The sequence below is a fragment of the Aythya marila genome (assembly GCF_965140915.1).
Source record: "Aythya marila genome assembly, chromosome: 4".
Taxonomy (NCBI): Eukaryota; Metazoa; Chordata; class Aves; order Anseriformes; family Anatidae; genus Aythya; species Aythya marila.
The window spans coordinates 33,368,135-33,656,492 of NC_139045.1; the positions used below are offsets into that span (position 1 = coordinate 33,368,135).

Genomic DNA, 288,358 nt, shown 5'->3' on the forward strand with positions numbered 1-288,358 from the left:
CATGCCACCTCGCCACAGCAGGCAGGCCCACCAGCCACAGCCCCCTCACCTTCCAGCAGCTCGTCCAGGCTGGTGAGCTTCTTGCTGCCGTCGATGGTGTAGATGGTGCGGACACCCTGGGGCAGGTTGACGTTGTCCGACAGGGAGCGGGTGAGCTCGGCCAGGAGGGCGTCGAAGGAGCGGAAGCGGTCGGGGGAGATGGCGTAGACCAAGCCCTTGAAGTACTTGTCCCCATTGCGGTAGAAGCGGGCTTTGCGGGCTTTCTTCTCCGAGCTCAGCGCCTGCAGGGTGCGTGTCCGGTAGAGGCTGCAGTGGGCGCTGTGCGCCGGGCTGGGGATCAGCCCGTTACCCCGCGGCCCCCCGCCCGAGCCCGAGCCCGTGCCCGAGCCCGAGCCGCCGCGGCGGGGCCCGGCGCGCTGCTGCCTCTTGTCCCGCTCGTCGAAGTGCTCCAGCTCGATGCTGCGGCTGCTCGCCATCGGGCTGCCGAGCCCCGCCGGGCCCCGCGCTCGCAAGGGCTCCGGCCGCCTAATTCAGCATCCCCCGCCGGCAGGGCTGCGGCCACCTGCCCCGCAGTCGCTGGCTCCGCCGCTCGCCGCCGCCGCTCCCCTGGCACACAAAAGCATCCCTCACGCCTCGGCTCGGCGCCTCCCGGCGAACGGCGGCGGCGGCGGTGGGGAGGGAGGGAGCGAGCGCACGGCGGGGGGCGGGCGGCTCGGGGGAGCCCCGCGGCCGCGCCTCCGCGCCGTGCCCATACAATGCGGAGGATGCCGGGCGCGCTGCTCCCCGCCTCGCTCAGCCCCTTCCCTACCGGGGAGAACCGGGCCGCTCCCGGCCCCGCCACCGGCCGCCAGACAGCGCGGGGAGCGCCCGGGTCCTCCCCGGGCAAGGGCGCTGCTCGCTCCCGCCGCGCACCGAGAGCAGCCGCCGGCCGCGGCCCCGGCGGGAGGAGCGAGCGGCGGCCCCGCTGCTGGCGGCCGCCGGGCCCTAGCGCCGGGCTGCCCCCGAGCGGGGCGAGGGTGATGAAGCCGGTCGGTCACCTTACTGGGTCACTAGGCTGAGGCTGCAGGCTGCTGTCTTTTCTATGCGGGCCTCCCGCAGTGTGTGAGCTCCGCAGAGCTCCGCATCCCTGTGGGTTTTAGTAATAGGGCTAGAAGGGGTGGCCTCGGTTGAACCAGGTTGGCAATGAGGAGACATCTCTTCTCAGAAAGAGCAGTCAGGCACTGGGACGGGTTGCCCAGGGAGGTGGTGGAGTCGCCGTCCCTGGGGCTGTTCAAGGAGAAGTTGGACCTGGCGCTTAGGGACATGGTTTAGTGGGTGACATTGGTGGTAGGGGGATGGTTGGACCAGGTGATCTTGGAGGGCTTTTCCAACCCTAATGATTCTGTGATGCTCTTCTTTTGATTGTGGATACCACCATGGCCTCCATTTACCTACCCGCCAGGTTTCCTGCTCTCTTAGAGGAACCAAATCAGCAGTAGCCCAGTGATAACCTCCTCAAAGGTAACCTCCTAAAATGGCTTTAGTTCAGTTTCCCCACATGGCTTTTAAATATTCCCTATGTTGCTCAAGTCAAATTTACTGTAGGTAGAAATGGCCTACAGATGCATCGAAATGGATGCAGGTTCAACTTTTATAAATAATTTCATTTAATTTTCAACTAACGCTCAACATATTTTCTTGTCTTGACATAATGTCAAAAACAAAAGGTGCTTACAACTACGTACAAGTTTTCACTTTTTTTTTCAGGTCTTTCTCTTTCTTTGAGAAATTGCAGTTTTGGTACCTCATTACAGGTGGTCCTAAAGTCTGCTCTTTTGTCCAGGTCCCATAAAAACCTTTGTACATTCTTTATACTACTAACTCAGTGTCAAAAGGAGGTACTCAGTTTGATTCTTTGTGTTGCAAGTGTAGGTTCGGCATGTGGAGCTTTTCTATACAAAAAAATAAATTGGGAACTGAAAGACATACAGGAGAGGTTTATGAAAGTCCTTTTCACACTTAGGACAGAACTTTGTTCAGTAGAGAGAGACGTTCTACAAAGCTTAGATGTGGTTTTGTGTCTGTGAGTAGTGGAAAAGACAAAAGATTTGCTTACCTGTTTGGTTTTGTTTTAGTAGTTTTGGAAAATAACTTGCCATACTTCCTATGGATATATTATTTTTCACTTCTCATATTTTGAAGTATCACTAACTTAAAGCACTATCTCACCATTATTGCTGGAATTATTACAGAGTGGATTGAATATCTAGCTACAATATTCCTAGACAATACAAGGAAAATGTCAGCAAATCTCACTTTTTCTTGAAGTATCAACTTCTGTGATGCCTGGAAAGTTCCACAAGCAAAGGGAATTGATGAACCGCAGATCTAGATTATCCCCTTGTGGTAGAATCAACAGAAGGAACTGAAGTAGTTTTGTTACAGATAGGGCTCAGACTACTGAAAGCAGAAATACAGACCATGCCTAGAAACTACAAGAGTCAGTGAAAACTTCCTAGACTGCTTCTGATGTGTGGTTTGTAGTTCTGTTTTCAGGCAAAGTTAGAAAGTTTAAACTCATCTGACTAACTGCTCCAAAGTGGATTGGTGTCAGCTGTGAGGCTGCATTATTCTAAATACCATTTAATGGTACCACATTTCATGGGTGTGTTTCACCATTGTGGTTGCAGAACAAGTCAAATTAATCATTTTAAGCCTCAACTAAATATTATTTAGACAAACTTTTTTTTTCTTTTCTTTCTTTTTTTTTTTTTTTCTTCTCAGTTTGCCCTAAGGCAGGCCACAAGAGCTCAGGGACATTTAACCTGCCCCCTCACACACCTTCTGTCTCTTACCAGCTGTTAACTATTGCCCACGCCAATCTCCTACCAGCTGTTAACTATTGCCTACTATCTGTGGTGTAGTGCTCAACAGGGTGTAGAGGATTCATGCAGGCTAACATGTAAAACATACATGTGAATTAATGTATTAACTGTGGCAGTGACTGAATTTAGGTTAGGGAGTTCAGTGTCAGGACAAACAATTTATTGGTTTTGGGCTGCTTTGCTGGGTGGTCATTTGCAGGACGTGCTCTGACTTCTGCATTCTGGAGATGGGATGAGGGGAGTTTTATTTCTATAGTAAAGTAAAACTAAAAGGGAATTCTTATACATTTAACCAGGGAATTTCCCTCTTCAAAGGGAGTCCTCACTACAGACTGTTTTATAACATCTGTACAACCACAGCATTTTATAGAGCATATAAACAAGAAATTAACTTCTGGCCTCTAAAACTCAACTACTGTGTTAAAAGGCTATTTATGGCTATTGCATGTATAACGGAGAGCTGCATGTGTAACTGTTGAAGAAATGCCTGGTGACACCTGAAACATGTTTCTACAACTTGTCTTCTTCCTTTTCGGTTCTCTGCAGATATTGTTTGTATTTTTAATAAGCTCTCTAATATCTGTGTGGGATTGGTGCTTCTATTCATAAATGTGCCTTTTCTTTGCCACCTCATTTCCCTTAAAGAGCTGTCTGTAGTCTAACAGATGTTTTGAAAGAATTTCAGAGGTGAGAGTCAAAACTCTAAAACAACTCAATTTGCTGCTTAGTTACATTTGCTTTTATGCATGGGAAAAACAGTATGCACAATGCAGTCCTATATGGAATTGAGCTATGCAATCCCATTGTCTTCTTCCCACTTGATCTACACAAATACGGTTCACAAAATAGCAGTTCACTTACAAGCATGCAAAGTTACAAGTATAATTTTACTTTGGTTATGAACTGAGATCTCCTGACAACATAATGAGTTAGTTTATCATTCATTTTTGGGATATTCTCATTCTCAGAATAAATATACATTTCCCATTTGAAAACAAAAGAGTGTCCAGTTTTAATGTCCACCTAATTAATCAATTCTCCTTTCTGTTTTGCTTTTTTTTTCCCCCCCCATATGCATAGAGATATGCATAATCAGTTCATGGTTTAAATCTCTCCCTGCATCTTATCTGTTTTGTAACAAGTAACCCCCCTAAAAAAAAATGCTAAAAGAAAGTCAAAAAGACTTTGCCATCAGACACAATGTCTTTTCTTCTTCTGTTACCTAAACTCATTAGTTTCCTGATTGGAATCGGTAGAATTCAAGTTATGTAGCACATTTAACTGCTGAGTTATCAAAATCGAGTTCAGAATTGTAGTGAACCATGTATAAGCATGTTAGAAGAACATTTATGTATCTGGGCTTTGCATTCAGCTTACTGTATTCACCTTGAAAATGATAATACATCATATTGCTAAAGAAGAAAAAAATTGTGTAAGCTTGGCATCTGTTAGCTCAAGACTCAAATGTTCCTTGAATAATTCAATAAAAAAATGTTTATCTGTAGCACCAACAATGTCAAATTTGAGTATTTAAACAACAAAATTGTTACTTGTAATCATTTATTTTCAACTAAGAATGTCAAAATGCCTTTAAAATATTCATTCAGTAAAGCCTCGCAGCATCCCTGTGAGATGTTATGCCCTACTTCATAGACCCATAATATGGGAAAGCAACAGTTTAAGGAACTTGCCTAAGTAACAGAAAAGTCAGACTGGAACCAACAACCTTCTCTTCAACTCCATTCTTTTAAGCTCAACAGTGTCTCTATGAATCCCATGTAGAATACAGTATTGCTTTTAAAATGGCAGATGCAAATGTAAGCAACTGTACAGAAACAAAGCATAAAAAGAAGTAGAGCAGCACAGATAGATAGGAAAAGATACTTTAGCTTGAATCAGTAATAATTCCCATATGCTGCATGCTTGCTTGTGTCAATGCTTGTTGATTAGTGGGAATGTCAGTCTGAGGCTCATTAAATATTGAATTATCTTAATACATCTCAATGTATCATATTTAGAGAAACGTTCAAATCCAGTATCAGTAATACTTATCTGTATTCAAAAGACCTCAGAACTGTTCATGTTTCAACAGATTACACACAAATACCATACAGGGCTTCAGCTACGTGTTAAAGAACTTGTACACTGGCCAAAGGATTCCCTTGCCCTTAAATATATCTTGAATAACATTATTTCTGAACATCTATGTAACAGTCCTGAAAGTAGTAAAAACCATATGAATAAAAACTTTATAAAACTGATCTTGAACTCAAAACACAGAAATGTAGAGATGGAAAGATGTTCATGGTATGCTCTATTTCAATTTTCTGTACCCAGGAAGACTCAACTGCACTGAAACCATTCCCAGAAAACATTTGCACGTCCCGCTTTTAAAGACACTTCATATGTGAGATTTCTTATCAACCAGTAATGTGCTCAAAGGAATGATTTTCTTAATATTCAGTTATTTTCTCTTTCAGATTAGTGTTTTCCTATGGAACTTCTCTAGCACTTAGCTTTTATTCAGCAGAATCACTTTTGTCCCATTTTGCTGTCTTTCATAGGGGAATGGATAAGAGGAGAAGGATGCCACTTCCATCCAGAGCAGTATGAATGAAGTTGTAAAATTCTCAAAAGAAGTAAATACTTCATGTAGACCTAGTCTTTGTAATATCATGAACATCATGGAAAATAAAAGTTACCCTCCCGATAGACTCCTACTGAAGCCACCTGGGATCTGAATCTTTTTGCGGTCCAGTAAAAATCAGTTCCTAGTTGTTGTTGCTTAGTGCCATGAGGTTCTGATCCTCACCCATTCAAATTTGAACTGATTAAATAAATTTTGTATGTGTTTATGATATGCACAAATGCCTAATTCCCAGAACCTTTCCTGGCAGATTATACGAAGATCTTCAGGTTCCTTTTCCTGTCAAATCCTCCAGATGTGATTCAGCATTGCCTTGAAAAGGAAAGTTTCCAAATAAAAACATACAGAATGTGCAGCTGAAAGCTTAAAAAGGAAGAGGCATTAGAAGAACTGTAAATCATACTTCTTCATTAGTGAATCTGCATTGCAAGACATTTGTTAATTTTTCTTTTTTCTTTTTTTTTTTTTTTTCTTGCCAACTGTTTAAGACAGCTACATTAATTAATATCAGTCATTTAGGCTTTGCATATGACAAGCCAAGGTTAATCAGAGGAACCCCAACTATCTAATACCACTGCAGCTAGACAAAAATAAAAATAAATTAGTATTCTTATTGAAGAGTAGAGCATTAGTCTGTTATCAGATTATATATCTGAGAATACAAATAGAAATACAAAAATAGACATTGTAATGCAGTTACCAATTTAACAATTCAGCTTATATAATTCAAAAAATATTAAGACATTTTGAATATTGGAGTTAACAAGACTGCTTGGTATGTTTTATAGGAATTAAATACGTTATATATTCTAAGATTGGGATCTCAGCATAATTTATCTCCAAAAAACAACAAGAGAAAAAAAAAAAGGCATGATTTGCAGACAAAGAAATGCCTTGTATTTTTTTTCCTCTAGGAAGAAGTCATTGGGGCTTTTAAAACATATCTAATACTGTCTTCCTGTTAACATTATCATCATTTTTTATATTATCCTTGATAATTTTAATTCCATCTGTTGCTGTTTAATATAAGACATCAAAATTCTGTATCTTTAGTCAAAATGACAGTCTGGCTAGTTGCTGTATGTCTAATTGAGCAATCCATGATCCATGACTGAATGGATTGTTTCATCAGTTCTCTTACTTTAAAGTTTGATTAGCCACACAGTCTTAAAAATAGGGGAAATGTAAGATCTTGCAAACAAAACTGAAGATGTATGTTATTTCAAAGTAAATTAATAACAAGAAGATTCAAGTAAGTTTTTTGAAGACTGATGCTAATGTTTGTTTGGTATAGTGAATTACCACTACACTTTAAATGAAAAATTGTGCTTTCTGACACAGCTACTTCAGCAAAGAGAACTGAAGTTCACTGATGACCAAAACCTGACAATATACTGACAAAACTAGAGATGGAAACAACAATATAGAACAATACATATTTTGCAACAAATGAACTGCTAAAGGAATTTTTGGAAACTGTAGTTTTATAATATGGTGGTTACTGAAATGAAGCCAACTACAAAAAATTCTCATGTATTCAGCCTTATGCCTAGATGTTTCTTCCCACCAGCTGGGGTTGCTGCCTTTGTTTTTTCAGATACAACCAACAGTGAAGTTATGATGTAAATTGGATGCGTGAAATGACCTCCAAAAATGAGAAAGGGCAGGAAGCTAGGATAGCATATTCTTCAGCTAACTTTGAAAACAAAGCTGTTGTGCAATGCAGCTCTATGCCATTAACTAACTTTTTAGGTCTGTCAAGAAGCAAGCAATAAAATGACTAGAGAAAGAAAATAAGTAATCATTTTTTCTAGTTGCTTTCTCCCAGTCTCACAAATGATTTCACTGGCTTCAGGGGTATTGTCATCCCTTACTGTTAGGATAAAAATATTCCAGAGGAATAAGGAGAGTGTACAAATTATATCTTTTGATAACTCTATCAAATTCCAAGAAAAGGAGACACAATGATGCCTTGTGTCAAAACAAACAAACAAACAAACAACCCTCTAAGTTTAAGTTAATTAAGGTAATCAAATTTAAGATCAGAGTAGCTTATTGACAAGGAAAAAGGCAATAAGCTTACTAGTCTCGTGGTACAAAGTGTAAAAATAGGTGATTTTTGCTTGTGGGAGACAGAGGCGTAATGAGAAACTGACTTCAAGAAAAACATATGAAAAAAAAACCTTAATTGAATATGTGAGTTTTAATATCTAGTTGAACTATAAATTTTACTTTCCAGGTTTACTTTTTGGATGAATTTTTTTAACTCTTGAATCAAAAATGCCTCTTTAAGAGGCACAATTAATGTAGCAGAGAATGATGACGTTTTACAGAAATACCTTGAAGACTGCAGAAACAGTGGAATAAAACATAGAAGTAAAGGTGTAAAGTCATACATTTAGGGATTAATTTATACATCAAGGTGTGGGTGCACCTCTTGGAAATAACAGAAAGGAAGAAAGAGCAGAATGAACTATTGATTAGAGTTTTCTTTGAGCTGCTAACATGATACAGATGTGAGAAAGGCAAATGTAATCAGGAATATCAAGTGAAATACTTAATTTGAAAAAAAATAATGTTGGGGGAGCCTCTTTCTGATCATGCAATGATTGATTGCAACTGAAATTCTGATGAAGGAGATTTAAGCTGTAATTCTTTGCAGAGAGGAAGCAAACTACTGTGGATGGTATTTGTTGCTATGGCTAAAGTGAGCAGTGGTGTATGTGCATGCATCTCTCTCTTGGGAAGCCTCATGCCTTGCCATTGTTACTTGGTTGTGGAAGTCTTAGGTAACCGTGCTATAGCTGGTACGAGACTGCAAAGTGCGTGAGACTTTTCTTGTTTTGTACCCTACTAATACGCTGATGGACATAACTGAGAAGGGTCTGGAAATCACTGATGATAACTTCATAGCATTTTTTAAAGGCCTATTACCCAGCTAGGTATGGAGGGGTACTGTGAGTTGTATCCCCTTAGGATAGTGATTTCAACCTTTTTTTGTTAATATATGCTACACACACGTTACTGGTTTCAGCTTAGAGCTCTGATAACTTCTGTTAGAGAGTTGCATCTAAAGAGAAGCATTATTTTGGAGCTGAGAGGCCAAACCTAACCCTGCCCTTCTTGGTTTGTGCGACTGCTTTAGTAATTACAGCGTGGATGTTTTAATGTATGATGTCAGATTTTCTAGAGAATGGCATGCTGCTCTTTAGTTCTTAAGTAGAGGCAAAGGTTTCAGTTGAACTTAGTGAAATTATTTCTGTTCAGTGGCACGCTACAAAACGAAGTTCAATTAATGGTGTCAGTTCCTGTACAGAAAAGAGCTAGCAATCATTTGGCTTTCATTTTGTAAGAATATCGCCTTAATTTTTAAAAGGAGATCAGATACCATTCAGTGACTATTCCTTTAATCTTCATGTACTCTTTCTGTAACAGTGATACTCTAGCTTGTACATTTCAGTATTCTTTGTATCTTTGACAACAAATCCATACATTTGACTATTTTCTGCCAGCACAACCATTTATATTAGAGGAGAATTGTGTCTCTCAGCTGCTACAGCCAGCATGGTCAAAGCTTAGTCTGGAAGTCTGCCAAATTGCACTTTTGGCCTTAATAAAATAATAAACTGTTGCTTTGGGGCTTAATTGTTGGCATTAGCATTGTTGTGAATATCACCTTTATTCTCTACAGATGACTTAGACTGAGAATATTGTTACATCATGACTTCTCGATTTACCATTTCCTTTAGGATCACTCATCCTGACAGATCTGAGGAGAGGAAAAGAATTTGTTTTATCAATAAAGAAGACACAAGAGGTAAGGAGGTAAGTGAGGGAAATTTGGTGAGTTTCTCAGGTTCTGGTAGTGTGAATGGGCTAGAAAGTGACAGCTGTAAAGCTAGTCATGTCTCTTCCAGAAATGGTAGGGGTCTGTTCTGCTTTGCGAAAAATAGGAAATAATATGGAATTCAAGTATTTTACATAGATTGTCAACTGCAGCCAGCTATTATTCTTGAGAAGCCAAAGCCTTAAACTAAATAATTTTAAGGTCAACCATGAATCAGTCAGGAATAACTCTTGGTCATACATCCAGCTGAAGGGCACGTGAAGCTAGCTGCTGACAAAAGAGCAAGTATGACTATAGGCATCAAGTAACCTTGAGCTGTTCCAGAATCCAGAAAAGTATTTGCTGAGGTCTGAATTTGGAAAGAAAGTAATAATTCTGACTTTTTTTTCCCTGCTGAAGTAGAAAGGTCAGACGCTAGGGTTTAGTTCCAAATCAAGCCTAGAGAAATTTTAGGAAATATGCTAGCTCTTACAGGTTTAAAACAAAACAACAACAACAAAAAGATTTTCAGCATGTGTGCTACTTTATAGAACAGAAAACTGTAACACTTGGAAACTAGTAGTTAGCCAGAGCAGATGACAGGGAATTAGGCTATTAATCTGCTTAACAAGGACATATGCCAAAGTAGTTTAAATTGTGCTGGTTTGTAATTCTGCTCTTATATAAGAGGAATTCAAATTTAGCAAGACATACAGGGGTGAAAAAGAGTATGAGCATACAAGTTCATTCCAAGTCCAAACACAGTAACTGCCCTATTTCAGTGTTTTAGCCATTAATATACAGGCTTATGGTCCCATGTGAGCTGGGTTTACACCAGCTGGTATATACTGTATATTTGATTGGTGTGCAAACCTACATATGTCAAAAGTTACTCCATCTGTTTTTCTTTTCTATTGTCTGATCTTTTACTGGCACGATAATCATGAGTCTGCTGTTACCATATTATAAAAGTACTTGTAGTCTGAATTTATTTTATATTTTTTTAATAAATTGAACATTTTTGCAGCACACTGACTTTCATTTCGAATAGCAGGAAAACAATTGTGCTGTGGACATGCTAGAACTCATGCCCCTCTGATGCTCTTTTACTGTAGAACAGGGTATTCTCAGAGGATTAGTAACGTTTGAAACTGCAGGTTGATGTTATTTGGCCTTGGAACATCTATTAAAGAATATAAGAATAAACTGTGGGTGAAACCAGTAGAGGGAGTTAATATTTCACAGAATGATTTTTATTTTTAATTAGAGTAGAAAATGGTAGTACCAATGTTTCACTAGATTTTATTTTCTGTAATTTACCTACATGTCTTCAGAGTGGTAATAGTTTTGCAGTAGCAGAAATGTTCATGTTTTGCTTCTTTGTCTACAGTAATGATAGTTCCTTGCTTTTCAGGTAAAACATGATTTAATCTGGACAGTGAATGTCTGTGCAGCTAAATGCAGATGTGACTGTATGCAATGCAGGTGTTCTGTGTATGTTTAATATTGTTAGCGTGAATGACAGCAGCAAGCTGAATGAAAACTAAGGGTATATGTGAAGTTCAGTTGAGTTGACAGCATATGTTATTTTGTATTCAATACTATTATTCCCTGTAATAGCTATATTAAACTAATACATGCGTTGCAACACCTGCACAATCATGCTTTTATTTTGCTGCATAGGCATATACAGAATGATAAATGATTATTACAATTCATCACCAGTTTGGATTAAGCTGTTGAGTGAGTACTGGATAGCTAGCCAGCTGTCTGGAGGAGATAAACCAACAAATTTAGCTGCCCTTGTATTACTTTGCACCAGAGATGAAGCCTGCAATTTTTTTATATGTTTCTGAGGCTAGCATGTTTACAGGAGTCAACCCCAAGACATTTTCTCCAAATTTGCTGTCAATTGACTGTTAGTCTGTAAAATGTAATATTACAGCATGATAAATAATGCTGAGCCAGCTGCTGAATGGTGAGGGTCTTGTCTGGATATGAAGAAAATACCATCTTCTGACAGCCGTATGCATAATTGCAGAGGGGGAAAAAGGTTGTACTGAAAATCGGTTAGGTCAGATTGTTCTGTATGATGCAAGCACTGCCATCTCGTGGGTAATTCGAGGATGTCAAGAATTCTAGGTTATTTATTTATTTAAGAAATATATGTTTTATATTTATTAATATTTACAAGAAGAAAATGTTAGTGTTGTTATAGGCAAGAAAAAAATGTGAAAATAACACAATTTCCAAGGATAGGGCATGAAACACAAGGTTCTGTAGCTAATCATGTATTTGTATGATGTTATGTAGCTTAGTTGCTTCTTCCTCTTGTTATCGTTTGTAGGCAGGGGAAGATGTTTGCTACCTATGACATTTAACAGTAACAAAAAGGAATCTTAATCTCTCATTTCCTGGAGTACAATTATTTGTCTGTCAACACAAAAAATAAGGGGGTGGAGGGGAGGAGAAAACCCTTGGTGTCTTAAAGAATCCTTCTAGAATAGATTGCTTGACTATTATATCATTACATTTCCATCACTGAGAAGTAGTTTGTGAGCTATTGCTGCCACACTTAATATCAGTCCTGTTGTGGACTAGGCTGGTTCAAAACACGTTGTTGGATATTCCCTGAGATCTAGGAAGAGTTATGAGATGTGATCATGCACAGTCATAGGAATCTCTAGCTCACAAATTTCTGTTAAGCAGCTGTGCAGCTCTAGATAGCCATATCTATGTGCTTTTCTGTACTAAAAATAAAAGCAGTGTTTCATTTTGTGCAAGTCTCTGACATTCTCCATGCCAAAAAGAGTCAGGGGAAAGGAAATTTAGATACGTAGACATCAGCATAGCCTGCTAAAACTCATTAATCTAGACTTATTTTTCTGAGTTGCACAAAAAATAACACTTGGAAGATGTCAGGTGACTCCTTGTTGCTTTTATTATTGTTTGGGCAAATATGCTGGCCCTAGCTGAGAGTAACGAGCTGTAATAGGTGGTCTCCACATACATGGTGGGTCATACCCAGAGTTTACATTTAGAACAGGCTAGACAGAAAAAGGAAGGTGAAAAGGACAATTTTCTTCCCTTTAGAGAAGGGAATAAGTACCACACAGTACTTGATAAGATTCTTAGAGTTAGGAATTGTACCTCCTTTTTCCTATTCTGCATTCATCTTCCTGATTTTACATATTGCAAGCCATTTACAAAGGCAGCAAACAAATAAAAACCTGTGATTTATTCCTTATATAGATCTCGTATCTCCTACAGTAAGCTAAGTGAACAACTGTGTGGAAATAGTAGTTAAGCATTGTTATGGGAAAGAAAAAGAAATGTTACTGATTTATACTGTTGTGGAAGGGGATGTGTGCCAAGGTGAAGCTCTTCATGAGAGAACTGAGAAGTGGCTTGTAGTCATTAGATTAGAGCTATTTTGCAGGTTCAAATCAAGACAAGTGTGTTGGCTTGCAATATTTTGTTAATAATGTATGCCTAAATATAATAATGAATATGAATGTGAAGAACGGGGACCATGAACATTCAGACATCTTAAGTACTAATACTTTACTGCAGGTGTCAAGTACTTCAGTGCATTTCTGTTGAATGTGTCAGAATGTTTAGTTAGAACCCAGGCAGGGAAAAAACAAAAAGCTTGGGGTGAACTAAAGGATAATCCTGAAGAATAAGGTAGAACTGGGGGCAGAATACATCTTAACCCCCCAAATTTGAACAATAACTATCTGGGAAGAAATAAGCCTGGAATTAAAAAAAAAAAAAAAAAAAAAAAAAGTGTAAATATTTCATTGAACTAAAAAGTTTGGTCTTGCTTTTGTTTTGTTCCTGCTCTTTCTCATGAAACGTGTCTTTTGTTTTTTTTTTTTGGGAAAAAAAAAAATAGGATGGATACCTGTATTCACTTTTGGTCACAGTGCATGAGGGGAAAACATGTAGTCCAGTCAAGTCAGCTCTGTACTGATCACCTGTTGTTGATATTCTGGGTATGTCCTATATCTGGTCCCTATGTCCAGACTTTACAAAGCAACCAGTGAAGGGAGAGGCACCCTTGTTTGGCTGAGTATCCACAGAGAGAGATTTCGTAACAGCTACTACATACATGCTATGTACTTGCATCCACAGTACTTTTTTCCTGTTAATTTCTTTGTGTGGGTTATCTCTGAGAATGAAAGAATTGAAAGCTACTCCCTGGAAGGATAGAAATGCAGCTCTGAAGTCCATCTTGAAAGGGAGAAGGGGAAAAAAAAAAAAAAAAAAGACAGCTGAAGCTAGCAAGCATGGGGGTTTACCCTTGCAGGCTGTTTGCTCCTTGATAACTTTTCTCTGATGGAAAGCGAAGGGTGGGTAGGTATTACAAAAAAAAAAAAAAAAAAAAAAAAAAAGCATAAAGTGCAACAGTTCCTTTTGAATGAGGTGTAAAGGCAGTGGGTTAATATAAATATAAAAGGCAGTGGCTTCTGCAACAAAGCTAGAGGTATGTTGCCTGAGAAAGATCTCTGTGCCTTCTTTCTGTTCTCAAAGGAAACATCGACTGCATGTGCTTTTTAAAAACATACAAAGGCTCTGACAGACATGTTCTGTTAGTTTTACCTCTGGTGCTTTAAGCTGCTACCTCCCCATCTATGTGTCTGCAGAAGGTTACCTCTCCTGACAGCTCTTCAGCTCCCTCTGTTCCCTGCTGAAGGTACTAGCTGTGGTATTGTCTTTGCTGGTGAGCTAATCAACTGCAGCAGGCTCTGAATTGCAACACTTAAGTAGTTTCACAGATTTGCTCCTCTTGATTGTTACAGGGGAATATCTTATAGACAGGAAGATGGTAGGTGATGGTAACTGTTTAATCGAGTGCACTCCAGTTCAAAAGATCATAAACTAAAAGGCATGATGACTTGCAATTGATTTTCATCTGTAAATAGGGAAGTACTCCATAAATCCCAGACTCTTTCCAGCTCATCAGAAGTGGGCTTTGTGGTTTAGTTTTGTGGTTAAGTAGTTCTTTGAACCTCTAAGAGTAAATACTTTCAGTTGTGTTTGTTTCTTCCAGATGTAAAAAAAAAAAAAAAAAAAAAAAAAAAAAGACCTAAATGTATTAAATAAACAGCCATCTAGTTCCTAGGCAATGTATTGTGGTTAGCAGCCAGAAATGGTAATTTACATTAAAGTTTTGAAAGTGCCCTTGGATGAATGTGGAATGACTGAAATAATAAAATTAGAAAAGCTGCAGTTGCAAGGATTTAAGAATCTCTTGCAAATATTGCAGAGAAAGCAGCAATAAAACAAAAACGTTGATGCTAGAGCATGATCAGCACAAGCCCTGACATTTGACAAATCATAAGATGTGTTGTCCTTGCTAAAAGGCAAATGAGATAATTATGAAGACACGGGTACATCAACAAAAATCAGAGGATTTGCAAGGTAACTCTCTGGGGTTGCCTTTAAAAAAAAAAAAAAAAGTCCTAATTTTAGAACTGGAGTAAAAACCACTTACTTGTGACAATGTGATATCAGCCATTGTGTGTACTGATGTGCAAAGAGTTAGTTGAAATAAAAGTAATTCTTTTTTTTTTTTTGAATTTTTATAACCCTGTTGGTTGCCTAAGAAGCTATTCAGATCTTTTAGTCAAGGAAGCTAATACGAGGTTATCTCTTTGCTTTAAAATAAATCTATTCCATCCTGCTTCTCAGTTGATATTTTCTATGCTTTCAAGTTGTTTTCCCAGAGGAAAGAGAACAAACCACTTTGACTGGATACTGACTGACATCTAAACAAAACTGCAGCACTGGAGAAATCTCCCATGTTTGGTACTAGCAGCAAAGTTCAGAATTCTATGAAGTTTATTTTTTAAAACTAGATGTGTGATCTTTATTGTTAAACAGCTCCAGTTGTTTACAAATACGATTTACTTATTTACATGTAGTGAAGTCAATTGGAAGAAAGCACCCATTGAGAACAGCTGGGTGTTCTGTGCTGTGGAGGAAGGCTGTTTGCCAAGGCTTACTTTAAAAATTGTAATGATACCCAGTTGTCACTCCATGTATTATGATGCTTAAATGCTAAGGACCAGATTTTGCTGTTTAAAATTCAGTGTCTTACTAGGTTCTGCTTAGCTGCTGACTTTGGAAAGAGCCTAGCAATGCGTTGTATCAGGGGCTTGAAATCTGTACAATTCATATGTCCAGGCTGGGAAGCAGAGAGAGATGAAGCAAATTAGACTCGTGGAATAACATTAGATTGAAAGAGTCGTCTGGAGGTCATTTGGTCCCACCTTCCACTCAGTGCAAGGCCTGCTTTGGAGCTAGACCAGGCTTGGTCATGATCACGTAGCAGAGAATTACACGGCCATAATTAGAGTCCTGACATTCCTTTGATGTAAAGCTGCTAAACAAGTCACCAGAGTCTGTTTCACGTACTCCATCCGTGAGGCAGAGAGAATTTTTGTGTAAATAGCTGCAAAGTATTTTGATCTCTGAGTAAAATCAAAGCACTGGGCAGGAGTGATTTACTTTAGTACTAGGGTAAAACGATTTCTTTTCTTCTGTTATTGAAGATGTGGAGGAAAAAAAAACACAACTGTTACATTTCCTGTCAGTATCAGGGAGGATTACAGGAATTGCTAATATACTTTTCCTGGAGTAAATAGGTCAAATTTGCATTTTCTAGATTCTTGCTATTTAGAGGTTGAATTGCACTTTTTTGTTGTTTTGCCGCTTAGGGGAGATGCTGTGTTTGCGACTGCAAAACTTCTGAAAGCTTCTATTTCTGTTCACTTATGAAACTACTCACATCACGGAGAGTGCAAATACGATCTCATGACATTATTTATATGAACTGAAACAAAAAGGTCATATTCTAACCATGCTGATTTCAGTCTTCTCCCTGAACAGTGATGAATAAATAAGGAGACTTGAATAGTGCATGTTAGTAACAGTGGTTGAACAGGCAGCTAAATCCAAACAATCCCCATGCAGAAAGCAGAGTTGTACATACAGAGTGGGCAAATTGTTTCAGGTTTATAGGTTTATATAGCACTGCTAAGACAATGTTTAAGTTTTCTACACGTATTAATTAATTCTCCAAAATGCTATCTGAAAATTCTTGTATTACTAGCCCTTGGTCCTATTGCAAATGTGAGGAAATCCACAGAAAGTAATTTGACTAAGAATATAATGTACGTATCAGTCAGCGACAAGATGTTGTTATACCCTCTGCCTCATTCTTACCTGCATTTCGCTCTTTCTAGAGGAGATCGGCAGAACCTTGGGCAGGCACTTCAACTGACCTATATCATGGTTAGGACTGAAACAGCTAGAACAGATGTGAAGGATTTTGAATAGCAAAGTCAGGGCAAAGGATACTAGAAGGAATGATGGGACCACCTTTAAAATCTTCTTTCTTTCCCTTGTCTGGACTTTTGTTTTATAGCAACTTCTCACAATACTGTTATGCAGAAGTAAACTGAAATCCCTATATATTCCATGAAATAATTTTCAAAAGTTCTATTTCCTATTTCTCCATTTTTATTTTTATTTTTTTTAATGCATGTGTAAGGTGTTTATAAGCTGTACCCAATCATCCATATCCATGATGTTTCTGGATAACAGCTCACTTTACCTCCTACACAGTAAATGGTTTAATTCCATTATTTAGCCAGTAACTGGAGCTGGGTTTACTGATAACAATCACAAGGATTTTATTTGTATTTATTAAGGTGGTATCATATTTGCTTTCCACTTTCCCACCCTCTCCTGTAGTTTAGGTCTTAGGTATGTATGGTCCCATTTTCAAGTCCTCTCTTACCTACAATGCATTACATGTCTATACTACTTGATGACTTGCCAGTTCTCTTCTCAACTTGCCTCACAGAAGACATTTTTGTAAAGCAGTGCAGTATCTCAACCATTAGATGTGCCTCATTAATTTCAGCAGCCCTTTCATTTATTAAAAGTCCTTCGTTGTCTTCAGTTTTATTCTTTTCATGATTTGTTATAACCCATCCAATTTTCTCTAACTGATTTGACTGCACTAATTCATTTTGTGTTTTGGCTGCCCTTCTCTTTGCTGCAGTCACACACTCTGGATATTTGTGTTCTGTTGCTTCCATTACCCCATTTTCTTTTAGTCTTCGATGCACAATTAGTCCCTGATTGCTTCTGATTCCTTGTATTCTTTCCAGAAATGTATCTATACAGCTGATAATACCCTTGCTTGCAAAGGAATATTCACAAAACATTCCATTTCATCATTTGTGTAACTTAAATGAGAAGTTATAGAAATGATAGTTTTTTGACAAGTCAATGAGAGTCGATAATTCAAGTGGTTAGCTCTCAATAGAGGTTACTCTAGTCAGACTGAGTAGAGGTTACTAATATCAGTGGTCTGTATTTAAAACTCAGATGAAGTAAGGATTCTTGTACTTGACTAGACACGTCATAAATAATCTGTTAACCATGGATCTGTGTTTTTTTTTTTTTCCTTGATGTGCATCCCAGTATACTTGCCTTTTTAAATAATAATTTGCTGCATTTTGTGCCAGGTGTTAAATTAGGTAAACTTTACATTTTGATACCGAACAGCTGTTTTTTATCACTGTATGCTATTGAGATGTAGATGGTATTAACAGAGCAGATGGACAGCTACTCTGCAGTAAGTGCTCATCTCAGTAAAGGACAAAAGGTCAAGAATCTGCCATGTTCCTTTTGTGTGTTTTATTATTTCAGAGAGCAGTTTACACTCCACCTGGGGTTTAACAGGAGACCAAGACTCCCTGTCTATGGAGAGAATTCGTTTTTCATTCAGGTGAACTATTTATGCTGTGATAACTACTGGAGCTGGGAACAGTTAGTTGCCAGCTGATCCTAAAACCTGACAGGAGTTTGCAGGTTGACTTCCACAAATTGTCAGAGCAACTGCTTATCATCAGATGCTTATTGCCAAGCCTCTATCAGCTGAATCCTAGTGAATCTCTCTGGTATTCTATTTTTTCCCATAGTTTCCTTCCTTCTTCCTTCATCCCATTTCTCTGCTTCATCTTCTCCTTCATTTCTCTTATCTGTTCACTATAAGTAGTGTGCTGTGACCAGGCAAGCAGGGTGTAACGTTTCTCTAGCCACAGAAGTGTAGTGACTGGCTGGAAGATCTCAGTTTATTCTTGCAGTTAGTGAATTTCCAAACCAAGCAGATCATTGCTATTCCACAGGCACACTCCCTCTCCGGACCACTCTAAGTGCTATATCTGTCAGTGCCAAGGTGTAAGTCAGGCCTGTGTGATGATAGGAGAGATGTGATTGTTTTTTACATGGTAAAATTCAAAATTTGTCATATCTGTTCTGTGGGCAGGGTCATGTAAGACATGGTGACGAGGGCCTAAACCACTGCAAAACTGAAAGGTGAGGGACTGTCCCAGGCATGCTAGTCAACGTCAACTTAGGCAAACCTATCTTGGAAAGCTGGTAAGCTTGAGGGAGTTGGTAATGTGAGGAACACCATCAATAGAGCAGTTTATTGCAACACAGAAAATAGCAAGATCCTCATAGTCTACTATGTAGCACTGATGTTCACTCAGGTTAGACACTTGGAATACATTTGAACTGCTCTACTAGATTTGTTTTAACATCTCTGTGCCTTTTTGCTTTCCAAGAGGATTGTGCTCAATGGATAAGGCCTTGGATTTAGTTTAGGAAACTCCATGATGACAAATAGCAACTTGAAAGGGTTGACATTACTTTTCTTTCCCCTCCTCAAAGTTCAAATTGTTTGCATGTTTGAAGAGTGAAATAAGTTGCATATAAATTAGCAGAACTGATGAAAAAGTGAGCCCCCTCATGATCTAGCTAAATATTTAAGCCTAGGCTTCTTTTTGCTTCATTTCTCAAAACTTCCAATTAAATGGGACACAGTCAGCACTAATTTACTGTTTTAATGGAAGACGTTTTTAAGCATTCCTTCCCTGCAAAGTCAGTTTATTTTATTTCTTTGTCTGGCAATTCACAGGCCAGAGGTAGTTATAAGCAGATATCCCAGAATAGGGGATTTAATTACATGTTGAATACCTGCTGGAGAGCCACAGGTCTCCCCTGTGCATCATTCAGCTGTTATCAGAAGATAAAGGAACGTAAGAGATGGGACTGTGAGAGACTTTATCACAGGGGGTCCTTCTAAATAGGTTTAATTTATGTTCCTAGTATTTTTACAGGAAAGAACACAAGGTCTCAGATACTACTGAATTCAGTAAAGGCTTGTGTTACTGTCTCCTTACACCACTGTCTATTAATGAGTGGGAGGCTGGGAAGAGATGGATGGAGTATAGAGCAGATTGGGATCATCTAACTGTGGTTATTCAAGAAGAGGGAAGTATCTTTCAGATCCTACACTTCTCAGCTATGCAACAAATATGATACCAAAAAAATATGATTGCTTTGTGGATTCCCCTGTGATGACTTATCTTCATTCTCACCCATGAGTCATAAAATATTATTGAATATTGAATAGTTGCCTTTAAGAAAAGACCAAGAGACTTGAAAAAAGGTGAAAGAAATGTTGTTCTACAACTATTTCTGCTTATAAGAACAGAATTTATATTATTATTCCTTAAAACTAAGATGCAATTTTATATTATACTTAATACATTTAAAAAATATTTTTTTTAAGTTAAAATACCTAGTAAATTTAATTAACTAATGATCAATCCTGTAGGGATTAAAATCCCTACAGGAAATTTATTTATAGTACAAGGTTATATAAATAGCCTGGGTTAGTAAAACTGTTCTTTGATTTTGTGTGAAATATTTTATTATTTAAGTGTGCTTGTGCAGTTGTTATACTCAAACTATTTTAAATTATTCCAGTTACTGACTGATATCTTTTATAAGAAGGGAACAGCTTTCTTACATCTATGGAAGGTAAGCTTTTATATTTTTCCTGATGTAGTGCAATTCTCTTTTCCTTTCTGCAGAACACTTAAATTTTGATCTCTGTTACTGGTCTTGTGTTGATATCATCACTTATACCTTGGACAGCTAGACTCTCAGAAGGAAGGCCAGGGAGAGGGAAGCTGGAAACTCTTCAGTGGCAAGCTGTGCAGGTCAGACTGTTGAAAGAAGTGATACTAGAGGTGGTAAACTGGATTAGTTGGCAAAGATTACAAAAGAGGGTAAAATGTATAAAAATTCAATTAACTACATGGATATCATTTGTGTGTGTTCATATCAAATGTGGATCACAACCATTTGCTGTGGAGCAGGCAATGATCAGTCTGCTCCAATATGTGTCTTAAGAAGAAGCTCTTGCTGGAACTGCGCTGGGATATTAATTCTTATTATAGCAAAAAATAGTTATTTGACTTACCATTTGGCAAAGGTATGCAACAGGTTATATATCTACATTCTCTTCAACTGCTACACTGTCTTTAAGAACACTGGAGAACAGATTCACTTCTGGTACATTTTCATTGGACTGGATCCTAAGTCCGCCATAAAGTAATGTCAACAGTGGAGCTTCAATAGGAAGCTCCTCTTGTTGTACTAGTTTTTGTGGAGTTTCCCTAGAGAAACAATGAAGTTGGGTTTAAATAGAGCATGAACTAATAAACAAATGATACTTTCATATTTAAAAGTCAACCTTTATTTTAAACCTGTTTCAAATAATGCTATCCTACAGAAGAATCTAGAAGATGGTTATGACTTTAAATTATCTAGTATCAATAAGGTTTTGAAAATTCATTTTTCTCAATTATTCACTATTCATGGCATTCACAAAGTTGATTTGCTCAGTGGCAATTATTCAGTGATACCACAAAAGAGCTAAATCATTCAACCTGGAGTAGTAGTGTGATCTTCTAATTGCTACCTCTGTTCTATAAATGTAAATCCTTTGCTTATGTTCACCGACTGTATATTGTAAGAAGCGTATGCTTACATATAACTTTTTTCCTTTTGTTTATATTTTATGTAAAACTGAAGATTACTGAAAGGAGAGGGGCTTTCAAGTGCACAAAATCAAAGTTTGATGCCTAAGCATCACTAAAAGTATAGTACAGAAAACTTTCCTTTTTCCTCCCTTAAATTTCCTTAACAAAACCTAAATAACAGTTAAAATCAGGAGAGACCTGCACTTTATAGCTGATCAGACCTGTAGTTCCAAATCACATTTTTATTGTTGCCAAGTTATTTGTATCCAAATTTGTATCCACGTTCCTGAGCAGATGGACATTGACCACTCTTTATGTGATGTTTATCACTCCAAATACTGTTGTTATGGTGTTCTCCACTATCCTTTAGTTGAGGTCAGGATTTGAATGAATGTCAAAAAGGTTGCTGTTTTTGTTTGTAATCCACCTACTTTGTAAAAGATAAAAACTTTGGTCATCAGGCCCCCTTCATATAGGAGAAGGCCTTCTTCAAAAACAACAAAAATCAAGCAAACAACCCAAACACACTAGAAGCTTTTAATAAGGAATTGTTGCTAATAGAGTTTCCGTGCTTTCCTTAGAGAATGGATGGGAAAGGTTACTGTGGCATTCTGAAAAAGGTGGCGTAAATGTAAAATAGAGAGGAGTGAGTGAATGGTTGAAGATTTATTTAGATAATGGTGAGCCTTGCTTGTGTTATACAAGCTATCACTTAAAAATGCCTTGGTACCATGGAAGGTGGAAAATGTGTCACCATTTTTTAAAAGGACTTTGGATTGCGAATATTCCTGACTGGTAAGTCTAATGTCTCCGTGGTGTAGTAAAGACATAGATAATTATAATACGTTCAGGAAGAGCCAGTGCAACTTCTGCAGGGGGGTCATGTCTCACAATTCAGTTGTAGTTCCCTGAAGGAATCACTGTTGTGTGCTTGACAAGGGTGATGTAATTCATGTTGACTTTAAAAGGCCTTCAGAAATACACCTCTGTCCCCCAGCCCTGATACTTAAAGGAAATCAAAACACCACAGGATAAAAGGAAAGGCCTTCATATAAATTTGTAACAGTTGAAAAGACAGAAGGCAGCAGATAGGAACAAATGCGTGGTTTTCCCAGTGTAGGATTTTCACCAGGCAAATTCCATTGAGATCTGCATTGAGGCCCGTGTTATTCAATGTCAGCAATCTAGGGAAGAGTAAAGAGGAAGGTGGCAATGTTTGCTGATGACATTAAGCTGTGCAGAGCCGTAAAAACTAAAGCTTATTGCAAAGAGCTGAAGAAGGGTGTTGTCAAATTGGTTGCATAAGAAATAATGAAGTTCACTGCAGTGAAAGGTAAAACAACACAGATGAAGAAAATGATTCTTAACTTCCTATATATGTGATGAAGACTTCTGAATTAGCTATTGCCAATCAGGAAAGAGAGACTGTAGCTATGGGTAGTTCTACGAAAATGTCAGCTCAGTGCTCTGTGGTGTTTACAAAAATAGGTGTTAGGAAGCATTAACATGGAACATGAACAAAACAAGTACCATAACTTCTCTGATACAAAAAATCAAGAGCAAAAACAATAGCAAGGAAGATCAAAGTTGTGGAATGACTTCCACACATGAGAAGTGACTGCAAACCTGATTCTCCAGTCTGTGAAAGAGTTGTCTGGGGGGATACAATAGGATCTATAAAGTGTTGATTGCACCCTATCTGTAGTTTAAACATCAATTGGTCATTGTCTTTTCCAGTTTGTGAAAGAAGGGCATCCAAAGAAACTACAAGGAGTTTCAAAACAAAACGAAAAAAATTGTCTCATAGCGTACCCTGGAACTGTGGAGTTCACTGTTAAAGAACATTGTAGATGCCAAAAGGCTTGCACAGGTTCGGAGTCATGGAAGAGAAGCTCATTAAACACAACTATAACACTTACATATAAAGGAGTTAATTCTCCAAATCACGGGCTGCTGGAAGCTGGAGTACAAGGAATATATAACTGCATGCTTGTGCTGTTAACACTCTTCTGTAAGCATCTACTATTATACTGTTACTGGAGACAATAAACTGTCTGTTTCTATGATCTCAGATACTGAAGCTTGTAGAATAATTTTTTGTAAGCTGCTAATTTGTGTTTGTACAGTATATAACTAGATAGAACCTAAGCAAGCCCTTCTGTGTAAACTAGCATTTGGTGACATTAAGCTAGAGAAACACACAGATGCTGTATTGCGGGACATGGACAAACAAGAACATGACACAGTACGATTCAGAAGATGTGTCAGAATGGTTAGACTGTAACTTAAGGTCAAATTCCTGCAGTCTCTGAGGTCTAATTCTCAGTTAAAGTATTTTACTGGTATCGACAGGGACTTGCTTGAGCTAAAATTAAGCTCAGAGGTGATAAAGCAGAAAAGGAAGGAAAAGGAAGATTTGTCTTCTAGCCTGGTAAGCCTATATAATTCTTTTGTCAGTGCAGTTTTCTATTTCAAGTGACAGAATCTTTAAGCATTATGGTTGCTGAATGGTACAAATGTGGGGATCTGCTCTCAGAGACATGGAGCAGAAAATTATTGTGAGAAGCATGTTCCTGAGGCGGTATAGGCTGTAGAATAGCAGAACAGGAAAACAAACCTACTGCCTACTACCATCAAGACTATCTAGAGGATGTGCAATCTTTGTTGATTCTGTGCCTTATGAAGCTACCAACATGTTGTTCCAGAGTTGAAAATGTTCTCTTCCACAGAGAATGAATCTGACCATTTTTGGAGGAATTCATTGTTCCGTGGAATTGATCTGGTATCAACCATAATGTTGATGTTATTATATTGTTCTACTTGTGAAAAGTTTCTTGGATACCAGATGTTTTGTGAGTTCTACATAGAGGACAAAGGCAGATTAAGTTTCCCTAGATGATACTTTTAATTACTGATTTTTTTTTTTGTTGTCTTACTGTTCTGGCCAGGTAGTGGTAGATAACTTGTCAGTTTACAACTGTTTTTTTCCTGGGAATCTCAAAGGTAATTTTGACATGACTTGGATAGCTGTGTTGCTTTTTTTTTTTTTCCCCCACCTGGGAGTGCTCCATTTCTTCCCTTAGGTGTCACTATTTATCGCTGCTAGACTTCCACAGGCTCCAAATTTGGCTGAATGGCACAGTTTTCCTCTATACTTCAGGCTTCTTGGCAAGTGTAGTGTGTATAGCCTGCTCTGCCAGTCTGTGCTGCCTCACATACTCGTCTCCCTCCTACATCAGAGAATAGCAGTGACAGCCTGTGTAAGGCTGTTACCAGAGATCTATATTAGTGCAATGTTATAAAAGATACCTTGCCAGTAATTTCTCAGGAAGGATTATGTCTTAAAATGGGGCTGAAAGTTGTATATACTTATTTTCTTAAAAAAGTGATATTGCTAGTAAGCATGAAATTCCTCAGAAATCTAATCTGAGTGCCTTTTGAGGGTTTTTTAAATACTTTTTTCTTTAGTTTTACTTCAGAAACATTTAGATTCTGGCTTCCCCCCCCCCCCCCCCCCCTTTCATATCAGCATTTCTTGAGGGAAAAGGAGGAGATAGAAGGCTTATGGCTATTAGTGATGGTCAAAATATTGTTGCTTGTACCTGCTGTTTCCCTAAGAATCCATTCATCTTTACACGTTGATGTGATGGCTTGGATCATAGTACTGACTTCTAAACAAGCCCCTGATTTTTCCTTTTTTATGCAACTACTGTATACTCTCATGCAACCTCAGAACTTGTGAAATTGCAAAAAGGGAGATATTTTTCCTGCTACTATCCATATATTCCTACAATGAATATCTAAACCTGTCACATGGGAACATTTGGTTATTTGCAGTTACATTCACAGGACCTCACTCACTGTGATAAAAGTTGGACTCCTGTGCAAAATCCTTGCTCTGTGTGCTACAAAGGCAGCAAGCAGTATCTGCTGCCATGTCCACAGGAGGGTGCTTTCTTGGTAGAGGGGAGTTTTAAATATTTCCTGGGACCTTGCCAGGAGATGTGGTCCCTGCAAGGTGTTGCACATGCTTCCTGTGACACAGCCCCTTCAGCCAGCATTACCCTTTTTTGTGGCTGGCACTACCTCTCTGCAGTTCACAAAGGCATGGGGAGGTTTCATCTAGTTTCTTGCAGTTCCAGTACCAGACTTTTTCCCAGTAAGTTTATGCTTGCAGAAACCTTCATTGTTCTGACATGAAGCACAAAAATCTTACAGTGCTACTGCAAAAGCTGAACTACCACATAAAACAAACCTACAATATTAAAAATATTGTAAAAATAAACCTAAAATAAAAATAATAAAGTAAACCTACAATATTAAATATTTACAGATTTAAAAATAAAACTGCAAAAATGGTGATGAAAGACAAGAAGTAAATGAGTTGTAGTAGTCTAGGTGATTGTTTTGGTTGTTTATTTGTCTGATGTGAAGGCATTAAAGAGAATTTCAGTCAGGGTGAAATCTTTTGTTTTTAATCCAAGAATGACCTAGAGCTGTGGCAGAACGAGGTAAACCAGACTGGCTAGCGGATTACCCAGGGAAAACTCTGGTATTTTTAACCATGCAAATAGCTAGTCATCTGTTTTGAAATAAAGAGGATTACTTTTGCTTGATAGCTCTGTGTTGTGTTTTTGCTGTGCCCGGAGTATGAACTCTGCAGTTACCAAAGATAGAAAAAAAAAAATGGCTGTAGATCTCGTCATGCTGTAGCCCTAGGAAGAAAATGCAATGGTCATTTACAGTGTCTAATCTCGGTTTTGACAGTTGTGTGCATGCTAGGTCATTGGTGACTGTATAAGCAAGAAATGCAGCAAGGAGATGTGCATTTCTTATATGGGAACTTTTATCTTCAGCAAATGGAAAATAACAAAATCCATTTTGCTTTGCACAGGCAGAGTTTTTATTTATTTCACCAATAACTAAATCAAAGAGCCATCTGCATCTCCTGTGGGGTTCAATTCTCTCAGCTAGTTTCTCCAGGAGCTGGCAAGAATATACATGTACAAGAAGTAGTACAGAAGCAGAATGATGAGCACTATTTCTTTTAAATGACAAAAGGATTTTTTTTTTCCTCTCGTTGCTAAGCTATGTTTCTTGTTATAACTACCCTAACAATGCTGTTTTAGAAGACTTGTTGATTTGGCAAATTAATATTTCTAACAGTTATATATGGCAAAGAGCAAATTCTGCTCCTACTTGAGCAAGCTGAAAGGCCTGCAAATACATGCAGAGAACTATCTGCAAGCAGGGTGGCCCTCCTTCTGCATTTGCAAAGTACTGGCCAGCCTCCTCTTGGTATCAATAAAACTTACAATGCTATTGTATGAGGAGGTACTCAGCTTAGTGGGGGTATTGGGAAGAAATTTTGTAATTTCAACTGAAAGGAAAATAAAGTTCTGTTACAGTATGCATATCATAAAGTTCAGGAACATGAGAGTTATCATGTGGAATTCAGGTTTTTATTTTATACTTAAGTTCTCTTTCTGATACTTTTCAAGAGGGATCCTAATAATATAGTGTTGTTTTTGCAGAGCAGAGGATACTGAATAAAACCTTTCTAATTGCAAACAGCAAAGCTAGGTCTATTGCAAGCAGTGCAAGTCATCTTTATGGAATGTAAGAGTAATTTTTTGTGTGTGTGTTTTAATAGTCATTGGCCACAGATTCTTTTACAACTTTTTCTCTTCTTTCTGCTTTAGTGATTAATTTTATCTGCCATCTGAATACACACATCTTCATATCTTGAATCTTGTGCATATGTCTTTGGTGTTTCACTGGAAGTATGTGTTTTCCAAGTAAATGTTACAAAGCAGCATAGGTGGAAAACTTAATTTGAAACTGTTTCTAACTATTTTGTTGAATGCATTTAATTAGAAAAGATGTCTGGCCAATTTTTCTCTTCCGTGTTTGGCTCCTGTTAAATCTTGAATTATAAGGTGTTCTGAGAAGGGCATGAAGCAGGAGAATGTTTACTTGTTGGCTGTGGATGTAAGATCTTATAACGAAGCAGTGTGAAGATAACTAATGTCGCTTATAAAATATCTCCAGGAATTAACTAATTATAGATAGTATCATCTGCCATTAATTTTCAAGTATGTAGAAAAATAATGGTTTCTTAAGAGAATTTGGAACAATGCACTGTAAAAGCTGAATAACAAGAAAATCCCCGCCCTGTCTGCTTCTGCAGCATGTTGGTTTTTTCAGTCCTGCTTCCATGAAGTCATTTTCTCTACTGTAGAGAGACTTGGTTTACGATTATTTTTGAAAGCCTGAGATTCACATTACTGCAGTGACAGGAGGGGAAGGGAATTAGTATGTGTGGAACAGCAGGTATGTCCCCACTCTTCCTTACCTATTTGGAAACTTCTTTTTCAATGAACCTGGCAGACCCTTGAATGTTTGTGTGGTAGAAGATCAAGGACTAAGAGCAGACTGGTCAGCATGAGCAAGACTGCTTTCTGCTATGTGATACGCATAGCAAACGAGAATCTAGTCTTGTGATAATGAGCTTGTGATAAGGAATTTGACCCAAGGATCTGCTTTTAGTATCTTAAGAAACTGCTTTGTTTCAAGAGCAAAGTCTGCGTCTTCCTATTGAGAATAATCCAATGATGAGTCTTTGACATAAGCACACTTTTCTCTTGTCTGTAAGTTCAATTTCATATAGTTTAGTGTCAATATTTGTAGGTTGAACTGTGTTTATATTCATTTTATGAATATAATTGTTCACTATTGCTCTCCTGCTTTAATTAAAATAAGATTGTAAGCTGTCTCCCTCAGCAACTTTACCAAAAAAAAAAAAAAAAGGTAGAATTATTCAGGGACTTTATTTTCTTTAAAATAAAATCTCACCTTTACTCCAATGTACCAATCATATCTATTGTCCTTAACTCAGGGACTGCTCAGTCCCATATAGCTCTGTATCTGCTCCTTGGAGCCAGCTAAATTGTGTTTCCCTGCAGCTGTTAATGTAGCTTTAATGTTTAATGTTTAAAGTTAATGTTTAGGCAGCTTCTGTTGGCTGGCTAGACAGCATGGTGAGAGGAGAAGGTGGATGGAGTACTGTTGCATCAACAGAAGTGGGCAACTTGCCTCAGGAATCAGGTTGCTGTGAAGATAGCAGTGGCAACAGAAGCCCAGGCTATACTATGAGCTCAGCAAAGAGGGGTTGTAGACCAGTATGGTATGGCTACTAAGCAGGAGATGATGAAATAATTAGAGAGAAACCAAGAGGAGATTGAGGAGTGATTCTTGTGAGGGGACTAGGCTTTGAATAGCTCATTCAGTGGCAGATCTACAAATGAGACTGTCCTGCAATGTACTTGGCTGAATGGGAGGGGTGAGAGCAGGTTGTCAGTCCAGCTTTTGACATCTATCATCTTAGGATACCTACTGAATAGTGTCAGGTGAATCCAGCTGCCCAAGTATGTTTGAAATTTTGCACAACGAAAGCAGAATTCCTCTCTAAAAGGCTTCTAACATCTAATGACTACCACAACTCTGTGAAATGAGAAGTTTGGCACAATCCTAAATAAGTCTCAGCAATACTAGATCTCTGCATTACACTAACTTTTGTCAGTTCCTGCTACTTGAGCACAGGCAGAAAGAACAAGACAAGGCTCAGAGCCTGGACTAAGACCTAGCAAGCACACTGCCCGGATGCGATGCAAGCCCATGGCAGCATGGCAAGCATTCACGTAGCATCAGATCTGCTTTTTTTAAATTTTTTTTTAATTTATTATCTTATTTTTTTATCCCTTTAGCAAAAAAGGAGTCATCTATCCTATCTAAAGTGTGATTGCTGTTAAAAAGTTTAATAAGAAGTCTAATACGGTGAAGCGCCTGAATCTTGTAATAGCAACTCACAAAATTGCCTGGGATGAAGGTACTGTTTAATCTGCTTGAGCATTCTTGCCTCTACTGCCAAATACAGAGCTGACATGCAACTAATCTGCAGATTTATCTTAGGTATTTGCATCATCTTAGAATTCTAGATAAACTAGATAAAACAATAAAGTCAATATCTCATTTTAAGTGCCTCCCCCTCCATTCAGGTTCTGACTGGGTTTATGAAGCAGCCCCAGAATATCTCTTTAACAATTTCCAGCTAAACATGAGAACAGTCATGCCAGCTAAGCTTTCCTTCCTATGGTTGCTACATGTAGGTCAGCCTTCAGCAGGCGAGGGAGGTCATCTCTGACAAAAGACTCACTGGAGGTCTTGTCTCTGCTCCAGCCTCCCATATGCAGCAGCGGGACCAGCTCTGCCACAGTTTTGTCCAGCTGAGTCTTGAAATCTCACCAAGGACAGAGGTTTTACAGCCTCCGTGGGTAACCTGTTCCACTGCTGCAGGCACAAATCTCACACACCCGGCAAAAATCTTCACAAACTCTATACTGAAGTCACAAGACTGATGTGTTTTGATAACATCAAACCTACCTTCTCATCAGCTGCCAGACTAAGGCTAGTGTCAATGTTGGGTTTCCGTCATTCAGATCCTGTCCTCCAGTGTCAACCAGGGAGAATTTGGCTGGATGCCTTCCCAGGTGTACAGCAAAGTTACAGTTTTCTAGCTACACTGGAAAAGAGTTCAAAGAAAAATCACTCACAAATATTCTTGATTGAAAGCCTCAAATGGGAATTTCTAGATAGTGTACATTTACTTCTGCTCCTAGTGTCCATGGCTTCTTTCGAAGTATTTTAAAATGCTCACCTTTTTCATATTTGCTCCCAGCTTAGGGTATGGAAGCTTGTTAACCTTTTTCCAGTCAACAGGAACTTTGATCTTTTCATATAATTGTAGTATTACCACTGCATCTTGGAGATCACTAAAATGGAAAACATTGACCAAGCCTGACATTTCCCAATTTAAGTGATTTTGTAACATCATGAATAATTACTACTCTTTACAGGTTGTTGTAATTTTAACAACCCTAAAATGAAAAAAAATTCAAAACCTTTTGTAATTTTCAGTGCAGAAGAAATGCTCCATGCTTAACACCAGCTAGTTGCTAAGCTAACAAAGGTTTTAGCATGGTAATCAGCAACAGATCCAGAAAATAATTTTGCTACATAAAATCCAGAAGTAGCCACCTTTCTCCACTGGCTACAGGGGTCCAGAATATCTTGCCTCCTTAACTAGGATGCCTTAGTCAAGCCCTAAAATTAGGTGACAGGGAATCTATATCCAGTTGCTGTAATGCAGTTTGTTCAAGCTCTAACTGGGATCTGAGTGTACCAATTTGCAAGGGGGAGGAAAAATAAACATATCACCTTCTGCCCTTAAAACCAGAGCTGGCCCAGAAATCCCAAGCTAAGAGCTGCAGGGAGGATGCAGTGAGCATCAGTCATTCCCCAACACCCTTTCTTATACTCTTTCCTCATGACTGCGGGCAACAGAACACTGGTGTAGGCACATCTCCACTTTAATCTATGTTGCTTGGGTCTCTCCCAAGAATCTAATGCTTACCCATAGAGGTGATTTATGTGGGGGTTCACGCCAAGGGAGATCATCCAGTTACGGAAAGTCCATTCCTCACGGGTCTCTCCTAAAAGAGAGTTCAATAAGACTTTCTGCAAGCTCAGAGCTGTATGGTTTCCCACCTTGTAAGACAGTAAGTTCTGAACAGCATAGCTCAACATTTTTCAGTGGAAAGAGATTTTTTCTGCCATAACTTTTTCAAACAAAGAAGATTGCCCTGACCTCATGTTTTGGATGTCAGATTGATTCCACCAGACCTCAGAAGAACATGATTTTTGGAGGCCTTTTCAAAACTTAATGATTCTATGATTTTTGCACTTTCTTGCAGAAAGTGCAGCAAGAATGTCTTTCACATGGGAGTTAGCCAACTCAGTCTCTAATCCCAGTTGTGCCAAGAATTAGTGCTGCTACAAACATATCACTGCTTTACCAAGGTGCTCTTGCTTGCGTCAGGAAATTGCAAAGCTCAGAAGAGCTGAACAGGCCCTCGGGTACCCTCCTCATCTGCCCCAAATAAGTAAACCACCGTTTCAGCACTTAAACCTCAAATCATAGGTGTTCAACAAAAATGCCTCCACTGGGCATAGTCTCTTGTGGTCTAAGCGTTTACTTGAGATATTTTTCTCCTACTAATTTTGTGACTGATATCATCACATTCTAGTAGAGTCCAGTCAATGTCCTAGGTTTCAGGCTTGGCAAGTGCTGGGTACTTGTTGAACAGGTTTGCAACAAAGGCTAGATTCAGTTTGGGATTGCCACTGACCACATCAGCCGGCGTGACAAACTGCTGGCACCCAAGCCAGTCTGCCTGCTGAAGCATGTACATGTACTCTGCTCTTCACAAGTCGTCCTTCTCCTGCCTGAGACGCGGTGGAGAAGGTCTGTCAGGAAAGAGATCAAGCTACAAAGCAGATGGAAGCTCCTGACTGCTACCTGGAGCAATGTCACAACTCCACTTGCCTTCACTGGGCATCGGCTGCTAATCAAATGAAGGGACAAAGCATCCACACTAGTCCCTGCTGCTGTTGATACACTTGTCCAGGTTTGTCTCTACTTTTCCTAGCACGATCCTTTCCAATTTTGCATGCTTTGCAAGTGTTATGCTTTTTGAACTTGATGGTTCAAAATTAGAATACAGCATGCTCCCAAATGCAGCAAAAATCCAAAATATTTCTCAATCATACATGTTAATCGGGAGGTAGTGACCAGGCCTCACATAAAACCAACAAATCACAACAATAGTATCAGCTCTACTCTGGTTGAAACCCCTTTAGCAAGAAGGAAGAGTTTTAGGTTGGATGTTAGGAAGAATTTCTTTACTGAGAGGGGTGTGAGGCATTGGAATGGGCTGCCCAGGGAAGTGGTGGAGTCACCATCCCTGGAGGTCTTTAAAAGACGTTTAGATGTTGAACTTAGCGATACGGTTTAGTGGAGGACTTGTTGGCAATTTGGCATTGGCAATTTGCTTCAGAGGGGCAATGCTTTAGCTAGGAGGTGCAGATCACTTCGCAGCTTAGCAAACTTTCCTCTACCGCCCCCACACAGCTGACACGCAGCTGACCTGCGGCTACTAACTCGCTTTGCCCTGCAATTCTGCAGACCAAGGTAACGAAAAGCAGCCACCTGTGCGTGCCCCTTTTTGGTGTGGGGCTGCTGCTTCACGGCTCGTCACTTCTGGGGGGACACAGGGGTGTGTGGGGGGGCTCCGCGCCCCCCGTGCACCGCCTGACGGGGACGCGGCTTCCCGCGCCGCGCGCGAGCCCGTTGGCGGGCCGCTGACTGAAAGCCCTGCCCGCGCGCCAGTCAGCCGCAGGGGCTGAGGTGCGCTCCGTAGGGTTTCATAACAAACCTTAAAAAGTCGCCCGTGTGAGGAGCTAGGGGCCAGTACAGAAGGCACAAGTTAATTAGGGACCTTGGACAGTTATTTTAGAGAACAGCGTAGCATGTCGGGATAAGTTTTTTAAAATAAAAGTGGAGATAATTGAGGCGGGGGGGGGAGGAGGGGGATCGGACCTGAGGTAACTTGGGACAAAATGAACATTTTTCAGGGAAAATCAGAGGTACTAGGTAGGGGCAGCACGTGCATTTTAGAGGGAAAACCGAAGAAAAATTAGAGTCAACATAGGTGACGTTTTGGGAGGGAAAAGCTGAGGTGATTTAGAGGGTATAGAATAAGCAGTCTGAGTAATTTAGTGGGCAAAAAATGGGCATTGCTTCCAAAGAAAAAGCTAAATTAGTAAATTAGAGGGTCAAAGATGACACTTTTGAGGGAAAACTGAGGTAATTTGTGGGGAAAAACAAACAAACAAAAAACAAAACAAACAAAACATTTTTTTAGGGAAAAGCTGAAGTAAGTTAGAAGGATGAAAGGTGGCTTTATTTATTTATTTGTTTATTTTAAGGGAAATCTGAAGAAGCTTGGGCAAAAATGAGCGTTTTTTGTAGGGAAAAGCTAATGTAAATTAGAAGGGAAAATGGTGGCAGTTTTTGAAGGGAAATCTCAGATAACTGTAGCAAGAATCAGGTTTTGTTTTGTTTTCCCCCAGGGAAAAGCAGAGCCAAGTTAGAAGGGTCAAAAGTAGCATTCCTTGAGGAAAATTTTGAGGTAATATGTGGACAAAGATCAGCTTTTTTGTGGGGAAAAGCTAAGGTAAATTAGAAGGGTCAAAGGTAGCATTTGTTTTTGAAGGGAAATCTCAGGAAACAGGCAAAAATCAGCTTTTTTCTGTGGAAAAGCTAAGGTAAATTAAAGGGTCAAAGGTGGAATTTTCTGAGGAGAATTTTGAGGTAAACTGTGGACAAATATGAGCGTTTTCTCACTGAAAAGCTGAGGTAAGTGAGTGACTAGGGTCAAAGGTGTCTTTTTTTTTTTTTTTCTTTTGGGAAATCTCAGGGGCAAAGCTTGGGCAAAAAATCAGCTTTTTTTTTTTTTTTTTTTTTTTTTTTTTTTTTTTCCCTCCTAGGAAAAGCTGAAGTAAGCTAGATAGCTAGATGGGAGAATGCTGGATTTTTTTTGAGGAAATTTTTGAGGTAATTTGTGGACGAAATTCAGCTTTTTTTTTTTTTTTTTTTTTTTTTTTTTTTCTGGGGAAAAAATGAAGTAAGTTAGAAGGGTCCAAGGTGGAATTTTTTGATGGAAATGTTGAGGTAATTTGTGGACAAAAATCCTCTTTTTTCCAGGGAAAAGCTGAAGTAAGTTAGAAGGGTCCAAGGTAGATTTTTCTGAGGAAAATGTAGAGGTAATTTGTGAGCAAATATCCTTTTTTTTTTTTTTTTTTCCTCTCCTTAGGAAAAAGCTGAAGCATGTTAAAAGCGTCAAAGGCCAAATGTTTTGAGGAAAATGTTGAGGTGTGGCAAAAATTAGCGTTTTTTCACTGAAAAGCTGAAGTGAGTGGGTGACTGGGGTCAAAGGTGGCTTTTTTTTTTTTTTCTTTTTTTCTTTTTCCTGGGAAAAGATGAAATAAGTTAGAAGGGAGAAAGCTGGATTTTTTTGAGGAAGTTTTTGAGGTAATTTGTGGACAAAAATCAGATTTATTTATTTTTTTTTTTTAAGAGAAAAGCTGAAGTAAATTGAAGGGCCAAAGGTGGAATTTTTTTTTTTGAGGAAATTTTTAAGGTAATTTATGGGCAAAAATGAGCATATTTGTAGGGAATAGCTGAGGTAAATTAGAATGGTCAATAGTGGAATTCTTTTGAAAGGAAATGTTGAGGTAATTTCTGGGCAAAAATCAGCTTTCCCCCCCCCCCCGGAAATAGCTGAAGTAAATTGAAGGGTCACAGGTAGGATGTTTTGAGGAAAATGCTGTATGCAAAAATAAGCACTTTTATCAGTGAACAGCTGAAGTAAGTGAGAAGGGTCAAAGGTGGCTGTTTTTTTGTTTTGTTTTCTTTTATGAGAGAAATGTCAGGGCAAAAAATCAGCTTTTTCTCATGGGAAAAACTGAAGTAAGTTAGAAGTGTGAAATCTGTAAATCTGTGTTTTTTTTTTTTGTTTTTTTTTTTTTTTAAGGAAAATTTTTAGGTAATATGTGGACAAAAATCAGCTTTTTTTCTTAAGTTAGAAGAGTCAAAGGTGGATTTTTTTTTTGAGGAAATTTTTGAGGAAATTTGTGAGCAAAAATGGGCTATTTTGTAGGAAAAAGGTGGAGTAAATTAGAGAGTCAAAGCTGGATTATTTATTTATTTATTTATTAAATTAAAAATGAGGTAACTTTGTGAGCAAAAATGAGCGTTTTTCCAGAGAAAAGGTTAAGCAGGTAACAAGGCTCAAACAGAATATTCGGAGAAAAAATTTCAAATAATTTGTGGGCAAAAAAAAAAAAATTTATAGGGAAAAGCTAAGGTAAATGCCACTATTCCTTCTAATTTATTTTGAAGGGAAATCTCATGTAACTAAGTAAATATGAGCATTTTCTTTTAGGGAAAGCTAAGATAAATTAGAAGGGATTGGATGGAAACTTTTGAAGGAAAATCTCAGGTAATAAGGGCAAAAATGAGCATTGCTTCTTTAGGGAAAATCTGACGAAATTAGAAGTATCTAATGTAGCGTTTTTGAGAGGTGAGGTAAACTAGGAGGCAAAAAAAATATTTTTATTTTTATTTTTTTAATGAAGATGAGGTAGTGGAAAAAAAAGGAGAATAAAATGATAGAAAAAACCTCAGGTAACGTGGAGGGAAAAAAAAGCATACTGTGACAGGAAATTCGAACAAAAACATGGATATTACATTATTTACATTATAATGCAACATTATGTTACATTACTATATAACTGTTTTCCCTCTAATTTATGGGGGGAAAGACACAACAAAGAAAAAGAAGTATTTATGTAACAAGTAAAAAACTAAAGTGAACAAGAAGGAGTAAAAGGGTAAAATAAACAGAAAATGAGAAGTAACAGGTAGAGTTTGCCTATGGGGACAGAGAGAGGAGTTAGTGCTTTGCTGGTCTAAGTGTCTTGTGCTTCCTTTGCAGCAGCAGCTGGTGGGGAAGAAAGAAGAGGGAGGCATTGTGTGGAACCGCACTGCAAGGCAAGAGTGATGAAGGCGAGGAGCAAAGAGAAAGGCACTCTGGGCAAAGGGCCGTCCCGGTCGTCAGGTCTGCGGACACGTAAGAAGAGCATGGCCGGCACCTTTGGTGTCCCGGCCGGCTTTGCACTGGGCAACCTCCCTGTAAGCAGGGTTCAGGTCTTTTGCTTTAGTCGGCCTTTTGCCACGCTGCTTCTTTGGCTGCCTCGTGGAAGAGGTGAGGAAGAGGCTTCATGTACAACTGCAAAGAGTAAGTGTTGACAAATTGGTTGTCTGAAATGGAAATATTTTTCAGTCATTTGTATTTAGTGCAATATGGAAAAATGAAGTAGACTGAATAAAGCCAATATTGGAATTTGTTTTTGAAAGCCTTTAAAGTACTGTCAAAACAGTTTTCAATTTTACAGTTTTCGATTGGGAATCTTTGACCCATAATGATCATCTCTCATCAATGCAAACATCTCTTTCCCCTCTGCAAAAAAAAGTACTCAGAAGAACGGTTTAGACAGTAATTACCAACTTTGCAGCTGTAGCATCACATTATATAGACTCATAACCATCTTCTACTTTAAAATCTGCATGGTGAATCAACACTACTGTCCTGTTTTTTTTCTATGTTTCTTACACCCACAGCTGTATTCCTTAATACCAAAAATATGATTAGACGAGAGCTTGTGATGTCACTGTCATGTCTGTGTCCACTTCAGTATTGTGGTCGTCGTGCTGTGTAAGTGAAGGGTTTACAGCTGCAGTCGGGGGGTATTGTTCTATTGGTGTGAAGATGTGATGCTCAGAGGCAATGGCATTTCAGTGTGGTGTTTCCTATTGGGTAGTAGGGGAAGGTAAAACTAGTGTGGCTACTATATGGTGTGAATGTTGGTGTTCTCCAGCATTCCTTTCTAAATTTTGTGGTAGTAAATGTTGCTGCATTGTTATCATTGTGGTTTGATAGAAGTTGTCTGCTGACAGTGCAGAAGCGTAGCAGTGATGTATTTCATCTTCAGTTGGAACTGCAGGCAAGTCAACGCAAGCATAAGTGGACATAGTGAGCTCAGGTTAGTGAAGGTGGGCTAAAGCCCCACAGGGAAGCAGTGGTGGTGGTGGTGCAAAGCACTGGTGTCTTGCTGAAAATGCACAAAAATGCACTTTTTGTCAATAGAAAGCTCTTGCAGAGTGCAGAGGAAGTCCAGCCTTTGCTGTTACCGCAGCAACAGCCAATGGACAAACTGGGGCTGCACAATGAAACAACATCTTTTATCTGCTTCTGCGTCAGATTCATGCTAAATTTGTGCCAAGTGTTAAATGGTCACTGTCCCTACCAAATTAAAAAAAAAAAAAAAAAATTAAACACAAAAACCATGTTTACTAACTGGTCATAAGAGGAGGTAATAGGAGGTGTGACAGACATACTGCATCTGTCCCTGACTTTAGAGGAATTTTACGTTTTTTCAACAAGAAGCAAAGGTTTACTTTTCTCTTACCTCTCATTAGCTTGGTAAAAGAGGACATTTTGACAACAGCAACCTCACATGAGCACAGTAAGTCCGAATTTTGTTATTACTGCAGTACCAGTGAATGGACAAACCAGGGCTGCACAACAAAACAACACATGCTGCATCTTCTTGCTTATCAGATTTGTGATTAGAATCATGCCAAGTACTAAATGGTCGATGCATTTTTGATTTACCTTTTGTTTGCAATGTTTCTGCTTCAGTTCAGGGGTTTCAGTACAATCCTCACTTTCCTCAGCTTCAAGCACTTTGGGAAGTTGAAGGAAAAGCTCCCATTTGCTTCTTGCTGTTGCATTCCTTTCTTCAATCTCTCTGCACTTCTGATTTGTGTCAGCTGCCGCTATCACACCCTCCCTCCTCCACTGACCTGGGCTCTCTGGTCATGATCCTGAATGGGTACAACCTTTTCTCCTACTTTTCCTAGTGTTTGCCCTAATGGGGCTTTTCCCCTACACCTTTGGGCATTATCGTCAGCCACACAGTAAGTCACAAGTGCGAGAGTAATGTTTTAGAGAAGCTATCATAAAGGTAACCCCTCACAAAAACACTGCCAATTAAAAATCACTCACAACTAACAAAGAAAAAAAAACAAACACAAAACCACCCTCCTCCTCACCCCCTCAAGTACACCCTAGTCCCTAGCTCTAGGGATCTTAGAGACCAATGGGACCTGATGCAAAATACAAAAATCAACCAAAGCACTGCTAAAAGTAACTGACAACAGGCTACCATGCTGGGACAGTGTAAATAAGGAGAGAACCCTGGATTTAAATGTCTTTTTTTTTTTAATTATTTTTTATTTTTTTATTTCAACGAATGCTTTTACACCATATTACATCATTTTGAATAGCTCAGAATAGCAACATGATCTCAAAATCTAGCAAACAGCTTGCCAAAGCAAGATGATATTATTTCCTATGGATACAGAATCTTCCTTCTTTGGTGACAACACTTCATTTTTTCTGTAAAAATAATTATATTCCAGTGCATTTGCTGTTCAGTTTATTGAACCCTGCTGTTCATAACATTTGCCTCTTCCCTGCAGAAAACCTCCCCACAATGTAGTATGGTTTTATATCCAGCAACATTTTAAGTAAAATAGTTATATTTTTCATGCAGATTTTTGTAGAAATTACTTTCTAGGTACACACAACTGAACCAAGATGCATACAAAAATGCATTCACTTCCATTCTCAGGTGCAACTGTGCTATCAGCAACATGGTATCATGTTACTGTGTGCAGTCCAAGGATGGTGGTATTCTCATATACAGTCTAACTTAATACAAACAACCCCCCCCCCCCTTTTTTTTTTTTTAAAGCAGCAAGAGAAAAAACTGCTATGTTTTATTTGTAAAGTAATCAGAATAGTTAGATGTATAAAAAGAAGCACCATGCACAGAGAATACCAGAAGATCCATCTTCCAGAACATGTTTCTCATTTAGCCTTGCGAGCTGGTCTGTAGGTCCCAACTTGTACGGTAGCTTTGTTTGCAAAGTTAAGGAAGTGGTCAAACCCAGAATGCACTTGGACCAAATGACAGCAATTAAGCTGGATTGTAGAAAGAAATAAGATCCATTCCCATTACAACTCATACTGACTACCTCAGAGCCCTTGGGGGTGGGGTAGGGTGGGGACAACACCAAGCATCAGAGAAATAATGTGTTGAAAACAGCTCCAGAGCAGCGTTCAGGGTGCTGGTCTGTTATGAATGCATTTCTGTGAGCTCTTGATAAGTCAAACTTTCATTTAGGAAAAGAGCACATCTGTTGGTTAAAACTCCTCTTCCTGAGAATTTTGGTATGAGTTTGTCTTGCAAAGCAAAACAACATCCTTTGAACTTGGCTAAGTGTTCCCTGTGGTACTTTTAGCCCTTGCACACTGCCCTGCCAGAGAACTGTTGGAATGTTTTTGTGTTATTTTAGTCCTTCTTCTTTCATCCCACATACATACAACTGGAAATTAGAATACAAGTCCAATGTGGCTAATATAGAAATTAGCAATGAGGAATAATGTCCTCAGGACTGGTGGAAGTCCTGGTGACATTAATTATTTTGCTTACAATCCATCTTTCTAAGATTCTGTTTTTCAGAGCTCTTGGAGAATGAAATTCCTATACCTTGGGTCTGTTCCTCATCAAAGGAATGATCTTGGCTCTGATCACTTCCAGCACCTTTTCCTTTCATGCTAGGGATAGTGACTGTACTATTCTAAACACAGAATGAATGACTGTCAAAGCACTGGGATACACCCAGAGATCTAATTGTCCTAGTTGAAAACTTGGCAAGAGCATACTGCAGCCCTCTTCAGCCCTTTATGTCTGGTTTTCTTCCCATGGGAAGCAAGGTGTGTGGAAAAGCGTAGAAGGAGCCAGGAACATTTGTGAAAACCTGTCTTGAAATGGGGTCAGGATGCAGACAGAGCCTGCAGCTAGACCAATGGGCTGGGAAGGGCTTCCAGACTCTTCAGTTTAGATATAGGAAATGTTGTATGTAAGAAAATACGAACTTAATGCTAGAAGCATGTACAAGGAATGTGACAATTGGGAGTCTTTTTTAACAGAGGCAAAAGCTTATGGAATTTTATCAGAAATAGGAGAAGTAAGTCACTGTTTCAGTTTGTCCATGGCTCACCATTTAAAGTTATCTCAGTAATTTGAGATTGTTTAACATAGAACTCATGGGTTACTTTCCAAGGTCCTCTCACTTAGCACAGGGATTTAGTAATGGATTGCTTGTGGAAATCAGGATTTGATGGAAAATGGAAGGGTGACTTAACTAGATATTCTGATAAGCTTTGCTTCTTAAGAAATCATAGCATTAGCGGGATACATTTCCAAGTCAGTCAACGAGACAACTTCCATATAGTCATTGGGATGCCAGATAATTCACATTAGTATACTTGTTTTTTTCCAAATCTAGGTCATATCAATCACGGAGCAGCATGAAATTTTTTGTTAATCACATGTATCCTATTTCAGCCTCTCTTCCGCCATGCTAACAATAAGGGAAAGGAAGAGCAGGTCTGTGGCTAAGGGCTGTTAGATACATTAAACTTTTCTCTAGTAACCAGGTGCAGAATTCAGACGCAAAGCTACCATGATTCCAGAGCTTTGCTTCCAAAATCTGTTCGGTGCGAAATTCTGTCCCAGCAAGAGTGTTTCACTCTCTTGTAGGCCTGTCTGACTTTTCAGTAGGAATAATCAGACCTTTCAAAATAAATTACAGCATTTGGAAGCTATAAAGAATCGGCTTCTGCCCTTCTGCCTCGTTTCTCCCCCCCTTTTTGTTTCATGCTGTTCTTCTCGTTGATGCCTGACCAGAGTCAATTCCCGAATGTCTCATGTTTATTCACTAGGCTGCTGACGATAATCACAATGAAATCTCAGTAGCTTTCAGCTAGGGAAGTGTTATTTTTTCTGAAGGCATTTCTATTCCAAGTTACTGCATATGATATCTTAGGCCGTGATCTTATGAACATTATACTCGATGCCAGGAGGAGTCAGGCTGGTGAAGTCAAGCACGTACATAAATGCTGGCAGGATTTGTTCTTTCCTAAGCATAACACTGTAATAATTTAACAAAGTATGTCACACATGTAATGAGTGTTTATCAGGCCCACACAGAACAGCTGTTGGTATGTTAGAACTGTAATACATAAAAAATATCTGTGCCAAAATGTGTTTAAGCATGGCTGCATATGGCAGGTGAAGGTTTTTGGAAGCATCCAACATGCATTGTCTTGCAAAGTAAGCTAGAATACACTGCTGGCGTGCTCATGTGTGATTAAAGTTTGGGGATTTCAGGACTGCATCTTGCCCCAGTTGCAAAAATAAAAATTAGTCCAGGTTCATTACAGTAAAGTGAGCTCCTGTCTGCCACCTTGTGTAACAATATCTAAAATACAAAATCGGATATTTAGAGGAAAACCGGTAACAATGGTTGTCTGCTTTTAGAAATAAGTGCTGTACTTTAGTATCACTGAGGGGTGGATTCCCTAGGAAAAACACTCAACATTAGGAAACGTAGGGAGAAGGGCATGCATACACACTGTGAATCCATAATGATTAGGAAAATCAAATTAAGATATTCCTGCATAGTGAAGCAATAAACGAAACACAGGTAACCTACCATGCTAACAGATCAGTCCAGATCCTGGGTGAGAGGAACTAGAAGTCTGTTTTTGCTTCCAAAAGGGATAAGGACATCCTATCTCTTTTCTCTAAATCATTGGTAACCTTAATTTCTTGTTCTCACAGTGGTGTGAATTTACCTCTGTCTGGGATATTACACTTAAACCTGTGGTGCATAGGTTTAAAGTGATTTTTCCTTGTTTTGTTCTAGGCTCTAATTTGTAAAACTTGTGAATTCTAACTGCGCAGTGCCACAGTGAGCTTCTGCTAATCTGCTCTTTATATCTTGCTTCCAAAGTAGTCTAGATGGTATCATCTGAGATCTTTTTTTCTTGTCCCCAAGATACATTTCCTGCTTCTATTGTTGTAGATTGAATGGACTCTGCACCTCTCTGTATAGCTGCTTTCCCAGCTATTGGTCCTTAGAGCTACCACCAGCTTTAAACGAGCTCAACATCCAGGCAGAGATGTGAGATGCTGGATGTCCTTGGCTCACACTGAAATCAGAAAAGGAGAAGGACTCTGAGGCCCAAGTCTCTGAAGGCTATTTAGTTCTCCAGACTTAAGCTTCTGATCCCCCGTAGATTTCAATGATGAATTAGCCATCTAATTCTGAGTCATTCAGACAACTTCAGCTGATATTACTTGCTTAAGTAATCTAGCAAAGGCTGTGGGACTGCATGACTAAATAAGGTGAAGTCTGTGGCTGTATACTGGTAATACTCAAACAAAGAAGCAAGTTGTCTACTTAGCTAAACTACCTTTGTTCAATATCTAAAACCCTTACCAATGCTTAAAAAGGCAATTAAATGAACGTAAAATCAAAACCAAGATACGCTAATCTAAAATTAGAAAACTAATTAGAGCTGTATTTCCTGGTTCCGAAGGGGAAAAATTTGCCACCAGATTGAGAGAACCATGAAAACTTTCTCAATTAATAAATTATTCCAAGATAATCTTGAAAACTAGTGTACTTAAAATTTATCTTTAAAGATTTGTTTCTTTATAATGGTGATATTAAAGTAGGCTTTTCTTAAAAAAGCCTACTTTAAAAAAGCAACTTATTAAAGTTGTCTTTTCTTATGTAATATTGTTATACATGTACATGTATGTAGTGGCATGTACAAGAAAATCTTCAGGGTGAGTTTTCTGTGACACTCCAACTTTAAACGTTTAACTCCCTGAAGTTACACATCTACTCCAACCTCCTCATCTAGATTGCCTCATTAGTCAATAGAGAGAAATAAACAACTCCAAAATGTGTTTTTTGCCCTCCTATAAAAGATGGAACGAGTCGCAATTTGCAAGTTCTCTTCCTTCTGTTGTCTGTGGAGGGGAGTCTGGTCAGCCTGGCTGTTAGCTCTGGCACATGACTTTTCAGCAACTGATGTTTGAAAGCAGAAAAATTGCTCTTTTCTATAACACTGAAACCGTTTTTCTATAACATTGTCACTGTTTTTCCCCAAACAAAGAATTCATACTGTAACATTGAAACCTAGAGTTTTTAAAATGCTAAGAAATCTCCACCATCCCGACAACACAAGACTTTGGAAATATCTAAAGTGATGTGGGAGTAGGTTAAAATCAAAGACTTGAAGATAAATGTGTCTGTCCCCCAAATGTAAAAGCTACAATTCCTGCCTGTATCCATAATCCTTGGTGTAAGTTCTGAAAAATGCAAGAAGATAAAGTAGGAAAAAGTATTTCATTTATGTAGAAATGCTAGAATGGCTAAAAGATGAACAGAACCTTGTAAAATCAACCCCCTTAACACCAACCAACTTAATGAGCATTATCTCTGAACTGATCTATTCATTACTGCTGATCGAAATCTTGTACTTGCAGTATGTATACTGCCAGACATTCTACACCCCCAGAGTCGCCCTGTGCTATCATCCTACACTGAAAGTTTACACTTCCTCAGTCTGCTCTAGTTTATATCAAATGTAGATTATTAAGTTATACACAGGGGAACAGGTGGGTGGAGCAGCTGGCATGAGAAGTGAGCAGCCTGACAACAGAAAAAAATCAGGGTAGATTGCAGCACAAATTTTTTTCCTAGGAAATTGCAAATTTTACAATCTGTTCATGAGAACTGATGATACAGCTCATGTGCCAGGTAACAAGTCTAGGAGACTCTAGACTTCACTGGAAGCAGACTATTCAAGACCTTCAAAGATCTTGTTAGTTTTGGCTTCAGTCTATTACGTTATATCATGCAATCCTACTCATTCTGGAAAGCAATTCTTTATGAATTTCATAAGGAGATTGAAAAGGTCACAGTAGTTTTTCAGTCTTAATTAACTGACTGAATGATTTACTGTATTTCTCATTACAGATTAAGTTTTAAGGATGTCTCTGAACTCTTGAATTGTGTAGGATTTCAGGGGGAGGTTGTCTTTGTTTCCATTCACTGACATGACAACATCAGTTTGTGCTGGTTCTCATGTACCAGGTAAAGCAAGCTAATCAAGTGGATAAAACTCATCTGTTTTAGGTGCAGCGTGGAGGGTGACCTAGTAGAATGAAACATTCCTGATCCAGAAACATTGAACGTTTAGACTAGCATGAGCAGGCATAGCCAAGGAGAATGTAGTGACAGTCAGGACAATCTGATAAGGCCAAAGTGGCAAAACTTCTACAGTAAGGAAGTTAGTAGATGACTGGAGGAAGCGGGTGAGATGATCAGAGCTGGAAAGAAAGATAAACCACCAGGTTATTATCAAATATCATGGCAGTTTAGGCTGTCTCATGTATCAGTTACTAGGGAACCCAGACCAAAGCAGCCTCTTGGTTAGGCCGCTGTCTTAGGAGACAGCAGAGCAAGGTCTTACCTCTGTGAGCTCTCTGTTCGTCTCTCCCATTTTAACTTGAGAAACTTTCTCATGAAAATTTCATTAAAGCACATACATTTCTGTGCAAAGTTGCAGTTCTGACAAATCAGCATTTTTCAATGAAAAGCGTTTAATCAAGACATTTCCAGCCAAGTCTAATTATAGCATCCTCTTTAAACAGGGTTTCAGACAGCACTTCAAAAAGAAACACAATGAAGCATCCATTATTGCTAAGTTTTTCATATTACTCAAATTACAAGAAACAATTACGTATGTCGTAAATGATATCTTGATAAGCGTTTGACATGCCACTGAATAACATTTGGTGGTGCGAGTTTCTACCATGTCTCCTTTAAATTCAAACTTCCTTCTAGTTCATATCTGAATTACAGTTGAACAGAAGCCAAAGTTCGTTCAGCATAAATTCAATTAAGAAATGTAAACATTTGGAGCCCTTCTTTAGAGGAGGAAAGAGTGAAGAAAAAAAAAAAAAAGAAGAAAAAAAGTTGTATGTGGGAAAGATGCGTGGGGACCACAAGGAGAGAGGTATTTTTCTCTGGAGGAAAGAATCAGTAGTAACTTTTGACATGGACACAGTGACTTGTTACTGGAGGCAGCAGGTTTCTTGCTTATGACAGAAGACAGCCAGCTGTGTATTAGAGAAAAGTAATTCAAGTGTTTGTACAGTCACAGGGAACAGTATGCTGTTAATGGCAGGAGAGCATGCTTAGCTTTTGGAATTTTTTTTGGCTGTTGTGAAACATGTAGTGAACACTGGTTTCAAACAAAAATGTTTTTGTTGTTGACATGCTGCTTCTCACAGGCTTTTGTAGAAGAACTTGCAAACTCCTGCTATAATCTGAGAGCCCACAGTAAATTTTACAGGAGCAAAGGTAAAGAGAAAAACAACAATGATAATGGAGAATAAAGCCAAAAAAGGGCTTAGTAGAAAGTAGAAAGGGCTTAGTAGAATGTAGAAAGTATGGATCTACACATTTTAAGGTACACTTTAATCTGGTAGCGTGGAGATAGTGTAGTGGTCCTAAACCTGCACTGGCAAAAACTGGATAGTACATGCAAAGGCCAACACATTTCTGACTCACTGTCTAGAGTCTGGTAAAGCAAATGACAGCTGGTGGTGTTCTTAATATCAGCTTCAGATCCAAGGAAACCAGCTGAAGCATGTAGCTCAGAAAATTCATTACCCATTTTAAAAGTTTGAAGGGGATGTGAAGAAAGTTCAAGAAGGACGTTGGCTACTGAACACTTAGCTCTTTCACAAGCTTTGGGAGTTGTAGTCTTATATAATAGTGCATGCTGGGAATATTTACAGCTTAAAGGTCTTTTGAAAGCTTGGCTTATACAAGGTGTGGATTCCAAGCAAACAGACAAAAGTCTCTAACTGAGATAGACAAAGCAAAAATAAAACAACAAACAAAACCCAAAACCAACTCCAATACCAATAGGTGCTTTGCTTGAATGCTTGAAATATATATATCTGCCTTTTTTTTGTTTTAGTTAAATATATTGATTGAAAAGAATGAGAAGCTTCTGCAAATGCCATCAAGAGATAATGACAAACTATGGGGTTCCAACATTCTGGTTAGGGATGGACATTGATTTGGGGTATACAATGGCAAAATGAATCTGTAGTGCAGCACTTCTCTGCCCACACTTGAAAGAGGAGGCTTATTCCAATGTGGTCTGGGAATAGGCTTTTTATTTTATTTTTTTTTTTTTTTTTAATTATGTTGTCAGTGTTGCTAGGATTAGACAGTATTTAGAAAGCATGGCCTGGGGCCTCTGAGAAGTCTCAGCATCTGTACTTGGGTGACCAGCTGGAAGATAATTGCAGGCTCAAAAAGGTGGTGTTGGGATGGTCACAATTATGAGGTCATTTTGGGCTGTAGGAAAGCTTTCTGTGCTGGAACTGGCCAGTAGGCAGCATTTTACAGCATATTCATTCATAAACCAATTTTGGTTTTTAGATAATTCCTGGGCAGCTACTCAGAAGAGCAAGATTGATATTATCACTCAAATGTCAGATGGATTTAGAAGATATCAATATATTGTAGTTATCTGTTTTGTGGCATCAGTGCTGTGTTAACAAGAAGTGTGTTTTATCTGCTTTTAAATGTAACTTAACCAGAAAAAAAAAAATAATCTGAATCTAGATATGTGTTCTTTAGCACATGCCTAACCTCAGTGGAATTGTACAGAAACAGCTGAACCAAATCTGTTTGATAGCTCAGAGGTTTATTCTTAGCTTTTGAAAGGGTGGGGCTGGTTCATCTCTGAGGAATTTATTGTAGAGTTACTCTCATGGATCCAGAAGCAAACTGGCTTCTCACTGCTATACTGTCCCTCTCCTATATAGTGTTTTGATAGTAGACCTAGCCCTTCATAATTCCTTGCATGTGGGTATCAATTATTACTGAGGCAGACTCCATGAGGATTTGAGCTTGTTTGGGACTTTATTTTGGGATTACATGGAGAGCAGACATTTTTCAGAGAAACAGGATGATCTTTATAAACAAGGCAGCTTTTGTTAGTTTATTGGAACACAGCGTTTCAAGGTCCTTAAGTCAGAATGGAAAAGCAAAGCTCATATGCACGTCCATATTGACAGCATGATATTTCCACACCATTAACAGCTCTTCAGAGCTCCTTAACACCACACAATGTTCATTTTCTACGTGCTGACTATGTCAGTAAGAATTCAACCCTTCAGTGCCACCCTCCAGTGAAAACATACTTACCTTCTTTGACGGTGTAAATAGGGCTTCATTTTCAAGAAGAGTCTGCTTCTCAGAAGAAACCTGTCCGTGAACCTGAGCATGTGCTGCTGATCTCTTTCCCTGGTACTCTGCTTAAATGCAGTATGAATACATGCCTGAATCTTCCCTGAATTATGGCCCTTGCTGTTATTGGCAAGAATAGCAGTTCTATTATTTTAGTATTTTTTTTCTTTCTTGTGCTTGCTTTGATCTTCCAGATCGTGCTCTGCTGTATCTTCCAGAAGGTTGTCTTCATTTATAATTAACTGACCAAGCATTGTCAAAGCATAGTTGTATCCTCTCTGCTTTGCAGATGGGAAACTCAAACATCAGCAGAAGAGAATTGTCAATGGTGACAAAAAAGTCTTTGGTCACCTACAGAAATAGAAATCAGTCTTATATCTAGCCTGACATTATTAGGTGCTAAAAGGAAATGAGAATGAGTTTGTCTATTTTGTGTCCTCGGATGAGACAGGAGCCTTCTTGCTCTTTAACTTTATTTTCAGAATATGTGACTGTCCTTGATGATTAAAGCCCACACTTGAAGATTGATGTCATCTTTGGTCTTTTTTTGGCCACGATAATATGGCTGAATTTACTACCCTGTGCATCTTTTAGATATATATTTTGCTTTTTTAGGTTTTCAGTGTTGGAAACAGACATAGTATGGATGAAAATTGGCAGAAAAACATGAAAAGCTTCAGGATTTTGAGTCAGGTGGCAGAACATTCGGGAAGCTTCTGGCACACTACAGATGGTTGATATAAACTGTTGTGGCAGAGCGGCTCTGCCAGGAACCCCATGGAGTTTTTCTAAAGTAAACTTTTAAAAATACACAGAATATTAAAGCAGGAAAAAAATAATATCATTTGAAAACACAGTTAATATGTTACTGTGCTGTTGTGCAGTTCCATATAGCTTCCTCAATTCCTTTCCCAATTCCACCCTCTATGAGCTTCATACGCTTTTTTCAAACGAGTCATGTAGCTGGTCGGGGGGATATAACAGACTACGTCAAGAGCTGAACCGAACAGCAAATTTGTAGATACTTTCATATTTACAAACGAACTATGAATACTATTAAAGAGAAAAAGCATAGTTTTACATATGCCAGATTAGAGGCTTTTGAAGTGCACTTAATAGATATATATTTTTTAATATTTATGTAAAATCTGTGTAAAACTTAATATGTTCGTATATAAGAATATACACACAAATATTATGTAAGATAAGTTCTATCATATTAAATAACTAAAGTAAGTGTATTATGATATATAAAGTAAGTGTATTATGATATATAGTGTCAAACTCTTGGCAGAAGGATTGAGAATAAGAGAAGACCCATTTGTCTAATACAAACACTCCAGCATATATTATTTCCTCCTTTTTTATTTTAACAAAGGTTTTTAGAGTTTTGTTTTGTTTTGTTTTAACAAAGGAAAAAAATGTTCTTAAGAGGAAAACAACCTTCAACTGAAAAATTTCTAGGTACACAGACCAAATTAGATTAATAGAGTTTGGGAATTTGATTAAAAAAAAAAAAAAAAAAAACTTTAAAAAATATTGCTCTATTTCTGCGTTTCTTGGAATTGTGATCAATGGTGCTTGGCAAATCTTAGCTGACAACTGATATTTCGAGAGGAAACCTGTATCCATAAAAATTGTGTTATATCCTTGATCGTTTTTTACTTCCCTTAATAGCTTAAGAAATTAGCATTTAGAGATGTCAGTCAAAACACATATATTTTTAAAAAAGTGATAAAGGCATCCCAAGCTGTGATTTATCTCTTCATGTTTCCTTTGTACATGTCGTGGTTTAACCCGACCGGCAGCTAAACACCACGCAGCCGTTCGCTCACCCTCCCCCCTCCCTCTCTGGGACGGGGGAGAGAAATGGAAAGTGAAGCCCGTGAGTTGAGATAAAGACAGTTTAATAAGACAGGAAAAAAAAATAACAAAAATAATAATAACAATAATAATAATGATGATACAATGGTGATAATACGAAAGTAATAATAGTATGTACAAACAAGTGATGCACAATGCAATTGCTCACCACCCGCTGACCGATACCCAGCCTAACCCCGAGCAGTCCGGCCCCCTCCCCCCGGCTAGCCACCCCTATATATTGTTTAGCATGACGTCAGATGGTATGGAATACCCCTTTGGCTAGTTTGGGTCACCTGTCCTGGGTCTGTCCCCTCCCAGCTCTTACTGCACCCCCCAGCCTGCCCGTTGGCAGGACAGAGCAAAGGCTGAGATGTCCTTGGCTTAGTATAAGCACTGCTCTGCAACAATTAAAGCATCGGGGTGTTATCAGCACTCTTCTCATTCTAAGCCAAAACACAGCATTCCACCAGCTACTAGGAAGAAAATTAATTCTGTGCTAACTGAAACCAGGACAGTACACTACTGAAAAAAAAAGTAAATAATGTTTAGGCAGTTTAGATAGTGGCTAAAGCTTTCCATCTCCAAATATTTCTTTATATCCATTTCCAAATAATTTAGTTGTCAAAATAAGAGATTCACCTTTTGTACTAGTAAGACAATCCTCTAAAATGAAACAACATCCTCTCAAGTTCAAAACATTACATATAATCTGTATTTTTCTACAGCATTTTGATGTGAAGTTTTCCTCAAGATTTCATTAAACTAGGTCATAAAGGAGGGCAAACCGAGGTTATCTGGCCTAATTTGATTGTCTCTAAAAGCAATACATCTGTTGAATTTTCAATGAGTTTTTTTGCCCTCTGCACCTCGGCCTTTCAATCTTGTGAAAGAAGTAGTTGTTCTGTCTTTAAGGCCAAGTCACAGGGAAGTCAGAAGAAAAATTCCATGTGCTTGAGGCTGGGCTTCTTGGGTCAGAGTATATGGATCTGTATTGGGAATTAATTTATAAGTTCAGTAGAATAGTTTTTGAGATTAGACTATATCATACCTAGGGATACCTGTTTTTTTTTTTGTTTTTTTTTTCCCCCCTTTTCTTGAAAAGAAGTCTAAGTCAGACAGCACGACGTATTATTCTTCTAAGAATGGACACAAAACGTGGAAGATCTCATAAATGCATTACTGACGTAACACGAGGAGTTAAGGTAAAACTTGACTGATTACTAATTACATACAAGTAGCAGCAGTCGCATGCCTTTTCCATGGGTATGAGTGCTATGTCATGCATATTTGATTATCTTCTAGAATGGACCTGAGTAGGAAAAAACATACACTATAATAGATACAGTAACCTATTCTCATTGTAAAATTAGGTCTAATCATCCTATGAATTACTATAATGTGCCATTTGTGGTGAATCTATCTGTGAAGCCATATTCTTATGCTTCAGCTTTAAGACTGTTAGACTTGTATGTTATTTTTGTTGTTGTACCTTTCCACTACCACAGCAACAATTTTGCTATTCTCAGCTCATAGTAATTGTGAGAAAATCAAATTCCATCTTTTTTTGCAGAATGAAATCTGAATAAAACTTCACTTGTTAAACATCACTTTTTTCCACTCCAGGGCTGGTTGAGCAAACTGGGGTCTGGTGGTGGTGTACAAAGTAAACAAACTGTCCAGCTAGTGAGAAATACACATGGTCACTCAGTGTCAAAGCTAATTATATTGACTCCAGTTTTGCAGTATTAAACATTTATACACCTTGCAGGGGCAAATAGAGGATTGCTCATTTCACTTGATTTATTCTGCATGTAGAACTTGAACAGCAACTATATTTTAAAAATACAACCCTTGAATTTACTAGCCATAACTAGCCAAGAGCACTGATCTTTTCAGTTTTCATAGGTTAAAACTGTTACCATTTTGTAGTAGGGAGCCTGAATGGATTTTCATAACAATATGCATATTAAAAAAAATCATTATATCATTTACTCATGCAGTGGTGTAACACTGTTAAGATCAGGTCTCTCAAAAGGAAATGTGAAAAATCTCAACACAGAATGAGTAGAGTAAGTAGAATAAAATTAGTAGCTTTTGCTTACCCTGCAAGAAATACCTCTATTATTTTCTTTTTATCTTTTTGGAATGTAATAAGTTAATTTAGCAATTAGGCAGATTTTCTATGGTGAAACCAATATGTCACTTACAGAAACTACTCTTCACTTTCACTCAAGCCATGAATGTTTCTGAAAGCTCATTTGTGGCCCCATGCTACATAGTTATAGGGCTCATCAGGAAATCTAGTTAAGTTTCAATTTCAATAGTGTTTAGGAATACATCAAAGTAAGAGTTTTATTGTTACAAAAATTGGCAAAATGTAGTGTCTGCATCTTTCCCCACAGTCTTCCTTTCCCCTTCTTTTGTCTGCTTGCTTTTCTATGGCTTGTTGTTATTGAATAATGATAGTTTAGTTTCCACTGCAAAAACTTGAGGGGAGATCTAAGACCTTTCTATTTGCTATGAATTCTTTAATCAAGATGACATGTTACTGCTCCAGGCCAATCCTGTTGGCCTGGAGCAGTGATTTTGGCTGTTGTGTGCTCCTCAGGACACCTGATGCTGTAAACATTACTTTGCTTCTTCATGGGCAATTTTTTCAGTGACTTTCCTGTGCCTTGTTACTCCTATGAGATGCTCTTAGATTTTTCACAAGCATTTACGCTATTTGCAGTACCAGGAAGCAAGACTAAATTCTCTTCCTCATCTCTTTAGAAATGTACCACTGAATTCAGTGAGAGCTCTGAAAACAGGATCTGTCTCTAACACCTTGACAGAGCAAGAATTTCAGATGCGACCTGTAAAACTCAGGGAGGCCTCCAGTCTCCCTGCTTCACAGGCAAGTGAAAATCAGGATGTTTCCACTCACCTATATTTTGCTGACTCTGTTTTGTACCTATCCTCTCTACCAGTGGCAAAAATGGAAAATCAAGACTTAACAACCACTTATTTCATGGCCACTTCAGCAGGCCCATCAGAATTCTGCAGCTGCTCTCCATTCAGGGCTCATCAAACACCTCTCCCTTCACAGTTTCTCAAACGCCTCCACCTCAGCATTTCAAGTAACTCAAGCTGCTTCCTTTCTTGCTTGCTCTCCTGCTTGTGTGCCAAAAACAGAAAGCCTTTATTAAGGGCTTCCCCGTCAATCATCCTGAAGGCCTCTTTGGAGGTCTGATTAGTATTTGCAGCCTATGTTCAGAAACAGGCTAAATCTATCTGGTACAATTTATACAAAGAGGGTATGAGGGAAGGGAACAATTTAACCAAAGGGTGAAGTCTTGTTTCTGTGCTGCAAGATATGTTATCATCTCTGTGAGCAGTGAGATATTTTCAGACTTTAAAGAGTTTTGCATGCAGGAATTTAAGATATGCTATGTCATTTGGGATTGTTAAGGCTTGCCTTTACAGCAGTACCTGAGAAGTGGGGTAAATTAGCCTGTACTGGAACTTGAGGCTGCTCTGTTGGAACTGCTGCTGTGGCATTGGTAATTTGCAGTGGACTTAGACGTGCCTACAGCCTGTACAATTGTATCAGTGCAGATATTCCCTTCATCCTTCTAAGCCCATACAGACTGGATAAAGCAATTTAGAGGAAAGAAAATGTCTTCTGTGATGTGACATGTGCTCTGGATCCCACACCTTATGATTTCACAAAAATATTAAAAATTGAATTCTGTTAATTCAGAAGAATGGAGAATGGTGAATGCTGAATAAGCCTTTCAGAGGCAGAGCTGGAGGCTTGAGAGATGGACAAGGCATGGGGAGAAAAGCTACCCTGCACTACCTGTCTGGGTAGGCTGCAGCTTGGCCAGCCTTACCTGCTAGACTTCATCCAACCAGAAGTGAATGACAATGCACCTGGCTAACAAACCAAACAACAAAAAGCAAGAGGAATAAATGACTTATTTGTGATGCTGAAGGTGATCAGCTTGCATGCTGAAGGGTGAGATTTTATTTGGGTATACTTCTTTATTCAGACAATCCTGGTTAACCCAATAACCTTACTAAAACTACACTTACTTGAGTGCCTTATCTAACCTGTTGTGCTGTAAACTTTGCTTAGAAATCAGGCTGCAGAAAGTTGATAGTTCCTGATTTAATTATAAAGCAACTATTGGAGCAAAGTACACAGACCTAAGGCTGCCTGCCAGCTCCAGGTGCTGCTGAGCAACCTCTGCAGAGCCAGAGTGGTGGTGGCCATGGAACTGCTCCTCCTCACAGCCATGCTCAGCAGAAGCTGGCTGCTGTCAGGTAATGGGGACTGTTGCTTCTCCTTTCTCCAGAGGTTTCGCAAGCAGCTGAAGCAAACGATTTGGGGAGCAGCATAACGTTTAAACAGAACAAATAGTTGAAGAAAGAAGAGTGAGATGAGAGATTGTTACTTGGATACAGCAAGAGCCAACACAACAGAAGGAAGGGTTGGGAGGAGGGGCAAAGGAGAAACAACAGGAGGCATTTAAGGGCTGGAAGGATCTGTGTTTTCAGTGCTTGTGCACCTAGTGGCAAGGCAGTTCTATTACATTTACTGATCCAGAAACACTTTCAGTACATTATTTATACAACTCTTTTATTCTTCCCCTTCCAGTCAGTTCCTCTTTCTTGGGCTTTCATGTTTATCTTCTATCATATCTTTTTTTTTTGTTTGTTTGTTTTTTACTCTGTATTTGTTTCTTCTGTTATATTTTATACAAAGTGAGGGCACTACTATTTTCAAGAAACAGTAATTCCTTTGTGGCAACAGGAGCACTTGATACACCTGGTTGCTACTGCTGATTTCACCTGTCTGGTGCCTTGCTACAGGGGTTGTTACTTCGTCTGCACACCTGGAAGATTTTTTGTCATAATCACAAAGGCTGCAGACACTGATAGCAATGTTCCCTCATGAGCAAAAGAAGCCTTCACAGGACCATTCTTGATCAGAATACACAGGGAAAAAAAAAAAAAAAAAAGCATTTTGCAGGCTGATTTCTGTAGAAGTGCTGGGTTTAGTTCCATTTCAGAGATGGAGGGAAATGCTGTTGGACTGCTCAGCTCAAATTTTCCCTGTTTTTCCTTGCCATCCATGTGGCAGATTTATGTAGCTAAATTATTCCAGGGAGTCAGGCCACAGAAACAATTGATCATATGAATGAATATAAAGTGAACAAGCTAATTTGTGATGACTTTACCATGTATAGTTCAGATAACTACAGTAGTTCACAGGGATATGAGTTACCCTAGAGCAGATGTCATGTTCTCAATGTATACTGTGGTTGCTAGTGGTACCTATATTGTATAGGTTGAAATTACATAGCATATTGTTTACTGTTGTTATATTTCTATTTTCACTTGCATGTGCAGACTTATCTTTCAGCTCAGCAATAGGTTGTGCAACTTCCTTTTTGGTTTCATACAGAATTTCTAATGGAAATCTCCCAAAACATATCCCTAGAAGGAAATGCATCCTAAGGACTTATGCACGAATGCATTTGCCATTACAGTAGGTTTTGCAGGGTAACTTCTTGGTGCTGGTTTGTTACTGCTTTGCAGCAATGAGCAGTTATGCAGACAAGATACCTTAGTAAGTTTCTTTTCTGTGAGATGCTACATACCAACATGAAGGAGGGCTCTCAATCTGCACTCAGGATTTGACATCACCGTTGCACTGATACAATATGATTTTTTTCAGTCCTTGTTTTTTGACTCTAAAACCTCTAATTTTTTTGTCTGTTTTTGCTCCTTGTCATCCCTGTTTATGTATAAAGTTTCCTCCCTTGCAATTTTTCCTGACTTCCACATCATTTTTTCCATGTATAAAATCCTGGTTCTGCACAATCCTTTTTCTCGTATATATGAGTAGGTGTGAAAAGATAAATCAAATCTGTAAGGCTTGGAAAACCCAAAGCCCTTTTCTATGGCAGCAATATTTAGGTTCACTGCCTAACTGTCAGATTTATTCCGCCATCTCCTAAAGTTATTTCAGTCAACTATAATTCTTAGAAAGATCTTTTGGAAATTATTATCTTTTTCGTGAAGCAAAAGAAATGTGAAGTGCTCCAAAAATATTTTTATAGGACACAGTATAATTAATGTGTATTTTAAATACCATTAAAGAAGCAAAGACATGTTTTTTCCTATGGATTTGTATAACCTTATGTAGTATTGGAGCTCATTTCTTTTACTGTGTTGCTGTTACTTTTTAGCTATATTTATACTTGGCAATTAAAAGTATATATATCCTCAAAGAATAATGCAAGCGAAACTGTCAAAAATACTAGCATAATATTTTAAAAATTTTCTGTTAAGGAAAATAAAGGAGAACTTGTTCTCAAGAATGAGAATCGCTACTCCTGGCTTTCCTTTGTTTGACATATTTTAGACCTAATTCAGTAGTCATTGACATCTGTGGATCAGGCTTTTTATATGTCATGGCATTCATTGAACATACTGTACATGTCTCTCTTTTTTTAAACTACTTGTCATACTACTGGCCCCATAAGATGATACGTTTGCTTCTCTTCTTTGGGTCTAGAACTATTTTTCTGTAACTGTTACTGAAGTGACAGAATACCTTTACTTGGGAGCATTCCAGCTAACTTCTCTGAATGTATTTAAAGGGAAAGGCTATATTCAAGAACAGAATCTGCCATTTGTAAAAAGTTTTAAAATGGGTGGAATAATGAATTTGGGCAGTAATTTAAGTTCCCAGTGTGAGATTATGCTGTTGGCTGTTATGCAGATAGTTCAAAACAAAACAAAGCAAACAAACAAAAACACCTGCTGTGGAAATGTCTTTTTAAATTGGGTGTTACTCCTAATTTCTAAAAGGATTATTATTAATCTTGAAAATATGTTACGTTATAAACATTTTTTATTGGTTGACTCTGCACCTTCATTCTCCAGCACAAAAATTTTGGTTGTACAGCAAATACAGGTTTGCGCTTAGACTGTATCTTAAAATGACCTGAAAATCTATAGATATTTTATTTTTCATTTCTCAAGATGATGAGCCAGCTGGCACAATTGATAGGACACTCATGTTGAGTTGTGGCTCTTCCAGAAGGTTTCCTGTAAAACTGATCAGTGAGTATTGAGCTGTACTCAACTAAGATGATTTCTGTGTCACAAACCATTTTCAGGATATGGTATTTAAAACTTATTTGGTATTTTCAACTTGCTAAACTTTGAGATTCTTTTTTTTTTTTTTTTTTTTTTTTTTTAATGACATAAAACCTAGCAGTTTTGGCTCTAAATATTCAGCTGTAAGAGCAACATCTTTTCCCAGAGATCTTGTAAGGTGCTTAAAAGCCAATGGAGTGCACTATTCTTTGTATTGTTAAAATAATTCATCAGAGTAGCAGATGTTCAACAAGTTACAAGCTGTCATGTCCTGGTGTATTATAGCTGCATGTGCAAGCCTAAAGAAGTGGACTGTTTTATACTTCTTAGTCCCTTGTGAACACATTCTCAACAATAAAATGAAACAAAATTGAAAGAACTAAACTAAAAGGAATGGACAAAGTCTTATCACATATCTAGAGCATGGTGATTGTAAAAAAAAATGAATAATCCTGTGTGCACAAGAACTTTCTTACTGTGATATAAAGAGCAGTCAGAAATGTATAAATAACCATAATCCAACAAGGGCTTGATTCTGACTAGAATGTTTTGGATGTGTTTGTGTTGTCAGATGGATGCAGTTAGCTCTCCTCCCAAGGTAGTACAGGGCTGAGGTGACTTCAGGTGCAGTACAGCACCATGTACAGCGTGGGTATGGAAAGTAGTACAACAGTGTTACTGCAGAACTGTGCCCAAGATAGTAAGTCCTTCCTTTCAGCAGTCCTTCCTTGAGTGCCATCAGGCAGAGCTGTGCTGCTTCTAGATTTGCAGATGGCACATAAAAGCCTTCTTTACGTTGCACTGTCACATGTCATAGATGTGTTAGCTTGGCTACTGCTAATTTGGGCACCTTAGTCCAAAATATAGGTACGAGAGCTAATCCCAGGACTGCCTAGATTTCCATCGATGCAGTCTGTGTCACACTTGCTTCTGGCAGTGCCTTGGAATTTTAAATCCTGACAAATCTGGGCATTTTGTTACTTGAATCTCACCACCACTAAAGTGGAAGATCCTCAGCCTCTTCCACTCAGAGGCCAACGCTCAGTGATGCCACGCTCAACACAAGTAGGCACATGGGCACCCTGGGTACTGTTGGTTTAGCGATTGGGCTGCTTGTCTGGGGTATGAGAGACTGCAGTTAAAATATCTGTCTGATCTGGAGGCAGATCGGAGCATTAAATATTCATTAGGCCCCTGAGTGAAAAAGGGAGAGAAAATGACTGATTCTATTTCAGTAGACAAGCACTGGGGCACTTAACTGTGATATAGGAAAGTTATGGTCAGGTTCGTATTCCACTGGAAGAATTTAGGGTAAGATCAGATTGCACTTTCTATGATTTGTTTGTCTGTTCTCTCTCTGCTAAGTGTGAAATTTGTGCCTGTATTACATGTCCATGTCCTGTTCTTGCAGGTGTCTGTGGGAGTCTGCATTAGATACTGTGACAGACCACTGCCTATAGAGTCTGTTGTCATGCTTTTAATATCCATCAAAAAATCTATTTTCTCTTTATTTTTAATCAAATACTGCACCCAAACATTGTGCATATTACCACCCAAACATTGCACTGGGTTATGTCCAGCAGGTTAAAAGCTCTGTTAAATGATGGATCTCTGAAGATCTCTTAGATTCTTTTTACTTTCTTTTTTTTTTTTTTTTTTTTTTCATCTCCAGACTGAGGTCAACGCCTGTGATATTAAATGAAGTGAGTTTTGTTGAAAATCTTTAAGGATATGAGAGCATATTAAATTGGCATCTTTCCTAGTGAGGGGAATTCAGTTCAAGGTTGTAGTTCAGTAGTTAATATCCTTCAAGGGAATAACTCTGTCTATATGTACCATCGCCTCTCCCTAGATAGCCTTAACCTTGGCAGACAGAACAGATAAACAGCTGACCAACCTGAAAAGGCTCAACAGTACTTCAGACAAAACCAGGAATTTGGACTGGGGAACTATCTTATACCACGGAAACTGTAAATGGAGCCTAAAATGCACCAAGCCAAGGACTTTCCACAGTAAATGTTGTAGGAGAGAGCGCAAAAAAGGTGTTGTTTCCAGTACCTTCCAAAAATTCTCAGCTGTGGCAGGGATACGTGAACATGGGCAGTTTACAACCAGACTGATATACATGTAGCAGTTCTTGCACCTTTCCCGTTTGGTCTCAGAAATATTAGCAGTGGTACAATGGTAGGTACTTGTCCTGCAAATCCTCGCTTCTGTGTATGCACAAAAATCCCCCTGGAGCAGCGGAGCGGGGGGACAGGCGTGAGGCCTTGGTGAGCCTGAAGGCCACGAGCACTGGAGTTAGGAAGCTGTCCACATCGCTGTAAGGTGGGAACTGGTAAAACCGCTGACTGCCAGAAGGTGGCAGCATTGACGAGGAAAACGAACACAAAACACGAATTAAGGTAAATATTGATGCACATACTGGCTTGAGCTTTTTTTTTTTTTTTTTTTTTTTTTTTTTTTTTTTTTTTTTTTCTTTGAATAAAAGCATTATGGTACGAAGTTAATGGCAGTACAATAATTGAATGCAAAGCAAATGTTATTTCGGCTTTTTCTTTCTTGATGAGCTAGCCAGAGTTTAATGTTGCAGTATTGTGAAATGAGGCAGGATTTTCAGGGGTTGGCCACTTAAACACTGCACACTCCTAATATTTGCACGGAGTTCAGAGTTCATTCCTAGTGAATACAGTTACTAAAATCATGTTTGCGGTAAACAGACCCCCTTCTTTTGGATTAAACTTAACTTCTCACGAACAGAGGCTATGGTGAGACCTGCTGGTCCAACAGCAGGCTTAATCACATGTGATTTTGTTCACATCATTGGCTCTTAGATTCACTGTAGCCTGCTTGCACCGTAGGTAGAAAGCTTTTGTATTTGCCACTACTGGATTGTGATTTGTTTGGTGTTATTGATGCCTGACTTTTCAATAGTAAATGTTGAAAGCCTTGAGATTTGTGCAGAAATGGTAGAAGTGACCCCCAGCAGACTTGTTCTGTAGTTCATCCTAAACCTATTCAATGTAGATTTGCATGTGAACAATGTGCAAGTAAACAGAGCTTGCACTCTTCTACTAGGGGGAATATGGTATTTATCTAATTCTCACTGCAGCATCTTGGAACAACAAAGCATTTACTTTTATGACTGAGGTAGATGGTTTTTGAATGTAGCCTTCAGGGCATATGTACATGGAGCATAAATTTCTCTTAAAGAAAGAAACATTAATTTTGCTTTTATTGTTCTGAAAGACACTTCCTAATTGGGAGCCAGCTGTAACAGGCAGTGCATTCACTTCCAAAATTTGCAAACAGGTAACACAAACACTTTACCATTGCATTACTCCTTTCAAACTCTTCACTCAGTGACCTGAAAATATGTGGGTTCAAAAGACTGTTTGGGTTAATGAAATAAGGCTTTTGGATCAAATAAATAAATAAACTAGTGTTTATATATTTATGGCATTTTACAAGAAACACATATAGAAATCAACCATCCTGGTTGTAATGTTACCCCCAGTTTGCAGAGTGAACTATATGTTTGAGTGCAGCATACCCCCTCCATCTGCAAAGCACCAAAATAGTTGGCCAGCTCACCAACACAGCCTAGTGGTATCTGCCCTGTGTTCTTCTGGGCTGCACGTTTTTTATGCTAGCAGAAGATGTTAAAAAAACATGTTTGTTTGCCCATAAGCAATGCCTCTCTACCCTTATATACAATAAATATATGGTATGGAGGAAGTTCCTTACTTCCTCATTGCATCATCCCTCTATTTCCATGGTTCAAGCCTTGCATTTTGTGGTGCAACATTTTACAAAGGTTCATTGAAGAGTAGTGTCTCTGCAAAATTCACCATGTTGTGGAATACCAGGACTTGTCACTTGGAAAAAAGAAACTGAAGAGGTTAAATTCAAGACATGACTAAGTGAATGCATACAGCTATTTAATATGTTCAATTATGTTTTTGATTTGTTCACTTTATATGCTGTTCTTAGTTGGTATAGAAATGTACAGGACTGTCTTCTCTACCTTTCTCATTGTTGTAACTTCAGTAAAATGGCTCTCACACCTGAGGCTAGCAGTCACATCTCTTCTGTTCATGTCAATGCTTCTCTTATTTTATTTATTAATTTTGCTTTTTCTCTTTCTTGTCAGAAGCAAATAAGCTATTTTCCTCTCTTTTCACCTTTGGCCTGTTTTTAGTTCTTACTCCGTGGGGTTTCAGTCTTGGTTATCACTGGCTACATTCTTTGCCAGTTTCATTCTTGCAACATTGCAGGTTCACAACAGTATAATTAAAAGGAATTAGATTTTTTCTGTGTGACAGCTAGTTGTTTAGCTTCTTACCTGATTTCTGATAGCTTTATTTTGACTTTTTGTATTGGTTGGAGAATTCATGGAAATTTCCTATTGCTAGGATCTCATTAAAATATTTCATCTTTATTTTACATATCCAATTGGGTGATAATAAGTGATAATAGTGTGGTAAGCAAGAGCTGTAGAAGAATGTAAGACAGGGGCTCCAATGTTTTTGATAAACCCTAACTGCTCAGTTAAAAAAAAAAAAATCAAAAAATATTTTCTTTATTCTTTTCTCTCTTTGCACATCTTCAGATTACAATAACAGGAAGGCAATCAGATTTTGTTCTCACTCATACCTTGTTGATTTCTTGTTCCTGTCTTGGTAATTCCTGTCTTTCATAGCCTTCTTAAAAATTGTTCTTACAACTTAAGGATACTATGGCAGGATTTTGGACATATTATCTATCAGTTTCACTGAATCTTTTACCCTTTCTGCAACTACATTCAGCATTGCATGCTGAGCTATCGGCATTTGGAGAGAACGTATTTAACCTTATCTGTTTCTCAATATCTTTATTTTTTTTTTCTTGCCATTTTGTGCTCAGATTTTGGCATTCTCACTTGATACTTCTAAGCCTTTGCATTTTTTCTTATCATCAGGATATACACACACGCGTTTGTATGTCTATCAGAGGTCTTGATGTCTACTCTAGAGAACAAAGAATTGGATTTCTCCTGCTTGTGTCGTGTTGAGATTTTAGTACATCTTGTCAATGAAAATCTTGTCACTAACTTAATAGGTTTACTCCATAGCATCTACACTGAAAAACTTAACAAACTTGCCCCTTGGCAACAGGAATATTTGTTTGCTTTCTTATATGCTTTCCTATTCCTAATTACTGATGAGAAGGGTGAGAATATCCAACTAAATTTCTTATATCATCCCTATCCTACCCTAGATTATGATGCTGTTTTCTTTTTGCCAGTTTAGTTCTTTTGAACAGATAGGGCTGTTGGAAAGTGCCTTTAACAATCTGTGTGCTGTATTGCACATCATAGCTTGTCATCTAGGCTTTTTATCATTGCTGATGTGAGGTCGTGGTCATGATCAAGCAGTAAAATTCCATTATCATGGTACTGGCAGTTAGAAAAATTTATGCTTCAGGTCCTTTATGTTAATATGGAGCAAGTAGGGGACTGTGGCAATCTGGAAAGAGCACCATAGTTTTATGGTTACGTCAGCATGCCTGACAAGTTTGGTTTTGTATTCATTTTTACAATAAATTTACAGGTTTGGATTTTGCACTGCTCTTTGTACTTCTTGAATTACAATCTTTGCAAAGTTGGGAACAAAAGCCTTTTGCAGACTGAGTATAGTAGTTCCTTGCACGTAACTTTAAATCACTGAGCTCTTAAGCATCTGATTTGCCTGTGTATTAATTTAAAAGCAATACTAGAAGCCTGTTGGCCTTGCAGCTCCATTCTAATCAGCACGTAGTAGTAAAGTTTAAAATCAAATTCCTGAAGAAATTAAGTCTACCAGGAGTGTTACATACTTAAAATTAATTATAATTTCAAACCTTCTGTCCAAGTGCCTCAGATAGCTTTTCATGCTCTAACTTTTGTGTGTGCATAATTAGATTTTTATGGATTTCCTTCTGATATTGTGTTTATAATCTTATCAGGGCAATATATTGTGTCATTGTAAGTACTTATTATGTACTGCAAGTCATGAACAAGGCTTCTTTGTAACAGGTTACTTGTCTGGTAGTCAATGTATATTGAATCGTATGCTGTACACAGTGAAAGGGTTCAGTTTTTAGGTTACAAAATTAGCATTTATGAAAGATGGATTACAGAATATGAAGAACTTTTTGAAGATTCCTGGAACATCAAATTATTTTTGAATGAACATTTCATAGTAGATTAAACTACTCACAATCTCTGTCATTTTGAAAATAAATTACTATGGTAGACAAATGGGTGCTTCATAGTGAGTCTTACACTTTTCAGATTATCAGTGTATGTTCACCAGTGGAAGCTTCAGTAAAGACAAGGCACAAGATTGCTGTTGGGAGGGTCAAGTGTTGAGATGCTAAATATGCCCATCTCCAGATTGTACTAGCAGTACAATGCATGCTGCAAAAGTGTTAGAATAACAGTGATAATAACAGTGATAATACCTCTTATAAAGTAGGTGTAGTTGCTTAAGTTGCTTAAGTATAATAAATTTTGGTTATGCTATGGTGTAGAAATTAAGTTTTTTTTTTTTTTTTTTTTTTTTTTTAATGTGGGTAAAGTTTTGTAGAAGTTGCCTGTGATCACATTTCATGTGAAAATTGTTTTTGTGACTACTTAGGTTACATGTCAGTATTAACTGAACTACTCTGATTTTAGATCTTTCTCTGAGATAAAGGGTAAAGAGGAAAGCATGTTTGTGGCTTTTTTTTTTTCTTTTTTTTTTTTTTTCTGGTCAAATCATGGGTACAATATTTTGTTTTTAAGTTATGGCATCCTTATTTCTTGCCCCATATATTTACCTTGGAACAGTAAATCATAGTTCTCTTCATGTTGGTTTAGCAACAACTCCCCTATTTTCTTTGCTCAATTCAACATGATAAATGGAATTCTTGTTCTCTTGTGAAATTTTTGTATCCCACTGTTGCATGGTAGCTGTCCCTTTTAAAGATCAATGGCTTCATTTTCTCTGGCAGTTGTCCCCCATACTATTCTGTGGAGGGAGGGTTCAAATCAATCTGCAGAGTGCTAGAGTCTCAGTCTAGAAATGGCTTAGGTCTTGGGGTGTTCAAGGAATTGCTCAACCTCTTGTGAAAGTATAAAAACTGTTATAAAGTATTGTTATATGCTTATAAGTGAGTTTGTTTCTTTCATTCTTCCTGTGCATTGACTTTCTCAGAAGCAATCTTGTATTCATGTACCTATTTCTACTTGCCAGGTTGACAAGTTCTCTCCACGTGTTTTTCTGCTCCAAATGTTGATTGGCGTTCCCTTTCTGTAGTGCTACCTCTCTACTTCCCCATCACTTTAACTAATATTATTTTGTTAGACTTAATCATGCAGAAATGAAACTATCAGGATGTTATCATATTAAGTTGTTGGGAGAATGGCTACAGATGAAAGTTTCAACAGGCACCATCTCTCAGTTCATTGCTGGATAGATTGACTATACATTTACTTGATGTTGATGGCTTTGCATCCAGGTGTCAGAGTCTGCGCATTGCCTGTTTTCCCATTCCAGTTTCCTTTTTTTTTTTTTTTTTTTTTTTTTTTTTTTTTTTTTTTTCCCCCCAAATCAGAGTTCTGCCAACTAAAATTTTCGAGTTGAATGGATGAAATGTTTGGATAAGAGTACAATAAGCAAACATGCAGGGATATGTCACTGAAATTAATATTATGATTCATTTTGCTGAGCAGCTGATGATAGCTGTGGGTAGGAGGCTCTGCAGCAGCATGTTTGTCCAGTTAGGGTAGCTCTGGTTGGCAGTAAAGTAACTCTGAGTGCACTTTCTTCTTGACCCATGTGAGTTCTGATCTATATGCCAGCTGGAGCAAAAATGACACTGCACAATTTAAAATAGCCACCAATTTCCTCTACAAACTGATGTCAGAAATGGCAATAAGTGTTTTGTTACCAAACTGGATGGTGAGCTTTTCCTAACACTGTTTGTTAATGCTGGGGAGCTGGGTAGCACTCAGTTAATATCCTGGACTATTAGGCCTCACAAAATTATTATACAGTTACTCTGTCAGACTTTGCCATATCCAGTTATAAATGTTGTTGGGAACAAATACTGGAGCCGTGTTTTCTGATTGGTTTGGGGGCTTTTGCAGCTTTGCATTTCCTTTCTTCCATTCCTTTCTCTGTCCCACACTGGCCATCTTAGCTGTTCCTTACTGTTAGCTGCCAGCTGCTTTTGTTTGAAGAAACAAAACATCTGCTTTTTGTTTGCTTTTTTGAAGAAATAGTTATTTCTTCACTGTCTCACAAAGAAGTGGGAAGGATGTGATTGCCCAGACTGCTATATTTCTTCCTCTTTTAAAATGGGCTCTGACTGACGTTGAACAGGTTAGCAGAATCTTGATATTTTATGAGCCTTCAGATGTTTTGTGTTTTTGTTAAAGTAGAGTGACAATCTAAGACTTCTGGTTGGTTGGTTGGTTGATTTGTTTATTTTCTGAAAGCTATGTTTCAAGCTTTTCTGGTTCTGCAGAAAATACTGAAGTTGCAAAGACCCAAAGGCAAGTAAGAGGATCCCCCTGATTGTTCTCTAAAGCTCAGGACAATATCTCATGACTTTCAGTTCTTGAGATAGACAAATGTGGTACGTTCAATCTTGCTTCTCAGCTGTTAGCTGCTATGCAGTAGATGGGACAAGCTAGAGAGCTCAGTGGCAGGAGTCACTAAGCCTTTCCTAGTAGCGGAAGGTCTGCAGACAGCGAACAGCAAACCCAAAAAGAGTAGTGGAAGACCAAGTGATACAGTCAAGTTTGCAAGGGAAATGCATAACATACCAATACCTTGCCAAACTGTATTGCTGTGGCCATAAACTGAAGTGATTTCTAGTAAATGCACTTCTTGTTCACGTCTGATTTTCCCCCTTTCTGTCTTCAATTTCTGCTCAGAAAGTACTTTGCTTTTTCTTAAGACGCTTTGCAGTAGTACATCCAGAGCACAATTGGTATTTCCCCTTTTGCTTAAATAAAAGAAAGCTTTTGTTTGGCATAGAAATGGCAAAATAAATGAGAAAACAGTATTGTAAAGCTTCTCATTGAATTTCATGCTACAGCATTGCATCTCCAAAGTGTTTTGTTTTGGTTTTTTTTTAGACAAAACAAAAAGAAAATTGAAGGTGAAACTTGTATACAGATTTTAGCTGTCTTGCTTGTGGGTGTCATTTTTGTGGATTCAGATCATGCTAGCAGAAAGGGTGGCACGTTTTTTGGTATCTGAGCATTGAAAGAAACCAGAATAGTGGAATCAAAACTGGAATCAAGGACCTAAATATGCAAACTAGCCTGCTAAAAACTAATGTATGAATTCTTGGCTAGACATTTAACTGTGAAGTCTAAAACTTTGTTGTGCATAGCTGATTGGTTTTAGACAAATGTGTCCAGAATTGTGTTGTGTGGGTTTTTTGTTTCTTCTAACCAGTTTTAACTCCTACTAAGGCAGGCTCTTTGCAAGGGTACTTAAAGGTTACTCACCTTTTAAATATATAAAGGCAAAAGCTTATATTTATGTAACTGCAAACCTGAATTTGAGAACTGTTAACAACTGCTCTAGAAAGCAATAATTGAGGTTGCTTGTATCTGTATATATGTACGAGCACTAAGCAAATTATTTTGGAATGGGAAGTGAAAAGTAGTTTACTGGAAACTGGGAGTATTATTATTCTGTTCTTCCTTAACCTTGCTTTAGTCATGTCAATTGCTGAGTATATAATTGATGAAATAGTTCATTTCTTCATATCAGTAATAATAAAAACCTTAAATTTGATGCACTTTGGTTTTCATCATTTTAGTTGAATGGCTGAGACAACCCCCTGTGTTTTACTGCACCCTTTTGGTAATACTGTTGTTGTGGTAATAAGAGGCAAATTGTTACCACTGCATGGGTGCGACTGAATTTCCAGAATGTAAGATCCATGAAGATACAACAGATTCTGTCTTACAGAGAGGGATGTCATCTTCCTTAGTAACTTGTTTTATATGGGTGCTCTATACAAGCCTTTGAGAGTCATTTTAGATTATGAACATAATATTCTTTATTATGTCTTACTATTATCATGCATTATTTACTATGTGTTAGCTAGTATTTATATATTTATTAATCTACTTTTGCCCAGACTATTTGATTTAATCTAACCCACTTTGGTTAATATCAATGGGATACAGAGATGGTGGTATTTCCATAGAACTGGTTAAAGCATAAAGAAAACGAAAGCTCATATACCTTTTTTACTTTGGTGTAATTCAAAGGAAGCACAGGCTGTGAAAAAAGATGCCTGTAATCTATCAGAGGCATACTACTCAGAGACTGTACAGAATCTGCTTGCTATACATTTTGGGTCATAAACATTACCAGATATAAAAAATTATGGCAAATATGACAAATTTAACAGCTACCATGTCTTTCTTCCTCCCCCTGAAATATCTCTCTAAGCAAGTTATAAAGAAGTTACTTAATACTCCTGTTTATGTCAGAACTCTGCATAGGTTCCTGCTAAGATTATTTCATGAGAAATATTTTTGTAAAGTACTTTAAATTTGCCTTGGTTATATATCACTTCTTTTGATCAAGGAGCACCTTCTGTACAAGCTGATATATGCAAACCTTTCTCATTGCAGAGGAAAAAAATTGTTGATGTCCTTTAGATAATTTGTTGCTTCACAGAGTTTTCACTGAGCATCCCTGTCATTCTATCTTGTGCATCCCTCTCTGCAGCAATCTCAATAGCTCTGTTTTGCCTTTAAAGAAAAGAAAAAAAACACAACAGTATATGCTTCATGGAAAGCTGGATGCAGCATTGAATATGGAAGGATGGAAAAATTAAAACCATTAGAGTACTGGTAAGAAGATTAGAGAGAAGATAAATTAGTGGTTTTTTTTTGTTTGTTTGTTTGTTTTTCTTTTCCCAGTGAGACTGGGGAAAAGCCTGTGAAACCAGGGGGGATGAGAAAATTCATACCAAATATCATTAGTTTTTTAAGGAAAAAAAGGCTTAATATCTTTAAAACAATATTAACAAACATATATATATACGCACACACACATACACAAAAGCAATGAGAGTAGAGAAGACGAAGGACAGGAGATGTGAAAATTTGAATATCTAAAATAATTCATTTGGTTGCATGTTTTTTAAAATTTGGAAAACATGAAAGTGTTATTCACAGACTGGGAGGGAAAACAGATTCCCCAGTTTGAAGACTTTGGCTTGCTGTGCCTCACAGATTAGCAGAGGGTAAGTAAAAAGCATTTGACAAAAGGTCAGAGAGTCTAATAAATCTTTTTCCAGGACAATTTGATGAGGGCAAAAAGTCAGTCACTCTGTCACTGTTTCACCAAGAACTTTGCTAAAACCTTTCCAATAGCCAGTTCATTCCTTCCCCATACCAGTAGAACCTGTTTTCATGCATCATTGTCCTAAAAATAGAAACATCATCAGGTTTTTTGTTTGTTTGTTTGTTTGTTTTTGAGATACTTTGAGCTAGAATATAATATTGTACCCACAGCTAGGAAGACTCCCTGTAGCATCTTGAGAATCAAGAGAGAAATATTAACTTAAAAAGTGATACACTGGTAAGTTATTGAAATGTCTTTGTATTTTGTATTTGTCATTTATGTCTCTGTCCCTGTCATGGAAGCTGCTGTTGAAATCTTTCAACATCAACACTCTGCCATTTAAAACTTACCCTGCCAGCATGCCATCTGTTTTGATCAGGGAACCACTTTCTACGTGAGCTGACTCCTACACACATTGCACTTTGCAATAGAAAAATGCATTTGCTGAAAAGTTTAAAAAATAAAATAAAAATCTAACCCCCACTTGAAAAAGCAAGGCTCCTTGACTCAATTTAAAAAAATTAAAAAATCTTAAAATTAAATAAGTACACTTTCTTCCCTCTCTCTCATTGTTTTTGATTTCTAGACAGTGGAAAAATCATAATAAAGTGAGTCAAGCTCTCTCAGTAATTGCATTTTGTACCCCTGAAGCTAGTTGCACGTGTTGATATATTTACAGACAGGGCAGAGATACTGGTCTGTGAGTTTCTTTCAATAGAAAGTTAACTTTGCAGGTTAAAAGAAGTGTTTTATTCAGTTCATGGCTTCTTCAAGGTGCAATTCGCAATGCTTTTCTAAATAAGTGAAAGTGATTGTAATCAATGTCATTTACTAATGGGTTATGTGATATTTTAAATAGCAGATGCCATTACTGTAGGTACATCTGGATGATATACTGGTGCTGATACTTAACCCCATTCTCCCTTGATAGGCTTGTCTGTTAACAGTATATCACATTTTACTGCCTTTCACAGTCTAAACAGAGCTCTGCTTTGTGGGTGGCGGGAGACGAAAGGGAGATGAGAAGTAGATCCATGTTCTACACTGAGGTAACATATTAACAATCCCATAGCTGGCTTTCTTGCCTTATACCCACAATTTCTAAGCCCTAACCCATGGATCCTGTCCCTAAAGTGGTGTGGTAGGTCATATTGATTACTTGATGGTTTTTCTTTTGGTTCACTTTGTGGCACTTAATGCAGATTTTGGGAGAAGTTCTATGTCAAAGTTCCTTGCTACAAGTATCTCTTGGCAATAAAGGGTCATGGGACAGCAAGTAAGCACTGAGCAACCACAATAAATGGTGATGGCAGTGGTAACTGCTGCTTTGTGGTGTGGAATGCCTGACTGCTAGCCTCTGCATGTGTTTTAAGCTGATTTACTGAGAAGGAGAACAATCACCAGGGGATAAAGTATTTGTGAAAACAATAGAGTCCTTTATTTAACCATAATAGGCTGTAAAGAACATGTAAAGGAACTGAGTTATTCTCTTACCCTTCTTTGCACCTCACATTGGAAACAAAGTAAGGACCTGCAGAAATATCAGATTCAGTTCCTTGTCTTTTCTGGAACTGCATCATGTAATCCCTTCCATAAAGTTATCAAATTCCATCTAGTAACTGCTTAGGTTCCTTATCAAGAGCTATGCTCTTCTAATGGCAAGAAACTTGTTTCTAGTTTTGAGCCTGATTTTTTTCATGGCTAGTTTATAACCAACTATTCTTGTGCTAACACTGTCATCTAGCTTAGGTGGTGTCTATAATTTACCCCCGTAACATAGTAATAGAGAACATATCTACATCATTTAGTGAAATGATGGGATATAAATAAAACCTAATTGTTTTGGTCTCCCCTCATTGAAGTTACTACTGGCAAGGTGTTTTTTCCTTTACAAGCTGAGCTTGTAAACAAGTAAAAGAAATTCAGCTTTGGTTGTTTCAGAGCAACATGGAACGTTGTGAGGCCACCAGGTCAGTCCTCCGGCCACGCTTCACCAAAAAGAAAGAAACACAACAAAAGATGCAGTGCCCCCCTTCTCCCATTCCACAAATTTCCCCTAGGTAGTTTCATAGAGTACTACCCTGAACTTTTATTTTTGTGTGTGTGTAGTTTATCTTAATAGTGCACTAAAATCCCCAATAGTGCTGATGAGGTAGATGAAATTCTCTATCCACAGAAATGTAAATGCTTTCTAGATAGCCACTGAAGAGTGGCTCAATGTTAGGAAAATGGTGAGACAAGCTGTTAGTGAATTATTGTCAAGGTCAGAGAATGCACATTTGTTTTTTTTTTCTGGTAGTTGTATCATTATCAGGCTCTTATGATATATCCACTTGTACTGAAAATGTAGCTAACTTACCTTGGTGAATTTGATTTATTAACATTGCAACTGACAAGGTTGCCCATTTGTTAGTGCTTATTTTATATTTGAATAGCTTTTAGCACATAAATTTGAGGAATTGCTTGAAGGCTTTAGCTGTTCCATATTTCATGGAGAAAGCTAGACCAGAAGAGTGGTACTGTTGATATTTCTATTTTGATACTGTCCACTTTTTATAAATTAATATTATGCCTGTACACATACTTAGGAATACCTCATGACCAGAATTTATTGCAAACAGTAAAACTTAAATGTGAAAGCTTATTAGCTTTATCCTGAACGAACTCTAAGTGGCATAACCTTGCAATACAGTTTATTTTATCTTCAGAGCATATCATACAGGTCTTAAAAAAAGCACAACATTGAATTCAAAAGAAATAAACTAATTGCATGAGTTATTCATATTAAACTTAAGTAAAAGAATGAATAGAGAAAGAATATATGAGTAAGTATATAGTGCAGGAAGGAAGAAACTCTCAAATGGGGCCAGAAATAAAACCTTTAAGTTTCTTATTGACTTCACTGGTGTTACATCAGGCAGAGGAACACGGCTTAATTACAGCCAATATTAGCTCATTTTCTTCCCAGAAGGATGTACTTTTAAGTAAACACAATTGTATAAACAGCCAAATAAAGAAAAAGCAGAACTAATTACTTGCCCCTAACATCTTGTAACATCTTGCAAAGTTTCTTTAACACGTCTGTTCTTTTGGGTCTCCTTCCTTCCCGTGAGGAAGAATTGCTTCATTTAACTCACTTTATTCCACTGTATTGCTGTGGGCCATCACCCACATACCTCTAATTTCAGGATCTCAGCTTGTCCTGATTTTCTAGGGATTATGGGGGAGGCCATTCAGAAGCACAACCCACATAAACTCTGTGATGGGAAGAAGGGATAGATTTCTTTAGGGTCCTATGTCATCATGTTGACACTCAGGACTTCTCAACATCCAGGCTGTCTTGTCAATCAGTTCTTCTACGGTGACTGGGTTTCTAGTAATAGTGGAGAATGCAGACAGGAACAGTCCTCTTCAGTCTTCCTCTTTAATGAATATGTCTTTCCTAACAGAAAGCGAAGGTTGTATTTTAGTGACAACAACAGCAGTGACACTGACAATCACAATGCTAAGCATGATTGTCCAGCCATGCAATGACTTGGCTTCAATCAGGATAGGGATCATCTGGTTGAAACTAATCATGGAAAATCTGAGTTGATGTTGTTCAGCTAGCCCAAGAATTTGCCAGTTTATAACATCATTTACTACTGATGTCATTTTTCCTCAGATTATTAACACCACCATTGATATTATCTGGATTGCTCATTACTTCCAGCAACTCCGTAATTGGTAAAATGACTTTTTGGGGAGGAAGCTATCAGAAGGCTTCATTTTTTATTTTTATTTTTTTGTAGTATGACCCAGGCAGATGCTATCCACACACTTCATTGTGAACATCCATGTTTCTACTGTAGAAATCAAATGACATGTATACCATCCTAAACAGATTTGAATGTGAAAACTTAGTGGTTTTTGTTTGTTTGTTTGTTTTTCTCTGAAGAATAAAATCTAAAAAGAGAATTTAATCTCATTGCTCTTGTAATCTGATGGGTCGAATTCGGAAGTTGGGTTTCATACTTACAGGCCTCTGTTATATTAACATATAGTAACTGGGAAGTTGCCTTTCTGAGTGAGTTTCACCTCATATGAGAACTATACATGTATTCCAGTGGGACAATAAGATAGCCAACGTCAGCAGAGAAGCTTATGTATGTAGGAGGAAATGCCCAAAAATTCAGAAGGAAAAGCAGAGGTTTGCTGGTGAAGTGCTGGCCATCACACAAACAGGTTTGCCCCTGTGTTTCTTGCTGGGAATAGAACAACATGAAAAAATGTTCTGTTCCTGAGCCCATTAATAGTGCTTCTACTGGTGACTGTTGAATTGGTCTATATACAGAGCTTAGTTCAAATTTACATAAAGTTGTTTTAATTACAAAATATCCACTGTGTAATTAGCACCACTTAATACATAATGTGTTCAATACATTTTATATGTAATTGAAATTCTGTGGAATTAAACTGTAATAATATAAATATTCCAGGATGAAAAGTAGGTTAAGATAACCAAATTTCATGGTTTAAACATTGAGATAAATATTCCTTAGTGTATTAAAATATTGTATTTTAGACTGTTAATCTTTTCATTGAATAATAAATATGAGCTTCCCTTTTATGTAATTAATGCAACCCATATTATTCAGTAGAGAAATGAAACATTGAATCATACATAGAAAGTAGCTCTGAGTATTTCATTACCAAACTTAATTTAGTCATTTCCACAGACTTATGGAAAATGTTATTCACCTCTTGGGGAAAACTTTTGGCAGTGAAATGTAGTTTTGCTTGGCATATATTTTGAATTGCTTGAATCTCTGGTTAGTTAGTCCCTTCTGGGGGAGGCTATTGTACTCAGACTGGTTCAGAACAGTAGTTTGTTATTAACAGTATTTTGTATCTTCAAAGCCATGCTTCTAATATTAAATAAGTCATTCTTAATATAATTTCAGAAATAGTGGTTGAGAGATTAACCTGCATTTTCTAATATTTTAGTTGTCACTTGGTCATAAAATCTTCACGGTAACATCATTGCGTGGAATCTATATGCAAGACTATCAATTTCCACAGCATGTTAGGACACTATGAGTTTTATTTCTCAGGCCACTGATAAGTTTATATGTAATTGTTACTGTGGAGTAGAATAAGGACAACATTTGAAGTATGGTTATGCACTGAACACTCAGTGAAGCTTTTAAAATGATACCTGACATCCAGTTGCATAGCTATATGTAGACACTGATTGATTTTTATTCATTTTTTTTACAACGAATATCTGTTAAAGTCAGAAATAGAGGAAAACAAACATTACTTCCCTTTCATGTAGCTGAGAAAAACTATTACAAAGATAATTCAGTTATACTTTACTGGGTCTGATTTGGCTTTTATATTGGAATTAACTGGATGTTGTTCTTTTCACTAAAATATTTCTGTTTATTAATACTAAGGGAAACCTATATCTGGCATCCTTAGGCAATATGGAAAACTATGGGCTTTGATTTATTACTACAGAATATACTCATCAAAGTAATATAGAGCTACACTGCAGTTTTAGATGGTCCAGGCTGGCTTCTGCTGGCAGCATAACTGCAATGATGGAATTCTGTGTGGACTACAAAAATGTGCTCAGGGAGACTGGTGAATACTTTAGATGGTAGCCTTTTCTGAGCTTTGGTCTGTTACTGCTACCAGTAGAATCATAGAACCACAGAATGGTTTGGGTTGGAAGGGACCTTAAAGACCATCCAGCTCCAATCTCCCTGCCACAGGCAGGGACACCTTCCACCAGACTAGGTTGCTCAAAGCCCCACCCAGCCTGGCCTTGAATACTTCCAGGGATGGGGCATCCACAGCTTCTCTGGGCAACCTGTACCAGTGCCTCACCACCCTTTTAAAGAATTTCTTTGTAATATCTCATCTAAATCTAACCTCTTTTAGTTTAAAGCCATTACTCCTTGTTCTGTCACCACATTCCCTGACAAAATGTCCCTCCCCAGCTTTCCCGTAGGTCATCCTTTAGGCACTGGAAGGCCATTATAAGGTCTTCCTGAAGCAGTCTCTTCTCCAGGTTGAACAACCCTAACTCTCTCATCCCGTCTTCATAGGAGAAATTCTCAGGGTGGTTTATGTAACGTTGGTTCAGATGCATCTGCGTTGCAGTAGTTGTGCTTAGTGTACAAGTATTCCAAGGGAACCTGATGTGTATGCTCTCCAGAGAAAAGATTTTACAAGATCAGGCCCTAATTATTTTATAACTGTGCAAGGATTTAATCATAAGACCTTAATGACTGGCCTCATATAAAACACTTTAGGGATGTTGACTTACATAAAAAGCTGTTGTTGAATTATTTTCTTTCCCAGCAGTCTGAGGACTTTCTATTTCTTTCTCTCTGAGGAACCTGTGGTGCCTAGCAAACAGAGGAATGAGCCATGTAATTAAGAGATTCTGGGTGCAGGTTCTCTGATTATCCATACAGCTGCTCGACTGGTAGGCACAGGGCACCCAGTTTTCAAGGCATATGTTCTACTTCTCGTCTTAACTGATCTTAAACATTCCATGTTCTTTGATATACAGTAAAGAGAGTTGAAAATGTCCTTTAGAGTCAGTTGCTTCCGAACTTGGGGAAGAGACGGCAGGAAATCCTAAGAAAATTTTGGTCAAGGTCACCAGTCAAAGACAATTGGTATCAGATCTCAATAAATCTGCATGCAAGGCACAGAGAATCTTCTTTTGTACAGGTGTCATCAGAAATAAGAGATCTGAATGCTGCTTTTTTAAAATATGTCCTGTACTTGGGTAAGTATTGCCTCTTCATATCTCAAGAGTGCATTGAGAGTACCGGAGCTAGAATGAAAACAATACAAACGAAATGTCATAAACCACTGCAGAATATTATCAGTGTGGGTGAAGGATAGCTTATGAGACATCATAAATACTTTGCTTAGACCTTACTGTTTTGAGGTTAAATTCCAACTTGAAATGCAAAACAGGTGAAAATATCTGATCTTGATAATCTGAGATCTTTGTAAGTAGCTGTTCAAGATGAGATGATGAAAAGTAAAATGGTATTGGTACAGTTCCTAGTACTGTAGTCTTGATGTCTATAAAGATATGCAATTGTGACAGCTACATTTCATTATAAGAAACAACTTCTAGCTTTCTTTAAGCTGGTCAAAATTCAGAATTTCTGTTCTGACCTTATATCCCAAATCAAAATAAGAAACTGAAGTGCGTGATAAAAAAGATTCCCAAAACTTTCATTTAGGGAATACTGAAAAGATTTTCTAGAAACATTTTGTTTCAATAAGAAACAAAACTCTTCAAGGCATATTTATAGTACAGATACATTTCGATAAAACATTTTGAATTCATTTAATAATCATGTTCAATAAAATCTGAAAAAGCAATAAACAAAAAACAAATCTGAATAAAAGTAGATAGATTTTTTTTTTTTTTTTTTTAAGTTGGGCAGGTTGTAAAATCCTATGCTTATAAAAACTATAAAGTTGTATTTCTGGGGAAGAGATAAGTGACAACTACTTCTCCAGGTGGAAACCTTCTTTTGGGCATTTGAAGTCCTTGTGTTTGCCATTTTAAGTATCTTAGCTGGCTGTGGGCTGTACATCCTGCTGCTTCTCTTCAGCTCTATGTAAGCAATACTTGAGATACAAGTTGACAAATGAAAGATGAAGGTAAAATTCTGTGCTCTCTAGTAGAGAAATGCACATATATATATATATATATATATATATATATATATATATATATATAAGATTGAATCCATGTGCTTAAGCTCTTTGAAATTACATCAATATAATTAAATTTTGAAGTAGTGACTAGTGTTAGTGAATAATATTGATACACTCTAGAAAATGTATTTCAAGCATTACGCTGTTTTTGCTACCATAAGAAACAAAACAAAACCAACTATCAAAGAAAACAAATATCCTGTATTGAACAGCAATAAAATCATTAGCCATCACAATAATTCCTAAAATTACAACACCATTCGGTTTTAGATTGTGAACTTTATCAGTCCTTGATATGAATGTTTATATAGATGTTTAGATAAACTATTTTTTAAAATTTGTATATGAAATGAGTCTTTCCTCTTAGTTCTTGTTCCTGTCTGAAGTCCAACCCTTTTTTTTCCCCAAAAGAGCTTTTGTAATGCTGACCTTAACAGAACACCCTTGACAAGTAAAAGACTGATAACTCTTATTTATTAGGAATGATCATAACTACTAAAAAGAGGTCTTTCATACACCCAGGAGCCATCTTCATCTCAGTCCATAGAGTAGCATCATTGTTTTCAAGCACTGAACACAGGTTCTGAATCAAAACTCAAAAGTTGATGTTGCATATGTGATATACAAATTTAGCAGCTTAGGTATCTTTGCATCTTTTCCATGTTTAGTATAGAATGTCCTTTGGATGCCTTTCAGCTATGTGTTCTTTACCTACTAACTGCCTAACTTGGCAGCCTGAGCCATCCTCAGAAGCTTTGCAAATAAGACAGTAATTATTCACTTTGGTTTGTATGATGTTGAAAATGTAAACCATATTGTTGCAGAGCTTGCTGAAATTAGCATAGATTGCAGGATCAGCTTTTCATCCATGCTTCAGGTAGAGGGCAATCAGTGAGACAAGATCTTTTTTTTTTTTTTTTTTTTTTTTTTTTTTTTTTTTTTTTTCTGGAAACATGGAAAAGAAATCAGACAGACTTGACCCTGTTACTTTCAATGCATTTTGTTCTCAGACTGATGAACATAACTGATAGAGTATTTCTAGCTCTTACAAAAACACATAAAAAACCTCTACCCCCCCCACCAAAGATGACAAGGACAACAATCAGTATAAACAAGCTCTTGAAGTAGGATCCTGAACATTCTGCTTGTTAGAGTTGAGGTCTTCTGCCACAGGTAATAAAAATCTCAAGCTTGTACTCCTGACATAGTTGCAGTCAGTCTATAAAATGACTTTAAACAGACCTAGATTGGCACCCCAAAAGGAAGACAAATAAGAGATTTAATGTAAGTTTTAATCTACAAGGAGCTGATTCTCTTCGTTCCCTTTCTCTTTCTTTGTGTTTCATACTCATCCGTGAAATGGTTTGGCTGAAATGGACTTCTTATGGTTTAAGAGAAATAGTGGTTTTATTCTTTATATAAAATTACAAATTTTAAGACTTAAGAGAAACCTTTAAACAAACCTGTTACAGAACATCAAGTTACGGAAATTTCCCCACTTACTTTTTGTCCTACAAGAAGGACATCGAGGTGCTTGAGCGGGTGCAGAAAAGGGCGACGAAGCTGGTGAGGGGCCTGGAGAACAAGTCCTACGAGGAGCGGCTGAGGGAGCTGGGCTTGTTCAGCCTGGAGAAGAGGAGGCTCAGGGGCGACCTTATCGCTCTTTTTAGGTACCTCAAGGGAGGCTGTAGCGAGGTGGGGGTTGGCCTGTTCTCCCACGTGCCTGGTGACAGGACGAGGGGGAATGGGTTTAAGTTGAGCCAGGGGAGTTTTAGGCTAGATGTTAGGAAGAACTTCTTCCCTGAAAGGGTTGTGAGGCATTGGAACAGGCTGCCCAGGGAAGTGGTGGAGTCACCATCCTTGGAAGCCTTCAAAAGACGTTTAGATGTAGAGCTTAGGGATATGGTTTAGTGGAGGGCTGTTAGCGTTAGGTTGGAGGTTGGACTCGATGACCTTGAGGTCTCTTCCAACCTAGAAATTCTGTGATCTGTGATTTTTGTAAGTCATCAAAATGTGGCCTTCTTTTCAGCTATCAGTCTTTCCTTCTTTTTTTTTTTTTTTTTCTCTCTCTCTCTTTTTTTTTTTTTTTTTTTACATGCTTTTTTTCCTTTCCTGTTGCGGGGAGAAACTAGTGATATTCAACTCTATTTCTCAGATGCCACTTTACTTGTTTACTAAAGAAGTAAAAACTGCTTCCTCAAGCACAACAGGAAGGAAAGAAATAGCAGTTTATTTTCTAGTTCATTCTGGAATCCAAATAGTACACACTTTCTGATAGTCACAGGGCAAGTATTCCTCTTGCTGTTCCCCTAGCTTTTCTGGCTGTTTGTTTTGGCTGCTTCTATTCACATATCTATATATATTCATCAAATAATAACCAGGTCTCTGTTATCAGTCCCCAGTCTTCCTCAACTTTTAGTCTAACTAATGGGCAGATTTGTGTGAATGCTGTGTGTTAGGAGGAAAGTCTTACAGCTCTGGTTATTATTAAGCTTTTAAAAAGAGCTTAACTGCATTTGAAATGTACTCTAGAAAAAGGATGTTATTGTGCTACAAAGCTTCAATGAGAGTTCACCCAACCCCCTTTTTAGCAATTGCTTCTAAAAAGGCATCTTTTCTTTATTCAAGGGATAAAATGAGGAGGAATCCCCATTTTATATATCAGGAAAATAATGATTAACCTGATAAGTGATTGACTAATTAATCATTTGAGTAAACTCATTGTTATACAGAAACTATGCCTTATTTTTTCTTCTGTATCTCATGTGAAAAAGCCCATAAAGTGAGCTGTGATGTGAAATCTGTGCTTGTGCCAACATCAGTGTCTTATCAGGAGACTCATCTCTTTAGAAGAGGAATGGATTCTTGTTCCTGGCATCAGAACATGCCAAAAAAAAAAGCTATGTAAACTGGATTTTTCTTAATGCCAAACCATTTCTTTTCTGTGAGATCAAAACTTGGGACATGAGAGTATAGAAGGAAGATTGCAGATAGGAAATGCCTAGGCTTTCAGAAATGTTTACTTTAGAGTAAATAAGCTTGGGATTTAAGGAGCCAGCAAGATGAAGTGGCCACTGTATTTGAAATCTGCTCTTTAAGTTTAATTTTGGTTTCTTAACAAATTATCTTTTGAATTCTAGTTTCCCATGTTTTGGCTTAGTTTAGAGACAGATCTCTCTGTGTATGTGTCTGTGTGGGGGTGTATGTATATGTGTATGTACATGTCTGTATGTGTATATTTAAGACTTGAAAAATGCAAAGCCTGGATCCAAAAACCATTCATGTTAATATCTTTTGGCTTTATATCCATCATTATCTGGAATGTGAATAAATCTCTTTTACTTCACTGGGTCCAAAGCATGTGTTTAAAGTCAAGCATGTGCTTAAGTGTTTTCCTGAATAATGATGCTTTCCTGAATGAGAATTTAAAGTGAATGCACTCCAGTAAACATCTTTTTTCCATATAATTGTTTTGTGTCTCACCAAAGACTGAGCTTCTGTTAATATATTTGTCTTTCTAGTGGATATAGGAAGAAACATTTGATCACAAAGGTTGAACTCCCATTTTAAGTGCCTAATTTCCTTGTAGTTACAGCATGCTATGTTCCTCTTGGAGCAAAATGCTATTTCAGGGCTGCAGTAAGATCAGAGGAAAAGAGAAATATTCTTTAAAATTAACTTGCATCTCATCATTGGTCTATAAATTTACTAACGTCCATGAATATTAGAGATTTGGTTCAGAGGCACCATTGTCTACTTTCAGTTATTTTGTGGAGAAACCTCATTCATTTGTCACCTGTGCAGCCATTTATAAAATGTTAAAGCTAATATGTAGCAAACTCAGCAAAAGAGTGTAGTTTAATGTAGTTTTTAAAGGTAATATATTTGTACCTTATTACTAGTTGGATAAATGGCTCTTTAGGATTAATTTATTGTTTGTCTGCAATTGCAGTGGCTGACATTTTTTAAAATGAAGGACAATATTTGTACTGTAAAAAATGAGATGTTTTCAGCAGCCAGTTTTAACCTGCTAATATTTTTGTGGTTGTGATCTAAAAAAACTGGCCACATATTGACTCCTTGTTATGGTAATGCAATTTGTAACATTAAGAACATAAATAAAAAATCTAGTATCAGTTATCAGGATTCAGAAGGTATATAGAGAGGAATAGAGATTTTTTTCCCCCCTAGGAATCTCTCTGTAATCATTTTTTTTATGCATAACATAATTGCTTGTTATTTTTTATTGCAAATATTTATTTTCCAGAAAACACATTTGTGATTGTAAATAGTTTGTGCTAGTGAAATTGTTACCCTCATTTAAAGAATAAAAAAGGAAAAGGGGAAAAAAAGGAAAAAGAAAAGTCTTCGAGTCCATTATCTTATTTCTCATTCAATATCCTAGTGTACCCTGTAAGAAATTCAGATATTTTAAGACCTACAATGAAATGCTAACATTGTGGTCTTGAAAACTGACACACAGATTGGAGCCAGACTGCAGAAAAAAATACTAGTCCAGTGAATCTCAGTTTGTGTTTCAGTAAAGAATTCTAGTTCACACCTCATTTAGAAAATAAACAACTGAAGTGATTGTGTTCTAGATCTATACATTAAATGGAGGCTTCGGATTTCAGGTTGTCTTGATTTGTCCGTGTTTTATTTCTGTATTTATCTTGTTAGTTTTCAGTATGATCTGTATGTATTCTAATTCCCTCCTACACAAACACTTCCTGGAATGGTGATGGAGTGTTTTGATGCAAAGCTGTCTCAGTTGCCTTAGTGGTACCTGAATCTCAGAATAGCGGAAAGGTGGGATATTCTGAAAGATACAAATGCCTTTTCAGGAGTTGAAACAGTGGTGATGCTCCTTTTAAGAGTGTCTGATTCCTCTCAAATTCAGTTCAAAAGCCTGATTAAAATTTTAAGCAAAATGAGAACCTCCCTAATGCTTTCATTTTTACACTTTCTTTTAGATTTGGCATTTCCCCTATTTGCCCAATAGCTGGCATTTTAACGTGTATGCGTGCTCAAGTGTTTTCAAATCTGATTAATGCACAGAGTGTAAAATGTAACTCCTGAACCTTTCAGCAATTGCAGCACAGTTACTTATGGCATGAGAAGAATAGAAAAAGAAGATATATTTGAGGAGCTACTATAGTATTTTCGATGTCTTTGTAGAGCATCTGTAATAATCCTCTCTGAAACTTTTGGTACTGCAACATTTTATTTAAATTTTAAGGAACTTAAAATAGAACACTGCTGATCACTTTGTCCAGTGGACCACCAAACTAGCTGAATAGCTTCCTCCCTGTCTTGACAAAAGCTTGAGGTTGTTTTCAGCTGTTAACTATTTTCTCTGCTAGGAAAATTGAATTATGTGTAACTGCTTGCACAAATAAAAGGCTTTTACGCCAGGGTAGTGGATCTGATCAGACTGTCTTTAAGGTAGGTGGAGTAGATAGGCTTCTTCAGAAAGCAATTGGAAGAATTAATCTCCTTGTGGAGGAGCCTACATCTCCTCATTTACTAGAGAGGACACCTAGGAGATTTGCCTCCTTAGGCGAACCTTAGCTGTTTGGAACCCTGGGCAAAAATGACAAACAGCTGCATGATGGATTGCATTTTTGCCATGATATGCAAGGCTTTGGCAGCCATTAATTCCATTACTACTTTTGCTGATTATTTTCCACTGCAATTGCTTGTTGCTGTTTTCTATTTATATTCTGCTCATTTCACTGGTGCACAAGGTTATACCCAGAACATTCAGCATCTCTGCAAGTGCATTTTTGCAGAGGTATTAGGGATAGCATTTGATGTTAATCAGAAATGTGCAGATAGAGTTTGTTCTGGAGCCTCAGAGTCAGAGAAATATTTCGGTTTAGTTCTATGTATTTTGGGTCAGGCTCACGGTTCTGAAACTTCACTCTGAAAAATACTGGTTGTATATTTCATTGTCTGTGAGCATAAAAACTTTAGGCAATTCAGAGTTTTAAAAATAGGCCATGGTGTTACAATATATATGAAATGTATGAACTCTAATTTTTTATAGTTGTTTGCTATTATATGAATGTAATTTATTGTGCCTGCAGCAACCCGAGGACATGCTGGAAAATGAGATGATTCATTTCAAGTGTTTTATCCTAGTGAGCAAAATTTTAATCAGTCAGTTTTCTAATCCCAGCTCTGTTATTGGCACACTCTGTAAACTTGGCAAGGTCACAGAAGGACTCCATTGTAGACACAGTGTTGCATCTCAGCTAAATCATTGCTGCATATGTTTTAATTTATCTGCATTATAGAATTTTTAAACAGAACTGTAGAAAGGTGCTCTGAGTTATGCTAAAGGTAATCTGGTAACAAATTTTGATAAACGTGAGATTCCTCTTGAGCTATGGTTTCTATTTCCTATGTTTTGTTTGTTTGTTTGTTTGTTTGTTTTACTTCACCTTAAAACAAAACTCTCTAATCTAGTATTAAAGACATGAAACAACAACAACAATCACACTGACTACTGTTGTTTTGTCATTTTTACAGGTTTGTCACTACATTGTTCATTGAGCATTGTGAATTGTTCCATCCAGTGAACAGGAACTCTGTGATCCATTTCCTGTACATCAAAGCATCCTTTTTGCTTTTATCAAGAAGATGCTACCTTTGAGGATGTGAATGGTAATTCAGGAATATATTATAGTCCAATATCCAAAAATAGCTGAGTATGTCAAACGAATAGTGATGATATTGTAGAAGATTTTCTAATTGACTTAATTATAATGAGAATGGATATTTCAAAAAATTCTGCCCCCAGTGTGAACAATGTCTTAATTTTAAAAGGGATAAAGAAGTCCAAATGCCATTGACAGTTGATGGAACTAGAGTCCAAAAGACACAGCTGACTGCTGAAAATGTGACATAGATGTCTAAGGTATGTTATTATTTATTTATTTATTTTTTTCACCCACAGATAAATGTGAGAAACACAAGGTTTTCAGGATGATGGACTGACACAATCCAACAGTATATAGAGAGTATGATCATGGAACATGTTCCATGCTGCTTTTTTGACATACGGGTTCAATTTGTTTTCAAGGCAAATCTGGATTTTCCTTCAGCTGTCAGAAAGCAGAAATAATTTCAGATCAAGCACTGCATTAAAAACAAAACAACCCCCCAAACAACAAAACAATCTCAAGTGGTGGATAATAGAAAATTAAAGAAGAAGAGAGAAGGAGCCAAAAAAAATATAAAAAAAGGTGTATAAAATGAAAGTTATTTTACAAAGACACAGAAAAGTTTAGTGGAACATTAATTTAGGAAAATATGAAAGCATGTGTTTGAAGAATTTGAGTGACAAACCCCAAGTAAATTACTTCTAAGTAGGGAGGGAAAGAAGGATGTACATATATTTTAATATATATGTATGTATTATGACCACACGCCCCCCCATAAAAGCTTAAAAGAGTTGAAAAAAGAAAAGACTGGAATCATACATCTTGCAGGCCTTTCCAAAGAAGTCTTTAACAACTCAATTCAAATGATTGCTAAACAAGTTGACACATCTTCAGCTTTGAATATTATCTCATGACACATTGCTTTTCTATTCTGTAATTTTCAAAAATGTTATATACCACTGCTCTTAAACTCCTAATTTGCTTTTTGTACTGCATCACACATGCTGCCGTTGTGGTTTGTTGTATGCAGTTTATCAACCTTCCTTTCAAACAATGTGGCAAACTCAGATTTCTGAGTGTCCCATGCCAGCAGTACCACTTTACTTCTGTAGAAATGATGGGACCTGGCAAGTAGGCAAGAACCATTAAGAAAACTGTGGAATATATCACAATTAAGATGCCAGCAATAAGATGCCCCAATCATATGAATGTGTGTTCAAACAGTAATTTTTGAAAGACAGATACTAATGGCTAACAGGAATTATGTCGGCCGTAGTGGTCCCGTTTTCTTGTTTTGCTATTGTGGTACGCCCCATTTAGAGATTATCATCTTGCTATTATTTTCTGAGATAGTTTGACCTTGATACAAAGAGAGTAATTTCAAAGTAACTACCTTTTATGAGACATATTAGATTCTTAAATCCTGTGCTGGACTTTACCAGCTGCAAAACGAAGAAAAATCTCTTGGGTCATCTCAACCACAAAAAGTGCCCAGAGACTGGGAAAACTAATGAGAATCCAGCAGCTTGGGAATGAATGTTTTCTAATAGAAATTACTTCATTTTAAGAGATAACACAGAAGTTGTGAAAAAATGAGAAAGATAAATTCAAAAATGCATGGGAACCACAAATTCATACAACATATTGGCAGTTGGATGGAATAACTGTCCCTAGCTCTTATCTTTCAGTGTCCTTTCATGCTGTTCCTGGTGCTTTAGTTTGGAGAAAATTAAATACCAGATTTTCGAGATGTTGAAACTATTGAGCCAGTTCTTTTTCTGCCTTATCACCTATTTATAACACTATAATCTGTAGGAGAGTCTGCTTACAAATTTTAGTAGCAGAAATCTTTCCACAGACATATAAAAGACCACAGAGCAAAAGATTAAATCAGCTTAGTATAGCAAGACTCTAACACATCCTTGTAGGTAAGCAAATGAACATTCCCCTGGCTTTTAATGCAGACAGTAAACAAAGTTGATTCCAGTAAATATACCAGCCATTTCTTTCAATTTTGGGTATCTAAAGATGTACTCTAGTGTTCCTTGACAGAGGCTGTCTGAGAAGCTGAGCATAAAATGAACCTGTTGCAGAAAAATGCCCCTTTGTACACCTGACCTGCTACTTTTTCCAACTTTACTCATGTCTAACAAAATTACAGTGACTGGTTTTTAATTGTCTTTGCTAGCAGAACTGAAGCCAATACTCCAGTTTCCACCTAAGCATGGTAGAGCCTTAGTGTTATCTCTGGTGACCTGTTTGAGGCTGTGGTGGCATGCCAATATTTTCTTTGTAGCAGCTCCAGACCTGGCTATCCTTACCTGCCTGGGCTTTCTGCGGCATAAGGGATTTGTTCTGCCCCATGCTGAGTAGCTTGTCTAGCTCTACTGCAGCACCTTCCCAGCTTGTACCTTTCCCAAGTGTGCTAAAACTTTGCTGACTTTAGTCTCCCATTTGCTAAAGTTTCCTGCTGGACTAGGCTATGTGTCTCCTCGGTGGTCTGCTTACTTGTGTTCCTGAGTGTTTATTTTTTAAACTATTTTTTCTTTCTTACCACCATGAGCATTCTTCCCAGCAGCCCTAGGGGAGAACCCTTCCTAGATGTGGCTGCAGGTGGCCTGAGCTTGGCCATGGGATAAGGTTGGGCAGCCCTCAGTTGTGCTTATGCTCTTCAGGGATGGGACATCATTGAGGATGGTTTCCTCAATGAGTTAAAACACTCCCTGCAGGCACAGGAAGCCTTGTGGGACTGCATTGGAAGACTCTGAGGGAGTCAAGGGAGCCAGACTTGATGTGGTCTAGTCTGTCTTCCAAGTAGGGCTGAAATTAGGCGGGCCCAGCTACTTCACTCAATTTCTTCTGGCAAGTGAAGCTGATTGTGCCAATGTCAGCTGTGCAGAAGATGGGTAGATGAAGACATAACCCTATTTCTGACTTTGCATTCATGGCAGTAAAGGTGCACTATGCTATTTTGTATAAGGGAAGCTCTGTGTAGAGAGAACATAAATATGCTGAGTGATTCTTCCATTTTTAAATACTTATTTCTAGGCTTGTGAAAACTGTAAGGAAAACTTATTATTCCTAATTATGTACAGGGTACTGGAAATGCAGGAAGTTAACAAAAGAAGGAAGAGAGGCAGTCCTTTTTAGAGACTTCAGACTTGTGATGAAATTGGTGAGTATGTGACTACCAAGTGGGATTATTCTTTGTCAAAGCGTTCAGCAGTGCAAGCAATGATCCCATGTGCAGCACAGGAGGGTTAACTGGCTGACTTCAGTATACAGCTGTACATTATGCCCCCCCGCTCCCTTTTTTCAGCAAGGAAATTAGGTCCCTGTGGAAAAAATAGGCCCTATCTCAAGTTCAGAAACTTATTTTCCTGAAGGGCAAGAGTAGAAGAGTTAACTTCCAGGCTTTTCGTTATTACATTTTATGGACCAGACCTACCTCAGCCTTAAGAGACATGATCCCGAATACAGGGAAAATAGATTGTTAGGAGTATTATCCAAATAAATATCTTTAAATATTTCTTTTTAATGGCTAAAATAAACTACTAGAAATCATAGAATCATGGAGTGGTTTGATTTGGAAGGGACTTTAAAGATCATCTAATTCCAACCCTCCTGCCATGGGCAGGGATACCTCCCACTAGATGAGGCTGCTCAGAGCCCCATCCAGCCTGGCATTGAACACTTCCAGGGATCCACAGCTTCTCTGGGCAACCTATTCCAGTGCCTCGCCACCCTCTGAGTGAATAATTTCTTCCTTAAATATAATACATGGCGATATTTTACTGGTTTTAACTATGCTGCTATCATTTCAACTGTAAACATCTATTTGCATGTGCTCTTAATTCAAAATGTCAAATAAATAAATAGTGGTTGTGTAAATTGGAATGAATTCACAGACTGTTTATTCTGGCAGATAATTCAGGTAATATTTTAATCCTCACAGAGGTGGAAAAGGAGGGGTAGAAAGGAAACGAATATTCCAGTGTTGTCACAAATTTGAGTGGATTTAAAAAATATATATATATATATCTGGGTGGGATTCTGTTGAGAAGCAAGGAGCATGAAGCATGTCATGTGAGCTTGACCAAGCTTCAGATCCTTTACCGGTTACAGTTCTGCAGCTAGTCATGACCCATTATTTAATTGGACTTTTAACATTTTCTCAGTATTGATCTTGCATTTGTCTTGTTCATGTTAATCTCATGGATATTTCCCTTGCTCTTCTGAGATCATGATGGTATTTGATCCATATCCTATTTGTAACCTCATTTTGCATTTTCAAAAATCTGAAATCTGCTTTGCTGCTGTGGTCTGGCAGAGATCTATTGGTCATTAGTTAATAACTTAAGGACATGTCTTCTCAGGTCTCTCCTGGAACAAATAGAGTGGAATTGTGAGGAGTGTTTTTACATAGGCTGTTTTAGGTTGGAATTTCATTTAAGAGTTTTTGTAGTATTTTTAGTAATACTCATTACCTTGTTAAACACTGTGTCTAAATATTATTAACAGAGATGGAAATCAAAAATGTATGTGTAAGGTTATATTACCTTATCTCATTCTTATTTCTTTTAACTGAATATACCTATTTTTCTCAGCCTTTCACCAAGGGCTTTTCTCAAAATACTTAGTCTTTTTTTTCTTTTTCTTTTTCATTTTTTTTTTTTCATTTTTTCCCCTGCCTGTTAAATGTGAAGTCCCAAACACATGCTTAAATCTGATTATAGCAGAATATCTGCACTTCTTTGGAAGCCGTAATGAACACCCCCACAAAACAACAGCATACAGTATCTTGTTCTGTGGATGCGCACACAGGTAGCTCTTTTCTAGCCTATTTTTACCTGTGTCTTCTGCCTTTCTGCAAAATCCCTGCAATTTTGAAGAATTCTTCAGAACTTGATATATTAAGTTCTGGCAACTGAAAAGAATCACTGTTCCATTTTAATAAATACTGTATTGTCATGCATTTGCTATCTGATTTATCCAGTGATTCATCAGTTTAGCTTTCAATATACATAATACTGATATGATTTAGTAGATCATATATTTGATTCAAAAGATGTATTAGATTTGGTAGGTCCTGACTTCAATTCAGCATAGGATGACTTCATCTGTCTTATGAGGATATATGTGATTTCCAAAAGGAATGTATATTTTTGAAAAATCCTTCACTGAAAAGGGAAAAAAATAATTTATTGCAAGGGATAAAACATTCATTTCAGGAATCTGAATATAGAAATTACCCGCATTTATATTAGAATTTCATAGCAAAGCAATATATTGTGCGTGTCTTCACATTTCATCTACTGAAAGTATTATTTTGATCATGATCACTGTACGTACTGTTGAGTTCTGAACTGAAAAGCACTTTACTCTGTAGAATAGGAAAATCAATTTAGCATAAGGTGATCTCATTAAATTCTATTTATCCAAGATTACAACAATTTAGAAGAAGATTGAGAGTGAAAGTAATTGTTCTTTTATTAATCTGAGTAGCTTGTTAGAAGAAAAGTACTGATTAGAAAGCTGTGACTGCTTGACTTCTAGCTCAAATCTTCCAGCACTTATACCAGAAGGTTCTAATTTCAGTGATGTGTTCTGATGATGTCATAAGAAACTGCAGCCATGCCTCACTGCAGTCACAGCAACAAGATGGAGTGACAGGTTAACGTGATCTCTTAGTATATTTCAGAATTAATTTCTATGGAAATGTTAATATTTTTAAATGTTATGCATTTGGGCTCTCTTTGTCAACTAGTGATTTAAAATCTGAAGCTTAAACATTCAGTGGCATCTGACAATTTTTGTCTCCACTCTGGTGAATCAAACAATATATCTACTGAAGTGAGGTTATTCATTAAACGTATTGATCTGGTAAAAACTAAAACCTACTAGTAGACTCACATAAAATTCAGCTGCTTGTTTGTGTGTGTGCATGCTTGTGTGTCTTTATGCATTAATTAACCAAATATTTTCTTATATTGAGGGGGAAAATGATGGACAGAGGGGTCAAGAATAACAGGAAGCTGCTGGTTTGTGTGAGCCAAAATATACAAGGATCTTTGCAACTGAGCAACCCCATGATTTTTGTGTCCCAGATCCCATACCACCTGGGATTGCAGTCAGTCCCTGGTACAGACCAGTAAGACTGGTAAAATGGAATATTAGTTTAGAGGTATCTTTCTTTTTTTTTTTTTTGAGATCTCAGTATAAAAACTGTACTGCTGTCTTGCAGATAGATTTATAATTTTGTATGTAAGAAGCCATTACTAGAAAAGTTCCTTTTTGCTATATAATATGATGTCAGTTTTATGAGGCTGTATGAAAGATAACTGACTGTCAGATGTACTATCTATTGTGCTTTTTAAAGTTTTTGCTGCCAGATAGTACTTTAGTGTAGATCAAGGATGAGATTCCAGTGTTGATAGTCCATTGGACAGTGGGTCCAGTCCTCAGATGTAGCATAAAACCTGCAAAGAGGCTCCAAGAAAAGAAATCTTGATATATTTTAACTAGTTTTTAGTTTTTCAAACTTGTGACATTTGGCTTTGAGAGGTCGAGTGAAAACATTTTATTAAGTGAAATTGTTTCTGTATAAATCTAAATGAAAAGTTTTCAATAGTTAAAACCTGACTAGATGAGCAGGAAAAAAAAATATTTCTAATTCCTTCTCTCCTTTCTAGAATTAGACTGAGTTTTTTGTGCTGCATCAGTTTTACTTTCACAGAAACGGTCTTGAAAGAGGTAGTCTTTCTGATTTCTTAAGCATCTTTTATTGTAGTTACTGTTTTTATTTTATTTTATTTTTTGATACAAGGTGTGAAAGAAGTGAAGAGTTGAGCTGAACTTGCAGAAAAGAGATTTATGGCCTTAGTTGGGTACTTGAGTGTAGTTGACATCAGAACAATGATGTCTTTAAATGGTGTAGGACTAAAGGAAGAGCTAAGCAAGCAATGTATGTTGCTTCAGAATGAGTCAATATCTATTGTGACTTCATAGAGACATCTAGAGACATCTTGATTTCCAGAAAATTGGTCCTAAAAGGAAATGTGATGCTTCACTTTGCATGGTAGGACAGATTCTGTAGTGCCTGGTAGAATGGTTACTGAAGGCACCCTAGTGAGCAAAAAGAGCGAGACTGGCAGAGTATCCTTAACACATTGTTTGGCAACCAGATTAGAAGTTATCCAAATGTCCCTGGCTGTGAAGAGCAAGCAGTTTATAGTTAATAATTCCTATCTCCTTTAACAAAATGCTTAGCAGGATCCCCTGCCTGGAAGTTTAAAGTAGCTAGCTGACTGTCATTCTGAGGAATTTCTCTACCATTAAGATACTCTATACTAACTTCTGACACAGTCCACACAGTGGTGAAAGTAGTATGTCTTTTACATCTTTTAAATATTTGTTAGCAAGATCTGTAAATCTAAAGCTCATACTTCCTGAAAGTTTCATTTGTTGAAGTATTTAGATAAACAGAGAGATTCACTTAAAAAAAAAAAAAAAAAAAAAAGAGCAAAACTGCAGTATCTCAATACTGGGGCTCTGGAGGGAAGATTATTCTGCATCTTTGAGTATTGAAACGCCCAGTGTTGCAAGGTTCTGAGGTTCTGATGGGGCACGTTGCTTCTGAAAAACTAAAATTTAGGTCTTTTTTGTCATGTTTTGAATTTAGCGTTTCTTTATGAAGGACTACTCTGTATATCCTTATGATGTGGATATAAACCTTGTGTGCATTGTTGAAGAGAAACTGTGCCCATCTTTGGATATTAATGATTTTCATTACCACAGTCCAACCTTAAGAAAGCTTCAGAAGTTTTGTTTTGAAAAGTGAAACTGCAGGTGCTCAGAGCTTTTACTAAAATCTCCCATGGCTTTATTTTTTGCTTCAAAGTACCTTTGTTTTGCCTCTTTTCGCTGTTCTTAGACATATCTCTACTAATTTGTTATTGTATTATTCCCATGCTGGACTTTCCCTGGTTATATGCCCTGTTGCTAACACCTTTCTACTATGGATCTACCTTTCTATTATGGACCTGTCTGTGGTGGGATACCTGTTCATTTGTGATGCTTTGCTGTGGTACTGCTTGTTATCTTATATTTTCCTTTCAATAGGTTTATGTATCTTCAGATTTACCAAAAAGCACTCGACCACAAAACAGAGACAAAACAAATCAAATCAAATCAAAACAAAACAAAACAAAAAACAAACAAACAAAACAACAACAACAAAAAACCAGTGCTTCATGTTTACCTCCTGGTACTTGTTTTGAACAGTTTTTTATGCTATGGTGACTTAGGGACTGATGATTGTAGATAACTGTGCTGCAGCACTTGGAAATTAACAGAAAAGTAAAGTAGATTCATTCAATTGTGGAAATAACAGGAGGAACACAGAGGTTCCTAAATCTCCAGGCATAGGTAAGGAAAAGGTGACAGATTTTAAAGGAAGGGAGCTAGCCTAAAAGTAAATCATTAGAGAGCAGAAAAAGGATAGCATCCTCAGGAATGTTCCTCCTACTGACAATTCAGCACTTAACTCTGTTTTACTAGCTATGTTATCAATTCTATCCACAGAAGGAGAAAGTATTAGTTATTCCTTTGGAAGTTTTAGCTCTCTTTCTAGACGTCAATGTATTTCTTTGCTCATTGCTAGTCATATCCCATAAATGACGACAAGCTTTTGGCAATGAAAGAGAAACGTACCTTACCTCTTAATTTTTATTTTTGGAAAGAAGCCACTTGATCTAGCTGACCTGCACAGTATTTAATGTTCACCAGCATTTTTTTTTTGACATGCAGTATTTTTGTGCTGCTTTTCTCTCTCCAGCAAGGCCCAGAGATTTGGAGCTGACCCTATAGTTTCCTATTTTTTTCTTAGCCTTTAATATTTGCAGTTATGAGTCAACCTGATACTTTTATTTATTTATTTTTTTTTTCCAAGTGACTGCTTGCTAGAGCTAATACCATTTTGGGATTGATTTGCAGCTTTGCAGAGTATAGCATTACAATGACGTCATTGTATTTTTCTGCAATGACCAGTTTTCTCCTCTGCTGCACCTTGTATAAAACAAACAAACAAACAAAAAAATAAGCACAAATGTCTTGGAAGAACAGCTAAGATAAACTTTATTTAAAAGCATTATGTTCTTAAATGCTAGATCAACAAAGTTTTTAATAAAATAAACTGTAGGAAGTTGATTTTATATAAACAAAACTCTTGGGGGGAAAAAAGTTTTCTCACAAAGAATTTTTCTCACAAAGACTCCTGTCACATTTAGGTCTATTTCTTTGCATTGTTGCATTTTCTGTACTACTAAATAAAATTAAGACTGGGATCTGTTTCTGGTTCTTGATGTTATAAATGGCTAAGTCCCAAAATAGGATTATAATCAAAGTTTACAATTTATTAAAGGAATAGAGGTAAGCAAACAGCGCTGGGTGTGCCGAGAGTCTGCTCCACCACAAGGCACACCAGTTACACCAAGTAGCTGATTTTTATGCTTCTAGGCTATATTCATTACTACTTCTAGAAAAAACAGGGTTATTATAATTAGTTCCCAGAATCCAAACCCTCCTACTGGAGCATGCGTATCAGTCTCTCTGGGGGTCTTTGGGGTCTCTCGTGGTGAAGGCTCATAGTCTTCCTCACAGGCTTTTTTTCTTGTCCTTCTCCTTTGTCCATCTTGGCTGTATGTCAGAGACTTGTGCGGTGTCCCCTCCAAGCTTTGTCTTTCAGTCGTCCTTCAGCTTTCCCCTTCTCCTTAATCTCTTGGCCAGATATCAGAGACTTGCATAGTGTCCCATGCAATAGTCATAATAGTTAGCAGTTATTCTGAAATCCCCCAGATATCAGAGACTTCAAGGAAAAGCCTACAAATATATTTCCCTTCAAGCTCTCTATTGACAAGAATTGTTAAAACATTTCTCACATTGAGGTCAAACAGCACAAACTTGCCACATCCATTTTTCTGAGCACTTGGCTCTAGTTTACTCTGAGCCCATGTTTATGCTGTCAAAGAAAAGAGAGACAGTCCAGCTCAAGTACTGGCCTCCTGCTGTCTGTGGTTTGTACCAGCAGCTTTCTCCAGGAGAAATCAGCATCTCTTGGCCTCAAAGCTGGATCTTGGTCCTGGACCACCACTTATTTATACGTAAGCACAGAGGCTTTTACAGATGTTCCCCTGACTCCAAAATGAGTGTTAAGCATTCACCTAGAAGAAATGCCAAGTCTGGAAAAGGAATTCCAGAAAGTCCATCCTGTAGTCCTCTGTTGAGAGCTACCTTACTAGCAGTCCTGTGTTAAGAAAAACTTTTCAGTCTCATCTGTCTGTAACACAATCTTAACAACGAGTGGTAATTAGTAATTGAATTGTTTGCCTCCCAAGTGTTTCAGGTCATATAGTTTCTGAGCAGCCTTTAATTTTTATTTTCTATTTCCTTTTTTTTTTTTTTTTTTAATAAACCCATAAGAAAAACACAGCTGAGAAAGACCCGTGGGAGGTTTTCTGAAGCAGTGTTATTCAACCTCCAATCAGCTGATCTGTGGTAGTCCATAAAGCTTCTTAAAGTAATCCAGAGAGTGACTTCCAAATCCGAAAACCCTTGCACATATGAGCCAGTGAAATACAAACACCTTTATTGGAAAACAAAACAAAACATCATAATGTTCCATTAGAGAGCACGTTAGGAAGCAATTACATTTATTTACCTAAATACCTTTTCTTATAATAATTTTTCCACCCAAAGACAGGATCAACTGTAGCTCCACTGTCCTGTACGTGCTTGCCAAACATCCATCAATGGTGCTCAGCAGGTTCCTGTAACAATCTATTCCAGTTCTTTCTATCGATAACATTGCTTTTCCTCATAATTAACATATATCTGTACTGGTATATTTTTTATACTATGTAACTATGTATAAAAGCTTTTTGATTTTCCCATTCAATTGTTATAATAATTGTCCCTGTGATGCTCTGGTATCTTTGTTTGTGTGTACAAAAAAGCTATTTTCCATAAACAGAAGTAGAGGGAGAAAGGTGAATTACACGACAGTGTCCCTGAAAGTCTGCTTTTGCTTTCATCCTAGATGTTGTGTACCTTCCCACCAGCTAACTTCCAAACATATTGTGAGAAGCAACATCTTTAATGACAGCACTCCAAGGTTATTCCTTGCTGTTTAATAACCAGTAGGGAGCACAGTTAGAGTGAGTTTAATCTGGGTTAGAAATAACAGTTTGGAGGTAAAAAGTGTGTGGTGAATTTATAAGCAATTGCAGATACATTTTTCAGAGGCATCCTAGAAAAATAATGCCCTGCTTACTGCATCTGCTCATACTAAAATTCTCCCTTGACTGAGTGCAGCTACTTCAACATTGTCATTTTCAAGAATCAGATCTGGAATTCCAGGGTCATTTTGATGGAGAATTATTTTCAACTATTAGAATTAAGAGATTTCTCACTGAGTCTCCTGCTGCTCAACTAGTCATTGTTTCAAAAACAAGAAGTTATCCTGCAGTGATGGTATCAAACTTTTTGCTTCCTACGGTGCATTCAAAGGTCAGCTGCATGGAGAATACAGAAGTCTGTCTGACAGAATACAAAGAAAACTGCAACCTTATAAATCACCACAAAAGAGTTATCTCTGATGTCTTAAGAAAATGGGATTACTTTTTTGCTCAGATATGAGGATAAGGGAACAGATTATATTTCTGGACATCTTTGAGAAAAGAGAGTAAAGGTGCTGCAGAATTTACAGTCACATAAAGTAGTGTTGGTTTTGGCTGGAACTGCCAAGTGTGACAGGTTGAACTTTTTCTGCATGCCCCTTCATATTTAGAAAAATTATTTTCACCTGTGCTGTAATTCTAAGATTATTTTTGAGAAAAAGAACCCATAAAGCTTCACATTCTGGAATAAGAATGTTAACGACAGCGTATTTTCAAATACAGTAGTTCATATTTAGGAGGAAAATGCTTCTGTCATACAACTAAATATCCTATCATTTTCCCTCTGATCCTTTGCCTCTCTCCACTTCTTACAATTTATCTATCATGGAATCTACTGTCAAGAAGATATTATTATTTTTTACTTAATTGCATATCTTCATATATTTTTCCCAGCATAAATTATTAACCACATTACTATTTTTTGCAATAAGCAAAAATGTATTTTACAAAATAAAATCAGCATTATCTCAAATATGTTCCTGCAACTTAGCATTTCATATTGCTCACTGTTACAGAGAATCTTTTAAAAACATCACATGGAATACTTCAGACTTTATTATAAACAATATTTAAACCTTTAAAAATGAGGATGTTGAAAGCCTAAGAAATTAAAAGTATTTCTAGGTGATTAAACAGTGTGTACAGAAAATTAAATGCTTTGTCCTTTATTATGAGTGTCCTTGGAATTGCTAGATGCAGTTTGAAGAAGTATGAACACATACATATGAATATTCATTTTAATTTCTGATGCCCTCTTAGCCTTTTGAATCTTCCTTCTGCATGGTCACCCTATAAAATGCATTTTCAAAGAAGCCAGGAAATGATGGATCGTCTGCCCCTCAGTAGCAGATGAGGATTCATTTAGGATTTATACCTGTCTAGATGTTCTACCATTCCTCTCTGATGCATCTTACTTTTTCTGTTGCAGTGGGATTCAGGAATGCCTGAATTCTTAGCTTCAGAGAATTCAAAGCTGGAAGGAACGGTTAAAATACTCTAGACTGCCTTCCTTCATAACATGGCTGAGGAATTCTTGTATTTCATTTTTATTCTACTTGTTGGGTTTTGCCACACCTCTCTGTGTCTAATTAAAAAGACAGTATTTGATATCATCTTAAAATGTAGTCATATGCAAACTGTGATTTGTTGCACAAAACTTATTCAGTTATTGCAGACAATTTTATTCCCCACAGTAAATAGGGAAATGAAAAGTTGATAGTGGAAACACAAAGTTTACTATTTGAACCTTTGTTTATTGGGAGCAACACAGTAAGTGCTCTTGGTTTACAAGCAAGTAATTCAATTTTTAATGATTTCTTTAGAGATATTGTCTGTATTTGCTGAGAAGGTTCTTAAAGAATTCTCCTTTCAACTTTTCTTGGATTTTCCTTTATTTCTAATGGTGTGGTAGTTTTAAACAGACAACCCAACAAGCAAAAACACAAACACCCCAAAACAAAATAAATAAACTACCAAAAACCACAACAACACCCCAAAGCCTTCCCTCTAAACCTCATTCGATATCTTTATACACTGTTTCATACTCTTTTCAAATCTGAATTTATCTTACTCCTTATTTGACTGGCTAATCCAGATTCCTTTGTCCCTCATTTTTGACAGACTGGTGAAAGAAAATACATTCTTCACAGTGTTTTCAGCTGGTGACTAACATATTTTTTCATACCTAGTCTGAACATGAGTGGTGATTGGTGATAAGGCAATAACTTTGTTAAGTCTGTTATTTGTTTCCCCAGTTTCTTTGGAATTAATGTCACCAATCCCTTTCAACCGAGAGAAATGATACCTTTTATAGAGAATATTGTGTATGTAACATCTATGTATATGACCTCTGTATATGTAGCATGTACGTACTTCTCTAAGCAGCTGAGATTTTCTCACGTTTTAAGGCTTTCAGCTGGTTTACTCCAGCTTCTCTCAATATGAAAAAATCACTTTCTAGTGTTCTGTTGGTTAAACTAAAAATATTGACCTTCTCTGGCCTTAAGGTAGATTTTTCAAGTGTCTAATGATCCTTTAATTCACTTCTGAATCCTTTTAGTTTTTTTGCTATGTTTTTAAAAATGGAAATGTCAGGCTGAAAAGAGTGATCTAGAATTGGTGGCATCAGTATGAATATGGAAATAATGCAAGGCAGCTACTTCTTTCTAATATTCCTTTAATTTTTAGAGGATCAATTCAGTTCATTTATCATCAGCTTTGTACTGGAAGTTGACAGTTTCTTACCCACCTGAAGTTTTAGAATCACTTTTCTCATTTGACATCCTATAAATGTGACCTGCATTCCCTGTTCCTAGATTTATGACTTTGCATTTGTTTTTATTAAAATTTATCTTGTTCAAATGAAGCCACCTAACCAATTGAATCAGATCATTCTATAGAACATTTGCCTTATTACTTGCCAGTCCACCAGTTTTTGCGTGCTCTGCAAGTTTTGCTGGCAATCACTTTGTATTTTTTTCCAGATCATTGAAATTTGATCTGAGGATTGGTACTGGGGACTTAAGACATAGATACTGGCTAACCCATATTATAAATGCTGTAATTAGATAGACATTTCTCATTTATAGCAGAAGACAAGTGTATAATATATTTACAACATTTATAACTAATTATTTTTTTAAAGAAACTTTAATAATCTGTATATGATTTAAGTTATTGTATTTAAACTATCCACCCCTCACCCCAAGAATGTGACAGATATGTGGAAAAAAGCCAAGCGCCTTAAAGTCATGTAAGTCTATCAACCAATTTCTTTCTTCCATGAAAAACTCTAAAGTTTGCAGCAATAGTGCTCAAGGTACAATCCTCCATTTCCATAAAATCAATTAAACTTTTGGGGAAGATAAGAAAGCCACATTTCACAATCCTTTTTTTCTTAAATGAAGGATACAAGCTCCGAAAAGTTATTTATATTTTAAAATAGCAATTCGTTCTAAGCTTGCAGGAGATCACTGCATTTCGATGTCCTCCTGGATCATGAAGAATGAAATCTGAAGCTAGAAAATGTTGTCAGTGTTTTGGTTATGACACCGGTGGCACTTCTCTCCTTGATCTGTTCCTATTGAAGGAGCTCCAAAACAGAGAAAGCTGATTTAAATCAGAGCTGCTATAGTCCTTTTTCCCTCCCATTGCAGAGCTGCTATCAATATCAATGTTGATCTGCATATTTAATAAGCATACTTGTGGACTTAAACTGGCTCAAAACTATGAGGATGGTGATGTAGGATACGTGTCCAGCTCAGCTGTGCAGGAGTGTGAGAACATGGGCTGAATTGAGGTCAGCATCAGAATAAACTGGGTTTAGAAGCCTGCATAAATTTTCTTAGGTCTCTGTTTTGTAAATTCTGAAGTAATGTGATTTTCCAGTTCTTACATTAGACCCTGGTTAATCTCAAAAACAGATGGAGAAGACCTAGTTTTGTTTTGCACTTGCAACTTTTTCTTTCAAGCAACTTTTGCTTTCAGTAATCTTTGGTGGCTAATACAATGACTGGTTCCTGTTCTTTAGACTCAGAAAATACAGGAAGTTACATTCCCTGAACCATTTAATATCTACTGATTTAAAGTCTTGTTAGTTTGCTGGCTGCACTGATTCTTCTTTGTAAACAGAAGTTTGTAAATCAGCCAGACCTGGGAAAAAAGAATTTTGCAGTTAATTAGAAAAGTAATGTTTCATAAAGCTCCTCAACTGTTTACCTAGAAGGAGGTTTACCCTTGCCTACTTATTTTTTTTTTTTCCTTCTCCTTAAAGCCTGCCAGTTAACTGAAGTAACATTCATATAGTAAACTTATTGACCAGGTTACATATAATATTACAAAATTATAGGGGAGCATCTTGTTTGTATGTACAAAATTGTTTCTTTCTAATTGTTTGCCTTTTATTACCTGAAAAACTGCTGAAGGGCTTCCGCAATATATAGGGATAATTACACTTTCTTGTTAGAACTAGTGATTGGGATATTCATCACTCATCTGACGTTTTCTGAATATAAATGGCTAGTGCTCACAAAATAGTTCAAATGTATAAGCAGCTGGAAGGAGAATAGATAAGTCATTCTGTATCACACTGCACATTAATATGGAGGAGCTGTTTTGATAATTCATTTTTTATTTGTAATTAACAAAGCTATGCTACTTGAATAAACATAAAACAAATTATTACGCAGAGAGGTGTGATATATCACTTGGCCATTTACAATATGAAATGATGTGCATTCACAGAGAATTCTTTCTGCAGGGAAATGATTTGAAATTAAGTATACAACATGGTTTTCCATAGGTATATATACACTATAAGAAGTGTTTCAATTTGATTAAGCAGTTTATAGATGCTGTGGGCCCAAAATTGTATGTCTGTACACAATACTTCAAGCTGTAACACATAGGCAAATGTCCCATCAGTAATTTCCAGTGCTCCATCTCTTTAGAAATCTATATTCATTGGCACTGCAAACAAAGGCATTTACTTCATTTCTGTTCTTGCAGCTGCACCACGAGTCACCTCTAGTCAGCTTCCTATCTCAATACTTTCCTGAAATTTCTTTCAGCTAGCCAAATCTTGGAGTTGCTCGCAATGTCTTCCACTTTTTTCTCCTTTATTTTCTTTATGCCCTTCACACTGCTAATGCAGTCTTCTCTTTGAAAATAATATCTTTTGTAGTGTTTGGTGAAACTTTCTTGCAATTTTCTGTGCACTTCTTTACTTAATTCCACAACTCTTTCAGCACATTGTCTTTTTGTACTGCAAGATTGCTGGGGACTTTGTCAATCCCTGAAGAGCTTTTCCTCTGCACTGCATTCTCTGCCATTTCTATATTGTTGACTTATTTTTGACCCATCCCCTGCAACAACTGATGCTGTTTTTCATCACCTGAATGCATCTCCCTCCAGAACATCTCTATTGCCCGTCATACTCTTTCAATCCTTTTACTGTCTCTCTGACTAAATTACATTGTTTCCATTCATTATCTTTTCTGTGTGCTATATTTGAGTTTCTTCCACAGCTTTACTTTTGTTGTATATACTTTTACCTCTATTTACCTCATCAATACTCTCTAAGCCTCTAATAAAAACAGATTTGACAAGCACTATTTTTTGTGCCTCTCCAATGGCTGACAAGATCATATCCTTGTTGAGTCAAACTATTCAGGAAACTGCTGCTTTTTGCATCAAAATCTGGTATAAAATTATTTTTTTCATGAAAATAATTAATTCAAAATGTTTAGGGAAGAGGCAGTTGAAGATAGCTGCGCTTTCTTCCTTTTCCCTCATTTAATGTTGCTTGTCTTTGATTGTAAGTGCTTTGAATTTGGGATTGCATCTGTACACAAGTTTGGAAAGTGACTAGCCCAGGATGCAGATAATTTTTAGAATGGATTCTTTTGAGTTATGAAGAACAAAACCCGTCATCATTGCACAATATTTAAAATATTACTTCTTACTGTGTTTGGTACATACAGCCAAATAATTGCTAGCTGTCTTCTCCAAACAGTTCATTGTGATGGTGATTTTTATTAAATACTTGAAAACTCATGTGATTTCTCCAATTTAGAATCCAAATAGGCATCATTAAGCCAACAAGCTCTGAAAGTGTAAATATCACCCAGCACCTCTAACTTAATAAGCAGAAGACAATTCAGATTTTGAACATTGATAGTTTTCTCATCTGGGAACTGGAGAAAGGAAAGGATGTGGCCCCCAGAAGATTTCAAAATCTTGAAGTCAACAGATGAATGAAAAGTCTCCCTTATAGCATCTTGAGTGAAGTGTTGGTGGGGGAAGAAGCCACAAGCTTTGAAAAACCTACCAAAAAAACAGATTAAGGATAAACGTCTTGGGGAAGGTTTTGGATGATACAAATTATGGTAGAACAGATGAAAATTTACCACTTTTCCATCACCTTTGACTATTAAGTAAGTATTAACTTATATTCACATGGAAAGGGGCAGCCCAGGTATATCTTGAACATATCAATCTACTTTATTTATGCAGTGAAAAGATGTGTTAAACTTTCTTGTAGTAGCTTGGAGAAGCATGCACCACCATACAGAGCAATACAAACATGGCTTTTGTTGGGTGCAATGAGGGCTAGCAGCTCCCAAAGAAAGGGAGCTGGGGGCTTGCTCTGGGCCCACCAGCTAGTCTCATCCCTTCACCACTGCACCCTTCACCACAGTCCCCAGGGGCAGTCAGGGCCAGCCTGGGATGGCAGGACCATGTGTATGGGGTACACCCGAAGATGCTCCAGAAAGCCCACCTGTGTGTTGGTGTCGGGTCTGGATCTGTGGGTCTGTAGTGGGCCACATGCCTGAGAGGGAGTCTTCCCCCAGGGCTGGGCCTCAGGCTTATAAGGTACTATGGCAGTGGCAGAAGCACATGTATCATCTGCTGAGTGCCCAGGAGGAAAGGGAGAATTTTGGTGTCATTCATTTCAAATCTAGAAATTCTGGGACACTGACTGCATTGATACATTTCTTTTTGAAGAAAATAAATGTGTTCTCTGTTCTACAAAACCTCTCTCCGTTATTTTTTTTCCTGCTCATATACTGCCATTCTTCGGTCTGGTCCTGTGCTGTCTGTGCCAAAGGAACAGTCCTTTGCAGCCCTTTTGTACTGTTCCAATAGGAACTGGCTTGGTTGCAGAAGACCTTTAGGATGTTTTCACCTAGTGCTAGAGTAGTTCAGGCAAGGTGAATGTACCCCTTCTTTGTTAGGGTGGTGTTATAGTCTGTGGCAAAATGAGGCTCAGAATTTAGATGGAAGAGGAACTTTCCAAAATATTGTAATTGCTACTGACATTCACCTTTGCTGTAATTCACCTATGAATGTGTGTTTAAAATGAAAGTCTATTAAGCTTTTCTTCATTAATTTTACCTACATGAGCATTACAAAATGCACTAATATAGTGATCCTTGTTAGAACAGAGACCTGAACTGTGTTCTCTAGATAAGACAGGGATTGCTTTACTTCATATCTGTAAGCTACCAACCGTGTTGTGGATGGGGTAGAATACTAAATAGCAGTAACTTGTTAAAAATATAATTACAAGTATTTGACTACATTCATCCATGGCATAATGGGGCAGCCGTATTATTAGGCTGTCCTTAGGAAATTGAATTACTCTGATGATAATAAATGGAAATGACTGTTATTTAAATGGAAGACTATTTGTATAAAATAGGCCAATGGTAAGTGACCAGCTGTTAAGTAGGTGTGAAATCTAACCTCATAGTTCTGGGTCAAGGATGGATGGGTTCTTGCCAAAGATTTTCATATTACAGCGCTTAACCTGTATATAAGGATTCTAAAGTCAGAAGAGGTTTGAAGATCTGAAAACTGCAGCTCAACTTATAATTTTCCTCTTTCATATTTTTTATTTAAGAACAAATTAATGATTTTTATTGAACAAAATTAAAAATTTCTCTTAAATGGAATTAAAACATAAGAAGTTAGTTCATATAGCTTCACTTCTGAAGGGAAATATTGTCAACTTGTGGCATTCCAGAGATAAATTTTCATAATTTTATATCAGAGGCTTAGAGATGATTTAGTGTGAAATAAATAATTTAAAATTATCAGCGTCTTAATAATATATATTTACTTCATCAACAGAAATGCAATGGGTCCATGTCTTCCCAGAAACTTTCCGTGCCTTATTGCAGCTGGGGCTCAACTCAGACTCCTGTGAGTGCTTCTTGTATTTTGGAAAATGCCAACCCGTGACAATGAAGTGTTTGGAATTGAAAGACCAAAAAGAAATTTTCAGCAAGATTCTTGGCTAGAAGAAAAGTTCTACAAGGCACTTGAAACACCACTTACTGTAATGTACAACCGTGCATTTCCTGACAAAGCTGTCAAACGTTATAAGGCTTATATCTACCTGTCTCCACAGTACACTGTAGAGCAAGAAGGTGAGAAGTCTTTCCTTTCACATGTAATTTTTAAAACAGGAGGAAATTCAGCACTTCACTGTTTGCCCACTGTTGCTTCTTTTGGCATGATTCCACATTTTTATGAGATTTAACATAGGTATTTTTCTATGTTAGTTAAGAGATGTATGCAGATGGTGAGCTTCTTTATAATCTTCTCAAAGTGTGAGCATAGTATAAACTGGTTTATAAGTAATATACATTAGAAAAAGTGCATAGTGGAAAAAATCTTGAGAAGACCTCAATTGTGAAGAGGATTTTTTTGTTTCTCACCAAAACAAAGAAAAACCAAAACTTTCTGCAGAAAGCAGGTGATTTAGAGATAAAATATTATAACAGCCAGTTTCTGTCCAAATAGTATATTTTCAGCCAATATTTTTATATGCATTTTCTCATATTTTTATATATATTTCTGTTGAATATGACGATATAGAATATGAATATTCTATTGAAGAAGAAAACCCCTATAATAAAGGGAATGTGTAGAAATATTTCCAGCATTTTCAGATCTAGCCAGCTGATAAGTTTAAAAAGTGCCACTGGTTCTACTTGAGCTAAAACAAAACTCATATAGGGCTATAAAGGGCTGTTCTGAAGGAGAGTATCTGTACATCTGATTTTTCCTTTTACGTAGAGCAAATGTTCAAGCTATTCACCATTGAGGAAACTGTTTGCTTTTTGGCAAAAATGCCTTCAAGTTTTACTCCTTTGGTCTTGACAAGTATTCATTTAGAGATAAAAGAGATGAAACCACTAAATACTGCAAGATATAAACCAAATCCAGCTTCCTGTCATCTGTAACCTTTAGACTTTTATCTGTGTTCTGTACAGGTGGCCTAAGTTCCACAATACAATGCAATCTGGCAAGTTCTCAGGGAAAAACAAAATCTCCTTTGCATCTTGATAAAAATGTTGAGAAAGTCTACCTGGCAGTGCTGAAGCCCTAAAGACTGTTTTTACATTCAGATTTGTTATTTACTGCTTTTTTTTTGTTTTTTCTTCTTTTTTTTTTTTTTTCTTTTTCTTCTTTTTTTTTGTTTGTTTGTATGTTTCTGTCAAGGTAGAATGTATCTACCTTTGGCAGATTACACTTCGAGTGCTCTGAATCAAACAGTTTCTCCATAAATATCTGTCTAGATATTTAGATAGATAACTGAAACTAAATTTATTTACTTAAATTTGGATATTTAAACATTTTAGAGTCAAACCACAACTAATAAGGAAAAGTGGAAGAGACTGCTATATGTAGGTGAATATGTCAGTGAATGCTTTGTAAAAAGGTGACATGGTGGCATGTACTGACTCATTTCATTGGCTTAAGTGGAAGTCCAGCAAAGAGATTTTGGTGAATACCTGCTATTGTATTGAATTGTACGTGGTTAACTAGTTCTCTTGAGGCATGAGAGGAAATAAGAGTGTTTCTGCAGAGAGAAAAGGTGGTCTAGGGCAGAGTTGTTTCTAAAAGAAGAATCTCTGAACAACAAAGAAAGGGAAGAAAGTCGTCTGAAATTTCTATGTTCATGAACACATACTTCCAGTTTTGATACCCTGTTCCTTGACTTAGTAACACAAACATAGCTTAAATTATCTCCTTTACTGTGTGTCTTTTTGTATTGGTAGAACTGCAGAATGGACAGTATCAGCTCTTCTCTGCCTCAGTTAGAATTCTGTTTCTCTAGTAGATAAGGGGCCAGCCAGCTGAGAGGTTTCAGTCTCACCCCTGAAGAGTGCCTTATGAAACCATGAATTGCCAAAGTGAGAAGAGTTATTGGATTGCATCTCTTTCAATATTTTGTTAATTTGGGAGCCTTTTTTTTCTGGAATACAAGGACAGGATAGAAACAAACAGGATAGCGTGACCATAACTGTATTAGCACACTGTGGTAACCTTTCATGTGCAGCATGAAAACCCTGTTTACACATGTAGGGATAGTCTTGAACTGCTACTGAAGTGAACTCACTAAAGGTTCAGGGACTTCTAGTATAAGACATCCTGAGTGTATTTGCTCGCCTAAGTGACTATTTCAGAAGTTTTGGTGCACTTATTTATCAGAAAAGGGATGGCACAGGATGTGTGAGTAGTCCCATTTTCTTTGCTCTGTTTATAAAACTGCCCAAATTCCATTAAATGAACTTTTCCCTTAAATAACCGGTCTCATAACTTACAGTAACCTTCAGTACTCACCTTTTTTATATACTTGTGAAATTGGATCTGCTGAGCCTTCCATGATATAATCAGAAATATATAATGCATTAGCATTGTACTTGTTTAACTGCATAAGTACAGGCAAGCAGAATTATTCATTTCAAATCTTGGTATCTGCAGTCTTTCAGAGTACTCTCCTCCCCATTAAGTATTTCTAAAGACACTGTTGTTTTTTCCTAAATGTAAGTGGCAGAGAAAACTGTCCCAGGCATGTAATTTCAGTAGTATCTTCTTCCCTTATGACTCATAACTGCTGAAATCAACACAACTTGGGATCTGCTCAGGAACTTCAGTACCTCTTTAATGTTTTCAAATAGTAACATCTGTGCATGTTTATGACTTCATGCTTTGCCTTAGAGTTAGTCTTAGCCAATGTTTCTGGCTGTTAAATGGTCGTACTTTTCGAAAGTAAGGTCCCTGTGCATTGTAAGTAAGAGAGTTATCATTATTGAATATTTCTTTGAGCAGAACAGCAGAAATGCTGCAAAATCAGGCCAACTTTTGTCAAAACCTTGCAGATTTGTTTAGAACTTGCACCATGTATTCTGAGGTAACTTTTTTTTTCTTTTTTTTTTTTTTTTTTTCTTCCCCCCTTTCTTCCTTCATTTAGAGACGTTAATGACTCTGGTTTTGAACACCTCTGGGTCTTGCAGACCCACCTATTTCAGCCTGCCATCCACCAGAGTGGCTGGCTGAGGGTAGAAGAGAGAGGTGAAGAAAAGGGTTGGCTTGAAATTAGGTAATGAGAAAGAGATAGCGGATTCAGTGAATGATAGTGACCTAAAATACTCCTCGTTTAGGAGGTGGCTGGGAGGGAATCTCTGCCAGAGGAAGCCTGCAACCATTCTTGCTTGTTTTTATACAACTGTATATTAGTACAGAGGCAATATAAAATAAATATATTAAAAGACAATTACACATAGTCTTGATGGAACTTTTGTCATCGCCTGCCACTGTATCCTGTGCATTAGTATCAGCATGGTTGATCTTTCAACAAACAATACAATGAAGAAGTTTTCAGACAGGAAAACTGCAGACATGAATCTGCAGTCTGGCAGGACTGCTGTTTTTGGTATTCTAGACAAAGGGCAATTATACTGCATCGGTTTCTGGAATCCTATCAAGGTAATTATCTGTGTCTGACTGTACTCCATCACTATCTTGCTCTAAATCTTTATATAGTGTATTCAAAGTTTTGTGGCATCTAGGTATAGCAAATAAATGAGCTATCTTTCAAAGCTCAAAGTGCTAATAAAACTGTGAAGTATGAAATGAAAGTGCCAAAACGTGAGAAAGATGTTGCAAACTTGCATGCAAAGAGGAAAGACTATATCAGCTGGAAAGGCCATTAGATTAACACTAATATTAAGTCTTATAAAAGATGTGTACCTGGCATTCAGAACAGTAGCATTGCATGCTAGGCAAGTTGAAAGATGTGCTGTAAACCTTTTCTGTGTACTTGATGATACATAAAGAAATCTTGAAAGCTTTATGCCAAAGAGAGAATTTTTCTGCTTGGTTTCTACATTTGAAATTCATATTTTCCATGGAAAATTCTCTGTTGATTGAGGAGCTAATGATATGTTAATAATCAGAAGATCAAAGAGACGGAACGCTGTACAACTCAGAAAAGGTGGGGTTTAGGGTCATTCCAAGACAAACACTACAGTGTTTGTAAAAATGCATAAACTTATTGAACACAAAACTAGGGAAATACAGAGAACTCCAGAAATATGGAGCCAACCTAAGTCCCCCTGTGGATTATGTGAATTTACTTACAGCATTGAAAGTGAAAAATATGTTATACCTGTCTGAAATCAATGTATACACATTGTAAATGCAAAAAAATGATCTATGAAATCAAAATGATATATTAAGAAGTACAAAATATCAGGGGGAACTTATAATTCTAACTAGGTACACATCAAGATACCAGCACTGTTCCTGGGGGTTTGGCACTCCACCTACTGGAGATTCATCATTTGGTGGTAATTTTTTTCTGTCTGATACTTCAGCGTGGGAAGACTGCATGGGCATGTTGCCGGGCTAACAGGAGCGAGCTGTTACTGGGTGGAAATTGCATGTGCTGCATTGCATCTGCTGCAATGAATTGAGAGGAGCTCACAGGATCTGTTGGAGTTGACTGATTTCTGGACTAGTCTGATTTTTTCTGCCTATATTTTCTATTTTCAAATTACAGCTCATGCTTGTCGTATTCCAATTTGCTTTTCTGGAATTAAGGGACCTAATTTGTTTCTTTCACACTTTTGTATCTCTCTGAAAAGTATGGATGTTTGCAAGAGAGAGACTTAAATAATGATCAGTTTGCCAGTGTGTTGAACCGGTCTGGTGGGGCTTGGAAGAATGAACATTCTCAGTTCTACTTTGCCCGTAATGCACTGTGTTGTGATTACATGGGTACTAAAAGGAACAGTTTCCAAATTCCTCTGCTTTTAAGAGAACAGAGTACAAAATGGAAAGCAGCACACACACACACACACACACACACAAATAATTAAAAAAGAAACAGAGTATGTTAATTTGGGGAAGTAAATACTGAGGGAACAATTTTACTTTTTTAAGGAAAACTTGTGGAGGGAGAGGACACATGAGGGAAAAAGAAACGGTACTTATATAGAGTATGTATTTGAAGTCTATTGAAAGCTATTGCTATCTTTGGCTCTTCTAAAACAATTGCTCTATGTGTACATTTCTAAAAAGATCTTTTTTAAAGCAATTTTTGTGCTTAAAAATGTTTTAGTTTTCACCGTGGTTGTGAATATAAAACAGAGATGTGTGGAGTGTGTGGTCCACTTGCATAATTGTTTGGAGTCCAAAATTAATTGCAGAGCGACATTGGAGAGAACGTCTGTTTGCAGTATGTGCATATGTTTGTAGTTTCCCTGAGAAACTTCTCATACTCTTCTTTACTGAAAATAAAAACAAAAACAATAACAAAAACGTAATGACTTGGTGTCTCTCTTGGGTTTCTTGGGCTAGCTGTGCTTATACATATACAAATTAATATATTCTAACTCTTTTTTAATATTACTTCCCTTTTTCATAGAGAGAATAAGTATAACTGAGTTGTTGTCTGGGATTGACACAGTGAGTAGAGCTTTGAAGAATGAGAAAAAGGAGAAATTTTCATCTCTCAGGTAAGATATGAGAGAGGTAAACTATTACTTGTTTTCCCTCTCAAAGGCAAATAAAGAAGTTCACGTTCTCTTTTTACAGACTATATATTATACTTGCTGTAAATTTCATACTGCAAATTCTTTGAGAAATTACAGAAATTTGTTTTCTGAAGGTTCCAGGAAAAATGTTCTGTAGTTCTGTTTGATTTCTTGTTTATTTTTATGGAGTTCTGTAATGCCTCTTGAATAGATAGATTAGTCCCAAGATCTGACTGAAAAATGCAGGAGAAGCTATTTTTCTGATGATATACTTGAAAGGGTTGTGCAGCATTGGAATAAGCTGCCCTGAGATGTGGTTAGGTCACCATCCCTGGAGGTCTTAAAAAAATGTGTAGATGTAGAACTTAGTAGCATGGTTTAGTGGTAGTCTTGTTAGTGCTGGACTAGTTAATCTTAGAGGTCTTTTCCAACCTGAATGATTCTGGCCCAGTTCATGAGTGGTGACCTTGGACAGAATGGTGATCTTCTTTACCACAGGCCCAGTTCTGCTCCTCAGAGTGAACTTTTCTCTTCATTCTGTTCTGATCAGTATGGCCTAATCATTCCATGGCACATTTCTCCCTTATGGCAGTATCACCTCTTGTGAACAGACACAGACCTGGGCTGTGCAGCTCCTAACTGAATAAGCGTTTACTCGTGGCTGCAGCCCATGTGTGTGAACACATGCCCACCCGGTAACATGAGTAATGAAGCCCACTATGGATATTTATTTGCCTTCTTGGAAGACACTTTGCAAGTTAAATCTTACCAAAAGTTGCTTTATGCTTTTGGTAATTTTGAAGATTCCTCAAACATCCTTATTATCATTTTAAACACCTTTCTAATAATAATACCTCAAAACTGTTGACAATACCTTCCTTTTATCATCTGAATCCTAGCACTTTAAGGAACACTCCTGGTGGAAGATTTTCAATTTCAATTTGAGATTGAAATATTGGTAGGAGAATATAGAGATCTAACTGTGTAGTCTTACAGACTTGTTTTATCTATTTCACAGGGTAATTATATTTGCCTTGGAATGAGCACAATGAATATGGCTGCTCACAGGAAACGTTTCAGCTCTATCAGTGAGCTTTGGCTGCTTGTTTCCACATATCCTCAAAGGGAGACAAAATTGCAGTTTGTGAAACACTTTTCATTTGCTCCTGCTTCCCAAAAGAACAAACCTTAACATAATTACTAAATTTTTTATGTGATGATTTTGCAGGGTTCCCACTATTTAGTATCCCCTTTGCTCCTCCCACTTCTTGTGTGCATTTAGATAGAAAGTAGAAGTGGAATCATAAAACTTAAAAATATCACTAAAAGGCCACTAAGCAGAAAAAGCAGGGGGAGGATGGTCATGAGCAAATGGATGTTGTATTGAGGTCTCTAATCCTGAATATTTTTGACTACTTTGAGTTTACTGGCATCTTTGTGACAACAGATTGCAGACAACCCTGCTTTATTTGAAATTTTTCTGTATGCCTGTTACATTCTCCTATTCTTGTGGTTGTATTTGCACCTTCTAATGTGTTTTCTAAGTGAAATAGTAACATTACCTGGCTACTTGAAGGGCACACATTACAATTGTATATATTTATTTAAGTGTAGAGACCTGGCTGGAAATAAAACTGGTACTGTCCCACCTTAATAAGTAGTGCATGAACATGAACCCTTAACTAAAAATTGATGGAAAAACCTGTTTGGAATTTCTCTTTTGCCTTCTCTTACATAAGGCTCTTATGATTCTTCAGAATAGCAGGAAAGCTCATTTAGTCTTCCAAAGTCCTTGTGAATTTATTTATGGTTCCAGTGGTGGTACTCCCAAGAAAATTAAATTATAGCTGTACTTCTGATTTCATCTTATATTACTTTCAGTGTAATCTCTTTTCAGCCTAAGTATCTCAAGTAACCACCTTTTCCTTCATATTTAAAATTCAGAAACAATTTAAGATCAGCTTGCTGATCACTCCTGGAGTGTATTATAAAGGAACATGAAGGTTTTAAAACTAAGGTGTATAATCTGGATTTTATTTTTGGAAAGTGTAATGTAGCTCAGTGATAAAGCAGAATTAGGTGCTATGCTTCCAAATGATAACAGTTTCCTTGGTGGCTGTTACAAGATATTGGGATAAGCAAAAGGCTAAGGATAAAAACCTTTAACACTGATGAAGTCTTATAAACCTCAAGAAGTAGCTTTCTATACATATTGGATCCTGTATCTTGATATTATGAACACAAATTTGGCTATTAAATAAATAAAAAGAAAAATACAATTTTGTATGATAGCATACCTAAATACCAAACTCAATTACATACATTGTATGTTGTGATAGTGATTTTCTTTCTATGAGTTTCCTATTCATCTTTCACAAATACCTGGATTCCTGGTTGCACAGCAGGTCTGGAAAAAACATGCTCAAGTTTTAAAAGCACTTGGTGTTGCTATCATCTGTGGCAGTTCCTGATAGGCTCATTTGCAAACCAGAGCTGAAAATGAGATGTGTTTATCCCATGGAGGCTCTTGTGGCTGTTTGTAATTTCAGAACAGTTCTAGAAACCGGCCATGGAAACAAACTTGCTTCCCAGTGTGAGCAAGTTTTCAGTGCCCAGCATTATGCAAAACTAACTATAGTTAAGCAGCTAGGTTAAAACATTTTAGAGAAACACATTTATGTTAACATATTTATATATTTAATGAAGCCCATAAGCACAATCTCCCTGACTAAATATACATGTAATTCAGCAAACAAGTGAACACTGAGTAGTTTTCAGTAACTGATTTTTCTAGTGGAATATACTTTTTTATTTCTGAAATTATTCAGTGTGACAGCTACATACAACATTGTTTTAATGGTAAGATAAACAAAACATCTGGAACTGCTGGAATTATTCTGCAGAGCAGCCTGTGAACAGATGAGCAGACAGATTGGCATTACTATGAAGAGGCAGAGGCCAGAGGAGCCTGCTCCCAACCATTCAAAAGAGAAGGAAGCTTCACAGAAGTCACTCCTGTCTCACTGATGCCTGTTAAAGTAACATCTACAGTATATCTGTAGGCAATGCTGCTTGCCCAGACTTTACCAATACAGATAAATTTGTGTTTTACAGTTCTACTATAGAAAATATTTGTTTACTTTCATTCTTTGACTTTCATAGTCACAATACCATGTGACAGCTAATTGCAATCACAATGACAGAAGTCAGTCTGTGAAGAACTAGAATGAAGCTATCTATTTATTTTCTATTATTACAAGGTAGTTTTTAGATTATAATGACTTTTAAGTACATCTTAAAAGGACAGCTATTTTGGAAATTAAACACTCCTCAATTAGCAGGTTCCCAACCCAAAAGCTACTGTTTATTCGAATGGTTCACTTAGACTTTCAAGTGTTTTAAAACATATTTCAAAGTGATATTTTACACAATATGAAGGTTTAGTTTGCAATGTGATCTTCTAGAAATAGAGACAAGATTGTTATTTTATTTTTTTTTAAAGCAGATCCTTGGATTCACCCAGTGCTTCTCCTAGACCATGCGATATTCCTGGGTTTCAGATCACACACAAAGGTAAAGAGGTGTAAATCCCATTGTGGTGCAGAGAGTAGATAATCTATGTATATTAGGAGTATTAGGAAAAAAAAATTACCTTTTAGGTCGGTTGTTTTCTTTGTTTTTGAGAGAGGTATTTTCAAAGAACAATCCTCATAATTATTTTTTTTCTAACATTCTGCAAAACTTGAAAATGTTTAGAATGATGCTAGACCAATTTAGATTTTTTTTTTTTTTGTAACTTTCAGATTTTATTTGTAAATCCAAGTATCTCAGGGACAATACTCTGTATTTATCTCCTAACCCTTTCCCAGTGAACAGGGTTTACTAGTTTACGTGAAACCTTTGTGCTCTAGCCTTCAAAGCCAAAGTGAAAGGTGTCTTACTGTGTTTTGCTGTGTGCCATTACACATATTTCTTTGTACACATGACCATGTACTAAGAACTTGTATGACTGACTGTACTGCTATGAAGTCCCATTCTTGAGCAATTCTGGCATGCATGAACTCTCTTCCAAACCTCACTTGGATACTCAGATATCTTATCACTGTCAATCCGAACAGTCAAATGGCCTGGCCACAGTCAGTTCCCCAGGGACATAGATACTGGCCTGAAATCTTGACTGATGTTGTGCTGGGTCTATCTGTGATGGAGTTAACTCTCCCTGCAGCAGCCCACACAGTGCTGTGCTCTGCACTCGTAGATGTTTTTTCCAGTGTATTGCATGTGGCACTAGTGGGGCTCTGTGATCCTGAAGCCTAACGTGCTTCTGTCTGCTTCAGCCTTGGTTCTTGATCTTGACTTTTGGATCTTTGTCCTTCTATCCTACCCTCTGTCCCAGCTGTTTCCTGCTGCCAAACAGCCTGCCTAATAATACTGCGGCAGCCTTCTTTGTTTTGATCCATCCCACTTTGCAGGATGGATCTTCTGACCCTCATCTGGGCCTTGCCTTTGCCACTGACTGCTTGAATCCTGACTTCTGCTTCTATTAGCTTATCACTAGCCTGAGCTGCTGTAGTAGAAGGGCCAGCTGAAAGACTGAACTATTCCTCCATGCAAACTCACTAAAAATAATGTGATGGCAAGAGATTTACAGTTAAAGTTTCTGGTGCAAAATTGGAGACATAATACTTTTGAGACCTAAAGAACTTAATCAGTTTCAAAGGGCACTGAGAATCAGGTAAAAAGATTTGACTTGTGAAAATAAGACGCTCATTTGACCTGAATTTTCCTTGATAAACAGAAACAATAACAAAAATAAGTTTGCCATAAATGCCTCTTAGGGCTTTCACAGACTTAACTGGGCTCTGAATCATATTAGTCACCAAACATTTTCTTAATCTACTGCACTTAAAAGTCCCCAGGCAGTCTGTTGCTAGCAGCAAAATGATCTGTCTGCTCTGATCTTCCCCTTTTCTCTACACTCTAGAGACTTAGTACAAGGAAATGCAAGGCTATGATAAAAACAATGGATTCTGAAACAATCAGGTATTGAGAATGAGTTAATATCCATGCCTTCTGTTTAGGGCTTTTACACATTTCAACATCTAAATTTTCATGCAAGCAGACAAAAAAGAGATGATTTAAGGTACTATCAATAGGATACTGCTGTCTCAATGAACCTGAATGTTAATAGTATATCCACAATGTGTTTACCGATATTGTTAAAAATGGCAAAGAAAGGCTCTGAAAAGCTTTACCTGTTTGCTCTTTAGGATTAAATTGCAGTATGGCCACTTGCCTTAAACTCACTCAGCAGCAACCTATGGACTCAGCAGTCCACTTCCCCGGGTCAGATTGGGCAGAGAGTAGGTCTCAATTATGGTTTGTGTTTTGCTCCTCCCTCTATTACAAGGAAGAAGCAATCTGTAACTGTCCATTCCGCACAGGATTACTTTTCCATCCTAGCTGGCCCAGATCTGCTGGTCAGCAAGACTGGATATCCTGCTCCAACCATTCCTGCTGTGCACATCTACTCTCTGATGAAGAATAGAAACCTTTGTGGTATCAGCGAGAGAGATGAAACGCTATTCAGTGGAACATAAGAATGTGAGACAATCTTGCAAAAAAAATTCTGACTGTGCTTTTGAAAGGACATAGTTGTTTTTACTTTCAGATGTTGTCATATTTGGTTCTTTGAACTGATATATGTGAGCAAGCCCTAGATGTGTGCAAAATCATTGATTTCGCTATGCGAATGCTTGCAGATTAGATTGCAGTGCAGGGGTCATGAATGAAAAGAGAGAGAAACATAATCTAACAGCATATTTTAAAACAAAATAGTGTATTATTTTATTGGTATTATTTTTACATTTATTCTCTTGGTAGTGAAAGTTGAGGGTGAGCATCAGATCAGCTATGTGATTAAGTTTGTTACACATCTTTATAAGACAGCCCCATAATTATACCCTTGCAATATCTGCCAAAATGGTGATTTCTAATAATACATATTTTAAATCTATTTAATGTTTTCTAATATTTTTATTGCATACATTTGTAAAAATATTCCTCTTTGGTTTTGTTTACTAAAAGAATACAAACTGCAAGTTAACACCCTTCTTGAGCTAAAAGTGCTTCTTAGTTTTAGTGGATTTTGTCATGAAAAACTAGGAACTGACAAATAGTGATGGAAATGGCTAGGAATATAAAATATATAGATATATATTTTCTAATAATTTATTCAGTGATTAGTGCCAATATTCTTCAAACCACATTCAAGCAACTGTCAGACTATCTGAATACCTAAGTCTTCAGTAAAAACCAGTAAATTATTTGATGAAAAATGTCAGGATTCATTCTAAAATGTTTTCAGCAAATGGCATTAGTCCAGCTGTCTTGTAAAGTAAGATGGCCAGAGCTTTTTCCATATCTTCTGGGAACAAAAATTGACTAATTTTGTAAATGTTTGTACAGATTTGGTCATATTCCTCTGCGTCTGAACTGCATATTAAATTGTGAATATCATAATTACTCTTGTAGAAGAGGCTGATACATTGTTAGGAAAGCTAAATCATTCATTCAATTAAAAATATGAGAAAGAGCTTGAAGACTATAGACAAATATCAGTTCTTGTAAATTACTATGTTTGTGTGTATATCACTACATAAAAACACACTTGAGCTCCTGACATCTATTGATCCACTGCTTACAGATACAGTTTATATGTGTAGTACACAATTAATATGATCCATTTATTTGTTAATGCCAAATAAGTATCAGCCTATCTTTCTTTTTTTTCAAATGATAAGAAGAGTAATGGTCACTGATCGCCTCTGAGCTTATTGATATAGCTCCTTACACTATTTCCATGACCCTGTTAGGGTTCATACTGCCATCTTGTATGACAGAGAGGCGGCATATTTATGTCATTATTTCTTGGTGGCAGTCTTACTCTGGGACTCTGGAGAGACATTCCACAAGCAGAGACAAGGAGAGAGGAATACAAGTGCTTCTTCTGCTGTCCTCTACCCAACATTGCTAAATAAAGTTCATATAAGTGATAGGTTACAGGGGAACTAGATGGGATTAGGGCCATGTAAACTCTGAAGTAGCCTGATTCTTTTCTTCTGGAGAACCACTGTGACCTGCAAGAGCCTAAGCAGCTTGAAAGTTGGCCTATAGTCTGTTTTTCATTCCTCCTCCTCTCAGCAAAAGTCTGAATTTTTTGAACAGAACTCTCATACTGTCTTTTCTCTTTTTCTGCTATAAGTTATTCCTCATATAAAGGTGGTTGAATGCAGAATATTTCTCTTTCAGTGAGCTAGATAGTTAAATGCTGAGTTAAATCAAGGGTCTAGCTTATCTCCATCAGCCAAAAACAATCCAAGCCAAAGGAACTGATGACAAATATGTGAAAAATCAAACATATTTGATGATAAGGAAATAATGCCAGAAACCTTGCACTGACTTGGTTCATCCTTATTCATGAACAGAGATGAGTCACAATCAAGCATTGGCTTGAACTTAGTTCAGCTTTTTCATTCTGTTGCCCACCTCTATTTCTGTCTTATGGAATAATGATTTTCTAGCAGAATACGAGGGGGAAAGTTGGAATTCATCTTTTGTCTAGGGGATGTTTTGTTTGTTTGTTTGGTTGGTTGGTTTTGATTTAGTTGTTGATTTGTTTTTAAGACATGTATGCTCAACAAAGAGAACTTCAGATTCAGTACTTGAAGTTTTCTTTTAAGTAGCTGTAAATGGGACATTGTAATGGAAAAGCATTGACTGATTTTGATGGGAAGGGCTGGTAACAACATTCATTTTGCCCATTTTTGCAAAACCATGGCTAAAGATAGACTCACTGAATATATCAGCAGCACTCTTAGTAATGTGTGAGGTGTTTCAAGAAAGCCAGTTATTTTATACTTAGAAATGATGTGATTGGAACACCTGCAAGACCACCTAGTTTTTATGGTTGGACTTGCTCAATAAAGTAATACTGCTTTCTCCACAGTGGTTCATCCTGGATAACAAAGCCTGGTTCAGGTCCTTCACCTTTCTGTTACTGAGTTAAAACAGTGTACTGCTTCCAAGTCACTGTTCATGTATATATAGCTGGTAGTTGATAGAAAAAAGAGTCTCAGAAGCCATATATATCTAAATTTTTGCCAAACCTATATTTTCCACAAATAGATCTTCTATGAAAAAACATATTAACATTAGCACTTCTGAATGCACTGTTGAAAAATATCTTTTACAGGGAAAGTCATTTTTTCTTTTCTGGCTTAACAGATGACACTAATAAGAAATCTGCTTTCTGAATAAAAGACTTGGTGCAATAAAGGCCAGAAGCTGAAAGGCCAAGTGTTGGATGGTACTGCATTATCTATGACAGCTGAACAGTTTTGAAAATCTGATCTTTAGAGCTGAAGGACTGCCAAAAGATGGAGGCCTTAGTATGTGACTTGGGCTCACTTCTAAACAGGATTTGTTGCAGAATCATACTGCATCCAAAGTTCACTCATTGTGAAAATATCTGCACCCTCTTTTTCCCCTTTAAAGGGACACTGGCTAGTTGCTGGGCTTCAGCAGCAGCATAAGTCTAGCTCTAATTCTCTTTTGTGTCACCATTTTAGATAATCTATAGTCAGTCACACCTAGGTAGAATGGAAAAAAAAATAATTTTTCCAAGGCTGGGATTCAATTTGAGTCCTCAATATAAATGGGTTTTTAAGAAACAATCAAATTACTCCCGTCTGCTTCAGGCACATTTACCTAATTTTTTCTTATTGTATAAGAGAAATGACCAATTTTTCTGTCAAAAAAAAAAAAAATAGTGTCAGATGAAGATATGTGATCATTTTTAGATACCATTGTAACTGGCTTTTCAATTATGTGCTTCTAAAATGCTGGGGTTATTGGTAATTAACACTAGAACAAGTATAATTTCAAGCCATCTAGCACAATTTGTGGGTGTTATGTTTTATGATGGCTCACTTCCATCTTATAAGAGGGAATTTGGGAACCGGCTATTTTTCTTGCTTGATTCAACACAGTTAATGGTCATACATCTATCAGAAAAAAAAAAAACCTCACACTTGTTTAATAACATAAAGATACACAGCTGACGGGGCTTTTTCATGGAAAAGTATGTGAAACATTGATTCATTTCATAAGGGAGACTGTTAGCTGGAAATAAGTTTTGAAGGAAGGAAAGGAGAAAACCCACCCATAGTGCTGCAAATAAAGAGTGCATTTTCAAATAGAGCTCAAATCATGAAATAAAAAGATAAGGAGATTTCACATTACAAGGCAGAACAATTTGACCTTTATGAAAGATATTCACATGATATATTGCTCAGGCCCTTTGATGTTTTGTTGATACAATCAAAGGCTTTTACGAGCAAATTAGAGGTAGCTTGATTTTGAGATGTTTGAAAAAATGAGATCAGTTTGCAGCAGTGATAAAATAGTCTTCTGCTCTCCTGACCAAGGCCATGGTTATTTGAACTACAGTCTTTATTCTTTCCTCTTTTTCTCCTGCCCTAGAGTTATTTCTTGTATTTCTGCATTACAGCTTAATAGAAAAGCTTCACTGATTGGAACAGGATTTGTTTTGGGGACTACAGCTTTGTATGTATTTCTAAAGGTTTTACAGGCAGTCTTTGAGTGCTGCTATATTTTTAGTAGTCCTCTCACATGCCTATTACATACAGGGCTGAACAATAGTAATTACTGCACAAATACCAAGGTCCCAAAGTAGTAGCATTCACTTCAGTGAAGAGCTGCTGTGAAAGCACATTTCAAAAAGAACCCATGGTGACAAGAGAAGGGGAAGGAGGGAAGGAAAAATGCAGTTCAAAGATTTTTTTTCTGAGGGAACATAATTCATTCATATGTATACAAGATTCTTTTCCCTGTTTGCATTTTCAGTAAAATAAAATAGGCCCAAAGAAGTGCCTTGTGGGCACAAAGTGAGTTCATTAATGGAAGGGTTTATATGACTGAGGTAAAGAATGGTCATGAAATAGGGTATCACTGGGTGGTTGGAACTGAACTGGATCTGCTACACAAAGGGATGAAGGGGGAAGATTAGCTCGTAGGATCAGGACAGGGCGTTCAACAGAAGACCTACAAGGTGTAGCAGGAGAGATCTGAAGAAGTGCGAATGGAAACGGTATCTTTTCTGAACTGGAAGTTTTAGGGACATCTTCCATTAATGTCCCCATGACGATACAGTTTTAATGAAGGACCCCTAGGATATTAAGATGTGTGCTGAGATAAACTGTGTTTTGTTCATTGAAATTGTAAATCCAGTATTGCTTTGATGAAGCTGCCATTGTAGCAGCATAATATTTTCATCATCAGTAAGCACTAGTTTTATGCAATGGAAAACTCTATATTATTTTTATTTGCCAAAAAGCTTTTTTTTTTTTTTTTTTTTTTTTAATATATATATTTATTTTCTGTCACCTTCAAGTTGTAAAAAGTATTAGTGAAAAAAATAAAGAATGAGAAAAAGTCATGTTTCTTTTTCTCCCAAAATGTCAAGAAGCAAAGATGATAGGACATTTGTCAATGATTTTTCTCATTCTAACAATTCACATGTCATGCTTTCATATGTTATGCACTCCAGACCTCAAACTTTTTTTTTCTAGACCTTTCTGTGTACATGTTATTCTGTGTACATATTCTCAAGCATCTAGAGACAGCTCCTGTTCCTGGTTCAGAAGACCAAATCATCACTGAACTCTGGAACTAGGTGGAAAAAAAAAAAAAGGTCAGTGGGATTTGCAACACCTTTCATTTTAAACAGGATTGCTCTGTAGATCTTCATCATCCCATGGTTAACTAATGAAGCAAAAGTCATCACACATGCACAGACATATGCACAACCTCATTTTCCCCCAAATTACAAAACCCTATTTGCAAATGCTATATAGGAATCCTAATTATAATTAGATTTCCTCTATTCAGATTGAAGACTCCATTCTTTTCCCTTGGGAGGTGTGGGTAAGCTAACAAAGCAGCTGAACTGGGTGAATAATGCTCTGATATTATAGACACTTGAAAGAAAACTCAGGATTTCTAGTACACAGAAATAAAGCTGATGAGACCATCATACGATATAAACACTTACTATTTTCCTTAACACAAGCAGGAAATGTGACTAAATTTCAGATGTATTCTTGAATTACTCTGGTTTTCTAAGCACATTTGAAATGTGTTGCTTGTAAACAAACCCATTCTCTGGGTTGGATAACTGGACAAACACATGCATTCTTGATTCTTCGAAGTAATAATTATTAATTCCTACTCTCACTCTTGATTCCAATGTTTAGGAAGAGTTTAAGGATGTATAATTTCAGCATATCTTCTTTTTTTTTTTTTTTTTGACCAAAATATAAAATGCAGTCTGAATTGCTTATGAATTGAAATATGCTTAGGAAAAAAAAAAAAAATCTTTAGGTGAAAGTAAATTTATTATAATTCCAGTATGAGCCCACTCAGTTGCAATATATACCAGCTTTGCCACCAGACATTTTTATCAGTTTGTGTGAATCAGAGAGCACCATAATAGAAAGTTCAGTGTATTTTTATAGATGTTTATTTCAAATATTTCATGCATGCAGATGTTTTCAAAAGAAGCTGGCAAAAACATTTTAAATAAAATGTGCAACAATGCAACTACCTTTCATAAACAAAACAAGGTTGTTCTGTTTGCTTGTTAAGTCAACTTTAGCAGTTCCTAGAAATGTCATTTATTAAATGTCAGGCTAATTACTTGTAATATCAACCCTGAAAAACAGACCTTTGAGAGTGCACTTTCAGAAGCTTTTTCTTCCTATTCACAGTCTGTCTGGTACATTTTTGGTGAGCAAATTGATGTTTTCGCAAAGATATTAAGCTATTTTCTAAATATGTATCTTTGTTTAGAATATAGAAGGATGTTTCATGATACTTTAATGAAAAGAAATGAATATATTCTTAATTTGAATATCCAGGTTTATAAAACCTGGCTGTGGTATGCAACTGATGAATTCTACAAAATACCCTGTGTCTGGCAGGGACCAATACTTCTTCTGTGGGAAGAAGTGCTTGTTTTTTTTCTACATACTTGCCCTTGCTGCTGAACCTGACATGAAAAGTACAATTACTGCAAATTCAATAGCTATTTCTATACTGTGAATCATTACATCTTACATTGGCCACTTGGCACTGAAATTGTGTTACCAGTAGTAGCTGTGATATTAGAAAAAGTAACAGATCTGCTTTTGTTGAGGAAAAGAAGTTACCAGAAAGAAAATAGTTTTCAGTGTTACTAGTGCTTTGTCTACAAGAACACGCCAATCAGTAAAAATGAAATGAAAGCTATCAATCAGTAGGAATATAAGAAATGTACTAAGAACCTCTGTACCATCTAGACTAAAAACATTTGTATTAGAAATTTCTTGCATTTGAATACTCTTAACAAGCTCTGAAGTATAAAGTATATTAAGTATAAATCCACAAGAGAAAATGAAGATGAGCCCTGTCATGGTGCATTAGTTAAATCCAGGTTACATAGATAACCATAAGATAAAAATGCAGCAATCCAAAGGAGTTTGCATAGGTTGAAAGTTGAAACTGGAAGTGGCAAAGGTTGAGACTTGGAGGTGAAAGAGCTTGGAGGTGAAAGAAGCAGTAATTTTTTAATTATGGTAGCTGCTGTACCTACATGGGGGCACAGGTAGTTCCCATTCTGTGAAGTTGTATTGTCCACATCAAAAAAAGGCAAGGAAATGTAATGTATTCAAAAAATAGACCAAAACTGGAGGCTAAGAAGTCAGACTTTTTGTTTAGGCATGTAAATATAAATAAATAAATAAATAAATATATATAAATAAAATGTTTGGACATGTAAAAATGAAGTCTGAGCCCTGAACATTTTAGGAAATCCTAAAATCCTATCAGGTTTTGATTGTTCTATTGGTCTGCCTGGAAGTTGAGTTCTTAGATTGTTCAAAATCCAAGTAGAGATCTGAGATTTTGTTTACTTTTACAGTTTGCCTCAAACAAATTATGTGTCAAGGAAAAAAGTTAATTGGCAAGATTAAGTTCAAATTAAGTTTTGAAAACAAAAATAATTTGCAACAAAGAAATCTGTTAATACAATGCATGTTTAAATATTACAAATTTCTAATGTGATCTTGAATACATGTACTCTTATGTTACCTGAGAATTTAAAAGATAGCTTAACTTTATATTCATTCTGGAATATCTAGTGACTTTTTTGCTGCAATGAAGTTGTATTTAGTGATTCTTGTATATGTATGTAATCACTTACTGTATGTATGCATAAATATTTATAAAACAATTTATATAAATACAAATACGTTTATATAAAATTACATTACAACATCCTAATTCTGTTATGATGTCAGTCACCAGAGACATATAGAAAATACTTATTTTTTGTTGTAGAAACTTATTTAAATATAATGAACATTGTATTCTAGGCAGGGATTACAATCATGTATTTGGTGCTCTGATGAGCCCCAATCTTATTTGTGCTATCCTGTCAGTGTAAAAGATGTCAAAGTGGATATAAACTTCAATCTCATGCATTCTATGACTGAATTCATGGATAAAATTGAAATACTTTGAATTAATTCTCCAGCACCAATTCATTAAACTCGTGCCCCCTGCCCCCCATTTAAATTATACATATACTTAAACTATGAACTGCTAATTCTATCATCTAGCTAATAATTGCTTGTAAGCACTATAGATTAAATCTGAGTGTCCCATTTAAAAAGGCATTAGCTAGCTGTGAGTTTTCATTAACTGCCTCTTCTTCCTTTCCAATGGACTTATTTTTGGATTGAAATACATGTAGTAACTGGGAAAAAAGTGCTTTTGGGAGAAGCTTCATTTAAACACTTCTTTTTTTCTCATCTGTTTATTGGATCACACAGATATATCTTTCACAGGATTCCTGTGACAATCTTTGACTTTAAAAAAGGTCTGTGGAGGTTAGAAGTGCTTGTCTGACCTTCCTGAAATGTTCTTTATGGGAAGGGACTAGATAAAAGTGCCTGAGATCAAAACGGGCCATGATCAAATTCAGAAGTGATATTAATTTGGGACCTGAGAAAACTCAGCATCAGAGAACCTGAGAAGGTATAAAGAACAGGAATTTATTTCTTTTTTAAACTGAATTATAACTTACTGGCCCCTGGAATTGCAAAGTGAATGGTGCTGAACGGTGGGAAAAAACAATCTAGCAGAGAGCTCCAGCCTGTTCCAGTCTCTGAATGTCTCTGCGTTAGGATATTTGCCTGCAGTCATTACACAACTCCTTTATCTTTCTTGCCTAGCTACATGTATATCAGGCATTCTTCATGTATGACTTCATTTGGTAGACAAGGGATTAATGCAAACAGAGGCAACAGACAATGTTCTGTTGTATTTCCTAACTGATCAGGGTTTCTAGAAGTAGCTCAAATAACTGAATTTTGCAGTGGATTCCCTGAATTAGGCATTCATACAGAGAGTTAGAAGCCATAAAATCCATCCCATTGAACAAAAACCTGCTTAACCAAATATATAAAAGGTTGAAAAGAAAGAGATGTATCTTTAAATCCTGTTCTCTCTTGCAAGTAGAGGCTTAACATCATTTAGCTGCATGTTTTCTAACATTATGCTGTGCCTGCTCTATCAAATACAGAGATGAATTTGTGGTGTTTTTTAGAATGTAGTCTAAGAGGTCACTCTGTCCTAAATAACTTCGTAGTTAGAAAACTCATCTTTCCTGAGAGTAGCTGGGAGACTAGCTTCAGTTCCATGCAGAAATTCAAGCAATGTTAGAGAGAAGGCTGGATCTGGCTGGCAGTGGTGGCAGCTCCTAGGTTGGTGGAAGAGGTTATAGTAAGTATCTGACAGGAAAACAGATGAGCATGACCTGAGTCTTAACCATTGTATCACACCTATTTTTTGATGTAGTTATCATTCCCTAGTACTTTTGATCTTTTTTCATCAGTAAATCCATAACAGAATTACACAATTTCTGTTGGTTTAGGATAGAGGGCCAAGCTCTTGTGCTCTCATGTGCTATTACATGTAAACATTGTGACCAGTAGAATAGAAGTAAGCATATTGTTTTGTTAAGGGCTAATATAAATGTCCTGGACTCGGCATTCCAAAAAAAAAAAATGTGTGGCAGAAACAGAATTGTCCTTTTACAGTCCAAGGCCTGGACAAAATCGATCTGGAAATAGCTTCAGAGAAGGGGAATGTACTACCAAAAGGGGACAGTTAAACAGGTACATCTGTCTCAGGCATGCTGAGTAGTAAAGAAAAGATGGATCAGGAAGTTCCATCTTTGTGTGCTCCCTTCTTCCTAACAGAAAAATGAAAGGGATTTTTAAGACTAAAAACAAACAAACAAACAAACAAAAAAAACGGCAACAAAAAAAACCACATACTTTTCACAAAACTGCAATTACTTTTTGAACTTGTTTCTTCGTGAAATTATTGATAGCAAAATGTAAACCAGCAAGAATAACTAGAGTCATTATGGATGATAACACTAAAATGTGCTAGTGACATTAAACTTCATGACTGAAGAGCTCGGCCAATCTAGAGAGAAGGGGGCTTCTGCTGATTGCAAATGTCTCTGTACCTGTTAACAGTTAGAGTTTTCTCAGAACTGATGGAGTGTGCTATTTTTGGAGAATGAATTTTAGACAAGAAAGGCTGTTGATCCCTTCCAATATGGCAGCTCTGTTGTTATGTAGCTAACAAGCAAAACTGGCATAATTGAGATTTTTATTTCACTCACTAGCCAAATTTGTTTCAGATTTTCTGAAATGGTCTCCTTTACTGCAAGAGATATAAAGCTTTTTTGATCTCCCTGGTGTTGCAGTGCACTCATTGAAGTCAAGGTTTTATGTTTTCAAAATCTAGAACAGAAAATTCTTTCACCCTGTCAGTTTCAAAATTATTGTGATATTTAAGCATGTTACCTTTAAAATTTGTGATATGTTATACAGAACATAACAATCACTATTACACATAATCACATGGAAGAACTGCTTACAGTTGTTCATTTGTACAAAGAGGTAAGATTTATTTTTAATTATTTTTGCGAACTTTATAACTAAATATTTTACAATGTAAACTGGCAATTTGTGATTTTAACTTATGCATTCATTTTTCATTAAATGAAGTTGTATTGGAACCAGGAATTCAGTGTAGTTGAAACTGATAGGAAAGTAAAGTAGCGTGTGTGTACTTTACTATTCGGAACATTTTAAAGATATTAACACATGATAGTGAGAACTAAGTTGTGACTTGGCACAAGGCACACATATTATACCGGCTGTGGTTTAGTTGTAGTTAGATGGGAAATCAGCCTGGCTCTTTAAAATACCTTCAAAAAGCAGCCTTGTTCATGGTTTCAGCCCTGATCTGAAAAGAGACATCCAAATCAAGTAATTTTCAGGAGATGAAAGAACAGAACGTCTTGCAGCCAACATGCTTCAAGAGAGGAACAGGAAGCCATGCTGATTCTTTCCATGGTAAAGTGAATGGAATAATACAGAGCTGTTTTACACCTTTCTATGAAGGATATCTGGATAAAATGAGACTTTATTTTTTCTTTGAAAATACCAAAGGGACGGTATTAAAAGCTATGCAATGAGATGCAGACTTTGAGATTTTGCTAGTTTTGTTGTCATTGATCCAGGCAATGAGCCTGAAAATATTTGAAGTGTTTTACGGAAACTCCTGTCTGACCCCATCGGAAGCAAATGTCAATTCCAGTTCCGCAAGCTGAAACTACCAATTCAGTAGATAGAAAGTAAATAAATAATGTGAAGTAATTTGGATAAATGACATATTTTTCAAGACCATACTAATCTTCCCAACAGGCAAAGCATACCAGGACTGGAGAGGTGTGATTGTACCAAATCCTGAGAAGGAGCATGACCAAATGAGGCAAAAATGCATAAGAGTGAAGGGTAAGAAGGTATGTAAACTGACCAAGTATCAGTGAGATCAGCTCTATGTACATTAAAAATGAGAAACATTCTAGCAATAAACTTTGCTTTCTGCATAAGAGGTCTATAATATAGGTGGTGTTATTATCAAAATGGGAGAACAAATTTTATAGTTGGAGCAGTAGCCAAGATTTTGGACCCCAAAAATTCTTGTCTTACGTTCAATTATTATATGTACAACACTCTACCAACTACTATGGACGAAGTGGTGCTTCACTGTCAGTGTACTTCAATATCATGAGTGGAATCTCTATGAATTCTGTCATTTATAGAACGTACATGAGTATTGCATGTGTTATACAGGCCCTGCTACAGAGAAGAGATCCCTGTTAAACTAAAACAAACAGTAGTGTAAACTTATGGAGTACGTAGACTTTTAAATGCTAATAGTCACCAAGTATTAGATAACAACTGCTAATGTCAAAACTGAAATCAGTTGTGTAGATGTACCCTTTCTTTAAGAAGGGGGACTGATAGTTTGGTATTTAATTTTCAGAATTTGTACCATCATGGCATGGCTATCTCGTTTTGCCAGCTTGATTTTTACAATGTACTATCCAGAAGCATAAGCTTTTCTCCCAGTGGCCTAATAAAGCTGAAATTATTTGACCCAACTTCATGAAATGTTATGCAGTAACTGGATAGCTAAAATTACCATACCTCCACAGTAGTTTTAACAAATATTTCTTTAAAAATATCAAACACTTCAAAGATAACTGATTCTCTCTTTTTTTTTTTTTTTTTTTTTTTTTTATATTATTATTATTACAAATGAAGTAAAGTCCAGAAAGAAATAGAAACATTTAACAAAACTTAAATACCACCACATTCCGTATGGATTTGAGGTACAAAGATTAAATGTTAAATGTAATTTAAGGCAGCAAGCAGCTGTTGGAGGTAACTTCCCTACTTAAAATTTTCTATTTGGCCTTAGAAGTGAATAGATCCTACTACTTAAAACAATTGTAAATTCATTTTAGGCTCTCAAAAAACACTTGTGAAGACTAAAAGTCTTGAAAGAAACAAGAGTGAAAAGTTTCTTTTTTATTTTTTGTTGTTGTTTGTTCTGAAAAGGAAATTATCTATAATTAAAGAATAATGTAAAAGAAGAGAGAAGGCTTGATAGCTTAAATGGAGTCAGACAGGATTCTGGATCTTGGCAGTTGAAATTCTAGCACCTCTCCAACTGAGAGATGTTTTCACTAAAAGCATAATTATAGTTTCTTCTAAATGAGTCATCCTCAGATAAATACAGTTGGATAATTGTTCTCTGTATTCTTTGGAAAACACTATGAACCCAGGCTTTGTATAAACAAACTTTTATTTCTTTACTGTAATTCAGTCCTGTTTGTAAATTGTCCTAAGACTCAGTTAATTCACAAAGAGAGTGACTTTGGACTGAGAAAGACATTTTCATCTGATAAAACCAGGATCTACTTATTGCTGAAGGCAACCGTGCCATTTACATATATATTGAGCAGATTTTCACCTGGTTGGTTTATTCATTTATTTTTGCTCCCACTAATTCCATGGGAAAGCAGCTCTAGTCTCTTTTGGTGGATAGAAACTTCCAGTTTTCACCCTAAATTTAAGTATGCTGAGTTTGTACTGACTATATTGTGCCAACATTGTCATTTAGAGTTATAGCTCTTCTCCATCCTTGACTTGTCACGCCCACTCCTGCCTGAATCAATTGTGTCCACTGTCAGCCTTTGTCTCTCTGGGCTGAAAAAGGTCAAACTATTTCTTGCTTCCTGTCATCTGAGACACTCTTCATTGCCCTGATTATCTGAACAGCTATTTCTTCATACTTTATCCAGTCAGAATTCACCTTGCTTGAATGCTGAGTGACCACAGTGATACAGAATATAACATCCCACAGGGTAGCATGTGTTTCTATGCTTATTAAACATGTTATGGTTGTATTTTGGGGATTACTTGTTCTCCATCTAAAACTGTATTTTACAAGTTGCTTCTCAGAAGTTAACTGCAAATTGGTGCCTCATATGGTTTGAAAATTGTACTAGGAAGTTTGTTTTTCTAAAGATCTCTTGGATGATATTCATCAGTAAAGACAAGGAGACTAAAATTTAGTTTACATCTTGGGATAGACTTATTGAAGAGCGTGTGTTTTCGGAGACCTGTTTTGGTAATGGTTCATTAAATGTTTTGTAAATCAGTCAAAATGATACAAGATTCCAGGGTCAGAAACAATGTCAGCATGTCTCTAGAGGTAATTCAATGAAACTACTGTATTCCTAAGTGTGTCGTGAATATGAATGGCATGTCCTAGGATGTCACATTTACTCTCTGGTACAAGCTTAGATTGATAGTGACTAAAAGCTAAATGAAATATATGCAAAATGATACTTGGTTACAAACATTGTAATGTTCAGCCTTAAAAGTGTTCTAAGAATTGCTATGTCTTAGGAATTTATGTTAAGATCATTTAAGCTACAAGAAATACGTTATCTGAAGAATCCTGTAGACGTATGAAATGATTAGTGAAGAAAACCTTGCTAGCTCATGATGAGCAAGCCTTTCTGAGGAAGCCTTTCTGAGGAAGAGTGAAAATTACACAACGTATTTAAATTGCTGTCCTTGTCTATTCAGAAGTATCCTGGTATGCAGTAAATTTCCAACTTTGAAGTCATAGAAAAATCTTGGTGAGTCTAGATACAAGAGGTTACCTTTTGCCTAGAGAGGCACCTGATCTTTACATTTAAATTAGAATTGTGTTTTATACTTAGTTTCATTTTGTTATTTCTAATCTTGCATGAAAATTCCTCACCTGAAAATTCTTATTAAGTAGAGAGTTAGTTTCTTATTATTGTCTATTTGGTGTTGAGGATGAGATAAGACTGAAAGCTGTATCTCCATGGAAGGATTGAAAAGACTAAGTGTCATGAGTAGACGTTGCTGAGAAACTGTGTCCCAGGGAATTTAGGGAATCAGACTATCTCCTGCTACACTACAAACAATTGCATTAGAAACAGAGGCTGACTACTGCGTAGCAGTTACTGAAAAATGCTCATTTTAGCAAGGGTAAGCTAGCATTTCCTCTGCAAGGAGCAATTTACAGAGAAATATACCCTGCCTTTAGGCAAATCCCAGAGCTCTCTAGTTGAAGTGTTTTCCCCCAGAAATGAGTTTCAAAGGCATTTTTTGTCAAGAAGAATTTCTCAGGCCTTGAATATCTGCTGTAGGGAGAAAAGGAGAAAAACAGAAATGCTAACTCACTATTGAAACCAAGTATGCAAGGGAGTTTTTTTGGGTAAGCTGAAGTTGAAAATCGCTGTGCTGATTCATTCAGGGCATTCTATTTTATAGGAGAGTCTGGCATCCTGAGTGAATGCCCTTGCCACTGCATTGAATCTCTTGATTTTGTTTTGCAACAGAACAAAACTAAGCTTTAAAATCTTGAAATGTCATGTAATGTTATGAGTGAGCCTGCAGTGAATACATTATCCAAAGACAGGACAGTGCTTTATTTGCATAGATAACGTGGCTAAACTATCTTCTCCAAAGAGTCACTGAGCTTAGGCCTGTATTGCCAATGCAGTTAGGTTGTTTTCACAACTGATTCTGAGGCACGTTCTTTCAATTATTTTTAAAATCAGTTCAACTTTCTATTTACAATACCCATGTTTTTGGTAGGTGAGTTGCTATGTATACCGTTGCCTCATGGCTCTTTCATTTGATAAAAGCCAGCTGTACAGTCTAATCTAGCAAGATGAAAAACTAGCCTGGATCAAAATACAGACAAGTGGGGAAGAAGGAGTAGAAAGCTTGTCATGCACAGACATCTTTGTTAATGAACATTTCACATGAAAGAAAATAGTCTTTCAGAATATTTCTATGTCTGATTTTATTTTATTCAATGAGAAAAGACAACAGAGATTACTATAGCATGTGAATCTGGATAAAACAGGGAGTGTGCTTAGAAAGTACCCACAGCTCTGCTTATGTCTACACACAAGCATTTATTGTTTCTTTAGAATGGCTTTCATGTATTCTCTGAAAAATTATCCAAAACAAAAAAAATAAGAGTAGTTCATTAAACTTTTAAATATGCTTAATAAAATCTTTCCCCAAAAGGCACATGAGGAACAGTGGGTTATAGACAAGGTGTTACCTTATCAGAATCATTATTTTTAATTACTGATTTGTTTTCTTTAGGAGGAGATAGGATATAGTGGTGGTATTTTAAGAGCTGAGATAGCTTAGTTGCAATTTGCACTTTACTAGGGTTTTGTACTTGACCTAAAATAGGAGACAGTTATTTAAATCTAAAGCTCTTTCAAAGCTAGCTGCGAATTAACCATTCCTTCATTAGGGTTCAAAGCTGACAAAGAGTTCTACTGTTTATCATGCGAAGTGTTTCTATGGTTGAAATTCACCAGTTTAGACAGAATACCATAATAATCTGAATTGAACAAAATATGAAATATCCATTTCCACTCTATCATCTCTGATTCACAATAGAATGATCAGCTTCTATTCTTCCTGTTAATGAATGATGCCAGCTTTAACGTTCCTTCATGCAACTGTAGGTGTTTTTCCTGTGCTACCTTGTAGGCTTAGCAGAAACTCTTTGTAGATGGTTGAAAACAACCTCCTTAATGCACTTTCTTTTCATACTTAAGGTTAAGCTTTACCACGCTGTCTGTTCAAGTTCCTGATGTACTGTGACAATTCTGTATCATGCCAACCAAAATCAATTCACTATTTCCTCATGTTACATTGTTACTTCATCCATCTGATCCATCTGTATTCTACTGTTGCCTCTTCCTTTTTTTTTTTTTTTTTTTTAATGCAATTTGAAATTACCTGGGTTAGTGATTGTCCTCTACTTATCGTATTTAAGCAGTGTCCATCACCATCTTGGGGCCCTGGGACCGAGACTAAGTTCATGAGTTTCTGTGGCATGGTGCCACTAGCTGTAATAGACAAGGTGGATTTTGTTCCTGGTTTCAACCTAGCCACCTCTTCCAGTGCTTTATATGCCACCCTTCATTCAATTTCTACTGGGATGCAGTGATCTGTATTCTAATTGCAGATTTTTCCTTTTTTTTTTTTCTTTCTTAATTTTAGGACATAAGTCTTAAGTCTTTTGAGTCATCAGAGTCCTTCATTGCATCTTCTCCTGAGTTCCAGATATTCTGGAAACGTTAAAGGTTTTAATATGATATTTTGAATAATCCTTTCATTCCTTTTGCAGATTAATGCAATTATTATATCCATGTATATCCTGTTTTACTGAGGAAAACTTGAAGTTTTCACAAATAGATCTTGATCCCCATACAAAACAGGAAGCAGAGTAGTAGAGCTAGAATCAAACAAATTAGTTCGCTACCCCAATTCTGGAGTAGCTTTCTATGCAGACATTATTCTTAAATAAAAGTTACTTTTATTCCAGAATAATTATTCTGCTCACAAAACAGCATCGGCTCTGAGACAAAGCTGAGACTTCTAACACTTTGTAAGTTTATCTCTGAATTCCTGCTGTGCAGATGGCACAGTGGGCTGGGGAGCAGCAGGACTGGGAAGCAATAGAGAAGTTGGCAGGTTGGTGAAGAAGATAACAGGTGGCTTGTGAAGTGGAAGCAAGGTCTTTATTGCAGGCCACCCTTGTCTCAGGCAGAATAAAACTTTGAATTCAAGGGGGGGGAGGCAGCCTCAGATAAAAGCATACACAACATGCTGGACCTCATACTGGAGACTTCAAAGATATTTTCAGAAGTAAAGGAAATGAACTGTGAACTTTCGGATGGCTCCAGGTAGAATCCAGGTAGAAATGGGAAATCTAGAGAAAGTAATGGCTGTTCGAAGGGTGACTAAACACTGAAATGGTGGACCAGCACAAATAGAGGGCTGTGGAAGAAAAACACTATGTAAGGTCTTCAGATGAGACAGGCGCTTTTTTTTTTTTTCTTTTTTTTTTTTTTTTTTTTTTTTCCCTCTCAGCAACCTTATCAGAGTACAGATTGCTGTAACAGCCAATTAAATTCCTTTTGCAAGTGGGAGGCAGGAGGCTGAACTCAATTGGCAAGTGGCTCATCATAGTGTGAAGTGGGAACAGCTCATTCTGAGTCAAACACATGCTTCACTGCACTGTCTTATGTGGAAGATTCTGAGAAGATAAAACCATTTGACTCCTTTGTTATAGCAGTGTATCAAATATAATGGTGAGTGCAGATTGTAAAGAAAACCTTTGTGTGTATTTCGTGTCTCCCACTTTTCAGGGGTTAGTGATATGATTTTCCTTATTGTTAAAAGGGAACATAATTCAAGTTATGTGGCCAACTTACTTTAAGAAAGTAATGTAAGATATATCTTACTTTAAAAAGAAATTACGGTGAAAAATTTTTTTCTCTCTGCTGTATAAAACCTTGTAGGTAGCAGTCTGCTGATCAAAATGTTCATTTTGAAATGAACAGTCTTTACAGATGTTTGATACTTGTTTTATGAATATCAGATATACTTAGAGATATGTTCCTGGCAAATCCTGATCACATGCATAGTAATATATTAATTTTCATTGTCAGCTCATAATCCTCACCACATACTGATAAGCACAGCTGGAGGACCCAAGAAAACCTTGGATAATGACTTGATAGCATTTCGTAAATCTATTGTTAATTGTTAAGATACATTTGAAGCAACTTAAAACATCATCAAGCATCTATCTTGCACTGAATTCATACATTTATAGTATGAATAGAAATGTGCAAAGTTGCTTACTTTAGTGTTGGACCTTTGCCCAGAATTTAGTTTTTGGAGATCAGCTCTTGAGGTCTTATGCAGATAGTATGCTTATTGCACTTCTGTGTCCACCCTTTTCTCATGTTTTCTCCCAGGCAGCTGGTGTTAATGCTTAGATTGTATAAAATTATCTAGTCATATCTCAATTGTACAAGAAGTGTAGTTTCATCTTCATATTAAATCCTAGCAGGTGACTTTATTAGGCATTGGCATGGCATTAGACCACATGAACTAAAAGGTAGACTGCCTTTCAGCATATGCCTTATATCCCATACAGTGTTTCCAAATGAATGAATGGGGGTGATAAAATCAGGCATTTTATCTCCCACTTTAGGTCTTGCAGGAGCAATTTCAGGACTCAAATTCCTAGATGAAAAACAGAAGACCAAAATACAGCAAACTAGTATGAAATCAAACCAGACAAGGCTGCTCAGTGATAACAGAGAACGTCTTAAATAAATTACCAAGGAACCATACACCTATAAAATGAGGTGTTAAATAAGGCTATTCCTGAGCATGCACATGCATTTTAGCTCTCTCAGCAGATAACATTTAATTGGTGGCTAATAATCCAAAAACATACAAAGTGAGAAGAGCCAGGCCCTCTGATTACGATAGCAATTGCTTGAAGTGTAGTACCCTCATAAGAAGAATGTTTTTTCTTTAACATTTGGATAACCCATACCTCACTGATTGAAATCAGTAATACAAGTCAGTACAGTAACTTGCAACCTTTAAAACCTGCACTCTGATTAAAAAATGATAATCAGTGTCTAGCATTTAGGCTCTGTGGGTAGATTTGCTAAATATCATTCCTGAAATAGTGGTGTAGATATACTAAATGCATTGCCAATGTTAATCTAGCACATACTACTTATGATTTTTCAAAAAAAAAATTATTTTGTTATTTGCTCATCAAAACATTCTGGTGACTGAAAAAGTAATGAAAATGTTTGGTGGAAGAAATTACTATACATACGTATACCTAAATGTGCTCTAAATTTTGCATTTTCACACAGGCAAGAACTTGGAATCATTGTGGTTAGTTCTCTGAAATTGTAAACTTGGCACCAAATGGAGCACAAAATATAACAGAAGGTTGGGTATAGTAAGAAAAATAATTCAGAGGTGAACACATCATGTCTGTGTACCTTGAGAAAGGTGGCAGTGTGCAGAGGGGCTACAGTAGGGAGTTAGTGACTGAAATCAAGCATAACAGGTCAGAAGAATAATCAGTAGAAGCGTCATTCCAAAAACTGGGAGCTGAGCCAAAATATTAGGAAGTCCATAGAGCAAGGTAGGACCTAAGGTGGTAGATAATAGGCAAAGCTAGTATACATTTGAATATCAGACTTTGGTTTCAGTAAATGGGACTAGGGTCTATGATATAGCCAAAAACGTACGGAATGGTAACATGCAACCAATAGGACTTGTCCACGAGGTGGATAGGAGCAAAATACTTGTCAGGCATGCAGTCTTTCCTTTAGCTGGTCAAATGTGCCTGGTCTTTAATTGATGGGAAGTCTCCTGAGACCAGCTGTAGCACTGATAACCTAGCTGGAATTTACTAAGGATGTGAAAGTGCCCATGTAGCTGGCTAGTAATCAACACATAGTTCTCAACTACATCCATAGTATACATGTATCTTAAATATCACATGCCATTCAGACCATTCAAAAAAGATAGAGTCTAGAAGGTAGTGTGTGGAATTGCCAGATGTGTGGAATAGTTTCTTTTATAAGACAGACAAAATAAATCGGGATTCATAAGGACAGAAAATGTATCATGCTGTATTTACTGATGATGAATATGATATACCATTTTACCATCCATTGATTCAGTATCATAAGATCTAGGTAACTGAGCAGCAATACGATCTTGAAAGTGGGGGTAAGGCTAATAAAGAATATTGATATTTATTATTTCTGTAGCTCAAGTACTAGAGGGACGTGATTAAATTAGCAGGTAGTAAATTTAAAACAAAAATCCAAGTCTTTTTCATATAATGCAAAATTAAATTATGGCTCTGTTAGTCACAGGTGTTGCGAAGTCTGAAAATATATAGGGGATCGAAAAGGGGATTAGGCAATTTGATGTCTGATTAGTTATTCAGTGGCTATTAAACACAAGGGTAGAGATGCTGCCTGTAGTTCGGTTACTAAGCTGCCAATGACCAGAAGTCTGTAATGGAGACAAATCACTCCAAATGTATGGTGTTTCTTACACCTGTCTAGATTCCTTTGCTGGCTATTGTCAGGGAGAGCACACTGGAATGGGTGCTTTTTCAGTGTAATGCCAGATACATGTTTTTTATGATGCTTCATTCATAACTGTACTCCAGGAACACAAGAATTAAAATATGTATGGGAAAAGCCATATTTCATACTAGGGGAGGACAGTTGAGGTGGCTAAAGTTATATGTTTCCATTACATTCTGTTTTTTCTTTCCTCTCAGTCTTTTACCAGATTATGTGTCCTTTTAAAGAGTTAGCCTGATCAGAAATGCAGTACAACAAAAGCCAACCAACCTGATCTACGCAAGTGGCTCTAAGAGGAAAAATATGATACCAAATATTAGTCTTCTGTGTTTTCATAATGAATGCATTGCTAGATTAATAATCAAAAGTAGCTGGACAGGGAGCAGTCCTGGAGGAGATGGAATTGGGAAAACAAAATTTACACTTTCTGAAGCTGTACATCTGAGCTTAAAGCAAGGTATTGCTAGGTTTATCCCTAACATAACACATAGGTTGGATTAATTTCTTTGAACTTTTAATTTTGCTCAATAAAGCAGCAAGTCCTATCTAAATTGTGAACCTTTTAAAGTATATGTACAATTCTTGAATTATATGGCAGTTGTGAGCTGTCTTAAATTTTAAATATCATCTAATTCACTAGATCTTTCTTTTTTCTTTCCAGATAGACTTCCCAGTCTACAAGAAGAAAAATGCTGCATCAGGTGCTAAGTCAGAAAGGAGAGAAAATTGTCAGAAATTCAGTCAGAAAGTCAGAAATTTGAGGTGCTTTTTTTCCTATTCATCTTTTGTAAAAAAATGACAGCAGATGAAACTGATTTATTTTAATGTTTTTCTTTTTGAAATTAATATAGAAACTGAGAAAGGCATTGGAAAGCATGAATGGGCCTTAGCCATGCATTTAATTTTTTTTCCAAATAGAATCTAAAGATTTTCAATGGCATTAAGTTACAAAACTTCAGAATGGTGTTTCTGCGTCTGATTTGTATGATCTGAGGAACCAGATCCATTTGTTTGATGTGTATTGAAACCTCCTATTAACATCATCATGGCCTCAGAAAACTAGGCAAATTTAAAATTTGAAAATTTTAAGTTTGCCTAGTATCAGGCCCTGAGACCAACTAAATTGGGCTCTCTGAAGTTAATAACTGTCTTCAGCTGGAAGTTAAAGCTGTTGTTGTGCTTGTCATTAGGGCTTCTATTTATGACTCCATGTTGCTTCTCTGTCATATTTTGTCTTCTATGAACATCCTGAGTGAATAATTTAGGATGTGTCTTTGAGTTTAAGCAGTGTTTCATCATCTTCTTAATTTATGTCTGCATGAATTCTAATTAGCTGGTCATCAAAATTCTACTCAGCCATACATTGATTATGTATATGCGTATCTTCAGATTTTATTTGTATAGTGATAATTTCTGGATTGAGAACATACTGACACTTATGAGTAATCACTGGGCTACAGTTCAGCACTCCATCTGTATTCAGCAAAACACTTAAGCATATGCTTAATTTTGACTTTAGCTCAGGTAAGCATGCCTCCATCCCAATTCAGCATAGCGTTTTAAGTACGTGCCTAACTTTAGGCATATCCTTAAGTCCCACTAAAGCTAAAATCAAACACACCCTTAAGTGTTTCATGAATATGTATAACTGCTGAAATTGGTTCGATGAGATGAACTCTGTCGGCCATTAAGTAACAAGAAATGCCTGGCCATGATTTCATTACTGTCCTAAAGGCAGGGAAAATATAACAGAGAACAATTTATTTGTGCCTCAAAATTGTAAAAGCTAAGCTCTGTACTGTTGAAGATAAAATATTTTATAAACTCTTCCTATCCATTAAAGAATACTATCAGGAAGAAATCAAGATTCCATTCTCAATGTTTCATTAGGTTCTGAATGTTCAATAATGTTTTGTTTCATTCTTGAAAAACATTTCAGATAATGTATCTAAATGTGTTTGAAATTACAAATGAGAATGAGAGGACAACTGGTTGCAGAAACAAAGAAAATGAGTAAACTGTATACAGGTGTTGAGGATGTTACAGCTTATAGCACGTTTCTTAAAATTTTGTTTTATTTTCGATCCTGACGTGCTTGATTCACATCACCAGTCTTTGTTTCAATTCCTTTTTGCTTTTGCTGCTTCAACCTCTACAGTCCTTCTGCACTATTTATGTGAAAAGCTCTTTGCATTTTTTATTTCAGATCCTCTCCTATTGCAGTTCATGAAGTCTTTCAACAGTAGGCTGTTAATCCTTTGCAGATTAATATGATTTCAGTGATAATCCTTTCATTTGTTGAATTTTAAGACATATAATCATTAAAGAAAGTGCTTGACAGATTTTCCATTAGAGAAGTACAAAGCAGGTGGTATGTCTTTAATGTATGTCGGTAGCACTTTATGTTGCTCATTTATAAAATTAAATTTGCAGATGAAGCAAAGAAGTCTAGGGTTAGTTACTGCTCTTTTCCCTTTGATATTACATTTGAAATCCAATTAAGGAAAAAGTTATTCAGGGGGTTTCAGACCAAGCAGTGTTAGAATATCTGGTTGAAAACTTTTTTCACATCTCCATTGTTACATTTCTTCTGGAATAAGGGTCAGCTTGGGTTCTACCCTAACACGGTAAAGCATTGAGTTATTATGTGGAGAAAGGGCAGGATATAATCTAAGACGTGAGATTTACCTTCAGGTAGGCTGTAGGATGTAAATAGTATACAGGAGTCATTCCAGCTCTTTGTACGAGGTTTATTCAGACCTTCATTTAAGTTAAATATATGACTGAAATACTATTCCCTAGATTGAACTGAAGGCTTGAGTTATCTCACAATAATGGCACACACAAATCTCTTGCTATTAGAGTTTTTGGTTTTCTGTTATTTCCAGCTCACTCTCCATGACAGTACTTCTCATCCAATACTTTACCCTCTTTTTTTCTTCTCTTTTTCCTCCTGATATTTCCCATATTGACCTATTTCTTCTTTTTCTGCTCTTTTATGCAAACTGATGAAAAAATAGGCAGGAAGAGAAGGCATAGATATTAAAATATTATGATACTGAGTACTCTTTTAAGACACGTTTTATTTAAGATCTCAGAAGCAATGCTTCAGGGTTAATATACAAACAGCAGAAATGTTCTTTTTTATTGTTTTTAGCCACAGATTAAAAAACAACAACAAACAAAAAACCTCTGCAAACATTTAAAGTTTATTAAAACCTCTGTTTAAATAAATAGATAACAGGTGTGGCCTATCGTTACTAGGCTGAATTTTTTGCTTTTATATACTGAAAATGTATAAATGTTTTATGCAGGAAGGAAAGGAAGCAGACACCACAAGTCTTTAGGAAAATCAGGTCCTGAACTTGGCAAACCTTTAGCTGATTTTGTCACATATTTGCAGCTTTAATATGATTTGGCCTTTGCAACAGCCAAAATAAGTGTCCTTTAATCACTTCCAACCTATTAACAGATGGGCAAACAGCTTTTATAAATGGGGCATACAAAATACTCCAGTATCAGCCAAAACTAATTAGTAACAATATCTGAAATGCAATTTATAAGTGATGGAATATATATTAATGCAGATAAACTGATGGTTTGATAGAAATTCCTTTTGAAACATTATGTCTGGTATATGTTCTGCTCTGTTATGTTCTAAATATTCAAAAAAAAAAAAAAACCACACACTTTTTTCTGTCTAGCTATTTTCTTCTGTTAAAACATCTTGTTTAAAGGTAGCGCAACTGATAGAAATCACATTAAGCAAGAGGTAGTTTAGTACGTGTTTTTTTTTTTTTTTTTTTTTTTGTGGTGTATTAGAGAAAGGACAGTGTAACTTGAACACAACATTAAAAGAAGTTAATCTTTAAGAACGGCCCAAAGTACTGATATAAGACATTATTTATCCACCAGTGCCAGATCATATTAAATATATCTTTACACTGCAGTATTAATCAGCATATGTAAATTGCATGAAATTAAATTGCGAGATTATAGAAAAATTGCCACATGCATAATTCAGTAGGAAGAGCCATTCAATGCATTGCCATCAGATCTATGGCATGAATTTGATTTTACAAAGACATCTGTAGTGCAGACAGCTGCTGTACCTAAGTGAGGATTTGATTGTACACTCAATATTTCAAAGAAGCACTTGTCCATATCTTCCGTATAATTTTTGTTATCCTGGCTCTAAAAAAGAATGTAAGTGGTTGCAAACTCAGAATTGTTCTGAAACATGTTTTCATAAAAAAGAAGTAATTCAAAACTTGCTGGTTTTAGGAAAATTTTCCTTTCACCCGAGTGCCCTGTCTTTCACAAACAACCTACCTCTCCATCTCAATTGATGCAGTGATTTGGGGGTCTTCCTTGGAAAGTCAAACTATATCTAGAATACTAACAAATTTGAAGACAATGTTAAGAAAAATTTTCAAATCTTTCTTCCTGTAAGGTAACACAAAGGGACCTGCTGTCTCACTTTCATAATTGCCTCTGATAATCTTTTTCTCAACTTTTGGAGAAAAGGAGCAATAGAAGTAGTGTGTACATTCTATATGCCCATGTTTCTCATAAGTCAGGTAGTTCTCTTCTTGTCCATCCAACATAATGATATTTCATGGTCTTTGAAGACAGTGGATCTCATCAGCCCAGTACTGTAACCTTTGGATAGCCTCATGCTCAGCATATTCAGGTGTTTCAGAGTAGATAGTCATCACCTGCAAACTGGCAAGACCTGTCTAGAAATGGCTCTGGAGGCGAGTTCACTCAAGGCATCCCTGCAACTAAGGAAACTGTAATTTCTTTGAAACCGTAACAGCAAATTCAAATGCTGTTCTCTGATAGAATCTCCGAGGAGAAAAATGAATGAATAACCTTTGCTGGAATGGAGCAGAATTAAGCCAGTAGAGGGGTGAATTCTTTCTTTAGTGCAGAAGATTTGGAGGTTGTATAATGTTATAAGTGAGAGGTGAGATTGTGGTCCCAAACTGAGAAGTCATATGAAATACCTGAAAGTTTTTTTAGCCAGTAGAGAGATCAAGATCGATGGGACAGATTTGTCTTTGTGGCACAATCTGGAATGATGAATAAGTGCAAATGATATTTTTTAATTATAAGAAGATGGTCTGATGAGAAATCCTGCAGGCTCTTGGCTAGAAGGAGAAAATACTACAGAATACCAGAAAATAACCAGTTTAGAATTCATTGTAAGTTCCAAAACAACTGATCATAACCTCAAAATAATGAAACCAAGACAAAAGAAAAAAAAGGAAAATACAAGTTTTTTGAGAAATGCTCTGATCTCCATTTCTCACGCATTTTTATCTGACTAGCACCTTGCTTAATTAAGACCAGACATCAAAAAACGTTTTTCTCTCAAATGATATTTGAAGCAGATTGGTTTAGTCTTAGCACAATCTGGATGTAGTAAGTAAAATTGCAACTGACTCTACAGCACATAGCTACTTATGACCTTAACTATAAAATGACTATTTCTATTCATAATTGCACCTTCAGAAAAAAAAAAAAAAAAAAAAAAAAACACCTCTAGATGTGGTATATAATAAATTCTTCAGCTATATTTTAGTTTACATTTCTGCCAGTTACACAGCTTGGAATGCAAAATCTAATGACTTGATTAACCACCACGAATTGTTTTGACCATTCCATTGGACATAGTCAAGTAGGAGAACTGTAGAGGTGAGACATTGGAGAATTCCTTGTTCTTTATCAAGACAAAATTGAGAGATTTTATTGTTTTAAAATTATTAATTTTACTGTAGTAAATACCTCTACAATTCATATTATTGGATATCTTGGCTTTTCTGCTGTTTCTACTCTCCTGTTTTGAACGGAAAATCTCCAATACAGCCTGTCTAGGTATGTTCTTTTAAAAAGGATTGACTTAAACACATTTATCTGTTCTTGTAAAATTTATTTTTTGTTTGTTTTTAATTGGAAATTAATATAGAAGACACATTTAAAGGTTTCAGTGTGCCTATCTACTAGATATTATCTCAATGGTAAGAAACATGTATACATATAACATAAGTCATTTTTTAGTCTGACAAATTCATTACTTAAAAAAATGTTTTTCACAGTCAGTATGACTTTTTACATCCTCCTTTCTGTAAAAGTCAAAGTAGACATAAAAAAATAAGCTATATGGTTGGTTGGGAATCCAAAATATTAAGATAATATTATTTAAAATAATAGCTTAATCCTTATAGTTTAGAAAGTCATGGGAATTGTGGAGATCTACACATCTGTACAAAACATTTGTCAAGCAGATTTGGATGCTAATTCTGTAAATGTAGTTAGTAAATGACCAGCAGTTCCTTTTCAATCTTTTCAAGCTGTTCCTGTAAGTGAAATGATTCTACATGATTCTGTACTTATTTTAGGTGAAAATTACAATTTGTCTACTAACATTTTGATTCATAGTTCAAGCATTTCTCTATGAAACTGAAAAACAAATCTTCTGTACTTTAATTTCTAGTGACAAACGCCTTTCTCTTCAAACCCACATGAAGGAAAAGAAAAATGTAACTCACCTGGAAGACTTTGGAGCTTTTTGTGATTGTACAAAGGATCCTGGCAGCAGAGAAGTACTTAAAGCAGTCATTTGCATTCAGAGATATGTGAGAGGGTGGCTTGTACGCAGGGCATTCAAGAGGATAAAAATTAAGGTAATGTCTTGGTTGTTTAATCCACATACCGCTTGCATTTTAGTAGTGTAAGATTTCTTGATTATTAATATTTAGCTGTGGAAAACAAAACAAAACAAAACACATGCTGAGCTAGTCCGTATGCCATCTCTGTAGTGCACCTTCAAGGTCAGAGACAATTCAATGATACTGCTCTGCTGGGACCTGTTTCCATCACTTAATTGTAGGAAGGCTCTCATTTTTAGAAAAGAATGTCCTTTGCGATGTGTGATCCCTTTACCTTCTAATAGTCTTGGTGTATATGCATATTGTATTGTTAATTCTGGGGCCTGCAGATGAGGTAGAGAAACAGGCTTTAGCTAACAGACTGCTTATTGCACCCTTCTCCCACTCTCTTTTAAGCTTAAGTTACTGAAGAAAAGAAAAAAACAAAAACCAAAAAACACAACATGGATTCTATAGTATAAATACTGTTTTTCATATTTGTCATCTCATGTTGCTAAATGAAATGCCAGTTTCTAAGAAATGGTATACCAAAATGCCATAATACGCACTTCTGCTTTCAATCTCGGAGTTTATACCAACTTAAAAGAGCTTATGCATATTGAAGGCTGGCTGCTAATGGAGGCTGCATAACTTCAGTTAAGATATCATTTTTTAGTGATTTCTAAGCCTTCTATCTAAGGAGTAAACCCTAAGAAAACTTTCAATTCAAATAAGTGGGTCAAATAGGAACTGAGACATCCATTAAACTATCTATTTTATTAGTTTTCCAGAATCCTAAAATAGGGTAGTAAAAATCAGGTCATATTATTTGGTAATCATCAACCTTTAAAAATATTCCTTCACTTTATATATTGGAAGAGAGGGAGATTAATGATGAGGTGAAACTGCATTTCTTGATATCTACTCCTGGGCTGTAGGAAACAAATATATAATTTTCCTCCCATGACATACTTTTAATCAAAAAATGGATGTTGAACACAAAGTTTCTCACCTTGCCAAGTTTCACTGTTCCACTTTTCCTCTACTGAGATACAAAATCTTGTCTTTCCTCCCAGATTCTGATTGTGTGCAGATAGTATTTTCCATCTCATACAATTTGTGATCTACTTCTGTAATTTGGAATAAAATGTGTTTATCTAAAAATAGTTCTATCCAATAGTTTTATCTAGTCATATCTAGAAAGAATCATCCCTTATCAAAACTATGGAGTAGTTGTTTTTACATATCTGTCCACTTATGTTTACAGCGATGCAATTTATTCTTGCTTTTATTTAAGATTTTCTCATACACTGAATACCTTTCAGTTCTAACTCCTCATCTGTTTTTTAGTCACCTTTCACTTGTTTCTTACAGTAATAAAAGTGAAATATATCTTTAATTACAGTCAGCAAGTCATGGGCCATCCTTACTAGCAGTTGTAAGGTACTATCGTAAAATGATGGCACGCATTAAACATCGAGCTGGTGTTTTGGATCTGTCTACACCACTTCATTATTTTGAATTAGAGGAGTGGATGGACAAGAAAAAATGTAAGTCATGCCATTTTTGTACGCAATTTCTTCTGTTTTAATTTCAGTGGTTTGTCTACTAAGTAATATTCCAAGTCTGCAACACAGTTATTTTAAAATGACTTCTGGTGCAAGGCAGATTTGATGTCTCCATATGTGCAACTGCAGTTCTACAGTGTTGTACCAATTGTTGGATTTAGTATGAATAAAAAGATTCTTCTGGTCACTTGATAAAGAAAGTAATTATTAACTGTTATCATTAACTGTTTTAACTCTTGTGTGCTGCACATTGTGATTGTGTCATCATGTTGTGGGTGCTTGACTATTAAGTGTCATGAAAAGTCAGGAAGGAGGAATCTAATGAAATGGTAGATAAGGAAGTGCAAAACTAAGTATCATCGTAATTACCTTAACACTTTATCCTTTTCAGTCATTATGGCAGTGATTTTTTTTATCTAGTATTATTGTTCTTTTTTTAAACAATTCCTCCCCCCCCCCCCCAAAAAAAAAAAAAAGATAGCGCTCACATCTCCCACAAAGAAATAAGTCATTTGTATGTTTAGAAAGCCTCTTAAAAGAAGATCCCTTTGCAGATTTTGTGAGCGATCCATGTATTAGAAATTTTATTCATGAAACTAGTTTTTACACTTGCTTTTGTTTTTTGATGGCTGACTGTACAGTCAAGCAAGTGTGGTAGAGAGCATGGTTCGGGGCTCTCTACCACATGGTTCAGTGTGGTTCAGCTGCATGGTGGAAAACTCAGACATGCTCTTACAATAGGATGAACTGCAATGGTCAGGAGAAGCATAAATGTCACTAGCTTGAAGTCATAATCAAGAAGGCACAGACAGGAGAGCTGCTTCTCCTGATGGTTCTTCTGATAAGTAAGCAGAGTAAGTGTTGCAAGAAAAGGAAACAGTTGACTAATACCAAAGCTGCCTGTTCCTTAGCTGCAGATGCTCGCTGACTGCTTTCTGCATCCTTTTGAATATTACTATTCATGTAGTTCTTATTCTCTAAGGATTATAGGAAGATACTAAGGAAAAGAAAAAGCAGTTTAAACTGCAAAATATAATCTAATCTTCCTTTTTATGTAATCCATTGCCCTTCAAATTCCTCTTCCAGAGTAAGAAGTAGCTGCCTCATCATAGAGGATATTTAAGATTAGATGAGTGCATACTGTGGAAAATAGCTTTCCTGGTGGGGAAAAAGCTGAGAAAAAGAGAATTAGGTTGAGTTTTCAACTGTGCATCAAAAATGCAATACAATATGTTGGACTTAGATGACCATCTTCCTACCTAAGATTTAGGAATGTGCTGCTTTATTTTTTATCCTTTAAATAGGCATTAGCATTCCAGAGAAATGAAAATATACCACCCATTAAACACTGCAAGCAGGTTCTAATTGATTCTTGCACCTTTTGAGCATGCTATGTATTAGTTGTTTATATCTTGTTTCCCATTTCCATTCAGTCCTTTAATTCTGCATCCATAAAGTTTTATGCTTTGGTCTAAAGGAGGAGGATTTTAATACTTAATTTAAAAATATTCCATGGATAGGTTTTGAGTTCCCTGTAAACGCTTTATTGATGCAAATCATGTAATGAATGTGTCTTTGAATCTTCCAAAGATTCATGATATAGTCTCAGATTTGACTTCTGAAATTCTGTAATCAGGTCTTATATTCCTATCACCACATAGGAAATACGTATGTGCGTGTATATGTACATGTATATCTATACATATATGTATGTGTGTGTGTATATATACACACACAAACTATATATGTGTGTATATATATATAGTTTTTTTCCCCTGTACATTACAAAAACTATATCAATAAAATTATTTAACTTATAAAACATAACCTATATCCTCCTGAAAAAGTGCATCCTTTTCCCAGGCTGAATAGCTCCTAACATTACTGTCTGGTGACTGAAAAGTTTGTACTACTCTTCATATTGTGATGAAATGCTGGTCAATGGTTGAGTCACTGATGCCTTCAGTAGGAAGACTTCAACTTATACTTTCAAAGCTTCTTTGTTTGCAGATGTGATAGGGTGTTGCAACCCAGTGTATTGTCCTGTATTGATGTTTTGTCTTTATGCCTTCAAAAATCAGGGTGAAAAGTCTGAGTTAAAAAGCATATGCTGTTTTTCTGAAATGTTAAATTGACATTAATTTGCTCTTCTATGATGAAGACAGAAACAGACATGTTCTAGATGTTCATGCATAACAAAGAGTGTAATTTGATTTATTGCTGTTAACCCTTGCAGGAAAACTAGTGGTTCTGGTGATAAATAATACATTAGCTACACTGTCTCTCAGGTAGGAAGATTTCTGGCACGAATTCTGAAAAAAATCTGTAAGCTAGGTAGATCAACTGGAGTGTTCTGTGGACATTAGAGTAAAGAAGACCAAAGATTTTCGTTTTTAATCTGTACTTTTCCCTCCCTGAACAATGCAAAAGAAACCACATAATGTCTTTAACTGGATCTATATTATTTAATATACACAATTTGTCAAGAAAATAATTGACTGTTAGCCCCCTAATATATGTCCTTGTTCTTTTCTAATTAGCTTTGGTAAGGCATCTATAGAAACTTCTATTACGATATTGCTTGGGACAATGTCTTGAGCACATCTGCCAAGTCAAGAAGAGTACTATTAACTACTATTGGCCTACATTTCCATACATAATTTATCAAGAATATTAACTTGATTCTAAAGAAAATGTTTCTAGAAAAATCAGTATCCAGTAACATACTGTAAATGTGTATCTGATGGAAGCTTCTCTTCTTCAGTTTATGAAGCAATGTTTTTCAAGAGAGAGCTTGACAAAAAGATGGACAGAAAGCAGTTGTCTGAATTTTTTAGAGACTGTGGATATTTTATACCTGCCAGTGGAATACACTGGGTCTTCCAGCTGGTCTCTCCAGGTAAGCTGATTCTTAAAAATGCTTTGCAATGGTACAAAAAAATTATACTGCAGATGTCGTAGGCTTTGGGTTGTTTGTTTACACTGTATAAAGAAGCTACTACTCTTAAAAGCACAGTCAAGACAAACCCTACCTGATGTTGATGTTCTTTTTCAAAATGGACCATTTTATCTTTATACTTGAAATAAAGTAGATTTTGTAGAGTTGTACTGTGTCTAACAATGCTGGACTACAGTCCCATACTGTTTTGAAATATAGTAAGAGGGCATAGATCAATTTTGTAGCAGGTTTCCACTTGCAGGTGTCTCCAGTCAAAATATTAGCCTTATTACACACTTTGTAATGTCAGTGGTGTTAGCCTTCCATCTCAGCCCAACTGACTTTTAAAAACATTCTCAAAGGAATACATTCATAGTTGAATGTAAATAGAACAAGACATCATGAATCAAGGTATCCTGTACTGTAAATAGGAGAGAAAACATTGCTCTTTAAAAATAGAAATAAAATTGTAATCAGTTAAGCCCTTCAAAAAAACCTAGACTCATCTTCCTTCTGGCTTTTCTCATTCCCAGGGCAGCCAGTGGGAGTGTCTGCAATGCTCTGCTCTTACAGCAGAGCAGCAATGGCTGCTTCTGGGTGAGACTTATGTAGGCAGCCTCACTGGACACCTCACAGGGTGGGGTGGGAGATGCCATTTCCCATTTCTCCTCAACAGTAGCACACTTCTGTTTTGTACTGACATACATAGATGCTGTGAACCAAAGCTGGCCTAAGCATAGATTAATATTACCTCTGTGTCTTCTTAAGTTTAACATCCATCCCAACTGCAGCTTCTTGCAGATGGTGATCTTCTTTGGAGACTACATTTAATTTCATGTACCAGCATTTGGAAAGAATAATTTTAAAGTACAACGTCCTTTAGTGAGAGAGAACCATGTTTAATTGGTGCTTTTGTTTTGTTAATGACCTACGTGCAGGTTCTTTCTATGATTTTTTTTTTTGTCTTCCAGCCAGCTCTCTGTTAAAGCTGCATCTTTGAGAGGAAGGCGGTCTCTCTGAGTGTCTGACCACACATCATACTTGCACGTTAGGCTGCTTCTCAGTGTTGGCTCCTAGCAAATGCAATTAATTTATCATGGAAAATCGTGTATTACATGTCATTTAGGTCACATTCCTAAGACAGTGTGAATAAGACCAGGTATTTTTAGTCATTTGCTCAGTCCCCATCACTATGGTAACAGGAGATTTTGTGACTGCGAGACAGATTTCTGTCTTATATCCTAGATTTGGGAGACTATTGCTACTTTTTGCTATGTTCACAGAGTAGGAAAGGTTTATGCTTCCCCACTTATTATTTAATTTATTTAGTGTCTCTTAGGTATGAGGTGTTATCAAGACTGGTTCGCTTATTTGAGGCAGGGCGTGGGCTTCTTATTTATTTCAAATTCAAAACTCTCTCAAATTATGAATGTATAAATGATGAATAACTGCTGAAACATAAAGATGTGCTTATGTCTAAAGGGCACCCATAAAATGATTTCTAACATGAAAGCATTTTGAATAAATGGCACTTATCTGTAAAGTGTCCTCTCTTTCTCAATTTTATAATACAAACGTCATTATTTCTGAAGATAAGTTATTAATAGAGTACAACCTTGCTAAATTGCCTTGGAGAGACACTGCAACTGGCTGAATGTTTTGAATTGCTTAATATGGATTTGATGCAGCTATCTCCTGTGCAAATACAGAGCATCCCATACGATCAGACTGCTTATTCAGGAATGGGACTATAAGTGTCTGTGTATATATGTGTGGGCAGAGTGGTAGAGAGATCTAGTAATTACCATATTGAGCTTTTTGGGTGATCATTGCGTCTTTTATGGCCATGTTACTGATCCATGGAAGGTTAAAATAGAGAAGTACCCTTGCCTTGTGACTATTTATTCTGAGCATGGAGGGAGAAAAAGGATTCAAATTTTTAAATTAATTTTTTTCTATCTCATTTTACTCTTACTGTTGCCTGCCTACCTGCTTGCCCACCTTCCTTGCTTGCTTGCTTCCTTCCTTCCATTTTGTTCCCCCCAAATGACTCTAAATACCTCTAAAAGAACGGGACCTATGAAAATAAGTACCCAGATGTTAAATGTCCTGTCACCTTTCCATTTCCAGTAATGAAATGGTGAGTACTGTCTTTGGCTAAGAATAATTTTAACAGTAAAAGCTTAAGTCTTTTTTATTTTACATGTTCTCTTGAGAGTTTTAATTACATCTGCATAACTACAAATCTGATTTGTATGGATCTGTTTACTTTTTGTAAAAGTTAGTGAATAAGATAGTAAAATTCTCATCAGAATAAAGCAAGAATATTTGTAGCAGAATGCTAATATGCATTTATATAACAATGAGCTTGCTGTCAAAATAGAAAAGTAGACTATCCATTGTAAAGTACCTGCAATGTGAATTAGAAGTATCAGGTAGAACAGAGAAAAAAAAAGAATGTATGGATGGCTACTAGACACAGTGTTTTGAGTTGCTTTGCTTATACAAGCAAAGCTAATACAATAATTTGACCAAATGTGACAATTGTGGTGGCTCTCTTGGGAGCTAAAAAAGGCATTGGTACCTGGTGTGAGCGTATGGGTGCTTAATGGACACTTACAAGGAAAGGCATGTTTGTGATTTTCTTTTGAATTCTGATTTTTAACCTCTGGGAAACAAAGTGAGCTTCTTTAGATCAAATGAATTTGACCAGGGATGGTCAAATAAAACTATTTGAGAGCACATAAAACTGTCAGAGAGCTTCCAAAGGCAGGCTGCACAGCTGGCAAAAGTCTAGAGGGGAAGATGTATGAGGAGCAGCTGAGGTCCCTTGGTTTGTTCAGCACAGAGCAGAGGGGAGGCCTCATGGCAGCCTGCAGGTCCCTCATGAGGGGAGCGGAGGGGCAGGCGCTGAGCTCTGCTCTCTGCGGACCGCGACAGGACCTGAGGGCATGGCATGGAGCTGGGACAGGGGAAGGTCAGGCTGGGGGTTAGGGAAAGGTTCTGCACCCAGAGAGTGGCTGGGCACTGGGACAGGCTCCCCAGGGCAGTGGTCATGGCACCGAGCCTGCTGGATTTCAAGAAGCATTTGAACAATGCTCTCAGACACAGGATTTGATTTTTGGGTGGTCCCGTGTGTTGTCACGAGTTGGACGGGACCCACAAGGATCGTGAGTCCAACTTGGATCACAGAATCACAGAATTTCTAGGTTGGAAGAGACCTCAAGATCATCGAGTCCAACCTCTGACCTAACGCTAGCAGTCCCCACTAAACCATATCCCTGAGCTCTACATCTAAACGTCTTTTGAAGACTTCCTTGAAGGATATTCTATGGTTCTTTATCTTGCTCCACACAGTGGGAGGAAAAGTATGTGGCTGAGTTACTAGCTAACACATTGCTTACTGAGTAGTTAAGAACTGACTAGGATTAATCAAAGGGTTTTCTGTCAGTGGTGAGGTTTAGCTACTGTTTTAAGAAAAAGCCAATTACAATTAAGGTCATAGTGCGGTGGTTTTTAGATTCCATATACAAATAATAATGCTATTTCATCATATTTCATAACAATTTGTGCTACTACTTATTGCTGATGAGAGAAAACCTCACTGCTGTACCTCATCTCAATAAAGTAACAAAATCAGAGGTAATTAACCAATCTATTTTTTTGGCCATATGTTTGAAATATCCATTGGAATTATACACAGTAGTTCTGAAGAATATGTCTATAAATGTTTTTCAGAAAGCAGTGTAGTAGACTGTTTAAAAATACCTTTTTTCTCTGATTGACTCAAAGTGCTATGTGTCCTATTCAGGTAAATATTTACTCTGAGTTCAGTGAAACTATGCACACATGTAGGTTGGATACTGGGACTTCTAGTTATTTCACTTTTAGATTTGCTGAAGAGTCTGGCAATAATATTTTGTTATTTAATTCATTCTGCAGTTACTGGAATTACTACTGTTAATGCTGGTTGAGGCTGTGAGGTACACAGTTGTGATCTGATCCCAGTACCTTTTGTTAGAGGCAAAATGTTGATGTCTGCAGCATACTGGTAATTGGAGTATTTTCAAATGAAATGTAAACACAGTAAGGATTTTCTCTACAATTGGCCCTTCTAAGCAGCCCGTACTAAAAAACAGATTTCTACATCTTTGTATTTGTGATCTTGATAACTACTCGTGTTTATACAAAATATACAGTGTTTAGGCTAAGAATATGAAACATCACATATTCTACTCAAATTTGAATCACTGCCTATAAGCCATCTCAATTTATATCAGCCTTGCCTCATGGCTTATTGTTCTGCATTTACAGAAAGGTAATAAACCATCTCTTCATTTAAGTACAGAAATGTGCTCAGTACTGCAGTGGTTAATTGGCAAATATTGCTGGAATTTACATATATTAGTGGAAGGAAAGTTTTCCTTTTTACAGAAGCTTTTAGGTTGCAAACTGGTCTGGCTTGATTTGAAACAACTAATGATAGTGCAAAACACTGAGCTCTAACAGACATGTCAAAGCAATATGTCTTCATTAAAGTCAATGCCAATTCCCTATCAAGCTCCAGACAAAGGGGGGGGGGGGGGGGGGGAGGGGGATGCAGGAGTTCAGAGTTCCCTGGAGAATACTTCCCTGCATGAAGTTGATAGAGGGTAGCAAAGCAGTCTGACTGCCCTCCTCACAGCTTGTGGTTTAAAGCTTGACTCCTGCTGAACCTTCATCATTTTTTGGTCCCACTGGGCCATTCCATGATAACTAGTGCCTGTTACTGGGTTTTTTGGAAAGCTCTCATATGTTTGGAGGTCCAGCTCAGAAATGGCACTGTGGCACTGTATGACTCTGAAGCCTTCCCCAGTGCCACTCTGCAGTTAATTTCTCTCTCAACTTTTTCCCACTGTGGTTCATATTTGTGACATCTTATGCATAAATTGTTAAAAATAAACAACACCTAATAGCAATTTCTGTTGCAATGATGCCAGAAAAGCCTTATTTATAGAGCAGGACCCTTCTGTGTTGAGTTCTGTACACATTCTGAAGAAAAATATGCTTCCTGCATCACTGATAGGAAATAGCCTCCTAAAACTGTTTATTTATCATTAAACAAAATATTACAGGACGAGCAACAGGAACCCATAAATACTGTAAAAAGAACAGAAGTGTAACAGCACTCATGCATCTGGCAAAACACAACAGTATGTAGTTTCCTTCACAGTACTGTTGTTTAATAATGTTCTCCACACCTATGTGGCAATGAGCCCTAAGGCAGACATGGACTACCATTCTGACCATTTAAGCTAAATATAACATCAAGAAATTGAAATTCCACCTTGGAAGAACTCTATGAGTGAGTTAGAGATAATGAATAGAAGCATTAATAAAATGCCTTGCTAGAGCTATTGCAAAACTTTGCATTTTCTACATAATAATTGCTGGATCAAGGCTAAATACAAAGCTGATCTAATGATCCCTTCAGGCCTTAAAGACTGCGGGTCATTCACCATCAACTACAGCAAAAGCAAATAAAATCTGTATAGTATGCTCCTCACTCTGATACCTGGTTCCCTCCCAAAAGATTTACAGATTAGTATGAGCTTAAAAGGTTTCAGATCTTCCACACTGCTGGAACATTTGTCAATGAGCATGCAAAGGCCCCTGCTGGATCCAAATGCTGTCTGATCAATGCTTGTCCACAAGCATCCTTTCTAACATACCACACACATACAAACAGAAGCCTATGTTTCTCTCTCTTTTTCCTTTTAAAGGAAGGTAAATGTTGTGCTTAAAAACTTAATTTGATTGTGTGTTTTTCTGTTAGCATGTCATCAGTATGCTCTTCCTGAGGTTGGCAAATCGGAACAGAAAATTCTATTTGGGTTACCCACACAGCTTGGAGTACTCTAGGCCAGCCACCAACCTTGTTTTAACATGATTAAAATGTTACTTCTTTTTGACAGTATCTATAGTCCAAAACATCATTATGGATTTATTAAGATGCCTTGATAATAAAGTTGAGACGAATGACCTATTCAGTTGATGAAGAGAGTTTTTGCATGTCTGTTCACATTTGGCATGACATTTAGAATTATTCTAAAAAAATACTTTGAAACAACAATGCAACTATCAGAGAAGAAAATTTTCGCTTTAAATTCTGCTTTGCTGCAATGCCTACAGAATAGTTTGCAATAGTTGAACTAGTTATATGCTGACACTGCTGCCTGTTATCCAGATTGACACTGTCTAATTTATATTCTCCTATCTGTCTCTTCATCTTATACCTAAACTATAAAATCTTGGACTGCCTTTTTGTTTCATCTGTGTTAGAGTCTGACACGGAGGGTCCTGTTCTGCACCTAGAGCTCTGGAGCACTATCCTTATACAAATAGTTTGTACAAATGCTGATACGTTGTCAAATCTGTTTTAAAGAAAGTTGAAGAACTTTAAAATTTAAATGGTATAACTTACCTACACCATATTACAGAATCACAGAATGGTTGAGATTGGAAGGAACCTCTGGAGGTCATCTAGTCTAACCCTTCTGCCAAGCAGGGCCACCTAGAACATATTGCACACAATTGCACACAGGCAGGTTTTGAATATCTCCAAAGCAGGAGAGTCCACAGCCTCCCTGGGCAACCTGTTCCAGTGCTCTGTCACCCTCACAGTGAAGAAGTTTTTTCTCATATTCAGCAGGAACTTGCCATGTTTCAGTTTTGTGCCTGTTGCCTCTTGTCCCGTCACTGGGCACCACTGAAGAGAGTGTGGGAAACACTGAAAAGTCTTTGTCTATAGACAAAGTCCTTACATTTGACTGGTTTTCTATGCCAGACACCATCCTCCACCCCCAAAATATAAGGAGGGATGGTACTTTTCACTGTGAATCCAATGGCAGGTTATGAGTGGGAGGCATGTCACAACACCATTGTACTTAACCATCACTGTATGTCCAGTGCTGGAACACAGACCAGTGTCTATGCTGGTCAGGTTTCTGGGAACAGCTAGCTGCAGATTAGGCAGAAAGGACTTTCTCTGGGGCAGCATTCTTCACTGCATGTACTTATCAAAAACTCGTGAGGCATCACCCCTCAACTGAAGCTTAGGATGTTTTTTTTGTTTTTTGTTTTTTTTTTTTTCTTTCTTTCCTGTTCTCTGTAACAAGGATACTATTTAGGATCACTGGAATATTGTGGCTAGATCAGGTTGCCCATCTGCTGTCTTATCACTTTGGCCTGTCTCAGGCCAAGAAGGACAATCTCAGTGGACACCTTTCTTTTCCACCTGGCAGTTTGTGTTTTCATTAATGTCACTACAAGGAATTTGTATTTTTATATAGATATTAGCAGCTTAGTTTGCTAGTACATTTTATGCAATAATATCAAGTGCAATTCATTCCCTTGATACAATAGCACACATTTTCAAACCTGTTTAAAGGTACAAGCATATTAACATGTTTGCCCCACTGATATGCTGCTTTGTCTATTTTACATTTTCAGACTCTTTATCTAGGTTATATTCCAAATCACCAACTGGTCCATGTAGGTAGTCCCCTTTTCATTATTATGGATCAACATGAAAAGACTGTTGCAGTGTGTACTTGCTGATTTGTCTCCAGCTCATTCTTATCAGTGTCTTGCCTCGTCTTTTCTCTTAGCTGTAGCTAGACTGTATTAATCTGTTGAAATCTCTGGCCGTTAGCACATTAGTTTCCACACTAAGTAAATAAATGAAGTCCCTTCCACTAAAAGAACTCATCAAGTTCCCTTGTCTTGTAGGGGAATTAGCTTTCTTAACCTTTCCCACGTAGGATTTAGCTTTAATTCTTTAATTGGCTGAACAGTTCTTGAAGGCCCACCAGTATTGATGGAGCAGGTTCATTGCTTCCTATGCCTGAATGGCAAGTGTACCTAATAAAACAACTCAGGATGACATTTGACCTTTTTGCAATTGCATTGTTATCTGCTCTTCCAATTGTGGTCCTCTGTAACACAAAAGACTTTATGTCTGCCTATACAGTTTCCCCAATTTTTGAGCTCTTGATTATTCCTTTCCAAGTTTAGTACTTTGCACTTACCTGTATTGAATTTTGTCTTATTGATTTTGGGCCTTTTCTCCGATTTATCAAGATTATTTTGAGTTTGAATGCTCTCCTGTAAAGTGCTTGTAACTGCTTCTAGTATATTGTCATCTACAGACTTTATAAGTGTCTTCTCTATTCCATGATCTCAGTCATTGTTAATGAAAACATTGAATAAAAAAGGACTCAGCTCAACAAACAGCTCTGAGACCTCACTTTATACTTCTTCTCATTTTTGACAGGAAGCTATTTAATGACCCTTTGAGTTGGATAGTTTGATCTCTAATAAGAAAAAATGAATAAGCAGAAAATATGTTCATAAAGACTAGGGAGCTATTAAGAAATTCACATAGAAATTTTAGCATAGAATAGTAGTATATGGGAGAGAAATTAAATGTTCATCATTTATTGCTACAAATATGTCTTTTATATGATTTAAGAAAGTTTCTTCTCCACTAAGATGTGAAGAGTTTTATGACTGCAGTAGTCTGGGTCAGAAGGGTATGTATCAGGTTTCTAAAGTTCAAAGAACATCTTGCTGTCTGTGGGGAGATGGACCATATAAACTGACTTAACTATCACTCTTATTAAAATATATATTTCAGTATTTATTTTTTAGCATATGCATAGTACAATATGTCTATAAATGTATATGGATGGGTGTTACAGAAAATACAAAAATAGAAGACCTGTAATGTATCTTGAAAAAAAAAAAAAAGGAAGGAAAAAGAGATGTATATCCAGTGAACAGAAATAATTTTCTGAATAAATCTGAATAATCACTGCATCCATACTGCAAGATCTCTTTGACAAGGTGATGAATGTAAAGATCTTAAACATCTAATTTAATAAATATAAAAGGAGAATTATTCTAATATGCATTTTATGGATTAATTTATAGAATATATGGGTTTAATCTTTTTTGCTGATTTTTATCTATACTTTCAAAGCATAATATTTTTTCCAATACTGCGTTGTTATAGATAAGTATATATTTTCCTCATTTCTTAGATGGAGAAATAAGAAAAAGAGCTTAAATGGTTTGTCTCTTATCATATATTGAATTAGTGGTAGAAGTTTAGCCAGAATTGTTTAAAGTTGGCTGAGAACTGGTTCTAGCTTCCATGGTCATGAGATAGATGCATATTCAAAGAAGCATCTTATATTTTTATCTATCTGTTACATATACATGTGTTTGCACACTCACACTTAGCCGTCCTCCAAAGACATATACTTAAAAATTTTGATTTTTATAAGATTGTTCTATTCTGTCATCAGCTTAACACTTACTTTTCAATATTTTCTTAAACCTAATTCATATTCAGGTAATTCCTTATGTGTGCAAAGATAGTCTTTGCTTCCTACCACGATGTAGATTATTTGAATAACGTTTTGTTATTTAAAACATCCTTTTGCATGACCCTGTAATCTATTTTTTTGCATTTTAAACTCTCTCAAGTTAGATGGCATAAATTTGAACAATCACTTGGTTGACACAGATATGCTTCATTTTTTGAAGAATAACCCTCTAGAGAACAACTTGCCCACCCTTCAAAACTAAAGCAAAAGATAATTTTAAAGCAAAATGATGTTGTGCAATATCATCACACCAAACACTTGTGATACCAACAATTTATGTTGGTGTAAACCATTTAAGTTCATTTCCAGACAAATATCTTGAAGTTACAGGTTGTTAAGATTCTGCCCTTTTCAAATCTGATTTTAAAATTACATATTATAATTAAAGAGCTTTATAATTAGATGAATCCTATTATTTAGGCATTCTGTGCATCAAGACTTACCAAGACCTTTTATTTATTTCCTATCAGACTATGATCTTTTGGCATTCTGTTTTGTAGTATTTTTCAGCCTAGAAAGTACTTAATTTTTTTTTATCTAAATTATCTTCTACATTCTGTTCAGTAGAAGGATTAAATACTTGTCTGGTTGTCATCTGTTATAGCTGCTTGTCCAAAACTGACACAAAACATCCTCTTTAACCATATGACTCTCCTGAGAATTACCAGTCCTCTACCAGCATGTGATTTGGCTATCAATGTTTGTGTTTCTCCTAAAGAAAACAAACTTGGTTGTCAGTTTTGATGATGAGTAACTTTTATAACTGTTATTTGGCTTGCTGTGATTACATTTTGGTCTCAGTTCTGTTATTCTATCTGAAATTGAGTTTTAGTGTAGTCTTGCTAATGTTGTCTGTCACCCAGCAAGCAGCTATGTTTCTGCACTGGGTGACATCTATCACTGTGACCGTCGTTGGAGGTCATGATATCTGGTTCATGAATTATTATTTTTAGTTCTTTAAGTTGTACTGAAAGCTGTATAATTGTGTTAATTAATTTTTAATCTAATATTTGAAACTGCAACCCTTGTGTTGGATGCCTTCACATGTTATTGGGATAACCATCAAACTTGAAAGAAAAAGTCTCTGGAACATATGTGGAAGAAAAGATCCAAAATGTCTCTCTGCTGTAGTTCAAGACAGCATCTAATAAATCTCTGTGAAGTAGATGACTGAATACTTTGGGATACCCATTAACAGACTGCTTTTTCTTAAAGAAATAAGTTAACACTGTAAGCTAAAAGTTGAATTTAATGTATTTTTGCTGCTTGGAAAGCTATAGAAAACTATGGTTTTCTGCATTTATATATTATACATGTTTTCTTTTAAATTTAAATATAAAAATAAATAACACCTATCTGCATATTTCCTAGTTTCTTATCCAAGAACATGCAATTAAGAGTATATGTAATTTAATACAGTGATGGATAAAATATCTGTAACTCTTTTGTTTTAAAACCATCCAGACTAAATGATTAAGTCTCAAATAGGTATTTCAAAGTGTATTGTCTTCTAAATATACAGACAGGCCTTCACTTGTAGGATTTAATCTAGAGGCCAATGACATCAGTAGAGGAACGGATTAAGCTCATCACTCTGAATATTTTGACTTGGCTGTAGGTTCAGAGAAATATGGGTATCTCTCATTTAAGTATTGATAGAGTACTGTCACACTACATTAAATATTTTTTGAGAGTAATTAAATAATAAATTAAGTCACTTAATATCCCCTTTTTAAAAAGACTTCATGATATCAATCAGATTAAATCTCTGTAAAACTTAAGTTGAAAGTTTATGCTAGTATAATGGATATAGTTACTAAAGCTGCTTTTGCTTTTGTATTCTTTCCACTACTGGAAGGCTATTTGAATGTAACAGAAATGGTCCAGGTTATAAAAATAAATAAATAAAGATTTTTTAAAATGTCTTTAATCTGGAAAAAAAATAAGCAGCTATGTTACGTAGCTTTTCTTAGGGTTCAGTCTGTTTAAATTCTGTAGAAAAACTTTGCAACAAAGTCCCTGGAAATTTTGCAAAGATCTATCGATTTCATCAATATTTCTTGATCAAGGAAAAAGGTGGCAATATATTATGAGATGGTATTTTGACAGTAGCCTATTTTATTGGCCATTTCTGGACTTTCTTTTCTCCAGAACTTTCTTCTAATGAGGAGTAGGAAAAGAATCCCATTTGTAGAGTAACTAGTGGGAACTGCTCTGTTTTAGTTCTACAGATGTAACAGGGTTAATGATATGTTTTCTGTTAAAGACATGTAAACATTTGAAATTGCATGATCTAGAATAGCAATTATATTTTTATTAATTTTGCTATTTGACATATCCTTTCCATTTTGAAACAAAATGGCACCCGGTACAGTTAAAAGCTGTTTAGACTTCCATAGCTTGAGCCTGTGTTTGCTAAGTTGAAGTCAAATCTTCCACTGACAGAAATGATAAAAGAAAAAACATTTTTTACTTTCAGAAATTACCAGGAAGCCACTGGTTTGTGTAAACTAATATTTCTAATATTTAAGCCACTGCTAATAGATTTCCAAGTCCACGTGGAACATCCATACATGGAAGTGAGATTTTGAGAAGCTCACAGATCTGTGTTTATGCTGTGTGTCAGCTTATGGTGTGGTACCATCTAAGACTGTAGACCCTGGCACAACCAGGGCAGAATCATGCCTTTCATGAACAAAAGTACTTATTACATTGGTTCTTCCTTTCCCTTGAATGTGAAGTCATTCAAGCAATACTTCATGCAGAGGAAATCTACGTGCACATTTTCTGTTATTAAATACATTGTCAGAGATACCTGAACATAATAAGTCATGAAATGTACTGGCCACAAATATAATTATAGAAATAACAAGGAAAGGGGAGAATGTAGATAACTACCAAAATTGTCTGAATATGAGTGTAACAGGGAAATCATTTTTTTTGGTGCAAAAAGTACAAAGTTCAATTTGGAACAATATCGAATTCTTTTATTCTTCTGAGTTCAGCTAGTACATAATTAAAATTTATAAGAAATATCACCTGCATGACATTTCAGCCAAATAGTGAAACATTTGGCATAGTAGCATATAATCTGCTATATTTAAAGATAGGAAGTTTATTAAGTTTTGGAGGATCTTTGTTTATAATCTTGGCTCTGCCAAATGCAAACCCTTCCTAATTATCTTCAGACTTCATTTATAACCTAAACAGTTTTGAAGGCATATAATTATCTCTTCATCCCAAATCTTCTGACAGTGTTTGTATGTATACACCAACAAGGAGGTATTGAAACACACAGAATAATTTTACTCTTTTTCTAGCTTGGTGTAAAAAATCCATCCTTTTAAATGAATATAACGTTGAGGTAGATCTTTTCTTAAATGTTCACAAGGAATAATTTGCCATTGTGTTGTAGAAAACCCGAGATGGAACAACCTGTGTAGTATGTTTCCCTTTGTTACCTTAGGAGATGTATCTCATCAATGTTTTCCATTTAACCCTTCCCTAAAGCATGGTATGTCCTTGAAAGAATAGATTTCAGCTAGTACGTTTTTGAAAAAAAACACAACAATTGTATACTGTATGAAATATAAATATGTATCACTTGCATAATTACTGAAAACTGTGTAACATTTCAGGCTATCAGAAAAGCCATTTTAGAGTATGGTGAGCTTTAGATGCTTTTACAGAACATTAAATACAAAACCATATTTTAAAGTACGAGCCAGGACTGGAATTAGGACTTGGTCTATTCAAAAGCACTGGCAAAGTTCTAGTTAACAGCAAAGTTAAATAATTAGGGGATTACGTAGGAAACTCAAAGTTGACGCTCATGTACCATCTATACGTTCCCCACCACTATGCTGTCCTCAGTCAACATGGGAGATGAGGTTAATTTATGTGAGGTAACAGCTGAAAGTGAAATTCTGATGTCTTTTGTTGGTTTGTGTCACAACCTGAGTGTTATTTAAACATTTTTTTTCTTCATATTTAATAGTAGATAATACTCTAAAGGCCTCTTTTAAACAGCTAATGTTCCCTTTGGCACTGAAATCCACTTACCTTAACTGACTTCTGTTATACTTCAACCTGATTCTCAGAGTCACAATGGTAATGTTCATTTTAATGTCCCAATAGGCTCTTAGTATTCATCAAATATTTGATTTAAATTTTCTAATAAGGTTTATGGAATGCAGAAACATGAAACCCATACTCTGCCATGATTCTAACTACCATGTCTTTCATTAACATTGTGAATTATTTCTCCAAAATAATTAAAATCTGTAATTGAATATACTAGAATAATTTTGGAAAATTACTTTAATTATTCCAGTGCTTCTATTTGGAAAGATCACATCATTTATAAAAACAGAATAGGCAAATATGAATTTACTTTCCCAGTGTCCTGTTGATTAAAGTCACTTTTTAAGAAAACATATATACTTGAAATGCGTATGCTTGTTAAGCACCAGGGTTACAATACAGATGTTTTCTGCTGTAGAATTCTACTGAAAAAAATAATAATTAATTTTCATCTCAGAATTATTTCAGCAATTAATAAGTGTGTTCTCCTCTTTAGGAATTTGTGGCTTATGATTTTCTGTATGCATATTGTAATATAGAAAGTATTCTCTAACTCAGCTAGCCGTTGTATATTTAGTGACAGTAAAACTGAGTGCACAAATGAAGCATGTATACTACACAAAGTATTATTTATACTTGAGAAATCACTACACTGAGAAATCACTACAGAGACAAAAGTGCAACTGAAATAACCAGAAATTGAATTGAAAGGGTTAAAAATTCCTTGCCTTTATGCAGTTTTGGAAGTATACTGCTGCTGTGTGGGCAACTGCAAAGACTTGCTAGAGTTCATCAGTGGCTTCCTGTGCAAGAAGCTAAAGAGGTTTGTGATTCATCAGGGACATGACCAGAAAGTCTGAAAACTGTCCATAAACCTCTGAACAGCACTTTGCAGCTGTTGCTGCAACCTCTTGGGTTGTGGGACTGAGTGGTGTTTTGGCCATTATAAATGGGGATGGGAAGTATAATGAAGAGAGCAGAAAAATTAGGCTAAAAGAAAACCTGACCTGGATAAATTGTAGTGACAGAGGAGGAAGGGGAGATCAATACAGTGAATAAGACAACCTTGGTAACTTAAAAAAAAAAAATAAAAAAAAAAAAATACATATAGATATCTGTGTCTCTAGCTGCTCTGGTGATACCAGTCATTTCTTTGGCCTGATGTCAAATGGTACCAGCTGGGGGCTTGCTCCCAGCAATCGTTGTGTCTGAATTTTCTAAGTTACTAGGCTGATACAGCATGAGCAAGCATAGGGCACACACAGTTACACCAATGCATTGCTCCCCTGTCTAACCAGCTACACAGAGGGCTGGCAAGTGAACGCCTTCCAGGCTGGTCATACCACCATGCATAGAAGCAAAGGCCTCACAAACTGCACATTCTAGTTGTGGCAGTCCTTGTGTGGCACATTTCTCATGTGATGTACCCAGCACTTCTCACAAGCTGAACCAATTCCTGTATTTCTTTCAGTATGGTTTGTAGTGCTAAAATTACAGAAGTTTAAATGGCTCATGTTTGTGTTCCTTCAGGTGTAGCCTCTGCCGTGTGATGGAATATAGTTTATATCACTGCCTATGCTAGCTCTTGAACCAAAACAGTATCACCAAGTCAGCACCCATGCAGATCTTAATTAGCCTTGCTGAGAGATGTGACTAATTAGTCCAGATTTAACACATCTCTCACCTTGCTTCTGGGAGCTGAGCTGGTATTACCATGTGGTACTGTGTCAGCATGCTTGTTCAGTCATGGGGGATAAACGAGTGAGCTGGGTCACCAGCTACTGCTCCCACTTTGTGAGACCTTATGGCACAGAGGTGCTTGGGCTCTCACCAGGTTTAACCTCAAGGAACAGACAAAGGTGTCTTACGTGGCACCCTTCTTCTAAATTTTGTTTCCACACTTAGCCTGCCAACATTTTGTGTTGTTCAGTTCATGTCAGAGGATTTTTTGTTCATCCAGACACTTGATCTTTCCATTCTTCTCTGTCTTGCTTGCCTACGAGGTGGACCTGCAATGTCAGAATCCCCTTTCCAGTCCCAACAGGAGCACAAGCCCTGTGGGGACACTACTCACGAAGGCTTCCAGCTTTCATGATTTGCCTTAGATGTCATGAGGTAAGTTCTGAGAGCAGAGACAGTGAGCAGGGCAGAGGGGCAACTGCTGGGCCAGGCACCTGCCAGGGATGTCCTTTGCAATATCCTTCTCAAACCCCGTATCAGGAAAAGTGGAATCAGATGTTTTGTCTAAAGACAATTATTTTCTATGGTAGTGGTACAAGAGAGGAGGGAGAGAATCTGTTTGATCCTACCTTGTTTTAGTCTGCTTCAGTTTCAAATCACTGGCTGGTATTTTGTCCCCTAAGCTTGCTCAGTTTCATATGTGGCTCCTGCAGAGTGTATGAAAATGTTGCTGACTGCAGCACAGGAAGGACAAATAAAAGCCATGTAAGGGGAAGATGGGGTATATAATAGGAGAGGAATGGGAGACTATTTCACTGTGTTCTTCCCTCCAGGCAAACAATGTTAAGTGGTTGAATTGCTGAGTGAATATTACTCTTTTCATCTGGTCTTATTCCATACATTCCACCAAACTGAATAGTGATTGTTATTAATAAGTGAGATTTTAATAGGTCTTATAAAAATACTGTTCCATGCAAAGATTGCTGATTTGGCCCGAAAAGCTATTACAACAGCTGCATATAAACTTTTTTTTTTTTTTTTTTTTGAGAGAGGGAGAGAAATACTAGAGTTTGGACAGCTGGGGCTGTGTGTGTGCAGTTAGGGCAGAAAATGGCTTTTATTGTTGTCCTATTGTTTCAAGAAAGGCGACCATTGAGTAACCTAAGAATTCTTGGAGCTCTTTAACACTTTCCCTGTTCATGCTAGAGAAGATCACACATATACTGCTAATGAGCAGAATGCAGCTTTATGAATTTGTCTGAATATTTTCCCTGAGACAATTTCCTTTAGTACTGAAATCGTTGGCAGAACCCCTCCCGTTGGTTTTAATGAGGAAGGATTGGACCTTTAATAAGCATCATAGTCACGTAAGCTTGGGATTTGTTTTTTTAGCATCATGCTTTTTAAGTGATTTTAGTTACTGCCTGCAGTGTATACAGCTGTGAACTTGGATAATAAATAAGGATTATTTCTATGAAGAAACCTTTGGCAGCAATTTTTGCTTTGCTGAGGTAAGCTGTTAGTCATCTGCCACCAAAGGGTAATCAGCTAGATTTTAAATATTGCTGTGTCTTTCTACTTTTACTGTATTTTTGATTAGTCAATAAATATATGTTCAGTCTATTTCCAAAGCCCAGCAATCACTATAGAGGCAAGATAGATAGCTGAAAAGAAACAAACTAACAGCAGCTAATTGTAAAGCTTTTGGTTGTTTTAAGAAAAGTTTGGCCTCACATAGAAATTAGTGGAAGGTGGTAAAACTTCATTATAAAAACATCACAACCAAAAAATTGTGTTGACAGGTGGTAAAGTGTGTTCTCAAGACTGAATAATCTTATTCACTGACACTAAAAGGGAAGCCAGAAAAGCTACAGTCCATGATATGAAGGGTGAATTTGAGCTTGAGAACCCTGCAGGCAAACACAGCTCAGATTCAAGAACCTAAATTTAGGCTTTTAAATCCATATTTAGGAACCTGCCTGATTCTCAGAAGAGCTTACTACCCAGTCAAGGACAGTGTCTTGTTTAATAAAATAAATATAGAGATTAGAGAAGAATCACAGTTTTCTATTCTTCATTGTTGTAAAATAATTCGGAGCCAAAAATCTGTAGCATCCTAACTCTCTATATCTCAAAACAAAAAGTGCTGAAAAATTCTAAGAAGTTATTGTTAAATGGACTGTGTGAGTGGAAGTGTTAGGCATATTGAGGGGGAAAAAGGGAATGGCCCGACAAGGTTAAGCAACAATAGTCGTATCCTGGCTTACAGGTAGAGAGCAAAGAAATAAGCAGTTTGGGTTCTTACTCAGCAAAAAAGAGAGTTTGACTGTGATGCACTGGCTATATTCAGTCATTGGATACACCTCAACAAGGCATCACAAAAAAGTAATGGCTTATCCACATCTATAGAAATCCTTCTGATAAATAAGGAACATGGTGTATCAGCAGGTATTTTTCTGAAACCTCTGCTGTTTTTCATCTGTGATATGGATGCAGATGAGGAGGTGCACTATGTGGATGATTTTTTTTGTTCAAATATGGTTTCAATAAACCTCCAGTTGGTATTTTAACTTGTAAAGCTGATAGCTGAGATGCAAAATATTGCTTCACCTCAATACAAGTCTTTCCTTAAGAGAATTTCATTCATCATCAGGATCCTATCTGTTGTCATGCAGCAAAGCCTTTCTCTTTTCCACCCAGTTCAGTATGAGGAATTTTCATTTAAAGACCAAAAGGCAAATAAATAAAATAAAGAATTGCTGTTGCACAAAATAGTTAGGTTTGATTATGCAGTTATAATAGATATAAAACTGGGAGCACTTTAAGGTCCATGGATAAAACTGTGGGGAGAAACTGATCAAATATGCTACTTCCAAAATATCAGTCAAGTTTGCATTTGTGGATGTTCACAGATGTTCAGCTATTGATTTTTGAGCACTAAATCTGCACTAGTGCATAAGAATATATGTCATACAGTATTTCAAATGATAGAATTTAAGGTTTCAGTTAGATGACAACTTTTACTGCATGCCACTTTTTTCTATGTCAGTTTTCAGGAGAAAGCTGACTCCCTCAACTCTTTGGGCTATATTCAGCCATTGGCTATATTTCAACAATACATCAAATGAATTGTGCAGTCTGAGCATGGAAGATGAACTAGGAGTGTGCACCACATTGTTCATTTTGCATATCCCAGTTTTTCTGAATCTGTGGAATGTAGGAATGCCTTAGAGGACATCAGCAGATAATAGTAGTCCAACCTGTGAATCTGTAAATGGTCTTTGTTGGAAAAAGCAAAACAACAAAAACACCAAACCAAAAGAAACCAAAACAAAAACACGGCAGTAATCAGAAAAACTGAAATACCTACGAAGTTGCAAAATGTATTACAGCCAGACAGTGCTTAGCTGTCACGGGCAGCAGATAAACACACAAAAGGATTAGTTTGCAGCAAGGCCTGGGGAGTAGCGCACAAGACCTGCACTGCAGAATTCTGCACATTATACCCAGCTTCACTGTGGGCTTGCTGGGCAACCTGAATAGTTGTTTCATGTTTTTGTTTCTTCCCAACACTCTGTCTCAACTATTTTTGAGCTGTTGTGACAATGAGGAAGTTGATGGAAAATCAAGGTTCAGACTGTAAATGCCCCAGGGCAGAGGACCATCTTGTGTGATGGTACAATGCCTGGCACAATAAGGCTGGTATCTCCATGGGGGACTGAAGGCATTACTATAATGTAAGTATCAATATTTTAATCACCTGCCTTATTTCATCCGTTATCTCACAATTGTTTAGAGTAATTTGGTCATTTGTTTCCTTTGCACGTTTAAAATGGTCCCAGGGAGACATCACTGGATTGAAGTTCAGGGATTATGAGGACCTGATTATTTAAATTCCCTGAACCTGTGGGGGTTTCTTTTTGATATTGCATGTTTCAAACTGAATGTTCACTAAATACAATGAATTTAAAATATGGAAAAAATGAATTAAATGAAAACATTAGAACTGCATCTAAGTTTATAATCAGCTTGATGTGGGGGATGGAAATGAATGTGGAACCCAGCTGAACAGTGTGTTGGCATAAGAACTCTTGACTTACAGCTGTTCCTTTGTTCTTTTTTGTTAGTTTTACAGCATTTTTTTTCCAGAAAACCTTACTTTGCATGAAAGACAAATTCATATGAGAAGATTGTTTAGCTTTGTGCATCATAATTTAAGCAGAGTGAACTGAAATCTGTTAAAGTTGCACAGCATTCTGATGGAGTGGGCAGTTTAGCCTAATAGGTCATTTCTGTCCAAAATTCAGAAGTAATCTTTTTCTGAAATGTAAAAATGAACCTAGAAATATTCTCACTCTCTAGTAAGGCTAACATGTCTTTATTACCAGAATTACTGGGATAAAAGAAGAGAATAAAAATCTGTTACAAGATACATGGAAATAGCTTGTAAATAGCTTCTTCAGACACTGAAATAATCAGACAGATGGGGAAGGGTGAACGACTCTGTCTGGTAAGCATTCATAATCTACTATGTGAGTAGTTCTGGGGTCCTCATAAGATTTGGTTTCAACTTTTCCTTTTTCCAGAGTAAGCAGTGAAGAAAGCTACCATTCACTTTTCCTGTGGGAGCATAGAATAATGCAGGTTGGTAGGAACCTCAGGAGGTCTTGTATTCTCCCCTCTGCTGAAAGAAGACTTAGCTATGAGGTCAGAACAGGTTGCTAAGGATTTAATCTATTATGAACTTGAAAACCTTCAAGAAGGGAAACTGCAAAACCTTGGTGAAGCCGTTCACTTCCTTGACTGCCCTCATGGTGAATAAGTTTTTCCTTTTATCACGTTAGTCTACTTTGCTACTTTTTTTTTTTTTTTTAATTATTTGGGATTTTAAAGTTCCTATGCTTTACCTATCCTGAAAAGATTCAAATCTGTTTCCAGCCTTTCAAATTAATCTCTTAATCACTGTGGTATATGCTAGTTTGTTGAGTTGGGGTGTATTACTTTTTGAAATTGTTCTGCTGGGCAGAAAGAGCTCTATGAGTCACTAGATTAGAGAAAGAGATCTAGGGCGAGCAGGAGCCCAGTCTTGGGGCTCAGGGACTCAGGGGCCATGAGGAAGAGGAGTTTGCTTTCTGGTCCATACTGTCATAATTGTTGTTACGTATTTCATGTTAAATAGTCACTGGATAATGTACATAAACAAAATCAGAACCAAACCTTTCTTGCCCCCCAGCAGAGTATCTTATTTAGTGCATTAAAAAGTCATGTCATGGTTTTAGGATTTATTTTTTTTCCCCACAATTTCATCTTGTAGATTGAATATTATTTGTTGACGTTGTCCGGATCAAACATGAAAAATAACGTATCCTGCATAGCCAGGTGGTGAGTGATCTATTTGAATAGATGAACTTTGAGCCTTCTCTCCCTAAAGTGGTTTAGTTGATGCTTTAGCATCCGTGTTTAATCACTTGCCTGTTACAGAACACAAAACACTTTTACTAACCCTTCTTCAGGACATCTTAAGTGAATGTGGCCACATTCACCACTTGGTGTCTAGCCATTACTGCAGCTGTGTCAGGCCATGCTCTCAGGACACCCACTGACTGGCTCTGTTATAGGGCATGTTTGTTCCCTGCCAATTTGTGAGTTTGGGTCAGGTTTGGGTATATAAAAAGACAACCTTCATTAGATTCAATGGCAGTGGTGTTAAATGAACAGTAGAAGTGTCTTTCCCACCAATATCTGTCCCCAGGTTCTCCAATTTACAATGAAATTAGAAAACACAATTAAAAAAAAATCTCAAATTTCTCAGGTTATTAATATTTTTTTCCTTCCCACCAATCTTCATTCCCACAGCAATGTGATTGCTGGTTCATTTGTTACAGAAATTGAAGTGCACAAGGCACAGAAGTGTAAGAGTGGAAGGGATTGTCTCATGGTTCAGGTGGCTGAATGCCACTGTGGGGACTGGATTCTTCTCCTACCTTCAGCACCATATGCTAATGAGATCATAAGCAGATCTCCTCAATGAGAGTTTTCACAGACTTTTTACAGATATTTTCTGTTTATGGGCATGCTAAAAGCTCGTATATAAAGTACAAGTAAACAGGGGCTACATAAATAATGACTTTTTCCCCCCTTAGAATACTTAGTTGTATCAAAGCAGGCACACGAATTAGTGAATATGTAGCAATGTAGCCTTAATCTCTCTGTGCTTCAATTATATGATTTCTTAGAGGTGTTGTGAGGATAGATTAATTATAGTGAGAGCTGAGAGCACCACAAAAAAGCTGAGAAAACCACAAAAAAGCCTATGAAGAAATTGGTAATTTTGTATTCAGCGCAGGGTTTTGATGATGTATGCTAAATAAGGTCTGGAATCAAATACAGAAGGATGAAGATAAAAAGAAAAACTGAATAGCTCCCCATTCAGTTGGTGTCCATTTTATACACTGAATAAGTCCTGTAAGGGGAAAAAATGCAACATTAGTTCTCACATTTTATAACTTTTGAGTTCTTCAATCTGTAAATTTAATATTTGTGTAGCATGAGATTAAAGAAAATGCACAGAAGAAATGGGACAAAAGAGTGTTCCTCCATGAGGACATCTCATAGATTTCATTTAAGCAAGATATAAGAGTTTGTGCAAATTTTTATGTACAAAGAGCTTTTGTTATTGTTGTTGTTAGTGCCGGAAATGAAGCTGCTTGTTATCAGGAAACTTCTCAGCAGCTGCCTAGCCAGTAGGCTGCCACATTTCCTTGTCCAGCTACACGGTGCTGTGCATAGCAAGATCATCTGGGGGTAGCAAATACCCTTGGAAGGGATCTAAAATTCCTGACCAGACCTGATGGGTCTTCCTTTTTGTGAAAAAGAATTGAAGTGTAGGATTCAGATACATTGGAGCTTAATTTTGAAGCTTTATGATTAGATGTACAGTCTTTACTGCCCTCACCTGTACTCTAAGCTTCCTGTGTGAATCACAGTCCTCTCTGGAACCAAAAGGCAAAAGAAGCTTCAGTTTTTAATTTCTGCCTGTCAGTCACTTGAGCAGAATTGATAACCCATTCACAGGGATTACTAAAGCTACACATTTCACAGGTAAAGGAAAACTCCCTTTTTGTTTGGTAGCTTCGTGGCTGTAATTAACATTTCTGTTTAGGTCTAATTATAGTTTTTGTATCTTAGCCATTATGCTAATGGTGTTGTTCAGTAGTATGTGAGATTGCATTCATTATCACTGGTGAATTAAACCTTTATTAAAGAAAAAATCCCCCAGGCCTCATTCTGAAGTTAAGTAATTATTCATTTGGTTTTATCCTGGCAATTAGCTTATATACTGTAGCACTCATGATTGAGTCTCTATACCTCCCTAGATGAGATTAACCCACCATGGTAAATAAATGCCTAACAGCTCCCAACATATTGTTTTAACCACATTATTATATAGCAAAAATAATAACAATAATAAAAAATCATCATTCAGTAAAACAGCTTTCTTGTTCCTAGCAGACAGTACAGTCTGAAAGAAATTGTGCTGGACGTTTGGGGCTCTGTGCAGCAAAAGTAATAATAAATGAGTTTATGAAGCCCTCCAACAGAGCAGTTAATTCTTTCTTCAACTGCAATGACTTCCTTGGTCAATGTGCTTTCTAACTGAGATATGCACTATACTTGGCCACACTCGCATAGTAAATCAAGCCTTCTGAAAGCTCCCAGACATAAATAAATTTCCTGGGTGAGGTAGCCTAGCTCTCAGTCATGAGAAGAAAAAGAATATCGAGGAAATTCTTATTGTCCTGCCTCGACATATCAATAGGTTGTGAGTGTCTCACATGCACTATTGAATTCAACTATACTTCACTGAACAAAGATTAATTTTTATGCCTGTGTTACCAGTAGAACATGGAGGCATGGGGAAATTAGGCGATTTACCAACAGTCACACAAGAAATCATCAATAGAAACAGATGCTGAATGTGGTTTCTTGGTGGCCTAATCGGATGTTTTACTGGTGTTAACAGTTTTCTTTCTCATATCTCTTTCAAGCACACATTCAATTTAGAAATCTCTTACAAAATTTCAGTCAAATGCAGGAGTCTTTATTCTATTTCGAATCTCTTTCTACTACCCAAATCATGTTATAATTCTCCATAATTGGGGCAGCCATTGTACTGCCTTTAATTATAGCTACAGTTTTTTGAAGCATTTTAACATGGAAACACCTTAAAAGCATTAAATGCATCAATCAAACATCCTTAATTCCATACAAGCCTTCACTGATAGCTCATATATAATCATTGCGTAACGTAAAACCTAACATACTACCACAGTCAAAACATTAATCATCTATCTGGGAGTTTTGCCTCAAGAAGTAATTTAGGATTTGACCTTGAATTTGAGTAGCTAGCATATATGAAATGCAGGCATTATGTTCACTGTGTTTTGAACCCAGGCTATTTAGTCTGTCTATAGACAGATAGAAAAAATTAGTATACATTTATTTTTGATAAGCATCATTTAATCTCTTGTATATTCTGGCAATATCTGTCATATACCCACAGGATCTAGGAACCGCCTTAAATATCTCCACTTTCAATTCCAAATGCAAGCTGCTTGTCATTAACCTTGCCTCAATATCAAACATGTGAAGCACAGCAGACATAAAATAAATAAATGAAAAATAATTTTGAAAACTGTCACATAATTTCCCATTGGAGAAAAAAAGAGAAAAAGTGAAAGGGAACCATAGTGCTGTTCCTGTCCTTTAATGCATTTCATGAAAATATTTTACTTCAGATTTTCAAAAGTTATCAGCCGCACCTGCATTACCATCAATGTAAACTGCAAGCCTAAATATCTTTGAGTATCTGGGCTTCAGCTCCATGCAGCCGAAGTTAGGATAAGAATCTGAATGGAATTCAAGGTCATTAATAAATCCTATTAAATTATTATTAAATTATGAAGTTTATGTGGAATTATAGATTGCATGAAAACACAATATTATTTACAGTAGACATTATCCCACCTCTTGGGATACTAAAAAGGTTGCTTAATTAATATTCATAAAGTGTTTAAAAATAATAGTGATAAATAAGTGCTGAATTTTATTGTACTATACTAGACATCATTACTCTAATGGATTTCAGCTGTGTACTGTAAGGCTTCCACAGAGAAGTCATTCTCATCCAAATGTGCTTTCCAGATCAGTGCATATCTTGAGGGCTCAGTAGCAATGTGACACAATGATTAGGGAGGTGCAACTTAGTCCCTAACTTTGTGGAGTAGCAAAAACATTGCTATGGAAAAGAAGCTCACAATGAGAAAAAAGGAAGTGCATATATGACCTGCTAATCAAGCCATGATGAGTGCTAACTGCTGTTCAGGGGAAAGTAGGAGAAAATATGTGTTTTAGCTGAAAAATCATCCTGTCAGATTGCATTAAGAAGGCTTCTTTATTTAACTGTGTGTCAGTAATTTTGTGGCAAACCTCTCAGTTTAGGAGTAAATCTATTTTTTATTTCCACAACAGGAAAATAAATCAGGCTTTGTTTTTATCCCTCCTGCATTATCAGGAATCATGCTTTCATGGTAATTAATATCCTAAAGACCAAATGCTTTCTTCACTAATACCTATTTAAGTGAAATGCTGCCTGTCCCCTGACCAATCACTGTTGGGATGCCAGCATGTAATGCCATAACTCAAGGCATCCATTGCAGTTGTGCAAAAAAGAGGTACATTTCCTCCATGTAGAAACTGATTCGATTGCAGCCTTTTAAATCATGGCCCCTCAGGGTTTTCCAAAAAGGAAAGATAAAAAAGATGGCAGAAGGAAAACTAAAACTCCAGATTTTCCCACTGCTGAATATTTCTTCTGTTTATTTACTGTGGATTTTTTCCCCTGGAAAAATAGGTGGCCTAAGCCTGCATTCTTAATCAGAGAGAGGCTTTTTTTTTTTTTTTTTTTTTTTTTTTTTAATAAAAAATGACACAACTGAAGTTCTTCTATTCTTTCCTGATGGGACATCAGACACACTGAGACAGGCAGTGAGCTGTTAGGTAGAGCCTGTCTACCCATTAGCTCTGTTTCCAGACACTTTTTCCCTCTACTGAGAAGTCCATTAGCTGCTGTGAGTGCTTCTACTGTAGCCGATTAATTTTTACAAGCTTATTCAGTTAGCAGCACTGATTGTTTTTCTCTTTTCCATAGGGAAGAAAGCATTCCTGTTTCTTCTTTTGAAAGTTACCTTCTTACTCAAATACTGAATTTCTGTTAATTTTGTCATACCTGTAATTAGCATAAACAGAAAACATTTGTACTTCAAATCAGGCTATCACATAAACATGGTAGATATTTCATAGAGAGAATTTTGAGAGAGATCGATTAGAATGCTCAGCTTCTTTTATGATAGTACTGTGGAGAAGGTGCTAGAAGGTTTTGATAGGAGGAAAGAAGGGTTGGTTTGAGCATTTTATTGCCTCTGGTAGATACTATGTGTGAGCTATTTGAAATTGTTTTCATCATTGAAGTATAAAAAATGTTCAGTTTGAAAACCATATTCAGTTGGAGAGGGAAGGACATGTAAAGATTCTCAAAGCTAGTTACTTGGTAGGCAGCATATTTCTCTCAAAGAGGGCCTTGTGTGATAAAGTGTTGAAATACATCAACATTACACTAAAAAATTTTATAAATAAGATGGAAAGCAGAGCAACTCCAGGTTGATCACTGCTTTGCATCACAATCTTCAGTGGTGATAATAACAACATACACAATCATAACAATAGTGTTTAACTTTTAACAAGTAGAAACATTTTCTTACTAATAGAAGATATTGTTGATTTTCTGTTAGGCTACAAATCCCTGAAGCTTCTCTGCAAACTGTGGTTTTGATGATGACTAGAGTTTGATAAGAAAAATAGGCCTTGCTTTGTAGGCACAACACACAAGGGTTATCAGTACTGTTCTCCTAAGGAAATCTGGACATCTTGGGGACAGCCATTGCAGTAAAAAGGTGTACAAAAATATATTTGACTATTATAACAAATGTTTGTTTCATATTTAATATGCCATCTCTTCATTCATATCTGAATCACACTGATTCTTTGAAATGTTCAGAAAATAAATGCTAGTCCATTATTTTTTTTCACATTTCCTTATATTTACAAAATATGGAATTTCTAAAAATTTTAGCTGGTTGTTTCTTCATTAGGCTGCTCTTCAACTGTAGTATACAGCACATTTTTAAAATATATTAGAAAAAAATATCAATCTCAAAAGAGTATTCCAGAATTTAGCTACAACAGGGAAGTTCTGGACTCCTTTTTTTTTTTTAAATTTTTATTTTTTAACTTTTTTTATTTTGTTTTAAAAATCCACTTAGAAAGTTGGTCCTTAACCATGGTCATCTTGAAAATACTGGTGCCCAATGTTGATGAAGTCGAGAACCTTAATTCTGCAGTATACCAAACCTGCTACCTACAGTTAGGGTATAGAGGATATTAGTCAAATTTTCCCCTGAAATTTCCTTTGTAAATACAGTGAAAGTTTGACATGCTACAATTCTGCTGTCATAACTCTCCACAAATGTTGGCTTGAATAGTGGCCACTATAATGTGCTTTTGCAAGAATGAAATATAGTTTCACCTCTGTTTGTCTCTGTCTCTTAATTTTCTAGACATACATCCATGTATTTACTTTCACTGTAAACATTAAGAGAGTACTAGGGAAGTTATAGTAGATTATCAACCCTACCTTTTATAAAATTGTAAAGGTGTTTCAAATTTCTGTTGACGTGACAAGAACTAATCTGCAAGTAAAAACATCACGATATGCTGTGCATATGAGCAAAAGAAAAATTGTTTACTCTTGGCCGATAACTATTCTTTACCAGATTCCCTTAGAAGGAACTGGAACCAGGCAGAAATTTTACCATTCCCAAGTCTTACTGACGCACACTTGAGTTCCACTGTAATAATGACCAAATTAAGCTTTCTCTATCTTCAAACTGGGAATGGATTTCCTGGAGAAACAGAGATAAAAATAGCTTTAAATAAGGACAATCTTTTGTTTACCCTTTCCACAGTCCAGTGAAGTAGGACCTTAGAAGGTTCCAAAAGAGGAATGGAAAAACTGTAAATGGCTTTGCAACTGTATAGTAATGTTAAAATATATTTTTAAATTGTATTAGAATATTTTAGGAGGTTGTAGGTCAATAAACAGAATTTTCAGCAGGTCAGAATATCAAAGCATATTTTTAAATCACTTTGACATATTAGTGTTTTTACTGCACACAGTACAGTAATGGCTTGCTGCCAGTCAGACACATTGTGTTTGCTTTATTTACACATTGAGGTCAATGAGATTCCAAAGCAGGATTACTCATTTGTCCTTAACAAGTAGATTTACCAGTGAAATGACCTATGCTGCAAGCAGGATTGTCTTAAACCAAAGATCTTGAGTCTGTGCTGCATGAGTTAAAGGGGCTACTAGTATGAATGGTGATAATAACATCTTCGGTGGACCTACACTCTTTAGTTTGTTTAAAGAGCACCAGTTATTGTGTTAACATGATATTATAACAGTAGTATTGCTAACAGTACATGACATTGCTGGCATTTTAATGACCTCTTTTCAATTTCTGGAATCCTTAGTCATGGTTATGAATGGTCAAGCATCTCCCATTGCCTGACTCTGGTGCCAAGCTTCAAGCTTGGAGTGACTTTGAATCCTTTGGTGATTCTTGTTTGTTTGTCTTGTCTTTGCGGGTAATTTTTGTTCCAAGATTGGTCAACACACAACAGAAAATAGAAATTTTAGATCACTTCTATAATTCCTAATGCTGTGAAACTTATGTGTTAAGACCACAAGAACATGCATTTATGCAGTTTCTGTTTGTATACCGGAAATACTATATCTTTACATGTTTTCTTTTCACTTTTCTCTCACATAAGGTATACTGCTTCTCTTTCAGTGTTGGGTTAAGCTAAGAAGTATATTAGCCTGGAAGAGAGAAATTACTTAATATAATTTAGCAGCTATGTATGGTCTTTGTCATACTTGGAGGCTTGTTATTTACCCATCCTAATTGTACAACCAATTGTTCTCATAATCCCCAGCATTAGAGAATAAGGTTTCCATGGTAATCTTAGATTTTTAAATGCTTATCATCTCTCTAAATGGGTAGTTGAAATAAATAAGTGATCAGCTATCTTGTAGCCAGAATATACTTTATGGGTATAAAAAGCAGAAATATACCTCTGTTATAAAAATAGACTAGTTTGTTCAGCCATAATAAGTTCACAATCTGCAGAATCATGACCCTACTGATAGTGTTAATAAAAGCTTGCTCCTTAATTATCTGCATTGCATTCAGCTGCTGTTTCCCTCCTAAACTCAATTATAATTCTAATAGCAGCTGTGCTGCCATTGTTTGTTGCAATTCATTTTAAAGAACTTTGATTGGATGTCATTGGTCTTTTTGACTAAATGTGCAAGGTTCAAAGTATCCACTGCCACTAATAGCCCTCATCTCATCTCAAGATTATACTAATTATTTACATAATTATATATTGTACATTATAGAGCTATTATGTATTATTTCTAAATGATAGTTCTCCATCAAAGATGTTGAACAAGAGAATATATATAGTTTTATTGTCCTTACACATATTTCAGTGTCGGTGAAGATATACTTACCGTTATTCTCTGTTTCAGTGTTAGCCAACAACTGAAGTATCCTTCCAGTACACAGGAAATTTGCTAGAGCATTCAAGAGTCTCTATTACTTGCACTGATGATTCTTCATTTATTATTTTTTCTGTATATCTGTGTCTGCATCAGGTGTGATAAGCAAATACTTTTACAGGAAAAAATAAAGTCCTTTGATGTCCTTCAGGTTTTGTTGTCCTATCATATGACAGATAATATTTTGATGATATAATGTAATAATTACAACTGCTAGTATAAATACACTTCTTTATTGCCACCTATATAATTGTAAAAAGCTAGCTCATCTCTAGTACAATATTAGAATTCATATAGTAATTCAGGTTATCTATATAGGACTAGACAAAAATAAATGATGGACTTGCTGCAGATGTTGGATGTTGGATTGGGTTCCCTGTGTGGAACTAGTTCTATTGACTTTATATCACTATGACAAATATGACTTCATTTCAGGATGACTCATACATTACAAAGAAAACAAAGAAGGAAAAGAAAAAAAATGTGTATAATCTGTGATTGTTTTAATAATAGACTATTTGTTTAGTTACAGAACAGAATTTCATTGGTGTTTATAGGCAGCTTTATTGAGACTGTGGGAGCATGAAGTTTGGTTTGAATACCACCAACACAAAGGCCATGAATTCTGCCTTTTGCCCATGGCAATAGTTATTATGACCACCTGCACACTCTTGCCTTTTTGTTTGTTTGTTTATATTATTCCTATTTGTTCTCCCTAATATCTTAAGTGTTAACAATATTTTAAAAAACAAAAACAAAATGACATAAAAAACCAATGCCTCAAAACATTCAAAGAACCCTGTTGTACTTCCAAAGTCAAATGATCTATAGCATGCACATCAGTTGCACTGCATATGCAAATTGGCCTCTATGTATATACATAGAGTAATGGTCCGCCATTGCACAATCATGTACTTATTTGCATTAAGTTTCTGCCCCATTCAGTACACAAGAGATTCAGAGTTAATGGTGAAGGAGAATGCAGTCAAGACACCTTTTTTTTTTTTTTAGGAAGTAAAAGGTATGTGCTTACATATTTGATTTTTTCTCACAGCAGCTCCACAAGAGTTTCTTTTTGCTGATAGTTCATTTATGTAAAAGTGTTTGCAGAGGTGTTCAGTATTTTTGGATGCCTGACTTGGGATCTTGATGACTGATTTGCAAAAATGCTGAGAATTCAGACTTAGATTTCTGTTGCAGCATGAAGTTTGTGTTTAAAACATATAAAATCTTAGTAGAATGCCAAACACCCTGAAAATGAGATCCAAGGTATCTGGGACTGGACCCCACAATTCATGGATACCATCATTCTTAATCAGTGTTGGTCAGATTTTAAAATGTATTTGCATAGCTAGTGATTTGGATAGTCTCAGAAGAAATTTCAGAAGTACCTGCATGCTGAAAATGGAGTATTTTAGCACTTTTGGGAAAACGGTTAGGCTCCTTCTTGCATTTTTGTGTACCAACTTAACTGAAAAACCTGATCCTATATTCCTTAGCTCCTAAGCAGTAAAATGGCCATAAATAAAACCTGTTCCTCCATTAGTTTGTTGGAAAGGTTAACTTGTTATTGTCTGTGAACAGCTGATAACTCTCATTGTGAGTCCCATGAAGAAGCTCACAATGAAATCACCAATTCTGTCTTCAGCTCAGAGCATGAGTGCTGTATGGTAATGAAGTCCTGGGATAACATACTGAAAAAGGATAAAACAAAATATCACGTAACTATTCATAAGGTGAATACTGTGAGCTTGATGCAATGAAGGAGATAGAAATCATGTGTATTGTGAAGTTAAAGACCATAGCACATGGCAAAGGGATTGTAATGATTAAGTACTTGAGTTTGCATCCTTAGTAATCATATCAGTTCTTTTATATGTAATATTTTATAAAATTTTGTTTGAGAGTTGGTTGAGAAAATACATATATCAAACTCACAGGTCTGCCACCTGTTATTAATATAGTTATCCTAAGCTGGAGGCAATACAAGCTTTACTGCACCTCAGGCTGTCATATATCTATATTAGGGGAGTGATGAATGCACTTTTTCTTTTTTTTTGAGAGTTGGCTACCAAACACATACAGTCGAAGTCCTCTGGAAGACAAATATGAATCTGGATAATGAGACAAGTTTGCCATGTTGATGAAAATAAATGTAAAGTTTATTCTAACAGAGTTTCGGAAGCACAATCCATTTAGAGGCATATTGTATATCTGTTCTGACTATCTCATTGTATGGAATATGAAAATGTATTTTAGAGTTATGCATGGCATTTCATATTGAATACAAACTTTAATCACAGTTTAAGATTTGAAGTGTAACTTTTTAAGAAAAACATATATTTTGAGTGTGGAGTTGAAATTTTCCCCTCTTTTTTTTTTTTTTCCTTTTTTTTTTTTTTTTTTTTTTTAAACTTGGAATCTCTGCATATTGGAGCTGTGGTCTGGACTTGGTAAATTCTGTGGATTTCCTTGGATTTCTGTTCCAATACTATCAAGTAATTACTGGGTTTTGGCCCTTCATCCTATGAGTCTATTTCTAAATACTTACAGAAGGCAACAAGTATGTGGGTTTCATAGTCATTTGAATGTTACTCCTGCTTCTTTATGTTTGAGCAGTAGACAAGAAAGAGCTAGTAGCTGTACCATGCTACTCCAGTTTGAGGCACAAGCCTTTAAATGTCTTATTTTTGACACATAAATCAACATTGTAAAATAATTTAAAATTAACTGAGGATTTTCTTTGGTTCCACGGATAGTTTACATCTGTTCTTGAAGAACTGAAGGAAAAGAAACTGAAGGGAACAAAACTGAAGCACACTGCAAAACATTAAAAAATGGAAATTACAGCCTAACCTGCATCTGTTTTTCTTGTATATTCTATTTGGCTTGGATTTCTCTTACATTTCTGTTTACATTTCTATTTATCAGATATCTCTGATTCCACATATTTTCTTCTACTAACAAACTAAATGCAAAGTGGTGTGTGATGTCAGGTACCAGATGTGGATTGCTTTCATACCCTTGAAATTAATAACACATAACTACAAAAATCAGGGAAAAATAGTAATACCTTGTATTGGATTACAATTGTGGTTCAGAACATACAGACAAATATTCAGAAAAACTAAAATCTAGGATGAGAAAAATTATAAAAGTAAAAAAGCAAGTAATGGTGGATACATTTTTATGAATACGTCAGTGTGTTTTTCAAAAGAGATGCAACCATAATAGTAGGCAAATGCATTCTTTTCTTCATTGTATTACTGATCATCCTCATCAGCTTTAACCATTCTAGATTATTTTCTCTTATATTAGAGAGAATTAATGTTATTGTTGTTATTCTCTTACATTAAAAATAAATTATAAGCATAAGTGATCTCTGCTTTTTAGATATTTTCATTGAGTACATGAAAGCTAACAGAAATGATTTCTTCAAAATGATTCATAACAACTCAAAAAAATCTGAATGCCAGTAAGAAATTATATAAGTAAAACATGCTGCTGTGGCTTTTATAGTCAGTTGTTACAGACCTGATTCCACCAGTGAACAGCATTTCTGTTTTATAGAATTACAGAGTGAATGCTCTAGTCCTTGCAAGGAAACCATTCTCTCACTGCAGGTAGTGTGGAGTAAAAGATGTTAAATTAGCATCAGCATAAGTCTGCCTATTGCATTTGCACTTGTCAATAACTTATTAAGGTATCTGTGTTCATTCTGGTTGCTGACCTTGCTAGCACCTGGGATTATTTGCCTCCCTTGCTTTTTAGAAGCACAGGAATTTTGGTTCTTCCATCAGTTTGCAAAAGTTGTTCCTTATATACTTTTTCCCACCCTGGAGAAAATGATTTCTTTTCTGGTATCTAATGATGTATTCCAGAAACATTGAACTTATTATTTATCAAAGTACTTCAGGGCTAAATTGAACAGCAAAGCATTTTGTGTGTGAGTTTCTGTATATGTTTCCTGATAAACCTGCTTGTTCTGTGTTTCTGTGTGTGCTGGTTTCTAGTTCCCATGTTCTGTGAAAACAAAGAGTAATCTATTTTTATCAGCTGATTTTCAACATGAGAAGCTTCTTGTAACCAGCAGGGAAATGACCTTCCTAAAACACTGCAAACCAAAACCTGGCAATTTTTTCTTAAACTGCTTTTGTAGCTGATGAGACTGTAGACCTAAACCCAATGTAGGAATATTCTCATACAAGTGTGATAGATCTATGTTCTGTCTTCTGTTATATGCTGTAAATCTTTTCAGTGTGCTCAGCATGCAATTTAAAGCTTAGTGTTTGACAAATGCAGAGTGTTCTAATGTTGTAAAATGATTGAATGGTGTAAAGGGGCATTACCAAAATAAAGTTTTTCTGCCCATGCTCTGGGAAACAATGAAGGATTAGTTTAGTGGATTGTTCCTCCTAAAGCCTGATAAAAGGTGACGATTACAACTGCTGGCAAAAGTGGAAGTGTCTTAAGGCAGCCTGATTGTACTAAGGGGTTGAGTGGTGGCAATAGTGCTAAGCAGGAGTCCGATGCTCAATAATATTTATATCATAGGCATGCTTTATCTTTGCCAATTGCTATTTCTACTGTTTATTACCCACCTTTCAGCATGCTTTTGTAACAGCTTGCAAATTGACCACTTCGCTAGCTAACTTGGCAATTTGAATTTGAATTCTCTTTTCTGTAATTACCCTGGTAGGTTGGCTTTTTTTCCCCCTTCAGAATAGGTAGTATGGTTTGTCATTTCCCAGCTCTGGGACCTTGGCTTTTCTCCATTAGTTCTGAAGAATAATAGATGGTGGCTCCAACATGATTTCTGCAAGTTTCATTAGCTCACTGGGATGAATTCCATCTGATTTCTGTGGATTTCTTTTGTTGCAAAAAAAGTATTGTACATTAAAAGATCAGTTACTGTATTACCTAAGAAAGCCTGGGAAAATCTACTATGCCAGTTGTTGTTGTTTATTTGTTTGTGTTTTTTTTTTGTTTGTTTATGTTTTTGTTTGTTTAGAAAGAAGGCTGGGAGTGTGTGTGTTAGTGTCTGAATGGCAAGTGCAGGCTTGATTTATGATGGACAACTGAACTGCTGTAGTGGTTCAAGGGGACAAAAACGTAACATGAACTGGGCAGTGGTACATTTGGGGACACTGCACATAAATGAATTATCCTTGTAAATAATAACAATTAGTCTTAAAATCAGAATAGTGACAAAGAATCTAGTTTTAAAATTCTGTTAATTAAAATGAAAGGGCTTCTTGTTTATAAACCTGAGCCTTCCCTGGTACATCTGTTTGATTAGTCCTGAAGCTTAGGTTCCAAGTCAAATTTTAATGAACTTTGTTGTCCTTTCTCCTTGCCATGTGTTCTGGACATTTAATTATGATATCGGATATCAATGATCCTTACATTTATTTTCCTACACTGTATCACTCAATGACATGACTCTGAAATGCTTTTTTAGCAGTTTTGCCCTTCAGCTGTAAATTGCGATTCTGTACTTCTTCATTAATGATCTTGGAGTGCTTACATAACTCCTTAAGAGAAAATATTAAATGTAAGATGGTTCCATTAATTTAAGAGCAGGGACATTCTATTTAGACTCCCCTTTCCTTGCTGAAGGAGTACAGCATTTTTCATTTTGATAAATGATTTGCCTTGTTATAACTTTTTTAACTAATGGGTATAGAAAAAAAGTGTTAAATAAAAATGGTATGACAAAAAAGTGTGACATTCACTTTATTTTATACGGAAAGAAATGAATGTAACACAAAGTGATTTTATTGAACTGTAACAGCAAAACATTGAAAGTTCAGTTCTGAGTTAGCCTTGAAATGTATTCCATGTGTAATATAGATCCTTTCACCTACAGATGTAGTTTCAGATATAAGCCAAATTGCTAGCAGCCTCAGTTATTAACAATGCCATGCTGTAAGACGTATGGCTCATTGACCTTTTCTAAAGGATGCAACACATATTCTTACCCTGAGTGTCATTCTGGACATGGGTTGCATTTGGCGTTAATCAGGATGAAAACTCCCCCCCCTCCCCCCCCAAAAAAAAAAGAAAAAAAAAAAGCTTCTAGACTGCCTGTTCTAACTGACAACACGGAAAGGTAATATAGGTAATATACAGAAATTTGCATTACATTAACTGTTCCTGCAGCCAGGAAATAAGCTTTCCATATGTGAACTCCTTTATCTCATTAGGACTCATACCTCCTGAGTGAGGTGTAAGTACATGCATGTGATATGCTTGCAGGATTGGACTCCCTTTTTCATGTCAGAGTTGTTCCATTTTTTCAAATTTGTTATGATCAGGTGCTGTTGAAGATCAGTGTCAAAACTGTGATGAAAATAATTTCTTACTTGAAGTTTCACTGTTTCTGTTTGTTTGTTTGTTTGTTTTTTAATAGGGTACTGTTAATAAATATTTCATTCTACCATGTAATTTAATGTTCTAACTTAAGGTGTGCTACAGTTTGTGATCAATAAACAGTAAGTACAAATTTGTTATGATCAGGTGCTGTTGAAGATCAGTGTCAAAACTGTGATGAAAATAATTTCTTACTTGAAGTTTCACTGTTTCTGTTTGTTTGTTTGTTTGTTTTTTTAATAGGGTACTGTTAATAAATATTTCATTCTACCATGTAATTTAATGTTCTAACTTAAGGTGTGCTACAGTTTGTGATCAATAAACAGTAAGTATTGAGTCTGAGATTTTCAAATGGGCTGAAGAATAATTACACATTCATCTTCCATTAAGTTTTGAATGCCTTTGAGAATCTTAGTCATGCTTATCACTGGACTCTACTCAGAAAAGGTTGAACCATTTTATTTAGTGAGTGCCATTATAGAATATATCTACATATTGAACTAGCTGAAGTATTAGAACAATAATCAATTAAGTCTTTCCAAACTGGCACCTTTGTCCTGGTTTTTAATCATGCACGGCCTATAAATCTACATATATACCTTTTAACTTGCAGAAGTTCACAGTTCCATCCTGACGTGTTCTAACAAAGTCATAAAAAGAAATCTATCTGTATGAGTTATTACTGTGAACGTCAATTGCATATATGTATCAGAGGAAATATGTTGGTCATTATACATTTCTTTTGCTTTTCTTCAGCTTCCACAGCTTCTGTAAGAAGCATCAAAAAACATCAAGCAATTGAAATGGCTTTCACATTATTTCCTCCCCTTGGTGCAAAAGTGAAGAATGTAGTTACAGTGCCACTACCATGGCTGCACCCTCTGCTGGATGGAAAAGTTGGATCCAAGAAAGCAGGTAAAAATTAGTAGCACATTAGTATTGTATAGCACATACATCTCCAGAAAAATATGCCCCCCTGCTCTACCTTATCCTCTGCTGAAGAACTGTTGTATGTTTTTATAAAACTGATATCATTTACTTATTGGCTTTCCACAGAATTAGCTCAAACTCCTGATTTTTAAGACATTCCAACACAAAATCCAACTTGGCAACTGAGCACCACACTTAACCTGTAACATTTTTTTCCATGTGTGTTAATATTAAAAAGGATATGTTAAGTTGATGTTTCTTTGAAGGTTCAAATTCAGGGACAAACCTGTTCCTCTGCCACTTTTGCCTTAGAAGGTAAGCAGAGGAACTCCACATTTACAGGCAAGTGAATCTAGACATTCAAAAAGACTCTGTAATGCCTGTGCTGAAGAAAGGGGATAGAGGAGAAAACCATGCCTCTCTGGTCTATGCTAGCACTTGTTTGTCTCAGTGCATGATGCCACTGAGAAAGGGATGATGATTGCAGTCAGGGACTGTGTGAGCAGGATAGAGTGTTTTTGTTTGTTTTGTTTTGATTTTCTTTAATGTCAGAGTAAGGAGAGTTTTCCTCATAACAAGCTTGGAGTCAGAGAAAATATCAGAGTAAAATTCTGTATACTAAATGTACTAAATGCTCTATGTTTCACGCTTCTTATGCCCTTTCCCCTTACTTTAATAAGTAACAGCAGCCAAGCTGTATGTTAGAAATTAAAGGCCAATTTGCTCCCACACCTTCAAGGGAATTTCCTGTAGTACATTTAGACTGTAAACCTATTCCTAGGGTTTGGGTCCAAAGACAGCACTCCGTAGCACTCTGTAGGTTGCACAAAGAAGTGGAATTTAAGGACAGTGACAGAAAAGTGTTCAGCTCTGCAAGCATACATTATGTTGAAAATGTATATATAAATCAGATGATGGATGGACAGAAGAAACTAGTGAAAGAGGAGGTGAGTAGAAGCCATACTTTGTCCAGACAGTGTTCTGTGTTCTTGCATTGCATTCAGAGGAAAAGGAAGATTGGATTGAAATTAAGACAGTAATGCTCATCTTTGATGTTATAACAAGACAGTCTCCTTCTATCACTTATCACAAGGTTCCCCATGACAGCTGCTGTGTTGAAGAAATTATTATTCAAAAAATACTTTCAGCCTCACTGAAACCTTAAACTGCGGGATCTGTTTTTAAACTAACTAATTTTTCATGACTGTATTTTCATAAATAATAATTCATGACTCTAATAGCTGTAAGCCTTGGGTTGAAAATGAATTATAAAAGGATTACTCTTTTTACCTGCAAGTATACAGGTACATTTAAGGAAAATGTGCAAAGGCTCTTCCCCATTCCTATTGTTGCATTAACAGTCTCTTTAATTATACTTGAACTGGTACTGATATGCTGAATTATACTTTTTTTTGATCAGGATGCCTGTCTTCAAGAAATGGTTATAAATCCATTGACATTAATGCAGCAAGGCTGGTTTACAACACTTGTAGACAGGTGCCATTTGTGTGAGGTTACTTAAGTCTGCCAAGGCCTGAAATATTTAAATGCTCTCCTCATGGTAGTCAATATTCTAGATAAGGACTTCTCTTTTAATTTGTTTATTCAGATCTTTGATAGCATACTGGTTTGTCAGATTTTGATTATAATACAGACAAGAATAGTAGAGGAGACAAAAATAGATCTTCAAATGAGATTATGATGTATATGGTAAGATCTGCCTCTGGAGGGCTTTTGAGTTGTTTTGATCAGTGACCGGAGTATAGCATCTTCTTGAGTTACAGCAGTTATTAAACTGGTTGACAAGAGTGATGCAGTAGTTGCCTTGAGAAGAGATTAGTCTATTGAAGGAGGACTTTCTGTAGCACAGAGACTCCTCTTCCAATAAGCATTTTAGCTCTGGATAGCCCTGTAAATTTATTGTGTTCCACCATTAATACTAATAAACACAGCAAGATACATACACCCCTTTTTTGCTTACTGTGTCTGTTTCTGTGGCTTCTGAGATGCGCCAAGCATTCTGCAGGTAATTGAGAAACATTGAAAACCACTTCCCAACTCATCTATTGAAAGGTCTTTTGCTATCTGGCAGAGATCTAATCTGAGAGAAATAACCCCTGAACTGTGATTGTATTTAATTCAAATGTGGAAGTTCCCATAGGCATAAGTTTATGCTGTATATGTAAATTACAGATTCTGGTGCAGTGTGCTGTGAATTTCTAATCTAAGTATAAAAATTCGACGTGTGCTTAAATAAGCAGAAATCAAGCTTTTAAACCCTTTTTGAAATACAATAGTTTTGTTCATATCATTGATATACAAGGCATGTTTTCATAAAACTTCTGCACTTACATCAACTATTATTGCTCCTACATTACCAGTAAGTAGTGTGCTAACATCTCTTTTAAGCATGAGTAATCTTCACTGCATTTTTTAACTGGAAAATGGAAGATAATACTCATTTCCCATTGGAAAAATAACTATATAAAAATGCATCTTCCTACTCAATTTATTTGCCAGCTTTTGTATTCAGATTGCTTTACTGATTAAAAGGTCAGGGCATCAAGGTTTAATTCACATTCAGTTTTGTCACTGTGGTAAGTTTTTCAAACATTTCAACTTTCCACATATCCCAGTTTCAATATATGAGAATGGGATAATATTTCAAACTCACTTTTTTGAATTGCTTTTAGGTGAAGGAAGCTCCTTATTTGAATAATAGAATGTGTGATAGAACAATACTTTCAGTTTGCTGCGTGAGCAATTTTATTAAATGCTAAGCGGTATAATGATATTAATGATGACATAAAATCAGCTTTTCTCGGTGAGGCTTGTGGTACAATATTTCCTTTTGATAGTTAAAGGAAGGACACCTTTTTTTTTTTTTTTTTTACTTTATCTGTTACAAAAGTCTTGCTCCTCTATGGAGCGAAAATGTGTTTCATTTTTGTTTTCAGTAAAATATTTTTTTCCAATGTTTTACTGCAATAAAGAAATAATACCACAAAAACATAACATTACTGTGCTTGCTAGAAATGAATATAAGTTGAAACTATTGATATTGATAGCATGGCAATGGACTTAGTGTGGTTAATTTGAGTGGAGGAGTGAGGTTGTAAAAGGTTTGTGAAGACAATCTCTTCCTTGAGAAACTAATTTGGAAACACAGTGTTTATCTCCAGAGTCTCAGGAAGTCAATGGAAATCTACAGTGGTGCTTTAGATCAGTCCCTTACAACCTTCTGGTGTATACCTTAAGTAGCCTGTTTACTTATCACTAACTTTCTCATGGGTGTAAGGAGTCTCTGCAAGGGATGGTTTCCCAACAATATTTAGACAGACACAAATCTGTCAACTCCTTCCACTGCTAGACTAAACTGTGATAAAAAAGCACTGAAAGTACTATGTCCTACCAATTAAGAGCATTGTAATACTGTTCACTCATATCCTATACTTCAGAAGGAGCTTCATAAACATGGACTCAGCAATTCTGTGGGGAAAGAAAGAAGCAGGAAGGAAGGAAGGCAAATAGTAGAATAGTAGAATAATCACTCTACGCCACTCATGCTTCAAGGCGTAGAGTGATTATTCTACTACCTAGGCAAGAGAGGATATGGCAGGTGTTTAAATTTTTGTATGTAGTGCATATTAGCTCTTTCTTTTTGCTTTGATGTGATTTTCCCAGTTTAATTTACATGGTATAGCTTCGAAAATAAAAAGAGACAATATTGAAGAGCTATCATAGCAAGCTTTTCATATGGTGTCAGTTTGGGGTAAAGGAATAAAAAGTTCTAATAATATCTTTCAAGCATTAATCTCTGCAAGATGTCTTGAAGAACAGAATTAGAGCAATATGTGGTCTTTGCCATCTTTGACTGTTGTGACTCAAAGACACTTTTGATCACTTTAAAAGAAAATTCAACATTTCAAAAGCACATGAACCAGTAGAATTTCCACAACAATCCAATTCCTCATTTACATCCCAACAGGGTCAATTTTCAATGCATTTCACATAAGAATAAATACACTGTTCTCACGATTGTTTGTATGTGTAGTTCTCCATACCCCATGCTGTAAATATACCCCACAGTGTCAGATCCATGCTGTGACCAACAATATATGCCCAGTGGGCTAGGCCTAGCAATATCTACTGTATGTTTATATTTTTTCCTTTGCATTTCTGCAAAGCTGCTTCTTCCGCTGTCTTAGCCTGGCAGTATGGCTTGCTATAGTTTGGGGGATTGTAAAGCTGTCTCTAAAAAGCATATGGGAATGCAGCACTTGGATTCACAGATGAAAGCTCAAGACTATACTGAAAGGCCTGTATTTTGTAAATGTTTGCAGGGTATGCAGTGAGACAGGAAAGCTGCACATCAACATAAGTGTTTGTAGAAGATTTAGATAATGTAGTGGCATTTCAGTGTCTCACTTAAGGTGACAATTGTGGCTCTTTTACTGTGTGGCATTTTACTTTATAGCCCACCTTAGCTTCTTTAGCTGTGCTGGTTATCAAAGGAATCTGAAGTAAAATTTGGCCTAAAAAGCCTTTTAAAATATTGGAAATGACAGCTTGACTGCTTAGAAAAGAAGAATTTTATTTCATGAGAAGTAAAAAATAGGTTGTTTGAAATTTCTTTAGAAGAAGGCAAAAGGGAGATGTCAGATCCCTTCCAGTCCATTTTTATACGATTCTGTGATGTGAATGTGGCACTTGGGTTGCTGATCATTTAGTAATGAAATATATCCAGCAATTTTAGAGAATCCAACTCTGGTCTAGTTTTGTTTTTAAGAAGTTCTTAGAGTAACTGCAGTTTTCTAAAATTTCATCCATCACATTGCAAAGTCGGGGTTTGAAATCTGACCTGTATGCATGTTTGTGACTAGTCAATTAAATCTCACAGTTCTATTTCTGTTTGCTGATTTGATTAACTGGGCCCACTGAAAAACAAATAACAGAGCATGAAGACTTTATACTGACCTTCAAATAGGCTTTGCATTACTCAGGCATGGTCATCTGAAAGTTTGCTTAGAAGATGCAGAGACATGCCCAAGTTAGAATTATGGAAAAACATCACCAAGTACTCATGTTATTTTGCTGGTGTTTTCGCAGTGTCAGGCTTGAACCATTTTCACATATACTAGGATTATCCAGAATTCTCACAATACACATTTAAGATAATTTTGCTCTGCATCTACTCTGCATCTGCTCTGCATCTACTAAACTAAACTGATATTTCCTAAATGTAAAGCTTAATTCATTGCAATTTTTGAGGAATAGTATTAGTATAACATTTCTTTTGCAGTTTTAGAAATGTGTCTTCTAAGAAGTTTTCCAAAATAATTTGATCATGAGAAATAGAATTGTATCAATATATAAGCGTACATACTTATATGCATTTGTATGTAAATACATATATATATATGAATATTAGAGGTATAATTATTGATTTTTATGTTTAATCAAATACTAAAAAGGAAAGAGCAGATAGTGCTTTTGGGAATATTTTTATTTTTGCCTGAAGTAGTCAGCATCCTTTTTTTCAGCACCCTCTGAGTGAAAGATGTCAGTATTTTACAGTGATACTTTTTGTTTCAAAATCTCCTTCAAAGTAGTTGAAATATAAATTTCAAACATTTCAAAATAAAAAAGAAAAATTTAAATCAAGCTGTCACTGTTTTAAAGTTCTACTGAACTGGAGTATCATTATTTCATTGTGAACCAAGACAAATTTTAAAAATATCAAAGATAGCAGCCAAAAATATTTATTCTTTTCTTAACTACTATTTATTACTCGTTTGTCGTTTGATGCTGTTATAAATGAAGTCTCAACTCAAACTGAATTTTGTAATATTTATACTTATAAATGGTATAAAAGGTATAAAAGCTATAAAAGGTATAAAAGACAAGTAAACAGCACTGGGTGTGTGGGGAGTCCACGCTCCACCAACACACACACACAAACATCTAACATTCTAAATATATAGAACATTGCTTTACATACTAAACCCAAGTATGCCTGTACATATGTACAACAATCAGGAAAGGTAACAAACAATCCTTTAAGCTCCATGACTTAATAAACTCGAGTACACCTATACATATGCACATTCAGAAAGGGTAACAAACAATCCTTTAAGTTCCATGACTTAACAGCCTCCATTTTCCACTCCTTTTCTTGATTACAAACAAGTCTCCATTTTCCATTCCTTTTGAACAATATGTCTTGCTTTAATTTGTCAAGCAACTCGGTCTTCAGGCCTTATGTATCCCGTTCTTACCAGATCGAAGAAAAGCATATCGAAGAAAAGCTGCTAACCAGTGAGGGGCAGTTGTGTGCGTGGGTCCACTTCTCTCAGCTTGAGCTTCTTTCCAGCTCCAGTGTGCCTATTTCCAGCAACTTTCTCTATGAGCTTCTTTGAGCGGTTTGCTGAATCTGGCTGAACCTATCTTCATGAGGCGATCGTGGTAAGCAATTGTGCATTATGGGGAATCATACGTCCTTAGGAACAAAGACTGTCCTGGTAACCTTACAGCTTATTCTCCTGTCCTGGTTTCAGTTAGCACAGAATTAATTTTCTTCCTAGTAGCTGGTGGAATGCTGTGTTTTGGCTTAGAATGAGAAGAGTGCTGATAACACCCCGATGCTTTAATTGTTGCAGAGCAGTGCTTATACTAAGCCAAGGACATCTCAGCCTTTGCTCTGTCCTGCCAACGGGCAGGCTGGGGGGTGCAGTAAGAGCTGGGAGGGGACAGACCCAGGACAGGTGACCCAAACTAGCCAAAGGGGTATTCCATACCATCTGACGTCATGCTAAACAATATATAGGGGTGGCTAGCCGGGGGGAGGGGGCGGGACTGCTCGGGGTTAGGCTGGGCATCGGTCAGCGGGTGGTGAGCAATTGCATTGTGCATCACTTGTTTGTACATACTATTATTACTTTCGTATTATCACCATTGTATCATCATTATTATTATTATTATTATTATTTTCCTGTCTTATTAAACTGTCTTTATCTCAACTCACGGGCTTCACTTTCCATTTCTCTCCCCCGTCCCAGAGAGGGAGGGGGGAGGGTGAGCGAACGGCTGCGTGGTGTTTAGCTGCCAGCCGGGTTAAACCACGACATCTCCTTATTAACAATTGGACAGTTTATGATCCTGAAACATGGAACCAAACTGAGGTCAAGGTGTGGGACTCTGCAACTACAAACGACAAGGTTGCACTGGAATTTCTCAGCACCTGGTGAGCAATCTCTGAGGTCTTAAAGAGCCCTGTGGGGCCACAGTCAAAAACGTGTGGTTTGCCAGACCATGAGGGAGCTGCGGGCTCCTTTACTGATCCGTGCTACGCCATGGGCCCCTCTGCTGCTACAGCCATCGAAGGCTTTTGCTGTTACGCCCCCTGTTGACCTGGACATGCCTATTGACCCAGGCCTCATTGGCCTTGAAAAAGAGATGGATATGCTTTTCTTCGATCCGGTAAGAACGGGATACATAAGGCCTGAAGACCGAGTTGCTTGACAAATTAAAGCAAGACATATTGTTCAAAAGGAATGGAATATTGAGGCTGTTAAGTCATGGAACTTAAAGGATTGTTTGTTACCTTTCCTGATTGTTGTACGTATGTATAGGCATACTCGGGTTTAGTATGTAAAAGCAATGTTCTGTATATTTAGAATGTTTGATGTTCGTGTGTGCATGTTGGTGGAGCATAGCCTCCCCACACACTCAGCGCTGTTTACTTGCCGTTTATACCTTTTATAAATATTTCTTTTATAAATATTACTAAATTCAGATTGAGTTGAGACTTCATTTATAACAAGAGTCAAGTTAGCCTTTGTTTATCAACCCAAAGGTTTCTTAAAGGGCTGCAAGCATCTTACATAAAGAATTTGAGTATGAACCTAGTGGTAATTCTGCCCTTATGTTAGGGATTTAAAGTTCTGTGAAAAATTATCCTCATGACTTCATTGCAGAACAAGAAATATTTGTCCAACTCGCAAATGCTCTGGAGGTATTTTGTGTCCCAACAGTTAGATGCAGAAGTCTGTTCTATAAATTAATAAGTGAATATCACTTTTGCTTGCAAATTAACAGGAATACCAGATAGGTAATGTTCAGTTACAAGAATATAGCATTAAATTCATCTCCTGAACAGGAAATATAATGAAAATTTCCCATTCATTAGAAATACTTGCAAACTATGTGGGATTTCTCATAGTTCTTTCCTACCATTTGAGCTCACTTGAATAAGGATTTCATAATTCATATGGAATAATAAAATGCATGCAGTTCTTCATGAAGAACTAGTAGAATAGGAAGACAATGTTATCATTTAGTCTCCTATTAAAGCAATACATGCAAATGGAAAATTTAAGTTTAAACTTTTGGCAATTACTGGCATTGTTATACAATCAATAATTCAACTGATTTCCTAGTATTTTTCCCAGTCCAGGGTAGATAGCAGAAGAAAAATCAGAGTAAATTCTAAAAGGCACTTATCTCTGACTTCAGTGGTTGCAACAAAGCCTTGATTTCAGAGGACCATAATAGCCTCAAAGAAATTACTGCACTGTATTACATGTATAGAAGTATACAAAGACATACAATTTTAATAACTTAAAAGCTTTGGAATTCCACAGCAAGAAGAGCTGTATTTCAGAATTCTTTTGGGAATGATACAAGCGTAACACAGAAATCACATCCATTAGAAAATAAAATTGTAATATTACAGATGAAGAGCATCAGATTCAGAATGGTGAATCTGAGTAACTTTATTTGATTTTTTTTAAGATTACAATTACTGTCTCCCCTTCCTGGATAGATATATGGAGATAGCTTGCAATCTTCCTGGTAATTTTAACCAAAGCAAGGCTAGTGTGAGGTTTTCTGGGGGAAAAGCAATTGTACAGGGAAGGCTTTTTGTTTAAAAAAAAATAAAAAAAAATAAAATTAACTAAACACAAATATAGCTTTGTGTGTTCTGTCAATAAAAAAAAAAATCAGCGCTGTCAAATCTGTGATTTGTACTTGTAGTCCTTAGAATTTGAAATACATTGGCAAGATTGATTTCTAAAACTGAGTAATTTTTAATGAAACTAGAAATTCTTTAAATCATACTTTCTTGGCTTTCGGAACTTATTCACTGTTTATTATTGCACACATTATATTATTTATTTATTTATTTATTTATTTTTATAATTCTTTTTTGCTTGATCTAACTGGTTAGTGTGCTAGTTTTCATTAATATGTTTATGTTTTCATGTAATTTGTAAAAATTAAATTATTGAAAAATATACAAAATATTTAGTGAACGAGTTGTCCATCTTAGAAATCAATGAAAACTACACACTTTACGATCCCGCTAAAAAGCCTTCTTGGATTTGTTTTTTGAAATTATAGGCAAAATATCTGTTGCATCTGTTTTACCTGATGGCAGTGAAAATTTTGAATACAAGGGGAATTAGATTGCTGAATATCTTCTACTGCCCACTTTCTACTTCCACTTTCTAGTGTTTATAACTGCTATCAGGGTTTCAATCACAAAAAGAAATGCTGAAGTGTTGCTTAGCAAACTCCTTATTTAACAGCAGGAAAGATGTCTCAGAAGATATAATTCAAATTATGAAATTTGAAACAATGGTCTTAGTGATTGGATTGGTTGAGTTCCCAATGATATCTCAATAGCAGCTGATGCATATGATGAAACAAAAACCACAGAAACAAAAGAAGCTTCATACCTGCAGTTATTTTCATTGCTACATCCCATAAAGCCAGGCTCTGGGATTAATAGACATATAGATCAATAAAACATTGGCCATATTATAAGAAAGTACTCAGCATCAACGTGGATGCAGTTTCCAGTCAAAATACTAAGAAAACAGGGTTTCATTTAATTGAAGAACCTTTTTCCCCAGCGTCATTGCTACTGGCTTTATTCCTGTATCTGATTTGCTCTCTTGAATAATCTCCAGCAGGTGCCATATTTAATACAAATGTTTCCAGTCTTGACTAACGTACTGCAGTTTATAATGTAGTGGCAAAGTTTTAATAATCACTAATTTGTTTTCAGTTGGTTATCCTGCAACTGATGTCTGCTTGCCCTATTGGCAGTTCCAAAGACTACAGTGAACAGGTGGGGCATTTTCTTTCCAGGAAATGTTAGCTTGATGTCTGGAAACAGATGTAGTTTTTCCCAACTCATTGTGGGTCTATCTTCTAACTTAATAGGAGCTCTAAATAGCTGACAGGTGATAATACATCTAGTCAGCTCAAAGCATATTCTGACTGTACTGCCAGCTAGTAAATGGGAAATTTTCACTTCTGCAGTGGCGGTCTTAAAATGATCACCTTTTAGAGCAAGAAAACATGTTAAATAATTTCTGATTAGAAAATCAAATCAGCCATCTTCTTAAATGTATATAATTTGTACAGATATGTATTCAGAAGCAGCTGATGTATTTGCTATCTGCTATTTAGTACTCTTATCAGTGAAGGAGAGATTATTTAAATCTCCATTTCACATGTTTTGAAGGAGAATACATAAATCAATACCTAATCTGACCTTTGATGTTAGGTCCAGAGTGGGGATCTAGCCTCAAATGATATGTAATTGTTTTCTTCCAGAAATTGATTTTCACTTACTGGGCATTTTGAATGTATCAAACATGGCTCTGTGAATGCAGCTTTTCAAGGGCTGAGAGCTTTTTCTCCAGCCTCTGATAATCTTTCAGTGACTTCTGCAGTCATACGAGTTATTGCAAACTTGTATTGTTTTGTTCGTCAGAGAGAAGAGGAGGGAAAGAAAAGGAAGAAAAGGGAAGTAGAGTTCAGATACCAGTTTTTTCACTAACTCTCAATCCTACTGTCTCCCTTCATTCTTCCCTGGTCTGAGAGAGAACCATCTGTTCCTTTCACCTTCCATTTTTTTCAAGAAGTTGGTCCAGCATTTAGAAAGCAAAAATTTTCTTCTAGATTTTTTCTTCTAATATTTTTTTTTTCTCTGAGAGCTGCATAGATAGCTAAGGATACTCAGCTAATATCCAAGTTTCATTTTTGCTTCAGACAGTTTTTCATGTATGTTATTGCAAACTCTGTACCCTAGAGCAAGTATCTTATGCCATGCTGAGATGGCATGTAACTCCAGGTTATGCTCAGCTCCTGGTTTGCATCACGTCACTTAGAAAGTCAAAAATCCCTTTTATGGTTACCAGTACAGCACATGGAAGTAAAGGAGATTTAAATCCAAGGCAGCTGTTGTAGCTCCATTAATATGTAGGAGCAACGGTAGTGTGATCAGATTTATGAAATGAAAACGAGCTTTGCATTCCAACCACATGCGAGGCAGATGGGCTGTTTGGGTTTGCTGAAGAAAATCCTGTGGGAGTGTAGGATGTAGAAGGTGTGAGAGCTGAGCTGTGTTGTAGATGTGTTGATGTCCTTTGGGAGGGGAAAACAGGGGGAGGCTAATTAGGCGTCCACAATCACCGAGAATGCCCTGTCTCTGCAGCCAGTGCAGTTCTAATGTGAAAAGAGGAAGATGGTATCTTTACGTCGATGAAGATGTTGCACAGACTTGCTGCAGTAAAAAGCCTCAGTTTCCTGTGGCTGCCTGGAAGACCATGCTCAAAAGGAAGAAGATATATAAGAAATGATGCTTACACAGATTGGGGACCTCAGATCTTGTATTTCTTCCTGAAACACAGTTGCTTTCACTCAGCATCAAGGCGGGGACCTGTTTTCCATTTACCTTCCTTGATCTAACCTGGCAATCTGAACGTGATGATTTAGACCTTTGTACATTTACAGATGTGCAAAATGTAAACTTAAATTTCACAAACTTTCACTGGTATGCAGTCATCTCCAGTATAGCATATGCATCAAATGTGGTAAAATTATGTAATACATTATAAGATATTAAATAATGATAGAAACAGAATGTCTGCTTAGCCTGTGATGCCTTGTTATATATACCTGTTCTGTGTGAGAAAGGTCCTGGAGATCTGGTTCGTGCAAAGAATCACAAGCAATAAGAAGCAAATATTTAAACCTCAGTCCTGCAAATATTCAATTAGGTTCTTTTAGTCATCAGGAAATCAAAATGAATTTGACTGTATTGTCAGTAAATCATTTGCCAAACTCCTCTTCTTAAAAAAGCAGTGATTTTGAGCTCTATAAAGTGATACTCTAGTAGATGATTCTCGAATAGATGATTCTGTCATTCAGCAATGTGTACTGCATGTGTGTAGATTATATGTGTAGGTAATAGACAGACAGACTGACCGACTGACCAACCAACTGATCAACTTTGCTTGCCTACAGACTCAAGAATGAAAAATTACTGGCAGGTTAAAAACTCCTGGAAAATAAGGTTTAAAATAGAAAGGATGACAGAACTCTAACAATAGCATTGTGAATGGCGACATTGTCATTCTGAATGGAGATCTGCTTGAGTCAAATTGAATAACAATGCTCTTTTTCTTCATTAAGACCATTAAAATCTGTAAGGCTATGGGACCTGGATAGACATAAAGGTTTTAAAAAGCAATGAGGAGAGATTAATGCTCATTGCTGCATACTTACTTGAAGAGTCCAATTAAGTAAAAGTTTGTGCTAATTTGAGTTCTCTGAAAAATCTAAGCAGAACAGCCTCATTTTTGCTATTGCATTGGTTTGCAAAACAAAACCACAATTTTTTCTTGGTATCATCATATAAATATTATGAATTCTTTCTAGAGAGCAAAATGATTTTTACTGTTGTAGCTGGAGATAAATGTTATTTGTGCATAACATCAAAATATAAGAAATCAAGATTCTTTCTCTATGCCTTACTCTGCTGTTTCAATTGAGTGTCTCTGAGAATATTGCAGTTTTCTATTGTTTTTTTGGATGTGCTAATATTAGCATGAAATGTGATAAGAATTATTTAAGAACCTAATTGCTCTCTATTTGGCATTTGAATTTTGCATCTTTGGAATTCATCTTTTCAGAGTGCTTTATTTAGTTTCTATTAATACCCTGTAATTTAATAATTGTAGCAGGAGGCTGAGGAGAATATGGAACAAGGAAAGATTTGCATATTCCTTTGATACAGTGGGTTTGTGAGAGGCTCTGACCTGTATTTTTAGACTAATCTTAAAAAGCAGTTTTGCTAAGGCTGGAGTGAACATCACAGAGCATGGAGGGATCAGACAGGGAGACTGCTCATCCTTTATTCCATTCATTTGTCATATGACTAACGGAAGTCTGACTCAATCAATCAGAGCTCTGCAAAGCAGTCTTAAGCTATGTAATTCTTGATTAAATCTTGCTTTCAATGTAGAAATCAGCCTGAAAAAGAAATCTGAAACTAAAACTAATGATGAAAACAGGAAAAAAATAGCTTTTTCTGTTGCCCTAAGACTACAGTGAAAAGCACATCTGAAAAAATTGTGGCTGTGACTTCATGTTTGAGTTTTTGCCTATTAAAACATATTACTACAGGCCTCTGTTTTTTGCACTTGTAACCCAAGTAAGAAAACGGCATGCAAGAAAGAAATCTTCTGGAAAGATTGGCTAATGGCTATGTAAACAGCAAATGCTTGCCACATATGGGCATTCGGAGGTTTTATTGCAAAGATTCAATGACTATTGCGAACAGGGTAGAGCTCTGAAATGTGGTAGTAAGATGTCTGTTTTGGGTAGGTCCTGGAAGTAGTTTGGCAAAGGTTTTACCAGAGGCTTTGGGATTTTTGACTCAGGTCCTATGTAGATAAAGAGCTAGAGCAGCTGAGACATGGCTGTACTGTACTGCTTGGGTCTTCTGCAAGGGCTTGGGGTGATGTGAATGTGGGAACACCTAATCAGAAAAACAGGGTCACCTCCAGCACTCACCTCAAGCATTGGCATATAAGCAAATGCCTACAAGGCACCATGATGGGGACATGCACTTGGTGAAAGAGGATCAGGTTAGAGAATACTTAAGCTAACTGGGTGTAAAGCAGTTTGTGGGTCCTGATAGGTCCTGTTTTGACAGAAGATTAAATGTTGTTTTCCCAAGATTCACACATTGATAAAACAGTAAATCATTATAGGATAAAAGATGCTTTTGCTGCCAGTGATGTACTGGCTTTTAATTGATAAGAAGTTGTGTTTTTTTTTTGTTGTTGTTGTTTTGTTTTTTTTTTTTGTTTTTTTCTTTTTTTCTACTAGATATTAAAATTATTCAAAAATATGTATTGGACAAGTGGAAAAATTGCAAAGGGATTTAATTGAGCTTTATGCATTATCTGTTAAATTCTTGATTTAGCATCTTTATTTCTGCGTTTCTATTTCATCACTTGACTCTGTGGCCACTTTCTCTGAAAGAAAATGTTGACTTTTCAGGAAATTAGAAGCTCTGTTGAGTGGTTGGAGCTTGACTAAAGGCTGAGTAAGGATTACTTGCAGGAGAGAGATTTTACAGCAGTAGTTTCCCAGATGTGTGGGTATGTTTGCATGTTTCAGAAGCATTTTGTGAGGACATGATCTAATATTCTGTTGTGAAATTTTGTCAGTTTCTCAAACTTCAAGGAATTCTTGCTTCAGCTGCTGCAGTAGAAAGAGATAGTTCTGCAGCTAAAAGACTTGGACAGATTGCAGGAATCTGTTAAATATTAATTCAATTAAGGCTGAATATTCAACTAAGATTAATACCAATGATATATTAAAATACTTTTATGAATTTATTTAAAAAGAGATGTAATGAAATGTATCAAAACTTATAAGTAGTATTTTAAATAATGCAGTGAAGCTTATAATAATTGTATATTTGAGGATAATATAGGTACAGACTTGAAAAGAGATGATTGTATATTACAGAATCACAGAATCGTCTAGGTTGGAAGAAACCTCCAAGATCACGTAACACTAACCAGTCCTCCACTAAGCCATATCCCTAAGCTCTACATCTAAATGTCTTTTAAAGACCTCCAGGGATGGTGACTCAACCACTTCCCTGGGCAGCCCATTCCAATGCCTAACAACCCTTTTGGTAAAGGTTTTCCTAATATCCAACCTAAACTACCCCTGGCGCAACTTTTGCCCATTCCCCCTCATCCTGTCGCCAGGCACGTGGGAGAACAGACTGATGCCCACCTCGCTACAGCCTCCTTTAATGTACCTATATATTACTTACACATACTTACATATGTGTGTGTGTATATACATACATATACATATATATATAAAGATGTCTAGGGAATTGAGAAAAAAAGCAGAAGATAAACTGGTCTTGGGCAGTCAGCCTGCAGATGTACCGTTTGTTCTTGTCTGTATTACTGAGCTTCTGAATTTCTGCATCCATGTGCACAAACCTGTTTGCACTTCCATTTCCTGGTGTGTGGGTTTTCATAGCAAGGAATTATGACTCTGTGTGTGCTGATACAGATTGATGCCTGATATGGGGAATCTGGGTTCTGGAGCCTGGCGTAGATGACAAATTAGCAGGGAAGTACCGATGCAGTACCTGTGTCCTTACCAAATATGATTGTGGATGGTAAAAAATTTAGAATAATAGGAAAGAATTTTGCTGTCTGTTCTCTGTCTGCTGCACATTTTTTAAGAGAAATAAACATTTTAAATTTATTTTTTTCTCACTCAATATATTTCTCTCTATTCTTTCTCATGTGGCCCATCAGGCCATGTGGATACTTTGCAGAGAGAACAAAGACAGATATATGAGGAGGAAGGGAGAGAGGACTCAGTATAACTACTTTTTGCTTTCATATATGTCTTTTTTAGTGGTATATTTCCCCTCAAGAACATTCACAGGGTGAAAACAACATAAGGGCTACTGAAAATATGTAGCAATGTACTGCATGCTTTTTATCCTCATTAATTTGAGACAGATAGCATTTGAAAGTAAAATATCCCTCAATATCACTACCAAAAAAAAAAAAAAAAGCAAATACAAGATGAGCAATGCAGTGCTTGTTTCAGTGATCTTAGCGTGAAGTTCAGTGGGCTGTGAGTGTAAATGTTCAGAGATACCCTGTGTGGTAGTGGGTTCAAGAGAAAGGTCTGTGTGATGGCTCCTCTGTGTTTCCTAACTAGATAGGTATGCAGTCATCAAAAGGGCACTGGTTGTAAGCCCTCATTGTTGGAGAGTATAGCAATGGTGAACTCACTGTTCATATCCAAATGGGGGTCTAAGTTCAATGGGACCTTGGTGGGAAAACCTGAATACTCATCTGTGGGATCAGCAAGTGAATGGAAACCTCACTCACTGCACAAGTGTTTGCCCTGCCCATGCAATCTAAGCCACCAGCAAGTGCATTTGTGCTCTGCTGAGAGGCTGTCATGTTTTACATTGACAGGACTGAAGCCATCAGAGGGTTCATGCCCAGATGTATCTCTTTGTTGCAGCACGTGTTGGCATGCTCCAATGCTGAAAGGTGCCAAGTCCCTACTGGTCTGACAAGCTTCTATGATCCTGATCCTCTGGTTTTAAATGTCAGGAAAGGCTCTGTTAAGTTTGGTGGGCTTATGAAAAAAATCTGTTATATTTTGTGCTATATCAAATGGTTTATTCCAGTGAAGGTTTGGGTACCTATCCAGTGCAATCTCAGACACATTATTAAAAGATTGGCTCAGGACTTTCTTCCTGTTCTCCCTGTCCTTTTGCTTGGAAGATCAGTTGCTATGACCAAAATCAATCAACATTTCAAGGCTCCTGGCACACACATGTAAAGACAAATCACTTTGTCACTCCATTATTACAATTATGTGATGGGAAGGAGAATGCAGTCCAGAATACAGGATCCCCAAATCTTCAAACCCAAATGCCCTTGCAGATGAATCCTCTACCTACCTAGCAAGAAAAGATGCAGGCTTAGTTTCACAGTATGTAGCTTGGCTCTGATTCTGTGTATGAGAAAGCTTACTGTAAGACCAAAATCAAATTATCTCTGTGTTCAGAAGGTAGTTACCATTAAATTCATCTCTGCGCTGTCTAATTTCATTTTCAGATTTTTGCGTAGTTTATCTTATCTAATGAAGAATGTTGACACAGCAGATCATGCTTCTCGGAGAGGAACTCGTCTTTACTGGCTTTAAAATGGCCTTCTTCAAAAGTTCTGGGCAGAATGACACGAATGGAATAACAAACCAGACTTTTAGATGCAAATCCGTACATATTAGAATGCTTTATGTTAGTGTTAGCGTATCGGGGTTGCTTTATCAGAGAAGGGAAAGATGCTAAAAGCATGAGAATATTTAAATCCTGATGAAAGAAAAGCCGAATAGGAAAATAAGTGATTCTTTTTCATCATTTTAGACTGCATGTTATTGTCAGGATATCCAAGTGCACTTACAATATGGTTTATTTTAAAAGAACAAGCTAATTTGTATTGCAGCACGATTTCAGTAATTTTGTTTCAGGCTGCTACTTTTATGTCAGGGTATCCAAATTTGCAACCTTGTGAAGTCTGAGATGTTTCTACTAACTTATACAAGATTGTCTTTTACTAATTCTTTCATGATTGTTCCAAGTGTGTTATTTTATTTTATTTTATTTTATTTTATTTTATTTTATTTTATTTTATTTTATTTTATTTTATTTTATTTTATTTTATTTTATTTTATAGAATATTAGACCTCAGTATTATAAACATTTTTGTTGGAGCTTGTATGTAAGACTGTTAGGGCAGGATACCACCTGGGTAACATGACTTGCTTTGAGTGAAATGTACTCCCAGGACACAATGCCTGGACAAATAATTCAACGTTTCTACCACCTGGGTACCCAAAATGGGGCTGACATGCCAGCTGAAACCCATGAAACCACCAGGAGGGCAACTTCTAAATGGTTGCCATCACCAGCAGAGTTAACTGCTTGCAGGTGCTGTGAGTGATCCCACAAAGCCTGAAAGCTGAGATAACCCTACAGTTGTACCTATGGGAGCCAAATGCTCTCTGGCTTCTGCTGCCTTCTGCTAGCAGGGAGAAGCTGTGGTAGGTTCTGCACCAAATGCCACTCCTTTGGGGCACATGGTGGGGGCCCAAACCTCAGGGTCCCTTATGATTTTCTTTGCAGCCCTCAATCTGACCATTAAGTGGACAAAATTCAGGACCTCCTGGCTCCCTCCTAGTGAAATCTCAGCTATTCAGCAATCTTACATTTTGGATTACATTGGGTAAATTTCTTCTTGGTAAAGGACTGAATTCAGGATCACATGCTCAGAGCTCGCTCAGCCTTCCCAAATGAAGTCAATTATATCCCACATGTTAACTAGATGATTTAAAGGCAACCAAACAATTAATTTTACCCTGAAAACAATAGAGATGGACAATCTCTGGAGAAGAATCTGAGGAGTTTTACTTTATTTTGGTTATGAGGAATGGCTGGTACAGAGAGAATGTGAATTTGTATTCATTGAATTACATGTATATTATATTACAGGGAACATATTCCAACAGCGATGTTACTGTACAGCATTATACAGTAGAAAATGTGAGCAATAGCACTTACAGAACCCATAAGAAAACCAAAGATAATGCCTTCCCATCCTTCTAACAATGTTTATTAGTCCCACAACAATAAGACCACCCTTTATTGGCACAGGCAGCTATCTCACTCAGCATCTGAGAAGCTTAAATACTAACCAGTCTGTGGCATTTTCTTGTCTCCTTAATATACAGAGGATTACCCTTGTGAAGGACTACATAAATAGAAAATGTGATGGCTTTAACTTCTCTAAGCCTGTCTTCTTTTCCTGGCAACAGTTTTAAGCATCAGTGTTGCATCCATATTAAGTGTGAATTCCCTCGTGTAAATCCCATTAAGGTTAATAGAATTTTACTTTTACTGCTTAATAAATTTCAAAGTGGATTAACTTTTGAGAAATATTTAACTAGCCATAATGCACAGAACATAATCCCATACCAGCATGCGTATACTGTAGTTGAGATAGAGAAACTCTAATGGAGAGATGATGAAGCAGCTTCATATTGTATGTAGAGAAAAGATTGTACCTTAGCTAATATTTCAATAACGTTTGTGTCTTTTCTTGTTTCTTGTTTCTTTTGTCCATTTTTAAATGTCATTCTAGCTTTTGTGCTTCTAGGTTTAAAATAATAATGAATGATTTGAGAGACCAGCTTTTCCATGCTCTTGTATCATAATGCAGTCTTGTGTGTAGAGTAACCACTGGACCCACTAGGGGAACTAGACAGCAAGAGCCTGTTACATTACATGCATTAGACTGTATATATGCACAAATGCTGTATGTACCAGTGATTATATAAGCTGTACTTTTCTTCCTGTTTTTAAATTTAAAAACTCATACTTGGTGAATTTGAAATAGGTTTATAGTATTAAGCATAGATTTCCTTTAAAATGAGCAATGTTTGTCCCTCAAGAGCTTTCAGGGACTCAACTGACTCCAGTTTCCTTTCTCCAAATGCTGTTACGTCGGATTTTCCAACTTAAAAAGATGTGCTTAGGTAGATGAATCTGTTTCACTGGAGGCAGGCAGAACTGAACTTCTTGTCACTGATGCTGCTCTGAAGGCAAGGCGAGGCTGTGTCACCATGTGTCAGCAGCCTTTCCCCTGACCTTTTGTGGGGGAATGACAGTCCTGGAGGGTGAGAGACAGCCTACTCAACAACCCTCCCTACAAAACTGCAAATTTAGGTATGAAAAATAGACAAAATATCCAAGTTTTTTAATTCTCATCCATTGCTGCTTTTCTGCTAGTCTTCTTTTGTTTTTCACATAGTTGACATCCCTTTGTACATCCTGATTATTATTTGTGTTGTCTGTATGGTGAGTTGGGAAGTATGCCTATGTATAACTGTAAATTGTAGCCCAGGTTGGGATACTGCAGAATATCTCAGTATTAGTTATATTCAGGAGACTGACCTAAAAAGTCATTGCAGGTTTTCATATTTATTATTTCTTAGAGAATTCTATGCCCAATAACGACATGATTTTTTTCTTTACATGCCAGCCTTGTAACTCTGCATGTCAAGCTGTCATCTTTGCTTTTAATGTATTTTCTCCAGCAGAAACTTATGTTACAATATTGCTGCTAACTTCTGTAAGACTGAGGCTGTTTTTACAGCTTTATTGGTTCATCAAAAAGCTGAAGTGAAAATAGAAAGAAGTAAAAAAGAAGAAAAATGAGAAAATCTTTTTGTCATCCAAATAAATAGTTATGATCTTAAGTACTTACAGGGGTGTAAATGTTTCAAGAATAAAATGCTGTGTCCTCATACTCCTTTTTAATGTCTACCAGCAGTAAACAGATGTGATAATATCCATCTAAACTGGCAAGTTGACTTAAACATCTGTAACACATGTAATATCTTAGAACTGAAAAGTAACTTAAGTATGGTTCATTCATGATAACGAGAGTTAGCCAGGGACTGCAGGACAGGTACCACTCTAGATTTCAGGCTATAGCTTTCCTCTCATGAAAGGATGCAAACTGACTGTTTACTTTTCAGTGCTCTGGGTCATTCTGGATTGCACCTTCAATTTCAGCAGTTTTCAGTGGGCAGCTATGCAACATCTCAGTATCTGTATTTGTGACACTACCTAAACATGCTCTCCCTTCAACATCAGTTGCAGTTCTCCATCTTTACTCTGTGGTAGTTCTTTTGAGTTGTTGCCGACTCGTGCAGTTCTGTCTTTGGTCAGTTAAAGGGAATTTTGTCAAGGAGGAGTTAGGCTATTGTACTTCCAATGCTAACCAATATAACGTGTATATTTGCTGATGTATTTTCAATAGTAAGTGATATACGTTTTTCTGTATTTTTAAAATAATAGTAGATAACTAATGGTTGAAAAGTAGTTCAGTATTACTGTAATTTTCAAGATGAGAAAACTGGGGAAACAACCAAGGTAATTTGTTACAGTGTACTAGCACACTGAGAAAGTATGCTTGAAGCATTTATCAGAGGCAATGAACAGCTGCAGAGATGGACATGTGAAATTCACTTCAGTTAAATTAGGCTTCCCTAATTTTTTGCCTACAGAAGCCAGTACCTCATAACAACATGTCTTTAAGACATTGTAAAGCGGCTGTCTCTGCTGTAAAATATACATGTACAGCTTCATGTGTGAACACTGCAAGCTAATTTTTCGGTAGCATAGGATAATTGGGGAGAGCTGTCTTATGGCAGCTTTTTGCTTCTCTGCTCTATAGGTATCTTGAGGTGTCTTCAGCAGTAATTATAAGAATACTTTTCATGGTCAGGTTTATGTTGGAAACAGATTTAATACTCTGGTTTGAGATGTTTTTGTTAGTTAGTTTGTTTTCTGGAATACTCCTAGCTTTGTTTCCTGTACTTCCCACTACCCAGTCCCACTTTCCACTTCTGATGTTATCTCAATGCTGAGATTTTAAGAAGCCCCACATACTCTGTCCAATAAGGAGTGTTTAGGTGAGACTGTGTTTTATATGCAAAAGGTCAAGAGACCAAGTGCACCACATGCAGAGGAAGAAAAATTTCAAAATAAATTTCAGTTGACCCTTGCTATTTGGACTATTATCCAAACTATCAAAGGTCCTTTTTTTCCTCTTTTTTTTTTTTCTTTTTCTTTTTTCTTTCTTTCTTTACTTGTGCAGAAAAGGTAATAGCAAAGCTTAAATATGTGTATTATATAAATCTTAGTTTGGTAATGGATTATTTTATACAATTCAGCTCTATGAATATGGGTCTATTTTCCACAGATCTTGCCAAGAGAGTTTCCATTCTGGGGCTTCCTGCTTATTTCTTCCAGCTGCTTCTCTTTCTTCTCCCTTCTGTTGTTATTCTCCTCCTGTCTCCTTGTTTTCACTACTGATGGAGGAGAGGCTTGGTTAGACTTTGAAATCATAATATAAATGTTCTTGGCAATTGTTTCTTTCTATACCCTTCACAATTATTCTCCACTGATTCCAATAGCATTTTCCAGTTGAGTACTGCATTGCTCAGTCCAAATGCTAAAGTAAATGCTAAGTAACCTTTTAACACGGTTCATAAGGATCATGTTGGATGTGGAGGCACTGCAGGAATGACCAGGATACTGGTCAAAATGGTGTTGGCTGTGTTGACAGTAGTGATGCAGGAAGGAATCCTCTTTAAGCAGCTCATTTCCCACCTAGTCCCTAACTTACCTCACCAAGTCTATATGTGACAGAAAACCTGTCTATTTTGGCCTGCAAAGTCACTGTCAGCAACAATGAAATCTGTGGGACCTAATCTTTTACAATAGTGTGATACTGGCTGAATGCACAAATTAGGTGTGTGTGTCCATGTATGTCTCTGTGTGTTATTCCAATCCTCTATTGTATTAATGATAAATAGTTTAAAAAGAAAAAAAAAAAAATTGTTTTATGTCTGTGAAAGTCATTTGACTACCTGTTACTCAGACGGCATTAATCTTAGTCTTGTCAGAAGGGAATTGGTCCTCCTCCTTTCAGAAATAACAACTGGCGTGAAGGCAGCTAAGTGCCATTTTCTCACATGTGAAAGTATTTGCAGAATGAAGTCCTTTGTTTGTTTGTTTGTTTGCCTGTGTGTGTGTGTTTGTTTTCTCTACTTTTGGAACATATTAGAAAGCATCCTGCTCTTGTTATTTCTTTTGAATAGTCTATTTTCTGTAGAAAGTAATATCCACATGGTAAACTCCTATTCATCAAAACTGTGCCAAGTATGTGCCATTTTAAAGCTAAATATATGCTATTTTATTTTACTTTACTTTAAAGCAAGCCAAAATACATACCAAGAACATAGCTCTGGATGGTGTTGGTCCTATTTTCAAATGAGTATTTACTGTGTGAGGCACTTCTGTGCAACAAGCAGAGTTGGTAAGGGGCTGCTATACGAATGCAGTACAGAAAGCAGTATTTCTTCCTCTCCTTACAGGGAACATACCTTTTAATTTTAAAAACACATACTTTGCTATTCTTGGTAAAGCATGCTCAGCATGTCCTTGTTTGCCTGATGCAGTCATACCTGGCTCCCTAGCAATCTTGTTTCTCTTGCATGTTAGGAGGGTATCTCCAGGGGATATGAAGACGACCAAAAGTGTCTTGTTCTGGGGAATTAGTGTCAGTACTTAGGAGCTTCTGTGTCAACTCTTATAACCTTCTGTAGGGATGATTGACTGGTGTACAGGAGCGTATTTTTGGTCCCATTTTTCTTCTTTTCTGATGGGTGCAAGTAACTCTTTCCTCTTGTGCACTATTGATGTTTTTCTTCTTTGGCTTGGTCAGGATGAGTAGAATGTCTTAAATGATCTCTCCAAGTCTTCTACAACAAAGCATGGCCCCATTTCGGGCCAGAATATGTAAGTAGTGGCATTCCTGGAATTACAGGACCAACTGGAAATTATCTTCCCTTTTCATTATTTGGCTTCATAAAATATTCAAAATTGTTCTTTCTTTTTGTAATGTTTGTATTTTACATATCTGACTCGACTTCTCCTTGTTTAAAAAAATGAAAATGTTACCAAGCAACTGTGTTAGCAAATCCTGAAACCAGTCTAAAAAGATATGTATTACAGCAAGGCCAAATTATGGACTTGTTAGCAAGTTTCTCAATCGAAGAAGAAAAATATTAGAAACTATTTTGGGTGATCCAAAACAGCAGTCATATCTCTTTGATCACATGGAGAATAGTTCTACATTGCCTGCAAACTTACTGATGGGGGAATCCGATAACTGAAAACAAAACGAGTAATGATTATAGAAATATTATGTCTTCCTTGGACACTTGAACTAAGAGTGGCTTGCATGTACAGCATGGCTCTGTAAATGCGGTGAAGTCAAGTCACTCTGGCTAATTATTTATTTAGAGTTTGGTGTCCCTGAAACAAGCTGAAAATTCATCATAGGTTTTCTGCATAGTCTCAACTGGGAAAATTAATTTATCAGCCTTCTCCCAAGAATGTAAAATGTATGGATTTCTTGATGTTTTAAATGTTATTTGCCTTGTTTATCTAACTTGTGATATGCTTTAATGAATTAATGGCTTTTTTTTTTTTTTTTCATATTGCAGCATTTTCCCGTAAGAAGACAAAGAAAACTGATTTTCAAGTGTCAGCTGCATTAGTGATTTCTTCAATGAAAGAGCAGAAAAAAAAAACAGCTCTCTGATCAGGATTGCTGGTGTAACTGCATGAAAAAGAGATGGTGAAGTCTTTAGAAATCAAGCTCCAGTGTAGAAACACTCTTTCATTGGAAAGAATATTGCATCTGAGAGTAAGCAAGACACAGGGCTCCTTCATGTTAAAGACATTCTCAAGTAGGTTATAAAAATTGAATTGAAAATCTCCAGCAGGTTATGTAATTTTAGACCAATCAGTTTGCACTTGATAGGGTAAAACAGTGTGCAATGTACATAATAGATTCAAAAATTAAAACACTATGATGTAGTCAACTGAGAAGAAAAGCATAAAAATATACTATCCAGTAGCCTTTGTAGAGCAACATATAAGCCAGTGTGTTTATTTTTTTTAAGGCAATTTGTCTTTCAAATGTATAAGGGACGGATCTTTATTCTACCAGTCTTCCAGTAGCTTCCTTCTCTAAAAATTCAGTATTTCAGAACATTAGGCCTAAAAGAGTAAATTATGCCTCTGATTTTTTTTCATTGGGTACAGTGGAACTGCTGTCCCTTAAACTGGCATAATTGTGTTGTGCAACATGGAGACAAGAATCAATAAGGGCAGGCAGGGCTTGTTTCTTTTGCTCCGTAAGCACAGCCAACAACTGATGCAAGAAACCCATTATTATTTTCATAGAGATTTTTTCTCCTGTGCTGCACAGGCACACCAGCAGCTGGTTCAGCATCCATCCCACCTGAAGGTGAGAGGCAATGGGGACCCTCTAAAATAGTTGTGGTGCTCAGGGAGAAGTGTCTACCCACTGCCAGCTGATTCCCTTTAGGAGCTGCCAACTGTCCATCCCCAGCTGTTCGTGCTCCTTCAGCCCAAACAAGATGCTTAAGAATCTGGCTGAAAGAAAGAATTGATTACTATTTCTGAGATAAAAATGACCTACCAGGTTATCAGCTAACCACTTTTCTGCACCCCCCCCCTTCCCGATTAATTTGAAGGAATAGACATGTGGCATATGTGCAACTCATGCTGCAGCTTTAATGGGGACTTGGAGGCAGTAAAAAACTTGGGGAAGATTTGAAGCATTTAGTACTGCTGGATGAATTGTTTGCTCTCTCTTAGTAGAAGTAGTAGGGTAACTGGAAGGATTCCTTTTCTCTGCCTTCCTTTCTCATCTTAAATACAAATGTAAAAAATACTGTTCTGAATAGATGTTGTTGCAGGGCGTGTATTCTGGCTCCATCCATCTTCTAAAAGGAAGGTATTCATGTTCACTTTTGCCTGCTTCTGGCTTTGAAATTATTTTTTATTGTTTTTCTTTTTTTTTTCTACTATTACATAAAAATTCTATTATTTTTATTATATTCCTATTTTTTTTCTAATACTTTTCTGCCTTGCTCTTAACTGTAAAAAATGCCATCCAATAGTGAACATACTAAGTAAAATAGCTAACATTACCTGAACGGTTTGCTCTTCCTCATCCTCTCTAGGCAGAGGATGCACATCCATGATCTGTTATCACTGCTAGACCTTTGGATATGGCTCACCACTAGTTCCTCCATTTTTCCACTTGCCATATCACCCAAGCATGAAATCGTATCAAGGATGGATCCCCATTTTGCATTTGTCTGAGCCAGCTGCATCACACAGCAGGCCTAGCACCTCCCTCTGCCTTGTCAAGCTATATTTGTACCTTCTGTGACTACATCAGTATTCACTATTAGCGTGGCATCCAGGTTGTTTTTGGCAGGCAGCTGCCCTCACTCCCCACTCCTTCCACCCTTGGGGCTTCCCACCTGACAGAGAGCATGGCTGTTCATTTGGCTGCTCGACACCTCCACTTTGCCCTCTGTCACTGTGGGGTTCAGCCCCCCAGGGTCCCAACCCTTGCTCCACTGGCTGCTTTACACATATACAGTAGGAAAGGGGGTGGGAGGGTATTGCAGTTGTATTGGTATTTCTTCACGTCTCTTTGGGGAAATGAACTCACTTTTAGTGGAGTGACATATTGTCACTCCAGATCTGCAAAAGACAGTGTAAGGTCAGTGAAAAGAAACCTTCACTTTCCAATAGTCAGTTTCTATATATAAATTGGCACTTGATGCTCATCAAAGAACAAGAAATATTGGATATGCTCTAAATGTCCATTGTATTTTTGAGCCAACTACCTGATGGAAGTCATCACTTATATGTAAATGAACTGTCAATGGCTTGCCTCCGTTGGCAATCGCTGAACTGTGAAGGGTATGTCTTAATAAGAACCAAAGCTCTTCACAGACTTTGATTTACTGGAAATAAAATAGAAAAGTCCTCTGAGACTACAAAGGACACTTGTTTCAGATAAAATGTCTAGACAGTAGCAATATATTTGAAGCTTTTATTATAGCAAACCTGCAAATTAGAATAGAGTGCTGAGAAAGTTCCTGTGACCCAGCTGAGTTCAAAAACACTGTTTCAGACTGATCCTTGAAACACTTACACTCAAATTAAGTTCATGAGCATTCAAAAGGGAAAGAAAGGATGTGCAAGGTCATCATTCAGGTTTGTTAGAACTCCAGTGCTGCCCAAATTTTACATTCTCTCTGACAAGGAGGGATTTGCAATTCAGCTGTGATTTAAATCAGTTAAAGAAAACACAAATCATGCATTGTGTTTCACTGCATTAGATAACAGTCTGCTTTACAGTGCATTTCTGGATGATGGCTTCCTTTCTTTGATTATTGAAAATAAAACAAGAGAGAGATCAATTCTGTGAATTGCTACATTTGGGGGAAAGAAACAATCAAAATGAAGCTGACAGCATGTTTTGGTGAAGTTGTCTGTCTTAAGAATTGCAAATCATACATCATTTCTGTTAAAGATGTGGAGGTTTCAAAAGGTACAGCTTGCATAAAAATTATTGACATTATTAAATTTATTATTTTATTCTTGTCATCATTGGCAGCTTTTTACCACCAAGTTTTTGGAAGCTTCAGTGTTCAAAAAGCAGATGGGAGTGAACCTATGCCTTTTTCACAGTCTGTGTAACCTGGGCTTCACATTTTTGCCCAAGAGAATTTACATGCCAAATGTAAATACAGGATGTGAGACCTTGGGTACTTAAATTAGGACTTTGGTCTCCCTATATGCTTAGTGGAGTATCCAGAAGACAAAGCAATGAAGCCTCAATTTTCAGCACAGGAGAGCTCTGAATCGCCTTCCATGTGATTTTTTCCAGCTTTCCATGAATCATCCAGCCCTCCTTTTCCAACTGTATGGAGATTGTATGGAGGCACATGGTGGTGCACCCTACCACCATTTCTGTCCAGTTGCCATCTTCAATATTGGAAACTCTGTTAAGAAACTCATCAGTCAGCAATTTTTCTGAGAATTAATGCATTCATAGTTGAGTTTCCATGTACATAAAACAATAGCTTTGGGATGAGGAATTGCTCGGGAACCTACGTAAGATATACTTAAAAATACATTATATATTTTAAAAAATCAGTTTTTTTATCTGTCATTTTTTTTCACAGCGCAGTCTTACAATGCTGTCACTCCTCTGTGATATGGATCTCAAGGCAGGGCCTTGCATGATTTTCTCACTTTCAAATGCTAGTTTTTCAATGGAAGCTCAAGGTGGGATTCAGGTAGAAGCCTGAATAATTCTTGCTGACCTGACTGGTTTAATCCATTAGCCATTGCCATCCAAATGTAAACCAGAAATACTTTTAAGAGGATCAGGCTGAGTGCGCAAAGTGATCTGAAATCTTATCTCTGAGAGATATGAAAGGCCCCTTCCAATTCAATAGGCTGCTAACCCTAGAAGTTGAACAGTCACAGTTTGATGTCTTTTTGAGGGCAGAAGAATTGAGACTCAGCTTGTGTACCTAGGTAGTCTATTAAATGACTGTGGTCTATTGTTTTAGTTCCACCATAAAATTAATACAAGTTCTAAGGTTAAATGGTAAACACTGTGAGCATGATGACTGCATTAGCTGTAGCTGTACCAAAAATAAAATTTATTTGATAGTAACTGAATTTCTACATAGTCCAAGAGATGACTCATCAGATAATGTCCACAGAGATCAATTTTATTTATAGTTTCAGAAGATTAACATTCACTGTTTTCTAAAACTAAGGGTATGCATGCATAAGAGACTAAATTAAATCTAAGAAGTGTAATAGGATAATCAGAATGTATTTGGGGGATTCCCAGTGATTCAATATTTGATACCCTGACCATAGCCACACCATACCGTATCATCTTTATTCTGTCATATGATCATTAAATATCAATAAAAATATCAAATTAGTGGACACAATCCCATACAAGTATAATGTGATACAAATCACAGTATATTGTTTACAGGCTTCTCAAGAAGGTTTTGTGCCCTATCCTGGCATGCTGTCCTTTGACTGTTTGACAAGTCACTGTTGTCAGAGAGTATAAAGCATGAGAAAAACACATTCAGTATTAGAAAAGTGAGTCTAAAAAGCATGAAGAAATCATACATTGAACATTATCTTTAAATGAGTGAAGGGCAATATTCCTACCTATATCCCTGTTTTCAAGTATATGATTCAAATGTTACTTGTCGTCACAGAGATTGAAAAAAGGACTGTTTTCCCTGGTGCTTTGACATTATACCTATGAGCAGTACGGTGTTGTAGTAGTTTCACTGCCTGAAGTATTATCTGGAACATCTATTTTGTGTTCAAGTAAGTGCTATATTTAGAACCTATTTTTATTCTGCCTAAAGTATACAGTACACTAGACCTTAATGTACCCTCTAAGTGTACAGACATGGGCACAGAAGATGTGGGCTAAAAATAGTTATTACTCTAGAAGCAATAAAGCCACTGCCTGAATTCCCAAGCAGCACTGAATGATTAAGACTTGCATGTCTTCTCTGCTGGAGAGAAACCTCTTCAGCACATCCTCTTCTGCAGTTGACAAATTTGAAATTTGTACAAAAACAGTAATAGAAAAAAAATTAGAAAAAATTCAGCATGCCATTACCTTCTTCAGGAGGGTGAAACAGTATTTATGAATTCTTCTCAGCAATAGTTACTTTTCAGAGCTTTATTTTCTCCATTGGGAATAAGGTATCAGTATTATTATCACTATTATCAGTAGCAGTGAAGAAGAAAAATAAAATTGTTTATTATTGGACCAATTGAGCCCAGCTAGATGAAGACCAAATTGTTTTTTGCTTGTCTGAGTTTGATTTTTAGTCAGTCTGGATGTGTTTTTTGTTTAGCAGAGAACTTCAGTGAGGAGTATGTTATTTTATGACTGAGGCCAATAGAAAGTCATTGGCATAATAAAACTGCAGATTTTACAATTTCAACGCAGCTGCTCTGTGACTTTTAAGCAACTGTGAAATCACATTGTTTAAACTGTGTTTATAAGGACTGCTGTCTGGATCCATCTTTCTTCTTCCTTTTTTTTTTTTTTTTTTTTTTTTTTTTTTTTTTTTTTTTTTCCTGCAGAAGTCACCAGAAATCCCTCAGATCAACAATTGGTATTGCAGCCTAACCATTTTGGTGAGTGTTCAAAAACCTCCATTTGGAGATAACCACCTGGTCAGCCTGTGTTACGCTCATGTATGAAAATGAAATGCATGTCACCGTCATCAATGGTATCATTGGTATCATCAACGAGTTTGCTGATATTACTTTACCAGTGAAAATCCATTTCTTTAATGACAAGCACATGTGTCTGGATGACATACCAATTAAGTACAGTGCCTGAAGCAAACTGGCATTTGAATTGTTTTTATGACTCTTTTATGACTTCTTAAATTGCAGCAGTTGGTAGTGTTTGGACATATAGGCTTCTACCAGGAGTATAGGTATCCCATTTATAAGAAATACTATTTGATGCTCATGGACCAAATTCTTTGCAGCACAAAGGTGAATTCTGGACCTCTGCTGCAGTCAGGGGCTATGCCTTCCTGCCCAGAGCTTCCATGAAACTGAGCATTTACACAAGTGATACCTAAGTGGTTTTCCTGAAATCCTGACACTCAAGTAAACTTACTTGTTTAGCAGATTGGGACTTAAAGCTAAATTTTAATTCTAAAATCAAAACTTTCTATGACTACATTGAAACCTTTTTTCCACACTTACTGACTAACTCACTAGGTGACCGTGTGGCTCCTAAGGGTTCAGCCTGCTATGTTGTGTCTGCAGATGTTCAGACCCCACTCCATCAGACACAGGTGCAGCTGGGTAAAGATGTGTGTTTGAGATAAAAAGGGGCTAGTGATGTAGGGAGGAGAGGAATGAAGCTAACAGGTTTTGCGTGCTTGCCAAAAGACTGGTGATAATGAGTGGTTTGTCTACAACTAGGGCCACTGTCAAGTTACAAGGTAGGAGCTAGTTCTTGTGTTGACTGAACCTGAAGATTGAGAAGACCCATAGATCAAGAGCCCCATAGAAAACTGGAAATCTAGTTCAGAGGTTTCTGTATGTTTTGTTTGGCTTTTGAGCTTTACTGAGAGACTCAAAAAAGGAGTCCGGCAGCTGCTGCCCTGAAAGAAAAATGAGATGAAGAGGAATCTCTGGAGAGACTGAACATTTGAATTGGAAACAGCAAGGTTGTGATGCATTCTGAAAAGGATATAGACTGCAGAGAAACCTACAAAGAAGACTACATACACCTTTATGGGTATTTTCTGGGATAAAAGTACCAAGGATACCATCCAGATCGCGTACACAAAGCGTATGATCAACACAATGAGTGAAACTGGAAACTATGAGAACTCAAATGGAGAGAATTGTGTAACAATTTTTAAACCGTTTCTCATGACTTAAAATTAGTAGCAAGGGATAAAATTATCTGTTTATCTTCAGCAGATTAACGCCATTTGTTGCATACAATTCTAAGGGTCAAATCTTTTTATTTACATAAGTTTTTAATCAAGATTGGTTTGTGGGTGTCAGTACAGTCATTCTAACTCTACATATGGAGAGAAAAACAAAAGTTTATCTTACCAACGTTTTTTTTCTCTTCATGTTACAGTCCATGGGGGGCACGAGACAAAAATATGGTAAGTAACAGGCAGGTAAGTAGCTACACCAAACTAAGGATGTGTCACAGGAGTAGCTCTTAGGTTTACTCCTACCCTATAGCGGCCAAAGCTAAAAGGTTTTTACATGCTTAGCGGCCTCACATGTAGGTGTTATATATAGCTCTTGAATAAGGCTACCAACCTCATAAGGAAGACAGAAAGGATGTTCAGTCCCATGGCATTATTGCTTTGAAATAAGGGGTGTGGACTCAGTAAAGCCATTCTTAGCTTTCATTAACAGTACCTTATCTCTCTGTCATTAAGATGTTCATCAGCAGTGGTTGGTTATCCCTATACCTGGATTTGGTCTATGCCTCCTACACACTAGGGAGGAAAGAGGGAAGCTGTTACCTTTTCCCCTACATACTGTGCTCCTGCACAGCTGAGAGGAGACATAATCTAGCCTGCAGTGCATAAAAGGAGGGGGTTAATGCATGAAATGTACTGCTGAGATAAAACCTTGACTCAAGTCTGATATCTTTTTTAATATGCATACAAAAACAGTAACTGAGGGATTCAGTTTCTATTTTGTTTTTGCATCACACAAAGAAAACAAAAGTACATCTGCTGCTAGTCTTTCTCACTCATTTCTTTGCCATCTCAAATTAAGATAAATTGCTTATGCTTGTCCCTTGAACAATAATACTGCTCAAATATATAAACTGGGATATCCTTCTGACAAGTTTTAATTATGGGATGAGTCAAGCTGGCATTTACCTAGAAAGTTCACACATGCAAAGACTCTAGTGTCAGACTCCATCTCTACTGCATTAAAAAAAGAAAAGAAAAAAAAAAGAATTTCACAAAGGCAGTGGAGATGAAGGGTGGCATTTTCAATGAGCCTGGAACTTCAAGCACCATTACAAACCTTCCCCACAATGCAGGCAACAAAGGTATATTAGATTCCCTTGTAAGGAAGGGAAGGGAAGGCTGAATGTACCTGGCATATCAGGAACAATTCCTGGTGTACATGCATAAGGGTAGGATAGGAGAGGGAAATAAAATCCGGGTATAGTCACAAAGCGGAAAAGGCAGAGGGCCCCACTGTTGCCCCAAAAGAGAAAGTCTGAAGTGGGAGCTTTCCCAGAGGTTTCAACAGAAATGGGGAACCAGATTATATACGTATGGTTCTAAAACCATGAGCATGGTTAATGTTTAGCATGTTTTTAATTTGTGGGAGTGTATTGTTTCATAGCCATAGAATGAACAAAGGAGTGAATGAATGAATGTGGTACTGAGTGTCTACTGCCGAGGGCAGGATTCATCTCCATTTGCTAATACATACTTATGCATGGTAAGAAAAAAAAAAAAATGGATACAATAACTTCTGCATTTCCATGCATGTCTTTCAAGGCTGCTACCAGCTTATAGGCAGCTCCAGAGCTGGGATCTAGAGAAATGTGTAGAAGGGGCTACAGTATCTATTGTACACCTGGAACAAGAGAAGAGGGAGCAGGGTAGTGTATGGGCTTTCTGGCCTCGATGAAGGACCTGTGTCTCCCGGACCTTCTTGCAATTTCAACTGTCTTATATGCACAGTGTGGTGCCTGTTAATTATTTGTAAGCCTAAATGCTTTGATATAGTGGCATAAAAACTGTAAGCGTTGGTGGAGAAAGTTCCTCCAAAATTACAGGGGCACTGTAGAGTTCACCTGCTTACTGCTGACCTGGCACACAAACAAATGAGTTTCTCCTTTCTGCTCACATCTAACCTACTGGCTGCAAATGTACCTCAAATTAAACACATTCAAATTGTACTGGGTTCTTGCAAAGGTGGCAAATTTTTTTTTGGTCTTGAATTGATGCCATGAAATGTAATAGATTCTTGCAATAGTTTGATATTGTGTAACTGCACAGCACACAAAAAAGAAAATACTGAGTTTACTGTGAAGAAATGATATCTGAAAGACCCAGAAAGACATCAGCATGGTGGGTTAGGACAGGGCTGCACAGCAGGGACTGAATTCTAAGTGTGTGTGAGAACCTTTAGACCTACCAACTAAAATGAGAATGGATTTGTATTTCCTTTCTTCCTGCTCAGCAGAAACAGAAAGAAATTGGTAAGTAGGAAGTTCTGAGATTACAAGGTTATAAAAAGCAAGAACCCTGACCTTTCAGTAGAAGTGAGGATCTGGCAGCATTTATATTCTTTGCTTTGGTTTGTGGTACATGACGTGCAGATTGTTTTCCACAAAATTAAGAGAAAGCGGTGCTTTACTAATGGAAATTTGCTTGCTTTGTTTCTTCCTGACTTCTCCATTTGCATTATTCAATTTCAAAAACCTGGTGTGAGAATTAGGAGAGTGGGAGAACTGCATGGATGTAACAGTAAAATACACATTTCAGAAAACAATAAAAGTAAATATATATTAAAAAGCAGGGGAATACTTGATAGCCTACATATTTATAACTGAACGCTCTCAGAAAGGAATTACTGTTTTGGTCACTCTAAATTGTTTTAATCCCAAGACAAAAATCTTCCTGGATTCCAGGAACTAATAAATCCATCAATCAGCAGCCAAGGGATAAAAACACCTGAAATTGCCAATAGGAAATAAAATATAATAACAAAAGGCCTCTGTTGAAAATAAGTGTTTGTCAAATGTGAAGAGGTAAAATTGGCAGAGTCCGATCTTTCTTTCTTTAGCTAAAACTGATCACAGAGTCCCGTTTAACCATGGGTTTCTGAGCTCCGTTTGCTGTGTGTAATGTCTTAACAATCTTTTAATGAAGTTTCAACAAGTCCATTTAAAAAAAATTATCCACACAGTTCGGCCAAATTTTAATCTGTAGCTAAAACTGATCTGATTGTGCCACAGAAGTATCTGAGAGTGGATACAGTGCAGCTCTTTCATTGATATCACATCAGCTTTTGGAGCTGATCCAGGCTTGGTGGAGGTTTACATGCAAACCTGACTCACTGTGGGTCTTCCATTCACATCTGATCTGCTTCCAGATCTGATGTCAATGGAGGCACTGTATATCCTACGCTGCTGCTCTCCAGCTTGGCCTCCCTCCAAAAACCTAATGTTTTTCTTCAGTTGCATCAGTGCCTCTGAGCAAAAAGAGAATGACATCCGTATGTTTAAGATTAAAGCCGAGTCAACATTTTGAGTGAAAAAAGGTATGCATTTGTAGACCTACAGTAATATGGTGAAGGGGTAAATTTCTTGAAATAGCAGTTCTGGTCTCCAAGCTGCTGAGGCCATTGTGTAGGTAACGTTTTGTTGAAAGAGGTCAGTAGAAAGATGCATGCAGATTGCCATGCTTTTTTTTTGGTGGCTAAATTTTGAACCCTACCAGTTACTGTATTTTTTAAGTCAAAGATGAGAATTTGCAATAAATAAGTTGATAAATTCACAGTTAAAATACATGAAAGAGCAGTTAACTCAGAAAGCTGCTGATGGCAACTAGAGAGAGGACAGTGGGAGCCTGTTGCTGCCCTTTTGCTGTGCTTGAACGTGGCTCTAATGTCTTTTATGAGTAGAAATTTGGATTATTGCAGTTGCGTAATGCAACAAATGCAGATTGATTCCAAACAATATGAGTCACTTGCACACAGAGTGAGGCCAGACTGAAGTTTTAAAGAAGTCGTCTATGGAAGAGTTCTTCCAACTCCTCTGCCAACCTGAGCACTAAGCACACCAGTTGGGATGGTTTCATTTTACCCAAAGGTGCTCCTGCAGGGTGCTGCTGCACTGCCAATGCGTGGGCACCTCTGCCGCCAGACATCATATAAGCTACAGTTTCCTCTGGCAGGCAGAGGCATGTGCTGGGGAATCACTGCTACCTTCACCACATCATGGTAACAGGGACAGGGAGAAAGTTGTTATGAATGCATTGTGGAAAAGATAGTCTAGCTCGTCGTCTCTAGGACCACTTACTCCAGACTAAGCAGGACCTTACTGGAGACACAGTTAGGGTAAGATGCAGGTGCATACAAAACAATATGAATCTGCCTCTGGTTCATTTTGTTTTAAGTCTCTTAAATACTGACATTACTATTCCAAAAGCCATGGTGCCCTCCACTTTTGTTTTGCAATATGTTGTGAAAGAGCTGAAAGGACAAAAAGGACCAGATAGGGTCACTCCAAAAGTTGCAGTGTTTTTTTTAATTTCACATCATCATCCAACTTTTTTTTTTTTTTTTTTTTTTAATAATGAAAACAAGATGCACTTGGTTCTTACAAGATTTCTCTATTTGTTAAGGTTGATTTCTGATGCTCTTTCCATATATGAACAGGCAAATCCGTGTGCAGAGAGTTGAAGTAGTTTGGGAAAGGTTTCCTTCAGCTGGCTGATGTGGGGCCCAGCTGAGAGCCCTGCTCATCCCTGTGAGGCAGGGTAGCACCAGCAGAGAGAGATGCTGCCAGCATCCCTTCAACTTTGCTTTCTGAAACGTGAGGTTTCAGGAAACTTTAGTGCTTGCTAGGGTCAGGTACATTTTCACAGGTGGAGAAACTTCCCCTCTTCACCAAAATCTCCTTCTGTGTGGCCAGTGGCAAGACAAGGCAGGGTTTGAAGGCAGCACAAACCTAGCCTGACACTGGGCATTTCTAACACGGTGCTGCACGGGCTGCAGCAGCTGCATGGGCTATCTTCATCACACACGCAGAGCATGTCATGAAGCTCACTCTCCTTGCTCACCTGTGCACTGCAAAGGGATTTTGGGGGTGTGGAAAGCAGCCCCCACCAGCAGAGGTAAGGGAAGGGAGCTTCCCTGCAGCAGGATGGAGCACAGGGCTTGTTTAGCGTGGGCACACTGGCTTCTGCACCTTTGTGCCTGAAAAAAAGAGCCAAGGGGCTGAAGAAAAAGATGATGATCATTCCGGCATTTGCCTCTTCTCCACAGTGGGAAGGGGGAGAGCTGTGGCATGCTGAGCTGGGAAAAATGAGAAAATGGCAGCTGCCACCAGTACTACGAGGTGTCCCTGACTTCCAGCCTGGCTGCAGGCATTTTCAAGTGCACCGCACTTCTATTTTTCATAGCTTTCTAGAGCAGTTTCTTGCACTGCTGTGTAGAAAAGCCACACATGAGAGATTTTTTTTTTTTTTTTTTTTTAATTAAATCTAAACATAAAAAGAAAATTTCACAAATCTGTTGGTCTGGCTGTTTCCCAGTCATATGTCATCTGAATTACATTACCACAATATTCCAGACATTAAATTAAAGACAGTAGGAACAAGTATAGTTGACATCTGTGCAAAATTTAAAACTAAGGAACTTCCAGTGGTTTCTTTAATCCCAGCCAAATTATGGCTTTTACCACACTCTTCCTTCTATAATGCCAATTTTTTTTTCTCTCTCTTGCAAAGGCATTCATAAGATCACAACTGTGCAGCTGCAAGGCGTCCTGTCCTGTTCCTGTGTGGGCTGCCCACGCCAGCGGTTGCACCAAGGCAAGGGCCCCGGCTCATCTTGGGGGATACTGCCCTGGTTTCCCCCTTTTTGGTAGGTCTGAGCAGGCGTGACTGGGAGTGCTCACTGCCAGGAAGTGGTGATCCCTGCTGCACCAAGCATAGTGGTCACACCTTCCTTTGCTCTTTGTAGGGAAGAAATGGGTAAGAGTTAACTGTCCTTGCTAGGAGGATATGCAACACTGGAAAATGGTATCCAGGGAGACTGTGAAGATGCTGTCCTTGGGGGTTTTCAAGACTCGGCACTGCCATTGCTGACCTGAGCCAGGCTGGCAATAGTCCAGCTACAAGTGGGGGTTGGGAGCTGGTCACCTCCAAGGCCTCCTTCAGCAAATGTTTTAATTGTCACTCCTCTATCGTTGAGGAAATACATGTATAGCAGTAGCCACTGCTAGTGGCAGAGCAATTGTTGCCTGATTGTAACTATGACTTTTGCTGATCTATCCACAGTGAGGCAGAGGAGTTTCTCCTTTTCTCCTCTTCTTTTGGTGAAAGACCTTAAAGGCATCTGGTAAACAGACACGTGCTCACCATGCAGCCCTTTGGTGCCCACTGCTGTCCCCAGGGATCCTTTCCGCAGCCCACCCGCACCACTGGCTGGCCCACAGGGGAGCGAAGCGGGATGCCTTGTGATGCCCTGCATCCCCTTGTTTTCCTCTGTGTTTGTTCAGCTGTGAGTATATTTGGAAACACACTGGTGGTGGATGGGTTGTTTTGGCATTACAGAAGGAAGAGTGTGGTGAAAGCACTGTGTTTTCCAGAACAATTATCTGATGGATACCATTCTTCTTTCCTCTTAATAGAAACAATCCTCTATGGCTTTGAGATTGCCTTGACCACATAGGCCAGAAAAAAATGGAAAATGTTCCATTTTGGCTTAAATATAAATAGTATTTTCTGTGGAACTGATCAGGCAAAGGTAAATACAATGTTGTGAGTTGTTTCAGAAGAAACATTATTCCTCTACCTTTAATATTTCCATCAAGAACTATTTTGGTGTGGAAGGGCTGTGATTTTTGCATGTTTTTTTCCCAAGGGGAGAGGGAGTAAACTTGAGAAAACATTGTTGCTTTCTACCACAATGAAATGAATACTTTGCATAGAAAAATATCTGAATGCTAGTAGAAATGAACTTTTAATTTTTCCACTCTGAGTATCAGTTCAATATACCTCACTTTTTATTATATTTGGAGACTCTTAGGTACAAAAATGAAAGTTGGGAGTACACTTTTGTGTTTTTAAAACTTCCAGCCATGTTCTGCTATGTGAGCTTAAAAGAGATTTCTTACAAAGACTGCACATTGCAATGAGCGCGAGGGGAATCCTGTCTTAATCTTATTTTTACAGAGTGTCAATGGTGCTTTGATGTATCTGTCTGCATTGTCCCTCTGAGTTCAATGTCGTTAAGGTTGTAGAATCTGTTAAGCAGTGGATGACAGAGGGTGAGTAGGATATTCTCATGTTTCTGGACAGAGTTTTGTTTCCTATGGATTGATTACCCCAAATGAAGGATCCTGAGAAGTGAAAATTGCATTGGGAACATTCTTTCTAAAGCTGGGTGGTTGGGTATGGTCCCTGGGATAGGGAGGAGACAGCCATGCATAGAAGTCAAGGAGACCATAAGGAGGACCCTAGCACACAGTGGCTGAAGTACCAGCCTTGATTCTTTCCCCTTATCAGGCCCACACGTTTATTAAGTGGAACAGGGAAGAGACAGTGCACTGGCTACTGCCACATTAGACAGTGGTATACTATACCTCTACTTGGTAAACAGAGTATACCTATCAACTCTTTTTCTCTTAGCTTGGGAAGGAAAGCATGAGACCTCCCCACATACTTGGCTTTAGGCAAAAAAATGGAAATTAAATGTTTTTTCTTTTGTTGTTAAGTTCAGAAAACCTGCTTATGGCACTGCCAGACAACAATATGATTGTCTACGGTCATTTCCTATAACATCTTCATTTTATGGTCTAGACCTTGACTTCAGTATATGCACAGCCAAAGTAAGTTTTAATTAAGTATGTAAGTGCATATCGTTCCATCTGATGGATCAGAGAGGAGGGAATGCTATTTGATTCTTTATTTCTGTTTTGTTGTTCTTTTTTTTTGTTTGCTTATTATTCAGTTATGATTTTTAAACAGCTACAAAGAATGAGATTCAAATGCAAGGTCCAACTGTTTTAACATCAGCCAGATATCTGATATCTTCTAGGCAATCTGGGGTCCAGAAATCAATGAATAAATTGCCATCATCCAGTGAATAAAACAGTCATCTGAGTAAGTACAGCACAGATGTGCCCTTTCACTTCACTAACACATATTGTATGCAGAATACCTTAAACATGATGCAATTTCATGTTTCATAATGCATGTTTTTTGTGAAACAACATATGTCTTCATTCGCAATTGTTTGAAGGTACTACTGTAAACTTGATGGCTATTATTATGTCTGTTGCAGTTGGCTAGTCATTCTCGAAACCATTTTTTTCCCTGCTGGTAAAAGAGATCACTTTAATATAAATCAGCTTAATAAAAATATTTATTAAAACAATAGTCAACAATCTGCTCCTCCTAGCACGCGTCTTGTACTGTATCAGAGTGAGAGCACACATTATCATCTTACTGAAATAAAAAGATTTATAAAAGAATAACAGTAAACAATCTGTTCAATCAGGCATCCTACCTACTTAGGTGTGTAATTATAGAAATGATAGAATGTTTATGCGAGTGTCTTAAGAATAACAATAAAATGTAATGTGTTTTCTAGCAAGGAAGATTTATGAAAATAAATATGCTATAAGCCCAGCAGGGCTACTCACATGACAACAGAAGTGTAAACAGGGAGAGGCATTCCCTAATGCACAGTCAAAAGGGCAGAAAGGCAAGGCTGTGGAATATGAAGTTTGATCAATGTCTGAAAGGTTAGCGCTCACTCTCAGTTTTCTTTTGCTGTATTTGAAGTACTCGTGCAGAAGAGGTGGGCAGCACAGACAGATCTTAAACCTGTGGCACTCCTGGCTCTCCACTGTGCCAGGTGACTAAGAAGTTGGAAAGCTGGGAGAACGCCTGTTTGCATTTAGCTCTCATGTGTCTCACTTTGTCAAGTCTCTCTTCTTTCTAAATCCTATTTGCTCATGGTCCAAAAAAGACATCTAGCCTGTATGTCTTACTTCTAGATATCTCTCCTAATCACTCAACTTATAGAGCAAATTCATCCTCATTGCATCAGACTTTGCTCCGTATAGCCCTCTTTCATCTCTAATCTTCCCAGTGTGACAGGAAAATGTTCCCCACAGCAATGTCTTATGATGTCAGATTTAGAGGCTTCTGGCTGGATGAGCAAAAGACTATTTAAAAGGCAATTTTAAATGCGCACATTCTGACTGCATAGTCATCACTGGCCTCAAAAAGGACATGAAACGCCTCTCCATGGTTTGACCTGCAATTTCCCTTCTGTAGCCACCTAAGATAATTTCAGGTAGAAAATACACCTGATCTGAGGGATGGCCTTCTTTACCTACCCTACGCAAGTGTTCTTGGTAGCAAAGCACCAGTCACTGGTTAGTTAGGTGCTCACCATTTGTGACCAGCCATTGTGCTCGTTTTCTTTTACAGCATTTCAGCTGATCTGAAACTGGCCAACAGCTTTAGCATAACAGTCAAAATAATTTGTCATTATCTTTGAGTCACATTGGTAGCCTGTTCCGTGCAGTACTGTGGCTGTTCAGCCCTCCTGTCTGAAGTGGGGTCTATGAGGTTTTCACAGCAGACAAATTACTTTCAAAATACTGGTCAGCAGTATGCAGGGGAATTGGCACATCTCTCCACTGCTTTGGCTGCCTCCCACTCTTGAGTGACTGCTGATTGATAGTCATTACACCATTACCCTGGGGTTGACCAAGAACTTGTAGCAGTGCTAGGAAAACTCAGTTTTGTTGCACAAAGGTTTGGGCCACTTTTGCCATAGGTGGGAAAAAGTGCAAGAAAGGGCCCAGGGTCAGTGATCTGGGATGAAAGCTCTGAATATGTGGGCCTAAGGCATTTTCTGTGATGCCCATTTGCTGCCTTGGGGAACGGGATTTTTCTTCTTACAGAGCCAATTCACCCCCTCCTGATACCTCTCAAGCCTAATCCATAGTGGTTTGCAGTCCACAACTATACTGAGGTTTTATGGACAGGATTTTAGTTTTCCTTTTCTCAATAAGTTATTTGTATTATACTATATTAGGTGATATATAGGGATATTTTTGGCTCTGTCCTGAGGAATTTCCTAGCTGTGGTAGAGCCTCTAACCCCCAAGGAGCCTGGAAAGTAACCCTGGTTCAAAAGAAGAGGATGGGAAGCTTAGTGGTGTTATAATACTTATTTTGAAAATTAAGGTTGTCTTCATTTTCACTTGTGATAGTTATGCTTACATGGCTGCCTTTTCTCCATAAATAAATGTAACATTATTCCAATTTTTGGTAGCATTCCACACATTTCCCTAGCATTTCCAAAGGGGATACATAGTGTTTGCTTTAAGTTATGAAAGGAAGTTAACACACTTAGAAGTAATCCAGACTTGAACACAGATGCCAAGAATGACTAGAAATATTTTGAAGCCTGTGGATCAGGGTCACTGGGCTTCTTGCTGTGAACCGCCAAACACTGCACCCTCTGCTCACTGGGATGTGTCACACTTTGGGTTCTTTGGTTTTGGGACTGTGCGTGCCATGTCTTGACTGTACAGTTGCACTCCCTCCTTTTGGGCAACTTGCTGTGGAGCTGTGATTTTCTCCAAAGCAGGCTTGGCATCAACTGCTGATCCTCAGGCTTTGACCATGGGAGAAAAGCTTTCAAATACACATTCAGGAGCTGGAGATGAGTGGTATGGAGGTCCACATGAAAGTGCTAATCAGGCTGGGGCTCTCAGTGAGCCCCACAACCACTGCAGTGGTGGTGTGGCCCTGCAGCAATAGCATGCCTATCCAGTGTCAGCTTACCCAATGCTGTGGGCACCCATCCCCTCCTGGTCAGGGAGCCCCTGGGTCCTCAACCTGCATGGGGCCAAGCTGTGATTCCTCCTGAGTGAACTGTAGGAAAGTTAAATGACTTTTCGGGCACTTAAGGAGACTAGAGAAATGTTGGAGGGCTGTCAGCACTTGCATGATTTAGCCTAAATCCTCTCAGCAGAGTGAATGTTCACAGTCTGAGGGGAAATCTCGCCTGTAGCTGTGTACAAGCCAACTAACTTAGTCTGAAAGGACTAAATTAACCTTGGATAAGAGGTTTTTGTGCATGGATGGTTAGTGGATTAGAGATGTCTAAGTTAAAGCCCAAACGACGCTAAGGGAAGGAGCAGCCCTGGCTGTGCATCTGCCTGACCTGGCCCTGGTCTCCTCCTGCCTCTGCCCCTGACCTTGGGGCCTCCCAGCCTCCCCTTCCTGCCCACCTGCCAGGGCTGCTGGCAAAACTCAACACGAACCTCAGTTCCATGCTTTAAAATTGGTTTACTGAAAGCTGTTAGCTTCAGGCTTTTCTCTTCATCTTTTTTTTTTTTTTTTTTTTTTTTTTAAAGAAACACCCACCCTCACCTGTAAAACCAATAAAGCCCCCCCCCCCCCCCCCCCCCGCCACTTCCCTGCTGCAAATAACCACATGCGCTTGAAGACAGGATTTCAAGCTGAGGAAGAAGGGTGGCATTACATCCAGTGGTCATGTTTGGTGTGGGCAGTAGTTCTTACAGGCAGTCATAAATACAGTGTGATCACTCCACTGTGCCTTGTTTCAAAGGTCATCATATCTCAGGAAGTAGCTACTGTGCATTATTTTTGGTAGGGAGGAAAAAAAAAGAAAACACTTTAGTTGGATCTTTTTTTGATTAATTTCAGTCACTTATCCAATATTCAGGAGTTGGCTGCCCATTGGACATCACCAAGTTGTGTTTCATCAAACTTGATACGAACAGTCCCTTAGTTTTTTTTCAAAGCATGTTTGCATCCTCAGACCCTGAGTCCGGCATGGATGACAATTCATGAGCTTAGAGCATACTAACCCTTTTTGGATATCATCTGCCTGCAGTGAGCAGCAGGACTGGCATGGGACCATCTATGGCCTGGGTTATACATTACAGTTATACTGTGCTTGCTGCGTGGAGACTAAAGATGGCCTGTGGCAGCCAGTGGCATATACAGGACGTACGGTGGCTGCTGCTATCGGTCCTGTGCTGATGCAGGGTCAGCAGCTGCCTGGCAGGCTGAGATAAGACCGTTCTTTGTCAAGACGTTTCCAGGCTACTGAGGATACAAAACCAAAGGCTGTCTAGAAACCTGCTCAGTGTTGTTAGTGCCTTGGAAAACGCCACACACAGCAAAAGGACAACAGGCAGCATGCATATTCAGAGCAGGAATTACATGTGAGACAACTAAATCTGTGGGTCTTTAAGACTCAAAATAACCTTGAAGCTGCTTTAAACCCTTTCTTTCAGGATTTCTTGCATGTACCTACAGAAAAGAGGGAGTAGCTGACTTGCTGTTGTACTATGCACTCTCCTGCAGTGCCAGAATGGTCTCCTTGCAGTCAGAGTCATACAGTAACCGTCTTGAATGTCTTTTAAGTTGAAATTTGGGTCCAGCCTGCTGTGTAATGAGCAAAGATCAGGGAATCACAAAGATGCGTATGACCATTTTTTGATTCTCTGAATTGGACTGGAGACTAAATGCATTAGAGCAGGATTTCCAGCCTGCCCTCATTATGACGCTAAAAATATTTTACTGTAACTTTGCAGATGGCAAGCTTGATATAATATCTACCTCATTAAATTTAAGATATAAACTATCCTCTTGACAATCCTGTTTTTTACCATACTATAGAACTAAAACAATGCAAAGACATTTATTTATAGGAATTATGTTGATCTTACATATCAGACAACAAAATTAAATTAATATAAAAATACATATATTTATCCTCTGTAACCAACAGCTGGAATTAATAATAACTGATGTTTGGAGGTAGTTATAACTGAAGTTTGGACTATTCATTTTTATGTGCAGGACAACTCCCCTGTGGTTTCTACGACCAGGATTTTTAGCCAGAGACAAGAAATTTCACAACCACTAGAAACATACATACTCCTATCAAGTCAATTAGGGAGGAAAAATAACCATCTTGAAGCAACATGCCCAGGAAAACCCAAAAGGTAGGATTAGGTTGGTCGTGACAGATTTCATCTCTCTCTTAACCCCTATATATTGCACCTAGTAGAATTCACTGAAAAACTTAAAATATTTGGAGGGAAAGAGAGAATACAGAAAAAATGGTTGCAATGTTGTTATTTTCAAGTATCTGTACAGAGTTACAAATAACATCAAGCAGCCCCTGCAAATGGATGACCTTATTCCTGACAGCTGGAATTGCACTAGCCTGGATTTGAGCTAGCTAGGAGATAGAATACCCATCCTGCAAAACTTAAGATATATCTTCTCCTAAGCCCCTTCCCCAGGATGAAATCCAACATTTATTTTCAGGAGGAAGGAAAGTCATTCCTGGTAGGTAGATGCATAGAGAATCTTCCCAATTTTAGGAAGCCTGGGTTGGAGTGGCTGTGCTGTCATTTTCTGCTCGTCTGGTGGGAGGCTTCTGGGTGGGGAGGGGCTGGAAGGGGGGTGCTTTCATCCTCCTTTTGGCAGAAATTCCACCCTGGACATGAGAGAGTACACAAGTTAAAGTTCAGTGCAAAATACTCTTGTGCAGCTTTTTTGTTTATGATGAAGAAGCATTTTATTTTCCTTCATGAAAAGAAAACACAACCCCCACCCTGTAGTAGCTGCATTTTGCATGCAAGCAAACACAGTTCCCCCACAATAGCTCTATTTTGCATGCAAGCATACACACATTTCCCTTTGTTATTGTTTGTAAAGTATTTTGAATAGGAAATCGTTCTTGGTGCTGAGCATGAGCGCAGCTTGCAGGCAGCTTGTTTGCCTCATACCCTTGGTGCCCCACTGGTCCTTGGGACACTTTGTGCTGCTATGAAGCAGCACCTCTCTTCGTTTCCTCTGTGCCTTGTAGTTTCTTGGTGTATGCAATGAAGATTGTATGCTATGTTTAAATTTGCATTTTTAAGCAGGCTTAGTCTCAGCCATCCTCTGTGACAAGAAAGATTAGTCTGACCTGCTATATGAATCTAGGTCCCTGCCTCTTCAGCTGCTACCCTTTTGGCATTTTCTTTCTTAGATAGAGGAAGGCCAAAAGCCAAGCATCAAAACTGAAATCAGTACATTAATATGTGTGAACATATGACATGAATATGTTTCTGGAGCCCAGAGAGTGCTTTTTCATTAATTCCACTGTCAGAAAGAGATTTCTTGTGAATATGCCTCACTGGAAAGAACGCACTGGAAGGAGGGACATAGGTAGGTAGGTGGGTAGGTAGGTAGACAGCTGCTTAAAGGAAGGGGTAGAAGAGGCCAATGTGGAAAGCCTTTGTTTGAATGGCACTGATCATTATTTCCTTGAGCCTTTCACAAAGGAGTCAAAGAGCTTTGTGTCTGGCAGGTAATTGTAGTCTGCCAAGGTTTGATGATGGAGAAACAAACAAAACATCATTCATAAAACATGTCCACAGTACACGCACTACAATCAACTGGGTTGGCTGGCACTGTAGGAAGAGGCAGCTTAGAAGACCTGGGAAATCAGAACAGCTGTGCTCTGACCCCAGTTGCCATTTATTATTTATTCACTTTGTTCTGCTTAAGCTGGGACATGTGGACCAACATAAATTTGATTTGCCTTTTAGAGTACATTTGAACAGACAAAATGGGTGTCTGTCAGTGCATTTAGCTCGTGTGGAGTGCTTGCCATAATTAACAAGGGGATGTGTTAGGGCAGGACTTTGCTAAATTCGGACCTCTCCAAAGCTTGGGCTCACATGAAAGGGTGTTGTAGCCTAGGGTCCTGCTAAGCATAGGGCCCACTGCAGCTGTGTTGATCTTGCTTGCCTACAGCTATCCCTGAGGGTAAGCCCCTGAAGTCAGGCTAGCTAGCTGTAATGCCGCCTAGAGGCAAATTTAAACACACAACAGAATGACCTACATTGGCAAGAGGACTTTTGCTATTGACTCTTCATAGTAAGATTTTCATCCACATAAAGAATATATATATATTTTTTTTCATGCAGCCAGCCAACACTGATTTTTCACAGGAAATCATGGTTTCTTTCTGTCTATCCTGCAAATGGCATGATGTGAGCCTGCTCTGAAGAAGCATAAACAACCCAATCCTTAAAGCATAGACAAAGCCCAAGGGAAATAAAAGGGAACATGTCATCCTAGCTTTACCTAGCTATGAAATCAAGAGTTTAGTTCTGTTATCTTGCTCAGGAATGGGAGGATGATGATGAAAGATGGATATAAATGGTGCTTTCAGAGTAGATTTCTTCTATGTTGGTTAAAAGGTTTGTTTAAACAAGGAAAGAAACGCTACTTCCCTGTATTAGTCATAGTTGTTCATGACTATTTCTCATGGTAAGACAATCTTGGATTGGATTCCCAGGTCTTGGTAGGTTTGCTTTTAGCCCATTCACACTTTTCCTGAATAAATTTACTTGAACTTCCTTGCTAGACTCTCCAGCTGTATGGCAGAGAGAGAGAGAGCTGGCCCATGGAATCTGTGGACACTTTTTGACAGTATGTAGTTTAACCAACCATGCAAAGTGTGTCTTCACAACTGCAATTAACAGCAAAGCCCAGCACTGCTGAGGATTGATGACAGTAGCAGCTTCAGTACGTGCTGACAAGCCCAATAGTCTGGCTTCAGCATCAGCCAAGAAAAATTTGTTTAATGTTTCTTGCCTTACCTCTAGTTTCTTCTATTTGTGCTTCTCTCCATCCCTCTGTTTTTATGTGAGCTCTGGAAGCAGAGACCATAGTCTATGTGGGAAATTCTTCAAATATTTCAGTCTTGAGATACTGCCATTTTATTGCTGGGCTTCGTTTTTTTTTGTGTACCTTCAACTCTGTGTTGTTGTCCCTGATGAAGTAAATGATGATACTGAGCAATGCCTTTTCAATTTTGTCTGCATCTAAATGAATTCTAGTTTTATTTCTCAGTATAATGCAGGCCCTATATCTAGTTTGCTTATGATTTATATTCTGTTCAAAGATATGAGCCTTCATGAAGCCTACTGCCTAATAATTAATTAAGCTCATTTTAAGTCATTAATCTGTTGTTCTGCATGATTTTTCCAGAACACATTTAAAATGTCTGACGCAATGTTTATTCTTTGTCCTTTTAATGCAAGTCTTCTCTATAACTGCCTGCCTTTATTTTCCATTTGCATCACCTGCAAATGATTATCTATACCTAATGGATTTACAGTAACCCTTGAAAAATTAGATACTTGAGGTGGATCCATTTAAGATATTTTTTACAAAAGTCTAGTATTCCACTCAGGCACCATAGCTGTATGTTCAGAAAGCCAAGTGCACTAAATGTGTCAGCATTAAGATAGCCAAAACCCATTTGCTGTGGTATTGAAGACTAACACGCAAATGACCCCTGGTCTCAATACATGGAAATTACTTCTAATACTTCTAATTATTCTATATTTTCCAACTTTCAACCTGTTCATCTCCTAACGCTTTGGTAAAGACTCCTTTGAGCTGTCTCTAGCATTTACCAGGGAAAATTTTGAGATCTCTGTTGGAGCTCTCCAATTTACAGCTGAGCAGCTGACCCATTTCTGTTTAGGGCAATGTGTCTTTGGTTACAAAATCATTGTTCCTTATAAGCCTCTTGCCATGGGACAAGTGGATATATTTTTTACTCTAGGTGACATTTTTAAGCTGATAGACAGACGCTATTTGCCCAGCATTTTTTAATCTCCATTTCATGAAAAATGAAGGTCTTTGGCCTAGAATTTCAATTTGATTTATATTCACAATTTCTCTCAACAAGTTTCAGCCTAGCTGATATCAAAACATGAACATTAGCTTTAATCATTACCAAAGGTCTCCATGTGATTTAATAGTGAGAGAGAATGTTGGTTTTCCTCATCATTTTTTAATTTCTCATAAACTGAATATTATATTCACTAAGTTTCATCCAAAATCAATTACTTTTAAAACCTGTAGGAAAGGAGACCTTGAAGGAATATCCTACCATAATTTCTGTCACTCTATCCAATCTTGGTGATGTCTCTCATTAGTTGGAATCATTATTATACCTTAAAAGTAGCAACTTTGTGCAGTAAAATGGCACCACGCATCTCAATTATGTACTAGGTAGGAGTGCTCTGAATTTTTGCTGTGTATCTTACTGAAGTTTTTTGTATTTATTAACACTAGATAGTCAATAGAGCTGTGAAAGTAAGAATATTTTGGTATTCCAAGTCATCAAAATATGCTTTTTGTTCTGAGGCCAGAATCTTTAGAAGTGGACAGAATGTAAATCCGAAGTGAAAATGACTCAATTCCCACTTGCCAAAGGGATTTTCCCATCTGTTCTTCCTAAAATGCATAGGAATTTTTGTTGTTGATTCTCTTGAGAGGAGGGTCAGACCTTGACTCATGGGAGGAGAGTGTGTTTAGCTATTCTGTATATAAAGTAAAAACACTTCAACCAAATAAGCTTCTGACCATCTGAAGAAGCTGTATTGTAGCAAACATTCTTGGTTTTGCAGAGGTGTAAAACCCCCTTGAGATGATGTAGTCTTGCCCACCACAGCAACACATAGGCATAGATTAAAGAGGTGCTTCAGTACCTCTTGTAATACATAGAGGCCAAATCTATTTTTTTTCTGCCTTCAGCATGGGTAACATGTATTGTGAAGACCCTTTTTAACACTAGACTTTTGCTGTTCAGGGAAAAAAAGCACTGGACTCAATGTATAAAACAAGAACATAAAGTAGCCTTAATAAATTAGTTTATGAAAAATGGGAATTAAGAAATATTGCAAGAGGAGATTAAAAAAAAAAAAAAAAAAGCCCTTTAAAGTAATTATGAAGCATAGACTACATTCATAACTGCCAACTCACAAAGGGAACTTTTCTTGTTGATAAATAAATATGCATGAAGTGTTCTCTTTCTACCTTTTCCCACCAAACCTTCTCAAGTGTACTGTACCTGTCTTATCAAAGGTAAGAGACCTGCCTAGGAATATGCCTATGTGGGAAATCATCTACTAGTGTTAGAACAAGTATAGACATTGTTGGCTAGTGAGACTTTACTGGTTAAGGAGACCTCCAGAGAACATCTCTTTTGATTCTGAAACATATCTTCAGTTTCAGAGCCTCTGCAGGTCAGGATGCACTGAAATGTTCACATGTGTATTGGCTGAACACATACAATTTGACAAATTAACCACTTTAAAAGACCATGTCCCATCAAATTGCTCAGCATTTCCTAACCTGAAGTTCTAGTTCTCATTAAACAGGTCATGTAGGGTCATGCAATGTCACTTTCAGGTCAGCTAATGGCATTCGATGTAAATCTGCATCAAATGTCTTTATCACCATAGGGAAATTCATGGAGTCACTGTGCCCACATCACCTTAGTTACTGTCTTGACTTTTTAAATAGCTGATAGTTTTCTCTTGCTTTGCTCATTACTCGCTGAGATAAGCTATTGAAATTCAATGGAGTTGTACCAATCACAGCAGCTAAGTACGCCACCTTCTATTTGCTCTTACAGTTCCTAAAGTATATGTGATTCAAATTCCACTGGAATTACTCTTTCATCTTTGCAGTAAAAACATCCATATTTTTTTCTTCCAGTTTGCCCAAAGCAGCATAAAGGCTGCGTGTTGGTGGTTAAAGGCTGCAAAAATATGTGTTTTTTTTTTTTTTTTTTTTAAAGTAGATTGTAACCACTCATTTGAAGAACTTTTATTTATTTCCACTAGTTCCAATATTTTAGTTGCATTTTATAGTAACATTCTTAGGAGCTTGTTTGCAAAGAAGTATGCTGGTATTGCAAACCATCTTGTAAAATCTGAATTTTGTTGCGTATTTCTACCAAAAATAAACCACCCCAGACTTACAAGTTTTGAAGCAATAGCTATGGGGCAGTAGCAGTAGTATGTTAAATCACACAGCAAGAATAACAAATTGTCATGGTGAACAGTCCCACACAGACATAGCCTGTAGAAAGATTACTTAAAAAGCTGTTCATCAGAAAATGAACATAACTACACAAATTTAGTTTGCAATCAATTAAACGTGAGTAGTTAGATCATTAAAAGACTCGCTACAATAAAAAACCAGCTATAATAGAGACACTGAATAGAGTAGATACCTGTTAAACACCTTGTCCCCAAGTGGTTACAGAACACCACATGGTACCAAGAATAAAAATAACATCAGTGAAGAAATGAAGAACTTAAAATCTCTGTATGAGCCAAAACTCTTTGAAAATGTGGAAGACAACTAGAATAATTTCAGCAGGAACTTTTCTCTGTGTTTGTAAGCAAGCAGTGACAATAGAAGGGAAGACATTCAGAAGGTAGCCTTATTTTTAATGGTGGCTGGCTCCAGAAAGCTTGTTGCAGTTAATAATTTTCTGTAAAGTAGAGCAGAGGCTAACTGTGAAGTGGTAGTACAGAAATGTGAGGAACCCTGAATTCCATGTAAAAATGAAACATATGTGTGAGATTGGCTCAGAGTGAGCAGTCTTGCAATTTTGAAGGCTAACTGAGAGGAGACTGGGTCCTAATGGAAGCTGTGAACAAAATTCTGAGAAGCTACTGGAAAATCCAGAGTGAAGCTGAGCAAAGCTCCTAGAAGGTGATGGTTACTAGATGTTAGTGCAGAAGGAAGTAACTCAGTACAGCTACGGGGTGAACTCTATAGTTCTTTGAGACTGCAGGCCTGATTTGGTATGTAAAAATATCACACACGCACACCCTTAAGGTACAAAAGGAAGAAAAGCTCTAACAGGGAACCGAACAAGAATAACACCGCAACATGCATAGTTTGGATAACCACCAATTAAAAGGACGGTGTCCAGAAAAAGAAATATAGACCCAAAAAGGCAATGGGCTGCACCATTTTTTAATTGATTGCAGACATCCCCAGAGTGTGGCCAGCACAGGCAAAAGATGACAAGTATGCCTCTTGCTCAAATGAACTCCACATAGCAGCAACAAATTACACTCTGCCAAAATATGAAGACTGTCGACCTGAAAGTAAATATGACAGCTATTATTTCCAAGCTGCACACTGACGCATAAACCACTGTTCCCGGAAACTCTATTAAAAGAGCTTAAAGAAAAGCCTCAAAAACAAAAGATAAACTGATAAAGAGTGTTATTTACACATCAAGTAAAGGAGTATTTGAGGTAGAGCCACAGTTAAATAGTAACAAGGATATGAATGCTACTTCTTGAGTTATAAGGATGCCAGTTCTTTTATCCAGGGGTATGATCCTGCAGTGATAGGAGCCAAAATAAATAAGGACATCTTTAGGACAACACAGAGAGGATGCTTTTGCTCTTGCTGCAGCATGCCAGAGCTGGTAGTGCCCTACCACTTCTGCAGAAGCACAGTGTAGATTATCCTGATGTACTTTGGGACTGTCACACCAGAGGAATACATATGATCTGACCTGGCACTTACTGCTTCTCGACATTAGTATTCACATATCAGAGGAGACATACAAGTTTAGGAATTGGTAACATCAAGGACTAGCTGGATGTTGCTGTTAAAGTTAGTTTGTAGTCAGTCTGGAAGTTCCTGGGATACTGTGTTATGCAAACACTGTTCACTTGTCATCCGAGTGATCTGGAGAATAATGCTATGGGGCCTGGCCTGTGCAGAAACATGTGCTAGGTCCTGCCCAGGTGCATCAAGGTACAGTGGAAACAGTGAACGAACAGTTGCTGACAAGGTCCTTGCTGCAGAGTGATGACTGAATAGCACAGAGAGCTTGAACTCAGATAATTAATTTTCTATTCTTCTACATTGCTCTACTTAGTATTTTTCTATAACCAACCTTAAGATTTTAGAAACGAGATCTCTTACACAATAAAGCAGAGCAGTGACTACAATTCCTGTTCCTGACTTGATCAGTAAAGCTAACTGAAAGAAGTGCACTGTTTTGCTTTTTTTCTCCGTTATGAAATGCTGCAGTGAACATACATCGGAATTCTGTGTCTTCATCCACAACTGGAAAATAGAAAGCTAACTTTCTTTTTTAAGTTGGAAGTTTTGATTTTCCTCTCTTTCAAAAAAGACCGTTCTTTATGGCTACAAAAGAAATTGTCAGAGAAATCATTAGCAAAGTTTCTCACCTAGCTCAATGTCATTCTTCAAGCTGCTCTACCTTTTTTAGCTGTCTTCTGACAGAGGTATTAGACTAGGTTGTTTGTAAAATTTGGTAGCTGTTATCAATTGTGATAGAAGTTGCCCTGAGAATTGTGTTTGTCCAACAAATCCATTTCCTTTTTTAATTAGGATTGATGTAGAAGTCACTCTCTGGTGTTGAATCAGTCTTCAGTCCATATCAAACTTTGTGCAGCCGATTACACTGATTAAAATTCTTTGGCTGGTTCCTCCAGCTTTAACAACCCTGTTTTAAAGAGGATGGTAGTGGTTGGTTGTAACACAGTAGATAGCTAAGTGGATGTTTAGCAAAAATTATGTCCAATATAATAGATGTCATTTTCTTTTTAAAGGAGTGTTCTCTGGCAGATGCTCTTTGGCAGAGCACAGCTGATACATAGCTCTGGACATAGCGCTCTGGATAGCATAAAGAACTGTAAGAAATGTCCAGAAAGAGCATGCATGTTTGTGGGATAAGTTTCAGTTACATCCAAGCACAGGTTCACTATTTGAAAATAGAAAAAACATAAATAACTTTTAGGACTTAATTTCACCTCAGAACCAAATGTGCAGGATTGGACTTGTTGAGCCTGTTGAGTGCTGGAAGCTTACTGAACCTGTATTCTGTCAGCCACTCTGGCTGCTGCTTGGTTTTCAGATCAATGTGGAGACACTGGTTTTGAAGAATAAAAGGCAAATCATCTGTAATGTATCTGTCTGAGAAAGCCTCTAGCAGTCAACAACAGACTGGTTGCAACTGCACCATGAAGTCCCATCATCATAAAAGAGAGGAGGTAGCTGTCAGGCTGCTTGCTCTTAGGACCCCAGAGTTTATAGCAGTCTTTTCCTGGGTAGATTGATAATAGCCATATTTCTTCAGCTTTCCCTGTGAAGCTCCACCTGATTTAGCTACTGAGAAGACAAAGTGTATGTTGTCACTGAACAGAGTGAGGAGATTGGCTAGCACCAAATATACTGTCCAATGTGTCCAGATTCTGATTTTGCATGAAGAAGTGTGAATAAAAACATTTAATGTGCATTTTTAGCAATTTTTCCTTGCAAAGAACAGAGGTCATATTTGACTTCCAAAGTCGTTGATTTAGGCATAATAATTTAGTAACATGACTGAATGCTAGGATCAGGTATTTAATCACATAGCAATACCTGCATACTTCATTGACTATGAAAATGCTCCCTGTGTGCTTTCTGGAGTGTGCCACGTGCCACAGAACATATATTATCCTTTAAATAATGATAAGATCAGTAATTACCTTCTTTTTAGAACAACTCATGTGATGCTTACATTTCTGCCTTATTGGACTTGCTCTTTGGGGCCATTTAGTCAGTCCTGGCTCACTAGATGAGGAACTACTTGAATAAGTGTAGTTTACCTAATACTTTGTTCAGATTGATATGCCCTCATAGAAGCCATAAATTACCCAATGGGTCCAATGGACAATTTATGGCTTCTGTGGACATTACATCAACATGATTATGCATCAAACTTCTAAATGGAGCATAGTATAAAGTATAAAGGACACACGCAGGAGCCAGGTGTTTTGATTTCTACATCCAGCTTTTTGGCTGACTTAAGGAAGTGTTACATCTCTGAGGCCCAGGCCTAGCAGAAGGCTGCAGGACATGGCCCCAACATGTACAACCCAAGTTGCTGTCTAGAGCATGCTAATAGGATACATGAAGGGGAAATCTGAAATACCAACCATTTTTGGTACATGAGTGGTTTACTTTGTACTTTATGGAGGTGCCTTATATCCCTTTAGTTTCATATTCTGAGGCTTGAAGGCAGACAGCTACAAGCTTGTACACAAAGAGCTGAAGGAAAGCTCTTGTGTTTATATGAGGAAAGGAGTACCATGAGAGGTGAGAGACAGCACTTCTTCATGAGTGATGGCCTTGAACTCCAGGTGCCCAAGCCACCAGTTTGGGTATTGTAAGCCATGCATGGAGTGAAAGCAGATGCCCCACTACCAGCTCAATACCTGAAATGGGCTGCTACTGCGCTCCTCCCCTCCTTCCTCTTTAATTCCATGAATCATAAGATACTCAAACCTGACAGCCTGGCTTAGGTAAGACGGCAGTGTTCCCACTGCAATGAGCTTCGCCAAAATTAGTTTCAGTGCTCTTTCAGAGAGATGGTGCTGGGACTTTGGCTTTCTCAGGCCAAGGACGGAGATGCATCTATAGCTCCTTCTGTGAACTCTCTGAACATTGGTGGTCAGTGTGTCAGAGAAAGGCAGAGAAGCCATGCCATTTTGACTATTTTGCTGCTAGGTCCAACCTCAAGACACTTTTCCAGCACAGAAAATTGTGGAGGAGGAGAGATTGTGTGGAGGAGGAAAGATGTAAGCATAAGTCTCTTCTGGGGCTTGGGCCAGAGGAAGCAACTATAACAAAAGCAGCATGCTCAGAGAAGATGCTTGAGGTACCTCGAGCACATTTAAGTCAAAAATCCAGTTTAGAGATTCACAGCATTAGACAGAAGCCAAGGAAGAGTGTTTAGGACCCTGATTTTCAGTTGCTGTTGCAGTACTTATATCCCTTCCTTGATTCAGACCTTAATCTTGGTTACTCAGTTTTGCCATCTGTTGGAGTGGAATATTAATTCCTTTATATATAAGCTTTATACAAAGAGATTTATGGAGCTTAATTTATAATCTTTCAGCTTGCTTTAATTGTTCAGAAGGAATGATATACACTCACTATATGTTATTTCTGATGTAAAATTAACAGTGTATGTTTCATTATAAACAAAGTAGTTACAAATATGTTACTCTTCTTTTTATCAGCCAACATTTCAATTAACATTTGTCTGATTCTTCTTTCTATTTGTTTTCTAGTTTTGTCGATAATTTCATTGTCACAAACAAAAGGTTGATTTTTTTTCTCCATCAGGTTCCACTGGACATATTCTGCTTTATGTCCGCCAAAATGCGTAGATATAAGTCATGCTAAGGCCAGAGAACACAGTGAAAATTAATATTTTTAAAAATCCACTCATTCAGAAATGAATAAATAATTTATTGCTTTTGAACACTCAGTGTCATAGAATATCTCCATTGTTCACAATTAATTAACTTTTTCTTTTTCCTTTTTTAAGATTTGCAACTAGAATAGTGTAGACTGATTGTACAGGAATTTATACATAGGAATAACATTACGTACAAGTAATCTTGAGGTGAAACAGAACTAGTGAATTCATAATGCTACCTTAATGCATATTTACAGGTATGTTTTCACTTGTGTATGGAACATTTGTTGTCCTCTGTTAAAAGAAAAAACATATGTGCACATATATATATGAAAAGAGATAAGAAAAGGAAAAAATAAGCAAGTTGAAAACAAAATCTCTGCTTGCCCTTCAGTTTACTATTATAATAATGTTTATTTAGTATATGTTAAACAAAAAAGGCAAGCCATGTTATCTTATACTTGCCTGTTTTCCTAGTGAGACTCAATTTGTCGTCCTCTGCTTTTACTTCTGAGCTTGACAATTTGAAAAAGTTGTCTTCAAAATTAGAATATCTTCTCTATGAGATAAATATTTTCTTTGTGTATTATGGGATAAATGTGCCTCCAATACAGAAGGTGTGATAACTAGTACTGTTGGTAACTTCTTTTCTTGGCTGCAGTCCCATCAAATGAGTCACATTTAATCAAGATTTTGCCCTATTATATGCCTGGGGTCAGTATCCTGGAGATTCGGTGGTTACTAATGGTTACTCAGGCAGTGAAATGAAAGACGAGGTAAGGCAGAAAAAACATACATGTAAGGTGTATTTTTCTAAGTCCTGCTGTGAGAGTGAAAGCTGAAGATACTTTCCCCCTCCAAAATATCCAGCTTTTGGGGGCTGCAAAATGGATTCTTGTTATGGTCTCAAAAAAAGGAAAGTGATGCTAACCCCCTTTTTGAGTAGTCTCAAAGACTTCTAAAGAACCTGTGGGAGCAGAGCAGGAAAAAAATAAAGAGGTCTTGGTTAGATCCAGCCTCTGTGAAATAATGGGCTGGGGAGAATACACTGTAGGTGCTCCACACCTCAGTTCCTCAACAACCAGCTGTAAACAAGAGCATTAATGGATGTAGCTAATATAACGATAGATTTTAGACATAGCTAAATTACACAATTAGCCTAATCATTTAAGATTTTTTATTTTTTTTGTTAGTTCATACAGTTGTCTCTTTTCCAAAAATCTGCTCATGCATCTGTCTGCAACTGATATCATATTGTCATTTCATGTCACTCTCATTTGATCTAATACCTGAAAGTTTAATTCATGGTTAAAGGCCTAAGTGAAATGGCCACTTAACCGAATGCCTACATTTCAGTGGCTTCAACAAATGACCGCTTTGACAGAATGACTGTGATAGGAATTAAGAGTTACACAAGTCCCTTATTAATCAATGCTCTTTGGACTTTAAAAGGAGGCAAATTGTATCTAAGGGAAGTTAGGGTGTGCAGAGGATTCGTGTGTCATGGGAGGAGGGTATGGAGTGGAGAGAAAGGTGGGAGGAGAGGGGGTTATTATCCCTTTTGTTTTGGGAACATTGTTCCCACTGAAGTCAATCACAAATATACCATGACAGCAAAGGTGCATGGACCAGATCAATGAATCTTCAATGTTGGAGTGCAACTACATGCTGGATCTTGCTATTTAAAAAGCATATATTTCCCAGATGAGGGCACTGAAATGAATAATCCCTGTTACTGAAAGAAAGTTATGTGAGAGCAAAATAGTCCTTGGGACTGGGATTCAGTTGCCAGTTTAGCTCTCTGCTGCACAGTTTTGTGGCTAATCAGGGCACACAGAAAGGGTTTCCAGCTGCTCCATGCTTTCCCTGGGGAGGGATTTTATTGAGTGCTTGTGTGTATATGTGCAGCAGCACCTCTTTCAAGCAATGTATGCGACAGCCAGGGAGGTTTATTGGTGGGTCTGGTTTGTTGATGGGTTTTTGTTTGGTTTATTTGAGGCATTTTTTTTTGTGTATTTTTTTTCTTTCTATGTATCCCAGAAGAAACAGCTGGGGAAAAGATTTTAGAGTAGCCCTGCAGGCCTCTTATGCCAGTTTATTTGAGCTGTTTGTTATGTTTGATTTAATTTGTCCCATGCTTAAAAAATGTGGACTCCTAAAGAATGTAGACATGCATGAGAAACATTAAAAATAAATAAATATTCCAATAATGCCACCCAAATTGCCCTAATGTGGTAGGATAAAATAAATCAATGTGGGTATTTTCAGTGTGATGAACTAATATTTGGGAACATATTCCTAAAAGGAGCTAATTCACCATTGCCTATGACCGATTTTGTAGCTTGAAGTCAAAGAAAATACATTTGCCTGTAAGGATTATTCATACAAGGCTGGTCTTCAGCCCTGGAACTTGAACCGGCAGCCCACAGCATGAGAAAAAAGCTCTTCATAGGTTGCATTTAAGGTTGTTTTTTTTTTATTTGTTAGGGGAAAGATGGAAATTTATTTATGTTTGGCAACATTAACATAGTAGTGCATTTTTTAATAAGGATGATATCTTTATAACAATTGTGTAAAATATCCATATTTAATATGGCTTTAATTTGTTAAATAACTTCTTTCTCCATTTCTGTGTTTGAGCTTAAGCCTTCAAAAATCTGCAAGAAACACTCATTTTTCATATGATTAGCAGACAAAAGGAGCAGACAGGCAAAATGACATCTGTTCCTTTTGTATTTTTTAAATAATTATCCCATTTAAAGTTAATATAAAATAGATTTATTCAGTTTTGTTACAGGAACCTGATATATTAATGAAAAAAAAAAACGCTAAGTACGACTTTTTCTCAAAATCAAACCACTGGTTTTTTTGCTCTTTCTCATTAAAGTATTTCTTTATCCAATACCAATGAACTAATATCACATTTTTTCACCTTTTTATGCTGAAAGCTACATTTCATTATATTAACCCTTTATTTTCCATCACCTACAGTGGCATATCCACAACTTTCGAGAAATCATCTCCAATGAGCAAGGTCATCTTTAAGTAGAGTGCTGAAGATCCAGTCCTATATTTTCAAGACCATATAATTGAGGTATTTTATGATATAAATATAATTCACAGATTGTGTTGCAATTTGTTGTTAATTCTGCCACTGTAACTGTTGCTGTCTTAGTTACTCCCCCATCTATACTGATTTTTTAGATTTCTGTTTTACTTTTTTCTGTCTTTCTTTTTTTCCCCTTGGGTTGATCTCACTTCTTACTATATGCCAAAGCTTGGCTTTAGATAACCATGGACACGATTTGGAACTGGCTTCTCAAACAGTTCATATAAATCTTGTGGCCAAAAATTCATATTTCTTAGCAGCAAAGGTTTTGTTTCATTACTATATACAGCTTTTGCACAGAGACTGTATCCTTTGCAAATATCATTGCCATCTATCTAAGGGCATTCATAAGAGAAAACAAAACAAAACAGATTTTTCATTAAGTTGTTATCATCATGGTTTCACTTATGGGTCAGAGTAGGATTCAGTCACCCCAAATCCACTATCACTGTAAATTCATGCATGCATTGATTCTGTTTATGCATTTCTATTAAGCATAACTGTGAATTTCCATGTTGATACGAGATACAGTGTTCAATCTGTGGAATAGACTGGGAAACCAAGAAAGGAACCCTGAATACAAGCCAGAGCATGCTGCCAAAAGAGAATGCGCTCCTGGGCTGTAGTGTGAGACATAGGTATGTGAGAGGATACATTTCCTAACCAAATGGGTTAGGTAAACATCTGTAGCCTGTCAGCTGGGTACAAAGGAGTAAATCTACAATCTTGTAGATTTATCCTTACTTCAAACAGATTAAGTGCAGCTTGCTTTTATTTCTGTTGTTTGCATCTGTGCAATCCATATCTTTGTGTCTGGTTGTTTTTGTGAATTTTGTAAGTAGTCTGCTTTTAACTTTGACCTAACTTAATTGAAGCATCATTTCTAGGTCATTAGCTAGCACCAAAATGCTCCATGGCTGTGGCTGTCCTTGCAGCTGCAGGGTTTGAACCACTCTTACAAGTGCCTTGCAGTTTCTTACATTTCTCTGTAACACTGAAAAACAAGGATTTATGGCGATGTAAGATGCTATAGCTGGGAGTTAGTAACACAGTGATGTAAAGAGAAAAGAAACGTCTCTCTCTGTGTGCAGAAAAACCCTGGCATGTGGCTACTAATGGAGAGCATACCTGAACCTGCAGAGACCCAGCAGAGTTCGTAGCCATGTTCAGAGCACATCGATAATACATCAATACTTTACATTGATCAGAGAACAAACCACCATCTTTAGAAGGAAAGCCTGCATACCTACTATTGTCAGATCAGACTGGAAATAAGTAAATGTGGAGAAACAGTAAAATTATTTATCCTTATCTCGGTTGCATTGTATAAATATGATAAGCCTTAGAAACAAAACCAGCCTATAAAATTATTTGTCATTGCTTCCTTCCCATTTCCCTTCCAACCCAGCTGGTGCATTTGCAGCCAGGTGAGCTTTTTAAAATTATCTTCCCACATAAGAAAGTATGGGAGCTATGAAATATTACTGCAGTCCAGATATCTCTGAAATGCTGATCTGCCTGGCTAACATGGAGACAAAATGCAGTTATTCCCTTTGACATGAAGTCACTTGTGAATTACCAGATGAACTTCCCTGACAAATGGCTACCACCCACTCAATCCATCACTTCAGGGAGGCTGAGCTGCCTCATACTTTTCCTTTCCTGTGTTTTTAACTTTTGTTCTGCTTCTCAAAAAGATCCAGGGGTAGATTCCAACCCAGTATTCAAAAGTACGTGATTCTGAGCACCAAGTAACAAAGAGGTCTTTTAAAATTGCATATTATACAGTAATCATGTACTTCAAAATTTCCTCCTTTTTAATATAGAAAAATCAGCTAGAATTCTTCATTAATATTTTAATTGGCGTAAGTGTTGAGTTCCCAACTATCCACATGGTAATTTACACTTATGCTGTAGCTGGTGGGAGTTGGTTTATTTTTCTTTGTGCTAATCCTAGGATCTCACTTCCTGTGACAGGAAAGCTGCAGACGACAGTTGCACTGCATGGGTAAAAGGCACAAAGGGAAAGGTAAAATATGTATAAAATAATTTTTCTAAAATATAGAAGAAAAAAAATGATAATAATAAAAGTCCATAGTTAAAGAAATCCACTCTATCATAGCAGGTAGATGAAAGTAGGAAATAAGTATTCCATGTTGATACACAATTCAGCCTTGCTTTATTTAAGCAGCTGATGGTGTAAGGTTGCATTTCAAGAAAATTAAACTGTAAAAAACATTTTTTCTACTTAGAATCAAATCTGAGAAAAGGGAGGATGCTCAGCAGATATGCAGTATCTCAGAAAGTTATGTGGGAGAGCACCCCACAGATTTCCTATCCCTATGCACGCGCTACTTTTACACAAGCTCCAGGGGAATTCGGGAGAGCCACCATCCCGGTGTCTTCTCCTGCTTAGCACTGGCACAGCACAGAGCTGCAGATGAAGCAGGGGTGGAAAGAAACTGCTGAAGGAAAATCTGGTCTAGCAGAAGACTTTCCCCTGTGGGCTTTGGCACATGGGGAGAGAGGGAGTGCCCTCTGTAATGCTCAGTGGATGGTGGGAGTCAGGGCTCAAAGACTACAGCTGGTGTGAACCTGGAGAGGAGCTGTCAGAGGAGAGACTGGACTACTGAAATTGTTCTTGTGTGCTGGCTAAAGCCCAGGGCTGACAGGTTGCATGGAGCTGCTGTCAGACATCCCCCACCCCTGCCCTTCCTGGGCTGGTGTCCTGTGAACTTGCCTTGCTGATGGGACAGGGAAGAGGTATTGCCCCCCATGTGGTTTTCCCACCATTTCCTCAAGGATTGTGGGGATTGCTTTAGAAAGTGTGTGATCTTTCTCACTGTGAGGTTTTGCTGTTTTTGTCATTGTTGCTGCTGTTGGTTTTTAATTTGTTTCTTAAGGGAATGAGGTTTATGGGAGCATAGGGTCTGACTGGATGTCTGTCTCTTTTTCTTTGCCTGTTACTAAGTCTCGAGCCCAGTGACAGCTTTCAGCCAAACGTAACAGAGGGCTAAAGCTCTCCCAGATAATTAAGTAACAAATGTCATGAAAATAGACAAATGAGTAGAGAAGACAGATGCTGTAAATGCCCTTACTGTGGGAAAAGCTGCAGAGTGGTATCTCACATCATTAGGCACTACAACAGCCACATGAGAAAAAGGCTCACGTAAATGCCCCAACAAGGAGCTAGCTTCAGCTGGGTTTGTGTTTCATGCATACTAGACCTGACCACTTATAAGACAAAGCTCTACAGAATGCAGGCCTAGATTCTTTCTGTGCCCAAATAGCTGCTGGTTTTCTGATTGGCATCCCTACAAAACGTTCTTTGGATTCAACTATTTACACTTAAGATATTATCTACCTGTAAGCAGGTAAGCTGAAGTGCATATGATTTAAGCAGGAAAAAAAAAAAAAAAAAAAAAAAAAAACAAACCACCAGTATCCCTCAGAAACACTTTTCCTGCACTAAGATCTGCATTTCAGAGACTTAGAAAAATGGGCACAGTGAGGAATATATTGTGTTGTGCCAACAAAGCCATAGCTGTCAGGAGAACTGAATCGACAATGTGGCCATGACTGCATATGTTGCAGTGAGTAGGATTCAAGAACAAAGAGCAGAGACCACTTGAGAGAAATCAGGAGAATTGGCTCATACCATGGCGTTAACGATGCTCTAGCCATAATGGAGATGCAACAGCTCCCACAGCTAAAATGGCTGAAGCTAGCAAGATCAAGAGCTCCACGCATTACAAGTTAATCATCTTGTTAAATATTTGGCTGTTGTGGCATCCTGGAGTAACCCTGACGGAGCAATGCACAGGGATAAATAAGGCAGGCAGCTCCTACTGTGGCCAAGCATTCCAGCTGTGTGTGGCCGCATCTAGGGCACAGCTGGGGACCAGTGACTGTTAGTCCCAGTCAGTTTTAGGAATACACTAAATTCTAGTTTTAGAAAAATTAGCTGAAAATTTAGAAAATGAGAGGAAGATCGTTTGCAAACCTGTTTCTGTGTGTCTGAAGCTAATCACCTAGGTTTCTGCTATGCTAAAATCTCATGAAGAGTTTTATGGGACTTTAGAGCAATGAAGAAGAAAGGAGGTTAGAAAATAGACACCTCTTGGCTTTGTAGCCCATAATCTGGGGAGTGGTTTAGATCTGTGGCTCAGCCCAAAGTTCAAGGGAGAGAATAGAGTCAAACTTCCTTCTGTAGCTCTGCTCTATTTAAAGATACTTTTTAAAATAAAAGCCTTTTCTGGATAGCCAGTGCAGAATTTATTACTAAACAGATGCTCAGATATCTTTACAGTATCAACCACTTCTTTAATATTCTATGCTATTTCCAATATTTCCACGACCATCGAGAGAGAGAGTAGTATTCTCCTTTAAGTCTCCATCTTAACAAAGCTTTGGTTTTGCTTCCTCTGGGTGATTTCAGGTTACCTGCCATCTGTGGCATGACATGGAGACTGACTATGGGTAAAGCACCGTAGTATTTTAGCACATGTTCAGTACCAACAAGCCAGCATAAGTGAGTGAAGAAAACAGAAGCCTAATCATTACTCCATGTTCCTAGTGCATAAAGAGAGATACTGTCCACCCACACAGTCTGATCAATGCCAAGTCTTTTGCAAACTTGGGGCTTTAGTTCAGCTTCTCGGATTTATGCTCCTACATCCCTCCCTGCTCCCACCGTTGTGGTGACTTAATGAGCTGACTGGAAGCTGCTCTGCCACTGTGCACAAAAAAGGTGTGCTGAGGATGTACGCTGCTGAGAAAGGTCCTCTCAGAATCACAGAATGGCTGAGGTTGGAAGGGACCTCTGAAGGTCGTCTAGTTCAGTCCCTGTGCCAAGCATTATCACCTAGAGCACATTGCACAGGATCACATCCAGGCAGGTTTTGAATATCTCCAGAGAAGGAGACTCCACAGCCTCTCTGGGCAACCTGTGCCAGTGTTCTGTCACCCAAACCATAAAGAAGTGCCCTCATTTGGAAAGGTTAAGAACAAAGCTTCTTAATACTTTTGGGGGCCTTATGTCATTGCATGGTGGCTTCAGCTTGACAGGATTTCACCAGTTGGCAGTCATACAGAGCTGACCACACAGCACCTCTTTACCCCTTTTCCCCTGACTTGCCTAGTGTTGCCCATGTTTTAAAAGCTGCTGCATCTTCTTTACATGGATGCTTTGTAGTCTCCTGAGAAGGGAATGGGTCTCTTTGGAATGAGCTCTGAAATACAGCTACGGTGATGTCATTTCCTTTAAAAGATGCCAGTATGAAATGCTCAGCAAAATCAAGACTGTCATTGTTAAAAATAGATCACTTATAATATTGTATTGAGTTGTAATCAACAGTGCACATGGCTCAGCCATGGGCAGAGAGTGGAGAAGTTTCTGTGAAAGACAATTTATACACTGTAGATACATACATTGATAAATTGATTAAGAAATTGTCTTTCAGTTTACAAAAAGAGAAGAAATATAAAAAACTGGTGGGGTGGAGGACATGTCACCATGAAAATTTTGAATCATGATGTACAGCATGGGTAGAAAATACCCCTTTCAAAGGACAAAAACCCTAGTAATATGAGTAGAGGAATATTACAGAGGAAGTCTGTGCTGAACAGTGTGTGTAAACAGGTATATCTAAAATTGTCCAAATGCCATGCTTGCTCTCTCTAGCAATTCTTATAGCTCCAGCTACATTAAAAAACAGAGAATTGTACAATTTCCCCAGAAACTCAGAATGAGTTGAGAACTCATTTTTCAGTGAGAACTGGCTATGGGAGACATAGATTCTAAGTCAGACTCATCTTTTGGTACAAAAAATATAATTTCTGCAGTGCTTTAACAAATGCAGATCTTTAAAAGAGCCAGTTATTAATAAGACATTTCCCCACTTGTCAAGATTTTTCTTCATAAACAGAAAAGGAATTATTTATTTATTTTTTGCACTGGAAGTTATAATCAGGGAAGAAAATAAAGATTTAAAACTACCTTGTTGAAGGTTAACGTCTGGTGTGTTAGAAGACTAAAGAGCCTAATATACTTGCTTATGAATATACAACGGCAATAAAGATTATCAGCAAGGGCAAAGGGGAAGGATGCCTGGACAAATATCTGTTATTCACAGCTTGACTGCCTTCTGCAGGGTTGTGAGTGTGTGCACACATGTATGTATCTGATTAAGCTTCAAAATTGCACTGAGGTTTTCTACGTGATATTAATGTAATTTCCTAGAAAGTAAATAGGGTCAGACATGCAGTATTTTCATTTCATTTGTTTTCTTTCTTCTCCCTCTTTAGTTTCCTTCAGGGGAGAAAATTTTTGTTCCTCTGTGGCTCCTACTAGTCCGGGTCACATTTCCTTCTATACACTATGGATCCTTTTTGATACCAGTGTAAGTATAGCCATTGATGTCACTGAAGACAGGATTAAGTTGAGAGAGAAAAAAAGAAAGAGAGAGAAGAACATAAAGTCTTGCAATACTCATATTCTTTTCTTTTTCTTTCTTTCTTTTTTTAATCTAAAAAAAAAGTCAAAAAATGCTAAAATACTGCTTAAATAATATGCATCATTATTTCATATACACTAAGAGAGAGAGGTTATGAGGTCACACTACAAATTAGAAGACTTTGAGGTGACAAGGTTGGGCTGATGATAAAGCAACAATTCAATTTACAATTAATTGGGTTTAATGAGTATTCTCAGTGTCTCCTCCACTGCAGGGCCTGATCATCCTATGCACTGCAACATATGGAGTTGTTTGTATGCAAACTAAGTAGGTATACAGAGAAGCATGAAAATTATATCTCTATTTATTACTTGGCATCTTAGAAAAGAAGATACTAATGACTGTACATTGCACAAGATCATAAATAATTGTTTTGATGAAATAAATACTAAAGTAAAAATTTCTAGGAAATATTGTTGAAAACATCCTTTTAAAAGTCTGCATTGTTATATTAATTTAACTGTGATTTACAAGATTCTTGATAGATTTTCTTTAAAATATATTAATATTATGTATTTTGCCTTTTCAGATCTGTTCTGTATAGATTGCTTTTGACTACTGTGAATTCATTAGCATGATGTAATATGTATTTAGGGTGTACAAATTATCTCTAACCTCAGCAGATCTAAATGGAAACAGCACCATGTAGATCTCAAGGCTATGCTGGAGAGCAATGTTTTTCTGTAACTAAGATTCAAATTCAAGCAGGAGACAGAGCTCCTCTCCACAAGGAGCTATATACACGCAAGGCTAATTGTCTAGTCATATTTCCTCACTCAGATTATTGTGCTTCTCATCATCAAAGGTTAAATTCAAACCTAAACTGGGGTCTGATCTGCACACATTCCTTGCAGCAGGGCTGTCTCCAGCAGTAGAGAAAACATGCTGGGGAAGGTGGTGTGGAGAGAGATTCCAAGTTTGAAACAGATAGTGAATATCAAGGTGCTAATCTACAAACAGTTGCTTTCTGTAATTAGTCCAGCTGCAGGCTCATTATACTCCATGCTGAAAGGGTGCTACCTAAACACACATGGGTGCCCTGTGCTTCGCTTTGGGACCTCTCTGTGCAGCAGGGATGTTGCAAGGATGAATGGACCTTGAGAGCAGCCCTGAGTCTCCTCAGCATGAGGAAATGCCACCAAAGGGTGTGTGAAGCCAGGCTAGATCACTCTGCACTCTATGTCCCCATCCCTGCCCTGAGGGGCACCTGGAGGGACCCCAAATGCCCAGAGGCTGGTTCCTGGGGTACAGATGTCTGGTGGTGTTGCATAGAGCACCGCCAGTCCCTTGGCTCCCTCACCAGCTAGCTACACAAGTCGCAGGCTCAAGTATTTTAAGACTGCTATAAACTATGCCAAAGCCTGTTCTGGCTGGTGGCCAGGCAAGAGCTGGAGTAATAAGAGTGGGAAAATGCCTCCCAGTGACATTTTCCTCAGCTGCCCTCAGCTGCTCCAGGCAGGACGGCTGTGCAGATCCAGGTGCAGGCCAGGGAAGGTGGCAGCCACTGAAAAAAAAAAAAAAAGAGAGAGAGAAAAACGAGAAAAGATGTTGGGCTGTTTTGAAATGGTGACTTCATTAAAAAAATATATATATATTTTACTTGGGGATTTATCATGGATGTTTACTTCCATGACTGGAAAACTGTTTTTCACCTTGTATGGTCATTTATACACTGATGACTGGGTGTGAAAGTTCAGCACTTCCGTAAGCCTGACTTGGCAGTACTTCGTGCCAGCCGAGCTCAGAGCGGACGGGGAACACACAGGGGGTGAGAAAGATGAAAATAGAGCCCCTGCTGGCTCTTTATGTATATGTATATGTATATGTATATGTATATGTATATGTATATGTATATGTATTAAAAACTCCAGAAAAACTAGTAATCATGAAGTGCTCCTGAACAGGGGAAGTGTCCTCTCCTGACAACAGAAGCCAACAGGGCAATCAAAAGGTTATTTAGGTCAAGTCATCAGGAGCCTGAGATGCAAGTGCTCTCTGTTAGCATTAAAAAGAAAAATGGTTCGTTGTAACATTGGCTCATCCAAACTGAGATTGTGTTTATTGTTGGTTTATTGTGTTGTTTTCTCTTTTTGTTTGTTGGCTTTTTTTTTTTCCTTTAAAGAGAGATTGACAATGTTGAAAGTAGGGCAATTTAGGTAGTGGGTGTCTCACACAGGGGATACTTTCACTGGTCATGCTAGTTATTACAGTTTGAGGCCAGAAACAGGCCAAGCTTGGCCCTATCATATACCATAAATGAATGGGGAGACTACCAAAGGAAGTTCAGCTCTCATTGCCCAGGTTAGTTAGTACACTTCATTCTTTATAAGGCAAGCAGTCTCGAGGACTGATTTATTTTAGTAGCACTGGAGAAAACACTATTTCTTAGTACTGCTACCTCCTTCACTTTTCACTACCCATGAAGATGCCCATCAATACTTAGCAAGACAAATTATGAATAGGGGAAGGAAAGACTAAGAACAGAGGAAGAGCAGTAAGCAGAAGAAAGTACTGTTAAGACAACATTTACTCTGGCTTTCCAGCATCAGGTAAGGAGATCTAACAGAGAGAGCAAATGTGGGCTGCAGACTGAACCCAAGCAATCTTTATGGTCTAATACATGAAATGGCTGCTCACAGAAGAAGAAGAAATTATTAGGTATCCAACATGATCCTAGAAGTAGACACTGTGAAATATATCTCTGAAAGGATAGAGTAGACTTAAATGTAAAAGTCCGGTTAATAAAATATAATTTTTGCCAGAGGAATAAAATGAAACAGGAGGATCTTGGGCTGAATTCTTCATTGAGATATTGAAGTAACTTTATTCATTATGATGATTGGCTTCTCCCGCTGCTCCAAGGAGCATGATTCCAGACTGTTCTCTTTTGGTCTTGTTATTTGACAAGCATAAAGTGAACGGTAAATTTATTCCAATCTTTAAGCACTATTAAGAGGAAGGTTTCAATATCACAGGATAGGTCTAAGCCATATTTAAGAGGAAAGCAATCCGTTTAGAGCCCTCTTAAACCTCTAAGTCATGCAACCAAGGAACCAATGAAACAGCTGTCAATAGCCAGTGTGCCAAGTGAGACTTCTGGAAAGGAAGGCAAGCAAAGAGGACAGTGATCTTCTCACCCAAAGAATTGCTGTAAAAAGTGTTGAGTGGATGTGAAAGATGAAAGCCCTAGCAGGAGAAGCGCCTTTTGTGCTTTTTTGGCTAAGCTTCTAACAGTGAGCCATGAAGTTGTCATTCATCCCTTGTCAGCTGTAATATGTAAGCTACATGCAAGGCAGCTTCACAGAGCTGAAAGGAGTGCTGCTAGATAGCAGAGTTGGATTTGTAGCCTGCCATCAGGACAGCCAAACATGTACTGCTGAGGTGTGAATTATGAAAGTTAGTTTCCAAATGGCCAAGGGGCAATAAACATTAATATCAACTAGACATGGACCCATGCCAAATAACCCCGACTCTCAGGGTGTTTGGATTGCAAACATTTGATTGGGATCCAAGCTTTGCAGCTGGCCTTATCTCTGCAGTGGCCAAGCCAAAACCCCAGGGTTCGTGGCCACCTGGCACATTCTGTGATCCAAGGATGCAGCGTCTGATTACCTGCTCCTTTGCCACCTCCAGCAAACAGTCCTTTTTATCAACAATCACTTGTGCTTCCTGTCTTGCTCTGGTATCTTTTCCCTGATTTGGTGTTTTTTTCTCTCTCATATTTATACTGGAGGTTCCCTGAATAAGGGACAGGCTTTAAATCTGTTTAGAAGAACTCTGGGTAGAATTATGCAATATTGTGGAAAATCATCAACGGAAGGCATGGAATCTGAGCATGAACTTTATACCTTCCGTGCAAAGCTTATAAAGGGCACTAGACTGCTGCGCTTGTGAAAGAGAGGTGGGTAAGCAGTACATTTAATAAACATACCCAATTCAACTTGGAAGACCTTCTGAAATTTTAAAAGATGTATTATGGCTGGTTAGCAGTAGGTGACTACAAAATCCAAGCCAGAAGTCTCCAGCCGTTCCTGGGGTCAAAGACTGGACTCTAACCGTCTGTGTTTATTCTTTCCACCTCAAATCCCACTGACTAAGTGTCAGATGGAGATTGGCAGTCTGGAGATTGCAAGTGTTTTTATTCCCCAGGACATAACGCATAGAGAATGACTTGACTTTGCCAAAATATACTCCTGAGCCCCTCATTTCACCTCCAGCAGCCATAGCCATGCAAGGAGGTGTATGATCACCCTGTTCTCAGTGGCCGCTCTTTTTCTTCCTGGACATTGGAAAGGAGGGGCTAACTTGGAGGATTTTTCAGAATATCAATAATTGGAACAAAAAATGTGTGCCAGAAGTACATGTACCTTTAGGGGGAAAACATTGCCAGGCCCAGTTTCTAATAAATGCCTTTACCCTAAACCAACAACCAGGAAACAATTCACATTTAATAGCTTAGAAAAATACCTAGGAACTTAGCTCTCTATTCTTCACTTACATCTAAAATCATATACATTTGTAGCAGGATATACTATGTCCCTCTACATGGGGTGTATCAGAAGATACAACAAAAGAAAGCAGAGCCTCTTAAAAGGTTTGAAAAATTGAAAAAAGTCTGACCTAAAAGTCAGACTTTAGGGACAGAAACAAAACACTTTGCCTTGCCCTAACCCTTAAAGCCAGACCTGCATTGTGATCCTAAAATTGCTGAGATTTTTCCTGCCTTCTGTAACAGACATGACATAAATATCGAAGAATGCTGATTTTTGTTGAATTCTAAGAGGTTAATTAGCATGTTAATTATCAGTAATTAATATATGCAGATACAGACATGAGAAATTGAGACTTTATTGGTATGAAATTTGTCTATTAGCTACACTTCACACTCATCAAGTCTAGTGTTTCTGAAGCAGTAAGACTATTGATCTACATTATGGATTCTGCTCGGGTAATTACGATGTGTATTTAATATCCTTATCTTAAAACAGAACAAGGGGATGCTGAGCTTGCATCTGGAGTTGTCTCAATTTCCTCTTCTAACTTAGTGGTTGAAAAAATACATGAAATTTTATGATCAGTTCAATCCCTGGTTATAACTGTCTCCATTTTTAGCTGAACAGGTTTCCTGAGCCTACATTTCTGGCTATTGTAATTATAGTCTTGACTCATGGTTGCACAAGGAAAAACATTGTGGACTCCACACTGATAAAATTTCTGCAGGGACCTCATCTGAGCTTCTAGGAAATCAAAGGTTAATAATGTTGATTGAGTTGGAAGGATGAAACCTTTGGTTTCTGACATTTTGAGAAACAGCTCACTTCAATGATATTTAAACATAGTGGTGTGGCAAGTCTTCATGGATTGATATCATATTAACGTATATCTTTTCCTTTGTTTTTTTCACTGTCCCCATTGATACAGCTATCATTCCATACCAAATTTTCTATATAGACTTTTCTATACACACCTCCTAAATCATGAGTATGTCTTTCTTTAGATGACAGTTTTTATAGTTACCAAATTTTTTTTGAAATAGTGTAGGTCTAGGACATACCAGGTAGTCTAGACCATCAGAATACTATAGCAAGTAGATGAAGATCTGTTCTGTCTGAACTGTACAAGCATCAGGAACATGCCAACATCATTAAGACACAGTTCCTTAAAGTCCAGGTGTAGGTATGGATATCACTCCATATCTCCATATCCATAATCCATATCCATATGGAGGTATGGATTATGTCATATATAACATAACATATATATATATATATATATATCATATATAACATGGAGATAATCCATATCCATATCAGTTAATACTGCCCAGCCTTGTCTCCACCTGTGTGGAAGTGTCGAAGATGTCTGGCAACATCTTCATTTATTTGGGGCAGAGCGCTAATGAACTTGTGTTTCCTACTTGGCTGAGGGTTTGGAGTCTTCTTTTTCAGTTCACGTTTTCAGTTCTACCCATGTGTTGTCATCATCTTCTACATCTAGCTTGCTGCAGGAACCCCAGATTCATTGCCTGTTCTCACTGTTGACTGTTTTATTAAGAATTCATATTTTCCTGGAGCAAAATTCAGAACTGACATGCTTTGCAAGGACTGTCCTGGCACACATATCCCTGACAGTCTCATGAGACTATGGGGCAACCCGTCATTTGTGTGGGGGTTAGGAAGAAGGTAAGCTATGGTGCAAATCTAATGTAATGCAATTTAAACCAGAAACAGACAGCTCCAGGTTTTGCAGTATCACCTACTGAGACCCCAGGAAAGGTTGGAAGGTCAAGCTGTGAGCTGTTTCACTTTCATCTATTTGTGAAGGCCACAAAAATCTTTGTAGACATTTTAACAAATAATGCTTCAGAAATATATTTTCCCTTAACATCCTGCTCCTTTTTACTTCCCAAGTGTAAAAGCCAACAACAACTCAGCACGCATGTTTTAAGTTGAATAAAAAGAGCTGGTAAGAATGCATGTTTCACCCTTCCAGAGGGGTCATTATGAAAGTAGTGAGGTTAAAAATAATGTTAAAGTGATCTGCGGAAAAAACGAACTCTTCATTTTTCTGCATCTTTTAAGACATTCTGAAATGTCTCTGCATGAACCCATGTCTCATCCTCTTTCTTTTCCCTTTGCTCCCACACCCAGCCTCTCCATCTCAGAAAAGGAAAGTTTTTGGTACCTCTGGCTGTAGCAAAATGAAGGGACCCTCGGTGCTCTCCCAGCTCCATCTTAAGATGAAGTCAAAGTACACAATTCCCCTTCTCACTTTTCCCCTTAGCCTCTAGCATGATGGTTACTGGAGTAGTGAAGGAAACCAGGCACCCAACCATAATGGGATTACATTACAAGGATGTTGCAGGATGCACCTCTCTGCTGCTGTAGTCTCCATGAGCCAATATTAATGCAGATCTTCAGTGAATGCCTGAGAATTTGCAGGACATTTGAAATGACATTGATGGTGCTTTACCCATAAAAAGCAAAAGTTACTGGGCATTTGAAGACATCTTTTTTAGCAAACTGTTAACAGCTATTCAAGATTATATTTGTCAAAATTGCAGGAGAACTCATCCTGAAGTATGTGTAAAAGCATCCATCTTGACCTACTACTGATGGTGCTGTCCAATGGACTGTGTCATTATCAGTTCAAGATATGCTACTGTCAGAGGGAACTGCTAGCAGAACTTTCCTCTCTTAGGAAGACGCTCAACCTCATCTTAAAAAAGGTAAGTTCCCTTCAGGTATCTCAGATAAACAGCAAGAACTACAGTTCTGCCCAGTCAGGCACTTCTACAACCACTTCACAAAGTTAAGGGTACTTAGTGTCATATTTTTAAATGCTGAATCCTAAATACCTAGAGAACTCAAAATGAAGAATTCCTCATCGTGAAATTTCAACATGTGGTACAAATCAGTTTAGCAGCAGAGTCAGGTTTTCTGGATTCAAAACACAGGTTCATTCTCAGTGATGAACCTGTTGGCCCTGAAGGCAAGTGGAGACGCACCAACAGTTTGGTAGCAATGTCCAGGACAGTAAAGGAATGTCAGAGTTCTGGACACTACAGCAATTGAATTATTAATGAACTAATTAGCATAGTTATTACAGTTATGTTAATAATCTTACCATCACAATGATTATGATAGTTATTAATATAGTAACGAGCATAGTTAACAATGATAACATTTATTAGTACAGTTATAAGCTCTTTGTATGTTATGTGAGAAGGTATGCTCTGGTAGCACCTTCTCACTTTGTCCTCTCAGATACTCTCAGTTCTCTTCTGCTTTTTCCCTCCTTGTAGCTACTGTCTTTCCCTTCTCCTGTTTAATCCTTCCAATCTGTTGTCCCAAAGGTTACCCTTATCCCTGACTTTTCCCCTACCCCAGGGATATTCTTCCATTCCACAGGATTTGTCCCAGCTATGCACAGTGCATGTCATGAACTGTACAACCATCACTGGATTCACTGCACATGTGGGATATTCACCTTCACTCTGGGAACTGAGGTAGGAAGCCCTAGTTTCTGTTGACATCAATGCACATTCACTCTTGATGTCTTTCTCTTGAAGTCTTCTGTGCAGAACAAATACAAAAGAATAAAATAAAATAAAATCAAGTGGAATAGTACCATTGAACATAATTCAATGATGAATACAACAAACATTAATTTATAATAACTAATATTGAGAAAAGAGTTCTTATGAAACCTAGGCTTTCTGAAGCAAGAAGTCAAGTTCAATGTGGTTACTGCCTTGGCTCTAAACATTTAGGACCAGGCTGTGCACTAGCTGGACTTTGAAACTACTAATGCAAACATTGGCTTAGAGTATACTACAGCAGCTCATAAAGCTCCATGTTACAGGGACAAGGTAGCTGCTGTTTTGGTGTTTACTGTTTCTGTTCTGGGGTAGACTGCATTTAAAACATGGCAAAGGGGTATGGCATCTTCATACAGATGGAGGAACATCCCTTTCCTCCCACTGCCCCCAGACTCAGTGGTGTATCTGCAGAAGGAGCAGCTATTGAGCCTAGGATTTCTGAGGTGAACACAAGGGAAAATGCCCCCTTTTCTTATTAGTTCAAATGCAGCTGAGAAATTACAAGCACAAATTGCATTTGTAGAACAAAACACACTATCCTTTGGAATGTGGTATCTTGCTTTCCAAGGGTCACACTACTACTTACAGTTACTTCAGTTTATGCTCACTTACCCATCACCCTCAGACCCAGATCTAACAGAGCAGCAAATTTTGATGCAGATGTCTCTTGTCACCATTAGCATTGCACGGCATCATGTGCAGGCTCAGAAATGCAACCACAGAGGGTAGCAGGTTCAGATGTGCACACATGCATGCATGCATATTCAGATAACAGTAGCATCTGGTCACAACTTTACATGTCGTCCCTTCTTTGTACACCTTCGAGTGCTGTCTTGCCAATAGACCACAAATTGGCCTCCTTTTGAGAAGTGTATTTTAAAATGTATATACACACACACATACATATGTCTATACATGGAGAGAGAGAGACGCCATGGCATATATGTAAGTATACAAATACAGCCTAATAACATATGACCCTGATTGGGCCACCAGATGTTGGCAATTATGAAACTAGCTAAAGGTAATATTAATGACACACAAACATCCTTTTTTGGAGTTCTTGTTCGTGGTCAGAAACAAAAATGAATAATGAATTCTAAAATTGGTTTATAGCAGTGCCATCAACAGCACCTTTGCATCTTCTAGGTGTTTAGAGATGAGGGGCCCAGTCAAACCTGACTGGCGTGTGGATAATCCCAAAGGAGGGATGCGCAAACTCCACCCTTTCCAGTGCTCACTTTTGCAGAGGATGCTGCTGTGATCGTGGCTCGGTCCCACTGTCATCAAAAAGGACAGGGAGGAAATGGGACTTACGACAGCAGTGCCTGGTTTCAGCAACTGTGGAAGCCTGCCATATATGCTGTGCATCGTTTTTATAGCCCTGAGATCATGACACAAGATAGAAGCCAGAAAATAGTCTCTTATCATCATTCCACACACAACAGTCTCTCTTTTAGTATGTGCCCTGGGCATGATCCTGCCGGTTTCACTGGCACAGATACGGAAGACAGTATTTACTCTTCTCTGTAACCTATTTACAGGGATTTCTTCTGAACTCCCAGAATTTCCCCTGGAGTGGGACAACCCCATGCTGTTCTCAGTTAGTGCTATTCATAACAATTTCTAACAACAGCAACAAACAACAAAATTCTGCTGTGTTGAGCCTGAAAGATTTCTGGCACAAAATATTTGCCAAATACAGTCCAGGATTTCATTTGGTGACTTTTTGGCCAGCCTGCTCCTGAGCCGGGGTCCTTGGGAGTCCAGGGTCATCAACTGGGAATGAGCTACTCTTCCCACCTCTCTGCTTGGCAAGGGGAGCAGAAAAGGCCAGGAAACCTTAACTATAGCACAGACCACACCTTTGGAGTTGCAGGCAGCTGTTCAGCAGAAATGACTTTTCTTGCATTAGTGAAACTGTGGAAAACAGCAATGTTACTGAGCTGATGTAGCTTCTGGGGAAAATACTTTATCTGGGAAGTGTTATATATCTTAGGTTCTGAAAGAAAATGGTCACAATTTCTTGTTCATAGGAACTTGTGAAACATTTTACATTTTGGTTCAGTTTTGATTAAAGTGAAGTTTGGAAAAGGTTAAGTTTTTCACACACCAGAAAGCTACTTTACCACCAGTTCTCCTTCTATTGCAAGCTAGGGCTAATTAGGCAAGTTCTTGGCCCAATAAGCAATGAGATGGCCAAATAAAACAAATAGCTATGCTACTAATCTCTCTTACATAAGTGAAACATGAGAGAATTTCACAGAATCATTGGTGTTATTGTAACTAGGATTTAAAAACAGGATAGTAAATAAATGTCATTGCCTTGTCAAAGAGATGTAAGACTTATACTGGCTGTATATTTGCCCTCTTGACTGCTGGAAAACAGTGGAAAGAAATATCGTAAAAATAGAAGCGCTTGAAAAATATGGTGGAAAATTAGGCAAATAACCAAAGCAGTTTGTAGTTATAGCTAAGTATTCAAATTTCCATTTACCCTACCCAGTCTTGAAATGCTAGGGTAAATTTGGGGTTGATTAGGAACACATGACAGGAGCCTCGATATCTCTCAGCCCCATAGCTCTCAGACACATGCAGTATTATTTAATGTCCTCTTCATGTTACACATGCTCTTTGGGATCATGACCAGGCAGGAGCCACAAATAAGGCTGACCCTGATGGTGCAGGTACAGAATACAATGCTTCCGCCTAAAATGCTTGGATATTGCCACCGAAGAACTGGAACATGAAGGGTTTCTGAGCATGAAAAGGCTGTAGCACCTGCTCCTCTACCTTCTTCCTATACAAGAACCTTCTAGAACCTTTACCTTCCTGTACAAGGAGAACAGTCTTACCTAGCCAAGAAAAAGGAAACAAGTCACCCGTCTGCCAGAGGACTGGCAGACTAAATACACATAAATTTATTCACTCGCATGCAACAACGGCATGCAATCCGTTTGTCTGTACATAGTGGTGAATAAAACCATTGCAAGCTGAATGAAAACAAAAGGTATGCTTTGAATTAATAGTTTTTGTTCTAAATAAAATATGGAAATGGAACCCTAGAGGGAGGAAAAAAACAATACTTCATGCAAAGGTAGTTAAAAAAAGAGACAGTTGATATGGGAATATGGAATTTAGTGTCTTTGCATACAGTATTTTTAAAAAATGCCAATTTTCAGCTTTTACTTTGTGGAATGTGGACTAGCAGGTCAGTTGCATAAGCTGTTTGCTGCTCCCATTTTTCCACTGTTCATACCTTTGGCTTGGATAAATTCTTTTGAAAAACAGCTTTACAGAGCACAGAGACAGGTGCATTTGCTGGTGGAACTCTGTAGACCAACTAGTCAACTGACTAGGGTAAACCTCTTCCCCCTTAAAACTGGTGTCTTGAATTGTTATATAAATTCAACAGTTTCTAAAGATAAATGTGACAGTGACAGCTCTCAGGCTGGGCAGGTCAGTTACTCAGTTATATAAGAAACCCGGCCTTCTGTGCAATGTCAAAATTTGCCTGCAATATGTTTGGCCAAAGATCAACTATAAACGGAGACTCTGATCTCTTCAGACTTCGTCTGACCTGCCTGTGGTTTTTCTAATATGTAGCCGTCTGCTCTGGGCCAGAACTACATTTTCTTGCATTCTAGATTTTATCGTCATTTTACATTTTACCTTCAGTGTCCCTGTGAGAAAAAGACTGAGATTATTATTATTAATTTATTATTTTTTTTTAAAAATAGGATCAAGCAAAGAAGAAGAAAGGTACCAAAAATTGTAGCCTGAAATGATTATCTTAAACTAAGCTCCTTGGCAAATATTGGTATTTTCTGGTAAAGATAGAAGAAGATTGTGAAAACACATCCTGCCCACCTTGCTCAAAACTGACTGGTGAGAAGAGAATTGGTTGTGGTTGCACACATGCTATGCATGAGTAATCAGGTCCTCAAAGCTTTCAAGTTACAAGCCTGAAAAAGATAAGATCTTCAAGCAAGGGGTAAGTCTCATTATGAAGAGATCAATATGAGACATGCTGCTGAGTGCTCACCACTTCTTCACAGTAAAAATCTGGCATATAGGCTCCTCAAAACAATAAATAATTTAGCACAGATCCCAAAGACTTCATCGGTTTAAAAATCATGCTTTCATTTTTTTCTGAACACACTGTGCCTTACATTACTATGGAAAACAACTTCCAGTGGAAAAAAGAAGACAAGTGTTAGTGAAATGGTTAAAGAGATGCTTCTAGGTTTTCCCCTGTAAATCTGATGGCATTTTGCAAATAGTTCCTTGTTTTGCTTATAGATTTCAAAATTATTGTCTCTGATTTACACGTGTTTTATACATGACCAGAGGAAAACATTTTTAAAATTAAATAAAATAATTATCTTTTTTTGTCCCACAAAATGGCCTGAGAGAGTCAGGATGTAATCTACTATGATTTATAGATCGCTTTTTGAAGTAGATTAGATAGGTGATTTTATATCTTTTAAAAATAGCATAGCAAAGTATTCCATAACAGCAAATTTTTCACACTTCATCCCTGGATCATGAAAATGGTCTTCTTCCATTAAGCGCTCAATAATGAGCAAATCAACATGTTTACCTTCCAACTGAGACATGTAACTATGGAGAAATCCAGCCATCTCAAGTGCAGGTGGTACAGAGCTCTTCAAAATTGTGAAGTAAAATACATCTTCAAATAAAATCACAGTGCAATGACCTTGGTCAAAATTCAGCCTCAGTTCTACATATATTGGGAACCAAATCCTGGAGTAACAAAGAATGAACTTCTTACCTTACAAATGATCAGCAGAAGGCCTTTTGCTTACTTCAGTCTTACTGAAACCTGGCATGTAAGTGGGACAGCCTTTGTGAATCAGCCCTATGCCTGACTTGTGCATGGATGTGAATGCTATCCTGAAAAAGGGGAGGAAAAAAAAAGGTGATTCAGACTGAGCTTTTCTAGACTTAAATAACAGTTTAAAAATTTCAGATGTCAGAGTGCAACTGATTAAATTTGCAGCTGTCTAGGTGAAAGCAAGTGATTGGAGGATCTCAGAGGATTTGGGACCAGATTCACCCATATGGTTTCAGTCATTCCGACAACAGAAAACATCTGTAAAACTCTTTCCCTGGCCAGAAAAAATTGAGTTTATAGTTACTTTGTGTCTCTAAGTATCTGATGAATACAATCCTTTGTCTCTAGAAGCATCCGAAAACCCAGATGCTTATCTGCAATTCTCAGCTAAAAAAATTGTGATAGGCATCTTGTGATAGCCCATCATGAGCTTTTCAGTCATTTTTGATATTGAGTAATCAGTTAGAAAATATTTGAACAGAAATTCTCTCTGTGCCAAGAGGAGTTTTTATCTTGTATGGACTTTTATGTTTATTAAAAGGAAGATCCTGTTCTGGGAAACTTGCAGCCTAGGTATAAAACTGCAGAAGAACAGTTAACAATCAGTTTAGATAGACAAATTAAGACAAACAGTGCAGGAAGAAAGTCTAAAAAGGAAGAGTAACTGAGCACTTGCATTTGGCTCATTTTCATGTCTTAAAGCTGCAGGGGGTTGTTTGTTTTTTATCTGTGCTCCTTTGATGGACTCAATGGGAGGGTTTTATGAGACAAGAGTATTTTGAGAAGAGACTTTAAAGAATAAGGGGTGGAGGCACAGTGGATTGGGTCATGAAGGGAATTTCAGGCAGGGGGGCTCCATTGAAGAAGGCACCAGAGAAGGAGCTGGTGAAGCAGATGTGTGCAACTTGAGCCAAGTAAAGGAGACAAGGGTGAAAAGATGAGAGCAGAGCTCTTCTAGCAGACTTCTCATGCTTCTTATCCCACTCCCACTTCAAGCCTGAAATGCATGGAAATAGAGGGTGGGGAGGTACTGATGGAGAAAGAATTGCAGTGGCAAAAACTAACCCAACCTTCTCAGCCTTCAAAAATATAATTTTAGTGTTCTGGATTGAGAGTCTAGATTAGAAATTTTGTCTGTTTCCACTTCCTAGTGCTGGCAGGTAGCAATATTTTCTAATTCTTTTTCAAGATTCATTTGCTAAAAATCTGCTACTTTTCTTTGTGCTTGCTTGAGACCACTTGCACATTTGGATCTCCCAAATATCACACAGAGAGACTCTGGAGACAGAGAATGAAAGAGGTGCTTTATTGTTTGCTCCCTTGCTAAGTCTCTTTCTCTCTTTTTTTCTCTCCCCTGTCTCTGAAGGAAATATTTCCAAATGTGCACTTTCTCAGTCTTGTCTGAATGTTCTTTAGATTAAAGGTCAAAGATACAATTCTTGTCATTGCATAGATACCAAAGAGAATGGTAAAAATGGAGCAGTATCAGTTTTGTGGACCACATTAAAAATAACTGAAAGCAACAGCTTTAGGACTGATTTAAAAGGCCATGCAAATGGGTAAAATCTAGCAGCCTTAGGACACAGTTTAACACTTTGGGACATATTGCATACTTTTATAAAGATCTTTAAATGTTGGCAGGAGATAAATCACCTTTTCCAATTATTTTGAAATTATGCAAGCTAGGCATACTACAACTTTTGATCACAAGTACTTACTGAAATGTATGTAATGTATTCTCCAAGTACTCCTATCAAGGTCACACTCAGATCTAGACCATAATGGCTCTCAGAACACTGGTGGTCTGAGGGCTCTCTGCCCTTCCACTGGCAGCAGTTAAACAAGTACAATGACATAGGAAACTCTGATTATAAGAATTCATCAAGTTAAACTAAAATACTAGCTATTAAATGGAATACATAAAGTAGGAAAGAATTATAATATAAGCAGTGTTGTGTTTTGTAAATAATGAATAGATATCTACTGCCCATGGGAGAAAAAAAGAAAAAAAAAAGGACAACTATTTACTTTAGGCAACAAGATAGACAACGACATTAAAGTGAAAATTTTTGTGTCCTTTTAAAAATAAGTACTGCATATACCTACATAGAGAGTAATGTATTCTCCAGTTGCTGAGAGCTAGTACAAAATCAACATGCTTTGACAGATAGGGATAGTTCTGAAAGGGTTATTCAGTGCTTAAGAGAGTACTTGTCACTTGCATAATTTTAATAGAATTAGCAGACAGTTTGATGGGATTACTTCTTCTCATGATAATCCATCTTCTCTGTAATACTGGGAATTTTTGGTGACAAATGTGGCTACTGGCTTATACAGATTTTTTAAACCTCGTTTTTAAAAGTCATTGTGTCATTGAGCATTGTTATTATTAGATATGGACATTTGCCAAAGCTCAGAGCTGTGCAGTCCCAGATCAGGAGAAATTTGGATTCATCCTTTCCATTTTGAAACTAACCTTCTTTAATTATAATTAATGATTTTTTTTTTTTAATTATTTGTTAAATGTGGATTCAAGCAAAAAGGAGTATAGAGAATGAAAGTGTCTTGAAACATTTATGAAACAGAGATGACACTGGAAGTATGGATTAAGGGATGGGCAAGGAGAAATCAGGTTGAATTAGCAGTAATAAAATAAAATAAAATAAAAATAAAATAATAATAAAAAAGGATAATAGGGTGAAGGATATTGGGAACAGTTTATACCTGACAGTGCAGTAAAATGCTTGACCAAATTGAGTACTCTGGAAGACTCCTGCCTTCCCAAAGGTCTTATGAGTAAGGGGTTAAGAATGCAATTGGTAGGGAACAGAGAGAACGAGTCTAGATGGTTTTATGGGCTCTTTCTGAGGATTCATTTCTGAGAACTCTATACAACCAGATGGTAGGGAAATGGCCTCTTTGCTAACCATGGAAAAGACCACCATTGTACAAAATTAGAACCAGTGACACTTCTCTGATTTATTTTCTGCTGCTTATTTGAAGTCCAAAGTAGGAAGTGGAAAGGAAGGACCCAACTTTGCCTGCCTCTTTTCCATCTGCTATTTTGTCCCATAGAAGTTGTTGTGAGTAGGTGTAGAGTAGCCTCCAGTGCTATGCGATGCACAAATGAGCCAGAACAGGGAAGAACAAAAGTGACCTTCATACAATGCTGTCATGACTGAGACTCTGACAAACTATTTGGAGGGATGAAGTGTAAGAATTGATATGGAAGAAGGATTCTCAGAGGAGTATAAAGGTTATAAGATAAGGGATAAAGTTGCTCTAGTGGTATCAGTGGGGAGATAACAGAGTTTTGGTACCCAGAAGTAATATTTCCATGGCTACGTACCTATGGGAATACAGAGTATTCTTCTTCCAGAGCTAATATCACTGTGAAGCTGGAGGATATAAGTAGTAAAGTTCATTTTGATGACTTCCCTGATGCTAGCTTATTGGGCAGTCCTCATTTGTATGCCCTTTGAGGTTTACATACAATCTTCCCTCCCAGCTCAGACCATTAAGACCTCTCAGGAGCCTCATTTCATTTGGAATAAAAAATGAATGTCAACCTGGGTCTAAGGGCTAGTCTGAGGCAGAAGCAGTACATAACACCAAAGAAAGAGATCATCTAAAACCTGTAACATATGAACATATGAATCTTTCCAAAGTATCTGTAATTTACTAGATATAGTTTCAATTGCACATATGAAATTTCAGATGTAAAAACTCTGGTATTGGTGAAAATTGTATTTACTATGAAATGTCATATTCATTCAAAATTGATTCCTACATGAGCTTGCAAGTGCACACACAGAAATGAGATTGTTCCTAGACCTGGGGGTAACATAAGTAGTGTAAGAAAGGGTCAGTAAAAAAAGTGGTGTGAAAATATATAACTAGCATATTACCTCTCAGTGTAGAAGCAATCTTGATTTTTGCAGCATTATTCTTGAAAAGTATGGCCACAGCAATGTAAAAAAAAATAAAAATATAAAAAAATGTAACTCATCACAGAGATATAATTTCTTGTTAGATATCCCTTGGTATGTTTTCTTTTTTTTTTTTTTTTTTTTTTTTCCTTTTTATTTCTTTTCTGTAGACACAGTCCAAATGTGCAAAGAGGAAAAAAAAAAAAAAAAGTATAAACTGAATTCTGAAGACTGTGACAGGTGAGATTGTGTTGAAAGTGTAGTGAAAAATGAAGACAGCAAGGACACTGAAGGATTCTAGTTTTTATTATCTCACTTGGACTAATGCACATTTCAGTTGCATGTAGTGCATAGCATATAAATGAGATACATTTGCAATAGACCAAAATGTAAAAAAAGCAACAAAACTCTTCCAACAGAGGATATGTAAGGCAGGCTTATCTGTACAGCATGCTCAGTAAAGTGTTCCTAAGGGAAAAAATATGTACAATTAGAAATCAACTTTTGTTAGCTGAAACACAGACTCCCCCAGAGTCCTGTTGGAAATCTGGATAGTTTTAAGATCTATATAGCACTCGGGCATACAGGACATTTCCCTGCATGTTCTGGAGTGTAACACCCTGGATCCCTATGAGATACTGAACTGACAGTCCCAAGGGGCCCAAACAGATTCAGCAGCAAGTAAATTCCTGGTGCCATCAAAATCAGAGAAAGCTCCCTTTAGTCCTTCTCTTGAAGCAGCTCTGCTCAAAGGCCTGTGGTCAAGGTGTTGTGAGGTCCTGGGCAGAGTAGCAGGAGTAGTTTTGAAACCAACCAAATCAAGAATGAAAAATAAATGGAAATAAACACACTGGCAAGTGTTCCCACATAAATATAATGCAGTGCAGAGTAGGAGCAAGTGCTATAATGAATCGGAATAGGATAGCATTGGTTTGGCGAGTTCGTGCAAATATCACAAAAAATATGAACAATGCTTATGTTATTGTCTTTATGTAGTTCTCATTGTTTCTGAATATGTACAGACCTCCAGTAGGCTATTTTGTGGATTGTTCATAGGGAAAAGGAAACATGAAACAAGAGTTATGCAGCTGCAGAAATTCAAGCCAAAATGCTTCCTAAGAGGAAGCCAACTGCTTGGCATCATGACCCTGTAGACAGGAGGAGAGCTTCAGAGCGATATATCTGCAAGATGAAGGGTACGTGTTTCTGACATGGTGATATTTTAAATTGGGAAGAAATTAAATCATTTAAAGTTGATAACTTTCCTTTTCTGTTTGTCTGTGTATGAGTCAAAGAAAGTGCCTGTGGATGAGGGGCAGCATGTTCTGCCCTCTGCGTACCAATTAATACAACTTCATTTAATTGTAATTCTGTTTCTATTAATTATGGAAAGAATGCCAACCTTATGGTGTTTTTTTTGGTAAGTTTGAGTTCTTGATGAGTTTGGTTCGCAACATAGTATTTTTATTGTCTTGTTGGAGGGCAGCCTTCTTCAGGGCTTGATTCTTCCTTCTCTATCTGGTGTGAAAGAAGAGTCTCCAAGGTTAACTCACAGATTCTAAGACTTTTTTTTTTTTTTCCTTCTGCTACTTTTGAAACTTCATCTTACATTTGAATGGCTTGCTTTTTCAATGTATTCTATCTCCAATAGTTGCATGTTGTTGTGAATGGAACAACAAACATCAGTGAACACCATAGCTCTCCTTCAACAGGTGATTAAGGCTTTGAAGCAAAGCATTGGTGTTTGTTCCTGTAACTTTTAAAATGCTATCTTATTTGAATTTGCATTTGTTTGAACTTAATTTGATATTGATAAGATCCAGATAATGAACTATAATGAACTGTTTATTCAAGATATCTAGCTGTTGCTTATTCTACTGGATATTACGTTGCAGATAGCTGCAACTGAACAATTCTTTTCTAGTTTACAATATTTAGTACATGAGTAATTATTCCAACATACATGCATAAGAGATTAAATGAATATAGGAACAATCTTTCCTGTGGCTAAATTTTTGTGTGGTAAATGTATCCTCATGTTAAGGACTTGATAGAATACATAAGGCACAGAACATGGTATATATTACTTGATCTTGGGTGGTCTAGTAGATCATTCCTACAGCTCAAAGCCCCTTGCCATTTAGTGAAGATACAATATAGTATTCTTCCATGACTATTTACATTCCCTTTTTTGCAGCAACTTCAAAGGCATACATTAGGCATTTCTTTCCTCTTGTCTTTTTTGATCTCCCTGAAGACAAATTTTACTATGGTGACAAAATATAATACAGTCCACTCATTCATTAGACACAGATCTTATTTACAGCAGTCTTATTTATTGTAGTGAGAAAGAGAGCATATTCCTCAGGAATGGTCATGGAAGAAAAATCAAAAAACATGACTAGCAAACTTAAAAAATAAATAAATAAATAAATAAACTATTGCTTCTTTTATCTCACCAAGGCCTTTCTGCAGCTGGGGAAATGATTAAGAAGGCTCTGTAGAACAGAAAATCTGAGAAATCCTGTAAAATTCAATTTTATTATTTTAGAGGTTTCTGAGCAGTTATGTAGTCCTTTTGAAGCTCAATTATAATTCACCAGGAAGAGGCAAAGGAGAAAGATTTTAAATCTTCCTTGGAAATAGGAGTTACAGAGGGACTGGATATAGAGTAAAGATAATGAGATCTTTCTGTCCCTTATATAGCCAGTGAAGATGCTTCATGTAATTCTTAAATGAGTACTTAGTTCTAACATATTTTAGATAAAGCTCCCCAAATTTCTAATTTGTAAAACCACTCTGAGTTTTCATGGAAGAAAAAACAGCAACAACAATGACGACTTATTCAAAACAAAATTAAAAGAACCTAAGAAACTGTGGGCATCATTTCAGTGATACGTGCTTCCATTTATAGTGTTTCCTTTGAGGATCTCAGCAGACATGAATCGAACTTCACAACGACTATGTCAAATATTTTGGATTATTTCTAGAACAATCACAACTATTTGCAGTCAGAAAATGCTGATTTGTCAAAAAGAGAATAATGTCTTACTCTGCTGGTCTTTGTAAAGATTTGTCTTGATAACATGGCGTGTGTTGGACTGATAAAATGCATGTTTTGACTTTTCCAGCTGTCAAATAATATTATATCCCCATATAGGATATGTAGGAATGATGGAAGTTCAACAGAGGGTAAGAAAAAAGGTTTTGACCCTCATGAAAGCAAACACTCAATTTTTAAAAGTTTATTTCATATAGGTCATGTTTTGATAATGAAAATTCTCAGAAATTGAGTTTTGTAGCAACTTAAAATTTTTAACCTTTTATTATAGTTCAGGAAGAATAGAAAATGTTTTTTCATTTATGTATTTATTTTGTAACCTTTCATGAACTGAAAGATTTTGAATTTTAGTGAAGGTAATTATGATATCAAATTTTCAGAGCTTCAAGTGTTCTGTAAGCACTACTGCATATGTTAAAATTTAAACACAAAATTGCCCAATCTGCAATGGACAAGCTTGTGATCTTAATTTTTAATATATCTGCAGAACAGGGATTTTACAAAAAAAAATTAAAAGGAAAAAAATAGAAAAAAACTTTCCATCTGAGACACCAGTATTTCCTGGTATGTTGTTCCATTTCCATATAAACCATGCCTCCAAAATATCAACTATTCCCCCCCACCCCCCCCGCCCCCAGGCTTAGGAACACAGAACCCTGAACACACTGACACGGCAGATAAAGTAGATAAAGTGGATATACATACTCTGTTCTTCATTAAAACTAGCTATTTTAGATATGCTGTACCGAATTAAAATATTCAGGGAAATACTTAATATATTGCTATGGAAAACTGACCAGTACAGATAGGAGTTTATTTAACACAAACCAGTGGAGAACTGAAAAATGTCCTATTTGAAATCTCATTCATAATAAAACCAAGTGAAAATATTTGTAAATACAATTTCCAAACTATCCTGTGAACTAGCAATACTAGCAATATAATTTTTGTATGCATACCTATATACAGCAGTACATGCTCTTATACTTCAAAGATAGCTCCTGTATACCTAAAATTAAACAAACGCTTGTTTTGTAGCTGGATCAAAGTTTTGTGACAGAGTGGGCAATAGCTAAATGGCACTCGTGATAGGGAAGATGGCTTCATATAAAGCAGGAAACAGCTCTGGTCAGACATTTGAGAATGTATTAAAAAGGAATGTTACTGAAGCAGGTAGAGATAAGGGGGGGAAGAAAAGGCAGGTAAAGTAAAAAGAGAAAGGAAACCATCATCACAACTTACTTGTACTTTAAGGCATCTTGATAGACAAAAGAAAGAGAAAACAATGCTAATCTACAAGGTCAGCAAGTACAGAGGAAAGGGTAAGGTATGTGCACAGATGCAAAATTGGCTTAAACATTGAAGACAGAGGGTAATTGTGAACTTCAGAAAGAGAAATGCAACTAATGGACCTCTACATGGGTAATCATTAAGGATGATTCTGTTCAGTTTTTGTGTCAGTGAGCTAGAAGAAGTAATGCAGCTCACTGACAGAGGAGCTGGAGTGAAAGACCAGTTATCAAGTGAAAAAGAGCATTTGAATTGACTTAGACTAGAAACGATGTGGTTTAGAGCAGAGCTGAGACTATTAGTGACAGAAATGAAATACATGCATCAAGCAGATGTGCAATAGAAAACACTAATAAAGAGAAGGATCTCAATGAAGTTATCTAGAATAGAAATTTTGTTTATTAGATTCTCAAGTTAAACTGAGAAAATTAGCATAAATATAAGTTAAAATACTATTTGCCAGAAGACAGATATTACTGAATATTCAAACAAATCTCTGAATGCATGTTACAAATATATTTATGTAAATATATCCACAGTAGAAAAACACTCCAACTGTAAAAGGTAAATACCAACCAGCCCAAAACTTGAAAGAGAGTTAATCCTCTTTCATTTCTTTATTAATAGTGATTGAATGTGGTACTGTGTACCTTCAAGGCAGATACAAGGACCCAAAAAGAGGAAATGACAGTTGTTTTTTTCTCGTACTAATACATTGGGTTATCATTACATAACACAAACTAATCGATTAGATGATTTTGTAGTTCTTGTGCTTTTATTTTTTTGCTATTATCCATAAATATTTTCTTGTTACATGTTTTGTGAAACAGTTATAAATGCAAAAAAAAAGGTTACAAACTTTCAAAAATTGAAAGTGAAGTTATATGAACCATGCTTTCACTATTTAGGTATGTGGGAAAGTAATGTATTTTGATGCTGATTTTAAAGGAACTTAAAACATAAACATGGTGTCTCATTAATCTACATTTATATAAACAAATTTAACATACATTATTCGCATTATATAATTGCTGCATAAGAGCATATAATTTCCCTTATCCTGGAAGCTTCTAAATCATGATAGAATTTTTCTGTACTGAAAACTGCTCTTGGCTAAAATCTTTTCTTTTCAAATACATAAGCTGAAAATTGTTTTACTTGTTGACCTGTGAGCCAAGTTCCCCAAAGCCTGATGCAAATTAAAATGGTTGAGTTATAAATATCTCTGAAACTAGGTTTATAATGGAAACACAACCAGATCCTCGACTACAGCGGTACTCATGGGGGCTGTTAGGGCAGTTTATAGAGCTATCAGCGCCAAACTATAAGTTAATGAGGAGGAGCAATTGACTGTAATAAAGCACCCCTAAACAAGAAGAGAGCATTAAAAAATGCAGGCACTGAAAATTCCTGTTGGGCTTTCCATTAGCTATATCCCTGTATAAAGTTGCTTCTTTCATCATTCTGCTTCTGGAAAATATTGCCTTTACTTCTTATATTTTCATATTCTGAATTCAGTAAGTACACTTTTATAGACCTGAGGAAGAGGTGTGTGTGAAACTAAAAGTCAGAAGCCAGTTGTCAAAAAGCAATTTACTATTCTCCTCTCTTCTCAGCCTTCCCTCTGTTCTCTTTATTATTACATGACTGGGAATGCGCCATAGGATGACAGCAAGATAAAATTAGATATGGCTCCATTTGACTTTTGCACCTTTTCACATCAATCCTCTCCTGCAAGTTTTATTGTTAACATTTTAACATGGCACAGAGTACAGGTGTCTGTGGCAGGCAATCAGTGCTTGAGAAAGATGCACTTAAAGACATGGCTTTGTTAATGTTAGGGTATAGGGGCAACGTGGAGTAGGGAGACAATTGCCATTATTCTAGTCATAAAAATGTATCACTAAGTAAATTTAATGCATACTATGACTATCATTATAAAGCCAGCATTCACTGTAGAAGAGATAACAGAAAGATTTTTCTCAGTTCAAATATGATTGGTGATAGCATGGAGAGAGAAGGTTTTTTATTTTCCAGACAGAAATCTTGGTACTCCATTTTTGTAAAAGCAATTAAAAGATTGAGGCTGAGTGAAACTCATCAGCAAATAATGCTGTTGAAGGTAAACATGAACACCTTTGAAATCACCTTGTCATTTTTTTTACATTGGGATGTATGTGTTGCAGGAAGCATTAAATAAATTCTCTGTCTTGGATTGAGATGAATGAAGCAAATGATGAAGTAATCCCCTCAATATATTTGTGTTGTTGTTTTTTTTTCCTTCTTGTTGGCTATGTGCTGTCTCTTTTCTGAACTGCATACATACACTTCTTAGCGAGAGTAATAAAGAGATAATTTAGACAATATGCATACTATATAAAAAGATGCATACAGTATTCCTGTGTCTGGCTTAAATTAGTGAGTGGTTTAAGAATGTAAAATAATTCATTATGTGTAACTGCATCTCCTCTCAAACTCTGTTATATGAAATGCAGTAGTATAATGAACCCTTTTAAAATTAAAACTCCCTTTGGGGTCCCCTAAGCCTGTGCTTCCTACCTGTCACCTTCACTTGCAGAATTGCTACCACCTCGGTTTTCTATGTCTGCTTAGCCTTGTGTGATGGTAAACTGGAAAGTGAAGGGTAAAGCTGATGGGAAGATGGCTATGCTTTTCTGCAGTTTTGCTCTAGACCGCAACAAAATCCCAAAGTTTCACAGCGTGGAAACTGACATCCCCTTTGACAAAATGGGGTTGCACTGAAATCCATTTTCTCCAGTCTAGTCCAAGACAGCTCATTGTGGCCTCCTTTCCTGTGCATAGGGAATGGAAAGTGAAAATACAGAAAATAAGCAGTCTCAAATTTATTTGATCAGATGCCTCCCGTTCCTAAGCTAAGAATGTGACAAGTTTTTAACTTTAAAAATGCAGACAACAGGATAGCTTCAGTGGTGCTCCCAAGCTATGTCCTGCTATATGTTTGCATTTATGGGAAACCCATTAACTTGGTGTTTCATCAGTGCGACTACTCCTATTCTACATTACACTGGAAGACCTGGCAGTGGAGATTGCTCTACACCCATGACTACAAAAGTAGACCATTGCTCTCTCCAGAAACTGGTATGTCCTGCTGATGTTGCCTGCAAAGCAACAGGGGCCACTTTCCTCAGCTTCTTGTGCCCCTTTCAGGTGAGGAGCTACAGTCTGCTGAGGGTTTAAGGCACTATTTTGGAGGAGCACGAAGGGCTGGAGGGAGAGGTTGGGACATGATTGGGAAGAAGGAGGAATCTCCCTGCATGTCTCCTGCCTCGCCACTGTTGCTAATAAGGATACTTGTACTGCAGCAAGAGACAGGGTACCAGGCAGTCCTGCTGCAAGCCTGGACCTGTGCATGTTGTGACTCCAGTGGCCAAACTGGTTATATGCTAGTGATACATAACATGCTATATTGGATACTGTATGCAAAACTCCTAAAGATAAGGAACTTGACTTAATTCAAGTACCATTTTTATCATGTTGTGTCTATAGTAAATCTAGCAGAGCAAGACAGAAGACCCTTAAATTTTAATGCAGATTCATTTGATTTTGAATCCTACAATTGTTTGTATAATACTGAGGAAAGAGAAAAATAATCCTTCAGCATGTCTGCTGGGCTCTTCAGGCACAACATGTTCATAAACTTACTATATATACTTTGTATCCTGCATAATTGCAGTGGAGAAAAAAAAAAAAAAAAGAGAGAAAAAGAAAAAATTGCACACTCAAACTTAATTGAATTCAGAAACTCTAATATGTCAGGTCACAGAAGGCATGTACACATTTAAATAGGACTGCTGCTTTGGAAACCAAGTAGCTCTGAAGTACAGCTACATGTTGGCTCCTGACTCCATGCAGCTCCATTAGGTAATGTTTTAAATATAAAACCACTTAATGATGAATGTTCATAAATGAAAAATGCATATTCCCCATAATACGTTTATCAAACAGCAGTGCCCACATATTTTTAGCACACACATAAAAAAATCACATTAATCCATATTGTTGTGAAACGCCTGATCTGCCCTTGAAAGTCTGTTCTAAGATTTTAAATAATCAGTCTAACAAGGGAACCTTTTTATTTTATAAGTTCCTGCTTTTTCTAATAGATACCTAACAAAGCAGAGGAGGAATGAATGTGGAATGGCTTAGGTTTGAGGTGCTTTAATACCAACAAAAAATTTCTTCACCTCGAGCTGTATGACTAACTGTTAAGAGATCTTAATTCCCTTAAAGAAATTAAGTGTTGAATTGACAAAGGCATGCCAATTACAGAGCCATAATGTCCACAGCAGCAGAAGAGGCAGAACGTATTCTCAGTAAGAGACCACTGTTATTAAATACACTGTCACAGAAAATTAGGCCAAAAGCAGATCACGTTTATAGAGGCAGCATAGCAAGGCACACTCTTTTAAATTAGACTGTCCTCGTGCACTCCACAGAGTTTGTTCTGTACTGGAATTTAATTTAATTCAATGCAAATCGTACTGTAGTCAACCTTTTGGCTTCCACCATCTTTTCTCCCATGTTTTGCATGTTATGGAGACTATTTTTAAAGTTAATTAGCTTATCCAAAATAAAGCAAAGAAAGATGCAAATCCCAAACTAACATTTGAAAGCACTATAATGTGAAACTGACTATACAATGGTAGCTGTTAATTTTCTCCTATAGAATCTGCTTTTCTAAGAAAAGGAAAGTAAAGGATTCACAAGAAAATTATTTTGAAGTCTTCATTTACATAAATCCCTTAAAACTAATTTCTTCCCCTCTAAAAATGAAGTAGTAAATATTGAAATGAAGCATTACATAATGGGAAAGGAAGCAAGTAGAGAACAGTAGAAACACGAGTGCTGAGTGGAATGATTCTGGAAGTGAAGTAGAATTGAAAGAACAAATCTTGACCAGCAAGTCAACGTCTGTCATCAGGATTTCATGTGGTCTCCATCATGTAGGCTTCCTGCTCCACGGGAACAACCTTTGTGCTTATTAAATATAAAGGAAATCTAGACAAGAAGACAAAATTACTTAAGAAACATCTTCGAGAATGGTATGGAATCCATGACACATGATTCACTTAATAGGAGCTGGCAAAACAGGAAATACACATTATTGCTGACGATCATCATATGAGTAGTACTTACACACCATAGCCAGGGATGGTGACCTCTGTGATGGGTACTGTGCAACCACCCTGAAGTAGCCACTTCTTGTATCCAAAGATTTATTACCCCAGGAAACAATATAGGGCTAGACCAGGAGCAAAACCATAGATAAACCTAAATTACTGCAGGGCAAAAGGTAACTGAAGCATCCCAAACCTCAGCTAAGAGCCAAGTCATGAGCAGCTCTCTCTGGGGAATTCTGTTTCTGTGTATCTACCTGTCCTATGGGTGTAAGACAAACATACCATTGCCAAAAGCAGACTTCCTACCTCTCACATGCCAAACCCAAATACTGTAGGGTTGAGCCAGACATGTTGTAAGTGGAAAAGAAGCCAGCTATAAGGATCTTCAAGGTCAGGAGGAATTACACTGAATAATGGTGTCCCTAATGCCATAATGAACATTTATGTTCAGTTTTATTATCTCAGCCCCAGCCAGTTGCCTCCTAGAGCTGGTGTATGTGAACAAGGGAAACATAAGATGACATTCATCTTAAGAGAGCTGGAGATGAATGCTCACTCTAGTTGAAACTGCTGTGAAATAAAAGTGACAATTTGAAAATTTCAGTCAACAGTTGTCCATGGTTTGTCATGTAACATGTATCAAGTCTGGCTCTGCGCAGACCTGTCCTGCATCTGATACTGAAAAAAGGTTTTTATTTCCTGCTGGAATAACAAAATACATTATTAAACTTTCAGAATACTTTTGAGGGAGTAAAAACTTTGTAGTATGGGATTAGGAATCAAAGAGTTCTTGTCGAATTATATAAATGGTCTGAAATACAATGAGATGCATTTCAGTAAAGATGAGTGATAAGTATTCTACTTAAATAGGCATAATCAACCACACACAATTATGGGAAGTAATGATGTGGTAGGCAGTAACTCTGCAAAAAAAATATCTGATGGATTGCAAACTCAACATAGGTAAAATAACCAATAGTTACGGTTGGAATAAAACAAGTTTCATGCTGAAACATGTAACTAGGAGTGCCACAGATACAAAACACAAAGTAATCCTTCATCTTTTCTCTTCACTGATGAAATCTATGTCCAGCCTGAGACATTGCTTCCCAGGAAAAATGTAAACCAATACAGAGATCCCAGAAGAAATCATCAGAAATCATCATCAAAAAGTGATGCTGCATGTAAGGAGGGGAATGCCCTGAACAACTCAAACCTCCTGCAAGGTGGAGAAAAGTATCCTGCACATCATTTGTGATTCTCTTGCTCCTTAGTATTTAGCAGTTTGTCTTTCACGTCACTTAACAAGCTTATATAGACTTTTGTGAGTTGCATTGGGCTAAATCCCTACCAGTCACATTACTCCAATCTGTGCAACTTATGTTCCTGAGACTTACCACACTCCAATTGTTCTGCACATTGCACTATGCCAAATATTGCTAGGTTGCTTTATATCAAGATTTTTTAACTTGAGACTATTTTTGGTTTCTTGAATAATGCCCAGGGAATATGGTTCACTTGCATTCATGGGCAGGCTGCTTGTGTACATTTATTAATCACATTAAAAAAAAAAAAAAAAAAAGTGACAACAAAACACTTCTGAATCTTGTCAACTTCACCTGGCATTTACAGAGAAAAGCCCAGATGTGCTGGGAAAAATATGGCTGAGTGGCAAGCTAGTGTGTCTTAAAAACAGAAGTGCAAGTTTCTTCAAATGTGTACAATTTTCCATTGATTTTCTGGCAAATATCTGTACTATTCTCATTTCAAAACACCAAATGGCTCACACCAGACAAAGTATATTGAGCTAAAAATGTTTTCCATTTTGGGTAATATACCATTTTGATCAACAATTTGGCTAGAAAAGAAACAAAATATGAAGATGCAACTTCCTTTTGCATTTTCTGTAAATCAAAAGCAAGGGAAAAAAAATGTGTTGGTTTTTGTGTGTTTGTTTGTTTTTGCTTTTGCTTTTAAACAGAAAAAGAACACACACTCAGCAATTGACTTTGGAATACTAAGTATAATACTTTGAAATACATCTAAAATATTTTTTTAAAAATCATATTCATAGAATTTAGAAGACTAATTAACACCTGGCCTCTGTTTGGAGCTAAAAAACAGGCAGTCCAGAAAATATAAAGTGCGGTTGTAATATGTAGTACTCATGGATCCAAATTCAGCATTTCACACCTGGAACAGTTGCTCTGTCAACAATAAATGTATGGCTCATCTCCCTTAAATAGGCAACTTAGATGTCTGTTTTTATGATGGAGTCATTCTAGAATCTTTCTAGTTAGTTGAAGGGGTAGGTACATCTGGAGAAAAATTCATCTTCCCCTAACCATCTAACTTTCAAATGAATGCTTATTATGATTATTATTATGTTTGCTAGGTGTTTAAATAAATAATGCCTGTTTCTTCCACTGGGTATGCAAGCAGTCTAGACAACTACATGATTCTTGATGTCTACACTCCAGACACCTGAAGTGTTGAAGATAAAACCCAGCCAGGACAATGCAAGTGAACAAACCCACTGGAGTGCTACTGTGTACTAGATCAGAGCCTTATTATACTCTAGATAGATCACCCAACAAATCACATATTCCTTCCCACCATTTTAGATAGTTACAGTTAAATGATGGTGACTATCTCTGAATGATGTGACCTGAATTTTATCTACATCTACAGTTGCAAGATTAAAGTAGCCCACTGGAAAAGAAACTAGACACTGGCATCACTCTGAGCTGCAAGCTGTAAAACAAACCCTCAGCATTAGATAGCTCTTGATGACTCCCTTGTGCAGAGCGAAGTAATAGTGACTGCTCTAGACAAGTGGTTTCAGAATTTTAAAAACAATCAGGTAAATATTCCACTTACTCAGTGTCTGCTAGCACAGGGATAATTGCTAGTAGCTGCAATAAGTTGAGGAGTTACAGTAGATAATTCAATGTGCTATACAAATATACGTGTTCTTCTATTATTCATACCATGACATTTGTTGGTTTTCTCAGGAGTAACAAGTGAGGCTCCTACTGGTTCATGAATTACTTGAATTATACATGGTGATGGGTAGGCATTCACCATGTACAAACTGGTTTTGAATCATGCATTTCCTGAGGGCAATATTTCTCATGGTAACTAGCAAACTTTTTAGGTCTCCCAGAGCCTGCTGTGTATTAGTAAATTACTACTGTGGCAGTGATCCTAGCAAGCATGCTTTCTGGTAAATGTGAGAGATAATGAATGCATAAATGTCGCTAGATGGGAATCAGCATTTTTAATTTTTCACATTCAATAAGCTATCTATAAAACTACTAAGCAACTATCTGCAGTTCAATTGTCACTATAAATAGCTGTCCACAAGAGGGAGGTGGCAGTAGATCATATTTTTTAAGTTTGGAACTGTATAATCATATCATAACTAACAGTCCTGTTATGTTCTCAGTTTTAGGCTTTTGTTTCTAAGTACCTCTTCAGTGTTTTTAGTTGTTCATTTGTATGGGCAGTTCTGCCCATCTATAACAGAAATGTGCATAAAAACACATTGGTACACGTTCACTGTGTAAATGCAACACATTAGCTTTACCAAAGGACAAGCCTTTTCTGAAAAGATTAATAAAGACAAATTTTTCTTGTTTAAAAAAACAAAACAAAACAACAACAACAACAAAAAACAAACATGAAACTAAACAAAAAAAACCTTTATTTTCCCAGAATCCCAGAATCCATTTTTACACCAGTAAAAGCTGAAAGGAAGCTCAAACATTGTGAAGTCTGTTGCTGTTCATGGAACATTTCAGATTACTGAGGTACCAAACTTTAATTTTTTGTTAATGTTTTAAAAAAATGTAATGTCATGATGCAGACATCCTGTTCAAACCTTGCTGCAGGAAATGGAGATCCTGCTTTGTCCTGGCTTGGGCAGCAGATTTGCTACAATAGGAGCCCCAGCAAGATGTGAGCATGGAGTGGGGCTGGTACCAGGGCTGCCACAAGGCACTGCCTGAGGGAGACAGCCCACCGGCAGGCATCATCCATTACCTCTCTGTCAAGGCTTTTAATCCCTGTGTCAAAACTAAAACCTAAATACTTGTGTTTGGTAGGAAACAAAAGCACCAGCAAGCTTAATTCCTCTGGCAAAATGCAGGAGGTCTGTATAAAGTGTTTGCTCTGCTGGGCAGGAAGTATTCTCTGTGTTTTCTAAGCTGGATAAGTACAAGTGCCTTAACACTATGCACTTAGCACTCATGTCTGCAACATCTAGAAGTTTCTTATGAAGCTTGCTGAGTTGAAGACATGTAGTGAGCTAAGTAAATGTCTTTCACTGTCCCCCACCAAAAACATAATGTGAGTAAACATGCTGTCAGGGAAGTTGGGGATCAGTAAAATGCATTAGATCTTTTTCACCCTGTGAAGGCAGATTGACTTATTACATCTATTTTCTAGTGTTTTGTCCAAGTGCAGCCTAAAATTCTGAAGTACCAGCACTTCTGCCTTCTGCTTTGTAAAATGAGCTAGATAAACCTCATAGTCAGGATGCGTCTCTTGAATTTCAGGTATAATTCATGCTGTTTTTCACTTCATTCTTTGTAACAAAACAACATAATATCTAATGCACTCCTGCACTGCTTTATTCTTTGCTTACCTAAATCAATCCCTACAGTGAAAGTTTAGGAGTCTTGTTAATAAGGCATTGTAAGGATTTTTTGTCACATTAGTTCTTAAGATAGAACTGCATTTAAATACTTTATTATTATTATTTTTTAAAGGATGTAATGATAAAGGAACATGTCACCACTTGTTGGTGATAAGTACAGAAACTTGCTAAACTTCCTTTATTTGATAGGCATTGAGATAGAAGTTAATATCTGTTATAAGACATTTCTCTAATTTGTGTAAAAGTAAATAACTATTGAAACCATCTCAGGAAAGAAAAAAAAAAAGTCACAGAAACACAACTTGTAGACTTTCTGCATGTTTTATTTGCAGGCTGTGAATTTTATGGCCATAAACTTTGAAAGCATTTTGTATTTGTACTTCCTATTCCTAGTCTCAACAATTGCACTCTGCAAGACTTTCTTTACTCCTGTTCTACCAAGAAAAAAAGGGTTCATTCAGCCCAACACACCAAACACGGCTCCAGAGTAGTAGTCCCCAGTGACTCCAGTGCCCCTCCAGTGCCCCCTATTTTAGTGATTTTTTTTTCCATTTTGTTTGCTGACTCCACATTCTGATCGTGCCTTGCTGAGCAAAAAAAAAAATCACAGAATGACAGAATGGTTGAGGTCAAAGGAACCTCTGGAGGTTATCTGGTCCAACAACCCCCTGCTCAAGCAGGAACACCCAGAATAGGGTGCCCAGGACCATGTCTAGGAATCTTTTGAAGATCTCCAACGAGGGAGGCTCCACAACCTCTGTGGGCAGCCTGTGCCTGTGATCCTCACAATGAAAGTGTTTCCTGATGTTTAGCAGGAACCTCCTGTGTTTCAGCTTTTTCCCACTGCTGCTTGTCTTATCATCAGGCACCACTGAAAGAGCCTGTCTCTGCCCTCATTGCACACACACACACCCCTTCAGGTATTAATATGCATTGATAAGATTCCCCTGCACCTTCTATTTTCCAGTCTTCCCTCATAGGAGAAGTGCTCCTGTCCCTTTATCACCATTGTGGCCCTTTGCTCCACCACTTCTTGGAGCTGGGAAGGCAGACCAGAGCCTGAGAAACTTCAGTTCAGGGCAGCAGAGCTTCACCCCAGGCAAACTGGACACTTCTGCGGGAGACCCCACATGTCCATGCAGCAGAACCCTGCTCCACACCTACTCTTATCCTACATTAGCTTGCTTTAAATCTGTACACAGACCTTTTAATTAGGTACAAAACTAGATACTAGGTTAACTAAGTAAGCCCTGAAGTAGTAAGTAGAAGGCTGGTTGTCATGTTCCACCTCTAAGACCTGTGCATAATTCTAGATTATTTTTATAGCTTAATTTATGGCTACATGTTACAGCAGGAAACTGAGGGCTCCTGTTTGGATGCTGTTTTAAAAGTATAGGCATACATGACTGACACATGCCTAAGTAGTCAGTGTAGTCTTCTTCAGTAGTGAGTATGTTTGAAGTGAGCAGGTTGCACTTGTAGACCTAATGGTTAGTTCTATTCGTCTCAAATTCAACAGTGAATGGTAGTTATCCCTAAAGAAAGTCAGCAGCTGCTAACTGTAAGTAGGTGGGGGTTAGTGAGCTTAAGAGTGGTAATTAATGTCCCCAGGATAACCATTTTAGGATGCTTTAAGTCTGTTACTGTTATGTCAATAAATCCTAATAATAGCAAAAATGAACCAGTTGAGAAGGCATTTTTTTTTTTTTTTTTTTTTTGTCATTCATAAAAGACATGAGTAGCTGCTTGCTCTGCTGTGATCCTTACTAGCATTAAGGAAGCCCCAGGCTGTAGGAATGCCAGCCCACTCACCTTTCAGAAGCACAGTGCCCCAGAGAAGTGGGCTGGTAACATTCTACAAAATTTTAATGTAGTATAATAAGGAAAAAATACAAGAAAACAGGAACTTGTAACATCTACAACATCCACTTCATCCTTTGCACTTTTTTCATTGTTTATGTGTACCTGTCAGGAAGACAAGTATTTCAGAGCCAGTATTTTCGTACACTGAAGTTGTGTAGCCTTACTTCCATTACACAAATTTTTGCTAGTTTGGCGGTATATTAAGAGAAGATCTTTGTCTATTAAAAGGTATTTTAAGCAATAAATTTATTTCATATTTATTTGTGTTTGTATGCACCTGATTTTTTATGGGGTTCATCTACTTAGTTTATAAAGGTGTATCTATGAGTGTATGTCACTGAGCTCTGTAGATAGTACTGTAAAAGAAATGCTCTGTAACAAATAATACAAATCATTGTGTATTTTATAGAGACGTGCTTCTGTTGGCTGGTTACTATGGATACTTTTTCTTGTGGGTATTTGTTATTTATAACTTCAGTATTGCATCTCATTATAATTTTGCTTTTAGTTTTTATAACTTTTTAATAACAGGGAAAGAAATCATTAGGAGTACTTGTAAATGTGTTGGTGAAGCTTTCCCAAATTCACTATAAGCAAGTACAAACTTTATTGTAAAATAGATCTCAAACTATAAAAGAGAAAAAAAAATGTAGATGGGATGCATATATATACTCACAGCAGGACTTTAAAAAAAAGCAAATCCTAATAGCGGGTGAAAATCTGACAGCTCTGCTCTGGAAAGGCCTTGGTGAGCTGACTGTCACTTCCACACTTTCTATCTTCTAGCTGGCAGGACTTCATATAGGAAAATAAGGAAGATGTCTTCCAAAAGTAAAATCTAAATGCTTCTCTGTTATAGTTAGCATCAAATCACATTAATTCCTCTACTATTCATTGTGATAATGATATTAATCAAGCTGCTCCCTGGATACTCATGTAGATGTAGTATGTAATTCTATGGAAGCTCCACTGTAATTTAGTATGAATTAATGTTCACTTATAGCAAAGTGTTATGGGAAAAATATATTTGTGGACTTTACGTAGGATCCTATTCTTCTACTGTGAAAGAGGCCAAGCAGATGAAACATGAGCCTGAATAGACATTGGGTGTAATGAGTAGATGCAGTTGCATGTAGAGTGCACTTAACAATCTCACAGTGTAAAAATGCAAGGCACTCAGAGCTGTTATATTTTCAATGGCTTCATCAAGAAAATGTTGAGAGACACTGGTATTGTGGTTAGGATTAATGGAATCCCTCAGTGTCCTCATTAAATTTAATAAACCTGTGCAACAGGAATAATAATAACACTTCACATGTGTATAGTGCTGCTCCTTTTGTCAAGGATCTCCAAGCACGTTACGAGCACTTGTGAATGGAGCATCACCATCCACCTCCGTGGAGAGGCTCTCCTCTTCCTGCCACAGACGATATCCTCTCCTGGGAGATGCCTCAGCACAGGGTCCTACAAGAGTTCTGGACAGGCTTTACTGTTTTGTTATGATACCTTCAGAAATTATATTCAGTGGTTGCCTAAGACCCTAGTGCTATGTGTTAGGACTAATTTAATATATATTTTTAACATTCTATTTTTATTTTTAAGAATATCTACATTTATCTACAGCTTGTATATTTACAGTACCATTATCCCAAAACTTATTTCATGTTTTTAATTGTATTACAGACAAATTTATACTGCTCAAACTCTTCTTTACCTCACTGGGACAGTTTGATTAAGTAGCCATGCAGCCTATGGTCCTGGAATACTCATTTTAGAAAAAGGCTTCTCTTCTTATTTTTGGTAGATTTCCAGTGGCACAGAGACTTGTTGACTTGTGGTCTGTCTCATCAGATCAACCTATGTGTAAATGCTCAGAATTTCTAAAAGTTTCTTCAGCTGTTCTGCAGCAATCATGACTTCTCCTCCTACATAAAACCTAAGCTGTCCACAGCTCTAGGATTTCCCTTCATCTGGTGAAAAAGGATCACTGATTTTTAAAATGTACTTCAGATTCTCAGCTACTGTTATGCCATTTGTTAACACTCTCCTCCTTTACTAACAGTCCAGCTCTCTTCTACTTTAGTCATCTTTGCCTAAGATGTGTATGATGTGAAGCCACTCACTTTCCCACTCATTCAGACTAGGAGAAAGACCAGGAAATTCTTTTTAACAGGAGACTGACTGCCTGGCCAGGGTATGGCAGATCTGCTGGGAGCTAATTAATCTGTCATTTTCTTTTTGCGTGCTGTGTATCTGGTCCTTTGATGGTTGCTGAGAAAGTTATGAAAAATGAATAGAAGGGAGAGAACTTAGGGATTCTCTTTTTTCTCCCTGAAGCTATAGATTTGTGCTTTGCTTTGGCTGCTGAGGACTATGTCCATACCCTTATTTAGAAGGAAGAAAACTGACCATGTTACTATTAGAGAGGACAGGACTTCTAAGCTCCTGTGGACAAAGGATATTACAAAACCCACCTTGAGAGGCAACACTTTCAAGGTTGCCCCATTCCTCCTTCACCCTTTTAATAACACAGACTAGTTCTGTTCCTTTTCTGTCATGCTTACCTGATTCATTACTCTTGCTAGACGCCTTCTGTCTTTCAGACTGCCCCTCAAATGCACATGCTCCTGCTCTTTCTACCTCACACAAACAAGTTTTACTATTAATTAGATTTGCCTTCCAGCCCAACTGTTCACAATCCAGTAAACAGAGAAACATCCAACAAAGAAGACAGGAAAGGGTGGGAAGCTGGGAGATCCATCTCCAAGTTTTGCTCCTAGGTCAATATCTTTCCTTACTTAATTATGCTCTGTAAAGTTCTTTGAAATCATTGGATTAAAAGAACTGTGCAAGTATATGGTGCAGTTAATTATATTGCATTTGTAATCAGGCCATAAAAGAAAAACCCTTGAACCACAGCTACATTGTTCCAGGCACCGCAGTCCGTGGACTTCTTCCTTTCAATTTTGTTCCATGACAGCCAGCGGTAATAGGTTCTCACTGTATCCAAAACTCCTGCAGTCTTTTTCAGCCTGTCCTGGCCAGTAGCCCATCAGCTGTTCTACAAACAAACATATATTTCATTCTGTATTTATTTCTTCCTTCTTTTTTGTCCCACTGTGCAAGCAATTATCTATTGAATCCTTAATAAGCCAATCTAGTCCAGCCCACATGACTATTTTGCTTCTAATCAATTTATTCAGCTCACATAGAGGGATTTATCATATTTACAATATCACAGCTATTTGTGTGGGAGTTATGAAAGGTAAGGAGTAATTTTAGGGAAAGAAAATCCAGTTGTAGGTTTTTGCTGTTTTTGTTGAGCTCCAGTATGCGGGGGTTCATGCCTCCGCTTGGGAGGGGAAATTCTGGATTTCAGTCAGCAGAGTTCAGATCCACCAAGGGAGGAACAGAAATGTATAATTAAACAAGCAGCAAATTACTTGGAAAAAAGGAGTCAGACTTTTGCAAACTGTCTTTTTTTTTTTTTTTTTTTCCAGAAGCATTTTCTTAAGTTTTACCATTGTTCTCTAAACCTTGAAGATGGACTTCACCCCCATCTGTTATCACTTTAAAGTGAATTTATTATCACAAGGGAAGAAAACACAAAAGGCTCAGTGAATCTGGTTAGAGAAGAACCTGTGCAGGATGGATATTTATGCAAGGTGACTTTTAAACCTACTGTAAAATCTTAAATTTAAACATGACTTTTAAATCCACTGCTGTAGCCTCAAGTCCCCACAAGGTGTGCACGTGGTTTGGTCTCCACATTTCCTGGGCTTCGTGTCCCTCACTGCATGTGCTTGGCGAACACTTTTGGATCCGGGCAACTATCCAGCTCTACTTGAGATTTGACTGCAAATCAAACTAATAACTTCCTTGGCCTGCAGGGAAAAAAATAATAATAATAATTAAAAAAAATAAATAATGCCTTCTCAACTGGTTCATTTTTGCTATTATTAGGATTTATTGACATTACAGTAGTATTAGGAGGCCCAGCTCAGGCTCCTGCATTGAACTTCTTCCCCAGCTGCCCCAAATCCCCACCCTTCTCCCTGATATTTCTGTTTCATAAATGATATGACTCAGACTTGAGCACAATGTGCATGGTATTATTCCAATACACGATGGCACTATTCTTACCCTGCCATAAAAATAAGGCCTATGCAGAAACAATGCAGGGTCTGTAGAAGCAAGTAACACATGTAAGAAATTTCAAACTATATTTTCTGTATGAATTGCAGTACATGAAAGTGTTAATTTCATGTTGACTCATGAGAAAGGTATGAGCTGCTAAGACTTGTACATTAAGAGGCTTGGTTTCTGCTGTAGCTGCAGCATGTGAGCTGCAGCACATGCTTTGCTTCATTTCAGAGTGAAAAATTCTCCTCTTAGAGTTTTGAGAGGAAAATGTTTTCTTCACAGGCACTTTTATGCTAATTCAAGTGTTCTTTCTTCAGAGACACACAAGTAAATCAAGTTTCCAGAAAGACAGTCTGCACCAATGCCAGTGTTAAAACATACCTGGATTATTATTATTTTTTGTTGTTGTTGTTCTTTTAAAAAATTTCAGTATATTTTATTCTTCATCTAGATCCTGGGCTCTCCAGAAGTGTATAATCCAGAAGGGATTAGTTCCAGCAAATAGCACAGATGAAAGCTGGTATCCAGTATCTGCAAGGGTTTAAATCAAATACAAATGCAGTTACTGAAGATTAAACCCAACCTTGCAAGTGCAAAATGGATGGAATTTGCATCTTTCAGTGTAAACTCTGGAAAACCACTAGGCCTGTCATTAGAAAATTCTCAGTTATAACATTACATATTTATAGAACAGTGGTTGCATTGAACAATATTTATTGTTAGTTCCCCTTTTAGGGCTAAACCTGATCCAATGCAGTTTAGTGCCTTTCTTCTGGTATAGAGAATGAAATGCCATCTGTGTCACCATACTTGATCATGTCTTTTGATAGAGGGTTGCTGACCATCACTGCTTTGCCCAGATTGAGCTTCTGAATAGTGGCCAGACTCCTCCCGGGGCAGATGTTGCTCTTAATCTTTTTCTGGGGCACATGGGCAGAAGATCCAGAAAAGTGCCATCCATCTGTTTTTGCATTTCCCAATTACTTGAATTTGCAGTAACGTAGCTTGTCAGTGCTGTCACCCATAAGACACATTCTCTTATAATTGAGTACTGCACCATCTCAGCAGGCTTCTGAGCTCTATTTTTTGATGGAGTAGAGTTCAAAGAAAGATCTAAAGTCTGTGAAGAGAGAGAGGCCCATAGATGGCATCTATTTCTCTGTGCCTGTCTCCTCCCATAGAGATTTAGACAAAATCTTCTGTATGATAATGTTTTCTTCCAACTTTTTTCCACGCTGTTCCTCATACAGCTTCAGGCTAAACTTTTATTAATTAAAAAGGGCTTCCAAAATGCAGGAAAAATTCGTAGAAGACAGGAGGGGTGAAACTAAGGCAAAGAGCTTTGAGAACTGCTGGAAACAAATAACACAGACAGAAAAGAGGGAGAAGCAAGCTCTCAGTAGTGTTAAAGATGGGAAGAAAGAAATCAGGGTTGAGGAGGACAATGATTCCAACAAGCCGTGTTTTCTTGGCAGAGGTGGTGCTGTTCTTCACCTTTAGCTAAGCCTAGCTTGTATTAAACAACCTAATTATTCTTGCTTAATAGTCACAGCTCTCTAGCCCAGATCTGAGGCTCGTTTTGACTGCAGTTTGCTGCTCTCTCCAGGCTCATTTGCTGCAGACCAAGGCTCTACACCTTGACGATATACCAATGAGCCTTTTGACCTTCTCAGCCTCATCGTAGATGCCCAGACAATGGCTGTTCTGCACAAAAGAGAGCTGAGAGATGTAGGGAGCTGAGAGGTATGCATGCTGGGGACTCTGTAAAGCTCTTGGTAAATTGAGCCCCATAGGGTGCAAGTACTCACCACAGTGAGGCTGAGTCACCAGAAGAGGTTCAAAAATCCATAGTTTTAATCTGAGGAGTGCAATATATATAAATAAAAAAATAAAATAAAATAAAATAAAATTATAAGTCTTAATGAATGGCTGCTTTGAGTATGGATTATACATTGCTAGCAATATGCCAGTGTTTATAGCACATCATTAGCCTGTTAGAGCTGTAGTGATTGAACTTTTGTGTTTGTTTCAAAAGTGCCACAGTACAACATTTTAGTCTTTCTGCTGCAGTAACCACTGGTTGTTACAAATCCCTTCATGAATGCATTATGGAAAACTGGGGCAGAGTTCTTCACTAGCTAGCCAAGTGCATGCCTGCTGGGGCTTTGTACTAGGAAGCAGTGAATAATGTTTTTAAAGCCAAAGTACAGTAGAAACCCATTTTATGCATACAAGCATGTTGCACAAAAATAATTCGCATTGAAGTTCCCTGCTGGTATGTGAAATTTATATCATTCTACAATGCAAAGTTTATTTTTCAGGTGTTCCTTTAAGTGGGCTCATTCTTGTATCACGTTTCACCTGTTAGTGTCCTCAAAATAACTTAGCTCAGTACGTTTATTATTTTGTTGAGTATTCATGTAAAAAAGGCATCATTGTACTTCCCTCTATGGTCTAGTGCACAAAATAATATTCTCAAAGGATACAGTACACATTTAATTCTGCCCTGCTTTACTCATTGGTATTATTGCAGAAAAAAAAAAAAATCATCCTGCTTGATACCCTATGACATGGCTATTAGAGGCAGCACTTCACAACATGGCACTGATGTTGTGACCTCTCTAAAGGGGTTAGGTCCTATGCATTCTTGGCAAAAAAAAATATAATGAGGCTATAAATAATTACATTATGAGAGAAGTTGTTAGTTTATTTGGTAATTATGAATATAAGGTACAGTTTAGAATACAGATCATACGATAAGTGGTGAAATGCTCCATTGTTAAATTAGTAGCATTGGGATAACCTTTGTAAAAATTAGTTCACGTAACTATTTGTTTGAAGCTATTTGTACTTAGAAACAAGGAAAAAAATGCAATATTTTAACACTATTGCCTATAAAACATGTATCTGGTTGAATGCTAGAAAAAGTAAAGAACTTGGTGCTTTGTGGCTCCTTTTCATTCTTGGGCCAGTCTAAAATTGGAAAGAGTGACTATTCCTTGCTAATAACTTTTACCATGTTGTTCTTCTTCCATTTCACCACTCCATGTGCTTCATCTCCTGCCCTCCAACAGAAAAAGAAAATGGCAAAATAAATTATAAATAAAAAAGGAAAGGGAACAAATCAATAGAAGATAAGGCATTGTATTATGGAAAGGTAAAGACAGCAAAGCAAAGGGAATGGAAAAGTAGGAGACAGAAAGAAGCATAAGGAAAAAGGAGTGATATTTTCCAAAGAAAATGGGAGCAATACCATAAAAATGTCTGAAAACAAGTAGCCCCATAACAGCCTACTATTAATATTTAAATAACTCACCTAATTGTTTTGTCATCTCAGTATAGGAATCTTATAACTATATTTATATTAGACATACCTATTATCTTCTTTTTACAGGAAATAATGAATGGAAACCTTGAGGAGACCAATGCAAGTTCTTGGCCACTAAATAAATAAAATGACTAAAAACATAAGTGCAGATAAGCAGACACAGGTGCAGTAACAGCTAGGCATCACACCATTAACTTTTAAATTACAATCTAGAATTAGCTCTGCCCTCTTTTTTTTAGAGGGGTCTGAAAGCCAGCATCAGTTTTCCAGCCCTTGGAGCAGCATCCCTCTACCACTTTTGATGCTCTAGAAGCACTGCCCTCATAGCTACAGATAGGGTGAGAATACATTTTGGCTTTGAGATGGAGCTGGTATTTCAGAGCATGGTTGCCAGAGACTTGCTGATCCAGGTAGTTCATTTGAGTCCTTATCTATAATGCGTATCCTAAATATTTATCTATGTTTTGAATCAAGATGAAACCACCTCACTGTGCACCTAGCTGAGGTCACCATGACATTAATTACAGTACAGGAAAGAACTTTATGCTTTGTTTATTTATTTAAAGAAAAGCAGCTGGATATAAAAAAAGTTGTAATTCCATCAGTAATTAGGTCTGGAGCTGCAAATTACATTTCAACATTCAACACAAGCAACATATATATACATACACATAACAAGTCGGTTCCTGTGCTGTGCCTAGATATGTTGCAAACACATGACAGAAATGGATCATCTTGGAAATGCATGTTTGGCAGTGCTTTCACTTGTAAGACTTGATGGCAGCTGGAGATAAAGCATGCTGGATATACTGGTCAAGATAAAAAGATATAGGGGTAGATGATACAAACAGATTGTAAGAGATGTGCCAGATGCTGTTTATGACCCTAAGCCCCTCCACACATACAACCTGTCTTGTCTGTCTCCTTTTAACATTTTCTTAACAAGCTCTGGATTAGTTAAAAATCACTTCTTAAACCAAGCCACTGAGTTAGCAAAATTATTATTACTTTTCCAACACAGGTATCATGGATATATTGATATCATATTTTACAATTGAAGATGTGGATATTTGCTTCTGGCATTACAATATTTGCTTTACAATTATGACACTTGCAGGAAATGAGGAGAAATTGGAAAACCACAATATAAGTGGAAAAACAGAGGAATAAGGAAATTGAGACATCTTCTACTGCTGACAGGCAAGGACTACTTGGAAAATCTACATTATAGCTGCACAAATCTGGATCCCAAAAGATGATGTAACGCAGGGTTTGGCCTGAGACATTTCAAAAGCTTGAAAGAGCTGAAAAGCTAGATGTATTTGTTCAGCAGTACACAGTGTAGTTCTCCAAGTTATTCTAAAATCTGTGCTACCTGGGTACAATAAGAGACATTAGTAGCAGAGCAGGGATAGATGCCAGTAAGTTTTGCAATTGCAATTTCTCCAGAGGCCCCACATCTTTGTCACTGACCATAAGTGAGCATTTCAGACTCTTTTTCTATCATTCCTGCTAAAGGCAGACTTGAGTCAGGAGTGTGGAGAAAGCTGGTTGCTGATTAACCTGTTTGACCTGTCACCTAAGAGACTTGTGATATAAAATATTGTTTGAGCTTTTAAAACAAATAACTGTAATTTCCATTTAATTGATTTTTGACCTTGCACTGCCATTATTCAATGGTAATTTACCTGAGCATAGAAGAACAGCAGCTGCATACAAACTGTTAAGAAAGATGCTGTAAAAATATATGTGCACCAGAGAAAGACTGCATTTATTACAGGCTAGCTTACATTTGTGCAGTAGCCAGTTGAATACTGTTTCCTTTTCCTGTGATGTAATTATCAAAGGCAACATAATCCACAAGGAAAACTTTGAGAAACATATGGAAGTCTGTGCTATGCAAACAATAAAAATCCTTGTTTGAAAGCAGTTCTATTGCTTTGTTTAGGACTGTTTTTTATTATTTATTATAAGACCCAGGAGCGTGCTTAGGATTTTACAGAACAAAAAGGAATTGCAGGTCCCGGCCCTTAGCAGCACACAGCCCAGGAGAATGAAGACAGGATTAATGCATAGGAGGCCAAATTCTGTTCTTTGTTCAAAACAACCACAGTTTAAGAATGAGGTGGCTCAAATTCTATCCTGGATATTCAACCCATGATTTTGGATCTGAGGAAAAAATCCTATTAACCATTCATCATAATCTGGATGTCTTAATGATCTGAGTATGTCTTTTTAGGTAGATTACAGGGTATACAGTAACAATGATTATCACTGTTACTACTATCCACAGTAACAATAATCTGTATTGCAGCCTTGCATAGAGGCTCACATAGGAGAGATTGTTTTTTTTACCATTGTACACAAGCTGCTATAATATATGGTGAATTGCCTTCTTCTTAATTATGGTGTAAAGAGAGATTGGCTTTTGCAAAATAAACAGTAGAAGAAAGGAGGAGAAGCTGAGCAGTTCTGGTCTTGAGTTTCTATTCCTCCAGGCACAGAACAGCAGTCACTGCTTGTTTGAGAAAAACATTATTTACCTACTGGATAAATTGTAAATCACCTCTCCAGGTCTTGAGCCATCCTAACTTTATTCTTACAAGTTATATCAAACTTCAAGAATATCCTAACATCTTTTCACTGGAAACTGGAAAAACAAGGAAAAGCTTCACTGTGAAAGGGTGAAGAGAAAATAATCCTAAAATCAACTACATAAATCATGGCCCTGACTTGAATGAACCCTTTGAAATTAACTGATAAAGGATTCAGTGATACCCTTGAAATCAGCTGTCTGTCACAAGCCCATAATCTCCATGCAGTGGGATAGAATTTGGAGAATGGAATTGCAGGAGTAATTGAGAATTGACCTTGATTCTCAGGCACTACCAATATCCCATTTTCAGATTGGCTGCCAAGATGACAATATCGTGGTGTGTATCGGTGAGGAGAATGGGTACATGCAAGGTCCCTCATTCAACCTTTCCTTCCCCTTAAGGACATGAGCTGCACAAAATGTACCCACAGTTCGTATTCCCACTGCAAGTGCTGGCAGAATGTAAGAAGAGTCCTTGCGATTTGTCTCCTATATTTAATCAAGGGGCCCATGCTGGCCAATAATCACTGT

The 288,358-nt window shown here is 37.3% G+C and overlaps 2 protein-coding genes across 5 annotated transcripts in view; one reads left to right on the top strand and one right to left on the bottom strand.

Annotated features, from left to right (window-relative positions):
- DCLK2 (doublecortin like kinase 2) overlaps positions 1 to 909 on the bottom strand; it is an 86,288-nt gene extending 85,379 nt beyond the window's left edge. For all 4 annotated transcript variants that reach the window (XR_014317376.1, XM_082758984.1, XM_082758983.1 and 1 more), the window contains exon 1: positions 50 to 909. Coding sequence is in view for 3 of the 4 variants with exons in the window: in XM_082758984.1 (XP_082615110.1) it covers positions 50 to 476 (427 nt within the window). In the remaining variant the exon portion in view is untranslated. The remainder of the gene's footprint in view (positions 1 to 49) is intronic.
- A 34,867-nt stretch (positions 910 to 35,776) lies between these two features.
- On the top strand, positions 35,777 to 204,485 carry IQCM (IQ motif containing M; the record flags this gene model as incomplete). The annotated part of the gene is given in 13 exon segments (XM_082758635.1): positions 35,777 to 36,014; positions 36,398 to 36,491; positions 36,924 to 37,032; positions 101,225 to 101,331; positions 101,333 to 101,523; positions 106,815 to 106,905; positions 110,426 to 110,496; positions 129,473 to 129,527; positions 139,482 to 139,671; positions 141,041 to 141,185; positions 143,968 to 144,102; positions 180,208 to 180,366; positions 204,388 to 204,485. Coding segments are annotated over 13 exon segments (1,683 nt in total).
- Positions 204,486 to 288,358: the final 83,873 nt, after the last annotated feature.